The following is a 288,358-nucleotide window of genomic DNA, read 5'->3' as shown; positions in this document are numbered from 1 at the left end:
AGGCTTGAGCTGACCTTCGTTGAATTTCCCTCCCCAATGTTAGTGTATATGATTACATTTCCAATCATGTCCTCATCTCTATATGTTAATACCCGTTGTCTTTTTAATGCAGACTTTCAATTATATTCACATTTCTTTCTCTCTTTCCTCAGATTAAGAAAGAAGAATGACTTTTGTCTCTCAATATAATTTCCCTCCCTGGGCAGGCTTATAACATAGGCATTAATAAAGTACTTGATTAAGAACTTTTGAAAATTAAAGATGTTTATTCTGTGTTAACACCATATCAGTTTGACCATCAAGCTCTCGAGGCTTCTTTCTGAAAAATACCCCCATCCTGTCACCTAAGGATGCAGCAGAAGAATGGATTTACCCCTGTCAGCAACTGTGAACAAAATCCCCCACATCTATTTTAACTATACTGTATCAGAGTGGAAAGAGGGGTATTAGATGGTGATAGTTATCCATGTAGTACTTTATCATTAAGGTTTCTGTTTAGTCGGCAATTTTCCTATACCTTTATTTGGTTTTATTTTAGAAACTGAAAAGCCTTATTTCTAAAACTTCTACTTACTTGGAGAGTTTATGAGAGGGGCTAGGGAAGAATGGAGTGATGTTGACATTTTCCTTGGAAATATGACTCTATCAAATAATGTAACCTGGAAGGAAGCAGGGTTATAAAAGAAATAGCAAAAGAGAGATACTCACACATATACACATATGTGTATATAATAAAATTCTGAATTGTAAGACCAAGATAAAGTATTTTTACTTGTTCAACACTTCTACTGGTATACATTGAATTGAGCCTACTATACCATATCCGTAAAAATACCTATTCTATGAAGGTTATCCTTGACAGGCTTCAGAAGTAGGTAAGAATAATAATCTTGAGTGGAAAAGAAAATCTGTTTCATGTTTTAGCGTCCTAATTATTTTATCTTTAATTCTTATGTTACCAAAAATTAGAGCAACTTTGTGATAGGCCTGGTTTAATTTAGAACAAGGTTTCTAAACCTTGACACTAATGGTATTTTGGGTTGGATAATTCTTTTTTATAGAGAGAGGGAAGGCTGTCTTGTGCATTGTAGTATGTTTAACAGCATTTCTGGTCTCTACCCACTAGATGTCAGTAGCACCCACCCTCTAAATTGTGACAATCAGAAATGTCTCTGGACATTCCTTAAATGTGCTAGCCCTGATAGGTGTCCCTACCTGACCCCCTGCCAACCCTCTGCAGAAAGGCAGTGATTAAAGATTCAGAACGCGCATTAACAGGGAACCCAGAATTTCTCAAACTTATTTGATCACAGAACACTTCTACATGATATTTACTCCATTGTCTGTTAACATCTATTCTTTGGGAAAAGCAGTTGAAGGATATGATAGAATGATTAGAACCTCATTTCTCAAAAATGAATATTGAGATTTCTAATTGTTATTTTTAATGAATAAAATAATGCTTACTTTAATACTTTTAAAATAAAATCTTAACATATTTTAACATTTTTTCCTAATAGACTTGATGTATTGATTTGCTAATTAGTTTTTCTTCATGTGGTAAAATGAAAGCTTCCTCTTTTGCCACCTTTTTAGGATGACAGGTATTTTCTAAGTGGGTCATTGGATGGAAAGCTCCGCCTTTGGAACATACCTGACAAAAAGGTGGCTTTGTGGAATGAAGTAGATGGTCAAACAAAATTGATCACAGCTGCAAATTTCTGTCAGAATGGCAAATATGCAGTGATTGGAACATATGACGGCAGGTGTATTTTCTATGATACAGAGGTAAATGACTATCTTGTACAAATTACATACTTGAATACTTAGAAGACCCTTCTGTGGTTTGGAATAAGTTGGTGTATCCTTCCTGGGCTTTAACTGCCTTATCTGTAAATTGGGACAAATAATATTAATACCATGTTTGTCTGTGAGTTGGTTCAGGTGATCTTTGAGGTTCTAATTCTGATCTTTTTAAATTGTGGTTTCTTTTTAGCATTTGAAATACCATACACAGATACATGTCCGATCTACCAGAGGGCGCAACAAGGTTGGAAGAAAAATTACTGGCATTGAGCCTTTACCTGGAGAAAACAAGGTACTAAGTATTCAAAACCATCTCTCTCCATACTATATATAGGCTCCTGAAAGTAAGTTCTTCATATCTTGGCTAAGAATATATTTCCTTTCTTATGGAATAATGCTTTTTCTAGTTTTGAGGTATATTCTATATTTGTGTAACACCCTTTTTTGGTTGTACCTTAACACAGATTAAATGGTGTTATTTTTAACTTTTCCTTTGATTTGTTTTTAGATACTGGTAACCTCAAATGACTCCAGAATCAGACTGTATGATCTTAGAGATTTGTCGCTGTCCATGAAGTATAAGGGTTATGTCAACAGCAGCAGCCAGATCAAAGCAAGTTTCAGGTAAATTAGCAATGAGGAATTCCCCATAGAGATCAGAATATTTCTCCCCTACTCCCATTTTTCCATTGATCTATACCTTATGTTTATATGTTTATGTATAGTGGTGTTAGTTACTTTGGGTTTTTACAACTGGTATCTCATATTATCAATCATACAGAGCTTACCTTATCCACCTGTTTGGTAGATTTAGAATTGTTCCTCCTCTGCTGATGAAGAAGCAACATCCAGAAAATTAAGTAATTTGCCTTAAGTCACACTGGTGGTATCAGAGCCAGGATTAGAAGACTCCCAGCTCCAGAATTTGTGCTTTTGTATTTTCATGTATGCTTTCTAAGAGGAGATTTATCCCACCACCACTCACACTTGGCCTTTTAAGTACAGAAACTAAGCATTTTGAGACCCTAAGGTACAATGTCCTGTATATACCTTTACACGTCATTATTATTTGAACTCTTAATTTAGGGTCTGCAGGCTCTCCTGAAATACCTATCTCTTCTTTCTTTATAGCCCTCTTTATTTCAGTCCTTTTCTTACCAGTTCTCCATTCTTCTTGAACTACCCAGTAATTACCCAGTAATTTAATTAGTAAAGTATTCAGCTTCTCTCTTTTATCTCTTAAGTAGACATTCCTCCTGAGAGCTTCCCTGGTATAGGATCTGCCTGCAATGCAGGAGACACAGGTTCCATCCCTGGGTGGGGAAGATCCCCTGGAGAAGGAAATGGCAACCCACTCCAGTATTCTTGCCTGGTGAAATCCCATGGACAAAGGAGCCTGGCCTGCCTGGTGTCACAAAGGGTCGTACATGACTTAGAGACAAAGCAGCAACAACAGGCATTCCTTCCAGTGTGGGTTAACCCAGCAGCAGTTACCTAGAACTTTGATGAACGTATGAATGCCAGTGGCCACCCATGTCAACCCTACATGTTCAGGGCCTCTGAAGTGAGGCAAGGAGTCTATATTTCAGCAAGTTCTCTTGAATGTTTTCTTAGGTGTTTCAAACTAGGAAGCTCGGTAGAGAGAAACCCCTAAAAAGCCCCACAACTTTGATTCTTTTTCTCTCTTCCCTAAATTTAGCCATGATTTTAATTACCTTGTTAGTGGCTCAGAAGATAAGTATGTTTATATCTGGAGTACTTACCATGACTTAAGCAAGTTTACTTCAGTCAGGAGAGATCGTAATGACTTTTGGGAAGGTATTAAAGGTAAGTAAATGCCCAGTTTGGTGTGTCTTTTAAATAAATAAAGTTAAAATGAAGATATAAGTAAATTTGTATAGGCATTATTTCAGAGAGAGAGTTTGGCAGTTTTAACTGCTTTCAGTTTGTATTGGCTTTGTTTGACTTTTCTATACCAAGGAAGAACTTATACTTGTGTAAAATTTGAGAAGTCATGGAATCTCAGAACTTGTATGTGGTTTTGGGTTTGTTTTTTTTTTAAGAAAATATTTTTGAGTTTTAAATAGTTCTGAGTTACTTCTTATCTGTTCATTTCTAAAGACATTTGTATATAACATACACTATTATATTTTTTGTATATTATACTTTTTATCTTGATGTTTAGAATCAAGCTTATTAGTATCCTAAAGTTGATTTTTTTTTTTACAGCACATAATGCAGTTGTTACATCAGCTATCTTTGCTCCAAACCCAAGTTTGATGTTGTCTTTGGATGTGCAGTCTGAAAAATCAGAAGGAAATGAAAAAGGTGAAGATGCCGAAGTGTTGGAAACCATGCCCTCTGGTAGGTACCTGTGTTTTATTTGTCCTTCATGCTCTCTGATCAGCCTTTAGTAACTTCATTGATCTATGAGTATTATGAGGTCTTCATGAATATGAAGAATATTTATTTTATACAGCATAATGGTTGACAGATATTCATTTCTGAACGTTTTGGTAACATAATTCTTGGAGGTTTTACTTCTCTTAAATTCACCTGGGAATTAAAAATGAAAATTTTGAAAAGTTGTAATTTTTTTATGAACAGTTGTTCTCTTTAGAGAAATGCAAACAAGACATAAATATATACATAATATATCACCTTTCTCTTCTACTACAGTATCATCTCTGTGAGGACACAGATTTTATGTGTTTTATTTATTGTTGTAGTGCCAGTGCCTAGCCCAGTGCTTGCCTGCATATGGTAGATGCTTAATAAAGAATTACTGAATAAGTGAGTTAAACCAAAATGAAAGCAATATTCTTTTCTTTTACCACAAATTTATAGCTTCTCATAGATAGCTCTTGGGTTGACCAAAAAGTTTGAGTTTTTCCCTAACATCTAGTGGAAAAACCTGAATGAAGTTTTTGGCTAACCCAGTATCTCCAAGCCTGTACTAAGGCTTTAATAATGAATAGTACTTTCAGTTATATAAAATGCTCAGATTAGGAAGTAAAAAGAAACCATCAGGTAGTAGTGAGTGCCAATGATATAAAAATGATTTTCCTGTTAATTCTCAAGAACAAGGTAAAGCCATGTGAATTTGGACCAATTCTTAACAAAAACAGTTTGTATTGTTATAATCAATTGCAGAATATTTTAGTAAATGAGTTTTCTCACTTTAGAGACTACACCAGGTCTTGAAGAGTGTTATAAAGTCACAACAATGCACATAGTGTACCAAGAGTGCTTCTGAAATTATTTGAATATTTAAAAGTTCTCAAGCATGTTTATTTAATCTTGGGCAGTTTCCCTTGTGGTACTGTTTGCACTGTACACTGCACTAAATACACTATTTCTTCTGTCTGTGAAGCAAAGTTTTGATACCAAAGACAAGCTTCAGTCTAGCACTTCTTTCATTTACATGCTTTAAAAATAAACCGACTCAGAATTATTACACCTTTCCTAAATGCCTGTTTGGAAATATTTCTTTTCTTTTTTCCCCTCAGAGTCAAATCCTGTTTCTGTCTTCTAAATTAAGTAGTTTGGTTGGGTTTTTTCTTTTTTTTTTTTTTTGTCTGATGATTCCTTTTTGCACTCTGTACATTTCCCCTACATTCCACAGAAGATTCTAGCTTTTAAAACTATTTGAGGAAAAATGGAAAGTGCTTTTTTTAAACTTCTCAAAACCACACTGTATTAACATTGTTCAGTTACTACTTTGCTGGGTCCTTTTTAAAGAGGCACAACTTTGGATCATACTCAGATTTGTGTTTGCTGTTTTCTACCTGTGTAGGTATATTCTAAGAATACTCTTCAAACCCAGGGTATGAGATCATAAAGTATATCTGATTGCCTTCCTCTTTATTCCTGACATATTTGACTATTTAAGCTTCCATTTTCTTCATGTTTAAAATGGTGATTATACCTCATTGATAAGGTTTTGATATGGGCAGAAGACCTAAATGACATTTCTCCAAAGAAGACATACAGATAGCCTAACAGGCACGTGAAAAGATGTTCCATATCACTAATTATTAGAGAAATACAAATCAAAAGTACAGTACACACACACACACACACACACGCGCGCGCGCGCACGCGCGCTGGAATATTACTCACCCATTAAAAAGAATGAAATAATGCCACTTGCAGCAACATGGATGGACCTAATGATTATATTAAGTGAAGTAAGTCAGACAGACAAAGATAAGTATGATGTCATTTATATATAAAATCCAAGAAAATAGTACCAATGAACTTACAAAACAGAAACAGACTCACAGACATAGAAAACAAACTTACAGTTACCAAAAAGGAAGAGGAGAGGGAGAAATTATGAGTATGGGATTAACAGATGCACACTACCATATATAAAATAGATACATAACAAGGATTTACTATATAGCACAGAGAACTATATTCAATATCTTATAACAACCTATAATGGAAAAAATATATATGTACATATATGTGCGTGCATGCTCAGTCATTTCAGTTGTATGCGACCCTGTGGACTGCAGCCTGCCAGGCTTCTCTGTCCATGGGGTTTTCTGGGCAAGAATACTGGTGTAGGTTGCCATACCTCCTTACAGGGGATCTTCCCAACCCAGGGGTCAAACCCATGTCTCTTACGTCTACCTGCATTGGCAAGCGGGTCTTGTACCACTAGCACTATGTGGGAAGCTCATGTAAATATTTATGTACCTCCAAGTATATGCATGTCTCAATCACTTTTCTGTACAGCTGAAACTAACACAATATTGTAAATCAACTATACTTCAATTTTTAAAAAGATACAGCTAAAAACTAAAAAAAGAAACAAGGTTGTGATAAAAATTAAAGATAAGACATGCCTCTAGCAAAATGCTGGTGTATAGTAGATATTATCATCTTCATTATATAGTATCTTATAAAGCATTTTTATATTTATATATATGATGATTTCTTTTATTCTCCAGCCTCTCTGATATCTGTCAGTTGTTTGCTGTTGCTTCTGCTGCATGATGGTACTTTGAGATAAACGAAAAGTGTATTAGGAATAGTCAAAGGCTTAGCATATGTTTTTAGCAAATCTAAGTGAAACCATTTTGTCTAACTCATCCTGTACACAACTTTCCATTTAAAGTTTGGATTATCTGCTTCCTTACAAATCAGCACTTCTTAAGTCTACAGTGTTTGCCTGTGCATAATCGTTAACACTGAATTGTGTTTGTTAAATGTTTTTACCAGCAAACATAAGAGGTAAGCATTTTTGCCATTCAGCATAGCTACATAGTTCTTCAGTATGGACTGGAAAGGCAAAAGGTGTTGTCAGCATTCACAGAGCAATCATGTATATTTCATTTCATGGCAGTTCCAGTATATCTGCTGTACAGTAAACCTTACTGTCAACCTCATTAGTGAGCCCTGTTAGCAAAAGACTTGCCCAGCTGATCCCATCTTGCCAACACTCCAGTCCTGGGGCTGAATAATATACTAGCCTCTTGCTGCGAGGACTTCTCTGATGGCCCAGACAGTAAAGAATCTGCCTGCAATGCAGGTGACCCAGGTTCAATCCCTGGGTCAGGAAGATTCCCCCGGAGGAAGGCACAGCAACCCATTCCAGTGTTCTTCTTGCCTGGAGAATCCCATGGACAGAGAAGCCTGGTGAGCTGTAGTCCATCAGGTCACAAAGAGTCGGACACAACTAAGTGACTGACACACACACACTCTTGCCATGAAATGAAGAATTAGACAATTTAGAGGCCTTGGCTGCCTGAGACTAAATCCAGGCATCCAGGCCCCACTGCTGCTACTGCTGCTAAGTTGTGTCAGTCGTGTCCGACTCTATGCAGCCCCATAGACGGCAGCCCACCAGGCTCCCCCGTCCCTGGGATTCTCCAGGCAAGAACACTAGAATGGGTTGCCATTTCCTTCTCCAATGCATGAAAGTGAAAAGTGAAAGTGAAGTCGCTCAGTCATGTCCGACGCTTAGCGACCCCATGGACTGCAGCCTACCAGGCTCCTCCATCCATGGGATTTTCCAGGCAAGAGTACTGGAGTGATCCACGCCCCAAGGGACCATAATCTCCCTATGCCAGGAAAAGAGCAGCTAAGACAAGGTAAAGTGGAATTGAGCCTCAGAGAGGAGAGATACAGGAGGATGAAAGGATTATGGAGCAAGCCAAGAAATAGACTGAGAAGGCTGGGAGAGGTTCTTCCCACCCCAGAGGTGGAGGGTCATGGGCATGTGACAAGCTTGTGGCAGCAGGCTTCATATTCCTTTTAAAAACCTTTTTTTTTTTTTAATGCTTTTAAGGTATTATGAAGACAGACAACACAGAAGTTCTTCTCTCTGCTGACTTCACTGGAGCAATCAAAGTGTTTATTAACAAAAGGAAAAATGTATCTTAATTTTAAATGACATTTAAAATAAACATATAAATAAGTTTCTGTATGTACCAGGACTGAAAAAAATCATAGTGTTTCAGGTTAACATCCTTTTTTTTTTTTAATTTTTATTGGAAGTTGTTCAAATATAATATATTTTTTGAGAGGCAATGTTAATGATCTAGTAAACCCTGGACTGATAGACTAGCAAGGAATGTAGCTAGAATAACATTGCCAAACATTAGGCTTTACATTTTGTTACGTTTGTGTTTTTGTTATATAATTGTGAACATGCACAGGTTTCTGCATGAAAATATATTAATGTATTAATCACATGTGTGTGCCTTTTGGTTACATGCACTAAATCTAACAGAGTTAAATTATTTCAGTGGCTCTTTTGGCCTCTTATTGAGGAGGAGTGTCTTGTTTCTAGCTTAAATAATTTCTTTTGCACAAAATTTCATTTTTAAGAGAAGTGGTATCTTTTGACTGAGTTATTGTTTTAAAAATGTTATATAGGTTTTCAATAGGTCAACAACCATGTGTAAATGGTTTTTATACATTTCTCAATTTGGGGATGATTCTTTTGTGTGTGTGGTCTAAAATGTGGACTTAAGATTCTTTTCTTTGTATGTGTATATATAATTTTTTTTTGCCACACTGGAGCACAATGTTTCTATGTAAAGAATTCTTTTCATTCTTTATCCATGAGCACCAGGCTTTGCTCACTTAAAAAAAAATTAAGCCGCATTAAGGAGTGAGTCTTCTTTTTTACAATAATGTAAAAATGAACTGTTTACATTTTTTTAAAGCATTGTAGTTTTAAAAATTAAGCTGTTTTGTTTTGTGTTGTTAAATTTGGAAGCCTTTGTAAATATTGATATAATGTACCAATGAAATAACATCTGGGGTTGATGGAACCCTGATAATGTTGTTGATGGTTAGCATATGTTTCTGAAAATTAAATATGTATTATTAAAAGTTGGTGGCCGAAAGTTGTTAAACATGTGACATTATTTTCCAATGACTTCAGTAACTTGAGAAAATAAAAGTCTTGTTTTATAATTTGATTTTTAGCAAGCAGAGATCACATTTTGGGCCCCAAAATTATAATGCATAAGCTACATACCTTTAAGAAAAATAGTTTTTAATTCTAGTTCTAAAGTGAACACTGCTAGCAGTTCATCTCTATGCTTATACGTTCTTTACTGCAGTTGTTTTCAGTATGTAAGTGAGAAGCTGAGGAGCTATGATCATATCCTTATTAATCAGCATAGTCTTGAGTGTCCTGGATTTTCTAGTTCATTCCGTATTGTTTACCTTGGTTTTATTGATATGCTGCTTTCTTCCTCTTGCTGGCGACATGCCTTCTCCTTCCTCTCCTCCCACCTCCCTCACTATCCCCCGCCTCTCTCTACTCACTTTCCTGTACTGTGCCTCACAGATCAAGTTGTTATGCCATTGGCTTTCTAACCAGTCTCTTTCTTAGTCTCAAGGTCTGGATGGCTGTGGAATTGGTCTAGTGTCTCAGAGAACTCAGTGTCTTCAACTTTCCGAGGCTGCGTGGCTTTCACTGACTTCTGCCTGATGCCTTGTAGTCTTGCTGCGGTGCTGGATGTTTCAACTGCATATAATCGGGGTGTTGCCATATGAATATTTCCTGATGGGTTTTATGTAGTTTCTTGAACAAAAAGGCAAAGGCAAAATAGTTGGGATGCAAGCTTAAGAGAACAATACCAATACTTATAAATTTAGTTTTTAAAATGTTGGTTTATCATTATATAAATATACTGCAAAGTTACAAGTCAGAAAGTGAGTTTGAAAAGGTAACATCAAGATGTATGTAAAGAAAAATTGAACAGTATTTTCCCCTAAAATGAACTGTATTAGAAACTCACTATATTAAGTGGTGTGGTATTATAGGAAGGAGCACAGATTCTAGAATTAGATAAACTTAGATTTGGTTTCCTCTGTTAGCACCTTCCTTGGGCATGTTATTTTATATTAATTTCCATGTCCTTATCTGTAATATGAGAATATCTCAGTGAAATTGTAAGGATTTAGTGAAAATCATGTATATGTAAAACTTGGTACCTAGTTAATACTCAATAGACATACATTTCTCAATCCCTCGGTACACTTCTAGACCAAAAAAAAAAAGGGGGAGGAGAGGATATAGAAGCACTTTTCAGATACTGATATTTCATGGATGAATAGTATTTTAAGGATTGACATAGGGCACCAGCCCTTTTTTGTCAACTCAACACTTTAAAAAACTTCCACCATTTTTTGTTGTTTAGTTGATAAGTCATGTCTGACCTGTGACCCAGTGGAATGTAACTCACCAGGCTCCTCTGTCCATGAAATTTTCCAGGCAAGAATACTCAGTGGGTTGCCATTTCCTTCTCCAGTGGATCTTCCCTACCCAGGGATCGAACCTGCATCTCCTGCTTGGCAGGTGGATTCTTTACCACTGAGCCACCATCATAAAAGAGAGAACATTTTAATACTTAAAAAAAGGTCAAGCATAATCTTATCTTAGGGCAACAAACAGTCTATTAAAGTGAATAAACCTAGCTTTTGAAAAAAGTAACCATATTTTCTTATTTTCCCTTTCTCTGGTAAAAATTTCATCACAGAGTTAGTGTGGCTGCCTAAATAAGTTTAAAGCCACATTTCATTAAAAACTCTTTGGAGAGCCATAACAAGTCTTCCTTTGCCTTCATCTTGTTTACATTAACTGGAATTAAAATATGAATGACTCAATGTAATTTAGCATGCCATTTTCTCTGGTCTTTCACATTATATAGCTAAGCAGTTGCTTTCTATTCTTTGAAATACATGTATAACATTAATTTATCCATTCCCCAAATTCCAATTTCAGATTTTCAGACCCGGCTCTCCTTACTGATATGAAAAAATCAAATTTTCGGAATTTTTTAAGTCTTTATTATGAGGATTCAGGATAAAAATATGTTTGGGTTTTAATATTTCCCTGTAAGTTTTCAAAAGAAAATCATGACCAGTTTCACTAGTTTCTAGCTTCCCACCTTACTTCTGTATTAGCATATGTTTATTGAACATCTATGTACAGACCATTGCTGGGACTAGAGAAGAATAAGACAGCATCCATGTGCCAGAAGAGCTCACAGTCTGATGGAGAAGGTGGCCATAGAAACAAGCAAGAGACTTGGAACTGTCTTGTGGCTGTAGCCCTAGGAATGCCCCTTCTCATCCTGTTCCCAATCTCTGGCTTTTTTTGGTGTGTGTGTTTTTTTGTTTGTTTGTTTGTTTTTTTTTTTGCTTCCTAGTAACTCATGACAGCCACTTGTCTTTGTTCATCTAATATTACAAGTAGCAAACATAACATGAGTAAAAGACCTTATGAGTAAGCCAGAGGTAAGGCAGAAAAAAATGAAGTACCTAACCAAGGCAACATTTTCACTGGTCTCTGGCCCCCCTCCTCCCAGCCTAAAATCGTTGTCTATTTCCCCCAAAATCCTACCTGTCTTCTATTTCAAACTAACTCCTGATTATCAGACTCCTCCCCACAACTGCTGTCCTGTTCCCTTCAGTTCTGAAGCTTGGTCCATTCTATTTTCTTTTGTTCACTAGATGTAAGTCATCTAGTCTTGGGGAGCCCAGGTTCCCCCCGTTAACCACAACCACATGACTGCTGTAGCTCCATGCACATGAAATACATTCAGGTTGTTACAGCAGGGCCAGTGCAAAGGGTGGTGTGGAGAAGAGGGGAGGGATCCACTGCAGATTCCCCAACAAATCAAATGTCATCATGTAGATTACAGGTTATCTAGGCTGGCCCAAGCAGATCGAGCTGGCTTGTATGTCCAGCTACTCTGCACTACATTTTTTTAATTTTATTTTGGAATAACTAGATTTACAGAAAAGTTCCAAAGGAAATATGGCGTTCCCATGTACTTATTACCCAGTTTCCCTTAATGTTAGTATCTTACATTACCATGGTACATTCATCAAAACTAAAATCTACACTGCTGCATTACTGTTAGGTAAACTCCCAACTTTATTCATATTGCACCAGTTTTTCACTAGTGTCCTTTTTCAGTTCCAAGATCCAGTCCAGAATACCTTTCATTTAGGCATATAGTGCTTCCCTAATTTAAATAAACTTTATTTTAGAATAGTTTTATATTTTTCAGAAAAGTTTGCATAGTTCACATATCCCCTGCACCAACTTCCCCTGTGGTTAGCATCTGACATTACAGTGGCACATTTTTCATATTAAGGAACCAACACTGGTACATTACTATTAACTCTACGCTTTACTTGGATTTCACTGCTGCTGCTGCTGCTAAGTCACTTCAGCCGTGTCCGACTCTGTGCGACCCCATAGACGGCCTCCTACCAGGCTCTTCTGTCCCTGGGGTTCTCCAGGCAAGAACACTGAAGTGGGTTGCCATTGCCTTCTCCGTGGATTTCACTAGTTTTTACGTAATGTCCTTTTTCTGTTCAGGAATCCCATCCAGGATGTGACATTACATGTGGTTGTCACGTCTCTTTTGGCTCTTCTTGGCCATGATATTCTCTCATGCTTCCCATGCTTTTGATGACTTCAGTTTTGAGGAGTACTGATAAGTATTTTGTTCAGTGTTCCTCAGTTGGGTTTGTCTGATATTTTTCTCATGATTCAATAGGCTATAGCCTCTAGGGAGGAAGCTCACAGATGTGGATTGTTCCTTCATTGCATCGCATCAAGCATATATAGTACCAGCATGACTTATCACTTGGCTGAGGAGTGTTTGTCAGGTTTCTCTACTACAAAGTTACTTTTTTCTCACTTTCCATAAATCTGTTCTTTGGAAGTGAATCACTAAGCACAGCCCAAACTCATGGGGTAGGGAAGAGTTAAGGCCCGCCTCCTTGAGAAGCAAGCATCTGTATAACTTAATTTGGAATTGTTTAGTATAGGAGATAGGTCTCTTCTCCCTTATTTATTTATTCAACCATTTGTATCAGGACCATTTGTATTTGGACTTACAGGTAGTTATTTTATACTTTGAATTGTAGTCCAACACTGCATTATTTTGTCTTTCAACTTGTTCTTTCAAGTTGGCTTCTATGTCCCTTTGACTTTTTTTTTTTTTTGAGCACTTCTTTCTTTATGTCACTGTTAACATGCTCCAGGTTCATTTCATACGTTTCCAGTTCTGTAATCAACCACTTATCCAGGTTCCTTTTATTAGAGACTGGTATTAAAAATGAAGATCTGGGTGATAGATGTGCTCATTGCTACTGGGGTGTTGTTTCTCTCAGGCCATCTGAGCTGACAGAGCAAGGAAATATATGCATGCATACAAATCTCTGTTTATATCCACATCTATAAAATTTTCTATGTATCTCAATATTAAATTGGATTTGTATCTTTGCTGATGTCTCTGAGTGATCCATTAGTGCATAGATTATTCTAGTTTCCTCCTCTTGCTTATGAATAACCTCTTTCTCCAACAGTGAGCCACCTGGTTCCCACCATTTACTATCCATTTACTTATTTGTTCAATCACAACATAACATGTTCAGCAGTTTCAGAACTGCTAACCCATATCCCCAGGAGAAACACCTTTACCAATTAGAATACAGTTTTTACATAAAGTCCTTTGTGTTTTATGTCATATCTGGTCACACCGTTTTTCAGAGTTACTTAGATCAGTGCCTTTTTTTCTCTACTCACATCACCTTTTAAAATTAGATTCGTCTATATTATCTGTTCCTCTATTAAGATTTGATGATATAGATAGCCATACTTATTTAGTAAATAATGGCATTCTTTTGTAGACAACTTCCTGCCTTGCTTTCAGGTGCTTAGCATTGTCCTAAAGCAACTTTACAGTCTGCCCTCTTGCTCCACTGGAGTTGCACTCATTCAGCAAATGTCCAGCGCTTAATCTGTGTCAAGACCTTAATCTGTGTCTAATATGCTTTGGATCTCAGAAATTCATGAAGGTGTTACAATTATGATTTCAGTAATTTTATTGCATATTTTCTGAGTTCCTACTCTGAGTTACTGTAAAGAATAAAAAATAATAAGGCATGGCCTTTTCCTTCAAAGGTCACAATCAGAGCACTTTTCATTAATATGATAGAAACCTTTTTCCACTATTGGTGGTTTAGTCACTAAGTCATGTCCAACTCTTTGCGACCCCATAGACTGTAGCTCATGGACAGGCTCCTCTGTCCATGGGGTTTCCAGGCAAGAATACTGGAGTGGGTTGTCATTTCCTTCTCCAGATCTTCCACAGCCAGGGATCGAACCTGGGTCTCCTGCATTGCAGGCGGATTCTTTACCAGCTGAGCCACCAGGGAAGCCCTGTGTTAATAAAGCCTCTTCAGATTAGCTGCTGCTGCTGCTAAGTTGCTTCAGTTGTGTCCAACTCTGTGCGACCCCATAGACGGCAGCTCACCAGGCTCCCCCGTCCCTGAGATTCTCCAGGCAAGAACACTGGAGTGGGTTGCCATTTCTTTCTCCAATGCATGAATGTGAAAAGTGAAAGTGAAGTCGCTCAGTCGTGTCCGACTCTTAGCGACCCCATGGACTGCAGCCCACCAGGCTCCTCCATCCATGGGATTTTCCAGGCAAGAGTACTGGAGTGGGGTGCCATTGCCTTCTCTGCTTCAGATTAGCAGTAGAGCGTAAATAACGGCAAATCTGTTACACATTTTTCAACTTCGAATTTTGTGGGAAACCTAAATCTTAGGAGGATTTAACAAAAAGTTATAGAGAAACCATGACTTAAGGATTATTTCCATGTAAAATACTACCCTCGAAGAAGTATTTGTGGGGGCAGAGTTGAGTTATATATGTTGATTGCTGGCAGGGACTAGTAGCAAGGCTTAGGTAGAAGAAAGGCTTCAGGAGCTACATACCTTATCTATAAACTGACACAAATTCATAAATCCTTTCTAATTTAAAATATTTATTTTACTTTAATACTTACACATTGTAGAAAACATGACTTATACCAAAAAGTTTAAGAAATAATCACCCGTAATACTGTAAGTCAGAGATAACAGATACTAACATTTTAGAATATGTAGCTTTATTTTTATGCATGTATATTTTTAAGGGCTTATATAATTATACAAGATAATTTGAATACTAGTCATACTACACATCATGGGCAGTTTCCATATTTTTTCATGGTGCATAAATGTTCTATCATATGGATCAAATGTTGATCATATCTATCAAATGTTCTATCAATGTAAGCAATGTATGGATACTGAGGGTGTACCTGTCTGTATTACTATGAATAATAGTAGAAGATATAGAGGCAAATATCTTCATCAGAATTTCTAATTACTGACTTAAGATGATAAATCCTTAAAATAGAAGTATAAAGCATGAACTTCTAAGGATAAGCAGTATCATAGATTGTAAAAATCTTCTGCAAAGGAATTGGGAGCCTGGGTTTGTAGCTTGGTTCTAGTGGCCTTGTGACTTCAGGAAAGCTAAGGAATTCTCTGAGAGCCTAACAAAATAGGATATTTAGATTAAGATTCCTTCTAACTCTGGTGGTCCATGTGCCTGGTCAGCATTCCTTCAGAGGCAGTATAGCTAAAAATTCTCTCACTTTCTTGTTTCCTCAGCAGATAGCTAACCTGTGATATGCAAGGCAGTCATAGTTTATGTCACCTACAAAGTCATAGCCATGTGAAGTCTGTTGAAGTCAACTCAGGGAGCTCATCTCTGGAGATGGAATTCCTGGTTATGGAATTGACTAGTAGGAGAAAGGAGGGTGGGTAACAGAGTTGGCTCACCTTGCCCTACCTGTCTACAAGGCCAGTCACCACATCCAGGTATATCAACTCCTCTGCCTTTAGTTTACTTCCTTTAGTATGCTGCTGCTAAGTCGCTTCAGTCGTGTCCAACTCTGTGCGAACCCATAGACGGCAGCCCACCAGGCTCTGCCGTCCCTGGGATTCTCCAGGCAAGAGCGCTGGAGTGGGTTGCCATTGCCTTCTCCAGTGCATGAAAGTGAAGTCGCTCAGTCGTGTCCAACTCTTAGCGACCCCATGGACCGCAGCCTACCAGACTCCTCCATCCATGGGATTTTCCAGGCAAGAGTACTGAAGTGGGTTGCCATATAGCTTCATTTGTTTGGGTCTTGAAGGTTTTTTACCCTGGGAAGGAATAATTAATTAAGGTGATATCAATTAATTTTCCTTATCACTTGGCATTAACTAATAGTTGCAAATAAAGAAAAACAGGTCTCTGGAAAATGTTGGAAGGTACCAGGAAGGAAGAAAGGGAAACATATGGGAAATAAGAAGACTCCAAAACAAACTGTGGGCCTCACGTTTTTGTCTAAGGTATTCCAAGCTACATCACTGTTAGAGGCCATACCAAGGTTACTTACTTCTGGAATATGGAATGTTGTGTTGTGTTAAATCAGTTCAGTCATGTCTGACTCTTTGCGACTCTATGGACTGTAACCCATCAGGCTCCTCTGTCCATGGGATTTTCCAGGCAAGAACGCTGGAGTGGATTGCCATGCCATCCTCCAAGGGATCTTCCCGACCCAGGGATCAAACCCGCATCTCTTAGGTCTCCTGCATTGGCAGGTGGGTTCTTTACCACTAGCACCCCGGAGAAGCCCCATATGGAATGTAGGACCACATTTACGACAACAAATTGATGGCTCACAGCCCAATACCAATAATAACCAAAACTACCAGAAGGGGGCACTAGTGGTCCCAAGTCCGAGCATCCCTGAGAGCTTCACTGCAGTAAATTCAACTGCTACGAGAGCTGGCTGTATTATAGGGCAACTAGGAACCTCAATAAAGCCAAGCCCATCACCTCTCTCACCCAACTGCCAGGACAGGTGTGGCTTTGTGTTGTTAATGTCTTTATGTTCATGCTGGCATTAGAACTTCTGACCTGTGGCACCAGAATGGCACAGTCTGACTGAGTTCGACACCTAGAATTTCTAATTACAACTGATCATGTCCCATATCAGTGTATTGAGAAGCGTTTTCCCTAATGTTTTCCCTCCAAATACATCCATCAGCTGAATCAGTAAATACTGTCTCCTCTAGCTGATATTCAACATTTAAAATACTGCAGTGCTGAAAAAAAAAAAAATACTGCAGTGCTGGGGCTTCCCTGGTGGTACAGTGGTTATGAATCTGCCTTGCAATGCAAGGGCACAGGTTCCATCCCTGGTCCGGGAAGATCCCACACACCATGGAGCAACTAAGCCCGAGCACCACAACTACTGAGCCGACATGCTGCAACTGTGGAAGCCCACATGCCTAGAGCCTGTGCTCCACAACAAGGGAAGCCCCCACAATGAGAAAGCCATGTGTTGCAACGAAGAGTAGCCCCTGTTCACTGCAACTAGAGAAAGCCTGCTTGCAGCAACAAAGACCCACCACAGCCAAAAAATTAAATAAACATTAAGAAATAAAATATTGCAGTACATACTATTCATTATCTGGATAAGAAGACCAAAAGCATAACTTAAAATTGCTAGGAGAACAAAAGGCCTTAGATTTTTCACTGTCCCTAGCTGGGAAGAGTGAGGAGGAATATTGGAGCAGATGGCAGTAATTTTCCTCTCCTGGGACCAGACCAAACAGGGAACCAAAAAGCAAGAAGGAACCATATCAATATGCTGAACCCCCAAAGAAATTTCGCATGTATTTTAGTGAACTGCAAAACTAACCTAAGTTAGCTACAGAACAAAGTGTTTGCTAAAGCACAGCAAACCAGAACTAACCTGCTTTCTTAAAAAGCTGAGTATTATAATAATGATCAAAGAGAACTTAAACTGAATCTTGTTTTTGGTAATTCACAATCCATAATCAGGAGTGTCTTCCAAAAGATGAGTTTGGGATGAGGTAAAAAACAAAGATCTTCATGAAGTTCTGTATGTAGCAAGAGCAAATCCCTAAGTATGTGGTGGGGGGAGTGCAGACAGACTGCAGAAGCACCAAAGGCTGCAACAGATCCCGATAGCAATGGGAGTGGAGTGTGGTAGAAAGTCTGAAAACCTCCAGGAACCAAGTTGTAACAGATACACAAGAAAATGATTCCACTTCATGGTCGATTATTATGAACTGACCCTTAGAATGTATATGAAAGTTGATCACAGGGCCTTACAAGTATGAGATGCTCAACAAATGTCCAACTTGAGTTATCCCCTGTGAAAAAGACTACAGTAATAGAAGAGAGATTGAAAATTTTGTGTGACTTCACTGGCTCTATTTTTACCTTGACATGGGCATTTTCTAAATCAAAGGAATAATCCATTAGAGACTGGATTTGGTCAGTCAAGCTTTTGTGCATCCCCATTAGGGAAAGGATTTATTTTCATCTTATAAATGTAAACAATTACATGAAAGCATTTTGCTCTCAAGCATTAATGTCGAGAACAGAACATTTTGTTTCTCCCTTTTCAAGGCCTTCTCCCTTCAGTCTGGCTGGGCAGCACTTAAATTGTGGGATGTCTGATTTGTCCACCTTCCTCGGAAGCACCTGGGAGCTTGTTAACCATGCACACTCCTGGGTCACACTGAACCTCTTGTAGGCGAGAGGCAGGAATCTTTTTTCACATCTTTCTAAGAGACTGCTTTTCACCCTCAACTTTGTATGGCAAAACCAATACAACATTGTAAAGTAAAAAAATTATAATAATAAAATAAAATCTGGAAAAAAAATTAAATTTAAAAAGTCCCTGAGCTAGGAATAGATGTTCAAGCAGCTAACTCACTTGGGCAAGGTCAAGAGGCGGTCAAGTATGGCCCATGGATTTTCCCAAGGCCAACAACCAGTGGTGGGTGTGCTGGTAAATGTTTCAACAGTCAGCTCTCTAAAAGAAAGCCTTCATTTGTTGCATTTGCCATTTCTGCCATGTCGATACTCTCACTATAGCCAGTTTCAAGCTACCAGTGTGACATCACCTAGTGTGGACTTGAGAAGGGATACACAGCAGTACACGTTTATATAGTAGTCCTACCATGCAGCTATAATAGATGTAAATAACCTTAAGATCAAAAATTATAGTAAAAGGGGGACTTACCTGGTGGTCAAGCAATTAAGACTCTTCACTTTCATTGCAGGGGGCACAGGTTCAATCCCTGGTCAGGGAACTAGATCCTGCATGGCTCATGGCAACCAAAAAAAAAAAAAAAACTTATAGTAAAAGGTAGGAAAATAATTATGAAGTGATGAGTTTTTGAGTACTTATTTCTTTTGTCTTTGCTATAATTTATCTTATAATTTAAAATTTAAGTATGACTGTCTAATACATCAGTTCAATTCAGTTCAGTCACTCAGTCATGTCTGACTCTTTGGGACCCCATGACTGCAGCAGCACACCAGGCTTCCCTGTCCATCACCAACTCCCAGAGCTTGCTCAAACTCATGTCCATCAAATCAGTGATGCTATCCAACCATCTCATCCTCTGTTGTCCCCTTCTCCTCCAGCCTTCACTCTTTCCCAGCATCAAGGTCTTTTAACAAGAGTCAGCTCTTCACATCAGGTGGCCAAAGTATTGGACCTTCAGTTTCAGCATCAGTCCTTCCAATGAATATTCAGGACTGATTTCCTTTAGGATTGACTGGTTGGATCTCCTTGCAGTCCAAGGGACTCTCAAGAATCTTCTCCAACACCACACTTCAAAAGCATCAGTTCTTCAGCGCTCAGCTTTCTTTATGGTTCAACTCTCACATCCATATATGACTACTGGAAAAACCATAGCTTTGACAATTCCGACCTTTGTCTAATACATGGCTTGCAAATTTAAATAATCAGCTCTCATAGGTATTATAAGCTGGCACCAGCACACCACTGCCTGCAACTATTCCTGAAAGATGCACCACCCTCCTTTTTCCTATGGATTAATCATGGCACATGACCAATCTTAAGAAAACCTACCATCTGCCCAGTGAGGCAGGAGCAAGTAGGAGGTGGGGGGAAGGGAGGGAGCAAGCCTGTATGGAGATTAATTTTGTCAGTAACCAACATCCATGAGTTGCTATTGATATATTCACACTTGTGGGGCCTGTGTGGCCAAACAGAACCCACAAGGCAGCTACTTTAGCTTCATTCAGAGGCTTGCCCTAGAGCCTGAGCTAAGAAAATGAGGGTATGTGTATATGCTGCAGCCGATGGGCAAAAACTGTCCTCTGCACCTTATACTCTAACCCAATATTTCTTTTTTTTAATTTTTATTTATTTATTTTTTTTTACTTTACAATACTGTATTGGTTTTGCCATACATTGACATGAATCCACCACGGGTGTACATGAGTCCCCAATCCTGAACCCCCCTCCCAATATTTCTTGAGTGTCAGGCACAGACAACTTGCCTCAGATGAGGAGAAGGAAGGAGGTGTGCTAAGAATGCAGAGTCCAGGCCTCCCCAGGTTTCCTGAATCGGGATCAAAAGGAATCTGGCTCCAGAATTTGCATATTTACAAACTCACCATCAATTCTGATAAGCATGAACATTTTAGAACTCCTTGGTTGGAGCAGCTGTTAGAGATAAGTACACATACCCCTGAGGGTACATGAAGACTTTCCAAGGTACAAATAGTTTCATAGGCAAAGGTAGTTTTGTAGGAATCAATTTCCAGACCCTCCATTTTCATATGTCCTCAGATTTCCTAAAATCCACCTGCCTGAGAAAGAAGCAACCTGAAGAATCTCCTTTCCTGCCTCCCCTATTCATGATCATCTGTATCTCCCTTGGCAGAAAAATAAAAAACCATACTTCTCACCCATCTCAAAACTTACTCTAAGGAATGGTCCCAGGGTGTAAAAACCTCCATTGAGACAAAGAGAGGGACAATTCAAAATACTATTATTGGGGCTGAGGACACGAGCGACTAAAACAATGGGGTAGTGTTGGTTTCCAACTCTTTGCTTCCAACAAAATTGTATGAATATCTAATTGTTAGCTAACCATTAAAAAATCACTGATAATAGATCGGTATTTTTAATATACTTGAAAAGGGTTCAAAGAATTGAATGGCAACATTATAACAAAATTCTCATCTACTTAAATTTGTGAATAATCTTCCTCAATGCTTAAGTATATAAATGGAAAGGAAAATAGGAAAAAAGTGAAGCTGAACCCTGTGTTGTTTTAGCAGTAAGAACTAGTCAGCCACAGAAATATGAACTAATTGAAAATTGCCAAAAAAAAGAAAAGAAAATTGCCCCATACACCTCATTTAGAGCTCTATTTCCAATCAAAATATACTAGTGTTTAATAATTAATTAAAATTGTTGCATTTATTTTCATTGAGCCTTACAGCAATATAAATGTAAGGCTAACTTAATTAAGAAGAAAAGTGGTAATATTTAGAGCATCTTGGTCACACGAAAAATATAAGTTTAGCATATGTATCTGTATATTGCTGCAAAGAAGTATGGCAGGATGATCAATATAAACATTTCCAAGAATGAAAATATATTAGGATAAAAATCTGGGAGAAGAGGAACAGAACTATATATTCAAGGACAAAAGGGAATAATACATAATTTTCAAAAATTATGTATTAAATGTATTATGTGTTAAAGAAGACCTTGTTTACATGTATTTGAAAGTAATGATGGTAGCTGTCAAGTAGTTATGGTATGAATCCTATGGTTTATAAAATATATCTTTTAAAAGCTACTATTTAAAAAACGGAAAATTGAGAGACTTCCCTGGTGGTCCAGTGGTTGAGAATCCAGCTTGTAATGCAGGGGACATAGGTTCGATCCTTGATCAGGGAACTAGATCCCACATGTCACAACTAAGACCTGAGGCAGCCAAATAAATAAACATTAAAAATAAAAAACAGAAAATTGAGAATGGGTTGGGGTGTTTCGTATAATGGAATAACTACTGATTGCTCCTCTCTCATTCTTAAAAATGAAGTTCTGAAAAATATATATTGAATGGCAAAGTGTTAGAAAATTTAAGTAAACTCTTCTACATCCAAATGGGCTGTTTGTAACAGGAAAGTTGTCAAGGATTTCTTTGAAATGATGGTGTGTTCCAGGAACAGCTTGTACTCTGACTCTTTCATTAGCTTTCTGATTTTGGACAAGTAGCTTTCCCCATCCCCTGGGCTTCATTATCCCTACCTGCAGAATAAGGAACTGAACACAAAGATATTTCAAGTCCTTCCTGCTCTAACTGGTTATCTCACCTATTTCTCTTAGTTGGTTTAAACATCAGTGTATTTTCCCTTTCAGTTCAGGTCAGTCACTCAGTCATGTTCAACTCTTTGCGACCCCATGAATTGCAGCATGCCAGGCCTCCCTGTCCATCACCAACTCCCGGAGTTCACCCAAACCCACGTCCTTTGAGTCAGTGATGCCATCCAGCCATCTCATCCTCTGTCGTCCCCTTCTCCTCCTGCCCCCAATCCCTCCCAGCATCAGAGTCTTTTCCAATAAGTCAACTCTTCGCATGAGGTGGCCAAAGTACTGGAGTTCCAGCTTTAGCATCATTCCCTCTGAAGAAATCCCAGGGCTGATCTACTTTAGAATAGACTGGTTGGATCTCCTTGCAGTCCAAGGGACTCTCAAGAGTCTTCTCCAACACCACAGTTCAAAAGCATCAGTTCCTCAACTCTCAGCTTTCTTCACAGTCCAACTCTCACATGCATACATGACCACTGGAAAAACCATAGCCTTGACTAGACGGACCTTAGTCAGCAAAGTAATGTCTCTGCTTTTGAATTTGCTATCTAGGTTGGTCATAACTTTTCTTCCAAGGAGTAAGCGTCTTCCAATTTCATGGCTGCAGTCACCATTTGCAGTGATTTTGGAGCCCCCCAAAATAAAGTCTGACACTGTTTCGAATGTTTCCCCATCTATTTCCCATGAAGTGATGGGACCGGATGCCATGATCTTCATTTTCTGAAGGTTGAGCTTTAAGCCAACATTTTCACTCTCCTCTTTCACTTTCATCAAGAGGCTTTTAGTTCCTCTTCACTTTCTGCCATAAAGGTGGTGTCATCTGCATATTTGAGGTTATTGATATTTCTCCCAGCAATCTTGATTCCAGCTTGTGCTTCTTCCAGCCCAGCATTTCTCATGATGTACTCTGCATATAAGTGGTTTTAGGCCATTGTGTAATTTCAGTTCCCGTCCACTAGAGGGCAGCCAGAGAAAGGAGATGGTGCTTAAAAAAAATTGGCAGAAGGAACATGTTACATGGACAAAAATGAAACTGGGATTTCTGCTGGTTTCATTTCTCTTAGCGATTGTGCTCCTATATTACACGAAGAAATTTTGAGAAAAGTAATTTACATAATTATATTTTTATTCAATATAAGGAAATCAAGTATATACTTGCCTTGTTCATACTGCCTATCCCCAGCTAAGAAATTCAATCTTTACTAAATCAGCCTTAAAGCTCACTCCTTCCCCGTTCTTTTTACTGGGATTTCTAATCAAGAATTTTGATTAGAAACCTTCATTGATTTCCATTTACTTACCACAAAAAATTCTACACTCTGGACAACTTTGTAATCAGCTTTGTTTCCCGTAACTCCCCAGGAATTATCCTGTACCCCAGAGATGCACCTTTCCATGCAAATCCCCCAAATGTAGCCATGGTCTTTGCAGGGCTGAACTAGCTGTGGTGGGACAGAAAGAGCCCCAAGCAAGAATCAAAAGATCTTATTACACAGAACTTGGAGAGATGGTCGATTTCAGGGCTAGACAAGGTAGGCACAAGATGGTCCTGGAACATGCTGTTATTCCAGAAATTAAGGAAGTGCTCAAAATAAATGATGGGGGTATGTCACAAGAACAGGAACCAGCTTGAAAGGGCCATAGGTCAAATCTGTGACAAATTGAGAAGCAAAATAAGTATGGTAATGAAATATGAAACCCTGAAAAAATAGAAAGCCATGAGTCCATACCAATAATAGATACAAACACATATATACATATATAAATGGAGGAACGTGAAGAGATCTTGTTTAGAGTATGCAATGGTGAAGGCAAAAGATGTGCTTGAGTTGGAAAATCAACATCATGTTAAGTATTGGTCAGACTCATCAATGACTTTTGATTAGCAGTAGGATAGTTGCATGGTCTTAAAGTATTACCCCACAAATTGCTTGTTAATTGCATAGTTTAAAAAAAAAAACTATACAATGAAGAAATTGAACCCAGTGATAAAATTAACATCACCAAGGTGTCTCCAGATGTGACGCCTTGAGAGGGACCCAGCATTGCCTCTGTAGTATTTCAATTGAGAATGCATCACCTGAATGTCAAACAAACCTCAAATAAGGGACATTCTATTGCAAAAATAAAGAGGAGAGCGAGGACTGTACTCCTTGAGAATATCAATATCATAAAAGACAAAGTCTATGGAAACATCTCCAGCTTAAAGAGACATGACCATTAAATATATACATGATCTTAGACTGGACCCTGTATGGGAGGATCATGCTATAAAGGACATTATTGGTCAATTGACAAAATTGGAATAAGATGGTAGATCACATAAAATTGTATCAATATTAAATTTACTGAAGTTGATAACTATACTGTGGTCATATAAAAGAATATCCCTATTCTTATGAAATACATGCTAAAATATTTAGGAGTAATTGGTCATAAACTTCCCTGGTGGCTCAGAAAGTAAATAATCTGCTTGCAATGAGGCATACCTGGGTTCAGACCCTGTGTCAGAAGACATCCCTGGAGAAGGGAATGGCAGCCCACTACAGTATTCTTGCATGGATAGTCCCATGGTCAGAGAAGCCTGAGGGCTACAATCCAGGGGGTCGCAAAGAGTTGGACATAACTGAGCAACTGACACTTTCAATTGGTCATAAATTATGTGACATTCTCAAATGGTTCAGAAAAAAATGAATGCATATACACAGAGAGAGCATGTGTTATAACAGTAATCAGAGGTATTCTCTGTACCATTCTTACAACTTTTCTGTAATTTTGAGATTTCTCCATTTACAAGCTTAAAAAATATGGTTGCAAATCCTGATCATGCCCTTCAGATCTCAGGCAACATGCATGACTTCTCAACAGGGGCAGCTACCATCCTTGATGCTTACCATGGGTCAAAGTGGGAAGCATTGTACCTGCGTTATCTCAGACCTCAAAACGGTATCCCACGGGAGGTTTTACCCTGCCTGTATAGATGAGAAAACTAAGGCTCAGAGAAGTTAAATAACTTGCCCAAGATCACCTAGTTATTAAGTGATAGGACTGAGATTTGAACCCACCTCTGATACCAGCAACTCATTCCCAAAGAAGATAATCGCAATTAGTCATATTTTATTTTTACATAGTAATTATGATATCCTAGAATGGGAAAGACTAGAGATCTCTTCAAGAAAATTAGAGATACCAAGGGAACATTTCATGCAAAGATGGGCTCAATAAAGGACAGAAATGGTAAAGACCTAACAGAAGCAGAAGATATTATGAAGAGGTGGCAGAATACACAGAACTGTACAAAAGATCTTCATGACCCAGATAATCACGATGGTGTGATCACTCACCTAGAGACAGACATCCTGGAATGTGAAGTCAAGTGGGCCTTAGAAAGCATGACTACAAACAAAGGTAGTGGAGGTGATGGAATTCCAGTGGAGCTATTTCAAACCCTGAAAGCTGATGCTGTGAAAGTGCTGCACTCAATATGCCAGCAAATTTGGAAAACTCAGCAGTGGCCACAGGACTGGAAAAGGTCAGTTTTCATTCCAATCCCAAAGAAAGGCAATGCCAAAGAATGCTCAAACTACTACACAATTGCACTCATCTCACATGCTAGTAAAGTAATGCTCAAAATTCTCCAAGCCAGGTTTCAGCAAAACATGAACCATGAACTTCCAGATGTTCAAGCTGGTTTTAAGGCAGAGGAACCAGAGATCAAATTGCCAACATCCGCTGGATCATCAAAAAACAAAGAGAGTTCCAGAAAACATCTATTTCTGCTTTATTGACTATGCCAAAGCCTTTGTGTGGATCACAATAAACTGTGGAAAATTCTGAAAGAGATGGAAATATCAGACCATTTAACCTGCCTCCTAAGAAATCTGTATGCAGGTCAGGAAGCAATAGTTAGAACTGGACATGGAACAACGGACTGCTTCCAAATAGGAAAAGGAGTACGTCAAGGCTGTATATTGTCACCCTGCTTATTTAACTTCTATGTAGGGTATATCATGAGAAACGCTGGACTGGAAGAAACACAAGCTGGAATCAAGATTGCCTGGAGAAATATCAATAACCTCAGATATGCAGATGACACCACCCTTATGGCAGAAAGTGAAGAAGAACTAAAGAGCCTCTTGATAAAAGGGAAAGAAGAGAGTGAAAGAGTTGATCACAGCTCAACTTTCAGAAAACTAAGATCATGGCATCTGGTCCCATCAGTTCAGTTCAGTTCAGTTGCTCAGTTGTGTCTCACTCTTTGCAACCCCATGAACTGCAGCACGCCCGGCCTACCTGTCCATCACCAAATCCAGGAGTTCACCCAAACTCACATCCATCGAGTTGATGATGCCATCCAACCATCTCATCCTCTGTCGTCCCCTTCTCCTCCTGCCCCCAATCCCTCCCAGCATCAGGGTCTTTTCCAATGAGTCAACTCTACGCATGAAGTGGCCAAAGTATTGGAGTTTCAACATTAGCATCATTCCTTCCAAAGAACACCCAGGACTGGTCTCCTTTAGGATGGACTGGTTGGATCCCCTTGCAGTCCAAGGGACTCTCAAGAGTCTTCTCCAACACCACAGTTCAAAACCATCAATTCTTCAGTGCTCCGCCTTCTTCACAGTCCAACTCTCACATCATAAAAACCACTGGAAAAACAATGGCCTTGACTAGACGGACCTTTGTTGGCAAAGTAACGTCTCTGCTTTTGAATATGCTATCTAGGTTGGTCATAACTTTCCTTCCAAGGAGTAAGCATCTTTTAATTTCATGGCTGCAGTCACCATCTGCAGGGATTTTGGAGCTCCCCAAAATAAAGTCTGACAGTGTTTCCACTGTTTTCCCATCTATTTCCCATGAAGTAATGGGACCGGATGCCATGATCTTCGTTTTCTGAATGTTGAGCTTTAACCCAGCTTTTTCATCTCCTCTTTCACTTTCATCAAGAGGCTTTTTAGTTCCTCTTCACTTTCTGCCATAAGGGTGGTGTCATCTGCATATCTGAGGTTATTGATATTTCTCCCGGCAATCTGGATTCCAGCTTGTGTTTCTTCCAGCCCAGTGTTTCTCATGATGTACTCTGCATAGAAGTTAAATAAGCAGGGTGACAATATACAGCCTTGATGTACTCCTTTTCCTATTTGGAACCAGTCTGTTGTTCCATGTCTAGTTTTAACTGTTACTTCCTGACCTGCATACAGGTTTCTCACGAGGCAGGTCAAGTGGTATAGGATTCCCATTTCTTTCAGAATTTTCCACAGTTGATTGTGATCCACAGAGTCAAAGGCTTTGGCATAGTCAATAAAGCAGAAATAGATGTTTTTCTGGAACTCTCTTGCTTTTTCCACGATCCAGCATATGTTGGCAATTTGATCTCTGGTTCCTCTGCCTTAAAACCAGCTTGAACATCTGGAAGTTCATGGTTCATGTTTTGTTGAAACCTGGCTTGGAGAATTTTGAGCATTACTTTACTAGCGTGTGAGATGAGTGCAATTGTGTAGTAGTTTGAGCATTCTTTGGCATTGCCTTTCTTTGGGATTGGAATGAAAACTGACCTTTTCCAGTCCTGTGGCCACTGCTGAGTTTTCCAAATTTGCTGGCATATTGAGTGCAGCACTTTCACAGCATCAGCTTTCAGGGTTTGAAATAGCTCCACTCGAATTCCATCACCTCCACTACCTTTGTTTGTAGTCATGCTTTCTAAGGCCCACTTGACTTCACATTCCAGGATGTCTGTCTCTAGGTGAGTGATCACACCATCGTGATTATCTGGGTCATGAAGATCTTTTTTGTACAGTTCTGTGTATTCTTGCCACCTCTTCATAATATCTTCTGCTTCTGTTAGGTCTTTACCATTTCTGTCCTTTATTGAGCCCATCTTTGCATGAAATGTTCCCTTGGTATCTCTAATTTTCTTGAAGAGATCTCTAGTATTTCCCATTCTGTTCTTTCCCTCTATTTGTTTGCATTGATCACTGAGGAATGCTTTCTTATCTCTCCTTGCTATTTTTTGGAATTCTGCATTCACTTGCTTATATCTTTCTTTTTCTCCTTTGCTTTTCGCCTCTCTTGTTTTCACAGCTATTTGTAAGGCCTCCCCAGACAGCCATTTTGCTTTTTTGCATTTCTTTTCCATGGGGATGGTCTTGATCCCTGTCTCCTGTACAATGTCATGAACCTCCGTCCATATTTCATCAGGCACTCTATCAGATCTAGTCCCTTAAATCTATTTTTCGCTTACACTGTATAATTACAAGTAACTTGATTTAGGTCATACCTGAATGGTGTAGTGGTTTTCCCTGCTTTCTTCAATTTAAGTCTGAATTTGGCAATAAGGAGTTCATGATCTGAGCCACTCTTGTTTTTGCCTACTGTGTAGAGCTTCTCCATCTTTGGCTGCAAAGAATATAATCAGTCTGATTTTGGTGTTGACCATCTGGTGATGTCCATGTGTAGAGTCTTCTCTTGTGTTGTTGGGAGAGGGTGTTTGCTCTGACCAGTGCATTTTCTTGGCAAAACTCTATTAGCCTTTGTCCTTCTTCATTCCATATTCCAAGGCCAAATTTGCCTGTTACCTCAGGTGTTTCTTGACTTCCTACTTTTGCATTCTAGTCCCCTATAATGAAAAGGACATCTTTTTTAGGTGTTAGTTCTAAAAGGTCTTGGAGGTCTTCACAGAACTATTCAACTTCAGCTTCTTCAGTGTTACTTGTTGGGGCAGACTTGGATTACCGTGATATTGAGTGGTTTGCCTTGGAGACAACAGAAATCAGTCTGTCATTTTTGAGATTGCATCCAAGTACTGCATTTCGGACTCTTTTGTTGACCATGATGGCTACTCCATTTCTTCTAAGGGATTCCTGCCCGCAGTAGTAGATATAATGGTCATCTGAGTTAAATTCACCCATTCCAGTCCATTTTAGTTAGCTGATTCCTAGAAAGTTGATGTTCACTCTTGCCATCTCCTGTTTGACTACTTCCAATTTGCCTTGATTCATGGACCTGACATTCCAGGTTCCAATGCAATATTGCTCTTTACAATTTTGGACCTTGCTTCTATCACCAGTCACATCCACAACTGGGTATTGTTTTTGCTTTGGCTCCATCCCTTCATTCTTTCTGGAGTTATTTCTCCACTGATCTCCAGTAGCATATTGGGCACCTACTGACCTGGGGAGTTTCTCTTTCAGTATTCTATCATTTTGCCTTTTCCTACTGTTCATGGGGTTTTCAAGGGAAGAATACTGAAGTGGTTTGCCATTCCCTTCTCCAGTGGACCACATTCTGTCAGACCTCTCCACCATGACCCGCCCATCTTGGGTGGCCCCGCATGGCATGGCTTAGTTTCATTGAGTTAGACAGGCTGTGGTCCGTGTGATTATGCTGATTATGGTTTGTGTGTCTGCCCTCAGATGCCTCTTGCAACACCTACTGTCTTACTTGGGTTTTTTTTTTTACCTTGGATTTCTCTTACCTTGGGTTTCTCTTACCTTCTCTTATCTCTGGTCCCATCACGTCATGGCAAATAGATGGGGAAACAGTGGAAACAGTGGCTGACTTTATTTTTCTGGGCTCCAAAATCACTGCAGGTGGTGATTGCAGCCATGAAATTAAAACACGCTTAGTCCTTAGAGGGAAAGTTATGATCAACCTAGACACCATATTAAAAAGCAGAGACATTACTTTGCCAACAAAGGTCATTCTAGTCAAGGCTATGGTTTTTCCAGTAGTCATGTATGGATGTGAGAGTTGGACTATAAAGAAAGCTGCGTGCCAAAGAATTGATGCTTTTGTACTGTGGTGTTGGAGAAGACTCTTGAGAGTCCCTTGGACTTCACGGAGATCAAACCAGTCTATTCTAAAGGAGATCAGTCCTGGGTGTTCATTGGAAGGACTGATGTTGAAGCTGAAACTCCAATACTTTGGCCATCTCATGCGAAGAGCTGACTTATTGGAAAAGACTCTGATGCTGGGAAATATTGAGGGCAGGAGGAGACGGGGACGACAGAGGATGAGCTGGTTGAATGGCATCACTGACTCAATGGACATGGGTTTGAGTGAACTCTGGGAGTTGCTGATGTACAGGGAGGCTGGGCGTGCTGCAATTCATGGGGTCACAAAGAGTCGGACATGACTGAGCGACTGAACTGAACCCGAACTGAAGAATATTATTTAATTTATTTATTTAATATTGTAATAATTTCTTTTCTGTCTTCCCTCATTGCACCCGAAATCAGGGATTGTTATTTATTTTGTTTAATGATATGCCCAGAAGGGTCTGGAATAATATCTGGCACATAGCAGGTGCTCAGTAATGCTTTCAATGAAGACTTAAACCCTATGAGTGTTGGGAAGGTTAAATAGGATGATGTAAATAACACTTTGGGTATCCTTTGCTTGTGGGATCTTAGTTTCCCGACCAGGGGGTCAAAGCTGAGCCCTCTGCAGTGGAAGCATGGAGTCCTAACCACTGGACCACCAGGAATCCCCCCTTTTCTGTAAATTTTAAATGAATTTGTCACTTTTTTGCAGGGGCCCTATAAGTTCTATCAAAGCTTTGTGATTGACGAATCTCTCCTCACAGAGCTAAGCTTAGGAGACCTCTACCTTGCGTGCTTTTGAATAGAAAACAGCAAGGCCATAAGGCATATTCTGCTTACATCTACGAAACACTTTAAAGGCACTAAATTACTGGAAAGTTTTTCATAACTTAAGACAGAATTTAAAAATAAGAGTAGTTTCCAATCTTTTTCAATTCCCAGACACTGGCATGGAAACCTTATTTTTCCCAAGGGAGACAGATTTTCCATGTCATTGGAAATGAAAATGTGATGGTAATACCTTCTTTCTAGGAGCTCAATTAAGTTGAAGGGTTAGTGGAAGGTAGAAACTGAAGACCAGATCAGTAATATTGAGGTTTCAGACATATTTTTAGCATATTTTACTGGCCCCAATTTAAAATAAAAAATAATGAGAAAAAAATATGGCAGCCAAACAAAAGGGGTAATCTGTGATTTTCATGAGAAGAGTGTCTGGGTTTGCTAACCAGTTAAAGCCAACCCCTAGCCCAGAACCTCGCATATAGTAGGTACTCAAATAACTATCCATAACCTGATGACCTGTCAGGTTTTGCTACAGTAACAACCCTTCAAATTCCAGATACAACAACAAATCTTTATCTCTTGTTCATGGTTCTATAGGCTGGTTTTGGTCTACTGGGATTGACTAGCCTGGCCTCTGAAGTCTGCTTGTCCATTCAGGATCCAAGCCAAAGACGAGCAGCTACCTGTAGACAGTCATCTTTTAGTGGCTGGCAAGAGTACAAGATGGAAGCAAAAGTATTGGGTTGTTCATTCCAGTTTTTCTGTAAGATGGTAAAGTCTCTGCTCAGAACTGATACACTATCACTTTGGCCCACAAATTTGGGCCAAATAGAACCCTTGATCAAAGTAGGTCACATGCTCAAACCCAAAGTAGATGGAAGGAAGCAATATACTCCATCTACTCTACTGGGTGGAATGCACTGCAAAGTTGCATGGCAAAGCATGCAGATGTATAATTCTATAATAAGGAGGTGGGAGAGATGAGAATAATGAGCCAGTATTCTAGACATCCTTGTCCACACACCATAGCAAAGTTGAGGTGGCTGAGAAGGCCTGTTTATTTATTCTTATGATAATTATCCATGTATTTGGGCTTATTTAACTCAGATCTCTCTCTTGCACTGGGTAAGATGGTGTTAAATTTGGCTCATCGTTGAAACTCCAGCATCTAGAACAGTGCCTAGTACATAGTAGATGCTTAATAAATGTCATTGAAATAATAGATGAATAAATGGATCTCTGTGTGTTCCATTAAAGTTTTTACATGACCCATTTCTCTTTCTAGAATATCAGAGTGTTTCACAATTCAGTCAAAAATGTCCTGCGATTGCTTGAGAGAACAGAGATCTCTGTTAAGACTTGGAAGAAACTATTACAAAAGGACAATGGTTTGTTTAAGAGATTCTAAAAGAGGAACCTACAAGCTGGACTTCAAGGCTGACTGCAATCACGGAATATATCTGGAAGCTTTGATAAGGAACGTCCCTCTGAGGATACTGGATTTAGATGAAGTTGAACAGAAATAACACGTTAGCCAGTTTTGTGCAAAAACTCCAGGACATAAACCAAGTAGGCAAAGGAGGAAAAACTTGCACAAGCTTTGAGGGGAAAAAAGAAATGATTACCATGCATTTACTTAGTCACATTGAATAAAACTGGAGTTGTTAAATAAAATGGGCCTTATTCTCAGTTAAACCCCACCTGAGGGCTCTGAGCACAGACAGAGATGTTCTGTGCAGGGGCTTATAAATGCTGTGAGCATAAGATTTCACTGAAGTCTTGGGTTTTACTTTAAAAATCCAGGCATTTTTTGCTTTTAGCTCCATAATATATTCAAGTTTATTGTCGTATAAAAATACTATTTAAAATTACTCCTGAGCTAGCCAAATGGACCCTGGAGGAAGGCATGGCAACACACTCCAGTATTCTTGCCTGGGAAATCCCATGGACAGAGGAGCCTGGTGAGCTACAGTCCATGGTGTTGCAGAGTCAGACATGACTGAGCGACTGAACAGGGCACAACACAGTCAAATGGATACTTGAGAAGACGCACTTTGTTGCTTTGCATGACCCCTTCTCCACCCTACCACCGCTCTTTCATAGGCTCACCTGTCTCTGTGTGAGAAACAGGCCTCTTCATCCTTATGCTGGAGCTGTTCATCAAATTATAATCTCTAGATCTGCCTGGCTAGACTTTGCCACCTTATACAGGAGGCATTCCCCAAAAGGAACACCAGAAGCGAATCCTAAGCATGTAAAAACCAAACAATCAGAATCAACAAAAGTGAGCTATTACTCTGAGGTACTTGGGATATTTTTCCAGGAGCTCTGTTGTGAATGGTATTGAGAGAAGCAGTGAGCGCTTTTGCATTTCTGCCCCCATGCCCTGCCTTGAGATGTCATTCTAAAATCCTATGCCTGCACAGTCCTTGCCCCAAAAGAAATCATCCAGTGTGTTTGCACAATGGACATGAGCCTGCCTGGTGGGGTATAGGTTGTCCAATAAGTTTAGAGAAAAGGCTTCTTTTTATGGTTACAAAAACAATTCTTATTCATTGTGTAACAAATGGAAACATGTTTTAAAAGTAGGGGGGAAAATAAGCTGATGACCCAGAGCAACCTCCAGTTGGCACATTTTCTTTTTCTTTCTTTTCTTTTCTTTCTTTCTTTCTTTCTTTTTTTTTTTTTGAAGTAGAAAAGGATAGTTTTCTTGCTTTGCCAGGCAAAGGGGGCCATAGAGGGCTAATGCCCTCAAAACTATGTGTCCAGACCTGGAGTGGGTAGAGGAGTCTTATGGTAACGATTCAAAGAGGGCGTGATCAGCTCAAGGACATTCTTCTGGCTGGTTGGTGGCGAGAAAAGTGGGAGTCAGCATCTTCAACTGTCTGGTTCCAACTGGTTTGGGATCTAAGACTGTGCTTGTGGGAAGCATACAGTTACCTTCTCCCACCTGGTGGGGTTTTCAAGTATCTGTAAAACAGCTCAAAGATACTGTTATGTATGTCCCTGGAGGGGGAACCAGGACCCTTCTCCAAGGCTGCATTTTTGTTCCATTTTGACTTGTTTTCTTCCAGCTATTTTTCCTCACTTTTTTTTTAACACAATAGTGATGATACAACGCATGTAAATTTTATCTTGATTTTTGTCACTTACTATGATAGCATTTTCCCATGACCCTAAATATTCCTTAAATGACTCTGTTTAATGATTGCAGAGTGTCCCAGTATCTAAATATGCCATCATTTACTCAACCATTTTCTTAGATTTAGATTTAGATTGTTTCCAGAGTTTTAGTTTTCTTCAATAACACTTGGCTGAACACTTTTGTATACAAATTTTTTCCACAGTATGCTGCTGCTGCTGCTAAGTCACTTAAGTCCGACTCTGTGACCCCAGAGACGGCAGCCCACCAGGCTCGCCCGTCCCTGGGATTCTCCAGGCAAGAACACTGGAGTGGGTTGCCATTGCCTTCTCCACAGTATAGACTGCACTTAAGTAAACATCTTAAAATCGGGACTCAAAGGACATGCACGTTTTTTTCGCTGCAGGAATGTGAGCTTTCATATATTTTGTATACATTTAGATATATTAATAATATATTAGATATATATTGTATATATTTATACTGGCTTAAGTTATTCTAGGGGTTTTCCATGCATAATGTAAAGTGTGCCGTTTTACCCATTTTTAAGCATCCAGTTCAGTGCCATTAAGTAACACACATTGTTGTGTAACCATCACCTCCATACATCTCGAGGAATTTTTCATCTTCCCAAACTGAAACCTTGTCCCTATTAAATGCTAACTCTCTACTCCCTGCTCCCTCCAGCCCCTGGCAAACACCCTACTTTTTCTATGAATATACTTCCTCTAAGAACCTTATATAAATGGACTTACACAGTATCTGTCCTTTTGTGACTGGCTGATTTCACTCAGGGATATGCACATTTTTGAGGCTCTTGATACATTATTGTCTGTCAGTCAGGTTTCTTAGTTGAAAGCAACAGAAGCTGACTCTGGAAGATTAAGCAGAAAATGAATTTATTAAAGGATATTGAGTCGTTCACAGAATTGTTGGAAGGACTGAATAATCAAGGCTAAATGGCCAGAAATGATGCTCCAAGCCAGGTCACAGAACAAGCTTGATGAAAAAGATATCATAATCTAAGTAAATAGCACATTTTAGAGTTGTATGTATGTGGTGGCCTTGAACATCGCTATAAAAAATCCCACTGCCCTGCAGTGTCACCAGCACCAAAAAAAAAAAAAAGCAGAACCCCACTTTTCATCAGCAATGTCAGCAAGAATGGAAGCTCCATGCAGAGCTGGATTTAATTATCATCCTTACTGTAGAGTCTAAGTCTTCTGAAAGCAAAGCTGAAGTCATATGCTTGCAGGCTAACTGCAAAGGACACAGACTATGAGATGGGCCTTATAAACCTGGAATTCCCACAAGTATAGAACGTTGCCAGATAAAATACAAGATGGTTAAGTGTGAATTTCAGATAAACAACAAATAATTTCTAAGAACCAGTATATCCCATAAATGTTTGGAATATACTTATATTAAAAATTATTTGTTGTTTATCTGAAATTTGAGCTTAACCAGGCATCTTATAATTTTCTTTGCTAAATTTGGCAACCCTAATAGAAATGGTGTTCAAAAGATGATGGGGAGCCATGAGTGCATATTTCTAACACCCGCCACACTGTCACATTGCTATAGCAAACTCAAGCACCAACCATGAACAGGAGTTTCTAACTTACCAATAGTCACACTTCAAGAAAAAGTTTGCTGATTTGATAACCAATAAATGATATTTAACAATTGTTTTAATTTGCCTCTCTTTGATATTTAGTGAGGCTGAACAAGCTTTCAATCCTTCATTATTTTTATCTCCCACTTGTGAACAGATCAATCTTTCTGTGTTTCTTATCAAAGAGAGCATCAGTTCTTCATACAATAAATATATTATTTCTGTGCCTAGCTTATTGTTGATCTTGTAAGTCATAATCCCTTTATTTACAGAGGTTTTACATGATCCAGTCTCTTGCTTTCACCCTCATACATAGAACAATTTCCCCTGTCTAGATAGCCAACAAAGCTAGTGGAGGTGATGGAATTCCAGTGGAGCTATTTCAAATCCTGAAAGATGATGCTGTGAAAGTGCTACACTCAATATGCCAGCAAATTTGGAAAACTCAGCAGTGGCCACAGGACTGGAAAAGGTCCGTTTTCATTCCAATTCCAAAGAAAGGCAATGCCAAAGAATGCTCAAACTACTGCACAATTGCACTCATCTCACATGCTAGTAAAGTAATGCTCAAAATTCTCCAAGCCAGGCTTCAGCAATACGTGAACCATGAACACCCTGACGTTCAAGCCGGTTTTAGAAAAGGCAGAGGAACCAGAGATCAAATTGCCAACATATGCTGGATCATGGAAAAAGCAAGAGAGTCCCAGAAAAACATCTACTTCTGCTTTATTGACTATGCCAAAGCCTTTGACTGTGTGGATCAAAATAAACTGTGGAAAATTCTGAAAGAGATGGGAATACCAGACCACCTGACTTGCCTCTTGAGAAATCTGTATGCAGGTCAGGAAGCAACAGTTAAAACTGGACATGGTGGCAGGCCTGCCGCGCTCGCCCCAATAAAAGCAATTCCAACCAAAAAAAAAAAAAAAAAAAAAACTGGACATGGAACAACAGACTGGTTCCAAATAGGAAAAGGAGTACATCAAGGCTGTATATTGTCACCCTGCTTATTTAACTTATATGCAGAGTACATCATGAGAAACGCTGGACTGGAAGAAACACAAGCTGGAATCCAGATTGCCGGGAGAAATATCAATAACCTCAGATATGCAGATGACACCACCCTTATGGCAGAAAGGGAAGAGGAACTAAAAAGCCTCTTGATGAAAGTGAAAGAGGAAAGTGAAAAAGTTGGCTTAAAGCTCAACATTCAGAAAACGAAGATCATTGCATCCGGTCCCATCACTTCATGGGAAATAGATGGGGAAACAGCGGAAATAGTGTCAGACTTTATTTTGGGGGGCTCCAAAATCACTGCAGAGGTGACTGCAGCCATGAAATTAAAAGATGCTTACTCTTTGGAAGAAAAGTTATGACCAACCTAGATAGCATATTCAAAAGCAGAGACATTACTCTGCCGACTAAGGTCCGTCTAGTAAAGGCTATGGTTTTTCCAGAGTCATGTATGGATGTGAGAGTTGACTGTGAAGAAGGCTGAGCACCAAAGAATTGATGCTTTTGAACTGTGGTGTTGGAGAAGACTCTTGAGAGTCCCTTGGACTGCAAGGAGATCCAACCAGTCCATTCTGAAGGAGATCAGCCCTGGGATTTCTTTGGAAGGAATGATGCTAAAGGTGAAACTCCAGTACTTTGGCCACCTCATGCGAAGAGTTGACTCATTGGAAAAGACTCTGATGTTGGGAGGGATTGGGGGCAGGAGGAGAAGGGGACGACAGAGGATGAGATGGCTGGATGGCATCACTGACTCGACGGACATGAATCTGAGTGAACTCCGGGAGTTGGTGATGGACAGGGAGGCCTGGTGTGCTGTGATTCATGGGGTCACAAAGAGTCGGACACAACTGAGAGACTGAACTGAACTGAATATTCATTTACCTTTTCTTCAAGTTTTTTTGCGGTTTGAATTTTTTTTTAATTTTTCAATGTGGATGGAGTGGGAGTGATTATAGACTCTTTTCTAAATAGTTAACCCATTTTCCTAGTAGGATTTGTTGAAAAGTACCAGGAGTTTCTTTCTCAAAACACTTTGTCAATATAGTCAGTTTCTCTCTTCCATTACCTGACAGTGCTGAGCCCTTTCAATGCCTTCCTTTCAGCATATCCCTGTCACTAAAAACCAGCACCTACCAGTAATGGCAGGAATGTCATATGGACTCTTCTCTTTGCCCATTATACACACTTGGATTCTTAAGACATTCAAAAGTTCTCTCTTGACTCCTAAGAATTACACGTAACATTCAGGTGACTCCAGTGATGAGGGGCTTATGTCTCTGGGATCCAAATGGTCTGCCTCTGTGTAGACGTAGATAGCTGGGTCAGAGAATATGAATAGTTTCTCCCAAAATTTTGATCTGCCTCTAAAATAAGCTCTCCATTACAATAAAATGTTGTTAATAATGATTTAATCTGTTTACAAAGAGGCAATACACGATTTAATCTCTGTTTAGAAAGAGGTGATACATGAAAATTTTAGTGAGCTTGGAATAGAAAGTGGTGGTGGTGGTTTAGTCACTAAGGCGTGTCCAACTTTTGCGACCCCATGGACTGTAGCCCCCCAAACTCCTCTGTCCATGAGTTTCTCCAGGCAAAAATACTGGAGTGGGTTGCCATTTCCTTCTCCAGGGGATCTTCCCAACCCAGGGATTGAACCCTGGTCTCCTGTACTGCAGGCAGATTCTTTACCAACTGAGCTACCAGGGAATAGAAGGAAACATTTTTAAATTGATAAAGGTATCTGCCAAAAATCTTTTATATCATCCTCAGTGTTCATAATATTTTTGAAGCATTCTTATTGATATATTAAAAAATAATTTAAAAAAAGAAATTGCACCTGCTATCCGGCATTGTGGCTCAGAGGTTAAAGCGTCTGCCTGCAATGTAGGAGACCTGAGTTCGATCCTTGGGTCGGGAAGATCCCCTGGAGAAGGAAATGGCAACCCACTCCGGTATTCTTGCCTGGAGAATTCCATGGATGGAGGAGCCTGGTGGGCTACAGTCCATGGGGTCACAAAGAGTCGGACATGACTGAGCAACTTCACTTCACTTCACTTCATCCAGCGTTGTACTGGACAATCTAGTCAATCCATTAAGAAAGCAACAAAAGAAGCATAAGAATTGGAAAGGAAGAGACAAAGCTATTCTTACTGGCAAATGATATGATTGTCCACTTATTGAAAATCTAAGATAATCCACAAACTGTTAGGTTTCATATGAGAATTCAGCAAGATTACTGGATACAAGATCAATATAAAGAGAAAAAAATAATCATACTCACAATAGGACAAGATGACATTACTAAAGAGAGAAGTGTATCAAGTTCAGTAATGGGAAGACTCAACATCATAAAGAGATCAATTTTCCCCAATTGATCTATAAATTCAATACGATTCCAATAAAAATTCCCAGAGGTTTTTGTGTTTATGTGAAATTTGATAGGTTAATTCTCTAATTCATATGTAAAAGTGCCAATAACCAACACATTTTGAAGGAGAACAATATGAGAGTATTTCCCTTATGAAATTTGATGACATTATAAAGACATAGTAATGAAGGTATTGTGCTATTGGCAGAAGGATCAATAAGATGGTCAACGGATTGGAACAGAGAAACCAGAAAAGACTCATTCATATATGGAAAATTGGTATATGATGGAAGTGAATTGAAATATAAGAACAGAGAGGATGGACTGTTTACTAAATGATGCTAGAACAATTGGTTGTCCAGATTGAAAGAGATTTACAATATCACTACCACACACCATTAACAAAATTAAATCCCAGGCTAATGAAATACTCAAATATGAAAACCAGGTGGCACTAATGATAAGGAATCAACTTGCCAATGCAGGATACACAAGAGACACGGGTTCGATCCCTGGGTGGGCAAGATCCCCTAAAGGAGGAAAGGGCAACCGACTCCAGTTTTCTTGCCTGGAAAATTCCATAGACAGAGGAGCCTGGTGGGCTATAGTTCATGGGGTTGTAAAGAATCGGACATGACTCAGTGACCGAGCACAAATATGAAAACAGAATGTTAATGCTTTTGGAAGAAAGTCTGAAAATTCCAAATAGTAATGAGAATGAAGAGAAAGGGAAATTTTCATAAATAGCTTGTCCAAGACTGTATCACCACTTGGAAGGACAATGTGCTAGTTTATGGGAAAGGTGAGGACAGTCTTGGCTATACAGACTCCAGAGAAACTTAACATAGGTACCCAAGGAAACATGTACAAGAATGCTCATCCAGTATATCACTCTTGATGCTGAAAAATTGGAAATAACCTACAAGTCAAAAGGAAAATGGGTAAATAAATTGTAGTATATTCATACAATGGAATAGGGTATAGCAGTTCAAAGGAATGAACTAGGTATAAATGTATTAATATGGATAACAATCAAAATCATTATGTTGAATTACAAAACCAAGTTGTATGTACAATACACTGCTGCTGCTGCTAAGTCGCATCAGTTGTGTCCGACTCTGTGCGACCCCAGAGATGGCAGCCCACAAGGCTCTGCTGTCCCTGGGATTCTCTAGGCAAGAACACTGGAGTGGGTTGCCATTTCCTTCTCCAATGCATGAATGTGAAACATGAAAGTAAAGTCTCTCAGCTGTGTCAGACTCTTCGCGACCCCATGGACTGCAGCCCACCAGGCTCCTCCGTCCATGGGATTTTCCAGGCAAGAGTACTGGAGTGGGGTGCCATTGCCTTCTCCAGTACAATACACTGCTGCTGCTGCCGCTGCTGCTGCTGCTAAGTCGCTTCAGTCATGTCCGACTCTGTGCAACCCCATAGACGGCCTCCTGCCAGGCTCTTCTGTCCCTGGGATTCTCCAGGCAAGAACACTGGAGTGGGTTGCCACTTCCTTCTCCAATGCATGAATGTGAAAAGTGAAAGTGAAGTCGCTCAGCTGTGTCAGACTCTTCGCGACCCCATGGACTGCAGCCTACCAGGCTCCTCCGTCCATGGGATTTTCCAGGCAAGAGTACTGGAGTGGGGTGCCATTGCCTTCTCCATACAATACACTATATATGTAAAAATTTTTAAATACACAAAATAATGCCATATATTATTAATGGAAAAATGCATAAGGATATGCTCAGTCACTCAGTCATGTCCAACTCTTTGCAACCCCAATGCATACGTAGTAAAAGTATAAAGCCTTGAATGGGAAGCTATACCTAGAATTTACGTAGTGGTTACCTATAAGGGAGTGGGGAATAGGATTGAGGAGAGAGGTATAAAGTAGATCTGAAATGTATTAATAATATCTTATTTCTTGAAAAACTCTGAAAAAGACCTGTAACTATATGAGTTACATTTGTAACAATATGAGATGATAACTTATTGTAGTAATTATTCCACAATATAAGTGCATCAAGTCATTATGCTGTATACATTAAACTTATACAGAGATATATGTCAATTATATCTCAATAAAGCTAGAAAAAACTTCAAAAAGAAAACTTCTGAAGCCCATATGGAAAAATATTAATATATGTCATGGGCTCCAAAATCACTGTAGATAGTGACTGCAGCCATGAAATTAGAAGACTTATTCCTTGGAAGAAAAGTTATGACCAACTTAGACAACATATTAAAAAGCAGAGACATTATTTTGCCAACAAAGGTTCATCTAGTCAAAGCTATGGTTTTTCCAGTAGTCATGTATGGATGTGAGAGTTGAACTATAAAGAAAGCTGAGCACCAAAGAATTGATGCTTTTGAACTGTGGTATTGGAGAAGACTCTTGAGAGTCCCTTGGACTGCAAGGAGATCCAACCAGTCAATCCTAAAGGAAATCAGTCCTGAATATTCATTGGAAGGACTGATGCTGAAGCTGAAACTCCAATACTTTGGCCACCTCATGCAAAGAGTTGACTCACTGGAAAAGACCCTGATGCTGGGAGGGATTGAGGGCAGGGGGAGAAGGGGACGACAGAGGATGAGATGGCTGGATGGCATCACCGACTCAATGGACATGAGTTTGGGTAAACTCTGGGAGTTGGTGATGGACAGAGAGGCCTGGTGTGCTGCAGTCCATGGGGTCGCAAAGAGTCAGACACGACTGAGTGACTGAACTGAACTGAACTGAGCAGTGATTAAATAGGTGTTTATTCTATGCTCCATCCTATGTGTTTGAAAGATTTCATAAATTCAAATATTTTAAAAAAAGAATCACAAGGCTGGGTGATTGACAGAGTGTGGGTGTGAAGTCAATAAAGGCGTCAGAGATGAGTCAGGTTTTATGTCTGGTTATGCTGTCACTGACAGAAAGAGAGAAGCTAGGGAAGCAGGCTGTGTGGAAGATAAGAAGGAGCTATATTTTGCAGACATGTTCACCTTAGGAAACAGCAGAACATCCAGCTAAAAATGCACTTAGGATTCGTGAAGCCAGAGATAGGAAAGAAAACTAGCTGGCAAATAGGAAGTGCCAAAGCAGGATATTTGCCCTGAGTTCCACCTTTTCATCATGTCACAGATTGAAGGCCTTCAGAGAAGAGATTTAAGAGGGAGGGGATGAGGAACAATGTGGAGCCAGGTAATCAGGACTGAGGAAAAGTTATTGAACATGGTGATTACTTTCAGATGAGAAGATTGTGTCATGCAGAGATGAGAGTCTAGGTGGCAAGTAGCTAAGAAACAAAGGAAGAAGCAGTGGAAGCTTATTTACTTTAGAAGATGGGCCATGAAAGAGGGGGAGATCCTACATACTGTTTAAGAATAAAATACATATATACAGCAAAAGTAGAAAAATATGCATGGGAAGTATATACACGGACTTTGTGTATATATATACATACATATTCACACATATACAAGGGTCTCCTGTGTCTCCTGCATGCAGGCAGATCCTTTAAACACTGAGCCATCAGGGAAGCCCGTGTGTGTGTGTGTGTGTATGGAATATATTTTAATTATTCACGATACTAATTAACAGATTATTCAAAATTTGTTAGAATGAACAAAAATATAAATACATGCACAAATATGATATGTACATAATTATATGTATATGTTTGTTCAAATTTTTGGCTTTTGCAAAGAGGTCATGAAGAAATAATTTAACATTTAGGCTGACACCAGACCCAAAGTTTCAAACGGACTACCAGTCATAATTACAGAAAAAGAAAATCTTGAAAACTTTTCATGTGGGGAGAACAAGTCCAACATATATTAGACATTTCCAGCCATTTCATGAGAAATATGAAACTAAAGTCAATAGCCATTAGGGCTTAGATACAAAAAAATAAATTTTCTAAGAGGGAAAAATTGCTATCTAACTATTAATACTAGCAGAAAAGCAAATGCTACAGCAAGCACTTGACGAGAGATTCAGGCTGACTTGCAAAACAGAAGAACAAGAGACCATTTGAAGTTACCCAGCTGGTAGCAGTCCAGAAAATCTGGTAAAGGACCAAGGAGATGGAGTAGTTTCACACAAGATAATAGACTAAGCAGAATTTCCCAAGTGTATTTGACCAAAATTAAAATTATCATGTGTGGCTGGAACTCCACCAAGAGCTCAAGATAATGCTCATTTGAATTAAAGTAGAAAATCAAACAACAAAAACGTTTTACTGGGAGATTAATTGCCATAAGAAATGATTACAATTTGATTCATAGGCTTTATACATTTTATAAGACACCAAAATACTTATGATAACACATTTAGAAGATTGAATTATTTTTATTTCATTAAGAAGAAAATACAGGGACTTCCCTGGTGGCCCACTGGTTAAAACTTTGCCTTCCAATGCAGGGGGGAGCACTTTTGATCTCTGGTTGGAGAGCTAAGATCCCACATGCCTCAGGGCCAAAACACACAAAACATAAAACAAGCAATATTGAAACAAATTCCACAAAGACTTCTAAAAATATATGTATAAAAGAACAAAATATACTAAGCTCAGATATCTTGTGTTTTCAAGTTGTATCATAAGAGGAGACTTCCCTGGTGGCTCAGACAGTAAAGCATCTGCCTACAATGCGGGAGACCCGGCTTCAATCCCTAGGTTGGGAAGATCCCCTGGAGAAGGAAATGGCAACCCACTCCAGTACTCTTGCCTGGAAAATCCCATGGATGGAGGAGCCTGGTAGGCTACAGTCCACGGGGCTGCAAAGAGTCAGACACGACTCAAGTTTTATTATACAATGTGGTATAAAAAGCAATATTTAGGGATGAGAACAATACTTTTGTGTCTTCTGATCACACACGTTCTTCATATTACAAACAATTGTGCTGAATAGGAGTTTGACATTATTCAGTCATTTGACAAATATTTATTGAGCACCTGCTATGTGCTAAGGTGCTGTGAATATAAGTGATGAAAAAAAAAAAAAGGACGAAAATTCTTCTTACACAGAGCTAGGAAAAGATCAACACTAACATGTATAATATCATATAAGAAACGAATCGCCAGTCTATGTTCGATGCAGGATACAGGATGCTCGGGGCTGGTGCACTGGGATGACCCAGAGGGATGGTATGGGGAGGGAGGTGGGGGGGGGTGGTTCAGGATGGGGAACTCGTGGCGGATTCATGTTGATGTATGGCAAAACCAATACAATATTGTAAAGTAAAAAAAATAATAAAATTTTTTTAAAGAGAAAATGTATAGGTAATAGGGTGCTTTGGGAAGAAAATAAAACAGGGAAGAGAAAAAATAGGGAGTCTGAGGGTGGAGCTGGTTTGCAAGCTTAGACAGGTAGGGAAGGTCTCACTGAGAAGGTGGCATTTGAGCAAAGGCTGAAGGGGAGCCTCAGGGATGTCTGAGGTAACAGCATTCCAGACAGAAGGGACAGCAAGGGCAAATGCCTGGAGGCTGGAGCCTGCCTGGCTTGTTTGAGAAACAGCAGGAAAGCCAAGCCAGAAGTTACCGTATGAGGATAGTGAGAAGGGCAGAATGGTCACTGGAGGGCATGAACCCCTGTCAGGACTTTGGCTTTCGCTGAGTGAAGTGAGGGGTCAGTGGAGTTTTGAGCAAACTGCTGTGGCCTGACTTTCCTTTGAACAGCACCACACTGGCTGCCGTGCTGTGAACAAACTGAAGGAGTGGTAACTGCGAGCAAGAAGACCCAAGGAACACCTAAGTAAGAGAGAATGGCCCTTCGGACCAGAGTATTGGCCGCAGAGATGGTGAGAAATGGTCTTATACAGAGAAGGCAGAGACAGCAGAATATGCTGAGGGACTGGATGTAGGGTGTGAGACAAATATAGGGTTGGCTCCAAGGTTTGGGGCCTGAACAACTGGAAACACGGAGTTGCCATTCACTGAGATATGTAAGCCTCTGGCACAACTGTAGGGGAAGATGAGAAGGTTTATTTGGGGCAGATTAATTTTAACACACCTCTACTTCCCTGGTGGCTCAGATGGTTAAGCGTCTGTCTACAATGTGGGAGACCCGGGTTCGATCCCTGTGTCAGGAAGATCCCCTGGAGAAGGAAATGGAAATCCACTCCAGTACTATTGCCTGGAAAATCCCATGGACAGAGGAGCCTGGCAGGCTACAGCCCATGGGGTCGCCAAGAGTCGGACACAACTGAGAGACTTTACCTTACCTTACCTACTAAATTCAGGTAGGGTTGGTTGAGGAAACACTTGGGTGTATTATACAAGTCCGTGGATCAGGAGAGCGGTCTAACTTCTCTCAGGTAAGAGGTCTAACTTGCTCATAGCTTCACTGAGTTACACAAGCCCCTTCACCACGACAAGGCAGTATTCATAGTCATGAACCTGGGCAAGCTCCAGGAGATAGTGAGGGACAGGGAGGCCTAGTGTGCGGCAGTCCATGGGGTTGCAAAGAGTCGGACATGACTTAGTGACTGAACAACAATATACATATCTATTCTTTCTCAAATTATTTTCCCATTTAGGTTATTACAGAATATTGAGCAGAGTTCCCTATGCTATACAGTAGGTCCTTGTTGGTTATTTATTTTAAATACAGTAGTGTGTAGGGCTTACCTGGTGGCTCAGTTGGTAAAGAATCCACCTGCAATGTGGGAGACCTGGGTTCGGTCCCTGGGTTGGGAAGATCCCCTGGAGGAGTGCATGGCAACCCAGTCCTGTATTCTTGCCTGGAAAATCCCCATGGACAGAGGAGCCATGGGGCTGCAAAGAGGCGTACATAACTAAGCGACTAAGTACGCAACGCAGTGTATACTTGTCAATCCCAAACTCCCAGTTTATCCCTCCCCTCCACCTTTCCCCTTTGGTAACCACAGTTTGTTTTCTATGTCTGTGAATCTGTTTCTGTTTTGTAAATAAGTTCATTTTATCATTCTTTAGATTCCACATATAAGTGATATATGTAGTCTCTCTCTTTCTGGTTTACTTCACTTAGTACGACAATGTCCAGGTCCATCCATGTCACTACAAATGGCATGATTTCATTTCTTTTTATGACTGAGTCGTGTTCCATTGTACATATGTACCACATCTTCTTTATACATTCATCTCTGCTGCTGCTGCTAAGTCGCTTCAGTCCTGTCTGACTCTGTGCGACCCCATAGACAGCGGCCCACCAGGCTCCCCTATCCCTGGGATTCTCCAGGCAAGAACACTGGAGTGGGTTGCCATTTCCTTCTCCAATGCATGAAAGTGGAAAGAGAAAGTGAAGTCACTCAGTCGTGCCCAACTCTTCGCGATCCCATGGAGTAAACGCTTGGGTGTATTATCCCAGCCTACCAGGCTCCTCCGTCCATGGGATTTTCCAGGCAAGAGTACTGGAATGGGTATAGATGGACATTATTCACTTGTAATTAGAAAATCTAACTTTGTTTTTGTTAGATTAAGACTCCATTTGAGAGACTTCCCGTGTGGTCCAGTGGTTAAGGATGGCCTTCCAATGCAGGGGACTCAGGTTCAATCCCTGGTCTGGGAACTAAGATCCCACACCTTAATTGGTGAGAAATCTGTGCACAGCTATGAAGATCTGACACAGCCAAACTAATAAATAAAATATTTTTTAAAAACCACAAAGTAGCATTTATATGAATTAAAGAAATATAACAGAAGCTTTTAAAAAAGACTTCATTTGAGCACTCCAAGACTCTAGGTTTTGTTTGTTTATAACTTTTTTCCCAACCAAAATATCCCTGGGGAGTGAGGAGAATGAGTTAATACAGCATCGGGTCACTTGCATGGGGCTGCACAAGTTGTCCGTCCACGTCCCTAGGGGGTGTCACTCACATAGCCTAGGATGTGGTTGGAGTTCTCTAGAATTGTTCAGTATTCAGTATGGTAGCCCTGGCGGTACATTTGTTTAACACAGAATTCTGAGTGTCACAGAAACTGTAGTCATGGATGAGGACAATACATTTTAGTAAGATGTTTAGTTGATAAATGCTGCCTATGCATTAATTCTCTGACTGTCATGTTTTCCTTCTCTTGGTGATCTTTTATGGACTTTTAGTAGCTGTTGGGCATAGCACGCAATTTTGAAAGGCAGATTATCACATAAGAACAATTATATGAGTGTGTTCCCTTAGGCATCAGTGTTCCCAACACTTTCTGTTTTCCTTGGCAGTCTATTTTTTTGCCACCTGATCCATGCCAAGTCAGCAGACATAGGCAGTTTGTCAGGACATGATTTACTCTAGACTTTTAAAGTAATTTTAGAGAAATTCCTGAAACCAGACAATATGTATTATATAGTTTTACAAGCACCGTTTCTCTCTTGACTTTTCATTATGGAAAATTTTATATACAACATACACAAAAGAAGAAAGACCAGTATAATGAATCTTCAGATACCCTTAACCCACTTTAGCAATTATCAGCTTTTTGCTAATCTAGTTTCATCTACCACTACGCCTCCATTTTTTTTTTTGCTGTAATATTTTTTAAGCTTAAATTTGAATAACATACAGCTAACCAGTTTTTTATTTAAAAATTATTTGTGATAAAACACATAATACAAAATTTACTCTTGGGCTTCCCTGGTGGCTCAGTGAATAGGAACCTGCCTGCCAATGCAGAAGACACGTGTTAAATCCCTGATCCAGGAAGATCCCACATGTCTCAGAGCGACTAAGCCCGTGTGCCACAAATCTTGAGCCTGTGCTCTAGAGACCCGGAACTGCGAGTACTGAAGCCCGCACGCCCTAGAGTCCTTGCTCTGCAGCAAGAGAAGCTGGTGCACTGAGAAGCCTGCACACCACACCTAGAGGGTGGCCCTTGCTCTACAACTAAAGAAAAGCCTGTGCAGCAACAGATGCAGCACAGCCAAAAGTAAATAAAGTTCAAAAATCTACTCTCTTCATCATTTTTAAGTGTATTTATCAGTAGTATAAACTACAATCACACTGTTGTGTAACAGATTTCTAGAACTTTTTCTTCTGCTAAAACTGAAACTAAAACTAAAACCATTGAACAACTCCCCATTTCCTTCTTTCCCCAGGCTCTGGCAACCACCATTCTATTTCTGTTCCTGTAATTTTGACCACTCTAGGTATCTTATGTAAGTGGAATCATACACTATTTGTCCTTTTGTGACTGGCTTATTTCACTTAGCATAATGTCCTCAAGGTTCAGCCATGTGGATCACATGATAGGATTTCCTTCTTTTTAAAACTGGAATAATATTCTATAGTTAATAATTTTAAAACATACAGTTCAGTGCCATTTCGTGCAGTCAAAATGCTGTGCAACTACCATCCCTCTGTTAGTTTCAGAACGTATTCATCATCCTAGAAGAACACTCTATGTCCATTAAGCAATTACTCCCTATTTCCCCCTCCACCAACCCCTGGCAACCATTAATTTGCTTTCTGTCTCTATGGATTTGCCTTTTCTGGGTATTTCATGTAAACAGAATCATATGATATGAGAGTTTTTGTGTCTGGCTTCTTTCACTTAGCATAATGTTTTCAGGGTTCATCCAAATTATAACATTTATCAGTACTTCTTTTTATGGATGAAGATATTTCATTATATGCTAGACCAAAATTTCCTTACCCATTCATCTACTGATGAACACTTGGGCTGTTTTCACCTTTTGGCTATTATGAATAATGCTGCTATAAACATTCATGTAAAGTTTCTGTATGGACATATGCTTTCATTTCTCTTGGATATATATCAATACCTAGGATACAAATTGCTTGATCATATGGTAATTCCATGTTTAAATTCCCAAAGAATTGCCAAAATGTTTTTCTACAGCAGCTGCACCATTTTATATTCCCACAAGCAATGTATGAGTATTCCAATTCCTGCACATCCTGGCCAATGCTTGCTATTTTCTTCGCCCCTTTCTCTCTCCCTTCCTTCTATTTATTTATGAGATTGACATATATGCACTACCACGTGTACAATAGATAGCTAGTGGGAATCTGCTGTATAGCACAGGGAACTCAGCTCAGTGCTCTCTGATGACCTCAGTTCAGTTCAGTCGCTCAGTCGTGTCCGACTCTTTGTGACCCCATGGACTGCAGCACGCCAGGCCTCCCTGTTCATCACCAACTCCCAGAGTTTACTCAAACTCATGTCCATTGAGTCAGTGATGCCATCCAACCATCTCATATTCTGTTGTCCCCTTCTCCTCCTGCCTTCAATCTTTCCCAGCATCAGTTTTAAGCCAAATTTTCACTCTCCTCTTTCACTTTCATCAAGAGGCTCTTTAGTTTTTCTTCACTTTCTGCCATAAGGGTGATGTCCTCTGCGTATCTGAGGTTACTGATATTTCTCCTGGCAATCTTGATTCCAGCTTGTGCTTCTTCCAGCCCAGCGTTTCTTATGATGTACTCTGCATAGAAGTTAAATAAGCAGGCTGACAATACACAGGCTTGATGCACCGCTTTCCCTATTTGGAACCAGTCTGTTGTTCCATGTCCAGTTCAAACTGTTGCTTCCTGACCTGCATACAGATTTCTCAGGAGGCAGGTCAGGTGGTCTGGTATTCCCATCTCTTGAAGAATTTTCCACAGTTTGTGATGATCCACACAGTCAAAGGCTTTGGCATAGTAAATAAAGCAGAAATAGATGTTTTTCTGGAACTCTCTTGTTTTTTTGATGATCCAATGGATGTTGGCAATTTGATCTCTGGTTCCTCTGCCTTTTCTAAAACCAGATAGAAAATTTGGAAGTTCACAGTTTACGTACTGTTGAAGCCTGACTTGGAGAATTTTGAGCATTACTTTACTATCATGTGAGATGAGTGCAGTTGTGATGTAGTTTGAGCATTCTTTGGCATTGCCTTTCTTTGAGGTTGGAATGAAATCTGACCTTTTCCAGCCCTGTGGCCACTGCTGAGTTTTCCAAATTTGCTGGCATATTGAGTGTAGCACTTTCACAGCATCAGCTTTCAGGATTTGAAATGGCTCCACTGGAATTCCATCACCTCCACTACCTTTGTTCGTAGTCATGCTTTCTAAGGCCCACTTGACTTCACACTCTAGGATGTCTGGCTCTAAGTGACTGATCACCCCATCGTGATTATTTGGTCACGAAGATGGTTTTTGTATCGTTCTTCTGTGTATTCTTGCCACTTCTTCTTAATATCTTCTGCTTCTGCTAGGTCCATACCATTTCTGTTCCTTGCTGAGCCCATCTTTGCATGAAATGTTTCCTTGGTATTTCCAATTTTCTTGAAGAGATCTCTAGTCTTTCCCATTCCATTGTTTTCCTCTATTTCTTTGCACTGATCACTGAGGAAGGCTTTCTTATCTCTTCTTGCTATTCTTTGGAACTCTGCATTCAAACGGGTATATCTTTCCTTTTCTCCTCTGCTTTTTTTTTTCTTTCTCTCTTTTTTTTTTTCTCTTTTGCTTTTTATTTCTGTTCTCTTCACAGCTTTTTGTAAGCCCTCCTCAGACAGCCATTTTGCTTTTTTGCATTTCTTATTCTTGGGAATGGTCGTGATCCCTGTCTCCTGTACAATGTCACAAACCTATGTCCATAGCTCAACAGGCACTCTGTCTATCAGATCTAGTCCCTTGAATCTATTTGTCACTTCCATTGTATAATCATAAGGGATTTGATTTAGGTCATACCTGAATGGTCTAGTGGTTTTCCCTACTTTCTTCAATTTAAGTCTGGATTTGGCAATAAGGAGTTCATGATCTGAGCCACAGTCAGCTCCTGGTCTTGTTTTTGCTGACTATATAGCCATCTTTGACTGCAAAGAATATAATCAATCTGATTTCAGTGTTGAACATCTGGTGATGTCCATGTGTAGATTCTTCTCTTGTGTTGTTGGAAGAGGGTGTTTGCTATGACCAGTGTGTTCTCTTGGCAAAACTCTATTAGCCTTTGCCCTGCTTCATTCTGTACTCCTAGGCCAAATTTGCCTCTTACTCCAGGTATTTCTTGACTTCCTACTTTTGCATTCCAGTCCCTTATAATGAAAAGGACATCTCTTTTGGGTGTTAGTTCTAGAAGGTCTTGTAGGTCTTCATAGAACAGTTCAACTTCAACTTCTTCAGCATTACTGGTTGGGACATAGACTTGGATTATTCTGATATTGAATGGTTTGCCTAGGAAATGAACAGAAATCATTCTGTTGTTTTTGAGATTGCATCCAAGTACTGCATTTCAGACTCTTTGGTCGACCATGATGGCTACTCCATTTCTTCCAAGGGATTCCTGCCCACAGTAGTAGATATAATGGTCATCTGAGTTAAATTCACCCATTCCAGTCCATTTTAGTTCGCTGATTCCTAAAATGTCAACATTCACTCTTGACATCTCCTGTTTGACCACTTCTAATTTGCCTTGATTCATGGACCTTACTTTCCAGGTTCCTGTGCAATATTACTCTTTTTAGCATCGGACTTTACTTCCATCACCAGTCACATCCACAACTGGGTGTTGTGTTTGCTTTGGCTCCGTCTCTTCATTCTTTCTGGAGTTATTTCTCCACTGATCTCCAGTAGCATATTGGGCACCTACCGACCTGGGGGGTTCATCTTTCAGAGTCCTGTCGTTTTTCGTTTTCATACTGTTCTGATGACGTAGAGAGGTAGAATCAGAGGTGGGAGGGAGATCCAAGAGGGAGGGGATAAATGTATATATGGCTGATTCACTTCATTGTACAGCAGAAACTAACACAACATTGTAAGGAAACTATACCCCAATTTCTAAAAAAGTTACTTAACCAATGAGAATACATATGGTCTTGAACAACCAGAAGTTCGAAGTGCAGTGGTAGTAGATTTAGCAGCTCAGTCTCTTTATTATTATTATTATTTTCATTACAGTCATCCTAGCGGATGGGAAGTGGTGTCTCATTGTGGTTTTAATTTGCATATCTTCAATGACCAATGATGCTGAGAATCCTTTCATGTGTTACTTGGCCATTTGTATGTCTTTGGAGGAATGTTTGTTCAAGTCTTTTGCTCATTTTTTGATTGAGTTTTTTGTCTCTTTCTTGTTGAGTTACAAGAATTCTTTATACTGGATACTAAACTTTTAAAAAAACATATGATTTTCAAATATTTTTCCCACTCTTCACCTTCTTGATAATGTACTTTGATGCACAAACGTTTTTAATTTTGGTAAAGTCCAAGTTATCTATCTCCCGGTGCTTATGGTTTTGGTGTCAAATCTAAGAGTCCATCACCAAATCCAAGGTCATAAAGATATACATCCATGTTTTTTCTAATAGTTTTAAAGATTTACTGCTTATAACTAGATTATTTATCTATTTTGAGTTAATTTTCATCTGTAGAGTGAGAAAAGGATCCAACTTTATTCTTATGCATGTGGAAATCTGATTATCCCAGCACCATTTGCTTAAGAAACTACATTTTTCCCCATTGAATAATCTTGGCACTTTCAGAGGCATTTTTAAGTAAATCCCAGGTCATGTCATTTCATTTGTAAATACTTCAGTATGCATCTCAAATCTATAAAGACTGTTTTTAACATAGTCATCATGCTATGGTCATATCTAACAAGATGAACAATTATTCCTTAATATCATTTAATACCCAGTCCAGATTCAAATATTTCCTATTGTCTTAAAATTCTCTTAAAGCTAGTTTGATTGAGACAGGAGCCAAACAAGTTTCACACATTCAGACACAGTTCCTTTCATTCTGCTATATCACTTCTGCTCCTGTCACTGGCTGTTTTAATTCCTTGTTTTAATGATAGTGTTCCAGTTATCCATTACTACATAACACATCACCCCCAAAACTTAGTAACTTAGAAGAACAACACTTATTTTAGTATTGTTCATGGTTTCTCTCTGTCAGGAATTTCAGGAAGGGCTCAGCTGGATGGTTCTCACTGAATTTCACATGTGATTGTGGTCCCCCATGGTGATTGAAGCTGGAATTGCAGGGGCACCATAGTAGCAGGAGATTGCTCAGGCCTTCTTTTCATTTCATGTAGCCTCAGGGTCTCTCCATGTGGCCTCTCCACAGGGGTCATTCTGGGCTTCCTCCATGCATGGTGTCCTGGAGACAGATAGATTGCTTATAAAGGCAGCTCAGGGCTCCAAAAGGGTATCAACAAAGAACCAGCAATCTTTTATGATCGCTCTTCAGAAGTCACGTTGTGTCATTCTGCCACGGTCACAAGCCCACTGGGATTCTGGGAGAGGCAACACAGACTGTGGCCTCATGGGTGTGCCACTTGGACAGTCTCACAGGCCCGACCCTCAGAAGGACCCCATGCTTGGTTTAATGTTCTCCTGTCATTCAAAGTGTAAAAGTAAAATTTTGAATACATTTCAAGTAAGGGGCCCTGCATTTGCACTTCACACTGAGCCCAGAAAATTATATAGCTGGTCTTGCCTTGAGGCCAAAGCATCAAAGTCCTGTTGTAAAAAGAGCATGTTGGGGCTTCCCTGGTGGCTCAGTGGTAAAGAATCTGCCTGCCAATGCAGGGGACATGGGTTTGATCCCTGGTGCAGGAGGATCTCACATACCTCGAAGCAGCTAAGCCTGTGGGCCACAACTATTGAGCCTGTGCTCTAGAGCCCAGGAGCTGCAACTACTGAGCCCACGTGCCACAACTAGTAAAGTCCTCACACTCTACAGCCAGTGCTCCACAACAAGAGAAGCCACCGCAATGAGAAGCCCTCACACCACAACTAGAGAATGCCCTGGGGCAGCAACGAAGACCCAGCACAGACAAAAATAAATAAATAAGCTTATATATATATACACACACACACAAGAGCACATGGGATGGGAGATCATGCTGTAGCATCTTTGGGAAACATAACCTCTGCCACAGACAACCAATGTTTATTTGACGGCTTACTGTGTGCCAGACACTTTCTTTCATTAAATTTCCATAAACATAAAAGTCAGATACTAATTGTTATTCCCATTTTTTTTCCAATGGGGGAAAGTGAGCTGCTTATGCTTACTTTGCTAGAGAGTAGAAAACCAGAAGTTGAACCAGTTCAATTAGACTCTTGTGCCCTAGTGCATACCCACTATGTTACTCTGTTGATTAGAAACCCTCTCACTGGCCAGGACCATGTGGGTTGTTGTGTTCCTGTGAATTCTCCAGGGTGGTCAGATCACAGTAGTCATCATGATGCCTGGAATATGGTAGGAACTCAATAAAAGTTCACTCCTCTGCTCTCCTCTCCCCTTAGTGTGCCTTCCAGTCTTGGTTGCATTTATTATCATGAAGAGCCCTTTTTGGCATCAGCAGAAGTAAGGTCTTTTTTGTTCAGTAAACTTTAAAAAAATATTTATTTATTTATTTGGCTGTGCTGGCTCTTAGTTGTAGCGTGCAGGATCTAGTTCCCTGACCAGGGATCGAACCCAGCCCCCCTGCATTAGGAGTACAGAGTCTTAGCCATTGGACCACCAGGACAGTCTCTATTCAATAAATGTTGATTGTACTCCTACTAGGTGTCAGGCCAGGTGCTTTCTCTGGCCTGTCATGTGACCCCTTCTCCTAAGTGGTTTCTTTTCCTGTGTCTGAATTTCCTGTGTCTTGCCTCCTATACAGTGAAGCAGTTTGAACTAGAATCTAGTCATTAGGTGATTTCCAAAACCTGCTCCAGCTCCAAGTGTCTGCCTTCCCTGTGCTTGTCCCTGCTCTGATCCTAGTCCCTGAAGTTTTCTGATACAATCTATCTGCCCCTAAAGGTCTCTGAAAGTAGTCCTTTGCTCTTTTCAACTGTGTACCAGAGATGGTTTCCAGTCATCTTGCCCAGCGTTAAACCGTCATCTTCCTGCCCTAGCCTGGACCATTCAGTCTCTCACGAGTTTCCCATTCAGAAACATGCATTTACAGTATAAAGTAACACCTAGTACTTTCTACAACCTTTGAAATACTCAAGACCCCTACATTTGCATTTTCAGAGACATATCATTAGCCTCCAGCAGGGGAAAAGGTTATCCTTAAATCCACAAACAATTTATGGGTAGAAGATTTTTATTACACTCTTTGAAGGAGGTGGATTCAGAAAAAGTAACAAAGAGGGTGAGGTTTGTGGCTTTGACTGGGGAATAAGAAACCTCCTATTATTCCAAGTGGTGCAATAGGCTGTCAGTGTACACACAATAAGGTTTATATAATTTAGAATGTCTCATACTTGTAATAGGGCTCTTAACATTTTCAGATACTCCTATATTGCATACATTATTGTATCTAATCATACACCATCACTACAAATTCATGGATGATGGGTCCATAATGAGATGAAGTAAGATGGAGTTCCTCTCAAGGCCATTCTGGTTACCTGACACTATCTGGTGTGCTGCAAAGAACTAGAAGACCTGGGTTCTGTTTCTTGTTCTGCCAAATAACACAGGACTAAGCTTTCTCAGTTTCTTTATCTGTAAAATGGGAAAAATAGTCTTGGCACTATGTACCTCTCAAAACTGTGTTGAGGATTCCAAGAGCTAATGAATATAAATGTGCTTTGGAGTTTGTACAGCTCTCCACAATTACACTGTGCTTGCTACAAATGCCTCAAAACAAAGAAGTGGGCATGGCATCATTATTGTTTTTGTTTTGTTTTATTTGTCTCATCTAACTAACCATGAATATCTTCTCTTTGGAAAAGCCTCACACAATAAATTTGCATATTTTAATTAATTATTGAGTGACCCTGACATAGTGGGCAATGTTCTAAGCCAGTTTTGTCCAATTTGGCAGTCACTAGCCACACATGAAATGAGGCTTGTGCAAGTGAAGAACTGAATTTGTAATTTTACTCAATTTTGATTAATGTGTATTTAAATATAAAAACTAAATATATGATACAGTTATTGGAAAACTTTTTAAACAATTTGGATGTGTGAATCTACTCTTTCAACTAGTACTATGAATCTAAATACAGATCATAGATTTCTGATGAAAACTTAGTATTTGAAGAATGTAAGGTGAAGCCTAGATTTTGAAGACTTACCATAAAAATAAAGTAAAAACAAAAATCTCAGTAACAATTTTTATAGGCATACCTTAGAGATATTGTGGGTTTGGTTCCAGACCACTTCAATAAAGCAAATATCACATGAGTTTTCTGGTTTTCCAATGCATATAAAAGTCAAGTTTAGGGACTTCCCTGGTGGTCCAGTGGTTAAGACTCCATGCTCCCAGTGCAAAGGACATGGATGGGTTCTATCCCTAGTGGGAGAGCTAAGATCCCACATGCCACTTGGTGTGGGCAAAAAAGAAAGTCATGTTTATACCATACTGCAATTTACATATAGTGTGCAATAACATTATGTCTAAAAATCAATGTATACACTTAAATTAAAAAGTAGTTTATAGTCAAAAGATGCCAACCATCATCTGAGCCCAGAGCAGGTTGTAATCTTTTTGCAACAGTAACATGAGAGAAACTGATTACAGATCATCATAACAAATAGAAAAAGTTTGAAATATTGTGAGAATTACCCAAGTGTGACATAGACATGAAGTGAACAAATGTTGGAAAAATAGCAACAGCGGATTCCTTTAATGCAAACAAACTGTCAATTGACTTAAAAACGCAGTATCTGCAAAGTGCAATAAAACGAGGTTTGCCTGTATATTGATCTCATGTTGAAATGAAATGACAGCATTTTGGATATATTGGGTCAAAGCAAATACACTCAAAATATATTTCACCACTTTCTTTTTACTGAATTTTAATGTGGCTACTAATACATTTAAAATTACATATGTAATTGCATCTTATCTCTATTGGACAGCACAGCCCTAAGCATTGAAGACAGAGTAGTAAACAAAGCAGACAAAATGACCTGCCCTCACAGAACTTGGGTCTCCCCAGGTGGCTCAGTGGGTAAAGAATCCGCCTGCAATGCAGAAGTCATAGGAGATGCAGTTCCCTCTCCGGGTTGGAAAGATTCCCCTGGAGAAGGGCATGACAATCCTTCAGTATTCTTACCTGCAGAATCCCATGGACAGAGGAGCCTGGCGGGCTATAGTGCATGGGGTCACAAAGACTTGGACATGACTGAAGAGACAGCATGCATGCATGGAACTTAAATTTTAGTGTGAAAGACAGACACTAAACAAAATAACTACATAAATACATACATGGCACATAAAATGATGATATGCCCTTTGGAGAAAAGTAAAGAAGGGTAAGTTAGATAGGAGGGAGGGTTACCATTTTAAACAGAGAGGTCAAGGAAGACCTAATAGAAGCTGACATTGGGCGCGACCCAAAGGAGTTGAGGGAATAAAGCAATGAAGCTATGTGGGTAGGAGCCTTCCAGGGAGAGGGAACAGCAAGTGCTCTGATGATGGGCAACGCCTGCCATTTCAAGAAACCATAAGGATGCCTGTGTGGCTCCAGCACAGAGTACAAGAGGGAGGGTCAATAGGAGATAAGATCAGAGAGTTATGGGAAAGGATATGTAGTATGACACGTGGTCTAGTCTGTGACAGGCAGCTTCTGACACCGTCCCCAATGGTCCCCACCTCCTGGTGCAAAAACCCTTGTGTAACCTTCCCCTTGCCTGGGGACTGGATCTAATGAATAGAAGATGGCAAAACTGAAGAGGTGTCACTTCCAAGATTAGGTTCTTAAAGGCTGAAGCTTCCACTTTCTGGTCGTCTCTCGTTCTCTTGGTAGCTCACTTTGATGAAGCCAGGTGCCATGTTCTAGATGCCCTACGGAGAAGCCCATGTGGACAACAGGTAAAGGCAGCCCATGGCCAATTGCCAATGAGGAGCTGAGGCCTTCAGCCAAGCAACTTGTGAGGATCCAGATCCTGCCAACAATCACTGAGCCAGCTTAGCTGGAAATCTTAACCCACCAGTTGAACCTTGAGATGAGTGAGACCTCAACCAATGCCCTGATCATAGCCTAGTGAGAAAGCCTCATCCAGGCAACCCAGCTGAGCCATGCTGAGATTTCTGATCCACAGAAACTGTGAGATTATAAATGTGTGTTCTTTTAAGCTCTAAATTTGGAGGTAATTTGTTGCATGGCAAGAAAGTACTAATACATTGGATCTTGCAGGTCACTCAAAGTACAAACTGGGCAGGACATAAGGACTGATTAGAAACATTGGCTGGTATTTTACAATAGATTGTAGCCAGGCTCAGGAGAAAGTGGGGGTGGGGGATGGGGTGTCAGTTGAGAGGCCTCTGAGATAATCTAGGCAAGACATGCTGGTGTCTGAGACTAGGGTGTGGTATCGGTAGAGATGGTGAGAAGTATTTGGATCTCGAAGGCATTTTTGTGTTGTTCGGCCATACCACTTGGCATGTAGGATCTTAGTTCCCTGACCAGGGATCAAATCCGTGACCCCTGCAGTGGAAGTGCAGAGCCCTAACCATTGGACTGCCAGGGAAGTCCCTCTTGAATGTATTCTGAAGGCAGAGTCAACAGGACTCACTGTTAGATTAGATGAGGGCTGTGTAAGAAATAAGAGATGGATGACTCTAAGGTTTTTGGCTTGAGCAGCTAGAAAAGAACTGTCATATGCACTGAGAGACAGGAGATTATAGAAGAAGTAGATTTGTGGAGAAAGAATAGGAGTTAGGCTTTGGGCATGCTTAATTTGAGGTGTCTATTAGACATCCCCATAGGGATGATGAATTGAACATACAAGTCTGGTGGTTGAAGCTGGAAATATAAATTTGAGAATCTGCAGCATTTAGGTGATAAAATGGTAAAGTCCTCTTGCTCTCCACTCCCAGGACCCCACCATGAGGCCCCCCACTGTTTCATGTATAGGGGTAAAGAGACATATACACATATACAATTTTTTTTCACAATTAGAATTGTTCTGCAACTTGCTTTTGAAGTTTTTCCATGTAAGTTCATGCATATATGGCTTCCCAGGTGGCACTAGTGGTAAAGAACCTGCCTGCCAGTGCAAGGGACGTAAGGGACCTGTGTTCAATCTCTGAGTCAGGAAGATTCCCCGGGAGGAAGGCATGGCAACCCACTCCAGTATTCTTGCCTGGAGAATCCCATGGACAGAGGAGCCTGGTGGGCTGCAGTCCATAGGGTCTCAAAGAGTTTGACACCACTGAAGTGACTTAGCATGCATGCACATACATACATGGGGCTTCCCAGGTGACGCTAGTGGTAAAGAACCTGTCTGCCAATGCTTGAGACATAAACGCCAGTTCGATCCCTTGATCAGGGAGATCCCCTGGAGGAGGGCATGGTAACCCACTCCAGTATTCTTGCCTGGAGAATCCCATGGACAGAGGAGCCTGCTGGGCTCCTTAGGGTCCTAAAGAGTTGGACACAACTGAAGCAACTTAGCATGCATGCATATATATATATACCTCATTAAAAAAATTAGCTGTAGAGAATTCCTTAGTATGAATGAATCATGTTATTTCCATGTATTCTTTCATTCACTCAACAAATATTTTTTGAGCATCTAAGCACTGATCTAGGGATTGAGGATAAAGTAGTCCCTTATGGATGGCTATTTAGATTGTTTCTAATACTTAGCTATTATTAACATTGATACAATGTGTATGTTTATGCAGGCATCTCAGTTCACATGAGAGAGTTTTTATTTGGCATTGATTCATAGAAGTGGAACATCTAGGTCAAAAGGCTCAATGGCATTTCTAACACTTGAATCTCAAGTTCAATTAGGATAGAGCTAACATGAAATTAAACATTAGGATAGGTAAATTTGTGATGAAATCAAAGATACTTAACAAATGTGGAAACCACCCAATAAAATGCTCTGTTGGAAGCTGTAGGATTGCCTCTACAATTTCCCTTTATTATGAGAGTGTACATGCGTGCTCAGTTGCTTCAGTCATGTCCCACTCTCTGTGACTCTATGGACTGTAGCCCACCAGGCTTCTCTGTTGGAGTGGGTTGCCATGGCCTCCTCCAGGGGATCTTCCCAACCCAGGGCTTCCAGGCCCAATGCGGAACCTGCGTCTCCTGTTGTCTCCCTGCATTGTAGACAAATTCTTTTACCGCTGAGCCACTGGGGAAGCCTATTATGAGAGTGTAGTCATGCCCAAATCTTATTCATCTTCAAGGTCTAAATCAAACACCCCCTCCTACAGGAAGCCTTCAACACTCCTAATCACATGTGATCTTGTGATCTTCCTTTTCACCTCAAGTATGGTCCTTATCACATACTTCCTTGTATCATAAATACATTCTCCAAAAGACTTTTTTTCTCTAAAGAGAATGGACAGTGTATTTAATTCATCCGGCATCCTCTCTCAGTGCATAGTACAATGTTTAATGTTTGTGTAATTAAACAGAAGCCCTAAAGCAAGAGAGTGAAACCTACAGTCTCAAGAATAAGCGAGGAGCCTACATAATGACCAGATGGTGTTTGCATACCATCCGTGTGACATATGCTTTCCATGGCTCACAAGGCTCTGTAGAAATTGCCTACTTCTCTGATTCCATCTCCTACCACGCCATTTCCTTCTATGCTTCAACCACGCTGGCCTTTTTTTTGTCTTCTGGCTTTGAACACACTAAGTCTGTCCCCATCTCCATGCCTTTTTATCTGTCATTCCTTCTACCTGGAGCACTCTACCTCTAGATCTCTACTGGGTGCTTCTTTTCCTTCAAGAATCTAACAGTTTTCACCTCCTCCAAGAGGACTTCCTTGACCATCTAGTCTAAAGTAGGTCTTCATTTAGACAATGAACTTATGGTTGCTGGGGGGGAAGGGACAGTTAGGGAGTTCAGGATGGACAGGTATACACTGCTATATTTAAAATGGAGGCAGTTTGGGATGGACAGGTACACACTACTATATTTAAAATGGATAACCAACAAGGTCCTACTGTATAGCACAGGGAACTCTACTCAATGTTATGTGGCAGCCTGGATGGAAGGGGAGTTTGGGGGGAGAATGGATATCTGTATATATATGGCTGAGTCCCTTCGCTAGTCACCCAAAGCTATCACAACACTGTTAACTGGTCATGTGAAAGTGAAAGTGTTAGTCGCTTAGTTAGGTCTAACTCTTTGTGACCCCATGGACTGTAGCCTGCCAGGGTCCTCTGTCCACGAGATTCTCCAAACAAGAATACTGGAGTGGGTTGCCATTTCCTTCTCCAGAGGATCCTCCCAACCCAGGGATTGAACAGGGGTCTCTGGCATTGCAGGCAGATTCTTTACTGTCTGAGCCACCAGGAAAGCCCTAATCAGCTATACCCCAATACAAAATAAGAAGCTTAATAAACAAAATAAAGTAGGTCTTCAACTCCAGTTACTCCCTATTCTATCATCTAAACTTAATCCTCCACATAGTATTTTTCACTTTCTGAAATTAACATGGTCATCTGCTAGCACTAGCAGGTAAGCTACACCAGAAGAAGGACCTTACCTGTCTTGTTCAACCCTGTATACTTCTAGTGGCTACAACAGAGTCTGTAGTAGTAACAATGCTTTTGACAGAAAGAAACAGAATTTTCAACTAAAGGTTGCATAAACCATAAAGGTTTACTTTTCTCAGACGTAGGCAGTACTAGGTAAGGTTGATTCAACCGTTCAATGCTGTCTGGATTCTGGATCTGCTCCTCTTTGATGGTCTTGGACTTCCCTTATGGTTGGAAAATGGCTGCCAAGAGCAGATGCATCGCCAGAAAAGACACCTCTCAGGGGAAAAGGGGTTGCAGAGGTCTCTCTGCACAGTTCTTTTTTTAAAAATATCTTTTTTTCTCTTTTTAAAAAAGTAGCTCCCACACTTCTCTTTTATATTCCATTGGCCCAAACTAAATGGGAGCTAAGACCACTAATCTAGCAAAGGATAAATATTCAACCTTGAATATTCATTGTAAGGACTGAAGCTGAAGCTGAAGCTCTAATACTTTGGCCACCTGATGCAAAGAGCTGACTCATTAGAAAAGACCCTGATGCTGGGAAGGATTGAAGGCAGAAGGGACGGCAGAAGATGAGATGGTTGGATGGCATCAACTCAAAGGACATGAGTTTGAGCAAACTCTGGGAGTTATCAAAGGACAGAGGAGCCTGATATGCTGGAGTCCATGGAGTGTCAAAGGGTCAGACACAACTTAGTGACTGAACAATGGTTACTGGTAAAGGAGAGTGAGGTTATCATGATTTTCTTTTTAACCAGTCATAATTCATCACCTGGAGCTGGGTCTGCATTTCTTAAGCTCCGTGGCTCTGCTGATGCCAGAAACAAATCTGAGCTCTCTTAGCAAGGAAAAAGTGTTATGGCTGTTGTGGAGGTAACCAACAGTATGGAACACGCAGGTACTCATGGAACAGAGGCGTGAATTCAGACTGATCTACCAATACTCAGTGATTAACAAGTTTTGTACACACATGCACTATGCAAAGCCAAGATCGGTGATAAAAGGCTTTTACCTGTACAGGACTTCCAGGTCCCAAACTCTCTGGAACCTTTGTCTATGCTTTATTGGGACTAATATGATGGCTGCTGAAATAGACATGCTGCTAAGAGATCTGGCCTTCCCTGGATTCACAGAAGCCATCAACCACGCATGCCCTATATGTAGGTGTGACTGCTTGGTCTTTGAAGATCGGAAAAGTGGGGAACGTGCCCTTATGGCAGTGATAGGATCCACTTAGAAGCGCTGCATGGCTCCACAGAAATTACTGGTCATTTTTAAACTCTCAGCACATTAAGTAACCAGACAAAATTGCTGCAGTTAGCAGAACCTCACTTTGCACTTGAGGAGGCTTTACAGGGTCACAAGTACTTCAAGACTCACATCCTTATTTCTGCCTTGTTTTTCAGCCGCTAAGTTGTGTCTGTCTCTTTGTGGACCCCATGGACTGCAGCATGTCAGGTTCCTTCGTCCTTCACTATCTTCCAGAATTTGCTCAAATTCATGTCCATTAATTCGGTGATGCCATCTAGCCATCTCATCCTCTGCTGCTCCCTTTTCCTCCTGCCCTAAATCTTTCCCAGCATCAGGTGACTCTTTGCAATGAGAAATGAGTTGACTCTTCACATCAGGTGGCTGAAGTATTGGAGCTTCAGCTTCAGTCCTTCCAATGAATATTCAGGGTTGACTTCCTTTAGGATTGACTGGTTTAATTTCCTTGCTGCCCAAGGGACTCTGGAGAATCTTCTCCAGGACCACAATTGGAAACATCAATTCTTCAGCGCCCAGCCTTCTTTATGGTCTAACTCTCACATCTGTACATGACTACTGGAAAAACCATAGCTTTGACTATACCGATCTTTGCTGGCAAAGTGATACCATGTCTAGTTTTGTCAAAGCTTTTTTTTTCCAAGGAGCAAGTATCTTTTAATTTCTTGGCTGCAGTCACCATCTGAAGTGATTTTGGAGCCCAAGAAATTAAAATCTGTCACTGCTTCTACTTTTTTCCCTTTTATTTGCCATGAAGTGATGGGACCGGATACCATGATCTTCATTTTTTGAATGCTGAGTTTTAAGCCATCTTTTCCATTCTCCTCATTCACCTCATCAAGAGGCTCTTCAGTTTCTCTTCTCTTTCTGCCATTAGAGTGGCAGTGCCATCTGCATCTGCGGTTGTTGGTATTTCTTCCTGCAATCTTGATTCCAGCTTGTGATTTATTTCTGTCTTAAGCATCTTCATTTTATATCTCAGTTCAGAATATGTTCTTTGATTCTTAGGAAACAATTTCTTGGAAGGTGAAGACGATAAGGAAAGGAGTTGGAAATAGAGAGGTGATAGGAGGGTGTGTAAACGCTTCTAGAAGATCAGTAAATCCTCTGGACTCCAGGTGATTGCCTTCCCAATACCACCCTCCTACCCGGGCCTCCCCGCCACGCCCTCCCCCCCCCCCCCCCCCCCGGCTCCCAGCGCCCCGGCCCACAGCAGTCTCTGCCCAACTAGACAACCTGCCACAGGTGCAGGCCCCCACCACCCAGCTGTTTCCTGCCCTGACCACCACCCCACCCCCGCCCCAAACGTGAGGAGGACCGATGGGTAAGAAAATGGTGTGGGAAGGAGGTGACCCAGGCATATCGCTCCGGCCGGAAAACCATTCTCCCTCCTTCGACCTCTGACACCGGCGCGACCCCTCCTGGGCGAAGCACACAATAGATGGCCGCTCCACGTCGTTCTCCAGCCCCTCTGGCGCCCCTGCCCTGGGGGCTTGAGGGGTGAGCGGAGGCTAGAGTTCCCCAGCCCTCCAGCGGGCACCGCAGCCTAACGGGCGGGAAAAGAGCGCTGGAGCAGAGCGTGCTGCACTCTTGGCGACTTTCCGTGTCCTCCCGCCCCCGCCACCCCCCAAATACACACGAAAAATGAAGCAGCCAGATCTCTTCTCCCGGATGCGGCTGCACCAGCAACATCAGCTGCGGGCGGAGCCCGAGCGGTTGCCACTTCCCCCCTCTTCCCTCGTGACCCTGGGCCCCCCTCCCGCGCTCCCTCCCTCTCCGCACACCCTTCCCCGCCAGACACACCCTCCTCCTCCGGCAGCTCGCGCGGAGCTCGGGCTCTCTAGGGGAGGGAGCGGCCGCTGCCGTGGGGCAGGACTGCGAGCGAGCGAAGGAGGGCGGGGCCGCGGGGGGCGGGAGGAGGAGCCGCAGGAGCCGCGCCGCCGCCGAGCTGCGATGTGGCCGGCCAGCCGGCGTGTAAACACGGGGAGCAGCCGCGGCCGCCCCGGCCCCGGGCACTGAGCACGCCCGCTGAGACCTGCCCGCCGCTGCCATGGCCGAAGTGCGCAAATTCACCAAGCGGCTCAGCAAGCCTGGCACGGCGGCCGAGCTCCGGCAGAGCGTGTCGGAGGCCGTGCGGAGCTCGGTGGTGCTGGTGAGTGACCGAGGGGTCCCCAGGGACACGCTCCAGGCGAGGACGATCGGGCGGCTTCCCGCGCGCGCGCGGGGCCGGGACGGGGACGGCTCAGCCTGTGGCCGCCTGGTGCGCTCCGCGCTTTTTTCTCCGCTTCAGTAAGTTTTTGCCGCGGCCACCCCTCGCTGGGGGTCCGAGTCCCAGGCGCCCGCTGACAGCGCCGCGGCTGCCCGGCTGCCCCGCACGGCGGAGGAGGCGTGCGCCCGGCTGGACGCCGACGGGCCATCGGGGGCTCGGAACCGGGGCCCGGGAGGGGAGCGTGAGCTGGAGAGCGGGCTCCGCTCCCCGAGACCCGGCACAAAGAGCCTGAGACCCGGGCGCGGCGAGATCCCGATTCCCTCCTGGCCGCACCTGAGGCAGCCTAGGCGGAAGGATGCGATGAGCATTTTGCACACACACGCACGCGCGCGCGCACATACACACACACACACACACACCGTGTACACAAAAAAAGAACCCCACCCAAAAAGCCCCGGGCGCCCAAGCTCCGGCGGGCGGTGAGAACAGAGGAAGCGCAGCGACTTCCTCCTGCTACTGGGGAGAGGGTGGTGATGGGTGTAGAAGGGGTGCTGCTGGCGCTGGCGCTCAGAAGGGAGCGGATTGGAGACAACGGGGTTCCTGGGCGAGTGGGCGCGGGCTCGGCAGCCGCAGGGCCAGGGTGTCCCCTGGGACCTGGGAGCGCTCCAGAGGCGAGGAGATGGACCCGTGGGGTTTTAGGAGAAGATGGTGTGCGCTAGTCCGGGGATGGAGGACCTAGGTTCAGAGCCCCACCGCTCAGGGCTGGGGGATGGGGATTGGAAAGCGCGCTGACCCCTTGGGAACCCTTCCGTTGTACCCTCGGGTTGTCAGACTCGGGAGCTTAGCGGACGGGTACTAACGGGCTTCTGTTTTCAAGACTCTTGTTGCCAATTTCCTGGACCAGCGATCAAAACCTAAATAAGCAATCAGACTGGTTAATTACTGTTTGTTTTGTTGCTTTGGTTGGTTGGTTGGTCGTTTTCGTCTCTCTCTAGTCCCTCTACCTTACCCCAAGTTATCTGCTGTGTTTAAATTTCACCATTTAAGAGTGAGTTCTTTTTGTTAAAACAACTTATCATCGGAAGGGAACTTCACAGCCTTTCCTTGTAATTTTTCTGTTGATCTTGTAGTATCTGTGATAAAACCAACATAAAAGGGAGGCCAAAAAAAAAGGAGGCCAGGGACCTGATCCCAACTGTGGAGAAAGTTGACATTAGTGGGAGTTCTGGAGGAGGATCAAAGGCAAAATATGTACCTTTGAGATAAAGATCTGATCCCTAATAGCTACAACTGTGCAAAGCCAAGTGACTTTAAAGAAATCTCTCTGTCCTGGCTGGAACCTTGAAAGTTTAATCCTGCTGTTTAGCAGAGCTAAAAACCCAGACCTTTAATGTTGTTTTAATGGACTTGGCTTATTGTGTGTCTCACTGATTGTAGAATGAGGTCCTGTTGGGCTCAGATTGGAACCTCCATTGTCAGCACAGCCCCTTAAGATTGGAAGGCAAGCTGTGTGTAGGGAATTTATACCAGGGCTCTTATTTTGGGTGATTGTTAACAAGCGATTCAATCTCCCTAGCACAGGAAACCCTTTTCTAAATTCAGGAAGAAAGAAAAATCTCACTTAAGCAGGGGTGACTGGCCCTCTACCACACCCTGTGAAGTGGACAGATGGTCTCAAGAGAATAAATGGGCCTCAGCAAACCTCCACTGGGATTTGACCAGCATTTGACCTGCCACCCTCAGCAGCGTAAAGTTAACATTAGCATTCTTGCCCAGGTTTTTGGGTTTGAAAAAGAATTTGGGGTAACACAGGTACCTTCCTAGCCACTGATTCTTTGGCAAAGCTCAAAAAGCTGTTAGTGGGAGGAGACTCCAATGAGAGATGCTGCCAACCTAGCTTACTTGGGACCAAGGCCACAGACTTTAACAGGCAAGGCACAGAAATATTTATTTACTACTTTGGTATGTAGTCCACACTGAAATTTTGGGAGTTGGGGAGAACTGATTCTAGGAATCTAAATCTGTACCTGTTGAGTCCTTACTGTGTGCAAGACACAATCCTAGATGCCTTAAAATGATGAGTGAATGTGGATGACTTTATTTTCATTTGTTTCATTAGTTCCAGCCTGGATTGGGTATACATATGTGTTTGTCAGGAGGATGCCCAGATTATATACATAAGTCAATTATAGATTATTCATAGCGCATTAGTGAATGCTGTTTTAAAGTGGCTCAGTCAATTAAGAAATGGGGAAACAATCGTAAAGGAGTATACTCTCCTAAATGGCTCTCTTTCTTGGCCCCTGCTTTCCTGACACCAAGAGCTCATTAAGCAAAGCCACGCGTGACTGGAGAGTGAGTAGACCATGCACATTGCAGCTGCCGACGAAACGTCTGATTCTTTTCTGATTTAAGACCCAAAATGTTTATTTGTGACTGCTGAGGTGGGATTTATACTTGCTGCTGTAAACCCACGACGCTCAAGTTAGGGCTTCAACATGGAGTCACATTCATTAGATTCCAATATGGAGTCATTCCTGCTGCAGATCAAGCTTTCTTGTGGTATATCTTTTACTAGAAGTTGGAAAACCCACCAAGCTGAACAAATATACAGAATTTCCTGTTTAGGTGGTTTGTTAAAAAAAACCAAAACAGTTATACCCTTTTTGGCATATTGCTAACATCATTCAGTTTTGTTCACTGAAAAATTCAGAAGGCCTGGGCTATATATAGCATGTAGTTGCGTATTCAGACCTTCATCCAGTTATCAGTACTTCCTCGAATCTATTAACTACGTAATGAAGCAGAGAAAGAAAGACCATTTTGTGGCTGCATTTTCTTGGCGTTTTTATGAAGGATACTTTTAACCCAAGCAAAGGGATAATTACAGAATTAACCACTGGCAGAGGTTTCTCAAGAAAGACTTGGGGAGGAATATTATAACCTGAGAGTGTATGTGATTAACTGAGAAGTGTTTACATATATACACACATTTTAGAATGCAGAGTTTTAACGCTGTTTTTGTTAGAATTCAGGATGGAGCTGTTTGTTCCTATGGGGAGACAAAGCCATTTGATAAACCTTTTGTATTCTGGCTGCCCTTGGGAGGAGTCCCTGTGTCAGCCTGGGAAAGTCGCCTAGTAGGTGTTTCAAAACTGTTTGCTTGCTGCTGCTGAATATACCCTTAATTCCTTGTGCGCCAAAGGATCAGGAAAGAGTTGCTAGATATTACGGGTTGTAGCCCCTTGAGGCAGGGCAACGCATGCATGGTCCCCAGGCTGGCCCCATTGCACACAAGGCAAGTAGAGAAAAGCTCTACACACACACACACACACACACACACACACACACACACACACACACACACACACACACACACCCACACACCCACACACCCACACACCCACCCACCCACCCACCCACCCACCCACCCACCCACCCAGAAGTGTTCCTTAGGTTTGCATTTAGGGAAGGCCTGAAAATGAATCAGCTCCCCTGCTCCCTCTTCCCAGGGGAATTTGTGGAATATACTTAATTGAGTACAAAATAATAAAGCAAGTTGCAATGGGTTTTGACCGCCTGCAATGCAGGAGACCTGGGTTCGATCCCTGGGTTGGAAAGACCCCCTGGAGAAGGAAATGGCAGTTCACGCTACTATTCTTACCTGGAAAATCCCATGGACAGAGAAGCATAGCCCTATGGCAGGTCACAAAGAGTCAGACATGACTGAGCGACTAACACGCACACGCACACACACACGCACACGCACACGCACACGCACACACACACACACACACACACACACACACTCCAGTTCAAAGACTTAGCTGGGCTCTTGATGAAATAGTCTCGCTGCTCCTGTTGGCTTTTCCAGGTTTGGAAAAGGAAGGATCTGTCTGCAAGCCCAGTGCAGAGGTTACATAGAAGCACCAAATAGTAGAATTTGTTTCTTAAGCTGAATGTGTTAAACAAATTTATCATACAAACTTTTAAATAATTATTTCACTTATCCATATTTTAAGAACATTTCTTGACATCAGTAATATAAGTCTACATAATCATGTTTAATGACTGCCAAAAATTGCACTGTGGGTGGATTATAGCTAATCATCCTTTATTGTTTGATACCTTGAGAAGCTATAATTTTGTGGCATTCTGAACACAAGCTCTCCCGGACAGTAGCTACTGGCCATCTGTGGCTATTTACATTTTCATTTAAATTAATTAAAAAATTAAAATTAAATAAAAATCAGCTCCTAAACTGCACTTGCCACAGTTCAGCTGCTCAATAGCCACATGTGTCTAGTAATTGGCAAGTAGGACAGCACAGAGAGCAAATTTCCATCACTGCAGAAAGTTATTTTGGACAGTGCAGGTATAAACATGGATTTGAATGAACATCTTTGAGCAGGTACTTTCAAACTTGCTAGATTGACCCTCTTAGATAAATTTGTAGCATCGGAATTGCTTGCTCCAACATTAGATACATATTTAGCATTAAAAGTTCCCCTTAAACCTGCTGTTAAATTGCACTGCAGAATGTTATTACCATTTACTGTTTCGTCACCAGAAATGTGTGCATGTTCCTCCCCCAACCCTGCATACTAGCACTGGCAATTAATATTTTTTAACCTTTGCAATCTGATAGGTGATCAATGGCATAACACTCTTCTAATTTACATTCCTTTCATTAGTCTTGAAGTGGAACAGGTTTGCAAGTGTGATTAGCTATTTGTATTTCTTCTTTTGAGGATTCGAGTGAACCTTCTTACAGACTTATTTCCTGGTTTGTAATCCTTGCACTAACGGTCTCTAGCCCTAAGATTCTGTTTTGATAAGTCTGGGGTGGGGCCAGGCATCTGTATTTTTAAAAACAACCCAAGGTGATTTTGATGTGCACAGAAACACAGATCTAGGCCACTTGCCTACTCAAGGCAGGAACGTCCCCTGTACCACCCCTGACAAACGGTGACTAGCTTCTCCTTAGCCACTCTCCGCCTATGAGAGGGCTGGGTAAAAATGTTGTGCTGAAATGTGTTCTCTGTAAGTTCCACTGCTAGGCTAGGCCCAGCTCTGCTGTTTGGAGCTGCACAGAATATGTTTGCTTCCTCTTTCACATGACAACCCTTCAAATATTTGGAGACTGCCACCATGGCATTTTAAAATTCTCTCTTCCCAAAGCCAAACAGCCTTCATTTTGTTCCTTCCTCACATGATTTGGTTTCAAGATGCTTTACCATCACATTCATCTGTTGGGGCTCCTTTCCAAGGTTTCAGTGTCCTCCTTAAAATATGGAAGGCAGAGCCCAGGTTCAAGAGTCAGACCTGGGCTTGAATCTGCCCTCTGTCACCAGCTTGCATTGTGAACTGAAACAAGTAACCAGATCTTGTTGTCCTCATCTGTGAAATGGGGGTAGATAGTTGTCCCAACCTTGTGGAGTTCTCGTGGGGTCAAAGAAGGTAATATTTGGAAAGTGTCTGATGTATAAGTGATTCATAAAGGTAAGTCCCTGACTTCTTGGCTCATATCCAAAATGGGTATGAAATACTGTTACTAGATTTCTCTATAACAAAAACTATATTCTGGAAGGGTCTAATACAGATTACAGTAAAGAAGGGAGCAGTATTTCATACCCATTTTGGACATGAGCCAAGAATTCAGGGACTTGGCCGCATATACACTGGAAACAATATGGAGGATGGGACCTGTTGCTGGGTGCCTGGAGGCCAGGTAACTAGTTAAAATGTAGCTCTGTGGCTCTGAAGAGGGACAACAAAGGCATAACTGAGGCAGTGACAATGGAGATAAGGCAGAAGAGGAGTGATAAAATCAACAGGATTTAGTGATGTCTTGAAGGGGGGTAGGAGGAGGGAAAGGAAGAAGTGGGAGGAAGAGAAAGCGGAGGCGGGGGGAGGTGGCGGCGGGGAGGTGGAGTCAAGATGGCTGAGGTTTGTCCACCCGGGTGACCTGGAGGATCAGCGTGTTCCATGAGAGGGGAAGGGAGAGAGTGTGTAGTGTTGTGTTTTGGCAAAAGACTGGGGTTGTTGAGGGCCCAGAAGAGTGTCCTAGATGGGATTAGGAAGGGGAGGAAGAGCCAGGGTTGAGCAGCTGGTGAGGTGAGATTGTAGGAGAGATTAGCTGATTGAAGAAGTTTGCACCTTTGGGGGTGATTAGGGAAGTGGGAGGCTGGGCAGCGATAGCAGCCTCTCCAGACTTCATGGGAAGTTAGGTCACCTCCTGGGCAGCCTCCTCTCCAAGGGCTCAGCCTGACTAGCCTCTTTCCCCTAAAGAGGCTGGAGAGCACGTTTCCTGCCCTAGAGGGACTCTCAGACCCGGAAGGGAGATGAGATGTATGCAAATGACTGAAATAGAGAAGATGGTGGTGTGGCTTCTCTCTTCAGCTAGTTACATCACTTCTGCCCAGGGCCCTGTGATCTTTTTTGTGATCCTTAAGGGTTTTTCAAGAGTTTGATCCTTCCGGGCTCAACAGTGTTAGTGTTAAATGAGCCTCTGCTAATTAAGTGTTCATCTTGGCATTGCCCACATTTACTGAACTACAGAAGCCTTTTTTTTTTTTTAAATAAGAATGGAGAAAGTAAATGGCAGTTGTCTGACACTGAGAAATCTGTTTATAGTTTACCTGCGTCACTCATCTTGCCATTCCGTGACTTGACCTTTGTGAGCTGCCAAAGTCCTTGCTATCTTCCTAGACTCCCAGCGCTCCACCCTGGGAGCCCCCATTGCTTGTTTGTTGGAATTCCATTCAGAGGTGTCTTCACCTCTCTGCTTTTGCTTTCTTCTGACACATAAAATCATAAGTATGTTGAAAAGTTATTAGTTTTTTTTTTTTTTTTTTGTCATTTTCTTTTTTTTTTTTCTGAAACACAGAAGGGAAGGCCAGAAACCACAGGCGGGAGAAAGCGTGAGAGCGGTTTCCCCTTTTCTGTAAATCCTAACGGTCATTTGATGATACATCTCTGTTTGGGATTTAGATCTCTTGGTTTCCTTCAGCTTTTGTCAGACTGCAGCGGGGTTCATGGTAACGCTGGCCTATCACTTATATCAGCTCAGAGCCAGATGCCTTTCCAACTCTTGCAGGGCCGCACCCTGCAGGCTCCCAGAGCAGTCACTGGGGCAAAGGGACAGTTTCATTCAGCTCCGTTGCCTGTGACGCGTGTTTAGTAGGGCAGAGTAGGCTCTGAAAGCTCACGGCCTGAGTTCAAAGTCCAGCTCAGTGGCTTATTAGCTGGGTGATCTTGGGCCAATTTTTTAACCTTCTGGGCCTCGAGAACCCTCTTATGGGTTTGTTGAAAGGCTTCAACGAGTTGCATGTAAAGCACTAGGGGCCAGGGCTTGGCACATGGAGGGCACTGAATGACTGTTGGCCTGCATTATTTTTCCTGGGCTTGATGGTGTGCAGGAGGTCTTTTGTGTATGTGTAACAAGTTAACAGACAACAGTAAATGGGTAGAACGGAAGCAGGTACCCTTGCCTTTAAAAAAATATTTATTCATTTGTTTTTGGCTATGCTGGGTCTTCATCGCTTCGTGTGCTTTTCTCTAGTTGCAGCGAATGGGGACTACTCTCTGGTTGTGGTACTCGGGCTTCTCTTTGTGGTGGCTTCTCTTGTGAAGCATGAACTCCAGACACACAGGCTTCAGTAGTTGTGGCACTTGGGCTTAGTTGCTCCATGGCATGTGGGATCTTCCCAGACCAGGGATCAAACCTCCACCTCCTGCACTGGCAGGTGGATTTGTGGGTAGATTCCGACTGAGCCACCAGGGAAGCCCTGTTGTTGTTCAGTTGCTCAGTCATATCTGACTCTTTGCGACCCTATGAACTGCAGTACACCAGGCTTCCCTGTCCATCACCAACTCCTGGAGCTTACTCAAACGCATGTCCATTGAGTTGGTGATGCCATCCAACCATCTCATTCTCTGTTGCCCTCTTCTCCTCCAGCCTTCACTCTTTCCCAGCATCAGGGTCTTTTCCATGAGTCATCAGGGTCTTTTTCCTTCTCATTAGGTGGTCAAAGTATTGGAGCTTTAAGTTTGGCATCAGTCCTCCCAATGAATATACAGGGTTGATTTCCTTTAGGATTAATTGGTTTGATCTCTTTGCAGTCCAAGGGACTCTCAAGAATCTTCTCCAGCACCACAGTTTGAAAGCATCAATTCTTTGGTGCTCAGCCTTCTTTATCATCCAACTCTCACATCCATACATGACTACTGGAAAAACCATTGCTTTGACTATACAGACTTTTCTCAGCAAGGTGATGTCTCTGCTTTTTAATATGTTGTCTTGGTTTGTCATAGCTTGAAGGTTAGGAATCCCTACTCTCGCTTTTTTATTTCCTTGCTCCAGATAATGTCCCAGAGGGTGAGCTACATACATTGCTGAGCTAAGAATCATTCCCTTTTGGCAGAATAATCTGGCTGCCCATGAGGTCCTGGGGAACCACCATTCTCAGGTGGACTGGGTCATATCAGAGAGCCCAGTGGATGTGAGGTAGGACTCTGGGCTTTTGGCAGTTCCTGCTTTCAGACTAGCCAGATGAATGAGTGGGAAGGCTAGTTGTCTAGTGGGGAGGAACATCCCATCCCATGTCCGGGGAAGGTTCTCTGGTCTGGGGAACTTAGGACTGGCTCTTTATCAAGGTTCCTGCAAAAGTGTGGCTAGAAGAGCATTGGGCTCTGTATGGAAGACTAGAACTTCAACACCCCTTCCTTTCCCTCTCAAAATTTTGTTAACCTTCATTTCATGCATTCATCCTTACTTCAAAAATAATCAAATGAATATTGACATTCAAATGCCTTTTTAAAGATGTATTATAGAAACATGTAATTTTAGTGGGCACGTTTCAAGCTTAAAGGTCTCCTAAGAAATTAATGTCCTTTTCTACCCAGTTATCTTGGTTTTGCAATAGCAGGGTAAGTTCTATTAGGAATGGTATGGACAGGTTTCCAGTGTGGTTGATACAGTAGAAAATATGCCAATTGTTCCAGAGATGTGAGGTTTGCCTATTGTCTATGCAGAGCCTCGCACAATCATGCCAAAATCTGCTATTAATGATTTCCTGCCATTCTTTGCCACCTTATTTTTATTGCCCATTGAGTTTATTGTTGACAGGAAGTTATATTTTGGCCTTTTTCAACAGCTTATGTCAGATTGTGTTATGTTTCAAGCTGCAGAGAAATGTTTGAAGGTATTCTGATACTTCAGTTTTTCCCTCCTGTTGCTTTCCCTAGTGACTTAAAGATTGAACTGAGTGAGATTTAACTAAGAAGTCAAGTGTTATTCTAAGCCTCTGAGACCAGAACATCTTTATTTGAAGTGCTTCGTTGAAGTGGGTCAGGAGGCTGGGGAATGCCTTTATACGAAATGATGGTTGGACAACGAAAAGACCTTGTATTTTTATAGCCCTGATCTTAGGAAGAGTTAAAAAAAAACTGCAGCTATGTCTCTGACCTCCCTCGAATGTTCTTCCAGGTCACTATGAAATACGTACTGCATTGTCATCACCTCTCTCCCATCGGAAGGGAACAGAGGCATGGTTTCAAGTGAGGCAGGCTGTAGGCCACCCATGTTTGCTAAATGACAGAACAGGTAATGAACTCCAGGTGTCTCAATTTCTTTGGCATAATCAGGTAAAGAAGCACTAGCTCCTGGGCCAAATTCCACAGTGGATTGGGTGGAGGAATCTCTTTTAGTGTGGTTAGGGTTCTCCTCCTATTGGGAAACAGTGTTTATTTCTGAACAAGCTTAGGTCTCTTTTATGGGAAAGTAGAAGGTGAGGACAGAAGGAAAAAAAGAGGGGTGATGTTGTTATTGAGCAATGCAGGCAAGATCAGTATAGATTTTTCCTTGCCAAAGTCAGCCAAAGGATTTTGAGAACTGTTTGCCATTGGCCGTTCTTCCTTTCTTTGCTATTTGAATAATGATATGGGGGAAAAAATATCTCCAGGACACTGGTTCAGCTGAGGTACATGGGATCATTTTCAGGGAACTGTTTTTTATGTTTTTTTTTTTTTCAAGCAGGTTAGTGCTGTCCAAAAATAACAACATATATATTTCTCTCCATGCCTTTTATATGAGCAGTTTAGTTTTTCCACTTGTCAAACTGCCAGCTTTACACCTTACAGGACCTGTTGTCAATGTTCATGGCGTGAGTAGAAGAGTGTTGTTGGCAAAACCAGTTTGTTTTCATAGGTTAACAAGTTCTGAAGGCTTCGGTCCATTAAATGATTTCCTAGAGACCTGAAGGAGGGAATACCACCTTCTAAGTTGCTTAACTTTCCACCCAGAAAGAACTGAAATCCAGGAGGGCTCTCCATCAACTGTTGCAAACACTGAACCAAATAGTTATTAGAAAGCTCATAGGCGCCACAGCTCTCTTTTGCCAGCAGAGTGTTTAGCTCATGCTCTAGTGCTTGTGCCGCAAAGAAGGTACTCCCTGCTAACCTGACCCTGGGGGAGAATCGCTCCTCCCCTGCTGGTGATCCACGTGACTGCTTACAGAGGAGCTCTGCCTGTCTTCCCCTTCCAAACAAAATGAAACAGTCTGGCTGAATTCTCACTGGGGAAGTCAGAGGAGAATTCTGCAGAGCTTTCTCACTTCAGTTCTGTGATTGATGCCCAGCTCCCTCGCCCTGCTGCCTCTGCGTGGAGTGGGAGCTACCTGGATGTCCACTGCCAGCCTGGCATCACCCCAGGTGCAGAGCCCTAAGCAGGGGACATTGGAAAACTCACTGTATTCGAAGCTTGGGGGCTAGGCCTTAAGTTGTCTAGGCTGTTGGTTCTGCCTTGTCAAATCCACTGCTGGTCCCTGGGTTTGATATTCTTTCTTGTCCCCAGGGGTTGCTGTCCCTGTGTCTTGGGCTTGACCCTGTATCTAACCCTCTGTCTTGGTTTGCCAGTCAAGTGCCCAGTTCCTCTAGGAGGGTTCTCATCTTGTTGCTGATCCTGAGGAGGACTGCCCTACCCTCACAGTGACTGCACAATAGCTTGAGCTTAGCAGGGGGTCTGCTTAGAGAACTCAGAAGAGGCAGAGTACTTCCATGAGGAGATCTAGCGATGGCCCTGCTGAGATGTGCGCCAGACGCATGGTCTGTTAAGTTTCCTCTGGCCCCTAGAACACATTGCCACAAACTTAGTGTCTAAAGCAGCACAGCTTATTAAACTCACAGTTCTGGAGGTTGGAAGTCTGAAACAGGTTTCACTGGGCTAATGCCAAGGTGTCTGTAAGTCCTCACTCCCTCCCAGAGGCTCTAAGGGGGGGAGCTCTTACGGTGCCTTTTCTAGTTTCTGGAGGCTGCCTACATTCCTTGACTCATAGCCCCTTCCTCTGTCTTCATGCCAGCAATGTCTGGTCAGGTCTTTCTCACATCATGTCATACTGACACTGCTTCTGTCATCACGTCTCCTTCACTGATTCTCCCTCTCCTGCCTTCCTCCTTCCCTCACTTAGAAAGACTCATGATTACATTGGTCCCACCAGGATAACTAGTGAGGGTAATCTCCCCATCTCAGAGTCCTTAATTTAATCACATCTGCAGAATCCCTTTGCCATGTAATATCACATAGTCACAAGTTCCAGTAAATAAGAAGGGGGCATCTGCCTAGTGCTCAGGCATTGCTGGAAGTTGAGGAATGGTGATCTTACGGTGGATGAGGAACACCATAGGGTCTGGAGGAGGGTCTGATAGACTGGCACACTGTGAACCAGGTGCAGAAATCTTCACAGAATTAGAATGAGAAAGCACAATCCCTTCTGAGAATTTTGGCCAGAAGAAAGCGATATAGGTCTGCAGTCTGCAATTTCAGTTTGGATGTTTTCTTAAATTCTTCATAATTAAAAAAAAATTTTTCCCACACAAAAGTCTCTCAGTCTGGAGTTCTTGTAAGTGGGCACTGCTTTCAGACTTGAGGTGTTTCAAGATACAAGCTGGCCAGACACTTAGCAGGCACTTGGCCAGTTCAGGCCTATGGAATTTTCCACCCTCAGCTAAAGCGTAAAGAGGTAAGGGTGTGTGTGTGTGTGTGTGCGTGTGTGTGTGCGTGTGTGTGTGCGTGTGTGTGTGTGCGTGTGTGTGTGTGCGTGTGCGTGTGCGTGTGTTTAAAAGAGAAAAGGATGGTTTCACATCACAGAGAATAACTCTTTCACTGACAAGCCCAAGACACCTGTCATTTGTCCTGTGGAGAGGCACTTCATCCATCCTGATGGTCAGGTTAGACTGGCCATGGCCCTCCTCCATATTCAAGGTAATTGATGGACTTTTTCCCAGAAATGGGTTTCTAAAACACATGATTAGAGAAGCAGAGAGAAGGACTGGAAAATCTCTCTGATTCCTTCTGGCTTCATGATGGTTTCAGTTGAGAGAGAAATTGAAACTTCCTCTCTCATTCACTAAGTCCAGTCACTGCCATCTTAGACACACCACAAAAGCTTCCTGGCTGATCACATTTTCACCAGCCCTCCAAACACTGGCTATAACAATATCCATGATGAGCTGATGGCAGAGAGCCTGACTGCCCTGAAGAAGCACTCTATCATCGATGTGGATTGCATTTTCTATTTTTACATCAGTTCTAATTGGTCATGGCTATATTTCTCTGAGGGCTGGCCTATCTTTTTCCAGGCCCTTGAATAACTGGTTGAAATGTACTAAAAAAAAATTATGTAAATCTGGGGGTTGGCAAGATTTTGATTAAAAATCTTATAGACAAAATATACATGAACCATCTTCCCTTTCTCTCATTCCATTTGTCCTTTCCTTTCTGCTTAATAGGAAAACTGTTCCAATTCTCCTTATAAGCCATCTCCATAAAAAAATTCAGATGTTTTCAGTGGAATTATCATAAAAATTTTTTCCTAATGTATTTATATACTGCTTATCTCTAGAATGTGAAAGGGTATTAACTGTAATCCTATTTAAATATTTAGAAATGGATGTTCATTTTCATGTTACAGGCTCTTGCCCTTCAACCTGGATTATTTTATTGCAGTTAATTTCACATTATTTTACTGACTTACTCCTTTCTAGTTTGGGTTTTTTTTTCTTTTTTACTGGCCCTCATCTGAATTATGGCTTATGGGCAGTAGGCATTAGATGAATGAGCTTCGTGACAGAGTTGATGCCTCAGGACTCTGGAACATCTGGGAGTGTGGTATATATCAGAAGCAACTACAGAGCAAATGTGTTGTTTGTGAGTGAGTGAAAGAAGAGAGAGAGAGAGAGAGAGAGAGAGAGAGGCAAGCTGAGCTGTGAGAGAGAGCAAGCTGCCTGAGCTGAAGGAAAAGATAGATACTTTGCTTCGGGTCATGCTAAAATCCCAAGGGAGATGCTTCTATAACTGTTGCTTGAATTGAAGAGAAGCAGAGAATCTATTTCCACTGATTTCTTTCTAATGGATTAAATCTACTTAGAGCAAAGTTGGGGGTGGGGTGGGGGAAGGGAGACAAAGATTTAATCTGAAGAAACTAAAGGATAAAAATAAGTTAAGACGGAAGGAAGGGTCCCCCCCCTCATTATAGTAGACCAGGAGTCCAGAGATTAAAATATTAACTATTTAATGAGAGTAGCCAGTATATCTTTAGATTCAGACAGGAAGAAATCCACCCCTGTAGAAACCATACTAGGCAAATGGGACAGTTGTGGGTGGGACCAGAGCAGGGGTGAGTAGACATTCAGGAGATGATAGCAGTGCACCCTGTCAACTCGCATAATTCAAGACCTCGAATTAATTAGTGAAGGAGTGTGCAGGACACTTGTTTGCGGTTCTCTGCTGTATATGATCATTGGGACCCAGTTCTCCAACTCGAGGGTTCAAGACTTGAAACCTGCAAAGGCCAGATTTCTTTTGGGAGTCAAGGGTTGGCTGGCTCTCACTTCCTCCATCTTCCTGTAGTAGAAGGGCCGCAGTTCACAACAATCCAGACCCGTATTTCTCAAGGCAGCAAACTCTGCTAGACAGAAATGTCATGGAGACTGTCACTGAAGCCTTGAGAATTGCTCTGAGTTCAGCGCCCACTGGAGCTGGATTCCTTCGGCTGACTTCATGCTCTCCCTATCAGATTTCCTTTCTTTCTCTTTCTACCTTCAACTGTTCCCTGACTGTCCCCCCCCTCATTTTGATTTTCCTCAGTTGCTGTTCCCAGCGGCACTCACCTCTCTGTACTGCAACCTTCCAGAAAAAGCTTCTGTAGATCTGGATCTCTGGCTCCAGTTGTACCACAACTTTCCCATTTCCAGCCCCGTGCTCTGGAAACTTCTTTCCACTGTGGGCATTTTCTTACTCGCCCTTTTCATCTTTTTCTCACCTCTTCCTTCCCTCTCCTCCATGTTTGCCCATAAAGTGTTCTCCATGGGACAAGGCCATCACTGTGTTTATTTTTTTTAACCTTTTCTTTAGCCAAGGATGGAAAATTCCAAAGGCCTGAGCTAGTGATGGCTGGGTTTCTTTTCTGGAAATTCAATGGCCTGGATGCTAAGGGAATGTCGTGGAGCTACACATCTGGCAAGGTTGTCCTCTAAAATGTCCTGGCTTTGGATTTAGTTCCAACTAAAAGAAGAGGTTCTGTCTGCGGAATTATGGAATAAGAATGAAGAGTTTAAGAAATGATATAATTACAAGTCCAGAGCCCAGTTTACGTCACTTTGTGTTTTTTTTTTTTGAGTTGTTTTTTTTTTTTTTTTTTTGTCTGTGTTTCATTAGGAAAGAGTGGCCTTTGGCTTAGTAGGCGTTTCAAAAGTGAAACCTTCCACTTGAGACACAAATGAAGTTCCTGCAGTTCAATTTAATGGAGGATTTTGCTTTCTTGGGGTGATGAGTTGGCAGAGGCCATACACATTTCATAGCAACAGGGGTTATTGCAGAGTGTCTCCCAGGGGGCACCGGAGTCCTCCCGGTTGACACCAGGTGGAATGGAGCAGGGCTGCCCCACTGTCACGGTTCTTGTCCCTCCCCTGGAGAAATCCCTTAGGCAGGATCTTGTCTCCATGTCCCTAGGAGTATGACATACTAGAGTGGATCATCTTGGCAACAAGCAAAGCAGTTACTGTCTTGAAATAGCTAGAAACTGACCTCCCATTCTGCTAACTCTCAGGAAAATGAGGGAAAATGACAAAATCTCCAAACTCAATTCTACCTGCATTGGCTCCACATTACTGGAAATGAGCACCCAGATTTCTTAGCAGGACTTCCTGTTCCTTCCTGTCCACCAGGAAGGCCCATCCCACTTTTGGATTCTCTTCTCCCATCACATCCCTTCCTGTTGCCTGTACTCCAGCTGCACTGGACCATTAGTGGTCCAGTAACTACTGCTCCCCCAAAACACTAAACCTTCTCATCTCCATGCTTTCGCACATGCTGATTCCTTTTCCTAGAAGGCCCTTCCAGTTCCTTCCCTGCTAAAGGGAATCTTATCTGTCTTGCAGGGTTTAGGTCAAATGGCCATCCTTCACTGCTCCCCACCCCCTCACAACTGTATACATTCGGAACAAGTTGCCCATAGCCTCTTGCTTCTTGTATTGGTTTCCTGAGACTGCCATAAAAAATTACCACCAACTTGGTGGCTTAAAAACAATGGATTAATTCTCTTATACTTCTGGAGGCCAGAGTCCAAAATCAGTATCACTGGGCCACACTTCCTTTGGAGAATTCAGGGCCACTTCTGTTTCTTGTCTCTCCCAGCTCCGGTAGCTGCCAGCATTCCCTGTCTTGTGGCTGGATCACTCTAGTCTCTGCCTCTGTGGGTCATGTTGCCTGCTCTTTGGTAGTGGCAAATCTCCCTCTGCCTGTTTCTATTTTATTTTTAACTTTTTATTTTATATTGGAGTGTAGCTGATTTGGTCTTCACAGCCAAGATAATCACGATGGTGTGATCACTCACCTAGAGCCAAACATCCTGGAATGTGAAGTCAAGTGGGCCTTGGAAAGCATCACTACGAACAAAGCTAGTGGAGGTGATGAAATTCCAGTGGAGCTATTTCAAATCCTGAAAGATGATGCTGTGAAAGTGCTGCACTCAATATGCCAACAAATTTGGAAAACTCAGCAGTGGCCACAGGACTGGAAAAGGTCAGTTTTCATTCCAATCCCAAAGAAAGGCAATGCCAAAGAATGCTCAAACTACCCCACAATTGCACTCATCTCACCCGCTAGTAAAGTAATGTTTAAAATTCTCCAAGCCAGGCTTCAGCAATATGTGAACCATGAACTTCCAGAAGTTCAAGCTGGTTTTAAAAAAGGCAGAGGAAGCAGAGATCAAATTGCCAACATCTGCTGGATCATGGAAAAAGCAAGAGAGTTCCAGAAAAACATCTATTTCTGCTTTATTGACTGTGCCAAAGCCTTTGGCTGTGTGGATCACAATAAACTGTGGAAAATTCTGAAAGAGATGGGAATACAGACCACCTGACCTGCCTTGTGAGAAACCTATGTGCAGGTCAGGAAGCAACAGTTAGAACTGGACATGGAACAACAGACTGGTTCCAAATAGGAAAAGGAGTACGTCAAGGCTGTATATTGTCACCCTGCTTATTTAACTTCTATGCAGAGTACATCATGAGAAACGCTGGGCTGGAAGAAGCACAAGCTGGAAACAAGATTGCCGGGAGAAATATCAATAACCTCAGATGTGCAGATGACACCACCCTTATGGCAGAAAGTGAAGAGGAGCTGAAAAGCCTCTTGATGAAAGTGAAAGAGGAGAGTGAAAAAGTTGGCTTAAAGCACAACATTCAGAAAACGAAGATCATGGCATCCAGTCCCATCACTTCATGGGAAATAGATGGGAAACCGTGGAAACAGTGTCAGACTTTATTTTGGGGGGCTCCAAAATCCCTGCAGATGGTGATTGCAGCCATCAAATTAAAAGATGCTTACTCCTTGGAAGAAAAGTTATGACCAACCTAGATAGCATATTCAAAAGCAGAGACATTACTTTGCCAACAAAGGTCCATCTAGTCAATGCTATGGTTTTTCCAGTAGTCATGTATGGGTGTGAGAGTTGGACTGTGAAGAAAGCTGAGCGTCGAAGAATTGATGGTTTTGAACTGTGGTGTTGGAGAAGACTCTTGAGAGTCCCTTGGACTGCAAGGAGATCCAACCAGTCCATTCTAAAGATCAGTCCTGTGTTTTCTTTGGAAGGAATGATGCTAAAGCTGAAACTACAGTACTTTGGCCACCTCATGCAAAGAGTTGACTCATTGGAAAAGACTCTGATGCTGGGAGAGATTGGGGGCAGGAGGAGAAGGGGACGACCGAGGATGAGATGGCTGGATGGCATCACCGACTCAATGGACGTGGGTTTGGGTGAACTCCGGGAGTTGGTGATGGACAGGGAGGCCTGGCATGCTGCAATTCATGGGGTCGCAAAGAGTTGGACACAACTGAGCAACTGAACTGAACTGAACTGATAGCTGAATTACAATATTATAGTTTCAGGTGAGTGGTAAAGGGACTCAGCCATACATATACATGTATCCATTCTCCCCCAAACTCCCCTCCCCTCCAAGCTGCCACATTAACACTGAGCAGAGTTCCCTGTGCTATACCCTAGGACCTTTTTGGTTATCCATTTTAAATATAGCAGTGTGTATATGCCCATCCCAAACTAACTATCCCTTCCCTGTACCCTTCCCCCTGGCAACCATAAATTCATTCTCTAAGTCTGTGAGTGTGTATCTCTTCTGTTAAAAATGTTCATTTGTATAATTTATTTTTAGATTCTGCATATAAGGGATGTCATACCATATTTCTTCTACTCTGACTTACTTCACTCAGTATGATCGTCTCTAGGTCCATCCTTGAGGTTGCAAAGGGCATTGTTTCATTCTTTCTCATTCCCTCTGCCTTTTTCTTATAAGGATGTTTGTGATGGCATTTAGGGCCCACCTTGATAATCCACAGTGATCTTGATTTCTTTATCTTGAGACCCTTATGAACTCAAACACATGTTAGAGACCCTTTTGCCATAAGGTATCATTTGGGAGTTCCAGGGATTATGATGGGGACATATCTGGGTGAGGGGAGAATTTTTCAGCCTACCACTCCAGTTCTCTAGTTTTAGAGAGGACTGATTTCATTCAGCCTCATAACTATCTATGGTTGACAACTTCTCTCGCCCATTAACATGTAAATGCCTAAGCAGCAGGCAGGAGAGTAGAAGGAGCTGATGCATAGTTGTCTGAGTGCCAGAAAGGCCCAGTGATTGCTCTGACCCTCTGTGTTACCTTGGACAGGCTATTAAGCTGTGTGGAAACACCTTATGCTCATTTGTAAAGAGGAAATAGTATCAACCTCAGGATGCCTTACAGAGTTGTTGTACAAAAACCAACACTCCTGCCTCAAGCTTCAACAGCCTGAATGTTCAAAAGTAAGGGATTGGCAAAATGTATATCCACACACCAGAAAACCATGCAGTCAGTAAAATGACGTCTCTGTTTATTATTGACATGGGAAAAAGTTTAGAGTATGAAACAGCATGAAAAGTATGACTGTATTTTTTTTTAAATAATGCGTATGTGATAATATATGGTTTTAGTTGCTTAACCACTCTGTGCCTCAGTTTTCTCATCTGTAAAATGGAGACGATGGTAGATAGTTCTGACTTCACAGGGTTGTTGTAAGATTGAGTAAAAGAATACAAGGGAACAAATAATGCCTGGAACATAGGAAGCACTGAATAAATATTTGCTGTTAGTATTATTGTTACATTCAAAGAAACATTCTCAAAGGGAATGCCTGTGTTTATAATACATGTAGGTATATAGAATATTAACAGTATGTATCTCTGAGTGCTGAGATTATGAGGAAATCTTTTTCTTGTTTTACATTTTCTGTTCTTAAAATGTATTATTTCTGTAATCGGAAAAAGTATTGATAGAATTCAAGAAAAGCTCAATACTTACTTTTTAGGCTTGCTATAGTTTGGTGATACATATAAATGCATATGTGTATGACATGGTATCTATATAGTAATTAGCATGGTGCTCTTATTATTAAAATAGTTTTCCCTATAATCTTACAGCTGCTTGTCCATTGCTTTCCACATCTCACATTCTCTCTTTTGAATCAACAAAATTAGGATGGTCTAGAAATTGAGACTTCAAGTCCCGTTTGCGTTTCATTTCAATCTGTGTAAGTATTCCCCTAATTTTGATCATAGTGGGTTCTCTATAAAGTGAAGTTTCAAAGGGTTTGTGTATACATACTCACACACATATGCCTGTAGATCTGCTGCTGCTGCTGCTAAGTCACTTCAGTCATATGCGATTCTGTACGACCCCATAGACTTGCATATATCTATTTAATGTTTCATATTATCTTCACAACTTTTGAGAGGCAGAGATGCCTACCCTGAATTTTCTGAAATGTAAATTAAAATTGCTCTCACCTTTCTTGCATGTGACCTGTGTCTTAGGTTTGTCAATACTATAGTCATCCTTTGCTGCCATTAATATAATCAATCACTAGAGAGACTTAAATTTCAAATAAAACTATTAATGGGTGATATGCATTGATACTGCAAGGGTTTATGGTTGCCGTTTTCCTGATTTTGAACAGGATTACGGATTACAGTAGGCTGTATCTTTGTTCTGTTATTTAAAAACAATCTTAGATTTCATGTGGATTTAAAACAAATGGATGGGAGAATTGGGGATGAATTAGGAGCTCGGAAATGGAAGGTCTTGCCTCTGACATTTCAGATAATTAGATGATGCTGCAGATCTTGGTAGGCAGGACGTCTTTTTCCCTTTTCCCTGTGTGCTCCCCCTTTTTTCCTATCAGTATGCACATGCTTGAATTCATTATTTTTGGTTGCTTTTGTCCTGTCTTTTCCCTACCACATTTCATGCTCCATTTTATTTCTAGCACCCATTCTGATCATAATAAAAAAGTGGTTTATAAAAATTGATTTGTTATATTTAAACTGAGCTTTGAATATTTTCATAACTTGTAGCGGAGAGGGAGGCCTGAATAGGGTGAGCGCAGAGGAATTTTAAAGCAGTGAATTCTCCAGGCAAGAGTACTGGAGTGGGTTGCCATTTCCTTCTCCAGGGGATCTTCCCGACCCAGGGATCGAACCCAGATCTCCCACATTGCGGGCAGAGGAATCGAACCCAGATCTCCCACATTGCGAGCAGATGCTTTAATCTCTGAGCCACCAGGGAAGCCCGTATGATACTCTAGTGGGAGATAAATGTTGTTATGTATTTGTCCAAACCTAGGCTGCGGGTGATTAACATGCATCAGTGATGGTTCATGGATTGTAATGAATGTACCACTCTGGTGGGGGATGTTGACAATGGGAGAAGGTTGTGCTGTACGTGTGGGCAGGGGGTACATGGGAACTGAACTCTCTGTACTTTCAGTTTTACTGTGAACCTAAAATTACTTGAAAAACTAGTCTATTTAAAAAACACCACATATCAAATATTTTATTTTTAGAAAAATAAACGTAATTCTTTTGTGCTTGTGTGGATCTTTAATTTTTTTTTTCTTTGTCTGTTAATGGTCTTAATTTCCTCCACCCCCCCCAATCCCTGGTAGTTTGGAAGGTTGCATTCCTACCTCTCTTGCCAACTTGTCTGGTAAAATTGTGAAGACTAACAAATGTGGATTGAATACTTTGAAGGCTTTGGACTAAAAGTGCTAGGTAAAAAGCAAGCAATTTTATTGTTAGAATAGGGGAATAATGAGTCAGAAATTGTAAGGTCAACTCCTCACTGAACGACCTTGAAGGCAATGAAATGGGTATTGAAGAACCACGTGAAGAGGTACCTGTAATTAAATTTAAGCTTTGGTACAGCTGTGTTTGCTCAATGAAGCCCATGTGCAAATCATGTTATTTAGCATACATTAGGGGAATCTGATTTTTGAATACGTTTGGTTGGAATTCTTTGGCGAAGCAAACAAAATCCTTTTGTAATGCAAATCACCACCCAAAAATTTTTATCTTTTGTAAGGTAGGATTTAATGCTTTAAAGTTGAGACTGTTGTTTTGCCATTTACAATCAGATTGTTTTGGTGCCTACAAGTGAAGAATCGCTCTGGGAAGTTGCATTAACTCCTTCAGGCCTGAGGAAGCCATTTAGTCAATTATTGTTTCTGGGAGCTAAATAATACCCTTGTCACCTGAAAGATTTAAAATAGCCTTTGTAAGTAGCTCCTTAGTCTCTGAAAAAACATGACTCATTCTTTCATTGTAATCTGAAAGAAATCCAAGTGTCAGAAGACTCTGGGAAATGGACTTAAGTTATACTTCTAAACATCGATACTATAGCTTTTAAATATTAGGAAACCAATCATAATATGGGTGAAAAGTTGATGTTGGAGCCACTGTATTAGGATGTAGATGAACGGGCAAGGGGTGGATTGGCAGTCCTTTCTAGAATATTCCTTGGGAAATTCTTGTTGGTGGCATTAAGAGTCTTATGCTCCAGTTGAATTCTGTATACCATGGATTGTCTTATTCTTTTGCCCACCCTGACCCCTGCATTTCTGATTGCCTCATGGTTACACATGACCTGATAACATTTCTTTTGCCAGCCTTACTGAGTGTTGCTTCCCCCATAGCAGTCTTTGGATCTATCTTCTGCAGTGAAAGGAGACTAAGGGTATTAGAACAAGTCTTGCATTAGTGCTGGGAGATAGATTGCATTCCTATACTTCTTAAAACCGACGTTCTTGACAATATAAAATGGGGCTGTGGAGGGTGAGCTTGTCCAAGTCTGGGTCAGCCATTGCCTTTCATTGACCTCGGTGGATGCCACTTAATGGAAAAATATGATCAGGGTTCACCCTATGGAATCATTGCTTAATAGTGTAGATGACTCATTGGAACTAGTGTGTTAGAAAATCACTTCCAGATGTGTCACAGAAACTTTTCCAAAAGGGAGAAGTAAACTCTGGAAAACTGAGTTAGTTTTCCTTTTGATTTTTATGATCTTAGTGCCAGAATCAAATCTTCCTGTATGCAGTTAGTCAACAGAGAGTACGATTCTGTTCACTTACTGTGAGATTGGAATGCACGCAAGTGAGGGGCTGCCTTCAGCCCGCCTCCTTCTCCTGTATTAACTTCAGTCCTTTGGTCTCCCATCTTCTCCCAGTGATGAAGGGTCTGGAAACCTTGCCTAGTCCCTCCATACGAATGAGGTATGAGCCTCATTCATTATCATTATTAGCAAATATCTATGGAACATTCCTATGTGAAGGCTCATTGCTAGGTCTTGTAAAGGGTGGAAAAAATATGTAGTTGGAGAGCAGAAGTACCAGTGATACAGCAAAGTGACTGAGAATGTGAACTGTGGTATCAGCATCTGAGTTGAAATGCCACTCTCTGGTTGGAGAACGTTGGGAAAGTTACTTCACTTTCTAAAGTCTCAGTTTCTTGGTCTGTAAAATGGGACAGACAGTGATAATAATATCTACTTTGTGAGGTAAGTGTGAGACCTCAGTGACATAATTCATGGTAAATGCTTGGCGTCAGCTACATAAGCATTAGCTATCGTTATTCATCTACTTCGCCCCCATGTGTAGTTTGGGTGTGTTCGTGAATGAAAGAACATGAAATATGAGCTGTTGACTGATGCCCTCCAAGAAGCAACTCCAGTGTACAATTCTGTGAGTTGCTCTTTAAGCTGATCTCACTCCAGCAGAGAACTCGCTGGCCGGTCCTATTCAGTGAATTTTGAGTTGGGCTGCCTGAGAAGGGATAATGGGTTGTCATCTCCTCAGAGGCACATGATGACAGATCTTGTAGATCATGCAATAGTCAGAGGAAAGTATTCATAAATAGCCCAGCCTGGAGCCCTTGCAAAAACCAAGCCCACTTCAACAAGGTGCCATTGGTAAATAAAATCTTAGGATTTCCAGCCTACTTATTTTTTTCGCAACTTTACCTGTCATCATACTGCATTCAAGCAGTTTTTGATTGAATATGTATTCTTCCCTGAGATCTTAAGCCAATATGTGTTTCTGTACTAGAATACAATCAAAACATTAATATTTTTATTGTATTTATTTGTCTGTTCTGGGTCTTAGTCGCAGCTTGCAAACCCTTAGTTACAGCAGGTGGAATCTAGCTCCCCTACCAGGGATCAACCCCGCCATCCCCCCCCCCCCCCCACACACACATTGGGAGCACAGAGTCTCAGCCACTGGACCAGCAGGGAAGTCCCCAAAACATTTTTAAAACTTGAAAACTGCATCAGAAAGGAAAAGATCATACCTATGACTGTTTGGTAGAAATGGATGTCTTGGGGACTTCCCTGGAGATCCAGTGGTTAAGAATCCAAGCTTCCACTGCAGGGGACATGGGTTTGATCCCTGGTTGGGGAACTAAGATCCCACATGTCGAGTGATGCTGCCAAAAAATGTTGAAAAAACTGATGTCTCTACTTTTTCTGAAGAATTAAAAATGGTTAAGAATTTGTGAGACTGCCACTGAAACTACTGTAGTGGTTAAGAGTGTTCATGCCAGAGTTAAACAGTCCTGGCTTTGACTCCTGAATGAATGAGTTTTCTATTGCTGCATAGCAAATGACCACAAACTCAGCAGCTTAAAATAACACACACTTCTTATTTCAGTTTCTCTGGGTCAGAAGTATGGGCAGCTCACAGCTAGAGTCTACTCAGGGTTTCACATGTGTTGGCAGGACTGTGTTCCTGTCTGGAAGCTTAGGGGCCTTTTCCAAGCTCCTTCAAGTTGGCGCAGTTCAGTTCCTTGTGGTTGTAGGACTGACTGGACCCATTTTCTTGCTGGCTGACAGCTGGGGGTGGCTGTCAGTTCCTAGAGGAGAGCCTCAAGTCTAGCCCTGTGGACCGCTCATAATATTTCTGTCTGCTTCTTTAAGGCCTGTGGGTGAATCTCCTCCAAGAAGGGCCTGGTTCCTCTCCTATGGTTCATTTGATTAGGCCAGGCCCACCCAAAATAATCTCCCTTTTGGTGACCTCAGAGTCAATTTATTAGTCACCTGATCAGGGGAATGATAGCTTATAATATTCACAGGTCTGGCTTACAATCAAGGGGAGGGAATTATATAGGGTGAGTAGGCTGGGACCAAATATCTTAGGGGGCATCATAGAATTCTGCCTACCATTCCTGTCCCACCTCCCTTAGTTTCCATTTTCCCATTGATAAAATGTGAGTCATGATAGTATTTTCTATCCCACAGGATTATTGTGAGAATAAAATGAGAAAACACATGTAATGCATTTAGCATAGCACCTGGTACTTAGCTAGCTTTCAATAAATGTTAGAATTGTGGTAGAGATGAGCTACTTTTCTTCCTCCCCTCTTAGTTTTCTTTATCCCCACCCATTCCATAATGTGATGACTTTGAAGGTAGAGCATGTGAGCACAGGCTAAAGGAATTAAGTTTTTTTTTTTTTCTAATGATTTAATTACAAATAAAAAAAGGGATTTCCTAAGAAGAAAGATGAAATTTCTAAGCCAGTTGTTTTGGAATGTGTAGGTGGAGGGAGGCTTCCTACAGATATCCTTCTGTTGCAGGAAGGGGGACCCCTTCCAGGGCCCGAAACTGGGCTCTTGTCTAACACTCGGACGTGAATTGTCCCAGGAGACACATGTGCTGACAAAGCGAGAGATTTTATTGGGAAAGGGCACCTGGGTGGAGAGCAGCAGGGTAAGGGAACCCAGGAGAACAGCTCTGCCACGTGGCTCGCAGTCTCCGGTTTTATGGTGATGGGATTAGTTTCCGGGGGTCTTTGGCCAATCATTCTAATTCAGAGTCTTTCGTGGTGGCGCACGCATCGCTCAGCCAAGATGGATGCCAGAGAGAAGGATTCTGGGAGGTGGTCGGACAGGTGGTGTCTCCTTTTGACCTTTTCCGAACTCTTCTGGTTGGTGGAGGTTTATTAGTTCCCTGTTCTTTACCAGGACCTCCTGTCGTAAAACAACTCATGCAGATAGTTACTATGGTGCCTGGCCAGGGTGGGAAGTTTCAATCAGCGTGCTTCCCCTAACACTTCCAGTTTGGTTCTTTGCTAAAAGAATGCGTGTACAGTACTTGATTGGTGCCCTGGGGTATGAGGTATGTTTCCATGTTAGGGGGAAAGTTTCAGATATTTGTCTTCTTATGAAAGAATGGTTTGGTGGATCAGTGATTTATAATTGAGAATATCTTTGATAACAAATGCTTACTTTGTAGAGCAGGGAATAATCAATTTACTGGATCTGCAGTGGGTTAACCTTTAGTCTTAGATATTCAACAGTTTAGCCTCACAGCTGTCCTGAAATTTAGACTTCATGTGTTCACATTCCAGGGGATTTGAGTGTTTCCAGGATCCCCAGAAGAAAATGAATATGTGGTGCTTCTTCTGATTGATTGCCTGTAGAAACTCATTAAACTTCAAAAATGCTTGGAAAATAAATTCTCACATGACAAAGAGTTGTTTAGAAGCTCCATTTTGCTGACAGGAGTAGAGAGGTGGGGAGGGAGGAGGAGGGAGAAAAGAAATGAAGGGCAGAGATACACAAAAGGCAAAATGCCTGCAATTTACAGAGGATGTTGCTTGAATAGTTTGATTGTCAAGAAGGAACTGAGCTTGGGTGTCACTTTTCACAATGAGGAGTTAAACAGTCCATTCCATTCAGTAGTAACAAATCTGTGTGTTTATCTTCCTTTTGAGAAGTTTGAGTGTATATAGTCATGAGCCAGCCTGAGAAAGGGTGGCATGAAATGTCTGCCTGGTGGAACTGGTGGACCTTAAAAGTCTTACAGGATCCCATGTCCCCACCACCCCGCACATCCCCATTGGGCTCACCTACCACCCCCAGCATGTGTTCCCTTTCTGGGACTCTCACTAGCTTACCAGTGTCCTATAGCACTAGCTGCCTAGGGAGAAGCCAAGCTGAGGGAGGAGATGTGAGTTGTTACCTCGTAGAAATGACCTCAGTTCTTGGTTTTTCCCCATAAAAAGGAAGTCTACAAAGAAGCATGAGGATTCCCATCTCCTCTATACTTTACACTGTCTGTCTACCCTCTAAAATTTTTACCTGTGCTTTCTTCAAAAAATAAAGTTGATGAAGAACCTTTGTGTATCAGAGGACACTATCAGGAGAAAAAAAAAAAAAGCAACCCACAGAATACCCAATAAAGGATTAATATCTAGACTATATGAAGAACTCCTACAACTCAACAACAAAAAAACCAAACAGCTTGATTAAATAAAAAACGGACCAGGAACTTTAGTAGACATTTCTCCAAAGAAAATACACAAATGGCCAATAAGCACATGTAAATAAAAACCACAGTGAGATACGTCTTCATACCTACTAGGGTGGCTGTTGTCAAAGAAATGGAAAATAACAGATGTTGTAGAAGATGAGGAGAAATTGGAACCCTTGTGCAATGCTGGTGGGACTGTAAAATGGTGCAGCCACTGTGGAAAATGGCTCGGCAGTTCCTCAGAAAGTTCAATATAGAATCACTGTGTTGCAGGAAGGGAGACCCTCTTCCAGGGCCTGAAGCTGGGCTCTTGTCTAACACTCGGAAATGAATTGTCTGAGGAGACACATGTGCTGACAAACCAAGGGATTTTATTGGGAAAGGACACCCAGGTGGAGAGCAGTTGGGTAAGGGAAGCGAGGAGAACTGCTCTGCCATATGGCTCAGTCTCAGGTTTTATAGTGATGGGATTAGTTTCCAGGTCATCTTTAGCCAATCATTTTGACTCAGAGTTCTTCCTTGTGGTGGTGCATGCCTTATTCAGCCAAGATGGCTGCCAGTGAGAAGGATTCTGGGAGGTGGTCGGACATGTGGTGTCTCCTTTTGACCTTTCCTGAACTCTTCTGGTTGGTGGTGGCTTATTAGTTCCATGTTCCTTGCCAGGACCTCCTGTCATAAAACAACTCATGTAAATTGTTACTATGGTGCCTGGCCAGGGTGGCTGGTTTCAGTCAGTGTGCTTCCCCTAACAACTACCCCCTGAGAGACTTCATACTCAAGATACTTCTTGGAAATTGGGGCGGAGGTTTCTTTCTTTTGTAACTTCTTCCTGCTGTGCATGGGCGTAGACCTGCCTAGCAGAGCAGAAATCTCTCTCTACCTGATCTAAGTCGAGGTATTCTTTGCCTGAAACCAGCATTCACCCTTGTAATAACAGCAGTTTAGCTTGAAACTGTTGGCTCCTCTCAGAGATGAAATAGACAGGGGCCAAACAGGAGACCTAACAGGATGGTCATCACTGGTCCTGAGAAAAAGAAGGCAACATTTGGGGTGAAAGCTGCAGGGTGTGTGATTTTTTTATGATTAACTGGTGAGGCAACAGAGCTGTGCTCCAGGAATCTTGTGTTCATCCTGAAGTTACCATCCTCCACCTGGGTGGGGGCTCCAGTTCTGTAGAACTTAAAGACATTGTTATGCATATTTTTTTGAGTAGGAACCAGGACCCTGTCTGGAGGCTGTACCAACCTTCGATTGTTTCTTCTGTTTCTGTATCCCCTGCCTTCCCAGATTAGCAACTGTTTGAATCTACCCGCTGGAACTCAGGGAAGGTCAAGGAGGCTGAACTAAGCCTATATCCTACAGACAAGAAATAGAGAACACAGAACAGATCTGTACTCCAGAGCCCCAGAGTCCTGCTCAGTTTTAGTTCAGGGAACTAGGCAACTTTGACTGTGAGAACTTCCTGTCAAAATGGGGCACAAGACTGTCTCAGCTTGGAGAATAGACACTGATTTGGAAGTATTCCTGAGTTCCAGGTCCTAGATCTGAGTCTTGTATGATTAAAATCTCAATCCTTTTGTCTGCCATTTTGGTGTAACAGACCCAATTAGAAGTAGTTGGAGGAGTGATAACTGGAATTTTAATAGACAAAATAAATCTCATTTTTTTTTTTGGAAGAATAGGCCTGAAACCCTGTCTGGACCTGGCACTTTGGGGAGGCTTGTAGCCAGGTAGCCAGTTGCCTAGTTTTATAAAAGGTACTAGCTGCCAACAGACATTGTTTTGAGAATGATGGCATCCAAGCCTGACACGACTTAGAAAACTCAAGTGTTTAGCAATACAGGGTCTAGTCTGAAATTACACCCATAGAATCACCTAGTTATTTCCTTGGATGTCTGAACCATAGCTATTCTATTTTGACTTTTAATTGTAAAATTCTCCTTAATAGCCAAAGCAGATGTCACTATTAACGATGTTAGTGTTTCTTTAGGGTATGAGAAGATGTAAGAATTGGAACTCATAAAATCTTCTCCTGAAAAGATCTAACTACCTGAAGGCTTGTTCTGCCAGTTTTTTTTTTTTTTTTTTTTCAGAGCGCAGAGTGTCTCATTCCCGATTTCCAACCCGAACTCCTTTCAGGGGTGTTGAAGATCAGCAGCTGCAGTGGCCGTGATTAATCTTTGTAGAGGTAGTTGGCAAGTGTCAGTTCTTTAGTTGGCAGAGCCCCTTCTTGGTCATAAACTTGACCATGATTTTGGGGGGTTGCATATCATGACCATTTTATCCCATGGTGCTGAGAATCTCCATTCTCAGGTTTGGCAAATATTTTGTTGACAGGCCACTCAATGTGCTGGTACTGGACTAGGCCATAAAACAGTATCCAAAATTCTCTGGACCATCTGTCTTATTAGCCTTTTGGTCCAGGAAAATATTCCCTCTTGTTGCTTCTTCCCATATCTAGAGTTACACTGTTACCATCATCAATCTCATATGGGACTATATATTATTTTATCAGAGGCCTCAGTCATACATTTGGCAGTATAAGAAACAGCAATTTTGTAAAACAGGTTAAATACAAATAACATAGTCAGCAGTATTAGTAAAGTCATAAGTAAGACTTAAGCTAAGAGCTTCCATTAGATGTAGCCTAGTATATTCCAGGTCATCTGACTTAATCTACTCTGTATGACTCTTTATCTTCCAGGGAAATTATATATTGGCACTGTCTATAAGGCACATAGCTTAGTTTTCTAGTGTTACTTGACTGATTTTCCTTAGTGTGATTTAACTGTTTTCAACATAGAGGAGACTTTACATCTAAATTACCATAGCCTGGTATTATCTATATAAATCTCTCCCATAATTGTGGGAGATTTTTTTTCCTTTGCTGAAACTTTGCTTGTTGTTCTGATTGAGCTTGAGTAATTGAAGAAAACTCAAATTTATGACCAGAGTCAGAGCAGGCATTATTAATTGGCCAGGTGAGGAGATCCCATCTAGTCATATCAGTAGTGACCTGAATATGACTATAAATTTTTTAAAGTAAATTTTCTCAGGGCCAACTAGTTAGAGCCTTGAAGTAGAGAAATTTACCAAGGTATCCCAGAACTAGACACAGATAATTGGCCACAAACCCAACAATTGGATTGATTTTTAAAACTAGCATAGGATCAGGCCTATGATAGAAAAGCATTTGATTTATATGTAAAAGTCTAAGAAGTCAAGAAAACATTATAAATGATCATATGAATCAGGTCCAGCATCTTGGGCAAACTGTCTATCTCTGATGTTGTTTTCTCCTCTTGGTGTAGTGTAGTTTTTCCTCTAAATATCATTTTAAGGTGAGATCAGGTCAGCTGTCCTCTCTTTAGACCAGTCCAATGTAGGGGCCTTTGGAAGTGGGAATTAATCTAAGAATCAATTTCCGTTCAATTTCACTGTGCAGTAGCCAGTTAGGAGTACCTGATAAAAAGGTCGTTTCATCCAGGTTGGAGACAGTCCTTTAAATTATGTCTTTTTCCAGTCCTGGTTGCAGCTCATAAGGCATCTGATCTTCATCCAAAGATAGATTATTAAGATAAGCTTCAGAAATAAACTTAGGGTGTTCTTTAAGAATTCAGTTAAATTTTACATCAATATCACATAACAGCAAAAAAATATCCAGGAAATGGTTCTTGCTAGATTCAGACCCCCATTAACAAACTGGGGCTTAACATTTATTGAAACATCTTTTTTCCCTAAAATTACCCTCATTTTTATCAAATATAACCAAATTAAGCCTAGTTTTTTTCTAATATACATTTATTTATTTTAATTGCCTAGTTTTTTTAACAACTTTATTGAGATGTAATTCACATAGCATAAAATCCTCTCACTTAAAGTAATCACATCAATTTTTTTAATTTTTAGTATACTCACAGAGTTTTGCAATCTTCACTTTCTAAAAAGGATTTTAGAAATTTATTTATTTGTGTCTGCACTGGGTTTTTGTTGGTACCTGAAGGCTTTTTCTAGTTGTGGCAAGTGGGGGCTACTCATTAGTTGTGGTGCACGGGCTTCTTTTTTTTTTAATTTTAATTGGAGGCTAATTACTTTACAGTATTGTGGTGGTTTTTGCCTTACATTCACATGAATCAGCCATGGGTGTACATGTGTTCCCCATCCTGAGCCTCCCTCCCCATCCCATCTCTCAGGGTCATCCCAGGGCACCAACCCTGAGCACCCTGTTCATGCATCAAACCTGGACTGGCGATCTATTTCACATATGATAATATACATGTTTCAATGCTATTTTCTCAAATCATCCCACTCGCACCTTCTCCCACAGAGTCCAACAGTTTGTTCTTTACATCTGTGTCTCTTTTACTGTCTCTCATATAGGGTCATCGTTACCATCTTTCTAAATTCCATATGAGTTAATATACTATATTGGTGTTTTTCTTTCTGACTTAATTTGCTCTGTATAATAGGCTCCAGTTTCATCCACCTCATTAGAACTGATTCAAATGCATTCTTTTTAATAGCTGAGTAATATTCCATTGGGGCTTCCCTTGTGGCTCAGACAGTAAAGCGTCTGCCTACAATGCGGCAGACCCAGGTTTGATCCCTGGGTTGGGAAGTTCCCCTGGAGAAGGGAATGGCAACCCACGCCAGTATTCTTGCCTGGAAAATCCCATGGATGGAGGAGCCTGGTAAGCTAAAGTCTGTGGGGTCGCAAAGAGTTGGTCACGACTGAGCGACTTGACTCACTCACTCACTCAATATTCCATTGTGTATATATACCACAGCTTTCTTATCCATCGTCTGCTGATGGACATCTAGGTTGCTTCCACTATTGTAAATAGTGCTGCCATGAACATTGGGGTACACGTGTCTCTTTCAATTCTGGTTTCCTCGGTGTGTATGCCCAGCAGTGGGATTGCTGGGTCGTATGGCAGTTCTATTTCCATCTTTTTAAGGAATCTCCACACTGTTCTCCATAGTAAGCCTAGTTTGTTTGCAAAATAGGTCTGCTCTCAGTAATTTTGGCCTGATGATTTATGTAACCATAATTGATCATAGACTTTTTGTTTTGCTGAAATATTTATAGTCTCAGACTGAACTTTTAAAATAAAACAGGGCTGGGAAACTCACACTAAAGGCTTATCACAGATTTTGCCTAACAAATCTAGGTGAATTCTTCCCTTTTTAAGGTCTCAAAAATTCCTTAAGATTTTTGTACCTGTTAGTGAGATAACCTTCCTAACTTCATCTGATAAAGTTACTGGAAACGTAAGAGTTTCCAATCTCTGGAGAAGTCAGGTAGAGAGAAAATATAATTGTTTTGTTTATAATATATAATTTTATCAAATTGCTGTCATAATTATTTTGAGAGGAAGATTTTCCCTACTCCTGGAAAACACAAGATTCAAGCCTATAGTTTTTCAGATAGAAACCATAAAAGTTATAAGCATATTCACTGGTTCATTCAGTCCTTTGTTAACTTTTGTGAAGTCATTAGGTTTTCCATTAGAATACCAGGACATATTAGAATGTTAAGAACTCTATATATTTCTAGGATACCTATATTAGTAATATTTACCATATACTATAATGTGAGAGGATTTATTACTCATTTGCTAATATTTTTCATGTAATTTAACCAACCAAATAAGCACAATTAGTTTAATATCTCTCCTTGGGATGTTTCAGGGGCCCTCTGAAGCACCCCAAAGTGAGCTAGAGGTCAAAGGAACTTTAACAGAATTCGATTTAGGAAGTTTTATCAAAAAATCAATTAAAAGGGTTTAGAATATTTGGTCAGATTTAGTCAGTGCTAATGGGTGTATCATTTAGCTTGTTGATTTGTTGCAATGGGCATATATACTGAGGCTCAAAGTCTTGTGAAAGTTAACTTCGCCATCTTGGACCAGTTGGCTCTAACCAGTTTTCCTATGGCTGTGTCATTCCTAACAAAATCCATTTATCTAACTAATTGTAATCCAATTTTAGAAAATACTGATCGTGAATAACTCTTTTCAGTATTTTTTGTACTTTTCTTTTTTTTACTGAAAACACACTTCTTTCCTTTAGCAACCAGGAACTAACTTTTATATCAGCATTTTCCTGAGCATAAATACCAGTGATAATTTCTAAAACCTTTGCTTTCTTAGAACATTTTAGGATGGCATCAAACATTATTCATTTATAGTCCCAAATCTCTTTAGTTTCTCTGTAAAAGGGAATTAGTGTTTAGTAGTAAATGTTTCAAAATCTTATTTTATTTGGAAATGACCTAACTATTTAATAGACTTCCAACACTGAGTTTAGCACAACCCTTAGAAATTTGAGTTACCCCAATCTGGAGAGACTATTTTAGACAGATATTCCCCTAAAGCATAATTATTCTTAATAGAGTTTATCTAAAGCTCACTTCTCATTTACACTGTTTTAGAAGTTTCTTCACTCGAGGTAGTTTCCTTGTTAACAAACTTGTAACAGATATGATAATATTTAACATATTAAACCTGGGTACAATGAAAATATTCTACTTAATGTTAATTACTCTTACTCTAAGACATGTCTGTATTAGATAGATCAACAAACATTAATATCAGGTATTTAATACTGAATATTTCCGAGTTCACTTGAACTTGGAGTTTATTAATTTAGAATTATTTGATTTGTAAATGCTTACTTTTCTTTAAGCATTATTTCTTTAAGCATTATTTCTCTAAGCTCTATTCAATTAAATAGAGCTCATTTACAAATTAATCTCAAAAATATTATCCAGAGACAAAGACATACTGAGACATATTCAGACAGACACAACACAAGATCTAGCTTCATTTTCTAAGCTTAGTCATGAATTAGTACAGTATAAAATTCACTAGTTTATAAATAACAGTTGGAATAAATAAAAATTTTAAAGGCTTTTTCCCATTTTTCCTCAGTCTTAGGAGTTAGAGATGGTCTAGATATGTGTTCCTGAGAGCCCTGGTCTCAAGGCACAGGGAAAGAAAATCAAGTTCTAACAAAATGGCGGCAGGTCTAAACCAAATGGTGGCCAGACAAAGCAGAATGGCCATCACAAATCATAACACAGAACACAGAATACAAAACACACACACAGACATGGCAGTGCTCATCAGACACTCTCTTAAATATAAGATTACAGTCTCTCAGAAAACCTCCTATAGAGACATAGAACTCCAGATCCAAGTACTCACAGAGTAAATGAAAATTTCTCAGGTCTTCAAAGATTTCAAAGGGAGGAAAGGAAGCCAGGTTGAAAGAAGAAGGGGGAGTAGGCGGGAGAGGAGGGCAAAAGGGACGTCTCCTGCCACCTGCAGACATCTAGGCATTATGGGACTTTTCCCTGGGCCTCCAGAGAAAGGAGGACTGGAACTCGGCCTTACCAGAAACCAGACCAGAACAGAACCAGAATTCGAGTTCTCTGCCAAGAGGAGGTGATCAGTCTCCAATCCCCAGCTCAGGCTGAGGCCCTTTGACCAATTCTTGCATCCAGGACTGGAGGACAAGAAAAAAGGGGTAGGATCAGTTCAGTTCAGTTCAGTTCAGTTCAGTCGCTCAGTCATGTCCGACTCTTTGCGACCCATGAATCGCAGCACACCAGGCCTCCCTATCCATCACCATCTCCTGGAGTTCACTCAAACTCACGTCCATCGAGTCAGTGATGCCATCCAGCCATCTCATCCTCTGTCATCCCCTTTTCCTCCTGCCCCCAATCCCTCCCAGCATCAGAGTCTTTTCCAATGAGTCAACTCTTCGCATGAGGTGGCCAAAGTACTGGAGTTTCAGCTTTAGCATCATTCCTTCCAAAGAACAACCAGGGCTGATCTCCTTCAGAATGGACTGGTTGGATCTCCTTGCAATCCAAGGGACTCTCAAGAGTCTTCTCCAACACCACAGTTCAAAAGCATCAATTCTTCGACGCTCAGTTTTCTTCACAGTCCAACTCTCGCATCCATACATGACCACTGGAAAACCATAGCCTTGACTAGACGGACCTTTGTTGGCAAAGTAATGTCTCTGCTTTTGAATATGCTATCTAGGTTGGTCATAACTTTTCTTCCAAGGAGTAAGGGTTAAGGAGAGAGAAGGGGTGAGAGGTCAATAAAGTCTCTTGTTCCTTACTGGGTCAGGGCACTCTGGCCAGTTGTCCTACTCGGGAGAAGACCAGGGACAAAAGGGTCCCAATTGCAGCCAGTGGGTCTGGTCCATTGGTGGGCCAGCTGGTCTCTGAGTACCCTGAATGGTCAATGAAGAAGAGTCCCGTCAGAGTCACCATTTGTTGCAAGAAGGGGCATCCCTTCCAGGGCCCAAAACTGGGCGCTTGTCTGACACTCAGAAGTGAATTGTCCAAGGAGACACATGTGCTGACAGAGCAAAAAATTTTATTGGGAAAGGGCACCCAGGTGGAGAACAGTAGGGTAAGGGCAGCGAGGAGAACTGCCCTGCCACATGGCTCACAGTCTCTGGGTTTATAGTGATGGGATTAGTTTCCAGGTCATCTTTAGCCAATCATTTTGACTCAGAGTCCTTCCTTGTGGACTCCAAGTCCATGCCTTGTTCAGCCAAGATGGATGCCAGTGAGAAGGATTCTGGGAGGTGGTCGGACATGTGGTGTTTCCTTTTGACCTTTCCTGAACTCTTCTGGTTGGTGGTGGCTTATTAGTTCCATGTTCCTTACCAGGACTTCCTGTCATAAAAAAAGATCATGTAAATGGTTACTATGGTGCCTGGCCAGGGTGGGTGGTTTCAGTCAGTGTGCTTCTCCTAACAACTGTATTATCCAGCAATCCCACTTCTAGGTTATGAACCCCAAAGAAAAAGCAGGGGTTCATACAGATACTCATACATCAGTGTTCCTATCAACACATCCTATCAGTGTTCATATCCTGTTATTCATAATAGGCAAAAGGTGGAAACAACCCAAATGTCCATCGTAAACAAAGCATTCTACATACGTACAGTGAAATCATATTCAGTCTTTAAAAGGAATGAAATTCTGACACATGCTGTAATATGGATGAACCTTGAAAATATTAATATCTTGCTAACTAAGATCATGATATCCAGTCCCATCACTTCATGGCAAATAGATGGGGAAACAGTGGAAACAGTGGCTGACTTTTTCTGGGCTCCAAAATCACTGCAGATGATGATTGCAGCCATGAAATTAAAAGACACTTACTCCTTAGAAGGAAAGTTATGACCAACCTAGACAACATATTAAAAAGCAGAGACATTACTTTGCCAGCAAAGGTCCATCTAGTCAAGACTATGGCTTTTCCAGTGGTCATGTATGGATGTGAGAGTTGGACTATAAAGAAAGCTGAGCGCTGAAGAATTGATGCTTTTGAACTGTGGTGTTGGAGAAGACTCTTGAGAGTCCCTTGGACTGCAAGGAGATTCAACCAGTCCGTCCTAAAGGAGATCAGTCCTGGGTGTTCATTGGAAGGACTGATGTTGAACCTGAAACTCCAGTACTTTGGCCACCTCATGCAAAGAACTGACTCATTTGAAAAGACCCTGATGCTGGGAAAGATTGAGGGCAGGAGGAAAAGGGGACAACAGAGGATGAGATGTTTGGATGGCATCACCGACGTGATGGACATGGGTTTCGGTGAATTCCAGGAGATGGTAATGGACAGGGAGGCCTGGCATGCTGCAGTACATGGGGTTGCAAAGAGTTGGACACGACTGAGTGACTGAACTGAACTGACTGAAGTGAAATCAACCAGACACAAAAGGCCACTTATATATGATTCTACTTGTATGACATACCTAAAATAAGCAAATTCATAGAGGCAAAAAGTAGATCAGAGGTTCCCAGTGGTTGGGTTGAAGGGGGAGTTAGGGTTTAATGACTACAGAGTTTCTGTTTCAGATGATGAAAAAAATTGGACATGGATAATGGTGGTGGTTGCAGAACAATGTAAATGTACTTAATGCCAGTGAAGTGTATACTTAATATTGTCAGAATGGTAAATTTTATGTATATTTTACCATAATAAAAAAGCTAATAAAATTAATTTTATATTTTTGGATTATAATAGCAATACATGTTTGTGCTAGCAAAATTGGGGGAAAAAACAGAAAAAAGAAGAAAAAATCATCCATAATCTTGTCATTCAGAATACCAAAATCTTTAATGTTTTCATTTGACCATGTTTACTTTTTAAAAATACAGGTTTTTTTGGCTGTGCTGGGTCTTTGTTGCTGTGAGGGGACTTTCTCTAGTTGTAGTGAGCAGGGGCTATTCTCTAGTTGTGATGCATGGGCTTTTCATTGTGGTGGCTTCTCTTGTGAAGCACGGGCTCTGAAGCGTGGGCTTCAGTAGTTGTGGCACACGGGCTTAGTTCCTCTGAGGCATTGGGATCTTCAAGGACCAGGGATCAAACCAGTGTCCCCTGCATTGGCAGGTGGATTCTTAACCACTGGATCACCAGGAAAGTCTGACCATTTTTACTTTTAACTACTCTCTTGTCAATAAAATGACCGTCACTTTCTACCGCTTCTGGTATAGGTAGTACAGTAGCACCTACTTATTCCCCCATGAAATTTCAGCACCTTAGACAATCCCCAAACAGAGAAGAAATAGTCGGTGTCAAGTTGCAAAGCTGTTGAGCACATCGTGGGGACTTAATGGGTCAACAGGTCTGACTTTCCAGCTATAGTTCTATGAAAAGTCTGTAAAAGGGCTTTAAAGTCTTTGGTCTTTCTGTGCGACACATTGAGCCCTGGAGAATGGACTCAAGTCCCCCATATGTTGCTTGTGGCATTCTAAGAGAATCTGAGGGCTCTGTTTTATTTTTTCTCATTTTAAGGTGAGATTTTATTAATAGGAAATACTAATTACAGAAATTTGAAATATAGACAGAATAAATTCTTTGTAAAGTTTTTATTGAAAATTTTTATCAGTTTAAGGTGAGATTTTATTTATAGGAAATATTATAGCAATTTGAAATATAGATAGAATAAATTTTTGCAAAGTTTTTATTGAAAAAACCTGAAAAGTTTTTCTTGTCTAAAGAGGGATGCCTACTTACAGTTTATAGAATATTACAACAGGAAAAGTCTTCAGATCATTTCTGGTTTCATATACTTGACTCAATCAGCTGATAACAGATACTTATTGAGTGCCTCCTATACTGTGCGAAGCACTAGGAACATGAAGGTGAAGAAGAATGAGAATCTGCCTACAGTGAGCTCCCAGTGCTGCAAGGCTGAGTAGATAAGGTTTATGTCTTATACATGTAGAGGAGATTTTTTTAGCAATTTTCTTTCTTTCTCTTCTTTAGTTTTTGGTTGTGCTGAGTCTTCGTTACTGCGTGCAGACTTTTCTCTAGTTGCCGTGAGTTTGGTCTACTCTCTAGTTGCAGTGCGAGGACTTCTCATTGCCGTGGCTTCTCTTATTGTTGGAGCACAAGCTCTAGGGCACACAGGCTTCAGTAGTTGTGGTGCATGGGTTTCATTGCTCCAAGCATGTGGGCTCTTCCTGGACCAGGGATCGGACCCGTGCCCCCTGCATTGGCAGGCGGATCCTTAACCACTGGGCCACCAGGAAAGTCCAAGAGTTTGTAAATTATTGATTTGTATTCGAGTATAGTTGCTTTACAAGGTTGTGTTAGTTTCCACTGTTTGGCAGAGTGAATCAGCTGTATGTATACATATATTGCCTCTTTTTTTGGATTTCCTTTTGCTCAGTAGGACTTCCCTGGTGGCTCAGACGGTAAAGCGTCTGCCTGCAATGCAGGAGACCCAGGTTCAGTCCCTGGGTTCGGAAGGTCTCCTGGAGAAGGAAATGGCAACCCACTCCACTACTCTTGCCTGGAAAATCGCATGGATGGAGAAGCCTGGTAGGCTACAGTCCATGGGGTCACAAGAGTTGGACATGACTGAGCGACTTCACTTTGCTCAGTGCTCTAGCTAGCTAGTTGAACTGAGCTGATACAGTCCATGGGGTTGCAAAGAGTCAGACACGACTAAGTGACTTTTACTAGCTAGCTAGCTAAGTTGCTTCAGTCGTGTCCGACTCTTTATGACCCTGTGGACTGTAGCCCACCAGGCTCCTCTGTCCATGGGATTCTCCAGGCAAGAATACTGGAGTGGGTTGCTGTGCCCTCATCCAGGGGGTCTTCCTGACCCTGGGATCAAACCTGCATCTCTTATGTCTCTTGCATTGGCAGTTGGGTTGTTTATCACTGCTCAGTGATCTGTGGTGACCTAAAAGGGGCTCTTAACTCTCGCATCCACTCTCAACCATCCTGTCCACTGGCTGCCCCAGGGTCTTCTGAAAGGGGCTCTGGCCCTAAAGAAGAAAAAGATGCTGAGGCATTGCAGTGGGGCTGCCTCTGTTTGCTTGCCACGTGACTACCTCACTTAGAGCCTGCAAGAAGCTGCAGTCATATTGTGGTGTTGACAAGAAAGCAAGGCTGAGCCTTTGACCTGACCAGAGCCTCTGCCTTCTCCAGTCAGTTCCAGTATATTCTGGTAAACTCTGACGGGGTCAGGCCTGGATCACTCCCTCAGAGAGACTTCCAATGGTCAGAGGAATGAGGAAAAGGCTCAATGGTTTAGCATGGGATGGGGTGACAGAGAGAAAGCTCTAGAGCATTTCACTGGGTTCAGCCTTGAATTGTACAGACTTACTTGCTTTCTTGCTCGAAAATGGAATAATACTTAAATGTGAGTTGAAAATTGTATTGGAGGGAGTGGACTTGAGATAAGAAATCTTTCAGTTGGCTTGTCCTCGGCCTATATGTACTTAAAGCAAAGAAGTAATAATCCTGTTTTTCCATAATTATCTTGATTGTGAAATATGTAAGCAGTGGCAGTGAAGTAATTACACTGATCATCCTTTTTCAACACAGCGGAATTCCATAAGCACACAAGTTCTGTCCTTTGAACAGTCACCATAGGAAGCCACACAATTATTTCCTAATGTCATTGCTTAAAACACAGGGAATTTTCCTCAGAATGAGTTTATGAGTCGTGTGAGGTGACCTGGGCCTTTATTCTATAGTCCCATCTCATGTGTTTTTTTAATCACCTGTTTTTTTTTATCATTAGGTGATAAAAGAAAAATGTTTTGGTAGTAAAGGAAAACCATTTTTTTTTAAACCCGACTTTTAGTGGTTTTAATTGCATTCTTCCAAGTCTATAATTAAGTCATTGTTGCCACCTGTCTCCCCTTTTTTCTGGTTGATATAGGTCCAGTCACTTTAAACTCAAATGTTCTTTTTCTTAGGCTGAAGCTTTACACAGATTGTTGAAATCCCTAGAATTTTTAAACACTTTGTGTGAAAACTTGGATAAGGCTTTATTTACCTCTTGACTTTTGCGGTGGTATGTCATACACATAGCAGTGCTCAAGAAATTTTATTGGTGGGTGCACTTGAAAATCAAAGGAATTTTTGAACACTAGTCCCAAATTCCTTGTACTCTGAAGTTTTTCATGTTATTTGGAACAGTGTAACTATCAGAAATCAATAGTATGAACCCAGTTTAAAAGGAGAGAAAATAGAAAAGAGATGGAGGAACATCAAAACGGTCACTCATAGCGGTCCTCTTTGAATGATGGAATTCTAAGTAACTTTTATTTTCTTCTTGACATTTTTAGATTAAAGATCCTTCAATCAATATATATTGCTTTAATTAAAATTTTTTAAATTAGCATTTATTTTTGGCTGTGCTGGTTCTTCATTGCTGCATGCCCTTTCCTCTAGTCATAGAAGAGTAGGGGCTACTCTCTAGTTGCAGTGTGTGGGCTTCTCATTGTGATGGCTTCTCATTGCGGAACATGGGCTCCAGGATGTGTGGGCTTCAGCAGTTGTGTAGCTCGTGGGCTCTAGAGCTCAGGCTCAGTAGTTGTGGTGCATGGGCTTAGTTGCCCTGTGGTATGTGGAATCTTCCCCCACCAGGGATTAAACCTGTGTTCCCTGCATCGGCAGGCAGGTTTTTCACCACTGACCACCAGGAAACTCCCATGTATTGCTTTATAATTACACGAAATCAATTAATCTTATGTAAAAAAATGTGACCTGTTTATATGCAGTTAGTAAGGCAGTAGATTTTAGCCTTTCTTGGATCACACACTCCTTTGAGGTATGGAAAGCTCTGGGTCCTTTTCCTATAAAGATGTTCATACATTTTTCATATAATTTCAGACTTTCACAGATCCCACGTAGCCCATCCAAGGACCATTTAGAGACTCCAGATTAGGAACCAAATTAGGAGTGGAGAAAGTGGCACCCAGAAAGGAGTTGACTGCTAAATCAATAAGGAAAGATACAGGGTTATATGAATTTTATCAGTGCCAGTGTCCACAGATTCAGTAGACCAGCCCTTCTGTCAAGCTATGCAAATCAAGCAGGATGCTATTGTAAGAGAGAGGGGATTTTCCACTCCTGGAACCTCAGGTGTCCTGTTCTTTAGGTCACGGGGTGTTGACAAGGAGTAAGTAAAATCCTTGAGGAGACTGAGAGCCCAGCTGAACCAAGGATTTGTTATCCCCATAAATGAAGGCCCTGAGCACCCAGTTAGGATTTTCTCCTGTGGCATCAAAGACAAGCAAGGAGGGGTTTGATGTTGGGGAGTGGCCATGAATGTGGTTCCGAATGACAAGGGACTCTTGAGAGGGCTATCTACCAGGGGGTCCAGATTGAAATGAAAATGAACACAGGACAGGAATGCGCTGGCATATGGAGAGACTGGGCAAGGGGGATGTTAGCCTAGTTGGAAATGGTCCTGGGGACAACATGAGGAGATTCTTTTCGAGGAAAGGGAGTTCAATCATTATGACAGTGGTCCAGCCACGTGTTATAGGTAGAGGCTTGTAGAGGGAGGGTTGTGCTGAGTCTGGAGTCTCACAGTGTCATTGCATCAGATGAGCATCGCAAAATGAGCGTACTTGGATAAGGGCATTGGGAGTGCTTCTTGCTGGTGCTTCTTCGCATGTGTGATGAATTGCACTTTGAGTTACTTTTAGGGAAGGAAGCCAGAAAATGTACCTGTAGGCACCTTCAGCACACTGAGAAAATGTGAGCTGAAGGGAGGGGAGGGATGGGGAGAGAGAGGTTGCTCAGGAGGAAGTTTGGCAATGAAACTGTAACCATCACAAAAAGAGTTTTGCTGGAGTCATCAACTTGCTCTCAAGTCTAAATCACATGCCCAACCAACACGATTTTCTACCCCCTGACACTTTACATTTCTTCATGCAGGTGTGTCTGATTCTATGAAAACTTCATATATGATGTTGTGACTTTGTCAAAAAAGAATGAGTGATGATTCATGTTATTAAAGTGTTCAGTAGCCTGGCTACTTTGGACGGCTACTCAGATGTGTGTATTTCAGTGAGCATTTTGTAGATTGTGATCCTCTTGAAAGATTAGAAGAGGCAGAAAATCGTTTTGTTTTCTTTTTGATTGCACTGAATCTTTGTTGCTGCGTGTGGGCTTTCCCTAGTTGTGGCGCTCAGGCTCCTCATTGTGCTGGCTTCTCTTGTGGTGGAGCACAGGCTCTAGGGCACCTGGGCTTAGTTGTGGTGGCATGCACGGGCTTAGTTGCCCCACATGTGGAATCTACCTGGGCCAGGGATCAAACCCATGTTCCCTGCATTAGCAGGTGGACTCTTATCCTATGAACCACCAGGGAAGTCTGGAAAATCTTAATGTTGAGATTAGAAAGATAATCACAGTGGTCTCATACTTTGTTCGTTCAGTCATTTAAGATAATAATTTGAGGGTGATGAGGATAGAGCCAAGAATAAGACAAAGACCCTTGAATCACAGAGCTTTCATTCTAGTGAGGGGAGAGGTGGAAAAGGAAATGGGCACCATAGCACTTCATCATGGGACTAAGATGGGGAAGGAGGTGCAGGTACTACTTCTGGGTTTGAGGAGGTGGGTAGCACTGGGTAGGAGGGAGTGGCCATTTGTACCTAGAAAGGTGGGCAGCTTCATGAAGTCTTACGGTGGGGCTGCGGGGAGAACTGGCAGAGGAGCAGAACTGGTGGCTAACAGGGCTCTTAGGAGCTCTGCCCACAGGGAAGGGGGGCTGTGGATTAGAGGGTGGGGTCAGAGGCTGGGAGTGGAGGCCAGATCTTACAAGCCTTACTAACCAGAGCAAGGCTTTTTCTGTAGGCTATGGTTTTGTTTTTTAATTAAGAAAACTTATTGCTAATTATATTAATATATTCTGTATTTCTCAAGGAAAACGTAGGACATTTTTATTCAGTCCTTCCCATTGTTTACCCCAACATTTTTCTCTGCTTTGCAAATCACCAACTCTGCAGGCTGTGTTGACCCCTTAAAGGGGTTTAAACAAAGAAATATTGTGATCCACCTTACGTTTTGCTGAAAATTTAACCATTTTGAATCAAATTAACCATTGAAAAGGTGTGGGAAACACATGAAGTGCAAATTGGCAGTTGATATTTTCAAAATAAAATGTTCAGGCAAATTAATCTCTGTCACACAAGGAAGATGTAAGCAAGCATTTCTTTCTCTGTGAAAGAAAAGCTCCTCACAGAAACAGAACCCTCACTTTATTTTCCTTAGTAGTTTTGTATGCAACTCTAATGAGTAGTTTTCCATAATTCCGTGTATTGCTCCTGGAAAAAGTAGACAATGGGGCAAATTTTCAGCCTATGCTGTCATTTTATGGATTAATTTCCATTAGCGCTGACCTCCTGGCTTTCCGTGCATAAATATGAGTAAAACATCTGTTCATGTCATTCCCCTGCTTAGAAACCTCTGCTGGCTCCCCATCGCCTATACTAGGAAGCAGTCCAATCTCGTGGCCTTGGCATCTGTAGTCCTCCGTAATCATGCCTTTCCAGCTCACCTCGACCATTTCTCCTTATTCTGTGTGTCCCCAGGCCCTTGAACACATGAATTCTCATCCACTTCTGTTACTTCTGCTCTCGTGTTTGCCTGCCATACCTTTCTCCACCTTGCCTGCCATGGGCAGTTTTATTCAGTCCTTCAAGGCTCAGCAGACATGTGACCTCCTCTCTGAGCCTCCTTCACCTGTGGAATTAATCTGCATTCCCACAGCATTCTCTGTATCCCCTTATCCCGTTGTATTTTAACTCTCTGTTGAGGAGGTCTGTCTTCCCTCTGAAGCTCATGAATTCCTAAAGGGCAGCACCCACATCTTGCCCATCTTTGTTTTCTCAGCTCTGTGGCCCACTGCCTGGCACAGAGTGGATGCTCAGTGACTGTCAGAACTAAGCTGTGTGTTTTGTGTTTCTGTAAGAGCTCCAGAAGAGCCCTCAGGGAGTGACAGGGCAGCAAGCCTCACTTTTGTACCAGGCCTATCAGTGGACTCGAGCTGAAGCGTGGGCTCCTCACACACTGACACCTAACCATTCTAGTGAGGGGTGCCATGGTTGCTGTACTGGGAACTCCTCTTCCTAAATAGTGGAGGGCTTTTTTAGGTATAAGGGAGTGAAACTGGTTAGGAGGGAATTGGCTTAAAGAAGATTACAGATAGGCATTTTTTTTGTTTGTTTGTTGGTTTGTTTAGAGGAATATGTATAAAAATGCTGAGTAGCCAAGGGGTGGTTACCCGAAGGATGCTGGTCTGATTTAACAGCCTTTCCTAAGGGTTGACAGTCGCCATGTTCCCGGGAGCTGTGCCCCAGTGAGACCCCATGAAGCTGGAAAATGCGGACAGGAAAGTGAGAGATGAATTTCTGAATGGATAGGAGCTGGAGAGGTCATTGAAACTTACTAACCTGAGAGTAGACTCTGAGCTTGATTACGCTCTGCTAAAGTAGCGTGGGAGTGACTGTAGACTAAACACTGCAAACAGTCTGCCCAGGACGTAGGAAGGACAGTAAGATACAGGGCATGATAAGCAGCATGATGTATAGACTCCTGCCTCACATCACCAAAAGGCAGAATGTACCGGAAGAAGGTCTATCTCTTTAATCACAAGTGGGTAGATAGGATAAACATGGCTCAGATCACTGTATACCGAAATAATTATATATACCAAGAAGTAGGGCATCTCCTGATTTTTTAAAGAGATAAACTTAAGAAAAATCAAAGGAGCTCTTACTTTATTTCACATAGCTTTAGAATGTATTATGAAGTGGTATAAACTGAGGATATTCAAAAAAGGCAGAAAGTGTGAGAATAAAAGTGTGAAAGTGGTAGTTGCTCAATCATGCTGACTCTTTGCAACCCCATGGACTGTAGCCTCCCAGGTTCCTCTCTCCTAGGGATTCTCCAGGCAAGAATGTTGGAGTGGGTTGCCAATTCCTTCTCAAGATCTTTCCAACCCAGGGACTGAATCCAAGTCTCTTGCATTGCAGGTAGATTCTTTACCATCTGAGCCACCAACGAAGTCCACCCCCCAATTTCCCCTCCCCACAAAAAGAGAAAAAAAGGCAGAATTTCAATTAATGGATAGATCCAATATGACTGATTATGGAAAATGAAAGTATTTGTAGAAAGGTGTGTCTTTGCTCCTTTAAAGGTTGGTTTTCAAAATGGGGCCCATTAGTTTTCTTTACTCCATTGTCAGAAGCAAATTAATGGAATGGGTAGACCAGTGGTTGGATCCAGTGTGGAAAATGATGAGTGTCTGATTTATAGGTTACAGAGCTTTTTTTAATGAAATAGACTTGTCCTGTTGTGTTCAAATGACACAAACAGGACCTTTGGGTTTTTCTGTTTTCATGGAATGTAAGTAATCTAGCTGGCTCAGTCTGTATACCTGTTGAACATCAGTGCATTTTACATTTTGTTCTGCTTAAGAATCCAAGGTATGTTATAGTTCTGTTTGTCAAATTCAGGAAAAAGTCAACAAGATTTCTTTTATGTCATTACTGGAGTGGGAACCAAGATCTGAGGCGGGTTTTAAATTATTTGATGGGCACATAGTCTAATTTCTTCTTGCATGAATGAATTATCTGCAATAATTTTATATGTCTACGTGAACTTGTTAAATTCTTTGGTTGGCTAGAAAGAAAGCCGAAAGAAAGCCATTACGTGTAACCAGGTTGCATTTTTCTTTCTGTCGATAATGGTTTGCTAAAGAATACGAAGTGTTCTAGTTTTTAAAAAGCTACTTCGCTATTCTCTCAATTTATTCAAGCCTTTCTTTTTATTTTTACCTCTTTTTGTCCTGTCTTTGAGTCATTTAAATACTAATTAGCACAAAGTAAACACAAAAAGTAAGGGAGTGACTGGATTCAAATCAGTTTTCCTACCTGTCAGGCAGCATATTGAGTAAACTTAAAATTATTGGTTTAAATCAAGTTTTGGGGTATAGAGTTCATCAAAATTTTATTTTTTTATCTGTAGATAATCTATATTACTTGCATAATATTTGAGTTGGCTGTAATGAAAACACTTGTTAACCAAGTTTGAATTAATCATAGAGGATATATCAAGACTTGTCTATTTTGTGATTTAAAAAATAATATAAATTCTTTGTAGGTTTTAAAAAATAGTTCTTGAGTTTGTATAAATATGCCAAATAGACTTAGAAAACTAATTTGGCATCTAAAAAGAATTCCTCCCTAGGCAAAAACTCTAAAGAGGAAAAAAAAATGAGTTTTCCTTTTCATCAGATTTAAATGCCTTTAGAATCTCACTTTGCTGATTTCTCAGAATCAAAAATCAAATGAAAACTGAGATCTGAAAATGAATTCTGAAAGCCTTAGTGATCAATGAGCTGTCCCTCTCTTCTTGTGTGCTGCCATTTGGGCTGGGAAAGGATATGTGTAAGGTCAGTCTCTTTGTTTTATTGTCTGGCTTTGTGGTTCTCACGACTCTCTTCTAGGTTCTGTGGAGGATACCGAGGTGAATTAGACACGGTCCCTTGACAACATCTTACTGTTGTTTTTTTGTAATCTGATTCTTACCCATTTGAAGTTGAATCTGCCAACTCCTGCCCGAAAGTAAAAGATCTAAGGTGCTAATCCCTACTCATTGATGGCAAATGCTAAATTGGAAGCAACAATTAAGAAATGTAAAACTTCTTATCCAATTACAAGTTCCATAACCCAGTCATGCTCAGCATCATCAGGGCGATGAGAAGGCAAGATCTCACTTCCTGGTTTAAAAAAAAAAAATGAAAGTGTAGTTTGAGTCAGCGCCAGCAAATCTTAAATTGCTAAGTCTGTCCAAGGGAATTAAACATGGTAGGATTGAAGATGGGGAAATGTTTTATATTTGTTTGTGTGTATTATGGTTAGGAGTACTGGTTCTGGAGTCTATCAGATAGATATAGATTTGAATCCCAGCTCTGCTAATATGTGGCATTGGACCTGCCTGAGCCTCAGTTTCCTGATCTGTAAAATGGGCATAATAAAAGAACCTCCTGTGCAGAGGTTTTGCAGGAATTAAGTGAGATAATAGATACAAAATACTTAGCGTATATTATGCTCAGGGTAAGGGATAACTAATGTACAGACATTGTTTTCTCCTCCAGGTGTTTACGATCTTGCTAAGGAGATTAATATGCAAAGTACCCACAGTGCAATTACAGCTCTATGTGAGTAAATGCCACAATAGTTGGGAAAAACGTTAAGGGCTGTGGATGAGAGAGGTTGGAGGTTGGACTCTCACAGGAAGAATGTGAGAGCCAAGGTGGAAATTAGGAAGGAGCATTACCCATGGTCTCATGAAAAGTATGATTTTCCCTTTATCTGTTAGCTGTAAGAAAGGTCAGTGTCTTGAATGAGATTTGTAAGTGGGTATTTGTGCCAAGATCTATCCTGAAAAATAATCTTTATTAAAATATGTTCATGTCTATTTTGCCAAGTCGGTTGTACTAACTGAAAAGATGGCCTTCCCTCCACTAGCATCATCATCCAGTTTATATTAATTCAAAGCTCCTTTGGTACTTGAGTTCTTATTTGGAAAGAGGGAAAGAAATGACCTGGTGAAAGGTAATCATATGACTGACAAAAGACAAGGGCATAATAAAGCCAGATGCTCTTGACATGAACCTTATGAAAAATTCCTTACAGTCGTGGTTCCTTTGTTGTCATGCTGTGTAGAGTCCCCCTCTAGAAATCTCTAGTCTACAGTGGTGACGTTTCCCATTTCTGCTAGTTGCAGCTCAAATTTTGCTGCTCCTTACCGTCCCACCACTCTTGACAGATACTTAGGCTCCAACCTTACGGAATTTATCAACAAAAGTAGAAGATGAAATGATCCGAGACCATGTGTAGCCATATAGGGGAATTATTCTGATTGCTATACATGTGAATAGATGGGCTCACACACTTTAATGTGCAAGAACACTTGTGCAGTCATTTTGTTGGAAGAAAATGTGATAATCAAAGGGTCTGACACATGTGTGGAAGCCAAATGGGGCTTCAAGTTGTAACAGTTTCTGTGATCAAGTTAAACAGATCAAGTGTTATACTTGTGATCAAGTATAACAGTTTCTGTGATCAAAGCCGTCCTGGCTTTATCAACCTCCCCCTCTAGATCATGAGCTCCTCAAATTGAAGTGAAAGTGAAAGTTGCTCAGTCTTGTCTGACTCTTTGTGACCCCACAGACTATATAGCCCATGGAATTCTCCAGGCCAGAATAGTATCTTCCCAACCCAGCGATCGAACCCAGATCCTCCTGCATTGCAGTCAGATTCTTTACCAGTTGAGCCACCCAGGGCTAGCACAAAGCCTGGAGCTTAGCAGGGACTTGATAAGAGTGCTCTGCCCCTCAACCCACTTTCTTTTCTGCATTGCTGGAAGCAGCATGTCCCCAGTGGGCCATTTTGAGTGTAAAGTGTTATTTTGAGATCTCTGTGGAGAAAGCCTTCCAAACCGGGCTCCAGATGTCTGAAACAAAAGGGGAGCTAAATCCCTTAGAGGGTGTCTGGAGTCATTCCCAAGGGAGGGAAGTGGGCAACGGGTGGGAAGGAGAGATGCATGGAGTAACCCCGTCTGTTTGAATCTTCCTTCTTTTCTAAGATGGTTGTTATTTTCAATATGATTCTGTTCAGATGCCGTTGAAACTGTAGTCTGATCACAATACTGCGAAAATCAGCTTCTAACTTTTGGTCGCCATCATTCTCCTTCTTAAACCAGTTGTTGCCGCTCTCCTTCTGGCACCAAAACTTAATGTGGAGAAGGAGGTGGCAGGAGGAGATTTTGAATTGGCTCCATGCCCCACTGCTAAGCCTTCTGCCTGCTCTGCTCTCTCTCCCAGTGTGATACAGAAGGGATTCTGTCAAGCAGTGTTCACTGCAGACTTGTAGAAGAGACATTCTTAGCATTCTTAAGCAGAACTAGTTTCTAAAGTCAAAAATTTACCAGTGAACGAATGACCTTTGGTGTAATATCTAAACAGAAGTAATGATTTAAATCAGCAGGCTGATTTTGCACTGTTGACAGAGAAATGTTACATGATTATGATTACTTTTTAAAAAAGAAGCTGAAATGATTCGGTTTCCAATGATATGGCTTCCCTGGTGGCTCAGAGGTTAAAGTGTCTGCCTCCAATGTGGGAGACCTGGGTTCGATCCCTGGTTCGGGAAGATCCCCTGGAGAAGGAATTGGCAACCCACTCCAGTACTAAACCACCTTGCTAGTAATGTGCACTTTTATTTTTACTTATTTATTATTTATTTGGCTACTCCAGGTCTTGGTTGTGGCATGTGGGATCTAGTTCTCTGACCAAGGATGGAACCCGGGCTCCCTGCATTGGGAGTGTGGTATCTTAACCACTGGACCACTAGGGAAGTCTTTGTGCCCTATTAAATACATGAGTGGTTGGAGGGTTGAATATATAATATACTTGCATATACATATTTACATATTATTTTAGGATTGCAAACTTGGATTTACATTGATACATACATAAGTTAAGATGATGAATGATCAGTCACACTGTACAGTAGATATAGAGGGACTACCACTAAAGCATAAAGTTTTCAGTGTTTGATGCTCTTGGTGATTCCCAATGAAGATACGTCTTTGTACCTTCCTCTCTTTGTACCTTCCTCTCTTTGTACCAAGAAGCAGATTGTATCTGAATCTGTACTGATAAGTTCCCTTTTTCAATCTCTGTTATTTCAATCTATGTTAGAAATCATAAAGTTATCTTTATTTGTGGAATTGTGCATTTCTTCACAGTTTGAGGGTTTATACATGGAAGTCTATTTAGATTTGGTCCTAGTGTCCTAAGTCTGGAAGAGTGTACTGTGTCCCAAACCACAGTACAGAGATTGACATTTTTTTACTAGGGATTAGGAAAATATTGACTTAGTTTCCTCTGGGGGACTGATACGAAGTTTACTGTTTCAATAAATCCATTTCAATGGAAAAGAGATTTGAAGAAAAATATGAAGTATATAATAGCACAGAAGTTGTGGCAAAAATCTTTGAAGACTTTTTACATGAGTAAGTTGAGTTGGGAGACACTGCTAAGAACAGAGGGGCTTCCTAGGTGGCTCAGTGGGTAAAGAATCTGCCTTCAATGCAGGAGATCTGGGTTTGATCCCTGGGTCGGGAAGATCTCCTTGCGAAGCACATGGCAACCCATCCCAGTTTTCTTACCTGGAGAATCCCATGGATAGAAGAGCCTGGCTGGCTACAGTCCATGGGGTTGCAAAGAGTCAGACACAGCTGGAGCGACTGAGCATGGACGCACACTAAGAACAGAAAAAGGATCAGTAGTTGGAAGACCTGGGTTTGAATCTAGATTCTACCATTGGATATAGACAGCTGATCTTAAGCCTCTGAGCCAGTTTCTTCATGTGTAACTTTGAAACAATAGTATTTTCCTTGTCTATTTCACAGGATTGGGTTAAGAAACAGGTAGAATATATATTGAAATTGTTTTCTTAAAACTTTAAAGTCATTTTGGAGTGAAACAACACCCAAACCTCTAATAATATAACCAGCAAGTTATTTCAAGAGCCCTCAGGAATCAGTGAATATGAACTTTGAAAGGCAAACCTTTTTTTTTTCTCCTACATGGTGAAAACTGAGTAGGTTCCAAATTTAGGCTGACGGTTTTCCTGTCACTACTTAGGAAGAGAAGACGGAAACATATGCTTGCTTCTCTCCAGATTATATGAATGCTTTTGCCTTTTACTTAATGCTGCTACAGGATTTAGAGAAGTACGCAGTGGGAGCTTGCTATGATTTGGATGCTTATAAAGTACCGTTTATTATAACAGTGTTCTTGCGTTATGAGAAAGCACGTTTTCAGGCCAATCAGTGCACCAACTGGCAGGAAGGCAGTTCCCAAATCTGAGAGGAAGACCCTTTTTGTGTATGATAGAAGCTTTATTTAGAGTAACCCTGTAAGTCTGATCATCAAATGATAAAGCCAAATAGGAAAGTTAGATAAGCATTTTATGTTCTAGACTGCCAGGCAAGGGGATCTATTGTATACACAATGGCTGATTCACTTTGCTGTACAGTAGAAATAAACACAGCATTGTAAAGCAACTATACTCCAATGCAAATTAATTTTTAAAAATTATACATAGACTGCCAGGCAGAGCTGCTATTAAATCATGATAATTCTAAAAGTCAAAGGTTTTCATTGTCTCTGATGCCAACAGAGTTACACTGAGTCCTACAGGAAAGGAAATGTAGGGTGCGGTTCTTTGGGGCTGACTCCTACTCTAGCCTTTCTCTTCCACTGACAGTTTGGGCTTTTAATGCCTGGGAGAGGGCTGGAGATAAAAGTTCAGATCAGAGGCAGCTGGCTGATGGGAGGGAGCCCTTAGTCCTTCTCTTTTGGGAACCCTTAGTCCTTCTCTTTTTCCTCTTAAAAAGATGAAGCCTGATTCACAGGCCTAGATCTTCTTTCAGGGGAAGATTTGTGGGATTCAGAATAGCCACTCTACCTTTTTCTGCATTTGAGCTACCACTGATAAAGAAATAGGACCAAAGACCCAGAATGCTTAGTTGAATCGGTTTTCTATGAAAAGTGAAACCTTTTTTTCTGTAAGACGAATATGTGGCCTTTAAAACACAAGGAGAACTGCAAGTTTCATTTTTAGAGTGCATATACTGCACGTGTAAATAAGTGGTTCATTTTGCTGTATCCTATAGCATATTAATTTGACAACTACGTTAGAAAGCTGAAGGAGGATTTTTTTTCTTTTTCAAAGTTGCTTGGAGTAGGTACTTATGAAATTACTATGCAGAGAGATTAATAGATGCTAATCCAACAGGTTAAACATTGAAATTTGAGGACTGTTTTTGCAATCTGTATGGGAAGATAGTTGGCACCAAAAGCAAGACTTTGAAATTATTTTCACGAAGTCTTGCCTTCTTTGATGGGGCTTTATTCACTTTATTCTCATTTTTCTCTGAGAAATGGATCACACACTCTGATTGTTAGGGCTGGAAGCTGCATTCACGGTATTCTTTCATTGGGTCCATGAAACATGGCAGATGTGGGACAAGGGGGTCAAATTTTCCTATCAGAAAAATCTCTGTGTTCACAAACTAAGAGGTTTTTTTTTTTTCTTTTGTTTCAACTCATAGATCATGATAGGGATAATCTGCTTGATTTAATCCCATGGGTTGATAAATTCAAATTTGACTTGAAATAAAGTATATCTTTGTTCAGATCTTTTTTTTTCCAACAGACTTATTGAGATATAATTGAAGAATCAAAGTATATATTTAAAAGCTTCAATGTGATGATTTCATATATATGTATCATTGGGAAGTGATTACCACAATCAAGTTAATTAATACATCTATCACCTCACATGATTACCTTTTCTGTGTGTGTGAGAATGTCTAAGATCTACTGTCAGCAAATTTCAAGTATACAATATAATATAGTCACCATGCTGTACATTAGATCCTCAGAACTTAACTTATAACTGAAAGTTTGTACCCTTTGACTAACTTCTCCCCCATTTTCCCTCATCCCCCTGCCCTTAGCAACCACCATTCTACTTTTTTTAGATTCTACCATATAAGTGATACCATATAATATTTGTCTGACTTATTTCACTTAGCATAATACCTTCAAGATTTATTCAAGCAGCGGAATTCCCTCTTTTCTGTGACTGAACAACCTTTCTATCTGTCTATCTATCTATCTATTTTATGTTGTTAAAAATTCCATTCCTCTCTTGATGGAAACCTAGGTTGCTTCCATGTTTTGGTTATTGTGAATAATGTTGCAGTGAATTTGGGAGTGTAGCTATCTATTTGAGATAATGATTTCTTTCCCTTCAAATATTATATCCAGAATTGGGATTGCTGGATCATATGGTAGTTCTATTATTAATTTCTTGAGGCACCTCTATACTGTTTTTGTTACCATCTTTTAGATTTGTTGAAGGTAGGAGATGGGATCCTATTCCAAGTTCAGTACCTTGTTCTTTTGTATCTTTCTGTATTTCTCAGGCAAGGGAAGGCTGCATGAAGTAGAAAGAACAGAGCTTTGGAGTCAGATGCAGGTTTAAATTCTAGCTCTGAAGGTGGGCAAGTTACTTAACCTGATTTGAGTCCAGGATTTCCTCATCTGTAAAGTGGGGACAAAGATTCAATGTGTTTCATAGGGTTATTATGAGTCTTACATGAAAAACTGTAGAGAAAGCACTTGGCATGGTGCCTGGCATCTAGAAAGGGCTTAGTAAATGCTGTTACCACTCTTATTAAAAGAATCACATCCTGGATTTCTCAGAGTCACTAACCCTACTCCTTGCAACCTTAGTCTCGGGCTGGACTCTACTGTCAATGGCTGTGTCACCTGCAAGTCCCACAGGGACCCCTGACTTTGCCACCTGGAACCTCATCCTTTCATGCCCTGTCCACTGAATCAAGCATCTCCAGGACCCATTACCTGCCCCGGCTGTGGCAGAACTTAAGGCATCCTTTGGACAACGTGCCTGGTACCAAACGGGCACAGGAATGTTGATACTCTCTCCCTTTCAGTTACCCAGTAAATAGTGCATACTCATTATCAACTCACAGGCTTCTAAACAGGCCACTTTTTGTTTTGTCTTAAATTCAATAAATTGTTGTGGGGTACATGGACAAGCAGAGTACAGGGCTGTCTCTCCTGAACTCTTGCCTTTAGCAGAGACGTGTGTGTATGTGTGTGTGTGTCTAATTATAGAGATGGTTTCTCTCATAAAAGTGTCTCCCTTAAGTGCTGATTATCAGTAATCCCTTTGGTGAAATAATGTATCTTGGACACATGACAAGGAACTTCAGTCTGTTTGACAGTATTACTTTCTTTTGTCTCTTATAAAGGAAAAGACCAAAGTTGTTGAGCCCTTGGACTATGAGAATGTTATCGCCCAAAGAAAAACTCAGATTTACAGTGACCCGCTCCGAGACCTGCTTATGTTTCCAATGGAAGATATATCTGTGAGTCCACTAGTACTTCTTCAAAATTTCATTTTTCAGGCTGGTTCGTATAGCAAGAATATTCTGTGTCTTCTAGATCTCTGTGATCAGTCGTCAACGCCGAACAGTCCAGTCCACTGTACCAGAAGATGGTGAGAAGAGGGCCCAGAGTTTGTTTGTCAAGGAGGTAAGAGGCTCAGAGGCCACAGAAGAAAAGTCATTATTCATTCATTTAATAAATGCTGTATTTAAAATACTTAGTGTAAATGGAAAACAAAATTACTAGAATTTAACTGATCTACATAACAACTCTATTTGATGTGACATAGAGGATACAGTTTAAATACTTTCACAAGTAGCTTGTATTCTTAGTCTTTTTTTATAAACTTGAATACTGTTTGGACTTGAAGTCAAAGAGTCCAAGAGAACATGTGAATTGGGATTTATTACCATCAACTGGTTTAGGAAGACACAGTTAATCCCCAAAGGAAGGTCTCAGTACCAGCATTCCCCAGATGAGTTTTTTTTTTTTTTTAACAGAAAAAATCTTTATAGAGATAAATTGGATTCCTTCTTAATATTAGTCATAGGATATCTGTAGTTCAGGCTGAGTTAGAATAATATAAATGCCATTTCAGAAATTAAAGAATCATTCCTTCACAGGTTTAAGAATATACAGTGAAGACGTAATGGCATTTAAAAAGGGGTAACCATGCTGGCTATCTTTATGTAGTGTAATGTTCATAAATTCAGTATCATTATGTCTTCTTTTCTGGAATTTTCATTTCCTGAGTCTTTTTGTTTTTCTGTTTGAAAAGGACTAGAAGAACTTACTAGTTAGTGTGATGCTGAAAGAAGTTTAAAATTTGTTTTGCATTTGTTGTATTCCATTCTTGTTCTTTCAGGGGTCCTTCGCATACAAATACATACTTTTTCAAAATTTTCTCTCCTACTTCTCGGAAATCCAAAGGTTCTTTGTGTGCGGCGTAGCTTGCTCCAGAAACGCCAGTATCCATTTCATGATTTTCCGGCTGTTGATCTGCACAATGCTTCAATCCCCAGTAACACATTTCTCCACTGTACATCATAGCCAGCAAATGAATGTCACTAAATATTCCTTCACTTAGTAACTTAGCTGTGTCTAGGTCTTGGAAAGAAGCTCCTTCATTTAACTGGATGGGACACCGAAAATTCAGCATCTTTTTAAGTAAGCTAGATTTTCTTGTGAGCCATTCTCTCCTTTTGGTCAGAGAATGACAATACATGTAAAGTAGGGCTCCTCGCCTCCAGGAGAGACATTCCAGGAGTTCATCTCCAAGCAAATAGCAGTGTTTTGGAAGCATATTATTTTCTTGAACCAAAATTTCTGGTTCTGAAAGAAAATTGATCAACTCTTTTACTTTCTGTGAAGAATCTTCAGGAAAATCTTCATCTACTAGCTTGTTCTCCTCAAAATACGTCATGTCCAAAATAGCCTGTGTGTACAGTTCTAGAAGATTTGATGGGGTTGAACATTCTTTGTCTTCTCCACACTGAAGTTTCAATTTTTCTAGAGCTGCAGAGGCGCGAATTAAAAAGTGATCATCTTCGCCGGCGGCTTCGCTAAGTTGTTGTATGTGGGCCTGAGCCAGGTCTCCGAGTTCCTCCACTCGCCTCGCCACACTAGAGCTTGCGGCCGCCATGGCCACAACGGGCGGGCCTCCCAGATGAGTTTTAAAAGTCTGTCAGCTTATTGCCGCTGCTGCTGCTTAGTCGCTTCAGTCATGTCCGATTCTTTGTTACCTCATGGACTGTAGCCCACCAGGTTCTTCTGTCCATGGGATTCTCCAGGAAAGAATACTGGAGTGGGTTGCCATGCCCTCCTCCAGGGGATCTTCCCGACCCAGGGATCCAACCCCGGTCTCCTGCATTGCAGGCAGATTCTTTACCCCTGAGCCACCCGGGAAGCCCCATCAGCTTATTACCAGACATAAAAACAGTGTGCATGTACCCTTCCTACATTTCAAATTAAAGATTCCTATTTTCTTTCAGTGTATTAAAACCTATAGCACAGATTGGCATGTGGTGAACTACAAGTATGAAGACTTCTCTGGAGACTTTCGAATGCTGCCATGGTAAGTTTAGAATTTAAGAGAAACTTTCAAGAGGCGAGTTATTAAACGTTTTACATTTTTTCAAACCACTTGTGAAGCTTCTCAATTATAACGGATAATAAAGCAAAACCTCAAACAACCAGCATGTTTGGTAAGTGTGTTTTGGGTAATTGGATATTTTTGCTTATTGAAATTTTTTCCAAAATGGACATGTTCATTTCTTGGCTTTGGTGCATGTATATTGACCGTAAAATCATCCTTCTTTGATTCTCGATAATGTTGTGAGCATTTTCTAGTGCTGTCAGTGAAAAAGCTAGAAGACATTTGACTCAGTTTGATGGCCCCAGACATCTCTTGACAAAAGTACATCTCTTGAAACTTTCCTGGTGATCCAGTGGTTAAGAATCTGCCTTGCAATGCCAGGGACATGGGTTAGATTCCTGGTTGGGGAACTTTGACCCCACATGCTGTGAGGCAACTAAGCTCATGTGCCACAACTAAGACCTGATGCAGCCCAACAAATAAGCAGATAATTTTTTTAAGTGCATCTCTTTCATTTGCGTTGAAAGGCTGCTGTGAGCACTCTGGCCCAACAGCCAGACTGTCAAGGTTCAAATCACCACTTCCTAGCTGAGTGACCTTGGCCTAGTCACTCAGTCACTTGAACGCTCACTTTCCTCCCCTTTTCATCCATAAGATTATTAACCTCACAGGATATCACATGGGAGATGTTTTGGAGAATAAGACTTGGTGTAGCCGTTGGTAGCTTTCAAGGCACTTTCCCACAGACGAAAACTGAGTCTTAAAAATGTCCTTTAAAGCTGAGTCCTAAGATGGTCAGTCCAGGATCATATAGCAAACAGATGGAAGAGCCAGAATGACATGGGGTTGCTTTTTGGCCTGGGAAAGATAAGGTCCCACCACCACTGACAGCTCTGGCGTGCATTCCTTGCAATTTGGGCTTAGTTATGTCTTTGCTGTTGGTTGCACATGTGGGAGTCCTTTTACAGAAGGTCATGCCAGAGGGGAGAATATGAGTTTGGAAAGGAGAAAAGAATTCCTCTGTCTTATGTCTTGGCATTTTCTTGGTTGTGAAAGAAAGAAGTCTACTCATCTTGATTTGGTTTCTTTTTTTCTATTCTGCTCAGTGTCTAAGACAACTCTTTTGTATTTTCAGCAAGTCTCTGCGACCAGAAAAGATTCCCAATCATGTGTTTGAGATTGATGAGGACTGTGAGAAGGATGAGGTAAAGATGGGGGCAATTGCACTGGCTTCTTCAAGGTCCCTGGTGTTGAGAGAGATTTCTCTGAGAAAAGATGAGGGAAAGACTTGTTTATGAATGATCTGGAGCAGACTTTCAAGCTAATGAGTGTTTTTTTTTTTTTTTTCTTACATTAACACTGTTGCATTTCCAAATGGAGTTTAGGAAAAATAAAGTGAAATGGGCTGTGATGTGTATATAAAGCCATTTTCCCACCTGTGGGACACACTTGTGGGGTTGTTTTTCCTGCACTGGGCATGTGGTGTGGTGATTCATATGGACTCTCCTGCCTGATAGATCCCTCTTGGAACAGAGGACCCAGACATCTGGGTGAAGTTTGACCGTTTCCATAATGCAGAAGACTTTCCCATAAGACAGCCCATATAATTCAGTAAATATTGAGTGTCTATTGTGTGCATGGCACTGTGGACTTAAAAAATATCCACAATCTAAAAGTTGAGAGTTATGTTTTTATTCAGTTGACATTTTTAGGACGGCAGCATCTCAAGTAACCCTGAAAGAACTGTTCAGTGGAGGCAAGAGGAGGAGCCAGGTTATTTAGAAATTTTGTGATGAAGGGCAGGAATTCTGAACATCAAAAGATGATTGTTAATTAAAGAAAACCAAGTTAAGGAATTTAGCACTTTTCTACGTCTGGAAAGATGGCTCACTGACAACATTCCTTTGATATGCACCTCCGATATCTGGAGCCAGTATCCTGAGTTTCCTTAGGGCTTAATGCAGGGAGTGGCTGCTAGATGGCAGGTATTCTTTCCTTCCTGGGTTCTCTCAGGGCTCACCAGCTCACCATCCTCGGTGGCTGCAATTGCTGTTGACTTTGACATCCTTTGTCTACTGATATGGCAGGCAATATTCCGTTTCTCAGCACAGGGCCTTTCATCCTGTTATTAACAATTTCAAGTTTAATCAGGCATCTTCAAGGGGGAGTGGGGGTACAGGGAGAGGGAGCTTTATGCTTTGCAAAATGGGTCAGGGCCTAGTTCGTGCTCCCCAATTGTTTGATTAGATAATGGGCCAGCTGCTGTTTCACTGATGGTTTTCCCTCTGTTTCAGGATTCATCATCTTTATGCTCTCAGAAGGGTGGTGTGATCAAACAAGGCTGGTTGCATAAAGCCAATGTAAATAGCACCATCACAGTTACCATGAAGGTAGGAAGTAGTTATTATTATTATTTCATCATTTTAAGGATAGTGCCATGACTAGCCTCTCTGGAAACTATTTCTTTTTAAAAGTTTTTTAGCAAGGAGCCCCAGCCAAAAAAAAAAAATTCTTTAGTGAGAGGATTCTCACAGAAGTATGGAATTGAAGAACTCTGAAACCTTAGATAAATTTAGAAGCATACCTTTTTAAAGAAATGTAATTATTATCTTCTGAATCAGGGTGTTTGATAAGGAGGCTGTCAGTTGAATGAAGAAAATAGCTTTGAAACAAAAAAAGGCATCAAAGGTTCCTGTGTGGAGATGAATGTAAATTGAGTAGAATAATAGGGTACTCTCTTTCTTTAACAAATTTAATTAGTTGCTCATTCTATGTGCCGATCACTATAGGGAAAATGTATGGATATCTAAGATGGTATTCCTGGCCTGCAGAAACCTCCAAACTAGATTTAAAAAAACATACCAAATTAGCTACTATACCAAGGCTTACCTTAGTCCTGTCGGAACTAGAGTTTTGTAGTTTGGCCAGAATAGCAACTTTATGCATGGGGTTTGTGCAAGATGAAGTTAGAAACAGTGAGAGGGATCAAATTGTGCCATGAATGCCTCAGACATGAAGTTGGCTTTTGTTCAGGAGGTGGTGGAGAGCCATTAAAATCCAAAGATAAAACTAACAAGCTACTTGAAGATTCTGAGCAGAAAACCAGATTATTCTCTGATACCAAATATAACTGTTCTTTCGGATATTCAATATCACATCATGTGGTTTGCCGAGGGTGATTCACACTTCCATTAAGTAAAAAAGGTCATTCTATCTTCCACATAACCTGCAAGCAGAAACCATGGGTGTCTACCAAGGGAACACTCAAGTTTTATCTTAATTTAATATTTTGCCTGCTGCTTTCCATTTAGTGGTTATGTCCTATTCTCATTTTCATTTTCAAGTGCTAAAAATAATGAATCTAAGTTGTAGAATACTTCCTATATGTCTCTTGCACCTAAACCTGTGCATTGGCACGTGGTGAGGATAAGAAAATCCATTTATTGATCTCTGCCATGCACCATACTGAATGTTTCATATTCTGTATCTCTTAATCCTCATGGCAATCCTAAGATACAGATAGAATTATTATTCTTGGTTGATACATGTGGAAAGTGAGGCACAAAGAAATTCAGTGATTAACCCAAAGTCATATAGCTTTAGGTTTTCAGAGGTAGGATCAGAACCTAGGTAGGCAGATGCCTGAGCCTGTGATCTTAATCAGCATGTTGTTGGTGCTCCCTAGCTGAGTGAGTGAGATTCAAGTCTTTATTATATTTCCTATCAGAGTTATCAGGTTCAGAAATGTCCATGTGAAGGTGATAATTCTGGGCAATCTCTTAGAAAATGGTTCTGTGGTTTTTGATTCCACTCTCTTTCTTCAACTTCTCAAAATATTAAAATGCTTTACCCATACTTAAGCTTTAGTCCAACATTAAGTAAACGTATGAAAATCTGGATTCCTAAAAGAAGACATCAGGGAGTTAATATCTTTACAGAACCATTCACCATGGGATTCGTTTCAATAGTGAGTTAGTCTAATGACTTTGGGACTTCCCTGGTGGCTCAGGTGGTAAAGAATCTGCCTACAATGCAGGAGACTCGGGTTCCATCCCTGGGTTGGGAAGATCCCCTGGAGAAGGAAATGGCAACCCACTCCAATATTCTTGCCTGGAGAATTCCATGGAAAGAGGAGCCTGGTGGGCTGCAGTCCATACAGTCCATGGGGTCACAAAGAGTCAGACATGATTGAGTGACTAACACTTTCACCTATAATGACTTTAAATTATAATTTGTTTTACATATAACTTTTTTAAAAAAGAAATTCCTCTGTAGTTTTTTCTCTTTTGGCTCTGCTGGGTCTTCATTGCAGCATGCAGGCTCTTCGCTGCAGCGTACATGCTTCTCTAGTTACAGTGTGGACTCAGTCATGGTATGTGTGCCCTCTCGTTGTGGCATGAGTTAGTTGCTCTGCAGCATGTGGGATCTTAGTTCCCCGACCAGGGATAGAATTTGCATCCCATGCATTGGAAGGCGAAGTCTCAACCACTGGACCACTAGGGAAGTCCTAATATTACTTTTTAAGGAGCTTATATATTATAAATGTAAATGCAGTTGTCTGTAAAAGGTGTATGCTTTCAAATTTTTTATCATAATTCATGAACTACAGATTGATTGATGTGGTAGGCAAAATAAAGCCCCCCCGCACCCCCCCCCGCACCCCCCGCCCCCCGGCCAAGACTTACATTCCCAATCCCTGGAATCTATAAGTATTCCCTTACATGGCAAAGGGGAGTTTAAAAAATCACTAATCAGCTAGTAGGGAGATTAGCCTGGATTATCCAATGTAATCATAAGGGTCCTTTTAACTGGAAGACAAAAGCAAAAGAGGAGAGTTAGGGAAAGAGATGTAAGGGTAGAAGCGGAGTCAAAGAGAGATGCTATGTTGCTGGCTCTGAAAATGGAGGAAGGGCCGAGAAATTCGGGCAAAGATTCAGGAAGCTTTGGGAAAGGCAAGGAAGTGGATTGTCCCCTAGAGCCTTCAGACAGGAGCAGAACTCTGCTCTTACCTTAATTTTAGCCTGGTGAGAGCCATGTCAGATGTCTAACCTTCAGAATTGTGAGATAGTACATTTATGTTGTTTTTAGCCACTAAATTTATTGTAACTTGTTATAATGGAAATAGAAAAGCAATTCACTCAGTCAAAGATTGATTGTTCAGCTTTTGTGTCATCTCCCCCGGAGGTTTGAAACTCCACTACTTACAAAGGCCAGGCAGGGACCATAAATTCATGAAGTGGGTCGTGGGTCTGAGGTGACCTGGTGACCACGTGGCCTGGCTGATGGGGACAGCTGCTGCTTGTTTCCGGCTAATCGTTTCTATGCTGCTGCTGAGCTAGGCTCTTTGCTTCCCCCTCCCTTTTTTTTTTTTTTTTTTTATCCCCAGCTGTTCATATTTTCGCCACTTCTTTCTTCTTCTTTTTGAAAAAGTGAGATGTAATTCACATAACATAAAAACACCTATTCTTTTCAAAACCTTTACCAAACAGTAAGCAGAGAAAGGAAAAGAAGAGTAAATCAATTTGGTCATATGTGCTACACAGTTCTTTTTAAAAAATGAATGGGGAATAATTTGAAATATAAAGGCCATAATGAGCTTTGGGAATTGTCTCTGGTTATGGATTTCATTTATCCCAGTTCTTCTTTATTATGGATTCTGAGTCTCCATTTTGGATTTCTGGGAGCTGAATATACAACCTATGTTCTTCTGGTTTTTACCTCCTAAAGCCATAGCAATAAGTAGTGGGTTTACAGATTTTCTCATGGCTAGACTGGGCATGAGAGGAAGGTCCAGCCAGATTCAGTTAAAGGTATCTGAAGGATTTCACCAAGATATTTTTTTCCTATAAAAATTGTGCTTTAACTCTTATTTAGTTTAGCATCGTTGAAATTAGTGGAAACTCGTAGTGTTTACTGTACTCTTTTTCCCTACATAAACAGAGGGCGTGTGAGTGTATGAAACAGGCAGGGGGAGGATGGGGCGTGGGTAGCAGTTTTATAGTCGTCAGGCCAAAGTTGGACTAAGGGCCAAAGCAGAAGTACAGGCCAATAAACTGAGATGCACTGGAGGCCTCAGGCTCATATCCCTAAGTGCCCTGTATAGGGTAAGGGATCATACACATCAGGCCTGGATTGGCTCAGGCAGAGGTCAGAAGAACCGAGGTGGAGGGCTAGAGTTTATGAGACACTCTGAAAGGGAAAATTCTATATATTTCCTTCTACTGTGCCAATCTTTGACGTGAAGAATATTAATTCCTCTCCTGAGTGAATGGGAAGACGATTCAGGTATGCTGTTGGTTGAGTCATTTTCCCGATCCTGGTGGTAGTTTGACTTTTGGTACATGCAGAGTCCCCTGTTTGCTAGGAACTCTAGCCCATGCTGGTGACAGGCTTTGGTGGCTTCAATAATGAGCTCACCACCGGGCTAGCACTCGCAGAGTTGAGACCAAAGAACCTTTTCTATCAGAAAATTTGCGTGTTGACAGCCCCTGCAAATTCACAGCAGGCTAACCAGGAAGCTACAGCAGAAGGCTCTGGGTATTAATCATGACTCATTGGCAAATAACAGCCTACAGGAGCCATGTGTCTGCCCTCCTATTTTATCTGCATGTCTTTGATGCGCTGTGTCTTGACACTGGCTGGAGGAGCCTTCTGTGGATGACGGGGATTAAAGCAGGGCAGCTGGGTATCTTTCAGAGGGAGGTGAAGTTTACAGATCTTTTTTCACTTAAAATTTTTTGGATTTTAAAAGCTATGCAGAATCAGTCCTTTAGATTGTTTGAAATTATGCACAACCACGTTAAAACTATTTTTATCAACAAGTCTGAGTCTTTTTCCTGGCCATGTTGCCTCTCAGAAATAAGGGCATCTAATAGCCAGGAAGGAAGAAATAGAATCACGTGACAAGGTAGAAAGAAAAAAAAATGAAGGAAAGAGGGTTAGAAAAGACTCCAGAAAGTCCAGTAGATAAAAGAGAATCAGAAGACTACTACTTTATAAGGGCTTTTGAGAAAGCAAGCGCATGACCTCTAATGCAATATGAATAATGTAGCCCAAGTAATTTGTACATGAGCTGCTTTAGAAAGTTCAGCCTCCCTTGCTAGTTGCCAGACAGTTTTGCAAGAACATTGAGGGCAATGGATGGCCTCTAGCGAAAAAAGTCTGGTGAAAACTGAGCTGAGCTCTTCCTATTGAAAGATTGGAAGACCCCATATTTAGGGAATAAACCTTTGTATTTTCCCCAGTATCCACCTTTCTGCCAGTGAGGTCAGATGGGATATAGTCTGCACCATTTTCTACAATTCTCATTTTCCCAGAAGTGCTTGCTGAGCTTCCCTGTTATTGGCTGAGAACTAGCCCTGAGGAACCCAGGCTACAGGAGAGCTGCTAATGACATGTGTCCCTTCCCAAGTCACAGTTATCTGTGCCTGAGTGTGTCCTTTCATGGAGGCAGATGCTGGCAGCTTGTAGCTCTCCCAGAAGCTCTGTTGGTTGTCTGGGCACAGTGACCACTTCACTCAGCTCATAATTGCTTTTTTCTCAGTGTTCATGTTAAAACAAGACAAGCCTTGTCATAGGTGATTAATTTCCTCAATTTGTACCTTCTAGATCATGAGAACACACCCCACTGCTACTCTTCAGTTCCTGGGAAAGTTCTGGAGAACAGTTTAAAGATAGCATAGACAATAAATGATCCCTTGGGCAGAAACGCCAGTCATCAGGGAAACGTCCGTGCTCTCTTTCCCAAGTAGCTAGCTGCTAGGGACATCTGCTTTTTTCAGCATCGCTCCATATCAGTGAAGGAATTTAGTGTGGACTAGATAGCTTTGATATTGGACATGACCTTCCTGTGGTATTTAGAACTGTTTTTCCTGAGGGATATAATGATATGGAATAAGGAAGAATCTGATCTTGACTGTGGTTTTTCATTAAAAAAAAAAAATCTGTTGCAGATTCTTGGCCAACCCTTTGGGACACCCACCTTTAGGCATCTTCTTGGCTCAGTTTGGTCACATTCCTCAAGTTCCCTCCTCTCCGTTCTTAGCAATTAAACACTGAAGTGTCTGGGTACGTTATCAGGGTTGCAAGTTCAGTTGCTTGATGTATGACTCAGTTCTGGTGCCCTTTCTTCCTTTTTGTACAAAGCAGAGCCATTTGTTATAGCAGAGCCATTTGTTATATATCCAAGAGTCTAAGAGTTCTCATTTATTTTTTCACTGTTACAGGAGGGTTTTTTTTTTTTTTTTTTGCCTTCTGCACTGGGAGAACAACAAATCAAAAGAGGATTTTACCTTAAAAAGCACATATGAAATTAAAATAATTGCTGGGAGGCCAAGGTCACTGTGTTTATTGGAACAGGGGTAGAGGGAAGCTTTTATTTTTGATACAGTAATACCTTGTATGTGCAAGTCTCCCAGTCTGTCTCTCACAGCTGACAAACAGATTACACTTATTTTAATGGGTAAGGGATTTCTCACTAATTAGTTTTTTTTTTTTAATGTTTCCTTTTCTCTCATTCATTGGTGAATGTTTAAAACCATTTATTAGGGGTTTCTTTTTTCTTTTTTAAATAATTATTTGACTGCACTGTGTCTTAGTTGTGGCATACAGGATCTTCGATCTTTATTGTGACCTGCAGGATATTTGGTTGTGGCTCTTAGGTGAACTCTTCTTAGGTGTGGCATGTGGGATCTAGGTCTCTGACCAGGGATCAAACCCAGGCCCCCTGCATTGGAAGCTCAGAGTCTTAGCCACTGGACCACCAGGAAAGTCCCAGAGAAGGCTTCTTGAAGGGGGTGGGGATGTCAAGGAAGGGAATCAGAAAGGAGGTGAGCATGGCAGGCAGTGTGTACAGGGCAAGTATATTAGGTGAAGTTGGGTAGTCAAGGGAAATAGAGTTGATTTGGTCCTTCGCTCTCTCCTTGGGCCTCAGTTTCTCTGCTGCAGCATGGATATGATAATAGTAATTACCACACAAGGTCATTATGAGGATTTCACTGATATGAGAGAAGCACTTAGTCAGAACTGTAATGTAGTAGGCACTCCACAGATGTTACAGATTGGTATTATTTTATATTATTAATAGGGCTGTGGGAGTGCCTTGAATGTCAAATCAGGCATGGGAGCTTTACTACCTATGTGGGTGACTGGGGGTCATTGGAAATTTGAGCAGGGCCATGACATGCCCCAAGAAAGATAATAAATTAATTTGTCTCTAATGAGAAGGGTGGATTGTAGACCCTTCTTTTTAGACTTTGTTTCAAACTGGAGAAGGAAATGGCAACCCACTCCAGTATTCTTGCCTGGAGAATCCCATGGACGGAGGAGCTTGGTGGGCTACAGTCCACGGGTCGCAAAGAGTCGGACACGACTGAGGAACTTCACTTTCAAACTAAATAGTTAAAAAATTTTCCAGGGCCCAGATATGATAGAATTATGTAAGTAAAGCTATTTGGTTTTTAACCAGTTGTCCAGAGGGTAGACCTATATAGTATATTAAAACCTGATAGGACTGTAAAATAATATGGTAGAGAGTCATAAGTGATATATTAGGTTGCCAACCTATGGGTAGGGGTGCTTTAGCAGGATGATGTTCCCAACATTCTGGTGTAATTAACAGCAACTCAATTTTCTGATAAGTTATGGGATTTTCTTCCCCATTATTTCTTTCCTCTGCTTTGAACAGTTCTCAGACCCAGTGTGTCTCCTATTCTCCTGCTTTCTTCTTTTCCTCGCTGCCTCTTCTTTCCTATTCTGAGAGATGAGTCAGGTAAATTTCCCCCTCCTGATTTTTACATTGCTCCTGGCCCACCTAACTTTAACAAAGCCTTCAGACCATCCTTTCTCAGAGCTCCTGGTTCATTGAGTTTAACAGTACATAATTATCCTCTAGGGAACACACATAGGTTAAACACCCTTGAGATTTGTTACATAAAATGATAAAAGGCTCTCCGAATTTGAGAATACTAGGTGCTCAAACCTCCCTGCCTTCCATCATTGAATTGACCCAAGTGACAGAAGCCCTTTGTTCCTGCTCCAGAAAGGGTCGTGTGGGGTAAATGTTCAAAAGGTTGTTCTCCGAACAGCTCAGGGCCTTCAAGATACTTGGCAGAACCTGATGCCAGAGAATGATCTTCTTTGGCTAACTCTGTTTTGTTCTTCTGGGTGGTCTGGGTGAGCCACTGGTCAGGATTCATGCTTCTCACTGAGTAAAGTGGGGAATTTTCAGCTGTGTTCACCATCTAGGAAACATAATAAAATAGGGGAAGAGGAAGAAGAATATGGGCATTACAGAGAAACACCCTTCTATTGTATGAAACTACTGGAGAATCTGCACTGGTGAATGAATTATTCATTCATTCCTCATTCATTTTGCAAAATTTTATTGTGTTCCAGGCACTGTCGCAGGTACTAGGGCTATAGCAGTGGATGAGATGTGGACCTTAATCCTTTTAAAAGAGACAGCAAATAGATACATAGATGAATAAGACATATTTGAATAGTGATGATTCTATGAAAAAGATAAAATAAGATGCTGCCACGAGGGCAGGTAGTCACAGAAAGCCTTTCAGAGGAGATAAGAGTCAAGCAAAGACCTGAAAGAAGCTGTGGATATGTGGGGGAAGAGAATTCAGGCCAAGGGGACATAAAGCGTAAAGGTCCAAAGGACGCTTTTTTGTTTGAGAAACAGCAGGTAAGCCAGTGTAGCTGAATAATTAGAAATAAGGTCCATGAGGTAACGCAAGGCCAGAGCATGCACATCATCCCAGGCTATGGGGAGGATTTCAGGTCTTATTCTAATCTCAGTGGGAAGCTATTGGAAGGTTTGGGCAGGATTCTTTGTCATTGTCCTGTGATTGTGATCCTAGTTCTGCCATCACCTTGCCCGTGTGAACTTTGAGTGAGCTCTTAGTCTCTTAGTTTGCTGTTAGGTAACATGGATAAAGATGCTAATCCCCAAGTGACATTTAAAAAATTAGCTCCTGGTTACAAAGAACTTGAGGCCATCAGATGAAAGGTATGATGTAGAGTAATTACCACTGTTCTATATAGTCATTATTTTAACAGCTGTCTTCTTTTCAAAATGGAAAAAAATAACAAGGTAGACCTGTACCCTAAATAGCAACATTAAAAAATGTCATGTTTCTGGGACTTCCCTGTTGATCCAGTGGCTAAGACTCTGCTTTCCCAATGCAGGGGGTCTGGGTTCAGTCCCTGGTCAGGGAACTAGATCTCATATGCTGCACCTAAGAGTTCATATGCTATTAACTAAAGATCCTGTATGCAGCAACCAAGACCTGGCACAGCCAAATAAGTAAGTATATTTTGTGCTCAGATGCTCAGTCATGTCCAACTCTTTGCAACCCAGTAGACTATAGCCTGCCAGGCTCCTCTGTCCATGGGATTCTCCCAGCATGAATACTGGAGTGGTTTTCCATTACCTCCTCCAGGGGATCTTCCTGACCGAGAGATCGAACCAAGTCTTTTATGTCTCCTGCATTGGCAGGTGGATTCTTTACCATTAGCACCACCTGGGGAACCCCACATTTATATAAATTTATAAAGTCATGTTTCTGATTTCCCTTTTGATTCCATATGAGAGATTTAACTTATTTGCATAGTACATCATGCGAAATGCCAGGCTGGATGAAGCACAAGCTGGGATCAAGATTGCTGGGAGAAATATCAATAACCTCAGATATGCAAATGATACCACCCTAATGGCAGAAAGCGAAGAGGAACTGAAGAGCCTCTTGATGAAAATGAAAGAGGAGAGTGAAAAAGCTGGCTTAAAACTCAACATTCAAAAAATGAAGATTGTGTCATCTGGTCCCATCACTTCATGGCAAATAGATGGAGAAACAATGGAAACAGTGATAGACTATTTTCTTGGGCTCCAAAATCACTGCAGATGGTGACTGCAGTCATGAAATTAAAAGACGCTTGCTCCTTGGTAGAAAAGCTATTACATACCTAGACAGCACATTAAAAAGCAGAGACGTTACTTTGCTTGCAAAGGTCTGTCTAGTCAGAGATATGCTTTTTCCAATAGTCATGTATGGATATGAGAGTTGGACCATAAAGAAAGCTGAGTGCTAAAGAACTGATGCTTTTGAACTGTGGTGTTGGAGAAGACTCTTGAGAGTCCCTTGGACTGCAAGAGATCAAACCAGTCAATCCTAAAGGAAATCAGTCCTGAATATTCATTGGAAGGACTGATGCCAAAGCTAAAGCTCCAATACTTTGGCCACCTGATGCAGAGAACTGACTCATTGGTAAAGACCCTGATGCTGGGCAAGATTGAAGGCTGGAGGAGAAGGGGACGACAGAGGATGAGATGGTTGGATGGTATCACTGAATCAAAGGAAATGAGTTTGAGCAAGCTCCGGGAGTTGGTGGTGGACAGGGAAGCCTGGCATGCTGCAGTCCATGGGGTCACAGAGTTGGACATGACTGTGTGACTGAACTGAACTGAGAGATTTAAGATATTCCTTTCTTCTTTGAAAAGTATCTTAAAAGCTTTCCAGAAGTTGAAACCCAACATATATCATAAAATATTTGAATGAGAAGAAATCTTAGAGATCTTATGAATCTGTTGTGGGGACAGTCTCATGTCTATAGAAATGACTTTAAGAAACTTCCTTGCTGTGCAGACTGTATGCTTTAAGCCTGTGTAGGAAATCACTTGGGGATTGTAGCCTCCAGCTGGGAAGGCAGGTGTGTTATTTGTTCATTTCCAATAAAGTTATATGTAGATAATGAAAAAAAAGGAGATTACAGATCATGTAGTCTGATCCCATCACTTTACAACTGAGGAAATGGAGAGAAGGCAAGTCGTGAGGACAGTTGCACTGCTGGGAAGCAGGAGTGCTGGGTGAGACTCAAGACCTGTGATTCCAGGCATCTGCTCTCTTCCCAGATCTGCAAGCTACATTCCTACCTCAGTGTCACATTTAGACATAACTTCAGTGTTACAGGAAGTGATTGACTATAATTTCAGATCCCTTTCCATCTCTATTGCAACGGTCGTGCCTTGCTAGTAGTGGAAGTGCCTGCTGCCATGAAGCATCTTTGCTTGGTGAGGCAGCTGTACATGAAAAAATTTTGCAGGCTGTAATTTGACTCTGTGCCACAACTGATTTGCTCTGTATCTTTATTTCCTCTGGTGCTGGTTAAGGACTCTGCCAGTGGATTCTGTAGACCACTGAGTCTGTGAACCTTGAGTTTTAAAATTGATCATGGTTCCGATTCTAATCTGGTTATAATTTTTTATGTTAAGGTTTGCCTGGAAAATTTATTTTTATTTTTATCATACATAGTTTTTATGATAACTTTTAAGAAGTGATATAATTCTGTTCGTTTGAAATTAGCTCATTGTGTCATTTTAGGTATTCTGGTTCCATCAATTTAATAACAGATATGAACCATTGTCATAAAAATAAGCAATATATGTACACACACATATATAATGACCTTTATGATTAACTTTTTCCTTGTATATGGATCTAGATTTCTTCAGTTATAGTTGCAGTAAACCTAAATGTAGGTAAAATGAGATCACACAGAGACACACACATACTTTCTATACCTTTGTAATACAGTAATATTTACTTGATTGGCATCCAAACTGGTATTTTTCTGCTTGAACTTCATTCTACTGATTCCATATAGCCCACACAGTCCCTCTCTGAAATAGGTGCTATGAGCATTTACCAGTCTAACCTGTTAGGGTATTCCTCATACTGGTATATTTTTGTCATTCATTCTGAAATCAATGGTATTTGAACAAGTCAAAAATAACTACAAGCATATCATTTCTTTTTTACTGGTTTTCCTTAAAGGAAATACCCTTTAACGTATTTTTATATTTTGTCTACTCATGCCATAGAGAAATAAATTGTTGATATTTTGGATACTTTGCCAGAAGTTAAGTAGTTTTCAAGAATAATCTTGCCAAATACTACTCTTTCCTTAATTAAAATTCTTAAAATAGTCAGAAATCATACTGGATAGTCATATGGGTTATTGAAAACAGCAGGCTTAAATCTGAAAACTGACTTCTGTAAGACAAGATGCCTAGGAATGCATTTCTTCAATAGGATCATCAAGAGGCTATTCCCTAGTCTGTCTCCCCATTCCCACCCTGAAATCATTTTAGATCTCTTGTCCTGGGGAATTTTACTATAACAAATGCTAGACATATCTTGCAGTCGTGGCTTCTGCCACAGACTTTGAAACAGAGAGCTCTGAATCCCCCTTTCCCACCTCCTTCAGCAGGTCCAAGACTCTTTTTAAGGGAGAATAGAGGAGCAGCGTCTGGGTCTTTGTGACCCCATGGACTGCAGACCACCAGGCTCCTCTGTCCATCAGGATTCTCCAGGCAAGAACACTGGAGTGGATTGCCATGCCCTCCTCTAGGGGATCTTCCCAACCCAGGGATCGAACCCAGTTCTCCAGCATTGCAGGCAGATGTTTACCAACTGAGCCACCAGCGAAGCCCAAGAAGACTGGAGTGGTCTTCCTGACCCAGTAATCAAACTGGGGTCCCCTGCACTGCAGGTAGATTCTTAGCCGACTGAGCTACCAAGGAAGCCCAGAGGGGCTTCCCAGGTGGTGCTAGTGGTAAAGAACCTTCCTGCCAATGCAGCAGATGTAAGAGATGTGGGTTTGATCCCTGGTTCGGGAAGATCCCCTGGAGGAAGAACAGCAACCCACTCCAGTATTCTTGCCTGGAGAAATCCCATGGACAGAGGAGCCTAGTGAGCTACAGTCCAGAAGGTCACAAAGAGTTGGACACAACTGAAGCGACTGAGCATGCACACATGCAGAGGGACAGAATAAATGCATCAGGCTGTCTTCCAGCTCTTCTCCAATTCCTGAGGATTTCACCGTGAGTTGTAGCAAGGGTACTCCTTAACTGTTAATCCCTAATTTCAAGTGGATGGCCTAATCCCATTGGGCCTTTTAACGCAGCTCTCAGCCTACAGGGCTTTCAGCAGCAACCTGTAGCAAGTGGTGATGCTCAGTGTTTCCCTGTGAGTACTTTCTAAGCTGGACTCTCAAGAATAGGGACCCTGGAGCAGCATAAGTGAGTGCAGTAAGGTCTGCAGGTGAGATATAAGTACATGATACAGGGTGTGTCTGTGTGTGTATGTGTGTGTGTGTATTACCTATAGATATAATGTATATATAAGTGTGTATGTATATATATACACATACAACTTAGATTTGTAGTGATGTGAATGAAATAATAAGAATCCAGTTACGGTTTGCAATTAATTAAACAGGAAAAGGATGCTGTAGTGAAATGGATAGTGACTCATATACATAAATGCTTTATAAACTATAAAGAGTTAAAATTTCTCCAGATATTTGGCTGAGAGTTAAACCACTTGACTTCAAGCTCTCCATCTTAAGAAAGTGAAGATCATGTTGATTGCTAATGACTTCTCCAAGTTGTCAGCAAATTATCCAGATATAATGTCTGTGGCAAACCCATCAAGGTGTTTTGGTCAGATGCCGTGTATATGTAACAAATGTGTCATTGTTGGCTTTTCCCCCATAGGTGTTCAAGAGACGGTATTTTTACTTAACTCAGCTTCCTGATGGTTCGTATATTCTCAATTCCTATAAAGATGAGAAAAATTCAAAAGAATCTAAAGGTTGCATCTACTTGGATGCTTGCATCGATGTTGTTCAGGTAGGACTCATGGAGGTAATATTTCTTTCTCTTTCTGGAAGACAGTTGTTGATCTATTAAGAACCTCAGTATTTTTCTGCCTTGATGAATTGCCTCTCCACCCATCAAAACGTGCATGCTAGACACTCAGAATCCTCTTCAGAATCCCACTCTCCCTCTGTGCTGCCATGCAAGTACTTTCCCAGTCCTCTGGAGTCTACTCCAAAGTACCTCTTGAATCCCTCACCTTCTTTCCATTCTCACTGTCTTCCTCCTGTTCTCTCTTTTATCCTCTCTTGCCTAGAGTCTTCTCTTCTGCCTTCTGATGTGTTGTCGTGCTCCACTCCATCTTCCTGAGATATAGATGGGGTCCTTCACTCGTCTGTTCAAAACCTTTTGGCTCTTGAGTTACTGTCTTGCATAGTGAGCTCTAAAGATCCTACCAGGGCATTGCAGGCCCACAGTGATTTGACTTTTCCTACCAACCCCCACCCCCACCCCCCCGCATCCCCCTCATACATTCTGTGCTCTCATCACTCCAGGCTAAGCACTCCACAGAGTGTCACACACACGTGCCTTTCTTATATTTGTTCCTCTGCCCAGCACAAACTTCCTGTTTGAACCTTATCTTTTAAGACTTGGCTCAAATGGGCCTTGTACCGTGAAACATTTTTTGTTTTCTTCCTCACACTCACTCCCACTAAGTGGAACTATGCTCCAGCTCCCGTGTGCTACCACTGTGCTGAATTCCTCCCATTCCTTTTTCCATTATAGAGGCCATGTCATATTCATGCCCAAGCCCCTTATAATAATTAGGAAAGTTGTATATACAGTAGGGGCTTAATACATGTTTGCTGATTTGAGTCACTGAGGGGGCATGGATGTTAGGGTTCGTATGGACAGGGTGGGGAGTAGAGGACAGAGAGATGATTAAGTAGGAAGTTGATTGACCAAGCAACAGGAGCCAAGACTACAGAGCCAGCCTGGCCTGGTCGACTAGAAGGGGCACTGCGTTGATTGGGAGGCAGAAGATGTCGGTTCAACACCCCCAACCTACCTGAATCTTAGTTTACAGAAGTGTAATGTGTGATTAATAATATCTCCTCACTTTATTAAGTGAGATTGTCATGAGAAGCAAATGAAAAAACACTTTAAAATATAATATACAATGATCTATGTGAATAGAAGTTACCCTCTTTTATATATTGAATTGGCAAAAAGTTCATTTGTTTTTTTTTTCCTGTAACATTACAGAAAACGGAACGAACTTTTTGGCCAACCCAATATATATGTGTGACAGCTTTCTTATCTTACTGGAAAGAAGAAGGCACATACAATTCCCAGATTTTCTCAATTAGCTCTAGTACAGTTTGACCTTCCTTTACTGGGGCTCCCAGGCTCTGATTTCTCCTCTATTTATGATTTCCTCCTCCCAAATATTTTCAAATATATAAATCTTTAGGACTTGCTACAGCAGTTTAATCGTTCTTTACTGTACTTTGAAGATGAGAAGGAGGGACTTTCTTGCATCCTTCTTGAATAATGACCATGCAGTGGAAAATTGTTGATTCATGAGCCTTCCTTGAAATTAATGCTGAGGTTTGGGAGCGGGGGACAGGGTGTCATTTCTTTTGTCATGACAGAGAATGCGGTAATGTAAAAGTAGGTGTCATCATGCTTGATGAAAGGAACAGGCTTTTCTTTTCTTGTGTGCTAGGATTCAGAGTAGGCCATTTCCATCATTTTTATTGAGAACCACATTTTAATATGAACCAACTACAGTCTTCTTTTATGCTTCTTTCATACTGTGATGAAAATGAATTAGATAGCGATATTGTATTTTATGATGTGATATAAAGCAGCTACCAGATTTATTTCAGGTCACTTTTGAGCTTGTTTTTAAGGGTTACTTTTGGAAATCTATAAATATGCCAGGAAAACTTCCAGCAGGGTGGAAATAGTAAAACACTGGCTTATTTTTGTCGAGTTAGTTTGATTATTTAAATGTGAAGGATGTCAGAAGGCCTTAAATGATAATACCCACTCAACATGTAGTATTTTATGTCAACTTTGTGCTTATACTTCCGTGTTCAGTACTGGTGGTGGTTTGGTTGCTAAGTCGTGGCCGACTTTCGTGACCCCATGGACTGCAGCCCACCAGGCTCCTCTGTCCATGGGTTTCTCCAGGTAAGAATACTGGAGTGGGTTGCCATTTCCTTCTCCAGTGCTCAATACTAAAGGGAATAAAAAAGATGTTTGACATGGTCTTTACATCATCTTGAAATTTCCTTGTTGAAAGAAGCAATTCTTTCATGAAAGTATTGACATACATATGTGCTGAGCTGAGGTAAAAATAAACTAATGAAATCTGATATTAAAAGGGTAACTAAACTAACTGAACACATGCCTTTTCTTTTTTCCCTCCAGTGCCCCAAAATGCGCCGTCATGCTTTTGAACTCAAGATGTTAGATAAGTATAGCCATTATCTGGCTGCTGAAACTGAGCAGGAAATGGAGGAATGGTTGATAACTTTGAAAAAGATTATTCAGATCAATACCGACAGTTTAGTGCAAGAGAAAAAGGAGACGGTGGAAATACCACAAGGTCAGAATTTTTTTAATGATTCATTATTGAGGTAAAGCCCTCGTGTTTAATCCATGGGAATGTCCTTTGTGTAGGGTGAATATAGAACTCTTAATCATGAGGGTTGACCTACTTCTTCATTAAAAGTGACTGTGGAAGTTGATAGGTTTTTCTTTTTTTTTAAAGAGTTGATGCTCCATTGGCTCTGACATATGAAATATAACCAGACTGAAAACAGATAGGGGATTCATGGCAGATTTTCAGAAGTCCATTAAAGTTTTCCCAGTGCTTTCATAATCAAAATTCTTTATAATAAATCTAGTAGGAGAGGTTGGGGTGGGAGAGAGAAAGAGAGTTAGGATATTCCTCTTAGGTGATTGTTAATGGTCTGCATGGTTTAGAACATCTGCTTTTAATGAATTTTCAGATGATGAAACTAGCAGCCAAGGGAAAGCCGAGAACATCATGGCCAGTTTGGAAAGGAGCATGCATCCGGAACTGATGAAGGTACACCTTTGTTAGGGCAACTTACCTTCAAGTGAGACAATGTTAATCCTGCATATTAAGGCTGTAATGCTGGATTCCATTTGGCAATGTTATTTCTAAGTTAAAAATGACAACAAATTAGTGAAACAGGTAGAGATTACAAAAGACAAGTACACTGCTCAAGTTGGACCTGCTCAGTACCAACTAACAGTTTGGAAAGTGTTATTTTTTTTCCCTAGGTTCCAAGAAATGCTACTAGATTCTTATGAATATTAATTTTATCTGCTATTTCTTATTAAGTATATTGTTCTGGTTTAGTTGCTATGTCATGTCTGACTTTTTTAGGACCCATGGACCATAGCCCACCAGCCTCCTACTGTCAATGAGATTTCCCAGGGAAGAATACTGGAGGGGGTTGCTATTTCCTTCTCCACATTCAGTTTAATTACTATATGTCATTCATACACTAAATATTATTCATTCAAGGAGCTATTGATGCAGATTAAACATGATATTCAGTCTAATGGTTTGTATATGTTAATTTCATATGAAAAACAGAGTCTGTCTCTATGTGAATGCCTATCTATATGTATATGAATAATGTTATCAGATAAGGATTTTGGTTAACAGACATCATTTGTGTTGATTACTCTGTTCTTTGGTGTTTGAAATGAGCCAGCTTTGGAAGTGTAGAGGTGATTATCATGTCTGTCTTACTAGGTTACATATTTTAATCTGTGGATGCTATACTAGATTAGGAGGTTATGCCCTATTTCTCCATTTAAATCCTTGCCAAACCTATTTATATTTTTACTTTATTCCTCCTCCTGAGCTATTAACTTATACAGGTTTAGATGTTACTTTTTTCTGTCTTAAATTGACCATTCTCTTAAGCTTCAATGTTAATATATTTTCAAAAATTTTGAAACACACTCATGATCCCCTGTAGATTATAATGTGTTCCCTTTAAGTCTTTGTCATTTCAGACAAAATTTTTTTGTTTTTTCCTAAAGTGATAGAATCAGAATTGTATATAAATTGTGTATAACTGTATGTAATATAAGAATCATGGTTGCCATTTCCTTCTCCAGAGGATCTTCCCAAACCCAGGGATCGAACCCAGGTCTCCCACATTGTAAGCAAGACGCTTTACCGTCTGAGCCACCAGGGAAGTCCTGTATATAATATACACACATATATATATATATAACATATATACTCATGGATTTATATGTGTATATATATATATATATATATATATATATATATATATATATAATGGATGAGTAGCACCATGGATTGTTTCTCTTCTTAATTCTCTTTTACATCACAAGTCTCTTGTATTTCTTTTTTGTACTATGGGTTGAATAATATTCTTGGTCTTAAAAAAGTGTATAGAAAGTTATAAATACTTGATTAATAGCACAGGTCATGATGACTATAACTCTGCACAGCAAGCATTCTTTATCTGCCTTAGGTACTTGGAAGTGGAGAAGAGTGTATATTTGAAGCTGTGTCAAGTTGCTAGTTTCTCACGAACTAGATCATTAAATGGTGTTTTGAAGGAAATCAAGTAATGATCAACACGTGTATATGTATATGTGTGGGTATATATATATATATATATATATATATATATATTTGTCTGTTTCAATTTTAGTATGGAAGAGAAACTGAACAACTAAACAAGCTCAGTAGAGGAGATGGAAGACAGAATCTCTTTTCTTTTGATTCAGAAGTTCAGGTATTAATGATATATTGCTTTAAATAATTGTTGCTTATTCAGATCAACAGTGTCTGAAATGTTGAAATCACTGATTTTCAAACTACTGGGCTTATATTTATTGCTTTATTTTTTTTGTCTTGGTTGCTTTGAATAGGTAGCTTAATAACTAATTTCACTAGGAGGGCTGAAAATATACAAATAGTTTGGAACTGTATATGTGTGTGTGTGTGTATATATATATATATATATATATATATTCCTCTCAATTCTTTATATTGTTTTCACTTCATCTTACTCTTCAAAGTCAATAAATTAAAGAATCTTTAACAATGGTTTCAGTGCTTTTAACACATTAAAGACAATTGTGATCCAGTATCAGTGAAAATGTATAGTATAAGGAACACCATGTCATATGAGAAGTGTTTATTTTCCATTTTTGATGTAGGCCTGTAGAACTGGGATAATTTTCATGTCTGGTTTAATCTCACTTCAGAGGGAAAGCGGTCCAGGAAAGTGCAAATTTATGTGCACATGTGTATTTTAGTCTCTTTCACAAGAGTGAGGTACTTTCAGTACTAGTTCAGTTCAGTTCAGTCGTGTCCCACTCTTTGTGACCCCATGAATCGCAGCACGCCAGGCCTCCCTGTCCATCACCAACTCCTGGAGTTCACTCAGATTCATGTCCATCGAGTCCGTGATGCCATCCAGCCATCTCATCCTCTGTCGTCCCCTTCTCCTCCTGCCCCCAATCCCTCCCAGCATCAGAGTCTTTTCCAATGAGTCAACTCTTCACATGAGGTGGCCAAAGTACTGGAGTTTCAGCTTTAGCATCTTTCCTTCCAAAGAAATCCCAGGGTTGATCTCCTTCAGAATGGACTGGTTGGATCTCCTTGCAGTCCAAGGGACTCTCAAGAGTCTTCTCCAACACCACACTTCAAAAGCATCAATTCTTTGGCGCTCAGCCTTCTTCACAGTCCAACTCTCACATCCATACATGACCACAGGAAAAACCATAGCCTTGACTAGATGGACCTTAGTCAGCAAAGTCATGTTTCTGCTTTTGAATATGCTATCTAGGTTGGTCATAACTTTTCTTCCAAGGACTAAGCGTCTTTTAATTTCATGGCTGCAGTCACCATCTGCAGTGATTTTGAAGCCCCCAAAAATAAAGTCTGACACTGTTTCCACTGTTTCCCCATCTATTTCTCATGAAGTGATGGGACCAGATGCCATGATCTTCATTTTGTGAATGTTGAGCTTTAAGCCAACTTTTTCACTCTCCTCTTTCACTTTCAGATACTACTAAATATGTATTAATATTTAGTTCCATGATTCTTTTTACCTTTTATTTTTTAACTTATATTTTATATTTGTGTATAGTTGATTAACAATGTTGTGTTAGTTTCAGGTGTACAACAGAGTATTTCAGTTACATATACATGTATCTGTTTTGTTTCATATTTTCTTCTGATTTAGGTAATTCCATGATATTTTCCAATTAAATTACCAATTTTTAAAAATGGTAAACTTCTACAGTGTCTAAATGTTACAGATATTTTTCTGAATGGAAAATACTTCACAAGAAAATAAATTACTTGAGGGAAGATGAATCTTTTGGTATTCTTTTCAGTTTTTCTACATATTGTTGTTGTTCAGTTGCTAAGTACTATCTGACTCTTTGCAACCCCATGGACTGCAACAAGTCAGGCTCATCTGTCCTCCACTGTCTCCCAGAGTTTGTGCAAATTCATGTCCATTCTAGCCATCTCATCTTATGCCACCCCCTTCTCCGTTTGCCTTCAATTTTTCCTAGCATCAGGGTTTTTTTCCAATGAGTTGGCTCTTTGTGTCAGGTGGCCAAAGTATTGGAGCTTCAGTTGCGGTATCAGTCCTTCCAGTGAATATTCTGGATTGATTTCCTTTAGGATTGACTGGTTTCATCTCCTTGCTATCCAAGGTACTCTCAAGAGTCTTCTCCAGCACCACGATTCAAAAGCATCAATTTTTCTGCTCTTAGCTTTCTTTATGGTCCAGCTTTTTCCATCCATACACAACTGCTGGAAAAACCATAGGTTTGACTATACAGATCTTTGTCAGTAAAGTAATGTCTCAGCATTTCACATTCTTCGGTTGACTCTGAGGGTTACTCCATTTCTTCTAAAGGATTCTTGCCCACAGTAGTAGATATATTGGCCATCTGAGTTTAATCTCCCATTCCCGTCCATTTTAGTTCATTGATTCCTAAAATGCCGATGTTCACTCTCGCCATCCTCTTTCTGCTTGACCACCTCCAATTTACCTTGATTCATGGACCTAACATTCCAGCTTCCTATGCGATATTGTTCTTTATAGCATTGGACTTTACTTTCACCACCAGACATATCCACAGCTGAGTGTTGTTTCCATTTTGGCTCAGCCTCTTCATTCTTTCTGGAGCTATTAGTAATTGCCCTCTGCTCTTCCCCAGTAGCATATTGGACAGCTTCTGATCTGGGGGGCTCATCTTCTGGTTTCATATGTTTTTGCCTTTTACTACCATTCATGGAGTTCTCGTGGCAAGAATACTGGAGTGGGTTGCCATTCTTCCTCCAGTGGACCACGGTTTCTCAGAACTCTTCACCCTGTCCTGTTCGTCTTGGTTGGTCCTACATGGCATGGCTCATGGATTTTGCCGTGACAAGGCTGTGATCCATGAAGGGGTTTTCTACATGAGATTTCTAATTAAAATCTATGGATTTTTTAAATAGTATGCATTATATAAGCATTATAGTTTTTTTTTTTTTCTCAGTGAAAATGTAGCAATAAAATATAAAATAATTTTGGGAAGATAGATTGTGTTTCTTTTTGCTTCAAACGTTTTTCTAACTAAAATTCTTTTAGTCTGAAATGGAAAAAGTATGTAGTCTATAAATAATGCAGAAGTTTTTCCTTAATAAAAATACCACATGAAAAAATAAAATTATCTGGGGAAAACTCATTTTTCCCCCCATAGCGCTATTATATTATTTGTGTAAGTTCTATAATTTTTTTCCAGAAAGTGTATAGCAGGCCTTGGGAATGTTAGTTCTAAGATATTCATTAAGAAATTTACTCATTTGAACCATGTCTGAGCCTTTGATTCACTTGTCGTTCCATGCCCCCCTACCCCCACCATCTTGATTGCACTCTAATTGGACATGTCAGACTCTTTGATTGTATACAAAGAAGCCAATTGACTGTGGTTGAAACTCCATCCAGTGTCTTTAAAAAATTTGTGGTGTAGTGTTTTTGTGGTCATGGAACAGAACTGATTTTATGTTTGTTTATCAGTGAGCTACAGTGAGAGAAAAATTTACAGTTGGGATGAAAGTTTGAGCAAAAATTGAATTCAGTGTTAATTATGAAAGGCCAATTTTACCACAGAGAAATCCAGGTTGTGTGTACATTTCTAGGTAGGCAGTGCCATCCGATAATATCAACCTTCCCTTATGGTCGGAGTTCAGTGTCCAGAGAGGAGTTTTCTACCACTGACTGTAGAGAATAAAGAAACACTGACTGAAGGAGATGGTTCTGACTTTGAACTCCTAGGGGAGGCCGTATGTCCCCACATTTGCACTCACAGGCCTCAGAAGAGAAAGGAATTGGGGGCTGGAGTGGTTTAGTCCAGTTTTCCTTCACATTCCACTGTCTGAGCAAGCTCGAAAGGAGAGCAGATAAATGGGCGGAAATTAGAATTGATCTCCATGGCAATGACTTGCCTCTGCTGGCTCCACAGATAGATAAGTGTTCAAGAGGGAGCTGTCTAGTCCCACACATTTGTAGATAAATAGACTCTGGGGGAAAAATTATGCTTTCAGGTACAAATATTATACTTTAGGCCCTTTTAAGGGGAGTTTTGTCAGTGACGCAGGCAAGGTCAGAACAGCTATAATTATCTAAGGCTCTTCAGGCACAATACCTGTTTTGGCTTGAATTACTCAGGCAATTGAGAAAAATTCTTGTGTTTCTTGGCTTGACTTTTCCATACTGGCAATATATTCTGCTCAGATTCATCCAGTCACTTCCCATCTACCCTCTCTCTGGTCTTGTTGAAAGTGTAGTAAGTTGTGCCACAGTCTATACTTTTTCTTCCATTTGTGAACAGAATGTGAGTCTGTTCAGACAATCAGAATGAACAGATGAACTCACATCGCCTGAGCTGGGTGAGCTGAAGGGGGATTCAGTGAGTTTCTTTGAGGGGGGGAGACAGATTCCTCCCCTGCTGGGAGGAATTTCTTGACTGTCAGTATCTTTTTTTAAACTTTATTTTGAAGTACCAGTAATTTAAAAAATATACCTCAGTGGCAGCCAGGATTCATCCCCCAGCTCTGTTAGAAGCTGAGCTCAGTGGTTTTGTTTCCTATGCACATGCCTCACTCTCTATCCATCATTTCAATGTAGGTGGTCCCCAGGGTTCCAGCCTCATCCTCCTCACCCTAGTTGCCACTGATTCTGAAATCCAGATCTCCAACCCACACCTTTCCTATTTTCCAACCGCTTACTTGTATCCTTTCAAACTCAGCATATCCTAAACTGAATTCATTGTCTCTATTCGCCCTCCCCTTATATCTGCTATTCATTTTTATTTCACAACTAAGTTTATAACATCACAATCTACTGAATTTCTACTGAATCTTCCAAGTTAGAGGCCATGGTGTTATTCTTGCCTCCCATATCCATTCATGTCAAATTTGTTTCATGCACAGCTCAGAAAAGAAACAAAATTCCTACCATCCTGGAACACAGTATTTTGTGGGGAGGACAAACAATAAATAATGAAGTAAATGTTAAAAATAATGTTAGAAAATTAATTAAGGAAAGGGAGTATAGGCTGTCAGAGAATATATAATTCTATATAGGGAGTTAAGGAAGGTCTCTCTTTGGGACTGCCAATTGATTAGAGACTTGAATGAAATGAGGGAGTAAACCATGCATCTATCTTGGGGGAAGAGAGTTCTTGACAGAAGAGCAAGTTCAAAGGTCCTGAAGTGGGAGTGTACTTGGTGTGCTGGAAAAATAACCAAAGAGGCTGGTGGAGCTGAAACAGAGGAGGCAGGCTTGAGTGGTAGGAGATGAAATCAGAGGAGCACGGTCAGGAGTGAGGCAGGGATTTATATCAGTGTTGAACCTTAGTGTAAGAACGCTACAAAGGCTCATTGAATGAAAAAATTAAAGAGTTCAAATGAAGAATGGACAGAGATCTGTTAGATTTTGCAAGTTTTACTTAGAGATCTATGTTCATGTGAATTCTATTTTGGGAGAGAAATGATTCATATTATCTGTTTTTTAGAGGTTGGACTTTTCAGGAATTGAACCTGATATAAAGCCATTTGAGGAAAAGTGCAATAAACGTTTCTTGGTAAATTGCCATGATTTAATGTTCAATATCTTGGGTCAAGTTGGAGACAATGCAAAAGGACCACCCACAAATGTATGTATGACTTTTTCTTCTACCTCCCTTAAACCAGTATATTACAGAAACTATTGTTTTTGTTTTTGTTTCTTTTTTTTCTGAGAACTAATTTACTGGGTGAAAATTCCATTGCTACATGTTACAATAAATTTGACATGGAAGAATTTTATTTGTCTTTCTTTTGCCAGGATAGGAATATGTTTTCATCTTGAGAGGATTCATGAAAGTCTTACCTATTCAAAATAGCAGACAGAGTAGGTAGGCTGTTGTCCTTCAAGAGGGACATATCTCCAGAACCTGGAAAGTCCTCAAATTTGTAAATTTTACTAGAGAATATAACTTCTGTGAAATTGACTCATAGCCATGAATAAGGAACACCAAAACCATGGAGGCACACAGAGGCTGTTCAGTTTGTCTCACTCACTATTCTCATAGAGTGAATTCATTGTGTTCTGCACAAAAATTCTAATTATTAGCTGTCACGGATCATTTGAACTGCTTAGGAATACTTGAAACTATGAATGTAAAATCGCCCAAAAGACTGCATTTTCTGTTCATCTCTTTTTTTTCTTTTTGACAGGGGCGGGGGTGGGTGGGGGGGAAGGGAGTTCTAGTTTATGTTTGAAAAGTATCCAGTGATGATTTATTCTCTTATGAAGTAGCTGAGATGCACTAGCAGACTCTCAGTGTGTAAAGGGTTAATCTTTATGCCATCTGGCATGAAATTTCTCTTTGTGACCAGCTTTCAAATGCCATCTGTAGAGAGGAATAATGTCTTCCAAAATTGCTGATGGGGCAAAGCTTTTGTCAAGTAATTTGATTTTGACTGATATTAGCTCTTATTAAATGTATAATCCAGTAAGCTGTAATATAGAAAAAGGGAAGATTTATTTCTACTGTGTAATATTGGCATTATTTTTAGGTAATTTCAATAAGCCTACAGAGAATGAAAATTTATTCATAGAATAATTAATGTTCTTTAAGTGTGGCTTCCGACTTCTACTCATTTAAAAAAATTTGTAACTTATGAAATTACACAGGACAAAAGTTACAATTTGAGGGTCTGTTATTGAGAAAGCTCTTTCTCATATGCAAATTAGCCATAATACAATTTTAGCTGAATGTTGAACTCAGAAAAGAACTGTAATCACAGAAACTTGAATAAAAAAATTTTTTCTGTAATTTGTGTCCCTCCCCCATCCCACCTAAAATAAAAGTCATTGTTTAAAAATGTAATGGTTTTCATTCCCAGGTTGAACCCTTTTTTATTAATCTTGCCTTGTTTGATGTGAAGAACAACTGTAAGATTTCAGCTGACTTCCATGTAGACTTGAATCCCCCATCTGTCCGTGAAATGCTGTGGGGCCCTCCAAGCCAACCAGCTACTGATGGTACCCCAAGAGGTTCTTCACCTGAGTCTTTCATTCATGGAATTGCTGAATCTCAGTTACGCTACATAAAGCAGGTAAGGAATCTTTTAGCCTTGGTAGCACGTTCAGAATAAGAAACAGAAAGACCCTTGGGTTCTTGCATAGTTTCAGGCCAATATTTTAATGTTTTCATGGGCAGTCCATCTTTTGTAGGGTCTGTGTATAGTTGTTTTTCTGGTGACTGAAGTTGGAGGGGATAAAAGGGAAAACAGCAAATATGCTAATAATACCCTAGTGAAGTGGGACGTGATGGGAATCTCAAAGGAAGTATTTTGTGAGATGGAATGCGGATGACACAGACACACCCCTGGACTCATGCACATAATAAAGGCTGTTTTCTTTGAAGAAAAAGTTGACCCTAAAATAACCTTCCCTCTCCCATTCCCATTTTGAGTAGGTAGCTTTAATGGAGCATACACACTCCTTACACAAGGAGTTCTTATGTCACAGCCATCCTGTCTGATACAAAGAATCCCCTTTAGAAGGAGTGAACAGTTCCCTTGCATTTTGACCTCTTATCAGACCAGAGGCCTTAAGAGGTTAGGCAGAGCAGAACTGATAGTCTGCCATCTAGACTTGCAACTGAAAGGAAATTAGAGTGTTACAGAGAACTAAAGCAGGAAGAAGCAGAACAAAGCAGCTCACACTGTAAGGAGATTTGTTTTACCCCAAATAAAAATGTTATTCCTTCCATGTCCTGGCTATTGTAAATAGTGCTGCAATGAACTTTGGGTGCATGTGTCTTTTGAAAAGAAAGTGAGAGTTGCTCAGTTGTGTCCAACTCTTTACCACCCCATGGACTATACAGTCCATGGAATTCTCCAGGCCAGAATACTGCAGTGGGTAGCCTTTCCCTTCTCCAGGGGATCTTCCCATCCCAGGGATCGAACCCAGGTCTTCCACATTGCAGGTGGATTCTTTACCAGCTGAGCCATCAGGGAAGCACGTGTCTTTTAGAATTGTGGTTTTCTCAGGATACATGCCCTATTAGTGGGATTGCTGGGTCATATGGTAGTTGTATCCCTAGTATTTAAAGAAATGTCCATATTGTTCTCTATAGTGGCTGTATCGATTTACATTCCCACCAACCATGTATATAATGCAATATTACTCAGCTATAAAAAGGAACGATTTTGAGTCAGTTGTAGTGAAGTGGGTGAACCTGGAGCCTGTTCTATAGAATGAAGTAAGTCAGAAAGAGAAAAACAAATATCATATATTAACACACACACACACATATATATATGGAATCTAGAAAAATAGTACTGATGAACCCATTTGCAGGGAAGGAGTAGAGATGCAGGTGTGGAGAGCAGACTTGTGGATGCATCAGGGGAAGGAGGGGGCGGGACGAATTGAGAAAGTGGCACTGCCATATATACACTATCATGTGGAAGACAGCCAGCTAGTGGGAAGCTGCTGTGTAACACAGGGAGCCCAGCCTGGCGCTCTGTGACGACCTATGGGAGTGGGGAGGGAGGCTCTAGAGGAAGGAGACATATATATAATTCTGGCTGATTTGCATTGTATAGCAGAAACCAAGACAACGTAAAATTATTCCCTGATTTTAAAAAAAAAGTTACTTTTTTTCCTGATTATAAACATAAATACATTATTATGTAGAAAATTCAAAGAATACAAAAAGTACTAAAGAAGAAAATAAAAAATCAGCACCCATAAATGATAACTATTAACATTTTGGCCAACATTTTTCTAAATATCTCTGTTGTGTATATGTAAACACATATATATTATGTGTACTCTTACAAACTGTATTATAGTCCTGCTGTTTTATACCTACTGTATTCATTGAACATCATATTTATCATCCTATATCTCTCTGGATCAGTTACATTCTTATTAAAGAATGATATGGTGATTTAGCTTATTAGGATATTTCTAATTATGGCATATCATAAATAATGCTGCATTATTGCATCCTTGTAGCTCATTTGTATTATCTCCTTAGAATAAATTTTAAGCATTGGGCATTTCGGTGTCAAAGATTATGCTCACTGATACAGATTGCCCAATAGTAGGGGACCTGACATGTGTTGTCACTCCCCTCTATGGGCTGTGGATCTGTGGTCGTTTTTCACCATGTTACCCCTCATTCCCTTGGGTTGTTACTTGACTGTGGTTGTCACATATATGAACATTCCACTCTGATGGCCTGTGTTTCTAAAAGAGAGATTGAGCAAAACAGTATTATAAGTATTTGAGAACCTGCTTTTGAATTATATGTTGAAAATTTTCCACACAATTCCAAATAAGTCCTTGTAAGCCAATGATGTATTTGCTGCCTTACTTCATTGTGTTTAGTTGTCTGTTCAACACAAGAAGTTTGAATTGTAGTTTCAGATGTCATGCCATTTATAACCCAGGTTTGGAGGAAAATCAACATTTTTTTAATATCTCTTGTGTGCCAGAGTCTTCCACTGATGTCTCATGTAAACATGATTGTTGTGTAAAACATAATTATGACTGGTTTGCAAATCAGGGAGGCTAAGTAAGCTGCCTACTATGGCAAAGCCAGTAGTGGTGAAGGCGGGATTTGAACCTAGGTCTGTTTGAAAGACATCAGGCAACAAAATTAGGCAGAATGTAATTAAATGCTGATATGTATAACACATTGATCACTGAGGAAGGCTTTCTTATCTCTTCTTGCTATTCTTTGGAACTCTGCATTCAAATGGGTATATCTTTCCTTTTCTCCTTTGCTTTTCACTTCTCTTTTTTTCATAGCTATTTGTAAGGTCTCCTCAGACAACCATTTTGCCTTTTTGCATTTCTTTTTCATAGCGATGATCTTGATCACTGCCTCCTGTACAATGTCAGGAATCTCTGTCCATAGTTCTTCAGGCACTCCACCTATCAGATCTAATCCCTTGAATCTATTTGTCATTTCCACTGTATAATCGTAAGGGATTTGATTTAGATCATAGCTGAATGGTCTAGTGGCTTTCCCTACTTTCTTCGATTTAAGTCTGAAATTGGCAATAAGTTCATGATCTGAGCCACAGTCCTCTCGCAGTCTTGTTTTTGCTGACTGTATAGAGCTTCTCCATCTTTGGCTGCAAAGAATATAGTCAATTTGATTTCGGTATTGACCATCTGGTGATGTCCATGTGTAGAGTCTTCTCTTGTGTTGCTGGAAGAGGGTGTTTGCTATGACCAGTGCATTCTCTTGGCAGAACTCTATTAGCCTTTGCCCTGCTTCATTCTGTACTCCTAGGCCAAATTTTCCTGTTACTCCAGGTATTTCTTGACTTACTATTTTTGCATTCCAGTCCCCTATAATGAAAAGGACATCATTTTGGGGTGTTAGTTCTAGAATGTCTTGTATGTCTTCATAGAACAGTTCAACTTCAACTTCTTCAGCATTACTGGTTGGGGCGTAGACTTGGATTACTGTGATATTGAATGGTTTGCCTTGGAAATGAACAGAGATCATTCTGTCATTTTTGAGATTGCATCCAAGTACTGCATTTCAGACTCTTAATTCTTGACTATGAGGGATACTCCATTTCTTCTAAGGGATTCTTGCCCATAGTAATAGATATAATGGTCATCTGAGTTAAATTCACCCATTCGAGTCCATTTTAGTTCTCTGATTCCTAAAATGTGAACATTCACTCTTTACCATCTCCTGTTTGATCACTTCCAATTTGCCTTGATTCATGGACCTAACATTCCAGGTTCCTATGCAATAGTGCTCTTTACAGCATCGGACTTTACTTCCATCACTAGTCACATCCACAACTGGGTGCTGTGTTTGCTTTGGCTCTGTCTCTTCATTCTTTCTGGAGTTATTTCTCCACTGATGTCCAGTAGCATATTGGGCACCTACTGACCTGGGGAGTTCATCTTTCAGTGTCCTATCTTTTGCCTTTTCATACTGTTCTTGGGGTTTTCAAGGCAAGAATAACTGAAGTGGTTTGCCATTCCCTTCTCCAGTGGACCATCTTTTGTCAAAACTCTTCACCATCACCCGTCCATCTTGAGTGGCTCTACACAGCATGGCTCATAGTTTCATTGAGTTAAACAAGGCTGTGGTCCATGTGATCAGATTGGTTAGTTTTCTGTGACTGTGGTTTTCAGTCTGTCTGCTCTCTGATGGAGAAGGATAAGAGGCTCATGGAAGCTTCCTGATGGGAGAGACTGACTGAGGGGGAAATTGGGTCTTGTTCTGATGGGTGGGCCTTCCTCAGTAAATCTTTAATCCAACTTTCTGTTGATGGATGGGGCTGTGTTCCCTCCCTGTTGTTTACCTAGGGCCAAACTATGGTGCAGGTATGAAGATAATGGTGACCTCCTTCAAAAGATCCAATGCATGCTCTGCTGCACTCAGTACCTCCAACCCTGCAGCAAGGCCATCGCTGACCCACACCTCTGCCAGAATCTCCTGGACTCTCAGGGCAAGTCTGAATCAGATAAATAAAGGACAGATGAATAAAGGACAGAAATGGTATGAACCTAACAGAAGCAGAAGATATTAAGAAGAGGTGGTAAGAATACACAAAAGAACTATACGAAAATGATCTTCAGGACCCAGATAATCATGATGGTGTGATCACTCACCTAGAGCCAGACATCCTGGAATGTGAAGTCAAGTGGGCCTTAGGAAGCATCACTAAGAACAAAGCTAGTGGAGGTGATGAAATTCCCATTGAGCTGTTTCAAATCCTGAAAGATGATGCTGTGAAAGTGCTGCACTCAGTATTGCCAGCAAATTTGGAAAACTCAGCAGTGGCCACAAGACTGGAAAAGGTCAGTTTTCATCCCAACCACAAAGAAAGGCAATGACACAGAATGCTCAAACAACCGCACAGTTGCACTCATCTCATTTGCTAGTAAAGTAATGCTCAAAATTCTCCAAGCTGGGCTTCAACAGTACGTGAACTGTGAAATTCTAGATGTTCAAAGTGGTTTTAGAAAAGGCAGAGGAACCAGAGATCAAATTGCTAATGTCTGTTGGATCATTGAAAAAGCAAGAGAGTTCCAGAAAAACATCTATTTCTGCTTTATTGACTATGCCAAAGCCTTTGACTGTGTGGATCACAATAAACTGTGGAAAATTCTGAAAGCGATGGGAATACCAGACCACCTGACCTGCCTCTTGAGAAATCTGTATGCAGATCAGGAAGCAACAGTTAGAAGTGGACATGGAACAACAGACTGGTTCCAGATAGAAAAAGGAGTACATCAAGGCTGTATATTGTCGCCTTGCTTATTTAACTTCTATGCAGAGTACATCATGAGAAATGCTGGACTGGATGAAGCATGGGCTGGAATCCAGATTGCGGGGAGAAATATCAATAATGCCAGATATGCAGATGACACCACCCTTATGGCAGAAAGTGAAGAACTACTAAAGAGCCTCTTGATGAAAGTGAAAGAGGAGAGTGAAAAAGTTGGCTTAAAAGTCAACATTCAGAAAACTAAGATCGTGGCATCTGGTCTCACTACTTCATGGGAAATAGATGGGGAAACAGTGGTAACAGTGTCAGACTTTATTTTGGGGGGCTCCAAAATCACTCCAGATGGTGACTGCAGCCATATAATTAAAAGACGCTTGCACCTTAGAAGAAAAATTATGACCGACCTAGACAGCATATTAAAAAGCAGAGACATCACTTTGCCAACAAAATCTGTCTAGTCAAGGCTGTGATTTTTGCAGTAGACATCTGTGGATGTGAGAGTTGGACTATAAAGAAAACCGAGGGCCAAAGAATTGATGCTTTTGAACTGTGGTGTTGGAGAAGACTCTTGAGAGTCCCTTGGACTGCAAGGAGATCCAACCAGTCCATCCTTAAGGAAATCAGTCCTGAGTATTCATTGGAAGGACTGATGCTGAAACTGAAACTCCAATACTTTGGCCACCTGATGTGAAGAACTGACTCATTTGAAAAGACCCTGATGCTGGGAAAGATTGAGGGCAGGAGGATGAGATGGTTGGATGGTAGCACCAACTCAACGGACATGAGTAAAGTTTGGGTAAACTCCGGGAGTTGGTGATGGACAGGGAGGCTTGGCGTGCTGCAGTTCATGAGGTCGCAAAGGGCTAGACATGACTCAGCAACTGAACTGAACTGAACTGATGTATAACACAATGGGAGTGGAGGGGTTTGAAATGTGAGGAAACTTCAGGGGTTGAAAGTTGACTTAGAAGATGGCACAGAAGTTGTGGGACCTCAGGGAGGTTTCAAAGGAGTAGATGAGAGCTGCAGAGGTGAGAATGAATGGAAGTAGCCTCAAATGGCTTGATCATTTTGCACTCTTTTCCCAGATCCAGTAAAGGTATCAGGAAGTGGTCATTTACTTCAAATAGTTGAACATTTCCTTTTGAAGAAGTCTTTTTCTTCAACTTCTTCCATTTAGGACTAGGATGCAGTACTGTATAGGGAAAGACAATATTAGCAGATCTGAACAATAATCTGAGCTCACTGATTTTGAACAATAATCTGAGCTCACTGAATTTTTTTTCCAGCAATATTTTTTTCAGTCTTCCTCTAGGTACTTTATCCGTATGAAGTCATTTATTTTTTCTTAATATTTATTTATTTAGCTGTGCCAGGTCTTAGCATGTGGGATGTGGGATCTTTAGTTGTAGCAGTTGAACCTGGGCCCCCTTCATTGGGAGTGTGGGGTCTTAGCCACTGGACCACCAGGGAAGTCCTTGTTTGAAGTCATTTTATTCTTACCACACCCTAGTAAAGTAGATAGGTCCTATTCCTATCCCCATTTTACAGATGAGGAAACTGAGGCACGGAGCAACCAGGTGACTCATTCAAGGTCCCAGAGCTACTGTGGGGAGGAACAGGACCTGAATCTGGCTCTAACAGGCCCCAGAGTGCAGCTTCCCCCTTCCCGCCCCTCCCCTCCTGCTGTTCTGCTTCCTTGTCACCCTAGAGAGGGACATGGCGCTTCCCTGGCACTTGTGGAAAGTATGAAGACCCCACCCCTACAGCAAGGCTGTTCCAGCGGCAGCAGGATCTATAGGAAGAGGCCACCCACTCCCAGGGCTTGGTGGATGGTGGCGCTTGGGGGCTATTCTAGGCTCTCCCCATCTGCTTGGAGAGTCTTTCTCTGTAGTGGCTTCCTGAGGAGAAACAGGTGACCACAGGAAAAGGAAGAAGCTGAGCCCATCGAGTAGTCTTACCTTCCTGGCACCAAACAGCTACTGTGACCAATCACTTCACTCTCAGCTGCCTGACAGTTCCTTCCCAAGTGCCCAGACAGAGCTCGGTGCCCTGGATCCCTCAAGATGACCTAGAGTGGGGTTGTGGGGGAGGTGCTGACTCTTGGGAGTCTGTTTGTGTGTTCCCCATTGGGGGTCAGCAAGTGTGGAGCTAGTGAAAAAGGGCACTGCTGTCACATGCCCTGCCACATCCTGGGGGGCTAAGCACTGGGAACTGGAGTGGGGACACCTGGCCCGTTCCTTGGAGGGAGGTGCGAGTGACGTGGGTGACAGTCACCCTGAAGAGAGCCAGGCAGTGCCATGCCTCCTTGGTGGGAAAGGAGGGCCTTGTCCTGAAGAGCCAGACTCCCAGGCCACCTGGGATTCCAGGGTGTTCTCTAGCTATCCCGCTGTGTTCTGAGGAGTGGGGAAGAGCTGGAAGCTAAGGGGCAAAAGCCAGGGCTGCCTCAGAGAGTGCCCCCCTGCCTTGGAATCCTGGTTAGTTGAACAATGAGCATCTCTGTGCTTCAGCATTCTCCTGTGTCTAAGGTCCCCCATCCCAGAAAGCACTCGGCCCTGTGCCAACCTGCCAAATTTGCTCAGTACAGTGGGGCTGCTAGTGAGAGCAGTAGTCACGGGGATCATACAGTCAAAGCAGCTTCCTCTGATCAAATTGTCAAATCCTTTGACACAGCCATGTTCATTTCTGGCATCAGTGTTGGGAAATGGCTGGAGTACTGGGCATAGAAGGTGCTCAGTGAATGTTAGTTGCGGCAGTCAGCAGCGTTGCTCTTCTCATCCAGCTTTATCAGGTGAGACAATGGGAGCCTGTGTTGATAGGTTGAGCGGCTCTGTAGCCTGGGCTGTATTGTCTGGAAGCCCTGACTGCAATCGTCACCCACTTACTCACTGCACGAACCTCCCTATGCCTCAGTTTCTTAATCTGTAAGAAGTGTGTATCGTAGTGCTTGTGTTTGAGGGTTTTGATGAAGATGAGAAAAAAAAAAGTGAAAAATGTTAGTGGCTCAATCATGTCAAATTCTTTGTGACCCCATGGACTATAGCTTGCCAGGCTCCTCTGTCCATGGAATTTCCCCAAGTAAGAATACTGGAGTGGCTTGCCATTCCCTTCTCCAGGGGATCTTCCCAAAGACTAAGGGAGAGGGTGCACAAAAGCTATCTAGCGCAGTTATGTGACAATTGGAAGCCTGAGATTATGCTCAAAAGCACTGTTCAGCATACTTTCTGTGGGTTGCTCCAGCACTCTGCCAGCTGCATCTCATAGACCAGGCAGCATGCTGCTGGCAGAACCAAAAATCGGGTTCTGTGACCTTGAGATGTTGGTTACTCTGGTAACCACTTACCTAATGTGCATTACTTCATTGAATCCACTCAAGATTACAAAATAGCTATTCCTCTTGCCATAGCCCATTTCATAGATGGGAAATCTGAGCTATACAGAAGATGTGACTTTATCTAAACCCATAAATAGTGGGGCCAGAATATGAACTCAGGAAATTTGATTCCTCGGACAACTTTTAACCACTTTCTTCCATCCTTGCTGCTTGGGAATCCGAAGGTGAATCAGCCATAATCCAGGACCCTTAGACGCCATTTGGATTTGGGGGGGATTACTTAGTGTCCTCTACTCAGTTTTCTCTTCTTTCCTGTCTACCTCAGAGAGTTCTGTCTGCAACAGATGAGCTCATGGGTCTGAAATGCTTTGAAAACTGGAACACACTATCTTAACACAGTTGGTAATATACCAAGCAGACAAAATAAGACTTGGTAGAGTCTTAACGATGGATTTTTCCATTCGAATTCACTTATGTGATGTCCCTTTAAGCAACGGACATCACCACCTAATGGGCTATTTGGAATATATTATATTTGGAAAGAGCTGAGCTGGACACAAGATGGTATAGTTGCTCCCCATGGAACTTGGTAGCATCTACATTAGTCCCTGAAACAAAGTGTTTTGGGACAAAAGGAGTTTTTGGAGCACCAGAGCTCTGCTGCTGCAGCAAAGGAGTGTTTTCTATAGGATGATTTAGTTTTTATTCTATGAAGAACAGTGAAATATTTTCATCCTTCTTGGCTACCTTTAGTACTAGTTAAGGGTGAGTGGATTGCACTGGAGTTACAGGCAGCTACCTTTAAAAATGCATGAACTGTCCCACTTCAGAAATGCATGCTATTTTAGCACGTGCTACTTTAAGCCAAACAATACACATTGTATTGATTAGGCCTAAGGATGCACCTTGCATACACTGTCAAACACAAGAGGCTAAGCAGTCAGGGTGACACCTACACTTTGGGGACTAACAGATGTGAGACTGGTGACAAAATTGAAAATCTATATTGAAAGGAACATCAATCAGGACCTTTGAAAACTATATGAATGGAAATGCTATCTCTTACTAGGGCCCTGGACATGATCCTATGTTGAATATCAATATTCTGTGCCAAACACACCGCTAGGAATCACTAACCAAGCAACTGTATGCATGAGATTACATTAAAGAAAAATCTAACGGAAGGAATTTTTTTTTCCAGGGAATTTTCTCAGTGACGAATCCACATCCTGAAATTTTCCTGGTTGCTAGAATTGAAAAGGTTCTCCAAGGAAACATCACACACTGTGCGGAACCCTACATCAAAAATTCTGACCCGGCAAAGGTATTTATAAAGATCATTTGTGAGCATTTCAGCCAAATGCAAAATTTGCCTTTTATTGATACTTTAAATGATACTGTCAATGATGCCTCTAAAAAGAAAGACAATAACAACAACAACAACAACAACAAAATTCTTTCAGCATGCAATATATTCTGAAAATATTGTGTGCTCTGTGAGTATGCATGTTTCAGCTTGAAAATGACTTTTTTTTCCCCCCTTTTTACATGGCAATCTGATTTTTGCTTGTTTATCAAAATCAGAGCTAAAGGCTTTTAGGCAACATATGTTCATTGACACTGTATCCTTGGAAATAGCTACTCTTTCTTTATTCCCAGCCCTGCATATAGCCAAAGATGTCAGAGCAACGAGGGTAAAAATGACCCAAGTCCTGCAGTTTCCAAATGCCAGACTGTACTCAAATTTACTCCTGTCCCTGATGAAATGAAAAAAGAAAGACAAGATAGTGAGCCATTCATGAAGCTTCAGGGTATTCAGTTTGAAGGAGTTTATTCTGAGGTTTTTGCACTTCCTACTTTTTAAACATCACACCTGTCTGTCTTTTCTATAATGTTGGTGTGTGAAGTGGCAGGGATTGTAGGAAGATTGCCTAGAGGAGGGCCTGGAAACCCACTCCAGTATTCTTGCCTGGAGAATCCCCATGGACAGAGGAGCCTGGTGGGTTACAGTCCATGGGGTCACAAAGAATCAGACACAATCTTTAAATGGCAACCTTAAAAGTCGGCGACCCAGATAATTCTCCAAATTTCTGGATCATGAATTCTGAACTTTTGGAAATTATTGATCTAATCCTCTCTCATTTTATAAATGAGAAAAGTCAGGCCCAAAGACAGAAAGCATTCATGGCATGGTTCATTAGCAGCAGTCCAGCTTCTGAGTATTTATGAGTCAGTCTGTTGTATGTAGCCTTTAGTTGTGGATCAAAATAGTGTTATTAAGTGGGAGATGCTGAGGAGATGAATGACTAATTTTTGGGCGGGGGGGGGGGGAAGTCTCAACAATATAGATAAAAGCCTTCATCATTCTGTATCCCTAGGGATAGCATAGAGGCAGCATTTCACAGCCTGTTTAGACTCTATAGGCAGTTTATCTCCTTTGTCATCTCCCAGTGCCTGTGCAAACAGCAGCTCCTGCCCACGCTAAACTAATTGCATTGATTCTTGATCATTTGGCTTTTATCTTGGGAGTAAAAAGGTCAGCAGTACCCAGAACCAACTTCACCCAAGAGTGAAACTATATGCCTGCTCATGTGTGAAAGGAAATAGACATTAAAACTGCTTAATTTTTTCCCAGTAGCAGTCTTCAGTACAAAACATGCCCTATATCTATTTTGTTTGTCTTCTGATATCTTGATGAGGGCTCTGTTGATGAGAAAATCCAAAACCATAGGAAATACTTTATCTTGAAAAGTGGGTGGCTGGTGTGTGTTGTGTTTTATTTATAACTATTTCTGTATCTTGTTTTCCTAGTTTTTGATGTTTTATATCAGTAAGTTGGGGAAATTATTTTTTCTGGTTGAATCTCTGATAGTTTGGACAAATCTGAGCCTATCTTTTTATTTCTAACCTTAGACGGCCCAGAAAGTGCACAGGACAGCTAAGCAAGTGTGTAGCCGCCTTGGACAATACAGAATGCCCTTTGCTTGGGCTGCCAGGTTTGTAAAAAATATATTTCTGACCCATCTATTCATGCTCCTGTGTGAAGTTGAGGGCTATTGTCCTTGCCGGCAGCATTCAGAAGTCTGTTTCTGACAAACCAGTTATATATTGGGACACTTGGGATGTGTCTCAGTGTATTCAGGCTGCCATAACAAGTTAGACTGGGTGGCTTAAACAACAGACGTTCATTTCTGACAATTTCTGAGGTTAGAAACTTGAGATCAGAGTGCATGGTTGGGTTCTGGTGAGGACTCTTTTCCAGGTTTTAGACAACCAGTTTCTCCCTGTTGTCTCACATAGTGAAATGAGAGCAGGCTATCTCTCTGGCCTCTTATAAGGACACTAATCCTATTCATAAGGGCTACATCCTCATGACTGAATCACCTCTCAAAGGCCATACAAATACCTTGGGGATTAGATCTCAACATATGAATTTGGGGGTGTAAGGGCAGCAGAGTGACACAAACATTCAGTCTACAGCAGGATGTAAATATTCTTTCTTTTAGAATTTGCTGTGCCTCAAAGACCCTTTCATTTTTTCAAATGTCTTGCTTCAGGGAAATTTTCTTTGGCTTGGGTTACTGATCTGACTGACACCACTTAATTTTATTGCACTTTGAAACAGAGCTTATTTGCTAAAGTGATGGAATTTTTTTCCAGAAAACCAGAAATTGCAGTGAATTATGTACAATGTGCCCACTATTTTAGAGTTGGCTGGGTTTATGCTTTGAAAAGCCATCATAGAGTAATTCTGAAAAACATACTAAAAACTAGAAGGCGAAAAATGTAGTTGCTCAGTGCAAGTGTGTAATTACTTAGTAGGTTTTCTTGCTTTCTGATGACAAATTTGGCAACTTCTTCAGGGGTAGTATATTGGGAAGTGTGTTAATTGTACCACATATCTGATGGTGGTTTACGTGATTTTTCTCTAAATCTTGCCTGTCTACCTACAGTGATGACTGAAACTATATTCCTCGCTTATACGCCCTTTGAAGTACAAGTTCACTGACTTGTTTATGGTACAGCCTGTACAGCTCACTGGAACTTCTGGGGAAAGGGCACTATGTTCTGAATAATTCAACGAGTTATGTTCAGTGGGTGCTGGGGAGTACCATAAGGGTAGGAGATTTAAGTTCAGTAACTGTTCTATCACTATAATCATTTCACTTGGGAGAGGGTCTCAAAATGTGTTATATGTTGGTAGATGAAGAGGCACCTTGTCCTTATTTTGCCAACTAGTAAGAAATGCTAGCCAAGGATAGGTCAAGGGCAAAGAGTAGTGGAAGGTGGTATACTTAGCTGCTCCAGAAGGTGAAACATACTTAGTGATGCTCCAGTGGCTGCTGCTGTTACTATTGGTCAGAAAGTTCGTTCAGGTTTTAAAAACCAGAATGAACTTTTTGGCCAGTCCAATATTTATGGTAATTAAGTGCTAACTGTACAAGGTGGGCTTCCCAGGTGGTGCTAGTGGTAAAGAACCTACATGCCAATGCAGGAGTCATAAGAGACACAGGTTCAATCCCTGAGTTGGGAAGATCCCCTGGAGGAGGAAATGGCAACCCTTTCCAGTTTTCTTGCTTGGAGAATCTCACGGACAGAGGAGCCTGGTGGGCTGCAGTCCATAGGGTTTCAAAGAGTCAGACACGACTGAAGAGACTTAACACACAGGCACATATAAGGTAGAGGTCTACGTGCTTAATGTATATTTCTTTTAGAGGTAGGTACTGTTCTCCCCCATCTTGGAGATGAGGAATTTGAGTCACAGAAATGAAAAAATAAATCCTTGCCTAAGTTCACATGGCATGTGTGTAAGCAGGTCTTAGAACTAACAGGACCTGAATTCAGAGCCCACTGTAGACAGCCATGGCACATGCTCTCCACCCCTTTTTAGGCCACATCAGTGACTGCTTGATGCTAATGTGCTTGTAGAAAAATAACTTATAAAATCTTCAAAGCTAGAAGCTTTAATCCCCAGTTCTGATGTGGAATTATGCTGTTTTTTTTTTCCTTCTTAAATTATTTTGGTTGTTAGCAGCGACAGGAACTGACTCTAAAGGCTTGGCTGGGATATTTAAAAGCTGTGTGATAAACCCCTGTTTACTGAAAATAAAGGAGGTATGCTTAGAAGTAGGGCTGATAGTTAATGCCTTTAACCACATTTTTCAGAGGCTCTGCCAGGGGAGATTGTGCTTTTGGCCATAGTTGCTTCCAGTGCGTTGGGTGCTTGTATATTGCTTCCTGTTCTGGCAGTAAAATAGCTACTTTGAAAATGAAAGAAGAGAAGGAGGAGGGAATAATTCTAATTCATATTAGAAAATTTGTAGATATAAACTCGATATAAGTTGATCTTAAAGATCTAATTCAATTTTTATCAACTTCACTGAGATATAATTTATCTTTGATTAAAATTCACATTTATATGTCCAGCTTGATAAATTTTCACAGATGTATGTAGTCATATAACTACCACCCTAACCAAGATCTAGAACATTTCTATCACTCCAGAGAGTTCCTCACATCCCTGTCCAATCAGCCATCCACTCCCAGCCAGGCAACCACTGACCTTAGCTGACTTTTACCTGTTCTGGACTTCATATCAACGGAATCATGCAGTATGTAACCTTGCCTATGGTTTCTTGTTCTCAGTCTGTTTTTGTATTTTATCCATAATGTTGTATCAGTTGTTCATTGAGTAGTATTCCATTGTAAGAATATACGATTTGTTTATCCATTCATTTGTTGATGAATATCTGCGTGGCTGCCAGTTTGGGGCTATAACAAATAAATCTGCTGTGAACATTCAAGTACCATGTGGAAATATGCCTAGGAGTTGAATCGCAGGATCAGAGGGTAGGTGTATGCTTCACTTCATGAGAAACTGCCAAATTATTTTCCAAAAGAGTTTCACCATTTTATGTTCCCATCACCACTATTTGATGTTAATTTATCCATACTTTCGAGTTAAAAAAAACCCCTCTGTTTCTCTTTTAGGCCCATTTTCAAAGATATTCAAGGCTCTCTGGACCTGGATGGGAGATTTTCTCCTTTGTATAAACAAGATAGTAGCAAGCTTTCCAATGAAGACATTCTCAAGTTGCTCTCGGAATACAAGAAGTAAGTGTTTTAGAGTTACTGCAGTAAATCAATATCATAGATGAATTATAATTTCTTTGAATGATGAATATGAGTCATATGTGGGAAAAATAAAATGTTGGAGCATTTGGATTTGGAAGCATTTGGAAGTTTGAATAAACGGTAACCAGTGCACTTAGTAATGATATTTTTTGAATATAAAATATTCTTATTTTACATCTAGGCCAGAGAAGACCAAATTGCAGATTATTCCTGGGCAGCTAAACATCACAGTAGAATGTGTTCCTGTGGATTTTTCAAGTAAGAACTTACATATTGCAAATAAACCTAAAAGGCTACATTTGAATCTCAGGGTTTTTATTTTTTTAATGTTTATTTATTTCACGGTGCCAGGTCTTAGTTGCAGCACGTGACCTCTTAGTTGTGGCATGTGGGATCTAGTTGCCTGACTAGTGATCGAACCTGGGCCCCCTGCTTTGAGAGCACTGAACTACCACCAGGGAAGTCCCTGAAGTGCAGGTGTTTTATCTTCCTAACATTTTTCTTAAGATTTAAATGGTGTATTTGTTTCCTAGGGCTGCTGTAAGAAAGTATTACAAACAGGGTGGTTTAAAACAACAAATTCACTCTCTTGCGGTTCTAGAGGCTGGGAGTCAAAATCAAGGCGCCGGCATGGCCACGCTCCCTCTCAGGGCACTGAGGAAGAACCTCTTCTCCTAGCTTCTAGAAGCTGGTGGCTAGCCTGGGCGTCCTTCGGCTTATAGATGCATCCTTCTGGTCCCTGCCTCTGTCCTCATGGTCTTCTACTAAGAGCGCCAGTCATTGGATTTAAGGCCCGCCTTAATCTATTATATGGGCTTCCCTGGAGGCTCAGACGGTAAAGTGTCTGCCTCCAATGCGGGAGACCCGTGTTCAATCCCTGGATCGGGAAGAGCTCCTGGAGAAGGAAGTGGCAACCCACCCCAGTATCCTTGCCTGGAAAATCCCATGGACAGAGAAGCCTGGTAGGCTATAGTCCATGGGGTCGCAAAGAGTCAGACACGACTGAGCGACTTCACTTTAATCTATTATGATCTCATCTTAACTAATTACATCTGCTAAGGCCCTATTTCCAAATAAGGTCACATTCTGAGTTTCCAGTGGACATGAATTTTGGTGGGACACTATTCAACCCAGGATACATGGTGAATAGTTAGAGATTAGGAAGTAAATTAAGTTGATTTTTATCAGATGCTGTTTCATGTATAATATATGATGTGAGTGTGTTCCAGTCAGTTTCTGCTCCTTTTGCCTTGGCTGAATTTCATCAGTGAAGGGATCCAAAAGGAGAATTTCATTTCTTGTTTAAAGACAAGAATCTATGATCCCAGGAGAAAAATGGACAGAAGACAGAAAAGACAATTTGCAGGAAATAAAATGACTGGTAAATAATTGGAAAACATCTAGTCTCAGTAATTATGCCAGTAACACAAATGCAAATATTTCAGCATTGTGGTGTTTTTGTTCATCTATCAAATTTGCAAAAAATAAATTGTAACTCTCTAATGCCGGCTTAGTTTTGGCCAGGCACTGTCACCCATCTCAAGTAGGAGTACAGTTTGGCAAGAGACATCCATGAATGTCTGTAACTAAGGCATTCTAATTCTGACATTCTATCTATCCATTTATTCACCAAATAAACATTTATTGAGTAGACTTTATTGAATACTTACTAGGTGCTTTGAAAGTATGGAGATTACAGTCTAGAAAGAGTAACAGGCATTTAAACAAGAAAGCAAATGAATAATTTCTGTCTCTGATTGGGTGGGCCACTTTCAAAAAGGGTGGCTAAGGAAGGCTCACCATGTGGCCCAGTCAGCATGAAATGGTTCGGACTGTACATCCTACTCTGAGGGTGTCACATGTAAAGATCTTGAGGTGCAGCTAGCTTGGTTTATATGGACACAAAGGGAACCAATGAGGCGCTAGTCTAGTGTGTGATGTGAACACAGGAGATAAGAAATGAAGTAGGAGAAGTAGGAAGAATCACATCATGAAGAACATTGTGAAAACCATGGTAACTCCTTAAAAAACTGAATTTCATCCCAAGTACAATGAGAAGTCACAAAAGGATTGTAAGTAGGAGAGTGGCAGTTGGCATGTTAAAACATCTAAGAGTTCAATGGATTATTTTTTCCTAAAGAAATAACTTGAAGTGTAGACAGGAGTTTATGCGTAAAGATATTTTTTGCAGTGTTGTCTATATTACAGAGGGGACTGAAAGCAACCAAAGAGTACGACACTGTCAGTGTGGTTCAGTCATGCTTCAGTTCATGTGTGGTTCAGTTCAGTTAGGGATCCTGATACCATGAAACTTTTATGCAGCTCTGCAAAATGATGTTTACAAAGAGCTCATGAAATAAGATATCAGATAAAATACCAACAACTAGAATAAAGTTCTCTATGCAGTGAGATTTTTGTGTTTGTTAGATGAGGCATACATAGGAAGAAGACTACAAGAAAATAAGCCAAAATATTAGCAGTAGTTAACTCTGGGTAGTGAAATGATCACTTTTATCTGTGGACCTTTATTCTGTTCTTCGAGATATTCTATTGTAAGTATCGCTATCATAGAAAACAAAACCCAATGAAAAATATTATGTCCTCAGATCTGACTCTCCTGCATATTTCTTCTCCATCAATATCACTCTTCAGCAAGGATCAGCAGTCTTAGAGCCCCTTTAAGTGTATGAATAACCTTTACTGCAAGTGGCTACCTCAATAACATGTGCTGCCATACTTCTCTAAGGCTTTGTGTTTTCCACATTCGGGAGGATGGAATTTATTATTGGTAACACATCAGAAGATCTGTAGTTTCAGAAGGCTGCCATTATTCCTTAAGTGAAAATTTGCACCTGTACCAAGTTAACTTTTTAAGAGGGACTAGCCATGAGCTAATTGGCATAAATTTACTGTTACTTCCCTGATACCAATAAAAAATTGCAGTGAAAAGCTAAATTGCAGTCGCAGGAGGAAAAATGTAATGGATTTCTTTGCAGAGTTTAAATTTGTCAAAATTATGACGTGTTATATTTGGAAAATCACTCTACGTTGAGAATGAAATAGCAATCCGCATCTGGTTTGAAGGATTTCACTAAAATCAGCATCAGGCTACTTATTCCTACTTGTTCTTCTGGGCTCTTGAAGTGGCTGTATGAGTTTTTGTCAATCACTAAGAATTCTGTTTGTTAAACCGCTCTTTGAGAACACAATCCAGGTATATATATATATTTTATAAATGCAGGAATGTGTTAACAATTGTTGCATCTTTGCCTGTTTATTTTTTCTGCTGTAGATTGTATTACTTCTTCATATGTGCCTCTGAAGCCCTTTGAAAAGAATTGTCAAAATATTACTGTGGAAGTTGAAGAGTTTGTTCCAGAAATGACGAAATATTGTTACCCATTTACCATTTACAAAAACCATCTATATGTATATCCCTTGCAATTAAAATACGATAGCCAAAAAACATTTGCCAAGGTAAACAGGGTAAACTATACATTTTGGGGTGTTACACTTGTTTATAATCTTCTCGTTTTGTGACTCATTTTGAATGATGAATCATTTTTAGGCAAGGAACATTGCGGTCTGTGTGGAATTCCGGGATTCGGATGAAAGTGATGCTAGCGCTCTAAAGGTTTGTTTGTGATATTGATAAGCATGCATTTTTCATAGAGACAGACGTTTTGGTACTAGGTAGTTTCATATGCTAAGTTTCATGTGCTTAAATGTCAAGAAAATGTAGTAAAGTGACAAATGTAAGATTGCCTTTTCTACTCTTAAACATTACTGGTAAGATTGAGTTAAATATTAAGAAATGACACAATGTGTTAGGAACGTATATATAGCTTTAAAAAAAGGGTAAGCTGCATATGCCAGAATTTTTGCCTTTGCTCCACTTGGATTTTGCCTTGCTTCAATGCCCAATCACAAGGTCATTTTCTTCTGACAGCTTATAGTGGTACCATCAGGGGAGTTTAACTCCTTTCTCCTTGAAACCTGAACAGGCTTCAAGCTGACAGTAGCACAGCATGACTGCTTTGATCTGAGATATGACTTCGAGTCTGTGGCTGGCCAAATGGTGCCTCCAAACTTGAATGAGTGATCTAGGAAAAGCATCTCAGTATCTGATATTGTGATCCTTAAAATACCTGTCAGTTCACGGTGCCCTTACAGTTTCACTCTTTATAGCCACCTTTTACTTTTAGCTCTTTAGCCCAGGAATCAGAGTCCTGAAAGAGAAGTCTGAACATCTAGCCAGCACAAAGTGTTTATCTGGCTCCCTACGTCTCTAGCTTGAGCCTAAATCAGACAGATGGATAGCGAGTCTTCCTCTTAAACCACCTAGGAAAAGAGGCTGGAATATCCCCAATTAAGTCATTTAATGTATAATAGCTCTTATCTTTGAGAAGAGATTTTTTTCACAGAGAAACCTAAGTTAATTTAAGGATTAGCTGGCTAAAATGAGGTGTAGGTTCTCTGATTCTTCTTCAGTGGAGCTGAGAATAGTTTTTTTTTCATCCCCGTGCACTATCCTTTTGTATACTCAAAGACTCTTAGGTTACCTCTCTGCAGTTCCTGCAAATTGCCTTCATAACCATATTTCAGGGGAGCAGGCGAGTGTCAGTTTCATTTCTTAGCTGGCCTGGAGGCTGGCTCTAAGTACCCGAGTGAGGCCATTAGTAGCCTGGCTCATTGACTCCATATTCATCCTTGAACGTATTAAGCCTATGGAAGTGAAAAACTCACACTAGAAATGAAATCGGATCTTTCCATGGAACCCGAGAAAGCCTTCCATTCATTTTACTGGTGTAGCAGCAAGCTGGTGACTCTGAAAGTGTGGCTCATAAAGTGAGAAAACAGTAAGCCCGTCTGTGGCCTAATGGCCATTCATTTTCTAATTCCTTGAGGCTAGGAATGGATCTGCTGTTGGTTCTGTTAAAACTCCTCACCTGGCCCACGCACAATGAGCATTCAGCACATGTTGCTGACCGACCAAGGAGGAGCTTCTCATATTAATAAGTGCAAATAGCATGAGAGAAGTAAGCTTGCCAGGCCTGGCTGGAGAGTGTTTCCCTTCCAAGTGATTAGAAGTGTTCAGCCACTTCCTGTCAGCTAGGTTGAAATTGTATTTCTTTGGTGGCAGGAAATTCAGCAGCATCCATGGAGCCAAGTTAGGCGATGTCTGGGGGTGTCTGGAGTGACTGGAAATGATTTGGAATTTACAGGCTCATGGTGAGAGCTGGGTGGGCTTGGCCATGACCCTGTGCTCACAGATGCCCATAACTGTATGTGGTTCCTGGTGGGCTGCCGTCTATGGGGTCGCATAGAGTCAGACACGACTGAAGCGACTTAGCAGCAGCAGCATCCTGTTTAAAGAGCAGCATGGAGAGTGGTGACTCTGTTTCCTTCTTTTGCAGTGTATCTATGGAAAACCTGCAGGGTCTGTCTTTACCACAAACGCTTATGCTGTTGTTTCGCATCACAACCAAAATCCAGAGTTCTATGATGAGGTAAAATACGTTATTTTCTTCTTGAGAAAACGCTGTGGTGGTTGTTTCTTTTCTGTTTAAATCATTTCCAATCTTGCATCTGCACCTTCAATCCCTGAATGGTTAGTCACATGAAAATAGAAAATGTCACATCAGAACTAAGGGCCACTGCCTGCTTGGTGCCCTTTGGTGACAGTGGAGGCAGGGCCCACAAATGGAAGAGGCTCTGATGTGAGATAACGTAGGAAACAGACAGCAGACTGGAACAGGACTTCTAGCCCACACTTGGACATCAGCTGGCTCCATGACCTTGAGCAAGTCACTTCCCCTCCCCGAGTCTCTAATTTCCAGAGTTTAAAATAAGACATTTGGAAGGGGTTTTCTGAAGGCCCTCCTAGCTCTTACCTCCTGTGGTCCTGCATGGGAGGGTGCAGCCTGTCTGTAAGTGAAATGCTCTGAGAGACACAGTGGTGTGGCTGGGCCCCCAGAATCCCATCGGCTGCCCCAAATGCCTCAGTGCAATATAGACAGAGGCTATCTCCTGGCCTCTGAGTGCCTGTCCTCAGTCAGGTTGCCTGATTCTGTCCCTGGCTCTCTTTCTTCCCAATTCTCTGTCTCTGCGTGTCAGTGTCCTTCTCAGTGTCTCTGTCAAAACCTCTTCGAGCCTGTACATAGACGGCTTATGTAAATCCACAGGCTGCCCTTGATAGCCGTGTGTCTCCATGGAACCCGGGTGTATATCCCAGGCCAAGAGCTCTGCTATTTCTGCTTCTCAGGCTCTACATGTCCATCCCTGGCTTGGTTAGAAACCATCCCCCTACCCTGCTGTCCCTGGTTCCCCAGGCCCAGCTGCTGTAGTATGGAGGCCTGAAACCCCAGCCTGGAACTTGCTCATTCCTGCTCAGTCCAGTGCCCCAGCCTTTGCAGGGAATGTGTTTTTGCCACCCAGGGAGGGAGTGTGTCCATATTTATGTGCAGCAGAGCATTAGATACCTACCCAGATGGTCTGGATGCTGTGAATAGGCATATTCTGTGGTGAAATATACCTACAACAGAAATTAGTTATCACACCAAAGCCATGTCTTGTGTGAATGATAATTAGGCCAGATGTCCCATCACCAAGCTGTTTAATATATTCTTCTCTATAACCAGTGCCAGTCACTAGAGAAAGCTTGTTCATGTAGTAAGTAATCCATGTTAGGAAGCCAGAAATGGACTTTTCAAACATTTGTTATGTATTAACCAGGAAAGTGAGCGTGAGCATGTATGTTTGCGTGGGTTCCTGGGCAGGTCCACGCATGTGCATTAAATCAATTAAATCTGTGATCTGTCTCCCACATCCTTCCCAGGAGACATTACAAACATTCACTTGGGTTCTGATTGGCAAATTACTTGAGGTGCTTGTATTAAAGTATTAATCTTTAGCATGAAATTCATGTGTCATGATGATACTTTTTATTTATTCAAGAGTAAAGCTATGTTTTTCCTCTAAAGAAATTTATACAACTGTAATTTGTGGATTCCATAATACCTCAGTGACTTTTTGCTCATTTATTTGTAAAGGCTTTTTTTTTTTTTTTTCCAGGCAGAGGAGGGAAATGATTTTGAAAAAAAAAAAAAAAGGGCAGGTTTTCAAATTCAGTGCACATTGTAGATGGATTGGATTCACTGACTCCAGTTGAGTTTCATGGTATCTCTGGGCTTTAAGGATGTGGTTTTGATCCAGTGTTTCAGAAAATCCTTCTGCAAAGTTGAATCCAGGAGAATCTACAACTCTCCAGGAAGAGTAATAAATCAGCCCTCACAACCCAAGAGAATATTATTGTCAAACTGAAACTGACCAGAAAGGCAATTGGAATATATTTAAATGATATCTATTATTTGACCACTTGACCTGTGATTTAGAAAATTATGTCATTGGAAAAGTATGATGAAACAAAGCTAAAGGTCTGACAGTCCCACTTGACGATGAAAACAAAATGCTCTGTATAATTTTGCTTTCATTTCAGATAAAAATTGAGCTTCCCATTCACCTTCATCAAAAACATCATTTGCTTTTCACTTTTTATCACGTAAGTTGTGAAATTAACACAAAGGGAACAACCAAAAAGCAGGACACAGTTGAAACTCCAGGTATGTGTGTTCTTTATTGGAGAATAGTTGATTTACAATGTTGTGTTTGAGGTGTACAGCAACTTGATTCACTTGTACATATATATGCATCTATTATTTTTTGGATTTTCTTTCCATATGGCTTAAGACAAAGTGTTGAGTAGAATTGCCTGTGCTGTCCAGAAGTCCTTGTTTATAATCCTTTCTATATTTATCTATATTTATATCTATGTCTAATCTATCTATAAGTGTGTACCTTTTAAAATTAAAAAAAATTTACAGTATAATTGCTTTACAATGTTGGGTTAATTTCTGCTGTACAACAGTGTAAATCAGCTATAGGTATACATATATCCATGCATTCTTTAAATCTCTCTCTCTAGAGCTATTCGAAATGGAGTTGTCTTAGGATATAACCTCTTTTCATTGAGCTACAGACCACTTCCCCTTATCAAAAAGTGCATTTCTGAGTTAAAATTTCCGTGCTAAAATATGAATTACATGTTTATTTTATCATCATTTCTACTCAGCATCATGTCCAAATGCTTGCCAGTGTGCTTAGACTACTGTAGGCAACATAAAGTAATATTGCTCTTCTCAGAAAGAAACCCATATTGTGATGCTATATTTTTGTTATTTCTTTTGTGTGGAATGGTCCAGCAAGCAGAATCTTCCAGCTCTACTCATTGAGAAGAGGGAAGTAAGCCCAGAGCCATGGGCATTTTTGAACCCAAGGGAGATTGGAATTCTAGGGAGAAGAGGATAGATTTAACAAACTTGAATAAGCATTGATAGTGAAGCCCCAGTTGTGGTCTCATTCCTCAAGGCTTTAGATAGACCAATGGGAAGCATCCTTGGGAGAATATCACAGGTCCTATGGACATGGCCCATGCCACATCCACTATGTCAGTGTCAGTATGCTTTGGGATTCAAATCCAAGTTAGCCTGTGCCAATCTTTTTCTATCTTTCCTTTTTTTAAAAAACATTTTTAGTGGAATTTAGTTGCTTTACAATGTTACATTAGTTTCTATTGTACAGCAAAGTGAATCCGCTATATGTATACATATATCCCCTCTTTGTCATCACAGAGCATTGAATAGAGATTCCTGTGATATATAGTCTATTTTCATTAGTTAATCTATTTTATACAAGGTAGTGTGTATATATATATATATATATATATATATATATATATGTCAATCCCAATCTTCCAATTCTTCCCACCACCCCCTCCCACCCTTGGTGTCCATTTGTTCGTTCTGTACATCTGTGTCTCTATTTCTGCTTTGCAAATAGATTCATCTATACCATTTTTCTATATTCCACACATATGCATTAATATGTGATATTTGTTTTTCTCTTTTGACTTAGTTCCCTCTGTATGACAGCCTCTAGGTCCGTCCATGTCTCTGCAAATGGCACAGCTTTGTTCCTTTTTATGGCTGAGTAATATTCCATCGTATATATGTCTCACATCTTCTTTATCCTTTCCTCTGTTGATGGGCATTCAGGCTGCTTCTGTGGCGTCAGCCTGGACCCATCTTAAATTTGTTCATTCACTTGGCAAATATGTCTGCATATCTATTATCTACTAGATATTGTAGTAGGTAATATGGAGAAGACAGTGGAGCATCGAACATAGATCTCATCTTCAGTGAGCACATGGTCCAGTGGGGGAAACAAGATCTATGTAGACATTTATAACACAAGATAGAAAGTAGTAGTTACCAATAAAATGGTGTTGTGTGATATCAGAGAAGAGCAAGTTATTCTCTGATATCACATAAAATTATTCAGTTCAACTGGTGGAAGGACAAGTGGCTGGGAGTCAGGGAAGGCTTCCAGGAGGTGATGGTGTTTGGGTGAGGCATTACAGGGTGGCATAGAGTTTGATAATGCAGTCAAGGAATAGCCAGTATAGAGGCAGAGTATTGAGGGGTCTGGACAGGGAACCCCAAATAGTTCCATGCACTGAAGCACAGGAAACTGGGGAGGGAAGCATAGGATGGCAGATTGAAAAGGAAGAGTCAGATGGTGGAAGGCCCTGAATACCAGGTTGTGGGTTTGATTTTGTTCTGTTACCAATAGGAAATACTGAAGGGTTATTAACACCAGTAGGAGCTGTTTTGCAGGAAATCCAATCAGGCAGCAATATAATGGGTGAGGTGAGGTGGAGCAGGAAGAAGGAAGGAAGGAAATACCAGTTAGGGGGCTATTTCAAGAGTTCAGGAGAGGAAGGGGACCACAGTGGGGCTGTAATGGTGGGTGGGTGGGGGCAGGTGGTGAGGGTGGAGAAAAAGACAATTGCAGAGGAATATACTGGGCCTGGCAAGTGATGGGCCTCTAGAGAGATGATTCAAAGTTAGCACTGAAGTTTCAAAACTGGAAAGCAGATATTGCCGAGTAGCGGAGTTATGACTAGGGATGGTGGGTTTTGACTAATGTTGGGTTTGCAGTGTTAGTGACACATCTGAGTGATGCCCAGCAGGCAGCAGTACTGAATATTAGGAGAGTCCCTTTGTGGATAGTGTGGTCATGTTCTAGAGCCCCATAGAAATTGCTGTTCATTTAGGGTAGTGACCTTGCAGGTTGAGAAGAAATCTAGCAGAATAATGAGACAGTGAGGTACATGACAGTGTACCTCCTGAGGAAACAAACAACAACTGTTGCCTTATCCAGATCCTAGACAGAAGTGGGCAAGATGCTCAGTAGAGCATGAGGTGGTTATTTTCTTGCTACTCATCAGTTTTTAAAATATATATATTGAAGTTTTTTTGAAGTATTATTGATTTATAATGGTTCAGATGTACAGCAAAGTGACTCAGTTATGCATACATATGTATATATACACACATAGCCATTCTTTTTCAGATTCTTTTCCATTGTAGGTTATTACAGGGTATTGGACATAGTTTCCTGTACTGTATACAGCAGGTAAAAATCTATTTTATATAGAGTAGTGTATATCTGTTAATCCCAAACTCCTCCCCAGCACTCATTACTTTTAACTGTCCATCCTTTAAGTGGTTTCATACTTTTGATGTAGATGGTGTGTGCTTGACCTTGTACCTTTATAGCTTCCAAGCATTCTAGATGAGTTTTGACTAAGAGACACACTTGGCCCATGCTCTGATTGATTTGCAGTCAAAAAATATTGCCCACGAAATTCCATAGAGATAGAAAGTAGATCAGTGGCTGTCCACGACTTGAAGAAGAGGAAATAGAATGTGACTTCTGAGGGGTATGGAGTTCCTTTTGGGGGTGATAAAAAAGTTCTGGAATTAGGTAGTGGCAGTAGATGTAGCTTTGTGACTATACCAAGAACCATTGAATGGTATACTTTAAATAGATTAATTGTAAGGCATCTGAATTATATGTCAATAAAAATTTATGTAAGGAAAAAATAACCCTGAAAAACAAGAAATATCTTTTCCTGCTTTCTGGACTGGAAACCTTTTGTCATTTGTCTGATTTTCAGTTTAACTACTTTGACAGAGTCCTTTTGAATGGTTCTTCTGCTCATGTTACTTTCCTTTGCTTTTTCTAAAAGAAAAGCCCTGGGTAAAGCATTTCTGAAACTGTACTAGTGAAGATGCCCTGCAGGCGTGTTTTGGCGTCTGAGAAAGCCATTCAGTCTATTTGGAGAATGCAACATATCAGTCTCTTTAAGAATTAAAGCTTTGCCAAATTAGACACGTTCTAACCAGATTTGTGTTGACTTCTGTGTTCACACTGTAAACACACGCACACATGCGTGCGCGTGCGCACACACCCACACCCACACACTCACACAAAGAACTTTAAAGCATCAGAAAGCAGTGGCTTTCAAAAGTACTCTCGAGCCAACACCCTCCCTCATATGCCAGAACTCAGTTCAGAGCAATCCTTTTTACAGCTAAGTTATAAACACTTGAAGTCCAGAGTAATCTCTATAATGGAAATACTGACACTGCTTGACTTGAGCAACACAGACGGCTCTGGATTTTTTAGCTTAGAACATGATGAGTTTTCTAATAAGAAGCCAAGAGGCTCTTTGGGGTAGAACTGTTAAGAAATGTAGAGACTGGGGAGGAAAATCTCTCAGTGATTCCACTTGTAAGTACTGTGCTGTGGCTGTATTCTCTTGCTACCTCTCTTCCTTCTGTAATCAGGAAAACTGCCCAACCAAATACTGCTGTGTATAAATATAGAACGTAACCCTGACTTGTGACCTTCATTTTCCATAGTCCTTTACTTACCCTAGGGTTGCTGGAAGAAATTTTGCAACGTGGTGATTGCTGTCTGATTATAGTCTCAGATATGAGACTGTAAGGGTGGACAAGAGACATCTGAATCTTTTAAAAAATAAGTACCAAAATGCTCCCCTAGTATGTCAAGATAATGAAATGGATTCACTTTAAAAGCTGTCAATGTTCTGGTATATCAGCTCACTTTGGTCTTTCAATCACTGTTCTATAGAAGATCTGGGTGTTATTGTTCCCATTGTTATAGTCAAGGAGGTAGCGTGAATAACCTGTTAGTGGCCAGGCTAGGATTAGGAAGCCATCCAAACTAATCCCCCCCCAACCCAGTGCTTGGATGCCTAACACCTGGACTCTCACATACAAACCCCTGGCAGCATCACCAGCCCTACCCTGCTCCCCAGTGACCAGACATTTGTGTAGCTAATTGCATCTGTGATTTCATTTCTCATGGCTGATTATTGTCTTGGCAGTTGGCTTTGCCTGGGTACCTTTACTGAAGGATGGTAGAATCATCACATTGGAGCAGCAGCTGCCAGTTTCCGCCAATCTTCCCCCAGGCTACATGAGTCTGAATGATGCAGAATCCAGAAGGGTAGGAAAATCTCTGTATTTGTTGAAGAAATCATGAAATGTTATTTTTGCCTTCTTTTAAAAAATGTTATTGAAGTATAGTTGATTTAGTGTCATGTTAATTTCTGCTGTACAGCAAAGTGATTCAGTTTTCCATATATGATGAAATGTTTAAAAAATAGAATACTGTTGGTGTATTGTATGGTTTAGTGTGGTTGATAGCTACTCAGAGTGTGGTTTGAGGGCTGATGCTGGTCCACAACAAAGAGAAGTATGGAAAATGAGTGTTGGGAAGTTTCTATCATAGTTTGACAAAGTAACCTCATGTCAGTTGATTCCAGTTACTTAAAATGGGACTCTGATTTTGTGCATGATAAAAAAATTGCTTCATATAGTCATTTTTATTGTCATTAGGAAAAGTATCCGCCTGCAAAGGATGGGAACTTCAAAATGATTTAGGATACGTTTATTCTAAAGGCAGGTTATTTTCTCCAATAGTTCCCTATGTCTGCAACTAGCACATTTGTTTCTGAGAAAAATGTTGAAATACATATATTGCTCATCTGTCTATTACTGTGGTACAAAAACTCACATGTATGTTTTCTGTTCCCAGCAATCAAATGTGGATATTAAGTGGGTAGATGGTGCAAAGCCTTTGTTGAAGATCAAAAGCCACTTGGAGTCTACCATTTACACTCAAGTAAGTTGCATCCCATGAATTTGTAAAAAAAAATTTTTTTTGCCACACCATGTGGCATTTGGGACCTTAGTTCCCCAGCCAGGGATCAAACCCATGCCTCCTACTTTGGAAGTGAGGAGTCTTAACCACTGGACCATGAGGGAAGTCCCTGAATTTTGTCAATTTTACTACTTGAGTTTTTTTCTTGATTAAAATAGATTATATTCATTTCTACAGCCTTAGAGAAGTTGTGGCCTGAAACACTTTCTCATTAGTAATAACACCATTCTTTAATAATAGCTCAAATTTTTAAATTCTTCTCAAATGACCAAATCCTTTTATTCCCATTGACTGATTAGACTCTTCCAAAACTCTGAAAAAAATGTGGAGGCTATTATTACCATTTTTAAACCAACATATATTTTTTGAGCTGTTTTAGATTTACAGAAAAATTATGAGGATAGTGCAGCTACCTCCCATATGCCTCATACCAAGTTTCCTTTAGTGTTAACATTTAACATGAGTGTGACACCCTTGTTACAACTCTTGAAGCTGTATTGAGACATAATCATTAGCTGAAGTCTGGCCTTTATTCAGATTTCCTTAGTTTTTACCTGTTAGTACCCCTTTTCAGTTTCAGGATTCTATCCAGGATAACATGTTACTTTTAGTTGTCACATTCCCTTAGGCTCTTGGCTGTGGCAAGTTCTGAGTGTTTCGTTGTTTTGGGTGACCTTGTCAGTTTTCAGGACTACTGGTACTTTGCGGATGCCCCTCTGTGGGAATTAGTCTGTTTTGCTTATGGTTGGACTGGAGCTGAACACAGAAGCTGGCAGTCAGTGAATCAGGGTTAGCTACTACAGTTTGCTCTTAGACTCAGCATCCTTGAAATTAGAATCAAGTATCTGTGAGACACCTCAAGCACCGTTTGAAAAATCATGGATGGAGAAGGTGAAGTCCACACTCCTTGGTGCAGCACTCTCAGGTTTCCTTGGCCATTCCATCCTTTTATAGGAAAGGAAACAGGGGCTCAGTCAGGTTAAAAGATTTACCCAAGGTCCCACAGATAATAATTAGAGGAAGCAGGTAAAAATCCAATTTCTATTTTTTTTCTCTTTAATCCCTTTTGTTAAAATGGGAGGATACTTTCTTTACATTGTTGTGATAGTTTCTGCTGTGCCACAACGTGAATCAGCTATGCATGCCTTCTCAGTTGCTTCAGTCGTGTCCGACTCTATGACCCTATGGGCTGTAACCCACCAGGCTCCTCTGTCCATGGGATTCTCCAGGCAAGAATACTGGAATCGGTTGCCATCCCCTCCTCCAGGGGATCTTCCCAACCCAGGGATTGAACCCAAGTCTCTCGCATCTTCTGCATTGTAGGTGGATTCTTTAGCAGTGGCGCCACTTGGGAAGCCTGAATCAGCTATATGTATACATATATCCTCTCCCTCTTGGACCTCCTTCTGCGCCTCCCCCGCAACCCCAACTCTCATCCCTCTAGGTCATCACAGAGCACAGAGCTGAGGTCCCTGTGCTATATGGCAGCTTCCCACTAGCTAGCTATTTTACACATGATTGTGTATATATGTCAATTCTACTTGCACAATTCATCTGGAATTTCTTGATTCTGGTTTCTGAGACAGTCTGTGCTATCCACAGATTCAGTGTCTGTAGATCAGTTGGACGCTGGCCACCACAGGGTCAGGTCACTCCCTTTTCTTACCTGTCAGTTCAGACCTCTCTTCCTGCTTGTTCCATTAAAATATAGAAGCAGCCCAACTTCAGAGATGACATTACTGAAAAAAGGAAACAAATGTTGGACTAGTTGGGCATGAATGGTGGCCTACCCGGTGCACTGAGATGCATGCTCAATGGGCCTGGTTTGCTGTTTTGTGTGTGGGTTGAGAGGACTCTGGGACTCAAGGAGGAACATGTGTGTTGGTAGCTGTAGATGCCGAGTTGGGTCATTAGAAGACCTGGGGAAACAGGTTTGCAAGATTCCGGGTGGGAGGACGGGTGGTAGAGGTGGAGAGCCTGTGTTTTGTGGGTAATGAATCAAATTTCATATGGCTGTATCCATCTGGTTTTCAGGATCTGCATGTGCACAAATTCTTCCAGCATTGCCAGCTGATTCAGTCAGGCTCGAAAGAAGTTCCTGGGGAGCTCATTAAATATTTAAAGGTAAATGAACAGCAGCTTTCTGTAAAAGGTTTGTTTTTCTTGTCTTTTGGTTGCCACATTTTTGATGTGGGAGGCCAAAAAAAATGAATACTTGAAAATACTTTTGGTTGCAAATCCTCAAGAGAGCACATTCTACTATGTCCTTTTCTATCAAGTGGCTGTTTAGAAGCACACAACAGAAGCATGGCATTAGGAAGAAAATGTTTTAGCCAGAATTCAACAACATACTTAAAAAAAAATCTCATGAAAATGTTTATTTCGGGTCCATAGATTGATTTTTCCAGGCCCTTTCTCATCTTGCTGACGGCCCAGTAAAGGTGGAGAATGCTGTGGAGAAAAAGGCCAGGAGAAACGAAGTCACTTTTACTTGGAATACAATGTGAAATGGTTCCTGGGTCCGTAGGTGAAAGAATATCAAAAGGGTCAGCTGATAAGAAGGAACCTAGTTGCTGCATGGTGCATAGGAGTCATAAGAAATGCCATATTTTATCGAAAGCATTGAGAATCCAAGACTCCGTTTATTCCCTAACATGGTGGGACAAAGCACACATCATAAGACCGATCTGACAGTAGCTTTTCTCTTGGCTGCTCCTTCAGTAGATCAGCCATGGCCAGTCTGAGGAGTTTTGATTTTAAATGAAGTCCTCTACAGGATTTCCCTTTCGACATATGTTAATAATGAATGATGTGAAATGAACAAAAATACTCATTTCTTTCAGAGAGGCAGTGTGAATGAGGTAACACGTGCATGGGTTCTGGAATCACAAACTGAGCTTGTACCCCAGCTCTGTCACTTGGTAGCTCTGTGATTGACCTTGACCAAGTTACTTAACTTCTCCAAGCCTTTGTTTTTTCTTCTGTCTCATAAAGATAACAGTAATACCCACTTGTATGGTGATTGTGAGGCCTCAGTGAGACAGGGCATCTGCTGTGTAGTATTCATTCCACACTTTTTTCTTGAGTACCTCCTGTGGGCCAGGCTTCTTTCTAAACATGGGGAGGATAAGTGAAGAAAACAGACAATATCCCTATTTTCAAGGAGCTTACTTTCAAGGAGACAGATGGACATTAAACACATAAATGAATAAATATATACATCTGCAGTCATGGTTCCAGGACCCTCCCTAGATACCAGAGATTCTCAAATCCCTTGCAGTCAGCTCTCCATATCTGCAGATGTGAAATATGTGGAGATGGAGGGTCAACTGTGTATCTTATGTCAGTGGGTAATAAGTACTATAAAGAAAACCAAAATATAGGGAAGGGGAATTAGGAGTGATAAGGATCTCTTTTTTAGATTGTCAACAAGGAACTCTCCAGTAAAGAGACCTAAAGGAAAGGAGGGTGCCAGCCGCATGGAATTCTGGGCAAGGGCTGGGAACAGCAAGTGCAGAGGCCCCGAGGAGCTTACTTGGTGCGTTCCAGAAACAGGAGGAGTTCCAGTGTGGCTGGCACATGGAAGGATAGGCCGCCCTATTGGAAAAGATAGCTGGGTTACTGATCTGGTAGGGCTTCATAAGCTATGATGAGATGAGAAGCTGTGAACAAAGGAGTGTGATGTAATGTGACTTTGGTTTTGAAAGAATCATCCTGCTTACCATACAGAAAATAGATTGTTGGAAAGGTAGAATCAGGCAGGTAGCCGATAAATGGTGGCTTTTATTCTTAATTAGCATTAAAAAGTACAGTAAGTCATCTAATTTCAAGTCCTTATCTTGGGTAATGTCTAGAATCCCGCTCTATATGTGAATGCCTTTTCTGCTCAGATCCATGGCTTTATTCTTCCACTGGGGAAGCTTTGTAAAAGTTTTAACAAAATTAAATTTCCTGTATTGATATTCTTAGAATGGCGGGGGAAGAAAGGTATTCATATTTGTGTTTTTAAGGGTGTGGAATTTGTTATTTCTGTGACCTGTGCTCGCCCTCTAGTGGCAGTGAGTGAAATGCCATGTGATTATAGAAAGCGCCAAACTCCTGTATGGAATGTTAGTGCTAAAAGGGATCTTTAGGGATTTTTTTTTTTTTTTAACAGATGAGGACACTGAGGCCTGAGGACAGAGATTTGCCAGTGGTTTTTCAGCTGGTTAGTAGGAGATCAGAGCCGAGCATGTCTTTTGATGGCTCTTTTGACTCCTAGCCCTGTGTACTTTTTATCAAACCTTGCAATCTCCTGTCCTTGTAAATGACATTATTTAATCACTTCATCTAACCATCTACATGCTGAGCTTATTATGTGTTCAGTATTTTCCTAGATGCTGTGTGGCTTGCAAATAAGAATAACTTGGGCTATTTTCCATAGGGATCTTATGACCAGTCAAGAGGGGCCCACTGAAGTCAAATGACAATATAAGTCAGTAGTACGAATGATCGTCCAAAGCAATATGTAATTAAATGTCAAATGCATGATACAGGATATAAATGCTGAGAGTTCACAAAACTGTGGAACCACTGAGACTAGAGGGTTCCATCTTTATCCCTTTGATTCCTTCGTTTATTCATTTATTCAGTCATCCCCCAAATAATTATTGAGTACCTACCATGGGGCCAGATATTGTACTGGATGCTGGGAATATAACTGGAATAATTCAGACAACATAGCTACTCATTTGGGGTAGAGGGATTATAAAGAAGTCCCATTAGATAGAGATGAGTACTGTGAAGAAAATAGAACAGGTTAAATATTAATGTTCAGAAAACTAAGATCATGGCATCTGGTTCCATCACTTCATGGCAAATAGATGGGGAAACAGTGGAAACAGTGGCTGACTTTATTTTGGGGGGCTCTAAAATCACTGCAGATGGTGATTGCAGCCATGAAATTAAAAGACGCTTACTCCTTGGAAGGAAAGTTATGACCAACCTAGACAGCTTATTAAAAAGCAGAGACATTACTTTATTAACAAAGGTCCGTCTAGTCAAGGCTATGGTTTTTCCAATAGCCATGTATGGATGTGAGAGTTGGACTATAAGGAAAGCTGAGTGCAGAAGAACTGATGCTTTTGAACTGTGGTGCTGGAGAAGACTCTTGAGAGTCCCTTGGACTGCAAGGGGATCCAACCAGTCCATCTTATGGGAAATCAGTCCTGGGTGTTCATTGGAGGGACTGATGGTGAAGCTGAAACTCCAATACTTTGGCCACCTGATGCAAAGAGCTGACTCATTTGAAAAGACCCTGATGTTGGGAAAGATTGAAGGCAGGAGGAGAAGGGGACGACAGAGGATGAGATAGTTAGATGGCATCACCAACTCAATGGACATGTGTTTGGGTGGACTCCAGGAGTTGGTGATAGACAGGGAGGCCTGGCGTGCTGTGGTTCATGGGGTCGCAAAGAGTTGGATGTGACTGAGTGACTGAACTGAGTGGGCTCTAATGTGATCAGGAGTGCAGTCAAGATCGAGTTGTCAGGGAAGACCTGTCTGAGGAGTTGATGACATTTCAAGCTGAAAAGAACTGATGAGGGGAAGACAGCCATAGATGATAAAACTGTGTAAAAGGATGACAGACTATTGCAGCAGGTATAAATACCTTGCAATGGGATGTATGAAAGACAGGGAAAAAAGCAAAGACAGCATAGCTAGAGCACACTGAGCAGTGAGGAGCAGGGGATGGCCCCAGATGAGTGGAGGATGGGGAACCCTTCATAGCTTTTTGTTCGTGGCAATTGGTTTTGTTTGTAATAGAGGGAAATGGCATTGTCAAACTTGCCTTTCAAATAGAACCCTCTGGCTGCTGGGTAGAGAGTAAATTCTCTGTGTAGAGAGACAGTGCTGGTGCAGGGAGACCACTTCTGCAAGGAGTGCCCTTCTCTCTTTTTTCTACCTGATGTGATCCTACTTAACCTTGAACCTTAGAGCCTCCGTCCTCTGAAGTGTGTGACATTCCCTCCTCACTTGCACACACAATTGCTTCCTCTTCTGTGCGTTTACTGTGTACTGTTTACTGTTTGTGTCACAGCGATTCACTTCCATGTGTTTTCCTTCCATCGTCTGTGAACTGCTTGATGATAGGAACCCCGTCCATTTGATGTGCTTGGCAATCAGAAGTTCATTCAGTATGAAAAGTGAAAAAAGTGAAAGCCGCTCACTCATGTCCAACTCTTTGCAACCCTGTGGACTGTACAGTCCATAGAATTCTCCAGGCCAGAATACTGGAGTGGGTAGAAGTTCCCTTCTCCAGTGCAATCTTCCCAACCCAGGTCTCCTGCATTGTAGGCGATTCTTTATCAGCTGGGCCACAAGGGAAGCCCATTCGGTATACCTTTATTCAGTATACTTTTATTGAATGAGTGCATACATAGCTTCACCGAAGTGGGGGGTGAACTTGACTGGGAAGGGTGGCTAAGACTTTGCTAAAAAAATATGAACAAAGGCACAAAGGTAGGCATGCATTTGACAATTTCAAGGAGCAGAGCAGTCAAGACGCCAGTTTGGCCTCATGAAGAAGGGTGAATGTTAAGGCTAAAAATGTAAGTTGGGTTTTAAGTAACTTAGATTTAATAGCCTGGGTCAGGTTTTCTCCAACTTGGCACTATTGGCATTTGAGGCAGGATGGGTCTTTGTGGTAAAGGACTGTCCTATGCATTGGAGGGTGCTTAGAAGCACTTCTGGCTTATCCACTAGATGTCGGTAGCACCTCCTCAGTCGTGACAACTGAAAATGTCTCTGGACATTGCTGGATGGCCTGGAGGGATGGGGTGGTGAAGGGGTCTCTGGTTGAGAACCACTGCCCTAGCTAATGGAGAGGCCTCAGTAAATTTTTGATGGTGGCAGAAAGTGGCCTGATGTAACCACTACTTGAGGAGGATTGAGTTTTGGAAATGAGAGTTAAATATACTGAGGTTGAGGAGAAACTGTACATAGCCCTCCTATTAATGGAAAATTACTGGACTATTTTGGTTATAGGTTATAATCCTGAAAACAGGGTGATGGCTGTATGGGTAGAAGAGAGAGGGCAAAACATTTGGAAAAACCTGAAGGAAAGACTAGAGGTTCCTGAGCTCAGTTTCTTGCATTAGGTATCTGATTGAAGAGAAGCTGCCCGGAAATCTAAGAGGTCACTATTGAGATGAGAGAGGCCTGAAAAGGGAGGGTGAGCATAAGGATGGAAACATGGGGCACTCTGAAAGATGAATATTGTGTTCCTTAGGATACAGACTTGTCTGACCATCTCTGTCTTTCCCAAGCCCTAAATATTGAACTGGTGGAGAAGGTGCTCAGTGAGGTGGTTTTTGGTTGGCCAGTTGACTGAGTGAGTGAATGAATGGGTGAATGAAGGAAGGAGGGAAGGAAGAAGAAAGACATTTTACTTATTGGGTTGGCCAAGAGTTTGTTCGGGTTTCTCCATAAGCTGTATAGAAAAACCCGAACGAGCTCTTTGGCCAACCCAATATTTTGCTGCTTGTATCATTTCTCTGTATACACGGATATATTTCTTCTTTCTGATGTTAATGTGTCAATCAGTAGAGGCAGGGTGTTAGCACTTTGAAGAAATGTACTGTGACGATGTTAGAATGCAGAACTGCCTCAGTTTGTGGATGGAGCCAGTGTAAAGCCAACCATACATAGAAATACACTTTATTGAACCCCGTTCTCACTGCAAAGTGATGGCCCACTTTCCCCTGTAAAACATACGAATGCTGGAGGCTGGTAGGCCAGTCTCCAGTACCTCCAAACATGCCTGCTCCCTAGCCCAGTTGTTGGTTTACCAAGAGTCGGTCACCTTTATTCGAAAACCTGTTGATCCCAGTTATACTTGTTATCTTTAATAGAGTATTTAATATTAAAGGAACTAACAAAATCTGAGTGCCAAAATAGAGATGTGTATAATTGACAAAGTCCCCTATCCCTGGAAGCATGTGTTTGAAGTGAGCTTATATTCTAGTGAATGTATTTATCATTACTTAATTTTTGGTTGTTTCACCTTTGCAAGTTATATCATACTTTGATTTTCATAACTAATAATGACTTATTTTAGTGTTTGCATGCCATGGAGATCCAAGTCATGATACAGTTTCTACCTGTAATTCTTATGCAACTCTTCCAAGTTCTCACAAACATGACCCATGAAGATGACGTTCCTTTCAACTGCACCATGTGAGTTTCGGTGTTACAATATGAAGAATCAACTTTTGTTTCCTTTTGCATTTCTTCATTTATCTTCCAAATGAGAACCCCAAAGGCAGAAGCCTAATATAACTTTTCTCTATAGTTTCTTTCTTCTCGGACTGAGGGACTCACATCCCCAGGGATAGATGGTACCAGAAACCACAGGATAAGTTTACTGTGTTTTCCTCAACCAGTGGCTCTAAAACTGCTGCATGTTAGAGCAACCTGGGAAGCTTTTTAAAATCTGTTCCCAGACCATACATCATACCAGTTAAACCTGAATCTCTGAGAGCGGAACTCAGCATTGGTTGTTTTTTCTTCTAAAGTTTCCACAACGATGCCCTAATGCAATGGAGTTTGAGAATCACGCCCTTGACCAGTATTGTCCAACAGAACTTTCTTCAGTTATGGAAATGTTCTGTACCTGTACTGCCCAATATGGTAGCCATTAGTCATATTTAGCTGTTGAACTCTTGAAATGTGGCTGGTGTAACTGAGGATCGGAATTTTTCATAGTAGTTAATTTGTTTACATCACCACTTGTGACTAGCAGCTCTCACATTGGACAGAGTGGCCCTAGGCCATTAGTTTTTACTCACAAGAATAAGAGTGTTCTTTTTACAGGAAAACAAACAAGGATATATTTGTAGAGTAGGATGCAAAATGCACTTAATTTTTGAAAATAAAACGGGTTTAAAAAAATTATAAGCTCACTGCTGGGTGTTTCCGGCTTTGCTGCTTCTGCTGTTGCCACAGCGTCTCTGGAGCCTCAGGGTTCAGGCTCCACACACCCACATACTCTTTGCTCTTCTCTGCTCTTGGGGGTAGTCTGGTTGCTAATTTAAGAAGCATTATTCTAGTCCAGTGGTTCTCAAAAAACGTGATTCCCAGACCAGCAGCAACAATACACCTGGAAGCGTATTAAAAATGCTAATCATGGAACTTCACCCCAGACCTAAAAAATCAGAAACTCGGGGAGAGGGGTGAGCGCTCTGCCCTCTAGGTGTTTCTGATGCATGCTAAACTTGCAGAACCACTGCAGGCTTCATAACTTTAAAACTTTCTATGAATCTTAGATTTGCTTCCAATTTTAGTTCATCTCATTATACCTGCTCTGTCTTGCCCTTCCCTTCCCCCCATCTGTTGACATGTTTAACACTTTTTCCTATTCTTTTCCTTTGATTTTTACTAGAGGGGATTTCAATATTTACCGTACTAAAGGCTTTTTACTATATGGTAGCTGTGAACATACTTCAAATGAGATTTAGAAAGGAGATGAAAAGAAATATCTTGGTTGCCAAAATAAAACATCCTCCTTTGGAACCAAGAAATGTATTTTACAAAGCCCTGAACATGTTACATGCTGAAATCTTTGTTGGATCCAAACTAAGATGCCATTCAATACTTTCATTATTTAGACAGTATTAGGTATTTTTAAGCATTAGATATGCTGGTTTTATCTAACAATCAAACTATAGTGTTTCTTTGTGGTCTGACGTGCTGGCTTTTGTGAATGTTGTTTCAGGGTTCTCTTACATATCGTATCAAAGTGCCATGAAGAAGGCTTGGATAATTATTTAAGATCCTTCATTAAGGTTTGTGGAGTAAGCTTTCTTTCTCAGCATTTTGTCTTATGAGAGAATTTGGTCTTATGGTTCATTCTCTTTGATTGTAGTATAGCTTCCGACCTGAAAAACCCAGTGCTCCTCAGGCCCAGCTGATACATGAAACTCTTGCGACTACAATGATAGCCATACTGAAACAGTCTGCAGACTTTTTAGCAATAAACAAATTGCTCAAGGTAAGGACACAGAGACATGCTTGCTTGAGGCCCTCGCATTCCAGGTCTAGTCTGTCATCATTTCCTCAAGTGACTCCCTCTTTGCCCAGCACTTTGCCTACGTATGCATCCTTTCCCCCCAAGTTCTGCATAGAAATCCTTCATTCCCTTTGCCCTCCCCACCTACCCCTTGCTCTCAGTCAAATGCATAATAGAATTTTGGAGGGTATAGATCTGGGCGAGAATGCTGTATTCATCACACAATAGTTCTGTGACCTGGGGCCTGTTAGTTAGCAGTTCTGAGCATCCACTTTCTCATTTCTGAAATACAAGTAAAGCATCTAACATGTTGTTTCTGGCACATAGTAGGCACTCACTCAAATGGTGGCTCTTATTGTCATAATTTTTACTATTCCTATTAGTAATGGCGTTAGTCACTCAGTCATGTCCAACTCTTTGCAACCCCATGGACTGTAGCCCTCCAGGCTGCTCTGTCCATGGGATTCTCCAGGCCAGAAAACTGCAGTGGGTTGCGATTTCCTTCCCCAGGGGATCTTCCCAACCCAGGGATCAAACCTGAGTCTCCTGCATTGCAGGCAGATTCTTTACCATTTGAGCCACCAGGTATCTGCTTGAGACTTCCCTGTACCCTTCAAATTCTACTTACACAAACACCTCTGCTACTTGGGCTGCCCCAGTGCTGTACGAAGGGCAGGGTTGGGTCCCTCACTGGGTGCAGGCTATAATATGATTCATTGTCCATAGAGAGTTTAAAAGCAGTAATAAAGTAAACTAAAAGTTGGTTTGTTCTTATCACCACATGTAGGCAAATCAAAACAGTGTCAGTGATCAAATACCCCTCTCCACCAAATATCCTTTGTGCATCACCAGTCAGCCCTGAGGCATACTATTACCTTTTTGCCAGCACAATTTGAAGATATTCTATGGGACTTGGATAGTCAGTGGTGATCACTTTAAAACGTTATTAAAGTTCAGAGATAAAATCCATAGTGATTTGTCAGCCTTTTATAAGCTTCAGGGATTTGGGTAACAATTAAAGATTGATTTGTATTTATTTATTTATTTTAGTACTCATGGTTTTTCTTTGAAATTATTGCAAAGTCTATGGCCACATACTTGCTGGAAGAGAATAAAATTAAGGTAAGTAGGCTGAAGAATAATATTTAACATAGACAAAGAAGGCTAATCTTATTCATAGGTAGCTGTGATGTGCAAATCCTCTTTTATATTTTAAGGACTCTCAGTCTGTAGCTTTTTTCAGTTTTTCTTTAAAAAAAAGGTGTTCATCTGTTTTCAACTTCAGAGGCTCACCACATAGATTCTTCCTGTGAGATATTTGCCATATTAAGTATATTATCTTTGAAGCTTTCCCTTTGTCTTGTGGCTTTAAAATGTCAATTGTCCAAATTATTCATTAGGAAGGAGAACACATACCAAATCAGAAAGAACTATTCTCTTAGAAAGATTGAAGGCATGTACAAAATTAAAAACATTTTGTGTAAAAAAGACAAAAACCAAAATCTCTTTTTATGTAATGCGTGTGTTCCTGGAATATGCTGTACATATACCTTTAGTTGTATTTTCAAACTCCTTCAGAAGTACAAAGAAATTTTAGCTATAGGCATTGAAAGCTAAGACCTTGTGAAGTAAAAAATAATCACTTCATATTTACATTTTGATCAATATTTCCACAGAACAGGTTTACTGAAATTAAGATGCATGGATACATGTATACTTTGTGTGTCAGGAAAAAGTTGGAATGAAAAACGGATATGTCCGTATCTCAGGAGCACGATTCCAAAGTTGGGTCAGAATGACCTACTCTTGTTCATGATTTCAGTCAGTTATAGTATTACAGGTCCAGATAGGTGCTGTAATGATCTAAAGTATATATTTTAACTAGCCATGTCTTTTTTAATTTGGGAGAAAAAGTATACTCCAGTTAAAAACACATTTATATACAGTATGTGTTTGAAAATAAAACACTGATTTGGACCTTTCACAACTCTTTTTTTTTTCTTTGCCGATTTAAATGAAGCTTCCAAGAGGCCAGAGGTTTTCTGAGGCATATCATCATGTCTTACATTCACTGCTTCTTGCAATAATTCCCCATGTGACTATTCGCTATGCAGAGATTCCGGATGAGTCCAGAAATGTCAATTATAGTTTGGCTAGCTTCTTGAAGGTGAGTTAAAGGCATCCAGAACATGGTAAGGAATTATTCTTCACCAGTATGGTCTTTAAAGCTAAAGGAAAGCAATTACCCACTTTCTAGAGACTCGGCTGGGCTGCTGGAGGAACTACTGATTGAATTAATCATCAGTTCAGTTAAATAGCCATGTTTGATTCCCCACCCCCAATGGCTAATTGATTAAATCAGAGGTCCCACACAGGAGCCTTAGCCAGGAGGAACATCTTGCTGCTTTTGCATGCTGTTTTTCAAATATATTCATTTGAATGCCTTTCAGTTCAGTTCAGTCACTCAGTCGTGTCTGACTCTTTGTGACCCCATGAACCGCAGCACGCCAGGCCTCCCTGTCCATCACCAACTCCTGGAGTCTACCCAAACCCATGTCCATTGTGTCAGTGATGCCATCCAACTACCTCATCCTCTGTCGTCTCCTTCTCCTCCTGCCCTCAATCTGTCCCAGCATCAGGGTCTTTTCCAGTGAGTCAGCTCTCTGCATGAGATGGCCAAAATATTGGAGTTTCAGCTTCAGCATCAGTCCCTCCAATGAACACCCAGACTGATCTCCTTTAGGATGGACTGGTTGAATCTCCTTGCAGACCAAGGGACTCTCAAGAGTCTTCTCCAACACCACAGTTCAAAAGCATCAGTTTTTTGGCACTCAGCTTTCTTTATAGTCCAACTCTCACATCCATACATGACTACAGGAAAAACCATAGCCTTGACTAGACGGACCTTTGTTGGCAAAGTAATGTCTCTGCTTTTTAATATGCTATCTAGGTTGGTCATAACTTTCCTTCCAAGGAGTAAGCATCTTTTAATTTCATGGCTGCAAGCACCATCTACAGGGATTTTGGAGCCCAGAAAAATAAAGTCAGCCACTGTTTCCACTGTTTCCCCATCTATTTGCCATGAAGTGATGAGACTGGATGCCATGATCTTAGTTTTCAGAATGTTGAGCTTTAAGCCAACTTTTCCACTCTCCTCTTTCACTTTCACCAAGAGGCTCTTTAGTTCTTCTTCACTTTCTGCCATAAGGGTGGTGTCATCTGCATATCTGAGGTTATTGATATTTCTCCCAGCAATCTTGATTCCAGCCTGTGCTACTTCCAGCCCAGCATTTCTCATGATATACTCTGCATATAAGTTAAATAAGCAGAGTGACAATATACAGCCTTGATGTACTTTTTCTATTTGGAACCAGTCTGTTGTTCCATGTCCAGTTCTAGCTGTTGCTTCCTGACCTGTATACAGGTTTCTAAAGAGGCAGGTCAGATGGTCTGGGATTCCCATCTCTTGAAGAATTTTCCACAGTTTATTGTGATCCACACAGTCAAAGGCTTTGGCATAGTCAATAAAGCAGAAATAGATGTTTTTCTGGAACTCTCTTGCTTTTTTGATGATCCAGTGGATGTTGGCAATTTGATCTCTGGTTCCTCTGCCTTTTCTAAAACCAGCTTGAACATCTGGAAGTTCACGGTTCACGTATTGCTGAAGCCTGGCTTGGAGAATTTTGAGCATTACTTTACTAGCATGTGAGATGAGTGCAATTGTGCAGTAGTCTGAGCATTCTTTGACATTGCCTTTCTTTGGGATTGGAATGAAAACTGAGCTTTTCCAGTCCTGTGGCCACTGCTGAGTTTTCCAAATTTGCTGGCATATTGTGTGCAGCACTTTCACAGCATCATCTTTCAGGATTTGAAATAGCTCAACTGGAGTTCTATCACCTCCACTAGCTTTGTTCATAGTGATGCTTCCTAAGGCCCACTTGACTTCACATTCCAGGATGTCTGTCTCTAGGTGAGTGATCACACCATCATGATTATCTGGGTCGTGAAGATCTTTTTTGTACAGTTCTTCTGTGTATTCTTGCCACCTCTTTGCTTCTGCTAGGTCCATACCATTTCTGTTCCTGATTGAGCCCATCTTTGCATGAAATGTTCCCTTGATACCTCTAATTTTCTTGAAGAGATCTCTAGTCTTTCCCATTCTATTGTTTTCCTCTATTTCTTTGCATTGATCACTGAGGAACACTTTCTTATCTCTCCTTGCTATTCTTTGGAACTCTGCATTCAAATAAGTATATCTTTCTTTTTCTCCTTTGCTTTTTGCTTCTCTTCTTTTCACAGCTATTTGTAAGCCCTCCTCAGACAGCCGTTTTGCTTTTTTGCATTTCTTTTTCTTGGGGATGGTCTTGATTCCTGTCTCCTGTACAGTGTCACAAACTTCCGTGCATAGTTCATCAGGCATTTTGTCTATAAAATCTAGTCCTTTAAATCTATTTCTCACTTCCACTGTATAGTCATAAGGGGTTTGATTTAGGTCATGCCTGAATGGTCTAGTGGTTTTCCCCACTTTCTTTAATTTAAGTCTGAATTTGGCAATAAGGAGCTCATGATCTGAGCCACAGGCCACTCCCAGTCTTGTTTTTGCTGACTGTATAGAGCTTCTCCATCTTTGGCTGAAAAGGATATAATCAATCTGATTTCAGTGTTAACCATCTGGTGATGTCCATGTGTAGAGTCTTCTCTTGTGTTGTTGGAAGAGGGTGTTTGCTATGACCTTGAGGTGGGGCATTTACCTTCTAGGTTGCCATGGTCTATACCACTCCTTAATAGAACCCCTGACACTCTATACATTTAAATCATTTCTCTGACACTGTTGGCCTTTGAATTTGTAACTCTTGAACTAAAAGCACATTCTACATGTTGCTAATACAAGCACCGTCTACTTGTTGCTAATACATGTAAATGAAAATTGCTAATTTAGGTCAGTAAGATTATTTTGAGACATACCACAAACTGTTACACTTACAAAAGATAGAACATTTCTCACTGCTCTGTTTTGTCATTCTCTGTATGTAAGGAGAAATGCTAGAATACAGTTGTTCTAGAAAGTGGGTAATAGCAATATTTGATTTATTGCAGAGAAGGAACCTAGATTTGTAATGCACTTAGTTCTTACTTCTTTCCACTCCCCATCTTCTCAGAGCCCTTCATCATGTCTCAGCCTTATTTTAAGAACCTTGCAGTCAATAATCTAGCCAAGCAATTTTAAAATCTAACATACCCTTTTTTTTATTAAACATTCACACTAGGTTTCAGATCTCCAGAGTGTGATTTTCTAACGTAAGACCTCTCTGCCAGAACTAAAACAAAGTTTTAACACTATTACATGAGCCCTTTTGTGTATTAAAAACCAACCTCATATCTTTTTAAAGTAAAGGTGAGACTATCTGAAATATAAGATCTCAGTTTCTTTTATGGAGTTAAAACTTGAAATTTGCTATGTTAGAGAGTAGAACATAGTTGATTTAATAGCAGTATTGACCTCATTACAAGTCAACAAACATTTGTCTGTCTCCTATGTGAGCGTCCAAAGATGAGAGAGGCTCTCTGTAATTATATTGCAATACATATACATGATAAAGTGTGATGACTATTATACTGAAAATATAAACAACAAAATACAATAGGAGAACAAGAAAGGGAGGGATTGTGACCAGATCGTATGAACAGAGACTAGAAGAAGATTTCCCCAAGACAGGGATGAGAGTGTTGTAGGTAGAGGATTCATGAGCAGAGATGAGATATGCGTGTTCAAGAATCATTTTGGGATGAGCAGGAAAGTCATTGTGTAGAGTTTAGGTTGTCTGGAGACAGAGGTGGAAAGGCCATCTGATGCCAAATGATGAAAGGCCTTGAATGTCAGGCTAAGGAATCTAGATTTCGAGCTGAATACCATGGAGCTATCTTCCAAAGCCTTTGAAAGAAGTGAGGAAAAAGCCAGAGTCAAGACAACCAGTTTGAAGACTAGTCCTTCCCCCTTGTCTGCCTGGCAGAGTCCATTCATCTTTTAGGCTCAGCTCTTCCCTAACCTTCTCACAAAGGGCTGATCACCTCTGCTGTTGTTTACCCATCCTTTCCATACTTCTGTAACTTTTTATTGTGCAGTGTTTTCATTATTTATTTGTCTTTACCATTGGAGAAGACTAAAGACCGTGGGTTATTTATTTGCCTTTGTATTTCTCTAGAATGTCTCAAACCCAGTAGATCATCAAAATGATCTTGGATGAGTGGTAAATATAAGCCCATCTCATTAATCCAGGTGAGAGTTGATGAGGCAGGGAACGTTGAAAGGAGAGGTGACAAGATGCAAATAGCTGGTTAATCAAATATTGAGTTGCTTCTATTTCCCAGGAATGTTCTGGGTACCATGGGGAACATAAACAACATATTATCCTCTTTAGGTGAGAACAGCAAAATAATAAGTAAAATACAAGCTACTATAAAGTGTTTCAAGGACCCTGTAGATTAATGAACATGGGCTTTATCGAAGATGGACTTAATCATTGAAGAATGGGCAGGATTCTGTAGAAGTAGTGATAGAATTGCTAGCTAGACCTGGTATGAGCAGTGACTCGGAAGTGGGAATGCACAGTGCATCTTGAGGGGGTAATAAATAGATAAAATGGGAAAAAGAAGTTTGGGACAAGATTGTGGTTTACCTTGAATGCCAAGCTGAGGAGTTTGAAATTATATTAGAGGCAACAGGGAACTATTGAAAATTTTTGGGAAGACAGTTGACATGATTAGGGCTAGGACTTACAGATTAATCTGGAAGCAGTTAGATGGAAAGATTAGTGGCAGGAAGACAGGTTAGGAGGATAACTGCAGTTGTACAGTTGCAAGGTAATGAAAGCCTTAACTAGGAGAGTGACAGCAGGAAAATATGAATAACTAATATGGCTATCACACAAGAAGAATTTTTTGTAGGCCAAGACTTCACAGAACCCAAAGGAAAACTTCCCTTTCGGCCTGAAATGTTCACATAGGCAAGCCCCCCTTTCAGTAGCTGACTGACCACCCTATAGTTCACTTTGAGCTTTGGAAATGAACCAAAATGAGGCAGTATAGCTAAATAGGAACAGGAACGTCGCTCAGTCGTGTCCGACTCTTTGCGACCCCATGGACTGTAGCCTACCAGGCTCCTCTGTCCATGGATTTTCCAGGCAAAAGTACTGGAGTGGATTGCCATTTCTTTCTCCAGGGGATCTTCCTGACCCAGGGATCGAACCCAGGTATCCCGCATTGTAGACAGACGCTTTACCGTCTGAGCCACCAGGGAAGTCCATAGCTAAATAGATTGCATATATATATGTAAATATGTGCATATATGTATTTGAATGTGTGTATATATATATATTTCAAATATTTATCATATATATATAAGAAAATATATATCTTATTTTCAAAATAAGATGTTATATATATACATCTTATTTTGAAAACAACACAGTTGAGTCCAATGATAAGTCATTTGCTCTTTATCTCTTTAAGGTCGTGTAAATCTTTGAAAGTTTTTCTGTTATCTGTAAAAGTGAGAATATCATCCCCTTAATGTGGAAAAAATTTTAAATGTGTTGAATTTTAAAAACTTGACAGACTTAGAATTAGGTAACTAACTGTTCATTTTGATTTGGTTTCTATAGCGCTGTCTGACCCTAATGGATAGAGGATTTGTTTTCAATTTGATAAATGACTATATATCTGGATTCAGCCCCAAAGATCCTAAGGTAAGTTACAAGGGCATAACTATAGTGGGTGTCAAACATTAGAGTGTGAGACCAAGGGTGATATGTATTCTCCTGGAGGGTTTGGAGCTGCTGTTTTCTTATAGGTACTTTGAGTGTAGTTGTACCTCAAAGCAGAGAGTAATGGATAGGGTTTTGAGGGTCCCATATAGTCATAGTCATGGCTAAGATTCATTACAGTGACGCAGTAAGGATGCTCAGCTGGATTAATAAGGAGGAAAGACATTAAGTGGAGTCCTTCGCAATCTACGTGCATGCTTCCTGAGCACCCTCCCTCCTGTTAATGGGCACGCAGAGCACATCCTCTCTCCAGCAGTGAAAACTGAGCCACATTATGTGCAATGTTTCTCTTTAGGGAAGCCTGTTTGAGACTCAGAACTTAGGATTTTTATTGGGGCTAGTTATGTGTTGGAGGGTGGTCATAATTCCAGAGTCCTGGAAAGGAAAGATAGGGAAGCAGATGTTCACCATAAATCACATTGTTTGGATGGTGCTGAACAGGCTGGCACAGAAGGCACAACCTTACCTTGTAAGGAATGTTGGTATCAAGATAAAATTTCCCACACCACAAAAAAGAAAATCACATGCCAATATCTTTGATGAACATGCAAAAATCCTCAACAAAATATTACCAAATTGAATACAATAATACATTAAAAGTATGACACAACACGGTCAAGTTGGATTTATTTCAGGGATACAATGATGGTTCATCATCCACAAATCAACGTGATTTATCACATTAATAAAATGAAGGATGAAAATACAATCATCTTAAATAGATATAATACACGTGTTCCTGGAATATGCTGTATTCCTTTAGTTGTATTTTCAAACTCCTTCAGAAGTACAAAGAAATTTAGATGCTTAAAACACTTTTGACAAAATTTGACATCCATTTATAAGAGACTCCCTCAACAGTGGGTCTAGAGGGAACATACCTCAACATAATAAAGTCCGTATATGATAAACCCATAGCTAGCATCATACTCAACAGTGAAAAACTGAGCTCTTTCCCTCTAAGATCAGGAATAAGATAAGCATGCCCACTCTTACCACTTTTATTCAACATAGTATTAGAAGTGCTAGCCACTGAAATTAGTCAAGAAAAAGAATGAGAGGGCATTCAAATTGGAAAGGAGGAAGTAAAACTGTCACTAGTTGCAGATGATGTGATAATATATATTGAAAACCCTAAAGACTACACCAAAACTCTGTTCAAACTAATAAATGAATTCAATAATGTTGTATGATACAAAATCAGCATACAGAAATCTGTGATGTTTCTATATACTAATAACAAACTATCAACAAGACTAAGAAAATAATTCCATTTACAATTGCATCCAAAAGAATAAAATACCTAGGAATAAATTAACCAAGGAGGTGAAAGACCTGTACACTGAAACTATAAGACATTGATGAAAGAAACTGAAGAAGTCACAAATAAATGGAAATATTCCATATTCATGGATTGGAAGAATTAATATTGTTAAAATGCTCATACTACCCAAAGTGGTTTACAGATTCAGTGTATTCCCTATCAGAATTCCAATGGCATATTTCACAGAGCTATTAATAGAACAAATAATTCTAAAATTGGTATGAAACCACAAAAGATGCTGAATAGCTGAAAATAGGAAGAACAAAACTAGAGGTTTCATGCTCACTGATTTCAAACTATACTAAAGATCTATTAATCAAGACAGCATGGTACTGGCATAAAAACAGATACACAGGTCAACAGAACAAAACTGAGAACCCAGAGATATACCTATACATATGCATGTGCTTAGTCGCTCACTTGTGTCTGACTTTTTGCAACCCCATGGACTGCAGCCCCCCAGGATCCTCTGTCCATGGGCATTCCCCAGGCAAGAATACTAGAGCGGGTTGCCATGCCCTCTTCCAGAGGATCTTCCTAACCCAGAGATCGAACCCAGGTCTCCTGCATTGTAGGCAGATTTTTTACCATCTAAGCCACCAGGAAAGCCATACCCACACATATACAACAAAGGAGCAAAGAACATATGATGGAGGAAAAGTCTCTTCAATAAATGACGTTGGGAAAACTGGATAGCCATATGCAAAAGAATGAAACGACACCATTATCTTATATCATAAAGAAAAGTTAACTCAAAATGCAGTAAAGACTTGAATGTAAGACCTGAAGTCATAAAATTTCTAGAAGAAAATATAGGCAGTAGCCTCATTGATACCCATCTTAGAGTTGTTTTTGTGGATCTGATTCCAAAGGCAAGAGAAATAAAAGCAAAAATAAGCAAATGGGACTACATCAAACCAAAAATCTTTCACACAGTGATGGAAATCATCAAAAGGAAAGGATAGCCTACTGAGTAGGAGAAGTGAAGTCGCTCAGTCATGTCCGACTCTTTGTGACCCCATGGACTGTAGCCCACCAGGCTCCTCCCTCCATGGGATTCTCCAGGCAAGAGTACTGGAGTGGGTTGCCATTTCCTTCTCCAGGGGATCTTCCCGACCCAGGGATCGAACCCAGGTCTCCTGCATTCCAGGAAGACGCTTTAACCTCTGAGCCACCAGGGAAGCCTGCAAATCATATATCCATCATGGAGTAATACAACTCAACAACAAAAACCACCTGATTTTAAAATGGGAAGAAGATCTGAATAGACATTTTTCTAAAGAAGGCATAAAGATGGCCAACAGCACTTGGAAAGATGTTCAAAATCACTGATCATTAGGGAAATGCAAATCAAAACCACAATGAGATAGCACCTTACAAACTGTTAGAATAGCTATTATTGAAAAGAAGAAAGAAATGTTGAAGAGGATGTGGAGAAATTGGAACCCTTGTACACTGTAGGACTGTTAATTGGCGCAGCCACAATGGAAAACAGTATGGAGATTCCTGAAAAATTAAGAATAGAACTACCATATGACTCAACTTTCCCACTTCTGGGTATCTATTCAAAGAACATGAAAACACTAATTCAAAATTATATGCACCCCTATGTTTATTTTACTGTGGCATTATTTATAGTAGCCAAGATATGGAAGTAACCTAAATGTCCATCAGTGGATATATGTATAACAGAATACTACTCAGATGTAAAAAGAATGGAATCCTGCCATTTTACAATGTGGACAGACCTTAAAGGTATTATGCTAAGTGAAATAACTCAGACAGATACCATATGATTTCACTCATTTGTGGAGTCTAAAAAAAGAAATGAACGAAAACAAAAACAAAAACAAACTCATCGATACTGAGAACAGATTAGTGGTTACCAGAGGGGAAGAGTTTGGTGGCGGGGAGGTGGGTGCAATTGTGAAGAAGGTGTGAACTGTTTGGTGATGATGGATGGTGACTAGGCTTGTGATGGTGATCACGTTGTAGTGTATACAGATGTCAAATTATTATATTGTGTATCTGAAACTTACATAATTAAAAAAAATCCAATTTCCCAATTGCCAGCCAATGACCAGCCTTACAAGCAGGCCTTTTTAAGGAGAGCAGTCTTGAGCCTGCATTGTTGACTCTTTACTGCACAGGTCACATTTCAAGGTATACCTAAAATACTAAACACTTCTGTTTTGAAAATTAATGCTCTGTATTTAATTATTTTAGAATGTGCATGCTCAGTTGCTCAGTCATGTCCAACTCTTTGAGATCCTATGAACTCTAGCCCACCAGCCTCCTCTGTCCATGGGATTCTCCAGACAAGAATACTGGAGTGGGTTGCCATTTCCTCCTCCAGGGAATCTTCCCAATCCAGGGATTGAACCCACTTCTCTTGTGTCTCCTGCATTGGCAGGCGGGTTCTTTACCACTAGCGCCACCTGGGAAGCCCATTAAAATTTAATATTTTAAATTATTAAAATAGTAAATGCCTACTATATAGGAGTTCATGTATAATTTCTTTGTGCTTAGGTTCTGGCTGAATACAAGTTTGAATTTCTGCAAACAATTTGCAATCATGAACATTACATTCCTCTGAATTTGCCAATGGCTTTTGCCAAACCTAAACTTCAGCGAGTTCAAGGTATGTATTTGTGTTTTCCATCATTTGGAATTGTGTTTTCATTTTTTTTTTTTCTAGCGCTAGTATAGTATAATGTTTTCTAGTTAAACCAGTGATTCTGGAGGTAATCTCAGAATTGTTACTATCTGAAGAACATTAACAGTTGGTTAATGGTACTCTGCATTTCCTTCATAGTGTCAGTGGTAGTATTCATAGCGTGAAGAAATTCGGTGTTTTACATAGATTGCTGCTTAAACACAGACATCAGATACTAATAAAATTGCTCTCTGTAGTAATGTTTGGATTCTTATATGAGACTGAATTTTTAAAAAAGCATATAAATGGATTTCTGCTGAATGGAACCTCAGAAGAGAATTATAAAAGCAGAATAAAATAGTTATATGTATGTATGAAATTTATGAAATGCCTTCAGTTATCTCCATTGCTAGTTTTATTGACTGCTTTGTTGTGTAGCACTATTCTTATGTTACTATGTTTTTTATTTGTCCCTTTTCTTTTCATATATTAATTAGATTTTTTTTCATTTGCGGTGGACCGTTTGACTTCAGTAGGTAGGTTTAACTCGGTTCACTCTAAAGTAGTTTGCTGTTTTTAAAAACGATTGATTTCATGAATGGCTAAGATGGATGGGGGCCTTGTTTGCTTTTCAGATCCTCCCTAGCCAAGATGAGGCTTTATTTAATACATCCAGAAAACCTAGGAGGCAGTATATTTGATAACTCTGAAAACCAGCTTGAGTAATATTCCAGTGTATATATGCACACTATTGATACTATGTATAAAATAGATAATTAATGAGAAGCTACTGAATAGCTCAGAAAACGCTGCCCAGTGCTCTGTGGCAACCTAAATGGGAAGGAAATCCAAAACAGAGGGGATATATGTATAGCTGATTCACTTTGGTGTACAGTAGAAACTAACAACATTGTAAAGCAACCGATGCTCCAATAAAATTATTTTTTTGAATAAAGGAAAAAAATAAGCTTCAATGTTGATTGCTAGAAGAATCAACTTTAAAACACTATCCTCAGAAAACATGTTTTGGCTCACACCAGCTTGGGGATTGATGGGTATCTTTTTTTTAAGTGTATGTCATCTCTCCCAAGCTCGCCTCCCTTCTCTTTGACCCTGTTTAATGACTTCTTTGCCACCGTTTTTGAAGGGGTGGATGAACTACTTTATTGGTTTTATTCAAATCCCTCAAGTGAAAAAACCTCACTGCCATTGTACCTTCAACCCAGATAAGGCAACCTGAGTTAGTCTGTACTGACCCTTGTGCATAGAAAGTGATTGTGATTCACAAAAGACCATGACCAATGGCAGAAAGAACATCAGCTGTCTTGGTCTCTTGGGGAGTAGAGACCACTGCTGAGCAGTGGTTTTAGTGATTGAATGGCTGCCAGTGAAAATGGAGAAAAATATTAAAAAACCCAACCACCCCTATTCAACCATTCCCTTATTATAATAGAGTCTGAACATGTATAGCTCAGATACTTCCCCTATCATTTATTGATAGCTTGAGGAATTCAGGGAAAGGAAGGGGTGAGGATTTAGGATTAAATCTGATTTAGCATTAAATCCTAGTTGAATTTATAGCATCCTATTAAGTTTTAAAGAGACTAGAAAAGAAACAGAAAACATCCTTCAGCTTTGTGGCCTCACTAAAATTAAAGGGTAGGGGAAAGGAAATAAAGATAGCAGAAGTTTCCTGTAGAAATGTCTGTACTTGGTCACAATTCCTTCTGAGTAGTTATAAGGCAAGTCCCAACCAGGATATTAGCAGCTGGGATTTAAAGTGGATGGAGGATCTAAAAGGAAGTGAAGAAAATAGCTGGAACTGGTAATTTTATGAAATAAAAGATTTGTATTTGTGTAATGAATTTGAGTGAGATGGTAATGTTTTTCTTAGCATTCTTTTGCCCCATTGTATTGGGGCCAATATGTAACATTTAGTAAAACATTCGATAGTTTATACTGTTATAATGATGCAATTGTCTAGTTTCTCTTTCTGCTTCACAAATATAAACAGATGAGTGAATCAAGTGTTGTTTAGAATTACTCCATGTTTTAGTTGTAACTAAATCTCTTCAGATATGAAGAAATGTATTAAAACATTGCCAAATCTAGTATTCTTTCATTCTAGGTTTTATCCTAAGATTTGAAAAGCATCTAGGAAAAAAAAAAAGAATTCTAGGAACTACTTTACCAACTGAAATTGTCACTAAGGCTATCATCTGGCCCCAATGATGAGTGCTTGTATCTTGTAAAATTTTGCATGCTTATTCTATATGATAAAATAATTGCTCATATTTGTTTACGATAAAAATATAGCTCTTGCTAGCATGATCACATACTACTAAGTAATATAGTACTTTAATGTTAAAGTGATTTTTGAATATTTTTATAAATGAGTTTTAAATTTCATTGTACTGCAGATTCAAATCTTGAATACAGTTTATCAGATGAGTATTGCAAGCATCACTTCTTGGTTGGTCTGCTTCTGAGGGAAACCTCCATTGCTCTTCAAGACAATTATGAGATCAGATATACAGCTATCTCTGTCATAAAGAATCTTTTGATAAAACATGCATTTGACACTAGATACCAGCACAAGGTAAGGATGTTTGTATCATCACCAGTATCACATTAGCTAGTTTCTGTAAGATTTTACATTGAAGATGAAGTTTTCAGTAAGAAAAATAACATGAGCATTAAGTAATTTATTTTTACGAATAATGTTTTGTTTCTATTTCAAATGATTATTGTTGTTTAGTCACTAAGTCGCTGGGCTCCTGTCCATGGGATTTCCCAGGCAAAAATACTGGAGTGAGTTGCCATTTCCTTCTCCAGGGGATCTTCCCCACGCAGAGATTGAACCCACATCTGCATTGGCAAGCAGATTCTTTACTACAGAACCATCAGGAAAGCCCTTAGGTTTTAAAAATACTGTTCAGTTAACTGTTGAAGAAAAACACTGGTTTTTCAAATCATGTCTAAAGAACAACATAACTCCTTCATGATTTCTTACATAAACTGATTAGAATTTTTTTTTAAAAAAACATGGTTATAGCCCTGTGTATACTTTTAAATACCCATATATCCTTAAATATATCTCCCTAAATAAATGCTATTATTATTAAGTGATTAATAATAAGACATATTAAGTATGTCAAATATAAAACATATAATGTGAAGTTTATCTTACTGAAAAAAATATATGCATGGCTATAAATCTTATATATACTACACAGTGTCTTATATATACTACACATCTTATATATACAAATCTTATATATACTACACATGTGAAGACCACAGCTGCAGCCACTATTTGCTACACCTTTAACATATATGAAGATAAAGGGTATATTCAAATCTATTAAACCCTATGGGTTGCAAAAATAGATGGTAAATTGTATTGAATTTAGAATAACCTAACTTACTTACAAAGGCAAAATGGTTGTCTGAAGAGGCCTTACAAATAGCTATGAAAAGAAGAAAAGTGAAAGGCAAAGGAGAAAAGGAAAGATATACTTATTTGAATGCAGAGTTCCAAAGAATAGAAAGGAGAAATGAGAAAGCCTTCCTCCTCGATCAATGCAAAGAAATAGAGGAAAACAATAGAATGGAAGGACTAGAGATCTCTTCAAGAAATTTAGAGATACCAAGGGAACATTTCATGCAAAGATGGGCTCAATAAAGGACAGAAATGGTATGGACCTAGCAGAAGCAGAAGATATTAAGAAGAGGTGGCAAGAATACACAGGAGAACTGTACAAAAAAGATCTTCACGACCCAGATAATCCAATGTTGTGATCACTCACCTAGAGCCAGACATCCTGGAATGTGAAGTCAACGAACAAAGCTAGTGGAGGTGATGGAATTCCAGTTGAGCCTTTTCAAATCCTGAAAGCTGATGCTGTGAAAGTGCTGCACTCAATATGCTAGCAAATTTGGAAAACTCAGCAGTGTCCACAGGACTGGAAGACCTCAGTTTTCATTCAACCCCAAAGAATGCTCAAACTACCGCACCATTGCACTCATCTCACACGCTAGCAAAGTAATGCTCAAAATTCTCCAAGCCAGGCTTCAACAGTACCTGAACCGTGAACTTCCAGATGTTCAAGCTGGTTTCAGAAAAAGCAGAGGAAAAAAAAGCAGAGATCAAATTGCAAACATCCCTTGGATCATCAAAAAAGCAAGAGAGTTCCAGAAAAACATCTACTTCTGCTTTATTTACTATCCCAAAGCCTTTGTGTGGATCACAACAAACTGGAAAATTCTTAAAGAGATGGGAATACCAGACCACCTGACCTGCCTCCTGAGAAATCTGTATACAGGTCGAGAAGCAACAGTTAGAACTGGACATGGAACAACAGACTGGTTCCAGATAAGGAAAGGAGTATGTCAAGGCTGTTTATTGTCACCCTGCTTATTTAACTTCTATGCAGAGTACATCATGAGAAATGCTGGGCTTTCCAGCACAAGCTGGAATCAAGACTGTTGGGAGAAATATCAGTAACCTCAGATATGCAGATGACACCACCCTTATGGCAGAAAGTGAAGAGGAACTAAAAAACCTCTTGATGAAAGTGAAAGAGGAGAGTGAAAAAGTTGTCTTAAAGCTCAACATTCAGAAAACTAAGATTGTGGCATCTGGTCCCATCACTTCATGGCAAATAGATGGGGAAATAGTGGAAACAGTGGCTGACTTTAGTTTCGGGGGCTCCAAAATCACTGCAGGTGGTGACTGCAGCCATGAAATTAAAAGACACTTGCTCCTTGGAATAAAAGTTATGACCAACCTAGACAGCTTGTTAAAAAGCAGAGACATTACTTTGCCAACAAAGGTCCATCTAGTCAAGGCTATGGTTTTCCCAGTGGTCATGTATGGATGTGAGAGTTGGACTGTGAAGAAAGCTGAGTGCGAAGAATTGATGCTTTTGAACTGTGGTGTTGGAGAAGACTCAAGAGTCCCTTGGACTGCAAAGAGATCCAACCAGTCCATCCTAAAGGAAATCAGTCCTGAGTGTTCATTGAAAGGACCGATGCTGAAGCTGAAAGTCCAATACTTTGGCCACCTAACGCCAAGAATTGACTCATTTGCGAAGACCCTGATGCTGGGAAAGATTGAAGGTGGGCAGAGAAGGGAACGACAGAGGATGAGATGGTTGGATGGCATCACCAACTCGATGGACATGAGTTTGCGTAAACTCCAGGAGTTGGTGATGGACAGGGAGGCCTGCCGTGCTGTGGTTCATGGGGTTGCAAAGAGTCAGACGTGACTGAATGACTGAACTGACTAACTGACTGAACTAACTTACTTGCTACCAGATGGCTCAAGGTAATATCATATTGTTTCATAATAATTTGTTCCTTCATTTTTATATTCATATTTAAATAAAGTCATTATATCATTTATTTTGTGATTACTTTGGAAAGCTGACTTGGAGATGGATTTTATTCTTTTTCTATAGTATTCCTATTTATCCTATAAAAAAAAAAAGAATAAGCCTGCCAGCTATATCCAATTATATTTCTTTAATTACAAAGATTTGTTTAACTTGCAAATTTTGCTAGTTTTCTTCATGTAATTCTAGCCTAAACTAGATTTAAATGCCTTAGCTTTAAGATTTTATTATGTAGTGTGGTTTGCATTGTTTTTTACATTATAATAACATACTCACATTTAGTGTAGTCTACTCTATTTTGCATTGCTTTCTTTTTTGTGAATGTTGGCACTGACTTAACAGAAATTAGCCAAAATAATGTATCAAATGAAAAGATATCTTAAAGTCTTCCATTCCAACCAAGCTTTGTCAAATCTTTAAAAGTGCCAGTTATTGCTGGGGTCTGTTTGTGCCTACTAGTAGTGGGGAAAAGGGTCTTATACAATGTGAAAGAAAATGTCTTTAGCTATGATTTCAAAAAATTTGTGGGTAAATTACAAAATGAACTTCCTGTTCTTGAAGCAGCAAGTTGTCTTTTTTCCCCTTGTGTCTTCAGAGGAAAGTGAAATAAAATGGGATTTCACTAGTGTCTTACCTAGAGGTAGAATTTTAAATATTTTCTATCACATATTTGTACGTTATTAACTTTTTAAAATTCTGAGAACAGTATATGTACACACATGCACACACACACCACTATTGTTATCTGTAAATAACACTGCCTGTTTGAGTATTTGACGTTTTATAGTTTCTGGCCTTACATTTCGTTCTTTAATCCATTTTGAGTTTATTTTTGTGTATGGTGTTAGGAAGTGTTCTAATTTAATTCTTTTTCATGTAGCTGTCCAGTTTTCCCAGCACCACTTATTGAATAGGCTGTCTTTCCCCATTGTATATTCTTGCCTCCTTTCTCAAAGATAAGGTGCCTGCAGATGCATGGGTTTTCTTTGAGGTTTTAGACTATGGGAAACATTGAAATACCCACCACATTACCCTTTTAGGGATTTTTAAAACCCCTTCTTTGTTCAAAATCTTCTGACAGGTTTTAATTGAGTATAAGATTCTCCCCAATAAAACTTTGTTTAATGGGCCTTCTCAACCAGAGCTTCAATTCCTTTCTGTGTTTGATCCAAAGAGCTCACAGTTGGCCTGAGTAAGAGGTCATTTGTCAAATACATTCACTTAAAACATGTTCACCATTAAGAATGATGCCAAGGTAAGGGCAGAGGGGAGCTTTATACCCCAATAATTTCCATTTGGTTTTCCAAATAGAAATACAGTCAAGAAAAAATGCTTCCTGTGGAAAGGCTGCTTTGAGACTACTTGTCCTAGTATCCCACCCAGGCCTGCATTCCAACCATGTTGCCACTCCTCAGCCTTTCTTTTAATGACATTATGGAGATGTCACTGGTCCCTGTTACATGCTACTCTTAAACTGCTTTGGGAGCTCTCCTTATTTGCTAAACATACCATGCAATATCTTTCCTGCTCAGAACCAGAATGCTCAAAATCTAACATTTATTCTGGGGCGTATATCTGTTCCTGTACTCACCGCAAATGGTACTGACGACCGAAGAATTGCAGTTTCTACTTGGACTGTTGGCATTTTTTTTCCCTTTTTTAAAATAATAAGCTACATACATGGTAAAAAAAAAAAAAAAAAGAAATCAAAATGCCTCTCTCTCATTCCTTACCTCCATGCCTCAATTCTTCTCTCTAGAAGCAACTACTGTTTATCAGTTTCTTTTATAAATTTCTATTTTATTCATGCACAAGCCTATACACACACACACACACATATATATATATAAAATAGAAACCATTACCTATTTTTTTCACTTAACAATATATTCTGAAGATTAAATCTATATTTTTAAAAAAATCTGCATAGTATGCTATCATATGAATATACCTTATTTTATTTATTTAACCTGTCTTCTGTTAATAGATTCTTAGATGGTTTTCTGTCTTTTGTGCAGACAAAACTTTTAACATGTTTGCCCTGACTGCATGTGTTTTACCTGTGTTCCTGTTCACCTAAGAAGGGTGTAGTATCTGCTTCCCTAGTAATCACTCAGTTTCTGAACTGAAATGAAATCCCATCTACAAGCTATAATATTAATAATCATAGCTAAAAATTTATTGAAGACTCAGTATATGCCAGACACTATATTAAATATTAGCTCATATGAATTTTTATTACTGTTATTATCCTCATTTTAGTAAAGAGAAAACTATGGTTAAGTGATTTGATTACAATTAAGTCGCTAGTAACAGGAGGGCTGGAATTCATGTGTATCTAAAATTCAAAATCTGTGCTCCTAGACTATGCTGCTAAGTCGCTTCAGTCGTGTCTGACTCTGTGCGACCCCATAGACAGCAGCCCACCAGGCTCCTCCGTTCCTGGGATTCTCCAGGCAAGAACACGGGAGTGGGTTGCCATTTCCTTCTCCAATGCATGAAAGTGAAAAGTGAAAGGGAAGTCGCTCAGTTGTGTCTGACTCTTAGTGACCCCATGGACTGCAGCCTACCAGGCTCCTCCGTCCATGGGATTTTCCAGGCAAGAGTACTGGAGTGGGGTGCCATTGCCTTCTCCCTCCTATACTATACTGCCTCTCAAATATTAAGTCAGTTCAGTTCAGTTCAGCTGCTCAGCCGTGTCCAACTCTTTGCGACACCATGAACTGCAGCACGCCAGGCCTCCCTGTCCATCACCAACTCCCAGAGTTTACTCAGACTCATGTCCATTGAGTCAGTGATTCCATCCAACCATCTCATCCTCTGTCGTCCCCTTCTTCTCCTGCCTTCAATCTTTCCCAGCATCAGGGTCTTTTCAAATGAGTCAGTTCTTGGCATCAGGTGGCTCAAGTACTGGAGTTTCAGCTTCAGCATCAGTCCTTTTTATTTTATTTTATTTTTATTTTATTTTATTTATTTTTTTAAATTTTTATTTTTACTTTATTTTACAATACTGTATTGGTTTTGCCATACATTGACATGAATCCACCACGGGTGTACATGCGATCCCAAACATGAACCCTCCTCCCACCTCCCTCCCCACAACATCCCTCTGGGTCATCCCCGTGCACCAGCCCCAACATCAGTCCTTCCAATGAACACACAGGAATGATCTCATTTAGAATGGACTGGTTGGATCTCCTTGCAGTTCAAGGGACTCTCAAGAGTCTACTCCAACACCATAGTTCAAAACCATCAATTCTTTGGCACTTAGCTTTCTTTATAGTCCAACTTTCACATCCATACATGACCACTGGAAAAACCATAGTAGGACACTGGAAAATTAGAGAACTGCCAAAAAATGGTGATGATGATGGTAGAAACTCTTGAAACCAAAGCCATATGAAAAATAAAATAATAACAGCTACTTAGCTTTGTGAAGAGTGAATTAAGACAATTCGTGATGTGTCCTCAGATATTTAAAGGGTTACTGTATAAAGTAGAAGTGGACTTACTCTTTGTAGATCCAAAAGGCCGAACTATATCTAGCAGGTAGAACAGCTTAAGGACTTTTTTAACAGAAGCTCTGAAAGTGCTGAAGTGTTTAAGAAGTTTAAAAACTAGTCATCTGTCAAAGATGCAGGTGCAGGTTGCTCTTGTCTTGATCAGGAAGTTGAACTAGATCAGTGGTTCTCAAACCTCTGTGCACAACCATCTAGGGAAATTTCCTGGGACCCAGCCCAGACCTAAGTGGTAGAGACATTCTTGATTAGGGTTATATGTTAGCACATATATGTCATATATTGAGTTCCTGAAATTCGCAAGAGAAGTACAAATGGTCGATTAACATATGAAAAATTGTTCAGTTTCAAGAATAAATGCAAATTAAAGGAACTAAGAGATACTTTTGATCTGAATTCTGTTGGTTAACCATTGTACCCTAGATGCCTTATATAAGTCTCCCAAAGTGCTGACATATGGAGGGCAGCTCATGTGCCATCACCACTGTTTTTGCTGATTTGAATGATTATATATAAACACCTGACAAGGACTATAGCTGAGAAAAGCAGTACATAAATTAGTATAAGAGGTACCACATTAATTACGACTACTGGTGTCCAGGTTTACTTGGATATTTACAAAGATCAATCTCCCATGTTGAATAATTGATTTAGAGGGCCAAGAACACATTATTTTAATTGCAGCTTGAGTCAAAGCAAAACTTATTTTTGGAAGGAATATTTTGTTACTTGTTCCATCTATTCATTCATTCAGTTAATGTATAGTGACCATATCCTGTGTGCCTAGGCACAGAGGATGAAGCAGTGAACAAGACAGATGTGATTCTTGCTCTTATCATACTCAACCCTCACCGGAGTTAAAGGACAGGACTAATACAATCTGCTTTATAAGTCAACTGCTATCTAAAAGAATAAACTTTTGCCTTTTATATAGTGATGTTTGAGGGGTGTGATTTGACTATATTGTATATAAATGCAAATACCAACAGAGTTCTCTGGTAATTCATTTTGAGACTATGAGTATAAATAGACTCATGCTTAAAAATAAATAAAATAAATAGACTCATGCTTCATTGATTTGTTATGGATATTAGGTCCCTTTTAATCTTTAAACAGATAGATGGAGCCAACTTTATTTGTAATATATACATATTATATATTTATTAACTTCCCTGGTGGCTCAGACGGTTAAGCTTTTGATAATTATTTTGCAGAACCAACAAGCCAAAATAGCACAGTTGTACCTCCCATTTGTCGGACTGCTTTTGGAAAATATACAGCGATTAGCAGGTCGAGATACATTGTATTCTTGTGCAGCCATGCCTAATTCTGTAAGTAGTCATGTATTTCTGTTGGCATTTTATCCTGGTTTATTGACTGCATTTGGAATGAGGGTCATATGCTGTATGGTCTCAATAGCTCACCGTTTACAACATTTTAAATTTATACTCTTTCCTGTAACAGTACTTCTCAAATCTTAATGTGCATATAGATCATCTAGGGAATTAAGACAAATTCTAATGTAGTAACTCTGGGGTGGAATTTGAGATTATACGTTTCAAACAAACTTTTGGATCTTTCTGGTCTAAGGACTGAACTTTGAGTAATAAGGTCCAAGGGAACACCAAGAATCCCTTGTGCTCAGTGTGTTGTTTTTAAGATTTGCTGCTGTTATATGCCTTCATCTATTTATTCAACTGGAAAACTGAATAAAACATTCACTTTCCAAAATGTTAGGCTCCAGGCTTTAAACTATATTCCTTCACCTCTTCCCTCCCTTTGACAGCCTTGTTTCAGCACTTCTGGTGAGCGGCTTTTAACTCATCATGGTTGGTCTGTGTTTTCTTTCTCCCCTTAGAATCTTAGAGTTGCAAGGGACATTGGAGATGATCAGTCTCTCACTTGGCAAAAACAACCTTTTGCCATAGTTGTATTTAAAACTTTCCTTCTTGCATCTGATCTACACAATTTTCTATCCACTTGTCCTGGTTTTGCCTTCTAGAGGTACACAGAGCACATCCACTTCTACCTCCACACAATACCCCTTCATACATGTCCCTTCTAAATTTTTCTCCAGACCAGCTTGCTCCACTTCATCATTTGTTGTTTCAAACCCTTTACTTCTCGGTTACAATCTTCCAGACATGCTCCATTTGACCAGTCACCATTTTAAAATGTGGTGTATACTTTATAGTTTGCCCAGTAGGGTGAATAACTCCTGCCCTACCCCCACTCCGTGCTCTGTATGGCCAAAGATCCCTATCACGTGTTCAGTAGCTGAGTGGGTGGCAGGTAAAACTGTGTTCCTCACAGCTTCCTTTGGAAATTCCCCATAATGAATGTCTGCAGATTTGTCAAGCCTGCCCTGGGTTCCTGAGAAAGCTGCTTTTTTTTAAGCCTCACTGAGGGCTTGATTGCCTGTAGCTCCCAATTATGTAAGTCAGCTAAATGCAGATACTGCATCACCTACCTGGTGTCAAGCGAGTGTCAAGCGAGCCTTTCTTCACAGTCACTCATGCTTATGCTCATTCCACAACATTCGACAGTGATATGTGGAAATATTTTACTTACCTGTTCTTTCTTTTGCAGCTCAAGTTCATGTAGGGCCTCTGGTCACACCTCTCCTTCTAGTATTGCCTTTGGTTCAAGGAGGAGAATGGAACCATGTTCAGACCACACGAGTTGCAGCTTTTACCAGCCACCTAGAGTTGTATCACTTTGCCAGAGGTCATAGTTATAACAGTATACTCAGATCCATTTTTAAAAGAGAAGTCACCTAAATACCAGTACTGATACCTGATTTAGACTTTCGCAGTGAGCTTTGTTTAAAATTGGGGTACCCTTTCATTCTGTTAATTCCAATTTATTATCCTAGTGTACAAATTTGTTTAAGTGACAGAGATATCACATTGTGTTACAGGCATCCAGGGATGAGTTTGCATGTGGCTTCACTTCACCTACAAATAGAGGGAGTCTGAGCACTGACAAAGACACTGGTAATTAAGTCCTTCCTTTAAAGATTGTACATGGTATGGCTGTCTAGAAATGTACCCTATACTTTTCTATATTTTTTGAAATATTTTGTGATAAAAACTATATATAGCACGATCTCTACTAAAGTTTAATTAAAATCTGATTCACACTTTGTAGCCATGTTTCTTTGCTTAGGTTTCCTTGTTTCAGCTTATATAAAAAAGTAGCTTAGTATGCTAAGAAAATGGAGGATAATGAGAAAAACACTAGTTTCCAATCCTCTTATCTGTCTCCAGTCTTGGACAAGACACTTCCCTTTTCTGGGCCAAAGGTTCCTTATCTATAAAATTACTTTGTTGTTTGCCTTTATTTTATGACTTCCAAGGAATTTCTTGTAGTTTCATAATGTTAAAAGTGTTTCGAGGTAAAAAAAAAATTGCTTACATTTCTTAAAATATGACTTTACCAAAATTAACCTGGTGCTGAGCCACTTCAGTCGTGTCCAATTCTCTGTGACCCTATGGACTGTAGCCTGCCAGGCTCCTCTGTCCTCCTCCCTCCAGTCAAGAATACTGGAGTGGGCTGCCATGCCCTGTTCCTGGAGATCTTCCCAACCCAGGGATCCAACTTGCATCTCTTATGCCTCCTGCATTGGCAGGCAGGTTTTTAACACTAGCGCCACCTGGGAAGCCCAATTAACCAGGTACTTATTTTTCAAACTATTTTTGACAGTTTCTCCTGTTGCTAACAAGGACTTGGCTTTTTCCAGCTTATGGGTCTTTTCAAAACGGACATGGAATTAAGAGGGAAGATTCAAGAGGTTCCCTCATCCCAGAAGGAGCAACCGGATTTCCAGATCAGGGCAGCACTGGTGAAAATGTAAGACCCTAAAATATATAGGTTAACCCTGGTGATGTTTTAACTATAACAGTCTTTCTTTTTATGTAAATAAGGAGCTCTCTACTCTCCTGTAGTCTATACTATATCTGTAAAAAGTAGCCCATAATGTAGCAGTTCCTTCCTATCCTGGCAGCTGCTACTTGGATATCTTAAAAACTGTTTATAGAGGATAAGGTATTCATCTTTCAGAGTTCTAACTTTGAATCTGTAAACCTGTTCTAGAGAGGGAAGGTTCAAGTTTAAAATGCCTAATATATCCTTATCACTTAAATCACTCCCTGGCAGGATTAATTCAGCTTTTTATTCTTTTCTAAGAATAATGACCTTAACTTGGGATGAAAAAAAAATTAGGTCCCCAAATTGATCATCTCAACATCCCAGAATCACTTAATCAGAATATACTAACTTTTCCATAAGATTGTTTCAAACCTAACATTAAAGTTTGGGATAGGTCAGCCTTGAGATAGAGAAACCTCATTTTAGACCAGTAAAGCCTTATCATGCTGCTACATGAAATCATAGAACCATATAAAATTAGTTAGAAGGGTCCATAAAAATAATAAATTCCAACTCTCAATTTACAAATGAAAACTGGGATTGTGACTTAGGACAGACACACAACTATGGCAGGGCCAGACCCAAACCCAAGTTTTCTAATTTCAGCACTTCTTCTCCTAGATCATGGTGTTCTCACTGTGTATCAGAATCATCTGGGCGACTTTATAAAAATAGATAGCTGAGCTTCATCCTGTTTCTGTCAGTCTGGGGGCCTGCTCATTTCTAAGTTCCCAGGTGATGCTGATGCTGCTGGTTGGGAACCACCCCCTTAAGAACCACTCTATATATATTCCCTTGAGTCTTTGCCCATTGTTGTTCATTTGCTAAGTCATATCCAATGCTTTGCTACCCCATGGACTTTATTTAATCATAAAGTTCTTATTTCACACCATTTAGAAATAAGACAACAGATACTGTCATAGGTAAGGCACACTAAGGACAAAGAGGTTAATGACTTGCCAGTAGTCACACAGCTAGCAAGCATTCAGAACCTAGATGTTTTGTTCCAAGTAAAAGTTTGTAGTAACTCCTACATTGGTAAGTGTATAGCCTCAGCCCATGTTAGCTCAGCTGAAAGCATTGGTTTCTAACAAGGGTAAATTCTTTAGGACATTGTTATTACCATATTCATATAAGTCCTCGAATAAGTCAGATCTTGTCATGCTTAACTGATATTTAAACAAAAGTCACTAAATAATAGGAACATCACTACTTTGTAGAGGCTCCAATTTTGAAGTATTACTGGGTCCTTAGTAAAATTATCTTGTAATATCATTAAGCTTCCTTTTAAGATAGATTTTTCTGAACTATTATTTAGAAATTGAATTTTAATAAACTCTTAATGAGAGATTCAAGTTAAAAGGTTTAAAATGTAAGTTTCTCCTTGACATAAAAGCTATTTTTCCTAGAATACCCACATATTATTTAAAACATTACCTTACTAAAACATAGGACTTAGGGAATACACAGTATATTCATGGCCATATCTTGATGAAGACTGCAAGATAATTTCCAGTGATACTACTAGGTGCAGCAACAAAGACTCAGCCCATTTACCTTCCAAATGTGGTTATCTGTGACGTGCTTAGAAGTTTCCCAAACAGGACTAATTAAAACAGTTATTGAGTTAAAGGCTATGGGAAGCTAAAATACCAGTATTGTTTCTCAAAAGCCTTATCTTTGTATTACAGACTCGGCAGAGTTCTACAAGGAGTAGTGTATCCCAGTATAACCGATTGGATCAATATGAAATCAGAAGCCTCTTGATGTGCTATTTGTATATAGTAAAAATGATTTCTGAAGGTGAGTTACCAGCATATTAATCATAGACTGTACTCCACCATCACAGGTTCACAAGTTCATGTAACAAATATTTGACCATGATCTGCATGTAGGACATAGGCACATTACAAACAGAACTTTGAAGACTTTGACCTTAGAATGTTCCTATATTTTAACTTAGAATAGATTCATTTCCATCATACAGGTTTGATTCTTTGAAATAATTTTTTTCCTTTAAAATTAATTTCTAAAGCTTCCCTTGTGGCTCAGTCAATAAAAAATCTGCTTGTAGTGCAAGAGACCTGGGTTCGATCCCTGGGTTGCAAAGATCCCCTGGAGAAGGAAATGGCAACCCACCCCAGTATCCTTGCCTGGAGAATCTCATGGACAGAGGAGCCTGGTGGGCTGCAGTCCATGGGGTTGCAAAGAGTTGGGCACGACTGAGACCAACACTTACTTACTTACTAAAGTGAGGCAATAGTTTTAGAAGTGCTAGAGTATTTTTTTTTTCATGCAGAGCATAGAATACATTAAATAACCAAGGTAAACAGAAGAAAATAACAATAACCAAAAGTCATATTTAACACTGTAGCTTTTATTTGACCCAGGATTTACAAAATCAAATGCAAACAAAAAGACAGGAAGGGTTCTTTGAGGGTAAGGAATGCTGTCGTTATCTTCACAGGACCATTATACAGATTTGTATGGTGTCAGGTTCTTTTCCAGGCTGTTCTCTTTACCTTGATGTATAATTGTATTATTTATAATTTACCATTTCCTCTTTACCATATATAATAGAATATAAGCAAAGGATTTTCATAAACTGCATGTCCTTTGGAAGTAAAATCAGAAGGTTCTATCTCATTCCAAGTACCACTTTTGTTTACACAATTCCTTCCTCTTTCTTCCTTTTCTACTTTTTCTCACAAAGAAAGGGAAAAAAAAAAACCAATCATAAAACCACCCCAAAGACCCCCCAAAACAAAACAAACAAAAAGCCTAGGGATTTCCCTGTAGCTAAGACGCTGCACTGCCAATGCAGGGGTCCCAGATTCAATTTCTGGACAGGGAAATATATCCCACATACTGCACCTAAGACCCTGTGTGGCCAAATAAATATTCTTTAAAAAAAAAAAAAAGGCAAGCAAAAGTGAAGAACATAAAAGCACCCGGGTTTTGGCCATTATAATAAAGTAGTTAAACTCTAATTTATCTTCTATTTAGTTTTTAGTAAATATTAAACATTTTTTGTAATGCAGAATATAAAAACGTAAGTTGATAGTTAACTTGCCAGAGAGATTGAAATACATCAAAAGTTAGATATGAATAGTTAATTCTAAAGTACATTAATAAAAGTTTTACATAACTAGAATCTTCAAGCACTTAGAATGTATGATTTACAGTAAAAGTCAAATCATAATATACTAAATTTTACTTATTTTCTATTTTGTTTTTAGTAAATATTATTTTAAACATTTTTTGTAATAATACAGAATATAAAAACATAAAATGAGTTGATAGTTAACTTGCCAGAGATTGAAACACATCAAAAGCTAGATATGACTAGTTAATTCTAAAATACATTAATAAAAGAGTTTTAAATAAGTAGAATCTTCAAGTACTAACAATGTATGATTTAGAATAAAAATCAAATCATAATACAATAAATTTTACCTATTTTCTATATTTTGTTCTTAGTATTATTTTAAACATTTTTTTGTAACAATGCAGGATATAAAAACATAAAATGAGTTGATAGTTAACTTGCCAGAGAGATTGAAAAACATCAAAAGCTAGATATGAAGAGTTAATTCTAAAGTACATTAATAAAACAGTTTTAAAAACTAGAATCTTCAACTACTTAGAATGTATGATTTAGAGTAAAAGTCAAATATTATTGAGACTATGTTATAAGCTTCCATGTTTTGGGAAAGAAATATGTAAAGGGTGATAATTTTCAACCCTGGTGGTATTTCATTCCAAGAAATGATGAATCAAATTAACAACCATAGCCACAGCTTATTGTTTTTGTCTCCCCACAGGCTAAAGAGTGGGGGAATGTAGAAAGTGACTGCTATTATATACAGGCTTTTTTAAAGGATGATGCAAATATTCTAAAACTGTGGTGATGGTGTTACAAGTTTTTAAATATACCATAAACTACTGTATTGTGCTCTATATAAAAGAGTGAGTTTAATGGCACATGAATTCACTCAATATCTGTTTCTTCTAGAGGTTCAAGGATACAAGGGAAAAGAAAAACTGTAAAGAAAAAGGGAGTTGAATACCACCAGAGCCCAGGGAAAATGAGGGTGGTAGGGGGAGGAGAGAAGGAAGGAGGAGAGGGACATGCATTGCTGAGTAGTTCTCCCCTCCTCCACTCCAGTACACATGTGCACACTTGCATATGTATGCAAGCACATGTGCACGTGTGCACACACACTGATAACCAGTGACAAGCCACTGGCTGCTTTATGTTATGGGTAAAACCATAACTGTTTTGTTTCTTGAGGTCTCCTCTTGTAAATGCCGACCTTGCTTGCTAAATAGTTGGTCTTTGTTAATGAGGTTTTTCCTTCTTCTGTTCTGTTTTTGATTTTTTAACAGCAAATTTTAATAAGTAATATACAGTTTGTGTCACTTCTTTTGTAATTTAAGTCATGCTGTATGGTATCTGTAAAGTCATACTCATTTTATTCTGAAAAAATCTGCTTCTGAATCTTTCTCGGTGTAAGTATTGTAGTTACCTTGTCAAGTCCAGTAAGTGTTTCACTTTATATGTATTTCAGGGTTGAACTCGTACAGTCCATGCCTTTTAGGTGTTCTCTTGGCTGTCTTTTTTTCTTAAGCCTTCTTATTGACTCATAAGGGTTTCCCAAGTGGCACTAGTAATAAAGAACTCACATGCCAATGCAAGAGTCTAAGAGACTCGATGGATGGGAAGATCCCCAGGAGGAGGGCATGACAGCCTAGTCCAGTATTATTCTAGAGAATCCCACAGACAGAGGAGCCTGGCAGGCTACAGTCCATCATGTTGTAAAAACTAGGACACAACTAAACCAACTCAGCATGGCACACACTGACTCATAGACACTAGCAGCTTAATTTCAACAAAAAGATGATAGACCTCTACACTTTTATATAGAAGTATAGGCATTCTGAAAACGAAGTTTCTTTCTTTGTAGCTGAATTTTATTAACTGGCAATAAGTCACTGTTTGAAAGTCTTAGTCATTTGCCCAGCTTTTTATTGCCAGTATATTATATTCTGGGAAGTAGAATCAAAGTCAGGAATTACCAGTTACATAGTCTGAATGCAAATGTTAAATAGTCTGAATGGATAGGAAGACTGTCCTCTTGGAAAAGCAAAGCAGTCTCCTTAAGAGAGAGATGGAGCGATGGCTACTTCCCTTGTTTTTTAAACTGTATCTTGACTTTTCTCTTTATTGAAGACCCCGAAGTACAAGCCTGAGTTTCACCTTGTGGCTTTTCAGCATCATGGGCTGCAGCTGTAGCACCATTCGTATTCTTGCTTGCTGTGGACTGTTCACTGCAAGGTGTCTGGCTACTGCTCTCTCTCACTGAAACGCGGAAAACACCCAATGATGGTCTGCTCACAGAACTTGAAGTAGAGTCTAAAGGAAATAGATGTAAAGTGGTGTTTTTGTCTCTCCGTGTAAAAGGAGAAAATATGCTTTTGCTATAGTCAATCATACTTTCCTCTGAAGTTTCAGATAGTATTTCAGTAGGTAGGTCTTCTCCTGGAGAAATAATGGAAAGGCTCCGAGGGGAATCAATCTCAGTTCCACACTTTCGTGTGGAGATCCTCTGTGAGGAGGTCCTCTGTGTGAAAATGGATTTGCTTTGTGGATGGCCAAGCCTGGCATCGGGAAGGTTGGAGTCATCTTGAAATCTATCCACTGTTTGAGGGCCGAGTGTAGACGCTGAAGGAACAGTGCTAGATGACTTCTGACTGCCACTGCTTATTGTGATCGTCTTACTCCTGTTAGAGGAAATCTTCTCCTGAGGACGCTCTGGCACCTCAAAGACGTCCTGACTGTAAAATGGAACCTGAAGCTCGGAACTGTGTGGCTGTTTCTTTTTCCCTCTAGATTTCATCTGTTTGGTATTCGTTTGCGTTATCAGTTGGACAGCCACATGCCTCTCAGGTCCGGGCAGAGCGTCCCTGGTCGAAATAACTGACTCACTCTCTTGAGACCCAGGGACGACGTCGTCATCACTATCAGAAAAAGAACTGCGAAACTGTTGCTGTTTCCTCTTGAGCCTAGCCAAAAGCTTCTTGTTTTCTTCTCTTAATTTATTCCTTTCTGCTGTGAGCTCACCAATAAACTTCAGATTTTGTTGTTGGATATCATAAAATTCTTGCTGTAGCGTATTTCTGTACGTTTCGTTTACTGTACAGCGATCACATACTTTGGCGTTTAACTGACCTCGCAGGTCATGGATAGTGTCATTCAGGGCTCTCTGTTGCTGCGTCAACTCTTTAATTCTGGATATGGAGCCTGTCCACCTCCCGTCTGACAACCGCTCTTTCCTCAAACTGGTTACTTTCCCCTGAAGTCGGCGTAACTCTCTGTCATGGAGCTCTTTAAGTGTTAGCCAGGTTTTTTTAAACTCTTCAGAAGACACATCACAGAGGCTAACCTTCTGCATTTTATCTTCTTCGGAAGAGCTCTGCCCGCTTTCCCTGTCTTCTTCACCCACATCCCCCGCCTTCATCTTGATTCTCTGACTGGGATTGGGAAACAGTGGAGACAGGCACCACCAAAAAATGGCGGAAGGGCCGTCAACTAGAACTGGGCCGCGGACCGATCGAGAGTTTCACCTCTTCTACAGACCTGTGAAGTGGTCTCAGGGCACCGGATGGGTGAGAGGATGGATCAAAGATGGCTCAGGGGTGGACAGCAGGACGTAGGTGAGGGGCAGGAAGGAGACACCAGCCTCCTTTTGCCGAGAAGAGCGAAAGCACAAGGGAGGGAAGATGGCGCCTTCAAGCCACCCTGTGCCGGACTGGAGACTCGAGAGACTGGAAACGCAGTGACTTCTGGGAAAGCCCCGCTGAGCTGAAGTGCATCCCAAAAGGGCGGGGGCGGGGGGGGGGGCTTGGAATTTACCCCTTGCTTTATTTTTGAAACAGATTTATTTGACCCAATTTTAGCATCTTTCTTCCTGACAGTATTTTATAATCATTGAGAAGCACAAATACCCATGGTCATTAGTAAGTTGGACATAAAATCAAAAGCCATGCACTCTCTCCTTCCTGTCATCCCTCCGTTTAGGCAACATTGCTTAGTCATCTATTCCTAGATTTAGAGGTTCTCGGGAGACTGGCAATTCTGTAACTGATTACTGTTGTGATCCATCCTAGAGCTTTGCTGGTGACTCAGTAGGTAATGAGTCTGCCGGCAATGTGAGAGAGCCAGGTTCAAACTCTGGATCGGGAAGATCCCCTGGTGAAGGAAATGGCAACCCACTCCAGTATTCCTGCCTGAAGAATTCCGTGGACAGAGGAGTCCAATGAAGCTACTGTCCATGTGGTCACAAAGAGTCAGACACGACTGAGTAACACTTTTACTAGGTTTTTAAAATTTAGAAGTGAAACTGCTGACACCATTAGCTATATCTGAATAGGTTAAAAAACGGAATCGAAGGTTAAGTGGGGGTAATATTTTTCTCTTAAAAAAGTTTCAGTGAGTGTGTTGAAATTAAAAAAAAAAAAACTCAGAGGAGAAGTACATGTGATATAGGTTTTGGGGCTTTTATATCTAAAATAGTTGTTTCATGAATCTGTGTGGTATGTATCTATATTGCTAGAACTTCAGGGTTAATAATCCAAAGAGAAAGAGGATAATAAGTTATCACTTTTCCTCTCAAGTTCTCAAACTTTTTGGTTCTCCGAGTCCTTTGAGTAGCAGGCAAACGTGCTTGACCCTACCTTCGGAACAATGCACATAAATGCACCATTTTGCATAAAATTTTAGGAAAAATCCCAGGTCTACTTCACTTCCTGTCTTCAGTTATGATAAGCCATCGAAAAGAACATTTATAAAGTAAATAAAAATAATGTTATAGTTGAAAATAATTACAGATTAAGCAGTATATTTGGAATTAATTCAATAGAGTGTATTGTGGGTATTGGGCAGTGAGATGAGATAGGAGGGTAGGATTCAGATGAGACAGAACTGGTTATGAGTTGATGGTTATTGAAACTAAAGTTATGTACTTTGGAATTCACTGTGCTATTACTATTTGCTGTTATGGTTTCTGCTATTTCAAGCTGTAACACTTTATTCTATTTTCAGATACACTCTTAACTTACTGGAACAAGGTATCTCCCCAGGAGCTCATAAACATTCTCGTACTTCTAGAGTAAGTTGTCTTGTTTTCATAAAATTTCCTCTTATTTTTGGGAGCTTAATGTTTATAGTTAATGAAATATTATTCCTTTTTTGTTTTCATCAGCATATTTGTACATAATGTAGGGAATGTTAAACTATTTTCATAGTTTATAGGTTGACATATAGCTTCTTCACACATAGAATAAAAACGTGTAAACGAAATACTTGTGGTATTATAGAAAACTCTAGCTAATAATAGCCCATCTTTACAGACCATCAGGAATCTTTGTGTGATCTGGAAAACTGGAAGTGGCACCAGCTGTCCTAATCATTCATTTAGAGCAGATGCTGGGTTAATGGAGCCCCTTAAATGTTGGAGTTTAGAATGTGTACCCTTAGATGAGCCGAGTAATTCTACCCACTTCAGAAATGTGTGTTTGTGTGTATGTGTATATGTATATATATTCCAAGGTACTTGAGGGGAAAAAAGCTAGCATTTTTTCCTAAGTGGAGGGGGGAAGTTGACCTGTATTGTTTGCTGAGCTATTTTATTGAAAGGTAAAATAAAAATTAGAGTGAAGTGTAATTTCTAAATACATTTTAAAATAAATAGTACACAACCTCATGGGAAGAGTTGACTCATTGGAAAAGACTTTGATGCTGGGAGGGATTGGGGGCAGGAGGAGAATAGGATGACAGAGGATGAGATGGCTGGATGGCATCACTGACTCGATGAATATGAGTCTGAGTGAACTCCGGGAGTTGGTGATGGACAGGGAGGCCTCGTGTGCTGCGATTCATGGGGTTGCAAAGAGTCGGACATGACTGAGCGACTGAACTGAACTGATGATATTGTATGTGCATGTCCAGCAAAACATTTGGAGAAAATATTTGCAAACAAAGCAGGATTTAAAAAAAGCTACTCTTAATTATATTGAAATATTCACTAATGAAAATAGATGATGTTGTTGGGGATTTACTTTAAAAATATGGAGGAGGTAGTAAGTGTGGAGGGAGGAGAGAGGACCTGTTTGGGGTAGAAGTTAAACAGGAGTGGCCATGAGTTGATAATTGTTGAAGCTGGTGGGTGCTGGGTATATGGGGTTTGGTTTGCTGTCCTCTCTATTTTGTATGTTTGGGATTTTCTATATTAGAAAGTGGTTTAATGCCATTATAAAAATATAGCAATGGCCACAATTTTTAGGGCTTAAGAACCTTTTTAGGTGTTAATGACTATATTAGAGACCTTTGCTGTGACACACAGTATAAAACTCGAAGGATCATTTGCATTGATACGTTTTTTAAAAATATGTCATTAGAATTGTATATGAAGACCTGAGACTTTTTGGTGCTGAAGTAATTGTAGCAGATAAATGTAGAGTGATATAATATGGCTGGTGGTTGTATATTTATTTGTATATACCAAAACATATTATTGTAATAAGATTTTAAATAGGCCATTCTTTGTAACACATGAATTTTCAAATATTATTTGTTAAAATGCAAAGTATGGTAATATAGGACTAACATGCTACTGTTTTTCTTTCTAGAGTATGTTTGTTTCACTTTAGATACATGGGGAAAAGAAACATAGCAAGGTAATTCCCATAGCACTGCAATTTCCTCTTTTTTTCTTCTCTTCCAACAGAGGGCAGTCTTAATCATGCCATGTAAAACCTAGATGCTTCCTTTTGAGTTAGCCTTAAGATACTCAGTGGCTCAGATGGTAAAGCGTCTGCGTGCACTGTGGGAGACCCGGGTTCAAGCCCTGGGTCGGAAAGATCCTCTGGAGAAGGAAATGGCAACCCACTCCAGTACTCTTGCCTGGAAAATCCCATGGACGGAGGAGCCCAGTCGGCTACCATCCATGGGGTCACAAAGAGTCGGACACGACTGAGTGACTTCACTTCTAAGTTACTCATGTCTGGAGAAGGAAATGGCAACCCACTTCAGTATACTTGCCTGGAGAATCCCATGGATGAAGGAGCCTGGTAGGCTACACTCCACCAGATCGCAAAGAGTCGGACACGACTGAGCGACTTCACTTTCACTTTCACTTTCTTTAAGATACTCATGATTTATGTAATGCTTCTCAACTTAAAATTGAAATTAACCTGATGTGAAGTGATACATTTTTTTTAAGTTTTCCAAGGGTAATGGTTAGACTGATGTGCACAGTTTCCGGTCTAATCCTAGAACAGATGCTTGTCTCTTCTGAAGGATGTGAAAAAAGACTAGATCCAGGGGAAGGCAAGAAATTGTCAAGTGAGGACAACTGTCAGTTGTGTACTTTTGTCTACAACCTATCAATATTCACCTCAGTTAGTAATGTAAACACAAATCCCAAACAGTAATTGCAACATGCATTATATATTATTTCTTTCTTCTTTTTGCTGTGCAAGTCTTAGTGAAATAAATACTTTAGGAAATGTTTGTGGGATCCTATGGAGAAGATTACTTGCTTATTTTGATAAGATATATTTCAGAGGTAGAGTTAGTCATTAAAGGAACTTAAATAGAATTATTTTCTTTATTAAAGTAAATTTCATGGCACTTCCAAAAACTAAAGAGGTAGTTTGAAAGAAAATGAAAGTCTCTTTGCAGTCCATGGCATTCTCTAGGCCAGAATACTGGAATGGGTAACCTATCCCTTCTCCAGGGGCTCTTCCTGACCCAGGAATCGAACTGGGATCTCCTGCATTGCAGGCGTATTCTTTACCAACTGAGCTATGAGGGAAGCCCAAAGAGGTGATTTGGATTAGGTTTTTGCTGAGACTCTGGGACATCCTAATAATTCAGGTGATGATTTTTGTTGTCTTCCCAGTGCTGGGAGCTGGTTGGGAACTGGTATGGGAACTACCACGATGAACCTTAACCTCTAAGATTCTGGTGACCTGCCCTCTGTGTTTACTAGAGGATGGACAAACTCTTCTTCTTTCTCAGTCCCTGCATTACATAGTTGTTAATTTTTTTAATGAAACCCTAAAATTAAAGGAAAACAAAATAAAAATGTGCAAATAGACATCTTTGTAGAGTAAAAAATTCTGATCCAAGTTTAACTCCAGTCCAGAAACAGATTAGATACGTGCTCATTCTTAAATATCTGACTCCAGGAAACCACCCTCTGCCATGTCAACTCTTGAGTGTCCCTCTCATTGTTTTCTCTGACTCTTGCCTTTCCTTATCTCCTGAGATAAAGATGGAATCTTATTGGAGTATTGTCTACTCTGATATATTGTCCACTGTCTGATATTTTTGAGAAGAGGAAGAAGGAAAGTAAGAAACTAACTTTAAATTCTCTAAATTCCTTACTTGTATTCTTGTAGTATAAGGTATTTTAAATATACAGAAAGCATTATACAATTCCCAATGATGATGTCTCATTTAAGCCAAATAATAATTGGTAGAATATTGAGCATAGCACAGTATTTATGTGAAAACCTAGTCATTTATTAGTTTAAAAAAATATAACATTGAGATACAGTATAAGAGTAATCCATTTCCTAACTTTAACATTTATTTTAGGGTGCATGATGCCTGGCTGTCAAAACACTTTGGAGTAGACCGAAAATCACAAACCATGCCAGCTCTCCGAAACAGATCAGGAATAATGCAGGCCCGGCTTCAGCATCTTAGTAGCCTGGAAAGTTCATTTACACTTAATCACAGTAAGTGCAGAATGTGGGTAGGGTACCCATTTGAAACAGACAGTAATACTATTTAACCTAAATCACCAGTACAGCTGGAGATCATTTCACATCTCAGTTTTTGTACAGTCATTTCGTCGTATGTGAATGTAATATCAAATATGCATGGATTGTTTTTAGCAATTTTAGTTAATAGTGAGTTCTTAGTTTAATATGAAGGAAATTAATTTTCTCATTGAATTATTATTCTTATATATTTTACATTCAATGTCTTTTATCCATACCTTAATGCAAATAATGACATTTGAATATAATAGTATATATAATATTTGTTTAGAGTGACTATTGTTCATTCAGTAATTATTAAGGTATTACCCATGCTGAGCTGTCTGTAGAAATTAGAGCACTGTAAATACTATTTTGACAAAGATGTATTTCACACAGGTTGAAATATTGACAAGTTCAGTAGGACAAGGAGGAAGCTAGAGGGTCATTTAAATGAAAGCTATCCTCTAAAAAGCAAATCTTAATAAAAAGTCAAAAGAGTGAGAAAACGTTCATTTCCATACAGTCCTTTAAAGGTTGCATAAGAGGAAGTAAGCAGAACTGGCTCTGCCGTAAGGACTAATAATAAACACAAATGTCTTGAGCAGATGGATGCTGAGCTACTAGACTCAGGACCTTTCAAAAAAAAATGCAAGTGGTACAGCCTCCAGCTTTGTTTTTTGTCACTTGTAACAATGTAACGAACCTATATCTTTCAGTTGGCCCAGATGCTTTGTTTTCCTTCAGATTTAGAAACAAGTCTCACACCATTGGCATCATTGAAAACATCAGACCATAGGGAACCCCTGTACATAACGTAGCTGCATTTCTATGAGTTTCTCATTTTTGCACATATAATTAGCAGCATAGTCTAAAATGCCTCCCATGTTATTTCTTAGTTACATACCTAGTTCACCACTCACATCTTGTGTACAAAGAAGTTGGCACCTATTTATTTGTGGCAGAGCTGTTGATACAGAGCTTAAGTAAAAAAAAAAAATAGCAGAATTGATTAACCCAGATCATATTTGATTAAGGAGTAAATACAGTGAAACTCATTAAGTCTGCAGGTGGGCAGACTGAATGAGATAGTAATGAGAAATGGACTGTAGAATTTCTGTATGAAGTATTAAGTTTGTTCTTTGCGAGCCTGGTGTCTTTTTGCTTGTCTTTCTCTCTGAGTCTTTGGGAGAGAAAATCATTCAAAATTGTTATGTGAATACCTGTGTCATACAGTTTTAATTTCCCTTTTTTTTTTTTTTTTTAAATTTCAGGTTCTTCAACAACTGAAGCAGACATTTTCCATCAGGCACTTCTTGAAGGAAATACTGCTACGGAAGTTTCCCTAACAGTATTAGATACCATATCGTTTTTCACTCAGTGTTTCAAGGTAAAAATGAAAAGTTAGGATGCAGTTGGTATCATTGCAAAGAAAATATGCAAAAATTAACTAGGCAGATGAAGCTTAGTATAAAATCCCCCAGTGAGCAGTCAAGAAACTTGGGTGGCAGATCTAGTGTGACCTCAAGAAATAACTGAGACTCAGCCTTAAAATGAGAGAGTTGGACTGTTAATAATTTGTTCTTCATTTCCCTTCTCCGTTATTTTTGTGTTTAAAAACAGGTTTTTTCATACTTTTGTGAAAATATCCAGTCATTTTTAGCCTAAATTATGATTGAGTCAGCCTGTCCAAATACCTGTTGAGATGAGGTGTCTTGTCAAGCCAGACGATATCCAGACTGGCTGGCTGGCCTCCCTTGTCAGGGGTTTATTGGTTTTATTCAGATACTTGCCTCTCAGTACAAATCATCATTGCTAGGATTAAAAAATAGAAGAAATTGAAAGCAGTTATCTTGCAGGGTTGTTTAAGGTGTAAAATGAGATAATGGATGTTGGATTGCTTTGAATAAACATTATATAACTATGTGTTTTGCTTAGTCATCAGTCATGTCCGACTCTGTGACCCCATGGTTCTACCCTGCTAGGCTCCTCTGTCCCTGGGATTCTCCAGGCAAGAATACTGGAGTGGGTTGCCATTTCTTCCTCTAGGGAATCTTCCCAACTGAGAGACTGAACCCAGGTTTCCTGCATTGCAGGCGGATTCTTTACCAGCTGAGCTACCAGGGGAGCTCATATAACCATAATGTGAGGCAACAGTAGTGGGAGAAGTCACAAGTGAAAGCTGGCTCTTCATCTGAGTTACATAGATTTTTCTTCTTTTCTTTCCCCTTCTCAAAGTAATTCAGTTAATTGCTTCAGGCTTCCAGATTTACTATGGAAACCAGGCCTATGCTTTTCAAAGAGTCTTATAAGGGAAAACTGAATGAGATAGTAATGAGAAATAGACTGCAGAATTTCTGTATGAAGTATTAAGTTTGTTCTGATTAAATGCAACCCAAATTCATTTTTTATCATGTCAGTAAATAAGACATTTGGTCTTAAGGTTTGCATTGTTTTTTTCTTCCTCCTAGTCAGAGATTTCTTATTTATGTAACATACATCTCTTGTTAGTTGACAATCTCTATTAGATGACAGGCACCATCCTAAGTGCTTTAGAAATATTAACTCACTTTTTTATTGTGGGACTGGAGGTAGAAAAGAGGACTGCAGATGGGCACCAAGCATCTTTTTGAGATGATGGGAATGAGTGGATTGCAATGACTGCACAACTCTGTAACTTTACTAAAAATAATTGAGTAATAAATTTAAAATAGCTAAATTTTGTTGTATATAAATTAAACCTCAGTCAACTTAAAAGCACAAATATTAACTCACCTTTAATCCTCACACTAGCTTGTGATGTAGATACTATTATTTTTCCCATTTTAAAGTGAGAAAAGGGAAGGTCACAGGGAACTTAATGTCACATAGCTAGTCAGTAGCAGATCAGGAATTTAATCTTGGCTAGTTATCACAAGAGTCCTTGCTTCTAACCACTACCCCATGCTTTTAAATAAACTATGGGAGGAACCAGAAAGATGGAGCATCATTCTGGGATTCTGGCTATCAGTGTTACCATTAAATCTGTTACAAATATGCATATGGTTTTGGGCTTCCCTGGTAGCTCAGATGGTAAAGCGTCTGCCTACAATGTGGGAGACCCAGGTTTGATCCCTGGGTCGGGAAGATCCCCTGGAGAAGGAAATGGCAACCTACTCCAGTACTCTTGCCTGGAAAATCCCAAGGACCGAGGAGCCTGGTAGGCTAAAGTCTATGGGGTCGCAAAGAGTTGGACACAACTGAGCGACTTCACTTCACTTGACTTCAAGGGAGGAGCCAGAAAGATGGAGCACCATACTTGGATTCTGGCTATCAGTGTTACCATTAAATCTGTTGCAAATAGTCATATGGTTTTGGTTTTTTGTTGTTACTTGTGGCCAGTTTGTAACCTGCTAATTGGTTTCTTAAGGGATAGAAGAACAGGGCTGAAGACATTATCCAATGCATTCTTTTCTAAACAGAAAGGGTCACAAACCAATAGATACTTCTCTACAATTTCTAGTCTTTTATATCTTTAGTAAGTTTACGGAGTTGTGCAGTCATTACAAGCCAATCATTCCCATTATCTGAAAAAGATCCTTGGTGCCCATCTGCAGTCCCCCTTTCCACCTCCAGTCTCACAATAAAAAAGTGAGTTGATATTTCTAAAGCACTTAGGATAGTGCCTGTCATCTATCAAGAGAGGTATGTTAAATAAATTAAGAAATATTTGAATAGAAGGAAGGAATAAGAGTGCACATTTTGAAATCAAATGTCTTATTTACTGGCACAATCAAAAATGAATTTGAGTTGCACATTAATCAGAACAAATTTAATACTTCATAAAGAGATTCTGCAGCCTATTCCTGATTAGTATCTAAGGAACATTTAAACAGTTTGTGTAGTCTTTTAATTGTGATACCTGTTATTATCTCTACTCATAGAAGGTTTAATTGTCTCCAGTGGCTAGACATACACTACACATACATTTTAAAACGAATTGGATAATAGAATTTTAAAATAGAGTTGAAGACAGCCTTCTGAATGGGAGAAAATAATAGCAAATGAAGCAACTGACAAACAACTAATCTCAAAAATATACAAGCAACTTATGCAGCTCAACTCCAGAAAAATAAACGACCCAATCAAAAAATGGGCCAAAGAACTAAATAGACATTTCTCCAAAGAAGACATACGGATGGCTAACAAACACATGAAAAGATGCTCAACATCACTCATTATTAGAGAAATGCAAATCAAAACCACAATGAGGTACCACTTCACACCAGTCAGAATGGCTGCGATCCAAAAATCTGCAAGCAATAAATGCTGGAGAGGGTGTGGAGAAAAGGGAACCCTCCTACACTGTTGGTGGGAATGCAAACTAGTACAGCCACTATGGAGAACAGTGTGGAGATTCCTTAAAAAATTGCAAGTAGAACTGCCTTATGACCCAGCAATCCCACTGCTGGGCATACACACCGAGGAAACCAGAATTGAAAGAGACACATGTACCCCAATGTTCATCGCAGCACTGTTTACAATAGCCAGGACATGGAAACAACCTAGATGTCCATCAGCAGATGAATGGATAAGAAAGCTGTGGTACATATACACAATGGAGTATTACTCAGCCGTAAAAAAGAATTCATTTGAATCAGTTCTGATGAGATGGATGAAACTGGAGCCGATTATACAGAGTGAAGTAAGCCAGAAAGAAAAACACCAATACAGTATACTAACACATATATATGGAATTTAGGAAGATGGCAATGACGACCCTGTATGCAAGACAGGGAAAGAGACACAGATGTGTATAACGGACTTTTGGACTCAGAGGGAGAGGGAGAGGGTGGGATGATGTGGGAGAATGACATTCTAACATGTATACTATCATGTGAATTGAATCGCCAGTCTATGTCTGACGCAGGATGCAGCATGCTTGGGGCTGGTGCATGGGGATGACCCAGAAAGATGTTATGGGGAGGGAGGTGGGAGGGGGTTCGTGTTTGGGAATGCATGTAAGAATTAAAGATTTTAAAATTTAAAAAATAAAAAACTAAAAAAAAAAAATTAAAAAAAATAAATAAAATAGAGTTGATGTTTTCCTTAATTCTTACATTACTTTGTTTCTGTCAGAGAAATACAAAGGCTATCGGAGAAGGCAATGGCAACCCACTCCAGTACTCTTGCCTGGAAGATCCCATGGACGGAGGAGCCTGGTAGGCTGCAGTCCATGGCATCGCTAAGAGTCAGAAAAGACTGAGTGATTTCACTTTCACTTTTCACTTTCATGCATTGGAGAAGGAAATGGCAACCCAGTCTAGTATTCTTGCCTGGAGAATCCCAGGGACAGGGGAGCCTGGTGGACTGCCGTCTGTGGGGTCACACAGAGTCGGACATGATTGAAGCAACTTAGCAGCAGCAGCAGCAGCAATTATCATGTATCCATTTTTAATTTACTGATTTCTTAATTAAGCAATTTAATTAGGTTAATAGAAAATACACTTCCCATAATAGTTCTGTATTTGCTGTGGTAAACTGGAAAAAGAATTTTTTTCATCTATTTAAAAGTAGGCTATTAAGTATACCCTACTTATAGGCTATTAAGTAGTTTTTGTAGTATTTTGAGATTTCCAAGTTAAAAGATGGCAGAAATGTTTTTAGATTATGTTAAGCTTCTTATTGTTATTTTTCAAGCAGTGGTTTGATGAACAGGTATTGGTAAAGTGTGTTCTCTCATTTTAGGGGGAGCAGCATAAACTATTTGTCAAAAAAAGCTTTTTTATGTTTTCTAGAGTCAACTTTTAAATAATGATGGCCACAACCCATTAATGAAAAAAGTATTTGATATTCATCTTGCTTTTCTTAAAAATGGGCAGTCTGAAGTGTCGCTGAAACATGTCTTTGCCTCACTGCGAGCGTTCATTAGTAAGGTAAGGAACAAATCTTTGTGGCTGCGAGTGGCCTTGCTTCTCGGTAAAAAAGATCAAGGGAACAGGATCTCCAAACCTCAGCTAATGAAGCCATTAAATCCTGCCTTCATAAACATTAATACAGAACAGCAAAATACAGAAAGAGGGCCTCACCACGAAGTCCCTAAAATCAGCATGTGCTTTTAATTTCATCTTGTTATTCCTTTTTTTTTTTCCCAGTAGGCTCCTTTGAGTAGTGTCATGGTAAAGTTATCAACTGCCAATATTTCTTCTCTTTGGTTTCTTTTTAAAGTATTATCATGCTAAAGATATATAAATTGTGAGTGCCTTCATGTATAATCACTTTGAAAGCAGAGACAAGTTACAAAACCCCAGGGCCTTGTATGATATCTTGCAAGTGATAGGCACTTAATACATGTTTAGATGAATAAATCCTTCCTTTCAGTGCTAATTGTATCTGTGGGCTCCAGATTTTCAGGCCATTTATGTCATGTAAACTAAAACTTCAGACTAGGTTTTTAGGAACAAATATGAGTCAGCAAAAATTTATTGCTGGTCTGTTAAGCATCGGAAACCTAGATGGAGTTAAAATTATGGAAAGGCACAGTCTAGGCTTCCACTCTGGTATGTGTAACTCCAACAAGACAAATTCAGTTTTTTGTAGAATAGGCTAACTGAGCAACTTTTTTTGTCATTATTTGCATGGCAACTTATTGTCCCAAACTGATAGAAAAGTAGATGATTTTGAAGGTTTAATTTTAAATTGCCACTCTTTAATGCAATTTTGGGAATAAAGAAATAAATGGAAAACTGAGTTCAGTGGAAGCGTATGAAAAGAAACTAAGGGAAAGAGATTCAGAAATAGTTCATTTAATGAACAGTGACTGGATGTGTAATTACTGGTGTCAGACTTTGTGTCAGAGATACAGTCCGAGGGCTTATTGTCCAGTAAAGGAAAGCACACATTGATGCACATCTACAAATACCATTAGGGTAAAGGAAGCCTACAGAGAACTGAGGGTAAGTGGAAGGACAGGAAACACTCATTGAGCACCATTTCTCTGCAGCACTGAAGTTAAGATTTAGTTTGGACTCAGCAATTGAGACGAGACTGAAGAGGTCAATGGGGACCAGATGGTTGTATCCTCATGTTTTTCAGTTAGATTTCATCTTTTAGGTGTTGGGAAGCAGGAAAGCAACATAATTAGATTTGTATTAAGAAAATTGTTACAGGTATGGGAAAATCTCTTTGAATATAGTACAGAAGCATAATCTGTGCTCTCATGCAGATTTCAGTGGGTGGAAGGGGGAGAGAAAATAAATAAGTAAATAAAATAGTAATCGGAACAAGCTCTTGGAAGGAACCAAGGTGGTGAAATAGAAGATAATGATTTGTGGGGGTTACTTTTGATGGGTCTGTCACTTATTTTTATATTTTAACTTTTTAAATTAAGACTTTATGTTTTGAAATCAGTTTTAAATTCACAGCAAAATCCAATGGGAAATACAGAAATTTCCTGTATATCCCCACCCCTGCAAACATACATACAGTCTCCCTCATTATCAACATCTGCCACCAGAGTGCTGCATTTGTTACAACTGATGAATTTACATTGACACATAATAATCTTCCTCATCGCCTCCCCTGGTGGGTCAGTGGTAAAAAGAACTCGGCTGATAATACAAGAGAGTCAGGTTCAATCCCTGTGCTAGGAAGATCACCTACAGAAGGAAATGGCAACTCACTCCAGTATTTTTGCCTGGGAAATCCCATGAACAGAGGAGTCAGACACAACTTAGCAACTAAACAACAACAGTCTTTCAAGGTGCACAGTGTACATTAAGGTTCATTCCTGGTGCATATCCCATAGGTTTGCACAAATGGCGTGTACCCATCTTAGTATCAAACCAAGTATTTTAACTGCCCTAAAAATCGCCATCAATTCACCACTTCCCTCCTCACCACCCCTGGTAATCAACAGTCTTTTTACTGTCTCCCCAGTCTTGCCTTTTCCAGAATGTCATATAGTTGGAATTTGGGTTTGTCACTTCTAAAATGAGACCTGAAACATGAAAAGGGCCCAGCCACTTGAAAAGCTCAGGGAAGAACATTCTAGGGAGAAGGGATGGAGCTTGAAATTCTGGGACCTGAAAGTTCAGTTTAGCTGGAATGGAGTGAATTAGGGAGATCATCAGCATACCAGTGGCAGTTGAAGCCATGGGAGTGGTTTAAGTTCCCCTGGAAGAGTAAGAACAACAACAAAAAGTTAAGAGCAGTGTGTTGGAGAAAAGCAACATAGAACGGGTTGGAAGAGGAGTCTATGGAGGAGATGAAAGGGAGCAGTCACAGAAATAGGAAGAAAGGCAAGAAAGAAGCCAAAGGAGAAGAGAGTATCAGCATTATTATGCAATACAGAGTGGTCTAATAAGATAAGGTAGAAAGGGAGCCCGTTGGAATTGGCATTACAAGGTCATTGATAATTTTGGTCATTGCCCACTCGGAGAAGTGATAGATAGAAGACTTCCTATAGCAGATTAACTACTCTACCGCTGTGCCTTCCCTTCCTGTCTATACAGAAGTATCTTGCCCAACAAGATTTATTTAATCTGGTGAAACCATTGATGAGATTTTTTCAATGCCAGCTAGAAAACATTTATTAAATGTTCATTAATAGATGAAGATGCATAAACAGTAAGAAGCATTGTACTTAGTGTTAAGGTGATAAAAAGAAGATAGATTCCTGTAATATGGACTTAAATTCAGTATTTCTGAGAAATAATTTTGAAATAAGGCCCTAGCCTTACCTTGATTCCTATAATATGGGTTTAAATCCAATATTCCTGAGAATGATTTTGGAAGAATCTAGCTTCACACTCCTTGAAAAAATCCTTTGTGTACCCTGGAGCAGCTTAGTACTCACTTACCGAGACATGTAAGCATGGAAGTTTGCAATAAGCCTATGTTCTGTGTATAGCTTATTTTCCACAAAGCAGATTGAATGCATTCCAATACTTTTGTCACTTGCCTGTTTTGAGGATTAGATAGTCACATTTGTACTTTTTCTATGCCAACCTGTATTTTACTCAACACTGTTTATGAGTAGAGGGTGCACATGTTTCTGTTTGTGTGTGTACAATTCGTCTATACTCCATTTTGTTAAAAGATCAACTTTATTTGCTGAATAGATTCTTGATATAATTTTCCCAGCATTTGGAAGTTTATAATATAAGGAACTGTTTAAATATAAAGCAAAAGAGTAAGTAATGCAGATTGGCCTTCCCATTTTTATGGCCCAAATTGAGACCATCATCATGAAATGAGTCATGATTTCAGTCATTCATTATACATGCTGGTCTTTATGTTTTTATCTAGCTTAGGTTCTCCAGAGTGGTGCCCTAATCTTATGTTGATTGTGTATCCTCAACGCACCCAGCTTAGTTTTAGGGAGAATACTGTAGGCACTTGATAGTTGATTGATTTCTGTTTTATGGCTTTTTAGATAATTATTTATGTTTTCCTATTGTTTAGTTTCCCTCGGCTTTTTTCAAAGGAAGGGTAAACATGTGTGCTGCGTTTTGCTATGAGGTTTTAAAGTGCTGCACGTCAAAGATTAGCTCAACCAGGAATGAAGCCTCTGCACTTTTGTATCTTCTGATGAGAAACAACTTTGAGTACACCAAAAGGAAAACCTTTTTAAGGACACATCTGCAGGTCAGTGAAAACCGAAGCTTCTCTTTCTTGTGTTCAATCTTTAGCCTCTCTACATTAAGGTATAGAGCTCCCCAGGATAATACAAAGCTATTAGCCACAGGTGGCCATCTAGCACTTGAAATGTGGCTAGTCTCAATTCAGGACATACTGACCTTTTTTTTTTTTTTTAAGGACATATTGACTTTTAAACATTAAGTATAAAGAAGTAAAATATCTCAATTGTTTTATATTGACTATATGTTGAAGTGATATTTTGGATATATTGGTTTAAGTAAAATAAATCAAAATCCTCTTGTGTCCTTTTACTTTTTAATGTGGCTGCTAGACAATTTAATATTACACATATGACTCATATCCTATTTCTACTGGACAACACTGCTTGAGAACAGAGATATTAAGAGCATAGATTCCAGATTCCACAAGTATCACACACTGTGTGACCTTAGTGAGGACTTCTTTAGTCTCTCCGTACCTCAGATGCTCCATAAGTAAAATAGTGGTAAATATCCATACCTACCTCATATGGTTATGGTGAGTATTAAAGAGATGATTAAGTAACAAATGAAATACTTGTGTTTTATCATGCTCCAGCATGCCCAGTTAGTTAAAAAATGAGCGAAGTCTCAAAGTTTAGTGGAAAACATGGACTTTGGAAACATACCTACCTGGATTTAAATCATAGCTTAGCTACTTACTTAATATGTGACTCTAGGGAAGTTACTCCGGAGAAGGCAATGGCACCCCACCCAGTACTCTTGCCTGGAAAATCCCATGGATGGAGGAGCCTGGTGGGCTGCAGTCCATGGGGTTGCTAAGAGTCAGACATGACTGAGCGACTTCACTTTGACTTTTCACTTTCATGCATTGGAGAAGGAAATGGCAATCCACTCCAGTGTTCTTGCCTGGAGAATCCCAGGGACGGGGAGCCTGGTGGGCTGCCATCTATGGGGTTGCACAGAGTTGGGCACGACTGAAGCATCTTAGCAGCAGCAGCAGCAGTGGCAGGGAAGTCACTCAGTTTGTCTTAACTATTTGCCTCATCAGTAAAATGAGGCCAAGTATGTTTTAGCTTGTGGGGTTTATAATAAGGGTTAAAAATAAAATGTGTGTAGTACCAGGCACAAAATGCCTAGCTCATAATAGACACTTAGTATGTGGCAGTTGTTATTCAACATCTCCATAATTTTTTGTTTGTGTGATGAAACAGGTGTGAACTGAAACACAGTTGGGAGTTTTTGGCTCAGTTGCCCTCTTTGTAATATGGGAACTGCTTGGTCATATTTCTATCTTTACTGCCATGGTCAGTCCCATTGCATTTGTTTGTTGGAGACTGGGTTATAAATGAGGAAACAGCCATAAGTAGGTTTTTAGAAACATCATGAGAGATATGAAACTCTCATAGAAGTATATGCTTTCTGTAAAATGTTGTATCTAGTTCTTTTTAGATACTAGGTCTAACATTATATGTTAGGGTGTCTAATACTTGCTTTCATAGAGATGTCACTTGAATACCACCTTCCTCCAAAGCATTTCTGCAATTAGTGTGCTGATATTTTTGAATTTCCCTATTAGGGTCCATTCTTCTGTAAACATCAATTTATCTCAAGTCCTATATTCAAATAGAAGTGAATTAATAAATTGCAGACTCTGGTTCTAAGTGCTAAATAAACTGATTAACTTGTAGTATTATGATTATGATCTTTTAAATCCTCATAATAGCTCTATAATGTAGGTATTGTTATTATCCCTATATTGCCTTTAAGGAAAGTGAGGCATAGGGGGTTAATTCATTTTCTCAAAGCTATTCAGTTTGTAATTGATAAAGTCAAAGTTTGAATCTAGGTCAGCTGGGCTCAAGAGCCTACACCCAATTCCTACAGTATCTTGCTTATCAGGACCAGTGGTAAAGCTTCTAGCCACTAATACCTTAGCCTGAATCATATAAGCATTCATTAAAAGGAGCCTGAGAGATTTAAAAGTACCATGCATACATGGTACTTGTATGCATGGTACAAATTGAAGCTCAGTTGCTTCAGTTGTGTCTAACTCTTTGTGACCCTATGGACTGTAGATCACCAGGCTCCTCTCTTAATGGGATTCTCCAGCCAAAAATACTGGAGTGGCTTGCCATGCCTTCTTCCAGGGTATCTTCCCTACCCTGGGATCAAACCAACATCTCCTGCACTGCAGGCAGATTCTTTACTGCTGAGCCATCAGTGAGGCCTAAAAGCACCATTATATGGCATTATACTGTTATCATTATGTAGTGTATAGGCTATAAAATGTACTACTGTCTAAACTATTTAGATAGGCCCTAGTCAGAAACAAAGAAGAGAGCTGAAGCACTGGAGTTGGAAGTCCAGCACACTGAGATAGACTAGTGAAAAGAAATGAGAAACCATCAAAGAAATGTCATTTATTCCCAGCTTTGCCAAAACTACTAACTAGCAAGCATACTGAAGGTAGATACCTGTATCTACCATTGTATCAGTTCACTAATTATGAAAATGGTTTCAGGTCTAGCTGTGCTATGAGTTTGGAAGATTTTTCACATCAAACCAAGAGAAATCTCAATAAAATTTGAAACTAGGAACCTCCATTGATCTATAATTCTGGTTTTGTGCCAATACCGTACTGTCTTGATTACTATAGCTTTGTAGTATAGTCAGAAGTCAGCAAGGTTGATTCCTCTAGCTCCATTTTTCTTTCTCAAGGTTGCTTTGGCTATTTGGGGTCTTTTGTCTTATTGTAAAATTTTTTGTTCTAGTTCTGTGAAAAATGTCATTGGTAATTTGATAGGGATTGCATTGGATCTGTAGATTGCTTTGGGTAGTATGGGTATGGTCATTTTCACAATACTGATTTTTTTCCAGTCCATGAGCATGGTGTATCTCTCCATCTATTTGTGTTGTGTTTGATTTCTTTCATCAGTGTCTTATAGTTTTCTGCATGTGAGTCTTTTGTCCCTTTAGGTAGGTTTATTCCTAGGCTTTTACTCTTGTTGTTGAAGTAGTGAAGGAGTTGTTCCTTAATTTCTCTTGATTTTTCATTGTTAGTGTATAGGAATGCAAGGGATTTCTCTGTAGAAAGTTTGTTTGTATCTTGTAGCTTTACTGAAGTTGATATTTTTTAAATGATGTGACTTTGTCTTTAGCTTAAAAATTTTTTTTGTTTATTTTTGCCTGTGCTGGATTCTTCATTGCTGTGTAGCCTTTTCTCTATTTGCAATGAGTAGGGGCTGCTCTTCATTGCTGTGTGCCAGCTTCTCATTGCAGTGGCTTCTCGTGTTGCAGAGCACAGACTCTAGGACACGCAGGCTTCAGTAGCCATGGCATATGGGCTCAGTAGTTAGAGCTCACAGGCTCTAGAGTGCAGACACACTAGTTGTGGCAAAGTGCTCTGTGGCATGTGAGATCTTCCTGGACCAGGACTCGAACCCATGTCTCCAGCATTGGCAGGCAGATTCTTTACCACTCAGCCACCAGGGAAGTGCCTACCATTGCTGTTTCAATAGAAGAATTTAAACCCCTCATGTAAGAAGAAAATAGCTTTTCTTGAAACTCTAATATCTTTAAAAGAAGCATTTCATATGAATGTCTATGGGTTTGTACATTGAAGAAAACAAGCAACGTGTTCAAAAGACATTTGAAAGATGGTGTTTTCTTCTTTCCACAGATAATAATTGCTGTGAGCCAGCTGATAGCAGATGTAGCACTAAGTGGAGGATCGAGATTTCAGGAGTCTTTATTCATTATCAATAACTTTGCAAACAGTGACAGACCTATGAAGGTATGTTCTCACTTTAAGTGAAAAATTAGAACCATGTTCATTGTCAGGGGAGTTTCACTTCTTAAGGTAAACTCTGCACTGGATTCACAACATTTATATAGTATCAAGTGTATAGAATGTGAGCTTCACAAGTCAAGGCTTTGTCTCATACATCCCTGTACCTCTAGCACCTAGAACACTGCCAGGTACATAGTAAATATTCAGGATTAGTTGAATGGATGGATGAATGACTATACTGTGTTTATGATAGGATTTGAATTTTTTCTGGGGTTGAGTTTTAAACTTACTCAGCAAAGAAATGAGTTTTTTCTCAACTGTTGTTACCATTTATAAGATTGGTTAATTAAACACTGAGTTGGAAATTTCACAAAACATCACTCTCTAGAGTTGCTAATAGCTGCTGGATCCTTTGTCAGCAGATGAGAAATGACACAGAAGGGATTCATTACTATATGATATTCCAAGATGAAAGAATCATCTGTTAGCTGGGGCTTACCAGAGATACTCATTGGCAGACCCATGTCCAAGGCTATCGTTCTCAGGTAACCGTTGGCTGAGGTCAAACCCATGAAACTTGATTTGTGGTTCTGTTGTATGGAGAGTAGGTTCTGTTCTTCAGTGATGTACATGTAGAAGGGAAGAAGACTCCTTTGCCAATACAGAATGTTTCCTCCCAGAGGAATTGTCCCCATTCTTGGGAAAGGTCATCTTCCAGCATAATTTGACAATTTGTGTAAAATCTGGAAAAAAAAAAGTTTGCAGTCATAGCATACTTGATGTTTGGGACGTGTCAAATCTTTGTACCAAAACATATTCCCATAGGAATATTGTTTAGACTGAAAAAAAAACAAAAAAAAAAAAACACTGAATAGTGCCAGCCATTCTCAGGCTGGGAAAGTAGAACTTTTCAGCCAGTTCTACTGGTTCCTTAGGAAATCAGTATATGCTCCAACTAATCCCATGAGCGCAGAAATAGCTTATGTCCTTTAGCATCTTTTACTCATACCCTAAGAGTATTTTCCATTTTTTACCATCCTTAATTCCATGTTATATAAAAGTTAGACTGCCAACTTTTTCGAAGTAAATGGGGTCTGTTTTAGCCCTCCATGATAGGAAATCTTTTTCATGACTCATTTGTGAAATGACAGTTTTATTCTGGTAGGGCAGTCATTACCAATAAACTCTATTACAATAAAGGTATAGATTTCTCCCAGTAAATGAAATCTCTATCAATGTATATGAAGAGACTATATATATATATATATATATATATATATGTGTGTATATATATATATATATATATATACACACACACACACACACACACACACATATCAATAACAATTCTTAAAAGTCATCTTTAAAGAAGACTCTTTTGAAAATTATTTTCTCCACGTTTGGTGATATTCACATTGAAAAGCTCCTTAAGGCCTATACCTGTCCCTACTCCTCTTCTCAGAACCCTACATATAATTGTGATTACTCCCGTGGGGTGAATAGGAAACTCTAACTTCCTATTTTTGAAGACAAAAGCAACCCTTTAAGAGAAAGTAATGATGTATTTAACCTCTTCAGAATGTTCTGTGATTCATAAACTCTTTTTTACATAATTGGAAATTGGTTTTCACGTTAATACATATGGTAGTATGTCAATGGAAGAGTGACTAAGGTCATGAGCTCTGTAGCCTAACTGCCTGAGTGTCAGTCCTGTCTCTACCACTTACCAACTTCACGACTTTGGCCAAACTACTTAACTGCTGTGTATCTCAGTTTTCCCGTTGGTAAAATGAATTACAATAGTCTTAACTCATAATGTTGTTATAAAGTTAAAACATGTAACATGCCCAGGCCTCTGCTTGGTACATAGTGAGATATCAATTTTTAGTTATTATTGTAACTAAAATTACATAGTAAAAGCGAATATGGATTACCTTTATTGACATTGAATTGACAGCAGAGGAGGTGGGGTTCAAAACCAGGTAGTCTGGCTCCAGAGTCTGTGCTTTTATGTGTTAGGAATATACTACCATCAAACTCAGTGCTTTTGAAGCCTAAGATAGTAGAATATTGTTTAAAGAATTAATTTAAAACTCTTTAGGCATGCCCACATGCCAAGAACCAAGAACCTAATACCAAGATTTCTGACAAGGGGTAAAAGTTCTATGTTATTCCCAGGATGGGCTGCTTAGGCTTGGAGCACACGGATAACATTTAAAAACATGTCTTTTTTGTTTGTTTTGATATCAGGCAACTGCTTTTCCCTCAGAAGTCAAAGACTTGACCAAGAGAATCCGTACTGTTCTTATGGCCACAGCTCAAATGAAGGAGCATGAGAAGGACCCCGAAATGCTAATTGATCTCCAGTATAGCTTAGCCAAGTCCTACGCAAGTACCCCAGAGCTCAGGAAAACCTGGCTTGATAGCATGGCCAAGATTCATATAAAAAATGGAGATTTTTCAGAGGTGACTAGTTATGACTTTGTTCGAAACACAAGCCCTCCCAAACCCCTGGAGCACCATCTCACGGTTCCTTCTTTGTCTCCTTTTTCAGGCAGCAATGTGTTATGTCCACGTAGCAGCTTTGGTTGCAGAGTTTCTTCATCGAAAAAGTAAGATATTTCTGTTCTTCAAGTCAGCGGGAACTTCAGTTAGCCCAAGGAGCTTTATCTTTGTAGCTTGCAGCTATGAATGGCATATGATTGAGCTCTGAAAAATATGCTCCCCTTTCATCTCACTCACTGTTGAACAGAAGTTGTTCTAAAAGAAAACTGGATTGTTCATTTGCCTTCTGCTTTCATTAACAGTACAAGAATAAGTTAAATAGTACAGGGCCAGGCCTGATGCTCAATGTTTGTTTCCCAAGACTGTCTCCCTGGAAGACTGCCACAGATTAAATTCTTCTCAGGGGTTATGGGAAGCTCTGGATAACATACATAACTTATTTTCCCCCGTCTGCCCCAACTTTACCAACAACTGTCCATGAATTCTATCTGTACAGCCATTTTAGTATAACAGAATCTTGGTATTAAAAGGGAGTTGAGAGGACTTCCCTGCACTCCCAGTGCAGGGTTCATGTTCTGTCCCTGGTCAGGGAATCAGATCCTGCATGCCACAACTAAAGGTCCCACCTGCTACAACTAAGACCCAGTGCAGGCAAATAAAGAAAGAAATATATTTTAAAAAATGCTAAAAAGACAAAAAAGGGAGTTCACACATCAGCTAGATGGCCCTGTAATATGTCGTTTGTTTGTATACCCATCTCAAGAACAATTTGGCATCCATACATGGATGAAGTGCCTTTGTGGGAGCTGTGGGATCCAGCCCCACATACTAAGGGACCTGGAGGAATTTTACCTACCCATGTATCAGGTAATGGGCAGACAGACCTGTGTGCTGTCTGTGGACCTTGCAGTGGTCTATGAGCTGGCTCCAGCCCCTGTCAGCTGCAGTCTAGGATCCCCTGGGGAACACTTGTTTTGATAATCATCTACAGACTAGAAAGCCTTGGGAGAAGTCCAGAAGTCCAGTGGAGAAGTTCCAGCATGCTATTGGAGCAAAAATTATACAAGTTTGAATGCATTGAAGAGGGTCAGAGGAATAGTTTGATTTATTCATGTCACCTTTTCCACAAGGTGGCACAGCTCAGTGCCAAGAGAGACTTTCTCACCCTTGATTTCTAACGCAGGGAAAAGTGAGAGCATATGAAGGGGTGCTGTGTTTCCCAGCAGCACAGGATGCTCCCAAAGAGGCCCATTTCTCTCTTGCTCTATCCAGAGTACTGATTTGTGAGCTGAATGACAGAGGCAGGAAGAGGCTGAGGGAGCAGCAGATAGGATTCTTAGAGGGCATTACACGCAAACAGACCCTACTAACCACATCACGGACTCCATGAAAAAGCCTGCCAACACATCCCTAGAGATATTTAGCCTGTGGATCCTCCACTGGCCCACAGGCACCCCCTGTGCTCCATGTGCCTCAACCACACTCTCCTCCATCCTGTAGCTGGATCTATGTGCTTGCTGCTGAAGGCAGTGAGAGCCAGCTCTGGCAGATGGATACTGAGCATGTGCAGAAAGCCAGCCAGAGTTTGTGGGCCAGGGAGAGAACACAAGTAGCACCACCCTTGGGAAATCAAATGGGAGGCTGTTTGCACCTGACCTTGTGTGATACGTGATGGGGAAAAGACATATGTGGTTATGAATTCTGTCATATGTGGGAGCCAGAATTGCAGAGCAGGTATATGCATAGAAGGTCTACGAAAGCCTCAGAATCCCTAGCAGGACAGATGGAAAGTATTTTTCACCCTCAGTCAGTAAAATTGGTTGAAGGTAGCTGCCATTTAAAGTGTGAAGATAGCAATGCAGAATTTCAAGGAACATGAAAAATGAAGGAAATATAACACCCCCAAAGGATCACAATAATCTTATAGTAAGAAAGACATGGAGATCTGCAATTTGTCTAATAAAGAATTCAAAATAGCTTTTCTAAGGAAGCTTAATGAACTACAATAAAATAGAAAATTTAGTAAAATCAGGAAAATAATACACAGACAAAATGAGGAGTTAAACAGATGGAAATCTCATAAAAAGAGCCAAACATTTTCTGGCACTTACAAATACAATGAATGAAGTTAAAACTGAAATAGAGAATATTAAAAACAGAATGGATCAAGGAGAAGTACTAATCTGCATTAAAATACTAGACCTTTGAAATTATTGAGTCAAAGGAGAAGATAAGGATGAAGAGTGAAGAAAGCCTACATGATCTGTGGGATGCTATCAGCAGAAACCTTACAGGCTAGGAGAGGGTAGGATGATATGTTTCAAGTTCTGAAAGGGAAAAATAACTGCCAACCAAGGATACTCCATCCAGCAAATTTGTCCTTCAGAAATAGACAGATCAGTACTTTTCCAGGAAAACAAAAGCTGAGGGAGTCCATCACCACTAGACCTGTCTTCCAAGAAATGCTGAGAAAAGTTCTTCCTATTGAAGTGAAACGATGCTAATTAGTATTATGGAAACATGAAATGGATCCATATGTATGGATGAAGAAGATATGGTTCATGTAGTCAAAGGAAAGAAGGAAATCCTACTATTTGTGACAACACAGATGGATGTTGAGAGTATCATGCTAAGTGAAATAAATCTGAGAAAGAGAAAGACAAATACTGTACAGTGTTACTTATATGGGGAATCTTAAGCCAAACTTGCAGCTGCAGAAAGTAGAATGGTGGTAGCCAGAGGGATACCAAAAATAGGGTGATTTTGGTCAAAGGGTACAAATTTCCACTTACAGGATGAATATGTTCTGGATATCTAATGTATATAGTGATTATAGTGAAGAAGATTTTGTTATATACTTGAACGTTGCTAAGAAAGTAGATCTTAAATGTTTTTAGTCTGTCCAAAATGGTAATTATGTGTGGTGATGAACTCTAATGTGGTAGTCATTTCACAATATATACATGCCTCAAATCAACACATACACCTTAAATGTACACAGTGTTCAATATCAATTGTGTCTCAATAGAGCTGGGGCTGGTTGTAGGGCTGGTGGTGGGGGGCATCCACAAAAGGAGTCATGGTCTTACAGGGCTCAGGATTCAACAAGTCTAATTCAGGAATCTGCCTGAAAGCTTCTCTTTCCAAAATTAGTATTGTTGACTACTGTAACAACTAACTACTTAAAGAGTAAAACGGTTGAGTTAAGAGAACAGATACACATATATGTATGGCTGAGCCCTTTGCTGTCCACCTGAAACTGTCACAGCATTATTATAGGGCTCTATTCCAATACAAAATAAAAAGTTTTTTAAAAATTGATTGACATTGGACACTGCAAAGAAATCTCCCACTGTCGATCATAATTGCAATGAAGTTGGCCAGAAACTTCATTTGGGTTTCTTGTAACATCATATGGAAAACCCCAAAAGAATTTTTTGGCCAACTCAATATTTCCTTGAAGGCAGTCAAATGAGTAACATTACCGCAAAATGAAACCATCTTGTGGGAGTCACATCACTCTGGTTTTGGCTATGAGAACACAACCATGTTTTATGTTTTAATTAGAGAATTTCTATAGTTAACCAGGTATTTTTCTTCACAAACAAAATGGCATAACTAAAATGATTCATTTTACTTGCATATTAAATTAACCACCTTCTGTTTGATACTGAATTTCTTTTCAACAATCATATGTTTGAAATTGACATGCTCTAGTGTTTTCTTTTTACTACATATGTGCTTTTAAAGTGGAGAACAAGATTAAGTATCAACAGAAGGCCTTGTTTGAGGCTTCTTTTCCCTACATCACTGGTATGCCTGTGAAATTGCCATAAAAACAAATACTGAAATTGCACACCTGCAGTTAAAAATAAACTAACAACTATGAAACCCCTAAACACAACTAATTAAGGTTTTAGGTATGGCTTTCACATATATACCCCTGGAGAAGAAAATGGCAACCCACTCCAGTATTCTTGACTGGAGAATCCCATGGATGGAGGAGCCTGGTAGGCTACAGACCACTGGGTCACAAAGAGTCGGACACGACTGAGCGACTTCACTTTCACTTTCACATATATAAGGTTAATATTATCTCATCTTTTCAATTAGTAGAAATTTGAAATAAGAGTTTTATGTCTACTAAGTAGAAACCTACACCCATTAGATACTGAAAATAGTGAACTATATTAAAGTATTTCCTTAGAATATTTTCAGAGGGGCAACGACCTTAAAACTAAGCAAAAATCAAGAATTATTTCTCTGTATTATCAGTTCTTAAGCTTTAGAATTATAACTCTAGGATTGGAGAAAATAGGAACTGAAGTATATAAATTTGCTGTGAATTTTTTTGGACATTAGCTTGAGGCAGCCAGCCTGAACAGCAAACAGTGTGACATGTTTCAAGAAGTGGAAACAGTGCTTTTAACCGATCATTTAAATACTGATTTTACAAAACCTTCAAGGGTTGTTGTTTTTTTGTTGTTGTTTCTGAATTTATCCTTCGTAGAAATCAAAGAGCCCTTCTCTGCATAGGAAAAAAGGATGTTTTGCATTTTAACAAAAGTAATGTTAAATTTAGGAGAAGTTTACATATTTATTTATAGGTACCATCTATTTTTAAGCCTGGAAAATTCTACTCACTTAAACTAAAAAATCTTATTCTGAAATTGTGGCAGTAGTAAAATCCTAGGGTTTCCCTCCCTTCACTTCCTTCATTTGAATGATCCGAAACACCTAATTTTGTAAATTTTGTAATTAAAGTATCATAGTCATGCCAAGGTAAACCACTAGTGTTAAAACACAAGTTAAAATCTTAATCTGTTAACCTGTCTTCCAGTCTGAGAAATCCATCACCTAGGTAAGACCTGGATATTCACAGAGTAAATAAAAGTACATTTGAGTGCAGGATTGAAAGAAAAATTTCCATTTACACTTAAGACAGACTTATTTATCAAACATGATAGAGCAATTGTAGAAACCTTTGATTTCTATCAAATATCCTTTTATGATTAAGACAAAATCTCTGACATATCAATTGCCAAAATTTTTCAGTTTTCTCGAAGTTCTATGCCATTTCTGTTTAAGTCATCATAAAGCTTTATTTTCATCAAGATGGAACGAAACGCTACAGCTGGCGCATTGGAGACAGATGTTCTCCTGTTTAGAGTTTTTAAGGAAAAAACTAGTTTGTGCCATTGGGTGGTGGGCTGAGTGAGCCAAGACCTGGTCCCCGGGCATCCCGAGGGGACTGCAGAGCAGGGCCATTTCTGGATCCTGCTTCTCAGGCTTCAGGCGCTGAACTGAAAGGCAAGGTGGGGAGAGAGGCGCAGTGCTCCCTGCCTCACCCCCACCCGCAGACTTCTTTCAGCCAGAGCTCTGGCTCTTTGTACCAGAGATCTCAGGGATCGCATTTTCTTCCCTTTTCCTAAGTTACCTCTAAGCGGTGATAGGAGGTGTTAGTTACTCCCAGTCCCCAAAATACATGATCAAAAAACGGATCTAAATTTCCTTACTTCTACTTTGTCTGCAAACCTCAACATGTTCGAGGTGTCATTCTCTGGAGACTAGACTCCTGTACCTCTTCCTCTTGTCTTCCTGAGACAGTGCACAGCTGTTTCCCCCAGGGTAGACAAGAATCAAGTGTGATTCTTCCACCACCACAGAGCCTCTGAGATTCAGCAAAGCTTCAGGCCTGAAGAGCTCCTCCATCACCCCAGGAAAAGGAATCTCCTTTCCCATAGAGTCTGTTCTTGTCATGCCTTATAGGGTAATGTTGGTCCCTTTCCCAAGTCTCTACACCCGGGATCTGACAGCTTGTTCTGCGTAGCTTTTCCTTTCCTCAGTTCCTTCCCAGTTACAGCCTTTCCCCTTTAGCCCTCCACCTGAGGTTCTTATGTGCTAATCCTCTTCTAACTAGCAGTCTTATTTTAGCAAGGGTAGCTTTCCCACCCTCCAAACTCTCCTCCACTTTGTTCACGGGACCATTCGTGCTCAAGGTAGTGGTCTAGTTGGACAGTTTGCATCTTGCTTGCCCTAGGATAACATCAGGAAAACAGAAGCCACAGCTCTGAAGGGCAGAATCAGGAATCCAGGTCACATTCCAGAAAGAGTTAAAGCAGACTCTTCAAGACCATGTGACATAATGCTCCATAGGGCTACAGAAGAGCCCTCACACATTTACACTGGCCTAGATTTAGTAACTTGTTTCATCTGAAACAAGACTAAAGGGAATCAAAGTTTTCCCCAAGCATTTTGAAGACCCACAAAAAAGAGTCCTCTTATCATTGGATAGTTTGGTGGGGTTGATAACTTAAACAAGGACATATATATTTATATATATGCATATGTGTGTGTTTGTGTATATATATGTGCTTGTCTAATTGAAGATGCATCATCAGGCATAGGAATCAAGACAATGCATTTAGCAAGAAGAGTGGGCTCTGAAGCTGAAAAAATCCTTAAGAATAGTCTTTACACCAAATGATGTAGACCAGAGAGTCCAAAAGTAGCTCTCAACCTGTTTGTTTCTGACAGGAACCATAATTTACCCTCCCTCTACTTGAGATACACATCGAAAGACCCTTTCCTGAGATGCTTTGGCCCCTTTTTATCCTCTCCTGAATCCCGGCCTTTTCTAGAAACCCTGGATGTGGGAATCATTTAAAATAATAATATCCTCAGAGTAGACAGAATTTTTCCCCCAGTCATGGATGTAGCTGCCTGAGCCCTTCAGGCGGTTGACTCTTTTCCTTGTTAAGGACTACATTCTTTACCTGTTCTCAAGTTCTGGGGGCCTCTTCCTTAACTGCCTAACTAACCCTTCACTTTATGAATCAAGTGGGATGTTTTCTCCTAAATTTCAAAAAGTTCTCGCAATGCACTGCTACTGAACGAGTGTCCCATAGACCAAGCCATGATACATGACCCTTTTTCCATCAGAATGCTGAAGAATCTCAGTATGAGGTTTGGCTTTCTTAAAGCTTCCTTCTTCCTTCTCCATCCTCTAACACCAGGAAGCTTACCAAATATTTAGTCGTGAGAACATCATCATTTCTAAGCATCACTATTAGATTGTAGAACAGTAGATGGCAAAAGCTGTTCCCTTTATGACCAGTGATTTTCTGCTGACTAGCAGATTCTGTTATAAGGAGACTGAATTTTTCTTTAAAGTGACAACCCACTTATATAGGGGTAAATGCAACCACAGCAAGATTGTTTGGACATGTTCCTAAGTGCAAAATCTGTAGGGCAACCATGTGGCCTTCTATCCCCAGACTCTTGTTTCATGGTAACAGTTCGGTCCACAATCCTACAGCAATAGTTTTCAGCTGGGGCTCACCACTTAACCTCCCAGTTGACCCAACAGCAGTCACTATACCAACTGCTAGCAATTATTTAATTTTATCTTCAGAAACCTAGTTTACTTATTGGTAGCTTTGGTAAATCAAATTTATTAAACGGTTGTTGTATGTTAGGTACCACTATAAACACTTTACATTTCACTGAATTCTTATAAGTAGTTGTCATCTGTTTTACAGATACAGTCCTAGAGAGAAAAACATGTCTAAAATCACACAGTTAATGATAAAACTGGGTCTGTCTAAGTTCAAAACCTCTAGTTCTTCCAGTGCCCCATCCTGTTTCTCTGAGGATCCCTTATCCCTGGCATCTATTTTATTTCCTGTCTCTCTTTACAAGTCCTAGGGCACTTTTCCAATTCTCCAGTAAAACAAGGAACTAGAGATGATTATAAAAGCTCATTCAATGTTTACCTGAAAAGTACATGCCCTCTTTGTTTAGGTGACAGAAGATAAACATACACAGGATCAAAGTGTTAATAATTTTTAGATCATATTCAGTTCAGTTCAGTTGCCCAGTCGTGTCCAACTCTTTGCGACCCCATGAACTGCAACCTGCCAGGTTTCCCTGTCCATCACCAACTCCCGGAGTTTACCCAAACTCATGTCCATTGAGTTGGTGATGCCATCTAACCATCTCATCCTCTGTTGTCCCCTTCTCCTGCCTTCAATCATTTGCAAGATCAGGGTCTTTTCAAATGAGTCAGCTCTTCGCATCAGGTTGCCAGAGTACTGGAGTTTCAGCTTCAACATCAGTCCTTCCAATGAACACCCAGGACTGATCTCCTTTATGATGGACTGGATGGATCTACTTGCAGTCCAGGGGACTCTCAAGAGTCTTCTCTAACATCACAGTCCAAAAGCATCAATTCTTCTGTGCTCAGCTTTCCTTATAGTCCAACTCTCACATCCAAACATGACTACTGGACAAAACATAGCATTGACTAGATGGACCTTTGTTGATAAAGTAATGTCTCTGCTTTTCAATATTTTGTCTAGGTTGGTCATAACTCTGCTTCCAATGAGTAAGTGTCCTTTAATTTCATGGCTGCAATCACCATCTGTAGTGATTTTGGAGCCCCCCAAAATAAAGTCAGCCACTATTTCCCCATCTATTTGCCATGAAATGATGGGACCAGATGCCATCCCAGCAATCTTGCTTCCAGCTTGTGCTTCCTCCAGCCCAGCGTTTCTCATGATGTACTCTGCATATAAGTTAACTCAGTAGGGTGACAATATACAGCCTTGACCTACTCCTTTTCCTATTTGGAACCAGTCTATTGTTCCATGTCCGGTTCTAAATGTTACCTCCTCATCTATGTACAGGTTTCTCAAGAGGCAGGTCAGGTGTTCTGGTATTCCCATCTCTTTCAGAATTTTCCACAGTTTATTGTGATCCACGCGGTCAAAGGCTTTGGCATAGTCAATAAATAGATCATATCAGGAAACTTTTACTATATCAAGCATTGCAGATGAGGGATAGTCAAGAGAATGAAACTTATTTGTAAGTACCTTGAGCTCATCATTTGGGGAAAAGACTGGTTGGATATATAGTAGATAGAGTTGGTAAAAAAAAGTTTTTTTTTTTTTTTTGGTAACAAACAGAAAATTGCACTTATGACTTCGTTCCTTCCCAAAAGTATGTGTTTATTTTTTAAGGATAGGTAATCCATGTAAGTCTGTCTTTCATTTACAAAACACATTTAAAAAGTAAATTTACTTCACTGCTTTTTATTTACACAGAATTATTCCCTAATGGATGTTCAGCCTTCAAGAAAATTACTCCCAACATAGATGAAGAAGGAGCAATGAAGGAGGATGCTGGAATGATGGATGTCCATTATAGTGAAGTAAGACTCCAGGGCCTCCATTGTCAGTTAGATAAATGTAACTTCTTCAAATATATTTACATTAAGAAATTATTACAGCTAACTCAGTTTGAAAGGTAACTAAGGGTTGATGGGACTTCCTTGGTGGCTCACATGGTAAAGTGTCTGTCTACAATGTGGGAGACCAGGGTTCGATCCCTGAGTTGGGAAGATCCCCTGGAGAAGGAAATGGCAATTCACTCCAGTACTATTGCCTGGAAAATCCCATGGACAGAGGAGCCTGGAGGGCTACAGTCCATGGGATCGCAAACCATCGGACACGACTGAGCGACTTTGCCAAACTTTGCCAAGGGTTGATGAACTATAACGATTAAAACCACCCAGGGATCAGATGTCCGTTTTTGGATTGTGGAGCCCTATCTCTGCAACGGTTCTTTCTGTCTGGTTTTAGAAATGTACCATGTATCATCATCCAATCACCTTCCCAGTAACCAGATCACAGGTACCATACTTTGAAGACACCTCCATAAAAAATAGAGTTAACAGTGTAACAGCTGAAGAGAGGAGGCTTCCAGGTGTTTTAAAGATGGAAAATTTCTGCTCTGAGCTTCATATGGATAGTAAACACCTGAAGTTGTCACTTGCTCAATAAGGCTTTGGACTTGGTGATAGAAGAGGTATAAAATAATTAGATATGGCTGATCCCTGACCTCCAGAGTCTACCTAAAGAGACAACCCCCCTACATAAAATGGAGAAAAGCAAGACAGTGCCATTTGAATAATACAGACAATATGCAGAGTCAAAGGTGAGAGATAGCTTTGGGCTGAGGATAGTTAGGACTAGAGAGAGGTTTAAAGAATGAGGATACCCTGAAGTCGTTTTCAGCAGCAGCGGAGAATAGCTGGGATAAAAGGGAAGAGGTGGGAAAGGGTAAGGCGTATTTTAGGGGGCAGAGTAAATGGATCATTTTGGCTAAGCCATTGGGTTCTCATAGGAAAGAGCAGTAGTGGAGGTCTGAATTGGAGAAACTTTGTCTGGACTTTATTGATTAGAATGTTGAATTGCTGTCAAAGGTTTTTGAGCAGAATAATAACAAGATGAAATGAAGCAGGAAGATAGGTTAAATTGGTGGTAATGTGGGAAATGTATTGGAGGTCGATGGATGGCGGCTGGGGGCAGAGGCTGGAATGTGGCCTGCCCTAAGTGTCCAAATGTGAAGCAGCCAGGCCTAAACCGAGCTTGTGACAGGTTCAGGGACCACTGAGGAAAAGAGGAAGACTTGCTGGCTATATAGGAGAAGAGTCAAAAGTAGCACTGAGATTTCAGGTTTGGATATTTATAGAGAAATGATGGATGGATGATTTTACAGGGAAGGTGTTGAATTCCATGTTTTGATGAGTGTTGAATTTGAAGTATCAGTAGAAGGTTATTGAAATGGAAACAACATCAGGTCATTAGACATTAAGAACTGAATCTAAAGAGAGAGATCAGGGTTGCGGAGCTACATCTGGAAGTCATAGCTGTGTGAGAAGCAAAGCACACTAATAGGAGATAATATAGCAAGTGAAGACCAGAGAACCAAGAACTGAATCACAGTGATGTTCACATTTAAGGAATGTGAAGACCAAGCAAAGAAACAACAAAAGGAGGGCAACTGAAGTGCTTGCAGGCCCATAGAAATGAATTTTTTTAAGGTAGTATTAAGAAACATAAACAGCAGCAGCTTAAAGTAATAGAGACACACTTTGTACTCTATGAACTGTATTTTTTAAATATAAGCACTTTCAAGCTAGCTCTGGTTCATTTCGCTAAAATGATCTATGCCTAGATGCTTTACCTCCTACCCCTTTTTTTTTCTGCCTACTACTTCTCTATGACTCTCTCCTCAGCAGTATAACTAGAGGCACGGATGTAGAGAGCGGACTTGTGGACACAGTCGGGGGAAAGAGAGGGTGGGATGAATTGAGAGAGTAGCATTAAAACATATACCTGACCATATGTAAAACAGATAGCTAGTGGGAAGTTGCTGTATACACAGGGAGCTCAACCCGGTGCTCCGTGATGACCTAGAGGGCTAGGAGCTGGGGGTGGGAGGCAGGCTCAAGAGAGAGGGTACACACACACACACACACACACACACACACACACACACACACACACTTAATGACTGACTCATGTTGTGTGGCAGAAATGAATACAACATTGTAAAGCAATTATCCTCCAATTAAAAAGAAAAAAGATTCATAACAGTAGGAGCCCGTCTAGCCTCAAAAATGCTGGAGTGGGTTGCCATTTCCTTCTCCAGGGCCTCTTCCCGACCCAGGGATCAAACCTGGGTCGCCTGCATTGCAGGTATATTCTTCATTGTCTGCACTACCCGAGAATCCCCAAATGATTGTATGAAATCAATAGATATTTCTTAAGTGAAAAAATAATAAAATAAAGATAAAAATACTATCCTGGTCACTTCACAATAAACATGAAGGTTCTTTATAAGTCATTAAGTGCTACATAAATGTCAGGCTTTATCACTGACCAACTGGATAGTAAACTTGGCTTTTACTCCCATAACTTAGAAGAGTTGATGTTTAAACCGTGTTTGCTGGATTAATTAATCATAACAGAGAATCAGATCCTTGAATTTTAATCCCAGTTCATTGCTTGACTGTGAAGCCTGGAGTAAATGAATTCATTTTTGGGGTTTTAGTTAGATGATTTTCATGTAAGATGTCCAGTTTGTGTGGGCTTAGAGCAGGAAGATTCCAGGGAGTTCATGGGAGATAAATGGATTAGCACAACTGCAGTTATGTCCTTTTTTTCCAAACAGCAGCTTCAGCTTAGTCATAGAAGTGGCCTTAAGCCTGACCCTTTTTTGTACTCCAAGGAAAAGTAATAATATGTCTTATTAGTCAAGAGCTATAATCAGTTTCCTATGTAAAGACATTTGTTGGAACTCTTTTGTGTTCTACAGTAGTAATTTATATGTGCTTTTCATTTCAGGTATACAGATAGAATCATATTCTCCATAGTGCCATTTTATGTTTCGGTTTATATAATAGGGCTTCTTCCTCGTGCCCTAGCCAATGGAAAATAACTGCCACTGATTTACAAGTTTCATTGAAATGAAAGATACAAACTATTGTTCATTTAGTGGCTTCTTTAAGTAGGTGAATTAAGCCATTAATAATTTAGTTTGTTTTTATGACTGCATTTCTGACTTTTGAGTTGAAATAGTTTTAAAGATAAATTAGTATACAGTAAAATGCACACATATTAGGTGGACAACTTGATGAATTTTGACAGTTGTCTACACCCATATAACGCCATGGTAACACATTATCACGAGAAACCAAAAAGTAGAACATGTGCATTAGCCCAGAAAGTTCCATTGCGCCCATTTCCTGTCAGTCTGCCCGGCCCCAATATCTGATATAGATTACTTTAAACAGTATTTGGTGTCATAAAAATGAAATCATTCAGTATCTACCTTTTGTATCTGCCTCTTTTGGTTGGCAGAAATTTTTTGAGATACATCCATGTTGTGGAGTAAATCATAAGTTCTTCTTCCTGGCTAAATATTCTATTCTCTCGATATAACATTTTAAAACCCATTCTCCTGTGGAAGGATTTTGGATTGCTTCCAGTTTGGGACTGTTATGAATAAGGCTGCTTTAAACATTCTCATCTGTGACCCTTTATGGGCATATGCTTTAATTTTTCTTGAGTAAATACCCTGCTGGTTCCTCAGGAAGTTTTCTATGTAACTTTATATGAAATTGTCAGTTTTTAAAAGAGGTTGGGCCACTTTATATACCAACAGTGGATGACAGTTCCAGCTGCTTCACTTCCTCACCACCATTAGCTGTTGCTAATCTTTTCATATTTTTGCCATCCTAGTAGACAGGAAGTGGTATCTCACTGTGTTTTCATTGTATTTCTCTAATGCCTAATGGTGTTGAGCATTTTTCACGCGGTCTTTGTCTTTCATTTATCTTTTGTGGAATGTTTGTTCAATTCTTTTGCCCATTTTAAAAATTGTATTATTTTTGTTGTTGTTGATTTTTGGGAGTTATTTCTATATTCTGGATATAAGCCCATCGTCAGATATATGTGCTGCAGATTATTTACCAGTGTTGGATTCGTTTATGTATTTTCTTCACTAAGTCTTTTATTGAGCGAAAAGTTTTGGTTTTGATAAAGTCCAATTGACTCTTTTTTAATGGTTTATTTGTGTGGATGGGGGTGTGGGTGTGGGTGGGTGTGTGGGTGTGTGTATGTTTGGTCTGAGAAATCCTTCCTTACCTCGAGACTGTGAAGATGTTGCCTGATATGTTCTGCTATGAACTTTGTTCCTGAGTTTTATGCTTGGGTCTATAGTCTCTTTAGAATTCATTTTTGAGCGTATAATGAGATAGAAGTAAAGATTCATTTTTTGTAGACAGGTATTTTACATAGGCCACACCATTTGGGGAGAAATAAATCTTCTTTCACCCCTGCTGAATTGCTTTGGCACCTTAGTTAAATTTCAGTTCTTTATATGTTTGTGATCTATTTCTAGACTCTGCTTTGTGCCACTGATCTATTTGACCATGTTGATACCAATATCACACTGTCTTGATTGCTGCAAGTTTGTCAGTTATGGAATAATATAGTGTTAGTCCTTCAACTTTGTTCTTTTTCAAAGTCACTTTGGCTATTCTGTATCCTTTGATTTCCATATAGAATTTCAGATCATCTTTTCTCTTTCCTCAAAATAGCCTGCTGGAAGCTTTGTCAAGATTTTGTTACATTTATATATCACCTTGTGGAGAATGGATAGCTTGAACAATACTGAGTCTTTCAATCAAGTCTTGTTTAGGTTTTTAATTTCACCCAGCAATATTTTGAGCTTTTTCAGAGTAGAAGTCCTTTTCTGGATATTTTGTTAGATAATGGATGTTCTGATGCTACTGGAAATAGTATTGTTTGGGTTTTTAATCTTATTTTTCAATGTGTTGTTGCTAGTATCCATAAATACAGTGATTCTGTATGGTGATCTTATGATCTGCAACCTTGCTAAATCCTCTTACTTGTTTTAGTAGTTTGTATATTCCTTAGGATTTTCTACATACACCATCATGTCATCTGCACAGAAAGATAGTTTCACATTTCCTGATCTCTTTCCCTTCTCTCTTTCTTTCTCTCTTGCCTTCTTACACTGGCTAGCACCTTCAGCACAATGTGAATAGAAATGATAAGAGAAGACAGTTTGACTTGTTCCCAAATTGAGGAGAAGAGTGTTCAGGCTGAAGGTTTTAAATAAATGTTCTTTATCAGATTGAGAACAATCTCTTCGATTCCCTGTCCTGGGTGGATTCTTTTTTAACATTGCGAAGGGATTTTAAATTTTTTTCAAATTCTTTTTCTGCATCTATTGCTAGACATCACGTTTTTTCTCTTTTATTATGTTTACATGGCTTTTCCGTTTACATTGGATTTTTTTTCCTTATTGTAAACCAACTTTACATTCCTGGGACAAACATTACTAGTTTTTAACAGATTTTTTTTTATTTCTCCTAAGTTCTTCCTTTCTACTGTTATTAGAAAATTTAACTATTAAATGTTAATATACAGATTATTCAAGTAGCAACATTTAATGAACATCTATTTACTACTACCCTGCTAGTGACTGAAGAAAACAATATAATAAATATATTTTCCCTACACTTAGAGTCACAGCATACTTGTAAAGTCAGATACTTATATAACAGGCAAGTACAGTGATAAATATCCACCCAATGTAGTATCATAGTAAGAAAAATAGGCCTCTTGTGTCGCTACTCTGTGTTAATCAGGAGAAGGATCCTGGAAGAGGTGAAATCTGACTTTTCTTACAGCGTTAACTAAGTGAAAGGGATTAAAGGACACGAGGGTACAGAGTGGACAAAGGCACAAAGTTAAGACAACACCATGGTGCTTCCGAGAAACTAATAATAGTTCATCACTGCTGGAGCATAAAGTACAAAGCTAGCTTGTGAAGTGATGATTTCATAAAATATCAGCCAGGTCGCTGCAAACCTTATGTGCCAAATGAAGGAATTTGTCCTTAGTTCTGCAAATGATGGGGAGCCATGAGATTCTAAGGGAAGAGGGATGTAATCTGGTTTGTATTTTAATCAAAACCCTCTGGCAGATTTGTGGAGGATAGATTTGAAAATGCCAAGGCTGGAGGCAGGAAGATCTGTTAGAAAACAATAATGATGTCCTGAATCTTAGCAATGAGAGTAGAAATGGAGAGGAAGGGTCAGATTTGAGAAATATTTAGGAAGTAAAAGTGGCAGAACTTGGCGATGAACTGATTAGAAGATGAGTCAAGATTGAGGGTGTATTAGTTTCCTAGAGTTGCCATAACAACGTACACAAACTGGGTGATTTAAGACAAGAGAACTTTATTGTCTCACAGTTCTAGAGTCTAGAGGTTGGAAATTAAGGTGTCAGCAGGGCCCTGTTCCCTCTGAGACTCTGGGTAGCAGCCTTCCTTGCCTCTTCCTAGCTCTGATGGTGGCTGTTGGTCTTGGATTTCCTTGGCTCATAGAGACATTACTCCAGTCACTGCCTCTGTAGTCACATGGTGCTCTCCCTGTTTGTCTCTGTCCTTTTGGAGTAAGGCTCACCCAGGAAATTACTCCTGTAAGTAAGTCACTCCAGTGTGATGTCACCTTCACTCATCATTATCTCCAGTGACCCTATTTCCAAATAAGGTTACATTCGGAGGCAGTGGGAGTTAGGGCTTCAGCATATCTTTGTGAGAGACACAGTTCAACCTATAACAAAGAGTAAAGTCAAAATTGCTTTTAATTTTGTAGCTCAGAGTCTATACGAATATGACCCACTGGCTAGGTGGGAAACACAAGGAAAAGAGCTTGTTTAGAAAGAAGATAAATTCAGAATTGACTAGAGGACATACGTTAAGAGCCATTGTAGCAGTCCGTTTTATAGGACTGAAATTCATCTCTTTAAGATAGAAACAAACTCTTAAGACATATGGAAAGCATGAATAATTGGCATCATCTTTTCATTGTTGAGAACATGAGATGATGGTTGTTTTATAGAAGCTGTTATTATGGCAAAGTCAGAGATCTCTATTGTGAGGTATTATACTATCATTCTCACTGGTTTTAGAACCAACAGTTAGGAAGGAAGCATTGTTGACCAAAATCATATCATTTTAATAAACCCCGATGTCACTAATGCAGCAGCTTGAAAATTGTGAAATTACCTTAAGACTCTATTACCTGTGTGTAAACATAATTTTAGTGGAAAACAAAAATCATGGACCTTTATAGGCTTAGTGGAATTTACCCTGTTAGACATTTAAATATCCTCAGTTTCGAAAACCATATCCCCTTTTAAAAGTACTTCTGAACATGTTACCTTATGTAAGTTTGGTTAACATCTTTATTACATGCTAAACAAAGTAGTAGTTTTCTATTGTCAATCTTACTTTCATACTTTTAAGAATGTGGTTTCAGTTTCTAGTGTTTCAAGCATGTCATTTAGAATATATAGTTACACAACTGTACTCCTGTTCATTTCCTTAAATTTAGTACATTCCGTTTTTTATTCATTTGAAATAGTTCAGTCTATATTTGCACAGAGCTCAAGTATCTCTAATTTTTTATTGCATTTTTTCTCAATGCAGGAAGTTTTGCTGGAATTGCTAGAACAATGTGTGGATGGCTTATGGAAAGCAGAGCGTTATGAAGTAATTTCTGAAATTTCCAAGTTGATCATTCCAATTTATGAGAAACGTCGAGAGTTTGAGGTAAGTAACTGATATGTTTGCACCATTCACCTATATATTTTATTTTGATCTTAAATTACTATCCTTAAAAAATTCTAAAAAGTCCTAAAATTCCAGTCCTACCTTATATTCATTTAAATTTTTTCAAATGAAATTAGGGATGCAATGTTTAAAATATTTAAAATTAACATTATGCCAGTTTTTCTCACAGCAGTTTTATCTAGCAATCTTCCCTTTTCCACTCATGGCAGAGAAAAGTCCATGTTGTCCCTCACATACACAAAAAAAAGTTACTGGATTTCCACGTGGTCAGGGAAGAGATATAGGTGTGAATCACTTTTTTTTCAATTTGATGGTGAGACTAAAGTGCCAGCAGATGACAGTAGTGGAGATAATAAGTTACTCCTTTTATGAGGAGCTTTTCCAGTTTTGTCTGCCACATAAATCTTTGATCAAGGGGAATTACTAAAGAACAGTAGTATAGCTGTTGCTAACAGCACTCAACAGGATTTTTTATATTCAAGAATCTGAGTCTATATCATAATTTTCTACCCCTGCTATGCTGGAAAGCAGTGATTTAGGACTCAAGCCATTTTTAAAAGCAAAGCAGTCTATCCTTAAATATATGTAGCAAGTAGTCTTTCATTGTTGAAGGGTCCCAGAGTGAAAACATACATTTAATGTCATCTGTGTAGTGTTCTAATCTCTTCTACAAATTGGCTCTTATCAAAATCACTTTTTCTTCCTGGGTTCTGGGTCTTCCTACTCTTTGTCCGGCTTTTGCTGTATATGGGGACATGCCTGAAAAATCATAGTACAGCTCAAGTGATTATATTAAAAGGTGAGAGTTAAGTAATTAAATCTATGTTATATAGATGACAAAGGATAGCCTATGAGACAAGACAAGAATTGGCATTGCTCTTTCTGTCAAAGCATTGCCTCCTAAGAACCTTTGTAAAACTGCCAAAGTACCTACTCTCTCTCTTAAGTTGAAGACCAGGTTATTAGAAACCCAGAGAACATTTTGCTACTCACTTGACTAATAGGGAAAAAAGAAAAATTTATCTTCCCTACACATTAAAGGAAACAATATCTTCTATTGGGGAGCTACTCCTATTTCCTTGTAGAGAGGCAAGGGTCTGAATAGATTCTGAAGCATCCTGCACGGGATGAAGTAATTCTTCAGTGTTCTTTATGGGGTGGGCTGAATAGTGTCAGCCACAGCAGCCATAAAGGGAGGAACACTTCCCTAAAATTGACTTCAACTGCAGAAAATAGTATGGAAAGAATGTGAAAAAAAGAACATCTGCTTCCGGTCTGCCCTTTTAGCATTGAAATGAAATTCACCAGCATACAATGAACCGTTTTCTAGTTTGCAGTTCAGTAGCATTTAGCGCAGTCTTAATACTATGCTCCAACCACCTCTCTCTAGTTTCAAAACATTTTTATCATCCCAGGAAAATCTCCGTCTCCTTCAAGGAATCACTCTTCACCCCCTCCCTCACCCCACTGGTGACCACTAATCTGCTTTCCGTCTATGGATTTGCCTGTTCTGGACGTGTCATAGAAAAGATGAATGCAAGATGTGACCTTTTGTGTCTGGCTTCTTTTACTTAGCATAATATTTAGAGGTTCATTCAAGTTGTAACCTATGTCAGAACTTCATTCCTTTTTCATGGTTGAATGATATTCCATGGTATGGCTACACCAAAATTTGTTTGTATGTTTGGGTTGTTTCCACATTTTGGCTGTTACAAACAGCTGTTGTAAACAGTTATGAGTAAGTTTCTGTGTGGGCATGTTTTTGTTTATCTTGGATAAATACCTAAGAGGGGAATTGGTGAGTCACAGAGTAATTCTGTTAACTTTTGAGAAACCATCTAATTGTTGTCCCCTTTACCTTCCCACCAGCACCTCTGATTGGCACTTGTGTTTGGGGCTTCTTCTTAGAACCTAGTGAATGTGGCATCCTAGTGAATGTGAAATGGTGTCACACTGTGGTTTTGCTTTCTATTTCCTTAATGACTCACGATTTTGAACAGCTTTTCATGTCTTTGTTGGCCGTTTTCATATAGTCTCTGGAGAGATGTCTATTCAAGTCCTATGCTCACTTTTAAATTGGGTTGTTTGTCATTGTGTTGTTGAACTATGAGAGTTCCTTATATTTTTTTGGATAAGAAAACATCAGATATGTGATTTGCAAATATTTTCTCCTGTTCTGTATGGTGTCTTTTCACATTTGAGATAATGTTCTTTGCAGAGTACATTCCCTTTTTCTGAGTGTGTAGAAGAATATATGTTTTGGAAGTGTCTGTGAGCTTGTTATAAAAGCATTCCCCACTCAGGCTTTTGCTGTTATTTTTGTGTCTGCATTTTACTTTCCTCTCCTAAAGTGTTTGCATGATTGTTTATTCCCATCTTTCCACCTTAGGGCTCAAGCAAAGCATTTTGCTTCTTTTTCAGTCACAATAATTCAGACATAAGGGAAAAAGTAGTCAATAACACAGTACTTTTAATGTATATGCTACCATTGAGATATGAATGACATGAAGCATGATAATTTAGAATTACAGTGTTATTTGACCATTTTAAGCTCTACCCTCTCACCTAAACTTGTTGAGGCATTTTTTCTGTGACCATGGGAGAAGGGAATACGAATGACCCCACCAAAACCATTTTGAAAAGGAAATGGTGTTGTTTTTTTCCCCTTATGCATTTATTATAGACATTTCATAACTAACCAAAAGATAAAGCTAATTTGTTAATTCTCATATTTTCAGAAACTTACTCAAGTTTATAGAACTCTTCATGGAGCTTACACAAAAATTTTGGAGGTTATGCACACAAAGAAAAGACTTTTGGGCACTTTCTTCCGAGTTGCCTTTTATGGCCAAGTAAGTATACTGTAGTTCATCAAGTTGTTTCCCTTTTTAAACATTCACCTTGAATTATTAGGTTACCATAGCAGCAGCTACTGGTTCTAGGGTTCTGTCTGGGTAAAGCACCTGTCCCAACAGCAGGTGTGACCCTTTTCTCATGTAATGTTCACTTTGGTTTCCATATTTAGTCCATGAGGGCAGAGCACAGCATATAAGATTTGAACGTTTCCTTCAGTTTCAATTTCAGTCAAGCTTCTTAAATGTTTCATTAATACCCAGTACTGAAAGTTTTCAAATATAAATCAGGTATGTGTGCAAGTGATGAAAAATCGAGTGTAAAAACCTTCAGGCCAGTGATATGCTCATATGACTGAGTTTGAACGTTGTCATTTATTTCAGTTACAATATATGCATGTGGCTTTTAGTACCATTGTTTAAAATCTATTTCCAATACATTATTGCTGATTACTTAGTGGATGTTCTGTAAATGCTATATTTGCTCATAATACTTATAAATTATTGTATGTTTAACTTTATAATAGTCTTTTTTTGAAGAAGAGGATGGAAAGGAGTACATCTATAAAGAGCCGAAGCTCACCGGCCTCTCAGAGATTTCCCTGAGACTTGTTAAACTTTATGGTGAAAAATTTGGTACAGAGAATGTCAAAATAATTCAGGATTCAGACAAGGTAACATGCCCTGCATTTTGAAATCATTATTTCTTAGTTCCAGATGTGGCACATTGCTTCTGACTTTTTCCTTTTTTAGCTGGTGGAGGAAAGGCATGGGAAATAGAGTCTTTCCAGATCCTAAAAGAAAGGACAGGGGCTTTGGAATCAGAGAGAAGCATTCAGATCTCCATTCTCTGCCACTTGCTAACTGTGCGACCATGTCAAATTTGCTTAACCTCGCTGTGCCTCATCATTCTTGTTAGTAAAATGAAGTTAATAATAGTGCTTTCCTCATAGAGTTGTTGTTGGGATTAAATTAGTTAATGTATGGAAAATGATTGAGTTCTTGATACATATAAAAGCCTTCAATAACAACATAGAATCTAGCATGCTCAATAAATGTTAGCCATTATTGTTACTGCTATTGTCAATTTCATACTGTATGATTAAAATAATCTTAGGTGGGACATCCCTAGTGGTCCAGTGGGTAAAAGTCTGCCTGCCAATGCAGGAGACACAGGTTCGATCCCTGGTCCACGAGGATTCCACTTCCTGTGGGGAAACTAAACCTGTGCACCACAGCTACCGCACTGGCGCTCTGAATCCCATACACTACAACTAGAGAGTACTCACTGCTCATTGCAACCTGAGAAAGTCCACAAGCCACAGCAAGGATGATAAAGTACAGCCAAAAATAAAAATAAATAAATAAGTGAGATTTAAAAAAAAACTTATGACACACCTTTCACTCTTAAGATAGCCTTAGTTCAGTAGTTATATTTGCAGTGATGTAGGTTTAGGAGAGATGCCTTGATCTAAAGATGATCCATCCCACTAGACCCTGCCAAGGCAAGGATGAGAAAGGTTCCAGCAAGAGAGGCTGTTTCTTAGAAACGCATAGTTCCAGATAGACAGAATTGCGGAAGAGCACAATGGGAATGACTGATTGTCCTTAGTCACCATGGGCATGTTCAGGATGAGAGCTGATTTTTAAGGTAGGAAAGACCTTTAATACAGTGCAAGATCTGCCGGCCCCAGAAATACGTACCGAGTGACTGTGGTGTGCATGGTGCTCTCCAAAACACTTCCAGCATTGCCAGAGTGAAAAGCCCTTGGCCATGGTAAAGACACTTCATTTTCTACCATGAAAATGATCTCTTCACTTTGTAAATTTAGCTACATCTTATGGAGATGATTTTACCTTGAACATATGCCTTGGACGTTTAAAAGTAGGTATACTGACAGGCCCAGAATTCATGAATATTTGGCAAAACCGCTCTGCTTCTTATCAGTTTCCATCTTCTGTGTTGTTTTATTGAATTAAGACCATAGAGAAATTTCTCTTTTGTAGCCAGCAAGTTTTAGGCTTGCTACCACACTACTGCTATTGAATTAAGACCATAGAGAAATTTCTCTTTTGTAGCCAGCAAGTTTTAGGCTTGCTACCACACTACTGATAGTATAAATGGAAAGTTATTAGAAAGCCAGGCTTGCAGAAAAACATGCAGTTTTCTACATTACGCTGCCTCTGAAAACCTGGCCAACAGGCACTAATGAGAAACCACCATCAGGCAGCTGGACTCCTGACCCTCTTTGTAAACACAATATTTCAGTCACTCTTCATAGGCAAGGGAGAAAAGAAGCAGTTGCTACTTTTAAAATCCTTCTTCTTTCTTAGTGTGTGAAGTTAAAAATTTAAAACACTCTTTTACTTGCCAAAGAATAAAATCTGCCTAAGGACACAGTTTAAAGAACCATGGGCAATATTTTCCAGTATTTTAAATGTACATTTCCTGGACCCAATAATTTCACGTTTAAGATTTTATCTTGTAGATGTACACACATAAAGATGTATGTTTAAGATGTTTATTGCTCTTAAGTTTGTATAGCACAAATCTCAAAACAATCTAATGTTCATACGGTTAAAGACATGGTACTGCCTTCACAAAGGATATAACTAAACTACTTAAAATATTTATAAGTTTGGATGTAAACCAATCAAAATATATTCTTTTTTATATAAATTTATTTATTTTAATTGGAGGATAATTACTTGACAGTATTGTGATGGTTATTGCCATACATCAATATGAATCGGCCATAGATGGAATGATACAGAAGTGTTAACCATGGAATCTCAAAGGAGAGAGTCTAGAGTCTTATGGAGAAAAAAAACATTTTTTACTTTTCAAGTGTACTTTTTGAATGTTTTACCATGTACTTAGTTTATTTTTTTTCTTTTTCTTTTTTAGTTTTTTATTTCTTAAATTTTAAAATCTTTAATTCTTACATGCATTCCCAAACATGAACCCCCCTCCCACCTTCCTCCCCATAACATCTTTCTGGGTCATCCCCATGCACCAGCCCCAAGCATGCTGCATCCTGCGTCAGACATAGACTGGCGATTCAATTCACATGATAGTATACATGTTAGAATGTCATTCTCCCACATCATCCCACCCTCTCCCTCTCCCTCTGAGTCCAAAAGTCCGTTATACACATCTGTGTCTCTTTCCCTGTCTTGCATACAGGGTCGTCATTGCCATCTTCCTAAATTCCATATATATGTGTTAGTATACTGTATTGGTGTTTTTCTTTCTGGCTTACTTCACTCTGTATAATCGGCTCCAGTTTCATCCATCTCATCAGAACTGATTCAAATGAATTCTTTTTAACGGCTGAGTAATACTCCATTGTGTATATGTACCACAGCTTTCTTATCCATTCATCTGCTGATGGACATCTAGGTTGTTTCCATGTCCTGGCTATTATAAACAGTGCTGCGATGAACATTGGGGTACATGTGTCTCTTTCAATTCTGGTTTCCTCGGTGTGTATGCCCAGCAGTGGGATTGCTGGGTCACAAGGCAGTTCTACTTGCAATTTTTTAAGGAATCTCCACACTGTTCTCCATAGTGGCTGTACTAGTTTGCATTCCCACCAACAGTGTAGGAGGGTTCCCTTTTCTCCACACCCTCTCCAGCATTTATTGCTTGCAGATTTTTGGATCGCAGCCATTCTGACTGGTGTGAAGTGGTACCTCATTGTGGTTTTGATTTGCATTTCTCTAATAATGAGTGATGTTGAGCATCTTTTCATGTGTTTGTTAGCCATCCGTATGTCTTCTTTGGAGAAATGTCTATTTAGTTCTTTGGCCCATTTTTTGATTGGGTCGTTTATTTTTCTGGAGTTGAGCTGCATAAGTTGCTTGTATATTTTTGAGATTAGTTGTTTGTCAGTTGCTTCATTTGCTATTATTTTCTCCCATTCAGAAGGCTGTCTTTTCACCTTGCTTATATTTTCCTTTGTTGTGCAGAAGCTTTTAATTTTAATTAGATCCCATTTGTTTATTTTTGCTTTTATTTCCAGAATTCTGGGAGGTGGATCATAGAGGATCCTGCTGTGATTTATGTCTGAGAGTGTTTTGCCTATGTTCTCCTCTAGGAGTTTTATAGTTTCTGATCTTACATTTAGATCTTTAATCCATTTTGAGTTTATTTTTGTGTGCGGTGTTAGGAAGTGATCTAGTTTCATTCTTTTACAAGTGGTTGACCAGTTTTCCCAGCACCACTTGTTTATTTTTATAATGTTAAAATCAGTCTTGACCTCTTTTTATTTCTCTTCTATGTTTTTTCTTATTTAGATAATTACCTTCAACTATTTCCTGAGGTTCCTCTGGAGAAATCTAGATATTTAATGGGAAAAAATAAAGAATTTTTGAATATAGGCTTTTTGGCAAAGTTTTAAAAGCTACTAAGAAAGTTTCTATCCCTTGTCACAGCATTGAATACGGTGTTTGCTATGGGTTTTTCACAGTGGCCCTTGATAGGATTGTAGTCATTTCTTTCTATTCCTAACTTGTTGAGTGTTTTCATTTTGAAAGGGTGTTGAATTTTGTTAAATGTGTTTTCTACATTGATTGAGATGATCGTGTGTTTTTTTTTCCTTCATTCTGTTAATGCAGTGTATTTTCCCATGCACTGGATGAAGGATTCTTAACCACTGGACCACCAGGAAAGTCCCCTATGCTAATAATTTTATAATGGGTTAATCTTTTACATCATGGAGAAATAAAAATGAATTGTGTTACTATTTTTATGTTTATACTAGATTTTATAATTACCCATGTATTTATCTTTACTGAAACCTTCATACAGGTTTGAATTACTGTCTGGTGTTCTTTCACTGTGACCAGCAGGACTCCCTGTGGCATTTCATATTGGGCAGGTCTAGTGGCGACAAACTCCTTCAGCTTTCTTTATCTTGGAATGTCTTAATTTTTCCTCACTTTTAAGGACAGTTTTGCCAGATATCAGTTCAGTTCAGTTCAGTCATTCAGTCATGTCCGACTCTTTGCAACCCCATGAACCGTAGCACGCCAAGCCTCCATGTCCATCACCAACTCCCGTAGTTCACCCAAACTCATATCCGTTGAGTTGGTTATGCCATCCAACCATCTCATCCTCGGTCGTCCCCTTCTCCTCCTGCCCTCAATCTTTCCCAGTATCAGGGTCTTTTCCAATGAGTCAGCTCTTCGCATCAGGTAGCCAAGGTACTGGAATTTCAGCTTCAACATCAGTCCTTCCAATGAACACCCAGGTGTGATCTCCTTTAGCATGGACTGATTGGATCTCCTGCAGTCCAAAGGACTCTCAAGAGTCTTCTCAAAAAAAAAAAAAACAAAACAAAACAAAAAAAAAAAACAGTCTTCTCCAACACCACAGTTCAAAAGCATCAATTCTTCGGTGCTCAGCCTTCTTTATAGTCCAACTCTCACATCCATACACAACTACTGGAAAAACCATAGCGCTGACTGGATGGACCTTTGTTGGCAATATCTCTGCTTTTTAATATGGTGTCTAGGTTGGTCATAACTTTCCTTCTAAGGAGTAAGCATCTTTTAATTTCATGGCTGCAATCACCATCTGCAGTGATTTTGGAGCCCCAGAAAAATAAAGTCAGCCACTGTTTCCACTGTTTCCCCATCTATTTGCCATGAAGTGATGGGAACAGATGCCGTGATCTTAGTTTTCTGAATGTGAGCTTTAAGCCAACTTGTTCACTCTCCTATTTCACTTTCATCAAGAGGCTCTTTAGTTCTTCTTCACTTCCTCCCATAAAGGTGGTGTTATCTGCATACCTGAGGTTCTTGATACTTCTGCCAGTCTTGATTCCAGCTTGTGCTTCCTCCAGCCCAGCATTTCTCATGATGTACTCTGCATATAAGTTAAATAAGCAGGGTGACAATATACAGCCTTGATGTACTCCTTTTCCTATTTAGAACCAGTCTGTTGTTCCATGTCCAGTTCTAGCTGTTGCTTCCTAACCTGCATATAGACTTCTCAGGAGGTAGGTCAGGTGCTCTGGTATTCCTATCTCTTTCAGAATTTTCCACAGTTTATTGTGATCCACACAGTCAAAGGCTTTGGCATAGTCAGTTAAGCAGAAATAGATGTTTTTCCGCAACTCTCTCGCTTTTTCGATGATCCAGTGGATGTTGGCAATTTGAACTCTGGTTCCTCTACCTTTTCCAAAAGCAGCTTGAACATCTGGAAGTTCACGATTCCCGTATTGCTGAAGCCTGGCGTGGAGAATTTTAAGCATTACTTTAGTAGCATGTGAGATGAGTGCAACTGTGCTGTAGTTTGAGCATTCTTTGGCACTGCCTTTCTTTGGGATTGGAATGAATACTGACCTTTTCCAGTCCCATGGCTACTGCTGAGTTTTCCAAATTTGCTAACATTGAGTGCAGCACTTTCACAGCATCATCTTTCAGGATTTGAAATAGCTCAACTGGAATTCCATCACCTCTACTAGTTTTGTCAGATACAGGATTCTTGATTAATTTTTTTTTTTTTTTAGCACTTTGAATATAGCAGCCCACTGCCTTCTGGCCTCCTAAGTTTCTGATGGGAAATCTGACAATCTTATTCAAGATCCCTTTTATGTGACATGCTAATTATCTCTTGATTGTTTCAAAATTCTCTCTTTGGCTTTGGCTTTTGACATTTGATTTTAATGTGTCTCACCTTGGGTCTCTTAAAGTTACCCTGCTTGGAGTTTGTTGAGCTTTGTGTCTTTCATCAGATTTGAGTTTCACCCATTATTTCTTCAGATAGTCTCCCTGCCCCTTTCTCTCACTTTTCTTCTTCAAGAACTCCCATAGTGTGTATGTTCACCTGCTGGATAATGTTCCTCAGGTTCCGTAGCCTCTGTCCCTCTTCAGTTTTTTTCCTTTGTGTTCCTTTGATCGATCATTGATCTTATCTTCAAGTTGGCTGACTATTTCTTACACCTGCCGCAATTTACCTTTAAATCCCTCTGATGACTTCATTTCAGTTATTGTATTTTTCAGCTCTGAAAAAATAAGTTTTTTGGTTTCCTTTTAGATTTTCTAGCTGTTTATTGATATTGACATTTTGTTGATGCATAGTTTTCTTGACTTTTTCCACAGCTTCAATTCTTTGATCATGAATACTGTTGTTTTAATTTCTTTTTCTAGGAGATCTGCTATCACTTTTTGTTTCAGTGATAGTTTCTATTGGTTTATTTTTCTTTTTTGAAAGGGCCATACTTTCCTATTTCTTTGTATGCCTTGCAGGTTTTTGTTGTTGTTGTTGTTGGATACTGGACATTTGTATTTAATATTGTGATCTCTCTGGAAATCAGATTCTGTCCCTGTCCCAGAGTTTCTTGGGTTTTATTTTTGTTTTTAAATGATGTAAGCTGTGTCTGGCCCAAGAATCAGCCTGAGGTGTAAATTTGGGGTCTTCTCAAGTCTTTTCTGAGCCTGTGCCTTCCCCTGAGCATGCACAGTGACTTTCTAGTCACCCTCATTTATGCAGTTGCCTTTGAATGGCCTAGTATTAGATGTCTGGCTCCTAAGAGGGATGGAGAGGAAAATGAAGGAGAGAGGAAAGGTGCTGGTCTGTTTAATCCCCTGAAAGTCACTTTAGGCAGAGGGGGATGCCATTGCAACAAAGGATGAGGTGGTATAAAAATGGCCACAGCCTCTTTGACTGTCTCCCTGTGATCAGAAGCAGCAATCAGCAGTCATAGCACAGATTCACAATATTTGGAAGACGGGGTCTTTGTTCATCCTGGCTCCTACAAGCTGTTCTAGGAATATGCACACAGCTGTCTGCCGTAGTACTTGAGGGATGAGATATGGGTTGCTGCCATTGTGCCCAGAGTTAAAATTGAACAAAATCAATATTAAAGCAATTTTCTGTCCAAGTCTTCCCCTGGAAGTTGCAAGTCTTCAACAGACTCCACAGTTCCAAAATTGTACCATTAGATAGGTAATGATGGTGTAACTATTGTCTCTATAAGAACGTAGATGTCTGGTGCTCTGCCATCTTCTGAGAATCCTCTCTGTAATAGGTATTTTTTGAGGTGGAATTCAAATGTGCAGTTAGCCATTTTAGTATATGGGGAACACATGTACAACCGTGGTGCATTCAAGTCAATGTATGGCAAAACCAATACAATATTGTAAAGTAATTAGGCTCCAATTAAAATAAATAAATTTATATTAAAAAATAAATAAAAATTAAAAGAGAAGTTGAATATAACATAAAAGCAAATAAGACTAAGTAAATTTTTTTTAAAATCAAATGATAAAGCAATGCTCAGCATGATCTCTGGTTTGTAAATAAATATATATGCATAGAAAAAAAGATTACAAGGAAATATATGAGAATGTAAATGATGGTCATTGCTGAGTGGTAGCATTGCAGTTTTTTCTGTCTACATTTCTATAATCTCCAAATAAGCTTCTGTAACTTCTTAATAATCAGAAGGAAACAATCCTTGAAGTAAGAGCAAAGACCTCTTCCACGTGTGTATTCATCTCACAGTGTATTCAATAACTGTTCCTCAGTTGATTTCAGAGGTGTTAGTAGCTTACCTGTTCCCCGTTTTCCCTTCTGTTGAATAAAAACAAAACATTCTTACTTTCCAGGTAAATGTCAAAGAGCTTGATCCCAAATATGCTCATATCCAAGTCACTTATGTGAAGCCCTACTTTGATGATAAAGAACTCACAGAAAGAAAAACTGAGTTTGAAAGAAACCATAATATCAACAGATTTGTTTTTGAGGCTCCTTATACATTGTCAGGCAAAAAGCAAGGCTGTATAGAGGAACAGTGCAAACGCCGTACAATCTTGACTAGTAAGTAGGACTTGGCTTAACTTCTTTGTTTGACATGATCTTTTTTGATACATACAAGCAGCAGCTGGTCAGCAGGAAAATGTAATTGAAATTTTAATCGTTTATTGTCCTGCTGTTCAGTCACTCACTTACGCAAACATGCTATGTTATAAACCATTCCTTTGCCATATGTAATTATGTAATTCATGCTTAGTCTGAGTCATCTCAGAGAGAATTTCTCCTTCAGTCCTGAAGTAATAAGGCAGCTATTTGGTCTCTAAGGGATTTTTCCAGAGAAAATATGGGGAGAATTAAGCACAGTTTATTTTTGTTTTAATTTGGTTATTTGATTTGCTGTCTTAAAAACTCATTTGTCAATCTTAATCTTTAATAGCTTCAAACTCATTTCCATATGTGAAGAAGAGGATCGCTATAAACTATGAACAGCAGATTCATTTAAAGCCAATTGATGTTGCCACTGATGAAATAAAAGATAAAACTGCAGAGCTGCAAAAGCTTTGCTCTTCTGCTGACGTGGACATGATTCAGCTCCAACTTAAACTGCAGGGCTGTGTTTCAGTGCAGGTATGTTGGTTGCTAACCATGTATTAAACGTTTCTTGTTCCTCTTGCTTTCATAAGGGACAAGCACTAATTGTAATTGTCTTATATTCTGACTGGGTGCAAAAACCTCTACATTATTTGTTAATTTAATAAAGACATTATGTTCAGCTTCTGTAAATTTTGTGTTATGTCAGAGAGCTTTAACATAAATCCCTCTGACTATAGCCAAACCCTATATTTAGATAGGAGAAATTGTTATGTAACTTGTTAAAATTTTGGCAGATGATTTGCTTTAGTTAATCTTTTTCAATAAATTTGTAGTAAGAATAGTAAATATATTTCTCAGGTATGGATTTTTGTATATTGTATTCTTTTTAAAAAGAGAAATGAAAAAATTACTTTTTAATTACATCCTAACAACTCTCATTTTTCTCCTTTTGTAATTTAGGTAAATGCAGGTCCGTTAGCATATGCAAGGGCTTTCTTAAATGACAGTCAAGCTAGCAAGTATCCGCCCAAAAAAGTAAATGAGTTGAAAGACATGTTTAGGTAAGTGCTTTGTAGTTTTCAGATCAGACCTCTAATTTTTTTTTCACTCCATTGTCGTCTTAAGTGAAATAAAAATATTCACCAAATAATGTCCCTCTAAAAAGAAATTATCGGTTCCCTTTTATAACGTTTAAGTTACCTTCTAATGGTATTTTAGGTAGTGAGGAAATGTGTGATTTCTTTCTTGCTGCAGAACTGAAACAGTCTCCTAGTGACCCAAGGCGTTAAATATGGCAACCACTTCATTGCTCTGGATATTGTGACACAAACAGAAGCCTACATTCGTTACATGATTTCCTCCTTTGCCTGGTTGACCTCATGTCACAGCTTTTCCAGACCATTCAGGCTAGGAAGGGTTGGATAGGTTTGCTTCTATCCTGTATCCTTAGTTCCACGTGGATTCTGCTATTCTAGGGCATACGATAATCTTCTTTGGACTGAGCATCCCTCTAAGCCAAGGCATGTCTGAATGGTTATGCAGTAGAAAAAATCTGTTTCTTATATAAAAGAACTTAGATTCAGAATAAGAGAGATAGATAATTTAAACAGACTGAGTAGAAAGATAATTTCCACTCATTTGCTCCTGACTTATTTCATTTACTTTTCCAATCTCTGTATTATCAGCTGTTTCAGGTTACAGAGTAACCACTATTCATTCCCTTGTAGCTCAGTCGGTAAAGAATCTGCCTGTAGTGCAGGAGACCTGGGTTCGATCCCTGGGTTGTGAAGATCCCCTGGAGAAGGAAATGGCAACCCACTCCAGTATCCTTGCCTGCAAAATCTCATGGACAGAGAAGCCTGGTGGGCTGTAGTCCACAGGGTTACAAAGAGTCAGGCATGACTGAGCGACTAACACTTACTTACTTACTTAGTACTCATTCATTCAATGTTTATTAATGCCTGGCATGTACAAAAAGATTCTACTCTTTGCTGTGACAGGGATACAACACAAATGGTCAGTGAGGTACTTTGTCCCCTAAGATTTGCACTCTAATTATGGACATGAAACATAAACATATGAAATAATGATAAAAAAGTTTTTATGGTAAGTCATAACCTCTCTGTCACCACTCTTACCAGCCCAGGGCAGATACTTCATGCCTATAAGCACCCAGCACTGTACTGGGTACATAGCCCCAAATAAATTATTTTTTAATAACTGACATTATCTATAGATGTTAGTTAATGTAAGTGCAAGCATAGCTGATATCATATCAAGTGACTGAGCAGGCAGCCTTCCCAGAGGGTATATATTTCAAGCCAGGCTTTGAAGGAGGTAAGAAACCAGAAGACAAAGATAGAAAAGGAAAGATATTTCAGACTTAGGAGATGGCATTAGCAAAAACACAGTGAGAAAATATAGGATTCTAATCTTCCTTTTAGGCAAGCCGTGGTTAAAGTAAATATTAAATTGTCAGTGAGACTTTTGAGTAATAAATAACAAAAACTTTATCTTTGATCTTCATCTATAGGAAGTTCATCCAAGCATGCAGCATTGCACTGGAACTAAATGAGCGGTTAATTAAAGAGGATCAGATTGAATACCATGAAGGGCTCAAGTCAAATTTCAGAGACATGGTGAAAGAATTGTCTGACATTATTCATGAACAGGCAAGTATTAGGGTGATTGAAAATGAAAACATGATCTGGGGTCCCTAAAGTGTTACTTAGCAAACCTACTAGTTTGAAATAGTATTACCTTGAAATTACTTAGTCTGTTATTTTAAAATTTGTTCTTATATTCTTTACCCATATAAATGATATAATACAAATCAGATTTGAAGCAATCACTGACAATTGCTTTAACAGTTGTTTCAGATGTTGAACTGTTTTGTTCTTTGTGCCACAGTGCCATTAGAAGTGAATAGTTGTGCAAGTGTAAATTAATCTACTGTGAACGTGGCTAAGGTCTTTCAAGAAGGATCCTATAGAAGTGCTAGATCCCTAAATGAATATTCCTGTCTTAGATGTAGGAAACTGGATACAGTTGGCTTTCCATATTTGCAGCTTCCACATCGTTGGATTCAACCAACTGCAGATCAAAAATATTTGAAGAAAAATTTCCAGAAAGTTCCGAAAAAGCAAAACTTGAATTTCTTGTACATAGGCAGCTATTTATATAGCATTTACATTTATTAACTATTATAAATAATCTAGAGATGATTTTAAAGTACAGGGGAGGATATGCATGAGTTATATTCAAATACTGTGTAATTTTATATAAAGGACTTGAGCATCCTCAGTTTAATAACCATGGGAGAAGGGGGGCAGTGGTCCTGGAACTAATCCCCTGAGGATACCTAGGGACAACTGTAGTATCATTTAGGTGAGATCCTGAGTGAGTTCCAAAATTGAGGAATTGTCTTAATATCCATATAGCCTGCAAAACTCTTTTAATAACACCCAGCATTTTAGTATTTGACTGTTAATGTCAATTATAGCTAACTTAGTAAAACAAAATCTGAAACATTGAAGCAAAGATCTGCTCACCACTGACAGCCAAATTATGTCATAATTAAGTAGTTAAGACTTTTATAGATCTACTTACCTTAAAACCAGAGTACTCCTGAATTATCCTGGTAAATGTCATTCCTATATTAGGCTCCTGAAATCTGTGTTTACAACCACTGTATACATGGATTGTCACACAACTATTTGAACATCTTCACCACAAATGTAAAAGCCATGGCCTGATGGTCTCGTCCCTCAGTGCCTGAGCCCTATTGAGCTTACATAATGTCTCTTTGCTTTCCTTAAGAAGGAAAACGGCCAATAAGATCAATATTTGCTTCAGAAACTCTTCAGACTTTCAAATTCAGACCCCTTTAAAGAAACAAGGATCACTGCAACCGTTTAGAGAACACATTCTTATTGCTGGTTCCAGAAAGGAGAACCTCCTATGTCTTGGTGTGAACATTTCACTGCTTGCCTGAAGACACTCCCCTGGGTGAGACCGTCACATGGAGGGTGTACTTACAAATGGACTGACTGCGATTAGTGCCAAAGGACTGCAGTGTAATGGTGGGGAGGGGCAGAAGAGAGATTTCAGGGAAAGCAAGAGCTAGTTGACTCTCTCTGCTATAGGAGCTAATTGAGTATCTCTCCTCTAGCTAGAAGAGCTAGCTATCTCTCTTATGGTATCTTGTATGCTTTCTGTTAGAAAGGACTATGGGAAATCTATTACAGTTAGTCCAAAGTTGCACTGCGTGACCAGGAGTCCAATTCTCTGACCATGGTCATCTTCTCAGCATGGAGAAGCCAGGCAGCTAGACTCTCATCATCCCATCTTTCAGTGAGTGAGTCATCCCAGTCTCCTCTCCTGTTCTCGTGACAGGGACTCTCGCCGGCCTGAGGAGTCTGGACTCCGTGATCTGTTTCCTCTTTTTGTCATCTTGACTTCTGTTAGCCCACTTAGGCGTGAGTGTAAACCGTCCCAAGGCATACCTTTGCTGCTCAGTTTTCCGAGGTCCTTTTTTGTCTCCTTGCCAAAGCAGTCCGGTGATCAGGACTAGGCAGGCAGGGAATCATTCCACTTCCTTTATTGTCTGTAGCTCAGGTTCAGCCCCTGAGTACAGTGGGGACATGCCTCTCTTCACCCTCACTCTTCTGGGGTATGTTGAAGTGTTAGTCATTCAGTCATGTCTGACCCTTTGTGACCCCATGGACTGTAGCTCACCAGGCTCTTTTGTCTGTGGAATTCTCCAGGCAAGAATACTGGAGTGGGTTGCCGTTTCCTTCTCCAGGGGGTCTTCTGAACCCAGGGATCAAACTCAGGTCTCCTGCATTGTAGGTGAATTCTGTACCATCTGAGCCATCTGGGGAATACTTTAATCAAATAGGCTACCTAATTTGTTCCTAGAAACTGTCCAGTTTACGTGTTCTGTTCTCCATTGTCCATAGGAAAAAACAGCAGAACTCCTTCTTTACAAAAATATAAAACAATTATAGCATTTTAAGCCAATATGTATTACAGTTATAGGGGCTTCCCTGGTGGCTCAGATGGTAAAGCATCTGCCTGCAGTGTGGGAGACCTGGCTTCGATCCCAGGGTCAGGAAGATCCCCTGGAGAAGGAAATGGCAATGCACTCCAGTACTCTTGCCTGGAAAATTCCATAGATAGAGGAGCCCGGTAGGCTACAGTCCATGGGATTGCAAAGAGTCTGACATGACTGATCAACTTCACTGGTATATTACAGTTAGAGAATTTGCATGCAACTGTATCACCTAGCCTTGAATTCTAAATTATTCAAATTGAAAGCAAATTATTCAATTTACTGCTATTATGATGATCATGATATTTAGAGCAGTCATTCTCTATAGTTCTTGTTTCCTTGCTAAAAAACAAAATTGAACTGATGTTCAGTTACTCAGTCATGTCTGACTCTTTGCAACCCCATGGACTGCAATGCAGCAGGCTTCCCTGTCCTTCAACACCTCCCAGAGTTTGCTCAAACTCAGATCCATTGATTTGGTGATTACACCCAACAAATCTTATCCTCTGTTGTCCCTTTCTCCTCCTACCTTCAGTCTTTCCCAGCATCAGTATTTTCCAGTTAGTCAGGTCTTCACATCAAGTGGCCAAAGTATTGGAGCTTCAGCTTCAGAATCAGTCTTTCCAATGAATATTCAGGGGTGATTTCCTTTATAATTAACTGGTTTGATCTGCTTGCAGTCCAAGGGACTCTCAAGAGTCTTCTCCAACACCACAGTTTGAAAGAATCCATTCTTCGGCATTCAGCCTTCTTTATGGTCCAACTCTCACATCTGTACATGACTACTGGAAAAACCATAGCTTTTACTAGATGGACCTTTGTCCGCAAAGTAATGTCTCTGCTTTTTATTCAGAGTCAGCTGAGTCAGTTTTAAAGATGTTGGCTTTATTCAGTGATTCATGAGTCTAGCAGCATCCCATCTGGCAGAAAGAAAGAAGCTTTGAAGAGCCATAGAAAATGGAAGCCTTTTACAGGTAGAAGGAGTCAGGTCAAGGAAGTTATTCTAAAAGAGACCTGATTGTTTCAGGCAAGGTCACCTTCCTCTGGGGCACAGCAAGTGTCTGTCCAGTGAAGTACCTCACTAGTGCTGACCAGGAAATTTCAAACTTGAATGTAATGCATGTACTTTATTGACTAGTTAAGATCGCCAGTCCAGGTTCGATGCAGGATACAAGATGCTTGGGGCTGGTGCACTGGGATGACCCAGAGGGATGGTATAGGGAGGGAGATGGAAGGGGAGTTCAGGATGGGGAACACATGTACACCCATGGCAGATTCATGTTGATGTATGGCAAAGCCAATACAATATTATAAAGTAATTCACCTCCAATTAAAATAAATAAATTTAAACTAAAAAAAAAAAAAAGATTACCTGCCTGGAAAAGACTGAAACTGCAGTTAGGTTGATATTAATTCTCAGGTGATGTAGGTTTAGCACAAGTGACTCCATTTTGGGCCTCTTGTCTCTGTCTCTCTCTCTTTTTTAAATTTATTTGGCTGCACCATGTCTTAGCTGTGGCATGTGGGATCCAGCTCCCCGAGCAAAGATTGAACCCAGGCTCCCTGCACTGGGAGCGTGGAGTCCCATCTTCTGGACCACAAGGGGAGTCCCTTGTCTCTTTTTTAACACCCTGAAATTTGGGTTTTATGAATCTGCTGTCATATTTCCCACCTGTCTTTCTCATTTAATTTCTATAAACCATGGCTACTATATTTAGTTCTAGAGACCAAATTTTAGACCCTTGATATTATATATTCTCCTATATTTTAAATTCTTCTATATTCTATATTATATATTGATAGGTAACCAAGAAAAGTCTTACTTTCTATTGGTTTATATTTATGAAATCTGTATTGTCATGATGTATCCTATTTAGGTGTACCTTGGTTTGGGAAAATGTTGACATTTTAGTGAATTTTTGTAAATCAGTATTTCCAATATTTCCATATAAAAGAGAGCTTTTTTTTTTAGTCATACACTTTGAGATATATTATTTCCCAAAGGAAAATATAATACAAAATAAGATAAAATATAGCTGTGTACTGAAATGTGAGTTATTTGTTTAGCTCCATAAATGATGACTTGACAAAAAGATATGGCCTTGGTATTCCTTGGCCCTTTTCAGTGTTATCTGTTACACTATACCAAAATATGAAGTTCTTTCTCTTATAAGAGGAAATTTTTCTATTACGGGTTTTATATAAGACATGATTTTCAGCAGCACAAATGATATGACCCATTTCTGCCACCAGAAGCCAATTTGCAGGCTTAATACTGAAGTTTCAAAGCTAACTTGAGAACCTAGTATTGAAAGCTTGAAACCTAACTTGGGACTGTACAGTAAAGAGGTTGGATGTGATATGTATGTTTTTCTTCTATCTAATCCATGCATGAGATATCAGTTGATTTTGATCACACAAAATGGATAATTTTTAAAACATCTATACTAAATTAAGAGATACTTACTCCTTGGAAGGAAAGTTATGACCAACCTAGATAGTATATTGAAAAGCAGAGATATTACTTTGCCAACAAAGGTCCGTCTAGTCAAGGCTATGGTTTTTCCAGTGATCATGTATGGATGTGAGTTGGACTGTGAAGAAAGCTGAGCTCCGAAGAATTGATGCTTTTGAACTGTGGTGTTGGAGAAGACTCTTGAGAGTCCCTTGGACTGCAAGGAGATCCAGCCAGTCCATGCTAAAGGAGATCAGTCCTGGATGTTCATTGGAAGGACTGATGCTAAAGCTGAAACTCCAATACTTTGGCCACCTCACGCAAAGAGTTGACCCATTGGAAAAGACTCTGATGCTGGGAGGGATTGGGGGCAGGAGGAAAAGGGGACGACCGAGGATGAGATGGCTGGATGGCATCACGGACTCAATGGACATGAGTTTGAGTGAACTCTGGGAGTTGGTGATGGACAGGGAGGCCTGGTGTGCTGTGATTCATGGGGTCGCACAGAGTCAGACACGACTGAGTAACTGAACTGAACTGAATATGATTATATGTATATATTTATGAAGTTCTTCATTTCTAAGAAAAATCTTTTACATCAATTAATTTACGTAATTATGGTATACATTTGAAAATTTGACTTATTTTCTCTTCACTTAAAATTATTTACAAATTCTCCAGGGAAAGGGCATGGGTATCAGGATATTTGAAAAGCCCCCCAGTGAACTTTAGAACCATTCTTAGAAGATGATCTATAAACTCATATCAAGAAGTTCATTGTTTAGGCTCTTGTTATGACCATCTGTTAAAAAAATTTTTTAAAGACTGTGTTACCTCTAAGTTTCTGTTGAATTTTGCATTTTACAACCTTTCATTTTTCTTAATGAGTAACCAGATCTTTTCTGCTCTTTTGATATGCTGCCTTTGTAATACAGCTTTGAAGATTTGAGTCGGTAATGTTTTTTTTTTGCTCTTTCTGCTTTATATCATTTTAAATAGCTAAGTGTCAGTGATAAATTGGAATATGCCTGTGATTTCATATACACATACTTTTTTTGGCCATGGCTATTTTGGTTCGTGATAAACATGCCATTTCTTTCATTTTAGATAATACAAGAAGACCCGATGCACTCTCCCTGGATGAGCAACACTTTACATGTATTTTGTGCAATTAGTGGTACATCGAGTGATCGAAGTTATGGTTCTCCAAGATACACTGCTGAAATATGAGGACATGCAGATGTCAAGTGACAACAAGACTGAACTTCTCAGGAATATTTGGAGCTGTGCAAATGTTAAAAATTTAAAGATTTGTTATACACGGAGTGTTTCCTCCTGACACCAAAACTTTCATGCTTTCATACAGGGTGCTTACATATTTGTAAATATTTAAGCAACTTGAAAGTGCCTGGAAAATTGCACCACTGTGCTTAGTTTGTACTTTTTTAGGTAAATCTATATACTGAGAAGTAGAGCTCAAAAACTTTCATTCGATTTGCTTAACTGTCGCTTACAATATTAATGGTACTGTGTAAAATTGTATAATGGAACACAATAAAAGGTAAAACTTCTTTGTAATTAGAAGTAAAGGAAATAATACTTTGAACTTAGCATTTTTCCTGACAGGAAGCTAAATTCATTATCATACTAATCCTTGGAGAATAAATTGATAAAATTTTCACAAAACATGGATACTTCCAGCTGAGGAGATAACTTGAAACCTTGCCTTCCAGTGGTCTAGACTGGGCTAAAGGAAACATATGCATTATGTGAAAAGGAAATTTTCACAAAGAAAGGGTATATATAGAAATACCAGGCTTCCCAATCCTTCAAGTTTTGATCCAATGATGCTAGGTATTCCAGTCAGTGGTCTCTCTAACATACTAGGCAAGGGATTCCTCTGTGGCTTAGGTTTGCCTAGCAAGCAGCCTTTGTTGCCAAAGCTTCATCAGCTGAGGCTGTCCATAAAGCTAAACAAACATGTCTGAGATTTGCAGTTACTTCAGAGTTTTAGCAGCAGAATCTGAGGGTAGGGATTTTGTAATGATGATTTTCTTCAGTTTACAAAGTTAATAAGGATTTTGATAGAACTTGATGATCACAGCATTTCTTGGGTCAGTATACATAACCACCACATATTTAGCAGCTGCTGGCTAAGGATTACATCTCTAACTATGAAGAAACCTCAGATTAACTAAATAATTCAGGAGAAACCAAGATGTGAAGGACATTTTTAGCTTAAACTATCCATAAAATTTTGGCTGCCTTTCATGTAAACATTAAGTCCTAGATTTATTTTTCATATGTAGTTTAGCCTATCTTATAGACATTTTTAAAAAACCCAGAAAACAGACACTGAAATATAAGTGGATTGCATGGAGCTTTGGCTTTTTAAATACTCTGTGATCAAGTAAATCTTAGAGCTTCTTATGCACCTGGCTTGGGCATATTTCTTTACATGTCATTTTTAAGCATTCAGGGGAGCATGAAATTACCTATAAAAGATTAATTTTGTATTTTAATAAGGGATTCAGAAATTCCAGAGGCAGTCGGTAATTCCTTAATATCTTGAAGTCACGTGAAGAGTTAATTTCACCTTTAAAACTATTATATGTAGTACATATATGTAAAAAAAACCTGTCACCCAGAGAGAGTGCTGCCTTCTGAGAATGAGGTGTCTTGGGGAAACTTGAGTGCTCTTTTGTCAATGACCAGTCCCTATCCTATCCCCCAGTATATACTATGCCCTGTGGGTCATTTTAAAAAGTGTAACAAATGACCCCTGCCCTCAAGGAAGTTGCAGTCTAGTTGAGGAGGCAAGATAGACATGAAATTAAATAATATAAGAATTAACAATAATAAGATAAGGTGTCTCTGAGGACTGCCAAATGAATGACACTGTCCATAACTCATATCATATTCAAGGAATGAGAAGCTGCTGTGAATGTTAATGTTCAGGGATGACTTCATGAAAAGTAAGCCTTGAACAGACTTTCAAAGATGAGAAGCTAATCTAGGCAGGAAGACCATCACACTCAAAGTTGTAGAAAGATTTTGTACCAGTTTTGTTCAAGGGAGTAAATGCTAAATCTAGAAAGACAATTTAGACCTGGATATTGGAAGGCCTTGAATACCAGGATAATAGTATTTTGACTTTAATCAATGAACAGGAGGAGACCAGTCAAGATTTTTGAATGGAGAGATTACTTGACTAAATATTATTTTTATGAATGTAATCCTTTATATTGCTGCCAGATACCTTTGAGTCTGAGAGAGATGGACATATGGAAACCAGTTAGATAGTTATTGTAGTAATCTAATTATGAGTCCATAAGCCCATAGATGTGAACAAGAATGGAGAAGAAAGGACAAGTGCCAGAGATACTATGTAGAAAGATCGGGCATGACCTATTGATGGCTAAGGAGAAAAAAGGAAAAGGTAAAGGTAATTTTGTGTCCTGTGGCCAGTGAGTTCTCCAGGTAATGGCAAAATTTTATGGGATTATTTTCACCAGCTTCCAAACTGAGGGTAGAAAGGTATATAGAGAGAACACGGTGGGTTAGACTAGAGAAAGCCAGCTAAGTATGCCTTGAAACACTGTATATGTTAGGTATTACTGTTTCTATAGTTTAATGATTTCATGAAGTGATTTAGCCTCTACAGATGAATTCACACCAAAGAATACATTTCTGCTATACTGATTATTTTTGCAATTAAGCTTGACTCCAGGTTCCCTGGAAATACTGTTTTGATAGTCTTTGAATAGCTTGTAAAATGTGAATAAAGTCACCATTAGTAGTGTTAGCTTATCACAAGAATGATAACCCGTAGAGAAAGTAAGCAATTCCATGCAGATATTCTGAGTAACCAGTACACCAATGGGATCATGTCCATAGATGGTATTGTTATTGTTACCATATTTATATGAATTGACTGCATATATAAATACTGTAAGTATCTTTTTAAAAATGAAACAGCAGCAGTGGTAGCAACAGCCTTGGAACCGTGACCAACATATCGTAGAACTAGAGATGACTGACTGGTTAATTAATAACTAAATAGGTCAGCATCATAAAGACCTAAGCCTTTAATTATAAATGCTAGTTTATCTATAATGCAGAGCCTGAGCAATGTATTGAAATCTTAGGAATTTCCTAACTCTTGAAAACCTTAATAATGAGATACATATTTCAGGCTTCTCTTACACAAAATGGTGGGCTACCTTCAGTCTTCTACTAACAGTACACTACTTCAGCTATCAGAACACAGGGAGAGGAGTAGAGTAAAAGACGATTAGGGGTGGGGATGGGTCTGTACCACAGGGCTATTCCCCTGTCCTGGGAAGTGGCCAGTAAGAGTGCTTTGTTCATCTTGTTCCAGTGACAATGCTTTCTTTCTAGTCCCTAGCCACATAATGGTTCCTCTAAGAAAAGTGTATATGTACATTTATCCAACTCCGGATTGACGTTGCAACTAAATTCTTCAAAGATTGTGCCTCTGTGTATGGCATCTTAAGACTTTTTCCAACATACTTTCTTGTCGTCTCTTTTCCTCTTTATTAAGCTGTAATTTGTACACCATGCAATTCACCCATTTAAAACTCAAATTCAGTAGTTTTTAGTATATTCACAGTTGTGTGACCATCACCACAATTCATTTTAGAATATTTTCATCACTTCCAAAGGAAACCCTATACTCATTATCTGTCACTCCCATTGCCCACCAACCAGTCCCCAGCCCCTGACAATCAGTAATCAACTTTTCTGTGTCTATAGATTTGTATCCTGGACATTTCTTATAAATGGAATCACATACTGTGTGGCCTTCTATGACTAGCTTCTTTCATTTAGCTTGATATTTTCCAGGTTCATCCATGTTGTAACTTGTATCAGAATTTCACTCCTTTTTAAGGCTGGATAATAGCTCCTTTTGTATGAATATGTCATATTTTGTTTATCAGGTAATGAACATTTGGTTTATTTTTGCTTTTTTGGCTATTGTTGATAATGTTGTGAACATTCACCTACAAGTTTTTCTATGGATATGTTTTCATTTGTCTTGGGCATATACCTAGGAGCTGAATTACTGGGTCATATGGTAACTATGTTTAAACTTTTGAAGAACTGCCAGACTCTTTTCTACAGTAGTTGCACCACTTTGCAGTTCCCAGCAGCACTAAATAAGCATTCTAATTTCCCCATATTCTCAACAACATGTTATTATCTGCCTCTTTGATTATACCTTCCTAGTAGGTGTGAAGTGGTATCTCATTGGGGTTTTTGTTTGCATTTCCCAAATGGTTAATGAAGTTGAGCATTGTTTCATGTGTGTGTTGACCATTTTTATATCTTGTTTGGAAATATGTCTATTCAGATTCTTTACCCATTTTTAAACACTGGTTTCTCTGTTGATCATTGAGTTGCAAAAGTTCTTTATATGTTCTAGATGCAAGTTTCTTATCAGCTATATGATTTCCATATATTTTTGCGGGTTGACTTTTTACTTTTGTAATGGTGTTGTTGAGACAAAAGTTTTTAATTTTGATTATGTCCAATTTCTCTATGTTTTCTTGTCATTTGTGCTTTGATGTTGTATCTAAGAAGGCATTGCCTAATCCAAGGTCATGGAGATTTATACCTATATTTTCTTTGAGTTTAAAAACAATTTTTTTATTGACTACGTACCCATTCTTTATTTACAAATTGCAAGTCTTCTTATGGTACATAAAATGTTTTCTGTAGTTGATCTCAGCTTTGTTCACACTGAAGTGAGTTGTTTTCTGTGCTCAGTTGCTGCTGCTACCACTGATTTGTTTTCTTTCAGGACCAAGATGGGCACTTTCATATATAATCTTATTTTTAATTCCTTCTCTAGCAAGTCTTTCCTGGATTCTTAGCTTTGCATAATTATATCTACAATGGAACCAGCATCCTAAAGTCACCAAGATAAATCCCCTCACTCCAATGTCACATAATCTTCTAAATCTACCTTCCCCTTCCCAGAGTCCCCGGGCTCCGGCGCAGCCGCCATGGGGACTGTCAGCACCTCCAAGTTTTAGTTTTAACTCTTACTTTTAGGTCTTTGATTCATTTCAAGCTGGATTTTATTTATGGTTTGAGATAAGGGTTCAAATTCATTGTTTTGCATGTGGATATCCAGTTGTCTTTGTATTATTTGTTGAAAAGATTTACTTTCCCCCATTGAATGGTCTTAGCACTCTCTTCAAAAATCAGTTGACCGTAAATGTATGGTTTTATTCTGGGCTCTCAGTTCTATTCCATTGATCTATATGTCTGTCCTTATGCCAGGACTACATTGTCTTGATTACTGTATCTCTATATTAAGTTTTTTTTTTTTTAAATTGGGAAGTGCAAGTCCTCCAGCTATGTTCTTTTTCAAGACTGTTTTGGATATTCTGGTCCCTTGCATTTCCATATAATTTTTAGACTCAGATTGTCAGTTTTTGCAAAAAATGTAGCCAGGATTTTGGTAGTATTTGCTGTGAATCCATAATTTGGTGAGCATTGCTACCTTAACAATATTAAGTTTCAATTCAAGAGCATAAGATGTTTTTCTGTTTACTTTGGTTTTCTTTCATTTCTTTCAATAGTATTTTGTGGTTTCCAGTGTAGAAGTCTTGCACTTCTATTTTTAAATTTATTCCTTGGTATTTTATTTTTTAAATGCTATTATAAAGGGAGTTTTTAAAATTTCATTTTCCAGTTATTCTTTGCTAGTTTATAGAAACACAACTGACTTTTGTATATTGGCTTTGTATCTTGAAAGCTTGCTGAATACATTTATTAGCTTTAATAGTTTTTTTTAACTGATTCTTTAGTGTTTTCTATATAATATCGTGTCATCTGGAAATATAGAGAATTTTACTTCATCCTTTCCAATCTTGATTCTTTTCATTTCATGTTCTCACTTGGCACTTGGCTAGGACTTCCAGTAGAATGTTAAATAGCAGTGGTAAGAGCAAGACATTCTTGTCATTACTCATCTTTGGGAGAAAGCTTTCAAACTTTCACTGTTAGGTGTAGTTTTAGCTATGGGTTTTTCATAGATGCTTTTTATCAGGTTGAGGAAGTTCCCTGCAACATGCTTTGCATCTGTTTTCTGATTCAGTCAGTTCCCCCAGTCATCATATGACCCCTGTATGACATATAGGGAAATAGATGACAAATGTACCCTATTAAGAAAGAATACATTTCTTAATATGACATGTACTCTATGACATATGGGGCTTCCTCGGTGGCTTGCGTCTGCCTCCATTGCGGGAGACCCAGGATCAATCCCTGGGTTGGGAAGATCCCCTGGAGAAGGAAATGGTAACCCACTCCAGTATTCTTGCCTGGAGAATCCCATGGACAGAGAATCCTTGTAGGCTACAGTCCACAGGGTCGCAAAGAATCAGACACAACTGAGCGACTTCACTTTCACTTTCACTATGACATATAAGGAAATAGATGACAAATGGTTAAGAAATGTACTCAAATCAAATCATCCTAATTCAGAGTCCAAGTGTTTTCAGCTCTTAAATACTATTTCCTACAGTCTTCTGCTGCAGCTTTGTACGGAGACCCAAAAAGTTTCCACTCTTCCATTTTTTTATTAAGAAGGTAAGCTGTTTAAGGGTGAAATTGTCAGTCACTCAGTCGGGTCTGACTCTTTGTAACCTCATGGACTGTAGCCTACCAGGCTCCTCTGTCCATGGAATTGTCTAGGCAAGAATACTGGAGTAGGTTGCTATTTCCTTGTCCAGCGGATCTTCCCAACCCAGGGATTGAACCTGGGTCTCCTATAATTGCAAGCAGCTTCTTTACTGCCTGAGCCACCAGGGAATCTTCTGATTTTTCATCTCTGTTTCCCTGAAACCTAAAAGCACCTGCCAAAGAATAAGTACTTGAGCAGTCTCAAGGAAAGAAAACCAGTTTAGATAAGCAGATGCTTCTAGAGCTTTTAGTATGGGCAAGGCAGTATCTACAATATCCCAGCCCTCAAAGAGATTATGGTTGAGGCAGATACGACATAGTCACAAAAGGAGATATGAGAAGGTCTGATAATAGCAAATCACTGGTCATGACAAGTGCTTGACTAGGCAGAGCTTTTGTAGATGTAGAACAAAAGGCTTCATAAAGGAGGACAGCCTTGAAGGATGAGTAGGAACCAGCATGTGTGTGTTAAGGAAGGACCCTACACAAGGTTTTTAATAGGAAGTTAAAAACTTCATTTTAACTACTATATGAATGCTCACCATTAGAACCAATTACTATAATAAGAGCTATGCAAAAGAAAGATAATAATAGAGTGCATATAAGAGCAGGTAACATTATCTTGTTCTTCTGACCCCCTTATCTTTTGCCTTAGACTCAAACTCAGTAAAGCATATTTTTTTTTGGTCAGAACATTTGCACTCTAATTGCTTTGTCCCCATGTTAGAAAAAAATTGAAGCCAACCTCAGTCAAGTTCTGACCAAGAAGTCTTGTTTTTTGCGTATTGCAGCATTTTGTATTCTTTGTGTATTGCTGCATTTTGTAATAATCACTGATTCTGTAGATCATCTAAGGGCTGTCTTACAGGCTCTGGGCTCCTCACCCGGCATGGTGAGTATGTGCCTCTGATAGGAAACAAAGGGAAGGTATCATAAACTGTTGAGGGCTACAATCTAGAAATTGTTAACCACATGTCACAATTTTTTTTATCTACCATTGTAAGCCAGCTGTATGGGCGATCAAGGCTGTATTCAGTGGGTAGATATACAGGTGTCTTGCTAAGTCACTTCAGTTCAGTTCAGTTGGTCAACTGTCGTGTTGAACGTGTCCAGCTCTTTGCAACCCCATGAACTGTAGCACACCCTGTCCATCACCAACTCCTGGAGTTTACTCAAACTCATGTCCATTGACTCGGTAATGCCATCCAACCATCTCATCCTCTGTTGTCCACTTCTCCTCCTGCCTTCAATCTTTCCCAGCATCAAGTTCTTTTCAAATGAGTCAGCTCTTTGTGTCAGGTTGCCAAAGTATTGGAGTTTCAACTTCAACATCAGTCCTTCCAATGAACACCCAGGCATCATCTCCTTTAGCATGGACTGGTTGGATCTCCTTGCAGTCCAAGGGACTCTCAAGAGTCTTCAACCCCACAGTTCAAAAGCATCAATTCTTTGGCACTCAGCTTTCTTTATAGTCCAACTCTCACATCCACACATGACGACTGGAAAAACCATATCCTTGACTAGACGGACCTTTGCTGACAAATAATGTCTCTGCTTTTTAATATAATGTCTAGGTTGGTCATAACTTTCTAAGGAGTAAGCGTCTTTTAATTTCACTGCTGCAATCACCATCTGCAGTGATTTTGGAGCCCCCCTAAAATAAAAAGATGTTTACTCCTTGGAAGAAAAGTTATGACCAACCTAGATAGCATATTCAAAAACAGAGACATTATTTTGCCAGCAAAGGTCCATCTAGTCAATGCTATGGTTTTTCCAGTCATCATGTATGGATGTGAGAGTTGGACTGTGAAGAAAGCTCAGCACCGAAGAACTGATGCTTTTGAACTGTGGTGTTGGAGAAGACTCTTGAGAGTCCCTTGGACTGCAAGGAGATCCAACCAGTCCATTCTGAAGGAGATCAGTCCTGGGTGTCCTTTGGAAGAAATGATGCTAAAGCTGAAACTCCAGTACTTTGGCCACCTCATGCAGAGAATTGACTCATTGGAAAAGACTCTGATGCTGGAAGGGTTTGGGGGCAGGAGGAAAAGGGGACGACAGAGGATGAGATGGCTGGATGGCATCACAGACTCAATGGACGTGAGTTTGAGTGAACTCCAGGAGATGGTGATGGACTGGGAGGCCTGGCGTGCTGCAATTCATGGGGTTGCACAGAGTCGGACTCGACTGAGTGACTGAACTGAACTGAACTGAAAATAATGTCAGCCACTGTTTCCACTGTTTCCCCATTTAGTTGCCATGAATTGACGGGACTGGATACCATGATCATAGTTTTCTGAATGTTGAGTTTTAGCCATCTTTTTCACTCTCCTTTTCACTTTCACCAAGAGGCTCTTTAGTTCTTTTTCACTTTCTGCCATAAGGGTTGTGTCAACTGCATATCGGAGGTTATTGATATTTCTCCCAGAAATCTTAATTCCAACTTCTGCTTCATCCAGCCCAGGGTTTCTCATTATTTACTCTGCATATAAGTTAAATAAGCAGGGTGACAATATACAGCCTTGACGTACTCCTTTTCCCATTTGGAATCAGTCTGTTGTTCTATGTCCAGTTCTCAGTTGCTTCCTGACCTGCATACAGATTTCTCAAGAGGCAGGTGAGGTGGTCTGGTATTCCCATCTCTTTCAGAATTTTCCACAGTTGATTGTGATCCACACAGTCAAAGGCTTTGGCATGGTCAATAAAGCAGAAATAGATGTTTTTCTGGAATTGTTTTGCTTTTTCCATGATCCAGGTGGATGTTGGCAATGTGATCTCTGGTTCCTCTGCCTTTTTAAAACCAGCTTGAATGTCTAGAAGTTCATGGTTGACGTAGTGTATAAGCCTGGCTTGGAGAATTTTAAACATTACTTTAGTAGCGTGTGAGATGAGTGTAATTGTGTGGTAGTTTGAGCATTCTTTGGCATTGCCTTTCTTTGGAATTGGAATGAAATCCGACCTTTTCCAGTCCTGTGCCCACTGCTGAGTTTTCCAAATTTGCTGGCATATTGAGTACAGTACTTTCACAGCGCCATCTTTGAGGATTTGAAATAGCTCAACTGGACTTTGATCACCTCCACTACCTTTGTTTGTAGTGATGCTTCCTAAAGCCCACTTGACTTCACATTCCAGGATGTCTGGCTCTAGGTGAGTGATCACACCATTGTGATTATCTGGGTCATGAAGATCTTGTTTGTACAGTTCTTCTGTGTATTCTTGCTACCTCTTCTTAATATCTTCTGATTCTGTTAGGTCCATACCATATCTGTCCTTTATTGAGCCCATCTTTGCATGAAATGTTCCCTTGGTATCTCTATTTTCTTGAAGAGATCTCTAGTCTTTCCATTCTATTTTTTTCCTCTATTTCTTTGCATTGATCGCTGAGGAAGGCTTTCTTACCTCTCCTTGCTATTCTGCATTCAAATGGGTATATCTTTCCTTTTCTCTTTGGTTTTTGCTTTTCTTCTTTGCACAGCTATTTGTAAGGCCTCCTCAGACAGCCATTTTGCTTTTTTGCATTTCTTTTTCTTGGGAATGGTCTTGATCCCTGTCTCCTGTACAATGTCACGAACCTCTGTCCATAGTTCATCAGGCACTCTGTCTATCAGATCTAGTCCCTTTAATCTATTTCTCACTTCCACTGTATAACCATAAGGGATTTGATTTATGTCATACCTGAATGGTCTGATGGTTTTCCCCACTTTCTTCAATTTCAGTCTGTAATTGGCAATAAGGAATTCATGATCTGAGCCACAGTTAGCATTTGGTCTTGTTTTTGCTGACTGTATCTTCTCCATCTTTGACTACAAAGAATAAAATCAATCTGATTTCGGTGTTGGCCATCTGGTGATGTCCTTGTGTAGTCTTCTTTTGTGTTGTTGGAAGAGGGTGTTTGCTAAGACCAGTGTGTTCTCTTGCCAAAACTCAGCCTTTGCCCTGCTTCATTCTATACTCCAAGGCCAAATTTGCCTGCTATTCCTAGTGTTTCTCGACTTCCTACTTTTGAATTCCAATCCCCTATCATGAAAAGGACATCTTTTTGGGGTGTTAGTTCTAAAAGGTCTTGTAGGTCTTCATTGAACCATTCAACTTCAGCTTCTTCAGCATTACTGGTCAGGGTATAGATTTCGATCACTGTGATATTGAATGCTTTGCCTTGGATACGAACAGAGATCATTCTGTCATTTTGAGATTGCATCCAAGTACTGCATTTCAGACTCTTTTGTTGACTATGATGGCTACTCCACTTCTTCTAAGGGATTGCTGCCCACAGTAGTAGATATAAAGGTCATATGAGTTAAATTCAACCATTCCAGTCCGTTTTAGTTCGCTGATGCCTAGAATGTTGACGTTTGCTCTTGCCATCTCCTGTTTGACCACTTCCAGTTTGCCTTGATTCATGGACCTAACATTCCAGGTTCCTGTGCAATATTGCTCTTTACAGCATTGGGCCTTGCTTCTATCACCAGTCACATCCACAACTGGATGTTATTTTTGCTTTGGCTCCATCCCTTCAAACTTTCTGGAATTATTTCTCCACTGATCTCCAGTAGCATATTGGGCACCCATGGACCTGGGGAGTTCATCTTTCAGTGTCCTACCTTTTTGCCTTTTCATACTGTTCATGGGGTTCTCAAGGCAAGAATACTGAAGTGGTTTGCCATTCCCTTCTCCAGGGGACCACATTCTGTCACACCTCTCCACCATGACCCATCCATCTTGGGTGGCCCCACACAGCATGGCTTAGTTTCATTGAGTTAGACAAGGCTGTGGTCCATGTGATCAGATTGGCTAGTTTTCTGTGATTGTGGTTTCAATCTGTCTGCTCTCTGATGCCCTCTCTCAGCGCCTACTGTCTTACTTGGCGTTTCTCTTACCTTGGACGTGGGGTATCTCTTCACGGCTGTTCCAGCAAAGTGCAGCCACTACACCTTACCTTGGACCTGGGGTATCTCCTCTTGGTCGCCGCTCCTGACCTTGGACATAGGGTATCTCCTCTTGGCCACTCTGGTGGTGTGCAGCCACCACTCACTGAAGTTACTTCAGTGGTGTCCAACTCTGTGACTGCATGAACTGTAGCCTGCTAGGCTCCTGTGTCCGTGGAGTTCTCCAAGCAAGAAGACTGGAGTGGATTGCCATCCTTTCCTCTAGGGGATCTTCTCACCCCAGGGATCCAACCCAAGACTCGTGTCTCCTGCATTGCAGGCAGATTCTTCACCCACTGAGCCACCTGGGATATACAGGTAAGAGATTATAGTTATAATCTAGTAGTTATTCCAAGGGTGGCCTTTCTCTGTCATTAACTGGACTGGGTCTTCTGGATTCTGTATCCGTTTGAGAGATGTAATAGTGCCCAGCACTGTTATATTTGGATGTTTGATACTGAGAAGCAAAAGCAGAGCTAATATAGACGTGGAGTTCTGTTCAGTGCAAAGCTGACCGGGTCCTATAGTGCTCCTGCACTGAATTATTTCATAATTCTTCCTTGCCATAGTCAAGATTTGCGATGCTTCCAGAGACACTGTAACATGGAGATAGTACTAAATCTTCCCTCCATAGCCCAAACTAAATCTAGATAGACAAACACATGAAATGAAAGAGGTTGAGTGAAGGGAAAGGGCTGATCTGACAGAATTATCCCTACCAGAACAAGTACAGTGAAAGTGAAAGGCTTCTGGGAGGAAACTAGGCTGGACTTTTTTCCACCGGAACCCCAAGTAGGTACAGGGTCAGCTGAATACAATTCAGGTCACATGCAAGAGAAATTATGTTCAAAGAGGTAATCTGGGGTATTTACACAAAATGTTTTGGTTTTGAAAATAGGGTAATCCCACCACCACCACCACCACCACATCCTTCTTTGTTGTGGAAAGTGAAAGTCACTCAGTCATGTCCAACTCTGCAACCCAATGGACTGTAGCCTACCAGGCTCCTCTGTCCATAGGATTTTCAATGCAAGGAGACTGGAGTGGATTGCCATCCCTTCCTCCAGGGGACATTCCCTACCCAGGGATCGAACCGGGCTCTACTGCATTGCAGGCAGATTCTTTACCTATCTGAGCCACCATGGAAGCCACCGGCAAAACATACAAAGCTGCCGGCTGATAGCAATCAACACTGCCATACTGGCACATGCTGACTGCATATGAACCCTGCCCTGTGTCTGTCTTCCTGAACAGTAGCCAGTTATTGATCGTTTTAGCTTCCACACACATCTGAGCATTGACCATC

At 40.0% G+C, this 288,358-nt stretch overlaps 3 protein-coding genes across 5 annotated transcripts in view; 2 read left to right on the top strand and 1 right to left on the bottom strand.

Moving 5' to 3' along the window:
• Window positions 1-9,173, top strand: part of WDR44 (WD repeat domain 44) — an 88,670-nt gene extending 79,497 nt beyond the window's left edge. Inside the window, exons 15-20 of the mRNA XM_004022399.6 lie at window positions 1,597-1,788; window positions 1,997-2,098; window positions 2,315-2,430; window positions 3,506-3,633; window positions 4,036-4,170; window positions 8,108-9,173. Of these exons, the coding sequence (XP_004022448.1) occupies window positions 1,597-1,788; window positions 1,997-2,098; window positions 2,315-2,430; window positions 3,506-3,633; window positions 4,036-4,170; window positions 8,108-8,202 (768 nt within the window). The 3' untranslated portion in view covers window positions 8,203-9,173. The remainder of the gene's footprint in view (window positions 1-1,596; window positions 1,789-1,996; window positions 2,099-2,314; window positions 2,431-3,505; window positions 3,634-4,035; window positions 4,171-8,107) is intronic.
• A 55,466-nt stretch (window positions 9,174-64,639) lies between these two features.
• Window positions 64,640-275,992, top strand: LOC101108113 (dedicator of cytokinesis protein 11). 3 transcript variants are annotated; one of them, XM_042242184.2, is made up of 55 exons: window positions 64,640-64,870; window positions 118,342-118,458; window positions 118,535-118,624; window positions 120,469-120,551; window positions 121,708-121,777; window positions 122,867-122,962; window positions 136,138-136,272; window positions 138,679-138,856; window positions 139,263-139,342; window positions 140,982-141,065; window positions 146,356-146,496; window positions 147,731-147,943; window positions 157,645-157,767; window positions 159,357-159,439; window positions 162,435-162,557; window positions 162,760-162,836; window positions 165,871-166,055; window positions 166,147-166,212; window positions 167,996-168,088; window positions 170,077-170,200; window positions 174,895-175,016; window positions 175,608-175,694; window positions 177,768-177,857; window positions 183,832-183,950; window positions 185,488-185,557; window positions 185,638-185,763; window positions 186,832-186,903; window positions 187,802-187,948; window positions 193,443-193,526; window positions 197,458-197,569; window positions 198,082-198,120; window positions 200,005-200,183; window positions 207,713-207,829; window positions 209,419-209,494; window positions 210,241-210,350; window positions 212,120-212,231; window positions 218,533-218,599; window positions 220,119-220,166; window positions 222,094-222,236; window positions 223,535-223,650; window positions 228,038-228,175; window positions 231,705-231,887; window positions 235,563-235,676; window positions 237,924-238,139; window positions 238,228-238,285; window positions 247,283-247,389; window positions 255,051-255,173; window positions 257,933-258,046; window positions 258,574-258,720; window positions 266,666-266,876; window positions 267,250-267,440; window positions 267,867-267,967; window positions 269,440-269,578; window positions 275,350-275,367; window positions 275,522-275,625. In XM_042242184.2, exons 1-54 carry the CDS (start codon window positions 64,769-64,771, stop codon window positions 275,353-275,355), a joined length of 6,147 nt encoding a protein of 2,048 aa, XP_042098118.1. In that variant the 5' UTR covers window positions 64,640-64,768; the 3' UTR covers window positions 275,356-275,367; window positions 275,522-275,625. The 3 variants fall into 3 exon arrangements, with proteins under 3 accessions (XP_042098118.1, XP_027819025.1, XP_027819026.1); XM_027963224.2 differs by lacking the exon at window positions 275,350-275,367 and having other exon boundaries at window positions 275,522-275,992; XM_027963225.2 differs by lacking the exons at window positions 198,082-198,120; window positions 275,350-275,367 and having other exon boundaries at window positions 275,522-275,992.
• On the bottom strand, window positions 118,966-120,128 carry LOC105605613 (RAB7A-interacting MON1-CCZ1 complex subunit 1-like). The gene has a single exon (XM_012107490.5). The coding sequence runs from the start codon at window positions 120,117-120,119 to the stop codon at window positions 119,271-119,273; it is 849 nt and encodes a 282-aa protein (XP_011962880.1). The 5' UTR covers window positions 120,120-120,128; the 3' UTR covers window positions 118,966-119,270.
• Window positions 275,993-288,358: the final 12,366 nt, after the last annotated feature.

This window comes from Ovis aries, chromosome X (genome assembly GCF_016772045.2).
Source record: "Ovis aries strain OAR_USU_Benz2616 breed Rambouillet chromosome X, ARS-UI_Ramb_v3.0, whole genome shotgun sequence".
NCBI classification, from domain to species: domain Eukaryota; kingdom Metazoa; phylum Chordata; class Mammalia; order Artiodactyla; family Bovidae; genus Ovis; species Ovis aries.
Note: the sequence above shows the minus strand (reverse complement) of the source record. Positions and strands in the feature narration are given on the sequence as shown.

Coding starts and splice junctions, on each gene's coding strand:
- LOC101108113 (XM_027963224.2), top strand. CDS start 64,769: ATGGCCGAAGTGCGCAAATTCACCAAGCGGCTCAGCAAGCCTGGCACG. Junction 183,951..185,487: donor GTTCCTTTCAACTGCACCAT/GTGAGTTTCGGT, acceptor ATGTTGTTTCAG/GGTTCTCTTACATATCGTAT. Junction 207,830..209,418: donor GTGCAGCCATGCCTAATTCT/GTAAGTAGTCAT, acceptor ATTGTGTTACAG/GCATCCAGGGATGAGTTTGC.
- LOC105605613 (XM_012107490.5), bottom strand. CDS start 120,119: ATGGCGGCCGCAAGCTCTAGTGTGGCGAGGCGAGTGGAGGAACTCGGA.